The 244,020-nt window shown below is 39.1% G+C and overlaps 4 protein-coding genes and 1 long non-coding RNA gene across 8 annotated transcripts in view; 3 read left to right on the forward strand and 2 right to left on the reverse strand.

Moving 5' to 3' along the window:
- The window catches only part of LOC114025876, a 24,521-nt gene extending 1,754 nt beyond the window's left edge, over window positions 1-22,767 (forward strand). Inside the window, exons 2-6 of the mRNA XM_027839394.1 lie at window positions 3,623-3,894; window positions 8,260-8,718; window positions 13,354-13,497; window positions 18,757-18,847; window positions 20,447-22,767. Of these exons, the coding sequence (XP_027695195.1) occupies window positions 3,623-3,894; window positions 8,260-8,718; window positions 13,354-13,497; window positions 18,757-18,847; window positions 20,447-20,669 (1,189 nt within the window). The 3' untranslated portion in view covers window positions 20,670-22,767. The remainder of the gene's footprint in view (window positions 1-3,622; window positions 3,895-8,259; window positions 8,719-13,353; window positions 13,498-18,756; window positions 18,848-20,446) is intronic.
- A 1,100-nt stretch (window positions 22,768-23,867) lies between these two features.
- On the reverse strand, window positions 23,868-44,827 carry NUDT2 (nudix hydrolase 2). The gene is made up of 3 exons (XM_027839183.1): window positions 44,685-44,827; window positions 31,570-31,703; window positions 23,868-24,454 (listed from the first exon to the last, which is right to left on the reverse strand). Exons 1-3 carry the CDS (start codon window positions 44,810-44,812, stop codon window positions 24,138-24,140), a joined length of 579 nt encoding a protein of 192 aa, XP_027694984.1. The 5' UTR covers window positions 44,813-44,827; the 3' UTR covers window positions 23,868-24,137.
- Window positions 44,828-45,061: 234 nt separating this feature from the next.
- KIF24 (kinesin family member 24) lies at window positions 45,062-106,223 on the forward strand. Its single transcript, XM_027839144.1, has 14 exons — window positions 45,062-45,184; window positions 64,815-64,955; window positions 65,245-65,893; window positions 69,133-69,322; window positions 74,505-74,602; window positions 77,286-77,501; window positions 81,726-81,813; window positions 89,580-89,701; window positions 90,851-90,956; window positions 92,056-92,127; window positions 93,020-93,129; window positions 96,831-99,284; window positions 102,634-102,727; window positions 105,161-106,223. The coding sequence occupies exons 3-14, from the start codon at window positions 65,268-65,270 to the stop codon at window positions 105,299-105,301; spliced, it is 4,317 nt and encodes a 1,438-aa protein (XP_027694945.1). The 5' UTR covers window positions 45,062-45,184; window positions 64,815-64,955; window positions 65,245-65,267; the 3' UTR covers window positions 105,302-106,223.
- An 8,141-nt stretch (window positions 106,224-114,364) lies between these two features.
- On the reverse strand, window positions 114,365-170,520 carry UBAP1 (ubiquitin associated protein 1). Of its 4 annotated transcripts, none has more exons than XM_027839145.1 (7): window positions 170,277-170,354; window positions 136,080-136,120; window positions 127,071-127,195; window positions 121,484-122,410; window positions 117,659-117,856; window positions 116,596-116,697; window positions 114,424-115,701 (listed from the first exon to the last, which is right to left on the reverse strand). In XM_027839145.1, exons 2-7 carry the CDS (start codon window positions 136,111-136,113, stop codon window positions 115,561-115,563), a joined length of 1,527 nt encoding a protein of 508 aa, XP_027694946.1. In that variant the 5' UTR covers window positions 136,114-136,120; window positions 170,277-170,354; the 3' UTR covers window positions 114,424-115,560. The 4 variants fall into 4 exon arrangements, with proteins under 4 accessions (XP_027694949.1, XP_027694946.1, XP_027694947.1 ...); XM_027839146.1 differs by lacking the exon at window positions 170,277-170,354 and adding an exon at window positions 170,032-170,092; XM_027839147.1 differs by lacking the exon at window positions 170,277-170,354 and adding an exon at window positions 138,148-138,170.
- On the forward strand, window positions 170,227-240,196 carry LOC114025678. Its single transcript, XR_003567060.1, has 3 exons — window positions 170,227-170,309; window positions 234,122-234,291; window positions 240,025-240,196. It is a non-coding gene; the product is annotated as an uncharacterized LOC114025678 (long non-coding RNA).
- Window positions 240,197-244,020: the final 3,824 nt, after the last annotated feature.

The following is a 244,020-nucleotide window of genomic DNA, read 5'->3' on the forward strand; positions in this document are numbered from 1 at the left end:
AAACTGCAGCGTTTCCCTGTCACCTACCTCCAGGATCAAATAGAAAATCCTCTGTTTGGCATTCAAAGACTTTCACATCCTGGCCCTCTCTTACCTTTCCAGTCTTCTTACACCTCAGTAGCCTCCTGGCTGCTCCTTGCATGACACTCTCTCCCTCCTGACTATGCATTTCCCCTCACGGTCCCACATGCCTGGACTGCTCTCCCTCCTCACCTCTGCCTCCCAGCTTCCCTGGCCTCCTACAAGTCCTATCTAAAATCCTACCTTCTGTAAGAAGCCTTTCCCTGTCCTCCTTAATTCTAGTACCTTACCTTTGTTGATTGTCTCCAATTTATCCTGTATGTAGCCTCCTCATACATGGTTGTTTGCTGTTGTCTTCCCCCTTAGACTGTGAGTTCCTTGGGAACAGAACCTGTCTTTTGCCTTTCTTTGTATTTGGAACTTAGTACAGTGGCTGGTACATAGTAGGAGTTCCTACAGAGTTCCTACTCATTAAATGCTTATTGATTGGCATAAATCATGATTCCTGCCCTCACAGAGCTTCTAGTCTAGTAATTACAACAAATCACATTTCTAAAGCTCTTTAAAATTTATGTGGCTCTTCCCTCCCAAACAACCAATGAGGTAGGTAGTGTAAGGTATGATCACCTCTATTTTATAAATGAGAAAATGGAAAGTCAGAGAGCTGTGGTGATTTCCCCAAAGTTACATAGTTAGTAAGTAGTAGTAAGGACTCAACCCCAGGTCCTTTGAATCCTGGACTCATAGGATCTATGAGTTTGGAAGGACCTTAAAGACAATCTATTCCAACCCCTTACCTGCAACATGAATCCTAATCCAATCCAATAATCCCAATAAAAATTTATTAAGCCCCTACTATGTACCCAGCACTGTGCTAAGCACTGGAAATACAATTAATAAAGACAGTCCTTGCCCCCAAGGAGTGTACAATCTAATGTGGGGAGACATAAAAGGAGGCAGGAAGAGGGGGAGGAGGAAGGAGAGAAACAGGATGGGGAGACCAGGGGTACCTGGCCTGGGATACTCCTTGTTTGTTGGAGCTGAAACCAGGCAGAGAAGCAGATGTGGGGTAGACTGGGTCAAAGCCCTCTATAAAGGATGGCATTGGGCCCAAAAGGGCTGCATACCCTTTGACCCAGCAATAGCACTTCTAGGGCTATATCCCAAAGAGATTATACAAATAGGAAAAGGACCCACATGTACAAAAATATTTATAGCAGCTCTTTTTGTGGTGGCAAAGAATTGGAAATTGAGAAGATGCCTATCAATTGGGGAATGACTGAGCAAGTTGTGGTATATGAATGTAATGGAATACTATTGTACTATAAGAAATGATGAACAGGATGATTTCAGAAAAACTTGGAAAGACTTGTATGATCTGATGCTGAGTGAAGTGAGCAGAACCAAGAGAACATTGCACACAATAACAGCCACGTTGTGCAATGACTAATATTGATTAACTTAACCCTTCCCAGCAATACAAGGATCTAAGACATCTCCAAAGGCCTCGTGATGGAAAATGCTATCCACGTCCAAAGAGAGAACTATGTAATTTGTTTTGTTTTTTAGGCAATTGGGGTTAAGTGACTTGCCCAGGGTCACACAGCTAGTATGTTGTCAAGTGTTTGGTCTGAGACTGGATTTGAACTCAGGTCCTCCTGACTTCAGGGCTGGTGCTCTATCCACTGTGTCACCTAGCTGCCCCTAGAACTATGGAATTTGAATGCAGATTGAAGCATACTATTTGCTATTTTTTTTTCTCTTCTGTTTAGTTTTGTTTCCTCTTTCTGGTGGTTCCTCCTATTGGTTCTAATTCTTCCTTATAACATCACTAATGTGAAAATATGTTTAATAGGAATGTATATGTATAGCCTATATCAGATTGTGCACCGTCTTGGGGAGGGTGGTGAGGAGCAAGGGGGAGAAAAATTTTAAACTCAAAAGCATATGGAAGTGATTGTTGATCAATCAAAATAAATTAATAATAAAGAAATTTTTAAAATTTTTTAAAAAGGATGGCTTTGGGAGGAGTTTAGCTCTCCACCCTCCAATCCAGGCAGAGAGGGGAGGGGAGGCTCTGAGAGAATTGGTGTCAGTCAAGACTTGAGTTAGCAGCATGGTGACGAGATTGGGGGTGATGAGCTTAGCCTGGACCGGGCATCTTGCTCAGTAGAGTTGAAACCAGGAAGAATGGCAGATGTAGAGTGGACATCCTCCTTCTAAGAGCCTCTGACCATCCAGACAAGTGGCTCATCTAGCTTTCACTGGAAGGTCTCCAATTCAGTGAACTCACTTCCTTCCCACCCCCATGCCAGGCCCATTCCATTGTTGAATAGTTTTTCCTTATGTTGAGCTGAAATCTGCTTCCTTGTAACTTTTTTTCAGTAGATTATAGATTTAGAGCTAGAAGGGACCTCGGGAGCTATCTAGCTCAACCACTCACATTTTACAGATGAGGAAACTGAGGTCCAGAGGGGTTATTTGCCCAAGATCACACACAGCATCAGAGGCAGGATTTGAACCCAGATTCTCTCACTCCACGGATAGTGATCTTCTGAATATACTACACTGCTTCCTTTCTACCTGTCATCTGTAGTCCAAGAGTATTTCTACTACATAATGATGATAAAAGCAAGGCATAGAGGCATGGAAGGGTGACTCTGGAGAAAGAGAAAGGCAGAGATAATGAGGGGCAAGAGATTAGCTGTCTCCAGTCCCAGACACTGGGGGTTGCCACCTACTACCATCTGGTATTGGCAGATCATACCCCTTCCTAAGCCTCAGTTTTCTCAGCATTCTAATAGGACTTTGGATGAGGGAGGGGAGATATGCATCCTTATGACAGGAGCATTGTGAAGGAGGGGTCCATTTGAAACATCTGAAATAAAATCATTAAAGAATTAAGGGATAGAATGCTAGAGGAGGAAGCCACAACCCCCAGAGCACCTTTCCTTCATCCTTTAATCTCTTTCTCCTCCCTCCTTCTTCCTCTATTCCTCCTTTTCTTCCTCCACCTCCTGTTCTCCTTCTCCTCTCTATTCTTTCTGCTTTTTCCTTCCTCTCTTCTTCCTCTCTCTTCCTTCTTCTTTTATCCCTCCTTTTCTTTCTCCACCTCCTTTCCCCCTCTCCTCTCTATCCTTTCTGCTTTTCTCTTCCTCTCTTTTCCTTCTTCCTTTATCCCTCCTTTTCTTCCTCCACCTCCTGTTCTCCTTCTCCTCTCTATCCTTTCTGCTTTTCTCTTCCTCTCTTCTTCCTCTCTCTTCCTTCTTCTTTTATCCCTCCTTTTCTTTCTCCACCTCCTTTCCCCCTCTCCTCTCTATCCTTTCTGCTTCTCTTCCTCTCTTTTCCTTCTTCCTTTATCCCTCCTTTTCTTTCTCCACCTCCTTTCCCCCTCTCCTCTCTTTTCTTTTCTGCTTTTTCCCTCTTTCTCTTCTTCCTCTTCCCCTCCTCTCTACTTTCTTTTCTTTCCCTTCTCACTCATCCTCCTTGGCTTCCTTGTCTTGCTCATCTTCCTTCTTCTTCCTCTTCTTCCCTGTTCCCTCTATTCTTTTCCTCTCTGGCTCTCACTGTTCTCTGACTCCTCCCCTATCCGGTCCCCCAGGCGTCCTCCCTGTTCTAGCCCCCTCCTTAAACGTTTCCCTCTCCTCCCTCTCCTGTCACAGTTTCTGAACTGGCTCAACCAGCTACCGCCCCAGCTCCCTGACTCCCAGGTTCCCTGGCCTCCCCTCCCACCCCAGGCCTTACCCAGAGTGGGAGGGGAGCATCTGGAGAGGGGGGCATTTCCCCCCAATCCGATCTCCCTGCCCCTTATCAGTTCGATGGAGTGGCCTATACCCCAGATGACCTGGGTGGGATTCCTCCTCTGGTTCTTAGGTGAGTTTGGTCTCTCTCCTTGGAATGGAGAGAACATGGGGATGGGGGATAAAAAGGGAATACTAGAGAAAGACCCCTAGGAGTCTCTGAGAACATGACAGACCCTCATTATTAGTTCCCTTTATTGTTGGGGATAGGGGAGGGACTGGCATGGCTTGAGGGGGAGGAAAAAGAGGAGCGTCTGGTGTCTAAACTCTCAAGGTCATTGCAGAGGAGGAACTTTTGTGGTAGTAGGGTGATGCCCACAGAAGTATGAGGGTGGGTATGGGGGAAATCTGAAGGGACAACTTGGGAAGAATAGGGCAGGAAATGGAGGGAGGTCCTGACCTGAAAGGTCTATCATTCTGGGAGAAAACAACCAGGGCTTGTGTGTCCCTGGACCTTTGCCCGGCTTCCTGAGAGATGTGCTCAGACTGCTAGCCCTCACTTTCCTATTCTGCAGAATGGTCTGGGGATTCTATGGGCAGCTCAATGAGTCCTACTTCAGGCCATAGAGCCTTGGCCCAGAATTCTTGGGCCCTGTGGCCTTATGACTTGAGGGCAGCACCCAGCTTAGCTTCCCCTTCCATCAGTGTGATCTGATGCGCTGGGTCCTGGCCTGGGCTCTCTTAGGCCTCTGAAGACTGATCAATTCTATGCCTAGCTCACCACCTTCCCCCACTTCCTTTCCTGATGTGGGTCCAACTATTCCAGAGTCTTACTCCCCAGGACCTAGGAGAAAAAAATCCCTAGTCTGAGGTCCTAGACCCAGATCTTGGCCCAGAGAACTCTTTTGTTTCTCAATCACCAACTGTCAGTGTGGGCCAGGAAGAAGATCTCTAAATCAGGGGTGAGATGACCCAGCTTAAATTCAGGCTTTGCTACTTTTAACCTGTGGAAGGTGGGCAGGTAATTTAATGTCCCTGGGCCTCAGTTTCTTCATCTGGGAAATGAAGCAGTCAGACCAGATGACCTCTAAGGTCCCTTCCTGCTCTAAACTATGATTTAATGACTTACCCCATTCCCTCTTTCTTGTCTTTGCTATTCATTGTCCTGCCCAGCTCCTGAGTTAATCATCTCTTTGATTTACTATTTAACAGGTTCTTTATTCTATCAGGCCATGTGGGTGGGAGGGGCAGAGATTTCTTTTAGAAAAAAATTATTGATGCATATTTTTCAGTCTTTTTCCCATTATATTTCCCTTCTCTCTACTCTTTCCCACTCCCATCAAATCCTCCCTCATAACAAAGAAAACCAAGCAATATCAGGGACTGACAGAAGTCACAGCACAAGCCAGAAATCTCCACTGCCCACCGATTCAACCTTTAGCTGAAGTCTTGAGCCAAGATTGTAGGGACATCATCAAATCCTGTCCATTCTCCCTCTACAAGGTCTCTTGCACCTGTACCCTTTAATGTCCAACCACTCCTTTACCTGTCGCTCTATCCAAAATGGGTCAGTGCCAGCATCAGTCAGAGAATCCAGGTCTCTGCTTCTGGGGGGTAGGGAGCAAACATATGGCCACAGGAATTGGGAGAGAGGGCATTCACAGAGGAAACCCCCAACCCAAGACCTGGGATGGAAGAACGGAATAGAGATTCTGAGTCGTAGCCTCTACCTGCCAATCTCAGCTTAAATAAATAGATAAAACATTTATTAAGTGCTTTTTATATGCCAGGCACTATAATGAGTGTTGGAGATACAAACAAAAAAAGGACAATACTTACCCTCAAGGAGTTTACATTCTAATAATCTAGAAAAAGTAATAATTGCTAGCATTTATATAGTGCTTTAAAATTAGAAAAGTGTTTTACTTATGTTGTTTCATATGATTCTCCCAGACAACCCTTGGAGGTAGATGCTATTATCATGTTCATTTTTCAGATGAGGAAACTGAGGCAGACAGAGGTTAAGTGCCTTGTCTAAGGTCACACAGCTAGTATGTGTGGAAGGACAGGCAGGATTTGAACTCAAGTCTTCTTCACTACAGGTCTACCACTCTACCCATTGTGCCACCCAGCTGCCTAAGCCTCAACTAACCTCACATGGGAGATTCTACAAGTTTTTTTTTTTCAATTAGACACTTCCAGAAACAGACTCTAGGTTAATTATAATACACCCACAGGATACATGCAGATACCCACATCCAAACATGCATATGTGGACACACATAGAGGTAGACAGTCATATGGACTCAGCACAGAGCACATACGCACCCATATACACACAAATACACACAATCCCATATACTATATGGCCACAAATACACTTGCTCATGAACACATCTGCTCTCTCCTCCACTTCACCTACTGGACACGCATGTACAGACACACACACACACACACACAAACACACACACACACAAACACTCACACACACCCTGCTCTTGTCCAAGGAGTCTGAAGGAAATGTTAAAACTGTCCCCCCAAGAGAACAGCTGCGCAAACCATTCTGAACAAGATTTCCGCTTGGGTATCAGCAGGAGAGGGAAAATCCAATGGAAACTCAAGCTGCTCTCTTTCCTGCTATTGTCCAGACACTCGCTCCCCATCCCTGGCCCTCATATCCCATCCCCAGGCTCCTCTCTGTCCTCAGGGAAGTGACCTATTTTTAACTATAGAGCTGGCAGGACCCTACATGTCCCTTCTGATTTCAACCTCCTCCCCCCACTTAAACTGAAGAGCTCTGGGGTTTCCTTTTATGGCCTCTCTCCTGAAAAGTAAAGCTCACAAGCCCTGTGAGCGTGTGCATGAGTGTGTGTAGCTATGTCATGCCTTGCAATTATGTGCTCGTGCCTATAGTATACATGTTGATCGATCGATCAACAAGCATTTAATAAATACTTACCATATGGACCAGACACTATGGTACTAGGGATTTAAAGAAAGGTGAAAACAGTCTCTTCCCTCAAGGAGCTTACATTCAAATGGAGGAGACAACAAGAAAATGAATAAGCACATACATACAGAATAAATGAAAGATAACCTGGCTGGGAGAGGGGGATGGACAGACCAGGAATGGCCCCATGGAGAAGGTGGCATTTGAGATGAATCTGAAAGAAAACCAAGGATTCTAATATGTGAAGGTGACCAACTAGGGATTCTAAGCACGGGGGCAACCAGTGCAAAAGCACGGAGAGGAGATAGAGTATACAAAATGTATGTATATTTGTGTCTGAGTGTGTGTCTGAGCACAGGTGCTAACATAAAATATTTCCAACCTCGTGTTTGTGTGTGTGTGTGTCCATGTGCAAAGAGTCGTGTATGTTTTCATTTGAAAAAGAGACCTCAGGAGAGGGAGACATTCTGGTCTTTGCCATCAGGGAGTAGTACACAATCAAGGGGGGAGGCTAGAAACATTGGACAATGGGTGTTGGAGGAGGACGGAGGAGAAAGAGATCAGTGTGGAATTGAACAGGAAGAAAGGGCTTCTGGGAGGAAATAGAACTGCAGCTGGCTCTTAAAGGACAGATAGGCTTTGGAAAGCTTGAGAAGAGCAGAGAGGCCATTATAGAAAGAGCCAAGGTATTGGAAGTAGGTATCATATCTATGTAGGAGACAGTGACGGGCCCAGAGGGATGTTAGGGAAGAGGGGGAGGTGAATTTGGACAAATGAGTGCCTCTGTGGGCATGTAGTGGATAACATGCCTGCGCCTCTCTATGTTTGAGAAAAAGAAGAAGGAGGAGGAGAAGGAGGAAGGAGAGGAAGAGGAGGAGGAAGAAGAAGTAGTAGTAGTTGGCATTTATATGATGCTTTAAAGTTTGTAAAACACTTTACAAATATTATTTTCTCGTCAAAACAATGCTGACAGGTAGATGCTTTTATTAACTCCCTTTGGCAGATGAGGAAACTCAGGAAGCCAGAGGTTAAGTGACTTGCCCAGGGTCATATGCTAGTAAGTATTTAAGGACAGGATCTGAACTCAGGTTTTCCTAATTCTAGGTCCTCCACTCTATTCATTGCACCACCAAGCTGTCTAGATCATAATGGATATCATTATCAACAACCACTTATGGAATAGAGAGCCCTGGGCTCTGGGGGTTGGGACACACAAAGATGAACAAGATAGGGTCCCTTTCCTGAATACGCATATGATCTAGCCAAGGAGACTGGTATCAATGGTCAGGAGCTGTATGGATTTTCTAGGAGGTCCGAGAAGGAAAAATAAGTCATTATGGGCTGGTCAGGGAGGACGTAGGACTTGAACTGGACCTTGAACTTTACAGGGACACACTGAAATCTCAGGGTCATCAGCCCTCTAACCATCTACCTATCAGTCCATCTATCTGTTTATTCATGCCCCCATCCCCAGTCACATTTTAGGACTCTCATTCTTACCAAACAGTAATAGGCCTCCCACATTTTTTTTCTTCTCTTGCTCTGCAGGTTCCTGGGCTGAGGCCTTTCTGATCCACAATCCTGGGCTGGATGCATGCCTGCAGGTGGACCCTCAGGGTGGGGAGCAGATCTCATTGGTCACTTGCCACCCTGATGCTGGACCCCAGCAATGGGGCTGGGACCCAGTCAACCGAGCCCTTTTCAGCCTGCATATCCCTGGGTGCCTTGCCATAGGTGAGGCCCAGGAATTTGCTGTGGCCCAATTGAGCCACTGTGGGGGCCAACTCCACCAGACCTGGGGTTGCTCCCGTAAGGGTCACTTGAGCCTGCAGGGCCTTGGTCTCCACCTCCACGGAAAGCTGAATGCCCAGGAAATCTTTGTTCTTCGTCGGAAGGACAAGTTCAGTCGTTGGAAGGCAGTGCCTGGAATGGCCAATGTCTGCTCTGGGACCCCTGGGCCAGGGGGAACGCACAAGAGTCCTGAGAAGGAGCCAATCGCACATAGAGGTGAGAGTTATGGTAAGACCCACCTAACGGACATGCTCTTGTGGAAGCGTGGTGAGGTGGAAAGGACATCGTTCTATCTGGGAGTTAAAAGATCTGGGTTGAGTCAAGTCAACAAGAATTTACTATGTGTCAGTCATGTTGCTAAGTGCTGGGAATACAAAGAAAAGCAAAAGATAGTCTCTGCTGTCAAGGACTGTCACAATCTAATGGAGGAGAGGACATGTAAACAACTATGTACAAACAAGATTTCTACAGGATGAATAGAAGAGAAGCAACAGAAGAAAGACACTGAAATTAAGGAAGATTGGGAAAGGTTTCCTGTAAGATATGGGATTTTCTTTGGGATTTGAAGGAAGCCAGGATAACCAAGCTATGAGGACAGAGAGAATTCTAGACATACTAACTAGTTTTGGTCCCTAATCATCCAAGTGACTTTGAGCATATGAATTCATTGCTTGGAGTCTCAGCTACTTCTTCTGTAAAATAAGAATAAAAATACTTACACTGCGTACCTCATAGAGAGCATTCTATAGAAGTAAAAAATTACTAGATTATGGGAAATAGGTCTGGCTCTTTGCACTAGGGGAGCAGGGCAGCTGGTTATACTGTGTGATCTGAAGGCCACTAGGAAACCTTCCCTACTCTCAAATAAACCTTCAACCAGCTGTTACTGTGCTTTGAAATTCTAAAGCTTCATTTCTCTGTGTCTTGGGGCATTTTGCTGTTTCAGAGCTCCTCATTTAAATGTAGTTATCCCTGAAATGAAGACTTTTAAAAAATTGATATGTTTTGCTTTTACGTCCCTTTCAACTCTCAAATTCTGTGATTCCTTTCCAAATGTATTCCCCCTGCCTTCTGTACCTGAAGTTATTCCTTGTAACAAAGGATAAGAAAAAAAAACAGCTCAGCAAAAACTATTTCATCTACAATCTGAGACTGATGGAACACGCAACCTAGCTCCCCCATTCTCTTCAAGGAAGGGAAGGAGGCTCTTTTCCAGGGTCAAACTTCTTGTCATGAAAATTACAATACCTAGCCTTAATCATTGAATGGGCTTTGCCTCAGTCAAACTAAGACCTGCTAAAGACCTTAATTTTAAAAGGCTAAGGTCTTCCACCGCATCTGGGGCCATTTCCGGTCATCCTGATATGTATCTGGCCACTGGACCCAGATGGTTCTGGAGGAGAAAGTGACTCTGGTGACTTTGCACAGCCCCTCCCTTACTTAAATCCATTTCACTCGCATGTCATGGCATCACCTCCCTGTCAAGAATGAAGGACAAATAACAACAAAGCATGAAGTTTTTCTTTTAGTCATTAGGTGGCAGAATGGGTAGAGCACTAGACCTGCAGTCAGGAAGACCTGAATTCAAATCCTGCCTTGGAAACTTACAAGCCATGTGACCCTAAGCAAGTTGCATAACCTCTCTGAGCCTCAGTTTCTTCATCTATAAAATGGGGGTAATATCACCTAGCTCACAGGGTTGTCATGAAGACCAAATGCTATAGGTTAAATACATGGACTGTTCAATATAAGCACATAGATTGCATTTGTGATTTGCATGTAGAATGCATATATAGCTAGATCTGGAATGTCCTACCCCACTTCTACTTTGTGGAGAGTTGGAGGACAGCCATGAATGGGCAATCATTACTTCCCTCCCCTATCTTCAAGAGGGGTGTTGTGCTAGAATTAGATCAAAATAAAAAATAAAAGATCATCAGATATTTGCAGTACAGGGGGCATGCAAATGAATCCCTCTTTTTGAGGGGTTCAGGATAAAAGCTACTTTCCCAGGTCACGCTGGGATGTGGGAGGGAAGTAGTCCTGCCCCACACCTGGAGAATAACAGTTAGCTTAATTTCAGCCAGTTTAGCTTCCCTTCCACAAAACCCTTACTACTCAAAAGGCAGTAAGTCAGGAGGCTCTGTGGTCTGGGAGCAAACTGAAATCTCAGTTCTACCAGCCAGAAAATGACCTCACTGAAGAAGCTCGCTCTTGGCCATGTCTGGAGGGGACGGGGGAGGGTACAGGTGCTAGGAACCAAGGCCATATTGGGGTACCAGCTTCTCTCCACATACCTATGGCTCTGGGGGCCTCCCATTCACCATTAGAAGTCCATGCCTTCTCCTCTCTCCCACACCTCATCTTTCTCTCCCTTTCTCCATTTTTCTTCTTCAAAGCAAGAGTGGACAACTGGAGATTTGCCCCAGGGCACTGACATGGCGGAAGGTGGTAGGCCTCATGAACCTCAGCCCAGTAGTAGGGAGGGAAACTCTAGGTCCCCAGTGGGTCAGTTCTGGGATAAAGAGCAGGTAGGGATAGAGCCTGGTGGAAAGGTGCTACTTCTGTGGAACATGTGGGGTCCTGGCAGCCTGGGTATGAGCAGTACAGAGGGTACAGCACACCCCACTCACCCCACTTCCTGCATGAAAAGAAAAAGTGCTTCAGTTCATTCAATCAAAAAGTATTCGTTTACTATGTGCCAGGCACAATGCTGAGTGCTGGGGATACAATGAAAGGCAAAAACACAGTACCAAGCCTCAAAGTGCTTCCATTATGATTCAGGAGACAACATGCAAATAATTAGGTACATACAACACAGGCAAAATAGATGGAAAGTGATCTCAGAGGGAAGGTGCTAGCATCTCATAGGACTGAGAAAGGTCTCCACTCCTGCAGACAGTTGGATTTGAGCTTCGTCTTGAAGGAAACTAAGAGACAGAGGTCAGAAGGAAGAACATTCCAGGAAGTGCCAGCAGCAAAATTCCCAGACAACCTGGGAACAAGAAAGCAGTGGCACGGGCAAGCCATCTTTGGAACAGGATTTTCCCTTGGAGAGGGGACCCTTCAGAGACACCCTAGCCCTCTGGGACAGGGGTCAGGCTAATTCTGGAAGGGAGAAATTCTTCTCTAGACATTGTAGCTGACCTCTGACAGTGCAAGAGCAGAATGGAATGGTGTTGTTCATCATTGCATTCCCATGGCCTAGCTCTTTTTTGACAGTTCAGATCTATGGCTTAATCAGTGTAGGGGACTTCTGGAGTAGAAACTCTCTTCATTGATGCAGATGAGCAATTCATCCCAATTTGTAGCCTTAGCCAGATCATAGAAGGCCTTAAACAGCAGGTTAGTGACTTTCCATTTTAGCCTGTAGATAAGAGAGAGCCAATGAAGATTTTGGGGCAGGGAATTAGCATGGTCATACCTATGCCTTGGGAAGAGGATTGTTAGCAGCGTTGTGAAGGATGGATTAGAAAGGAGAGACTGGAGACAGAGAGAATAGTCATCAGATGCTATTACAATCATCCAGTCAAAAAGCAGTAAGTGAGGATAAGTGAGGAGACAGAAGGGGACCTGTACAAGATGGAAGTAGGATTGAATGAACCTGGAATCTGACTGGAGGGGAAGAGGGAGTCAGCGATGACTAAGGTTTTGAGTCGAAGTGCATGCAGGGGAGTAGTATCAACAATAGAATTATGGAAGCTGGGAGGAGGGCCAGTTTTCTTTTTTCATTTGGGAGAGTGAAGAGGTTGAGTTCAGTCTTGGACATGCTGAATTTGAGGTCCTGGTGGGACACCCAAGAGGTTCAGCAGGCAGCTGCAGCTGCAGAATCAGGGCTGGAGCTCAGGTAAGAGACCAGGAATGGATATATGGACATTTGCTCACAGGGGTTGTTTGCTGTTTGTCCTTCGTTCCATGGACATCAGGACCATGACATCAGGGAGGCGATGCCATGACATGCAAGTGAATTGGATTTAAATGAAGGAGGGCTGTGCAAAGTTACCAGCCTCACTCTCTCCCCTGGAGCTATCTGGGTCCAGTGGCCAGATATGGATCAGGACAACTGGAGATGGCCCAGGATGCAGTGGGGGACCTCGGCCTTTTCAAGCTAAGGTCTTTAACAGGTCTCAGTTTGACGGAGGCAGTGCCTTTTCAGTGATTAAGTCTTAATAAAAAACCGTAGACATTTGAGGTCTTGATGGGACACTCAAGTTCAGTAGGCAGCTGCAGAATCTGGGCTGGAGGTCAGGTGAGAGACCAGGAATGGATATGTAGATATTTGCAAAGAAGTGATCTTTGAATTCATGGGAGCCGGTGAGATCTCCAAAATAAGAAGGATGGGGAAATGAGCCTGGGTGGGAGAAGAGCAGAGCCCCAAAGGAGACCTAAAACTCCCTGCAGGAGGTGTTTTTTTTATTTTTTGTTTTCTTTTTGCTAAGGCAATCGGGGTTAAGTGACTTGCCCAGGGTCACATAGCTAGTAAGTGTCAAGTATCTGAGATCGGATTTGAACTCAGGTCCTCCTGACTCTAAGGGCGGAGATCTATCCACTGCGCCACCTAGCTGCCCCCGAGGAGATGTTTTTGAGCTATGATTCTACATGCCTGTATAAAGTGTGTATATATATATATATATATGTATATATAAAGTGTGTATGTATATATATGTACTTTATATACAGTAACTATATATATACTTTATATATAGTCACTATATATACTTTATAGTCACTATATATATTCTTTATATATAGTGACTATATATACATTTTGTATATATACACTATATATGTATATATGTATGTATATGTATAGTGACAATCTCCACCACTTATACCTGTCCCCTTCCCCAGCTGAAACCACTGTTTCTCTGGAACGAAATGAGGAGGACCTGTCTTCGTGGGACTCTGTACAAACAGCAAATGTCACTCCCACTAGCAACCTCACCCACACACCTTCCCCAACGTGGGTGGAGGGACCCCTGGTGGCAGAAAAAGGTGAGTAGTTCTGTTTCCATGCCCCATCTACAACCCGGATCATGAGTAGTTTGTGTGACTTTGGGACCTTTATATGATAAACTTACTGCTTTCTGAATCATTGTATCCTGGGTGTGTCTAACTGGAGAGGCATCCTAACCTTCCCTGGGACATGTAGTGCTTCCTCCTTCCTTTCTAGAGCATGAATTCAGGCTGTGACAGCTGGTACACAGTAACTAAAGGAGCATAGTGCCGAGATGCTGAAATGGAAGACTCAGATTAAATTCCCATACAGACCAGTAAATATCACAGAGATAAAAGCAAACAGAACCATTGTTCTGCTAGCCCCAAATGACAACAGGGTAGGCAAGCATCTACATAAGTCTGGGTACATGATTATCTCTATGTGTGCATATGACATTTGTCAAATTTTTAAATGTTTTCTTTGTCAAGAGATTGTTTATTTCCTCCTGGCACTTAGGGCCGATAATTCAGGGACCTGTCACCGGGTGATAGGTGGTGACTTCTTAGGGTAGAGCAAATAAGAGTGTTCTCTTCATGCCCTGCTCTTTGGGGAGCTTCAAGGCTTACAAAGGAGGATGAGGGAGGCACCTTGCAATTAAAAGATACAGCTGGGGCAGCTAAGTGGTGCAGTGGATAGAGCACTGGCCCTGGAGTCAGGAGGACCTAAATTCAAATCCAGCCTCAGACACTTGACACTTAACTAGCTGTGTGACCCTGGGCAAGTCACTTAACTCCATCGTCTAGCCCCCCCCCCCAAAAAAGATGTACCTGCTAGGGCCTCCTTAGACATTATGAGACTTACTCAGTAGTAAGGACCAGATGCTATCAAACATTCATTCTTACCTACTGTGTGTCTGCACAGCACCCAGTGCCAGAGGGTACTTTGTGAGACAACCCCCACACTCTCAGAGAGCTAGTGCCTCTTTCCCCTTGGCTCTTCTTCTGTGGGCCATAACATTTCCCAGTCTAAAGGCTGGGTGTAGATTTATCCTTGGCTCAGAATTCTTGGTTCGGCCATCATCCAATGGTCTCATTTCATCTGATACCTGACTATGATTCATCGATTTACTTACAAAGCTTGTTGTACAAAACATTAATCAGAATCAATGAGGAATGAATAAAGTAGGCAACCTTAATTCAACCAGCCTGAGTGTCTCCCTTCAGGCCATGATCCTGCCTGATAGTCAAGTCAAAAAGTCCAGAACCTCATTTACCCTCACATCTGCTCCCATGCAGCTACCAAGGTCTGTACCCCAGGGCTTTTCCCCTTAGGTAAAAATCTCCAAGAGCATCAGGGTCCAGTCTCTTGGGGTGACTCATGAACTCGGAGCACTTCTGATCTCTCTATTGAAAACAGTGCAGGTTTTACAGACAGACTCTGTATGGCACTGACCTATCATATGAGTGACCACCGCAAGTTCTCTGTCCTTGTACACAGCTGCTCCTTGCTAATCTGAAGTTTTGCTCAGCATCCGCATTGCTGCCCTCAACCCCCACCCCAGGACAAATCCAGGATGTAGGTATACAGCTGCTCGTTGTGCCCACATGGATGTGGCTCAACAGTCATCAATAAATCAACTAGCCCTGTACTACGTGCCAGGCATTGTAGTAGGCACTGAGGATACAAATACAAAGAATGAAATAATCTCTGTTCTCAAGGAGTTTATATTCTAACAGGAAGATAATTTAGCATCTACAGTGACAGGAGCAATTGCTATGGCTTAAGGAGCCATTCTGTCTTTGTCTTTTTCACCTTCAAAACTCTCCACTGTGGTTCCTTTGTAACTCTTCCTCTAATTCTCCCTTTTGTGTCTTCTAGTCACCTTGTCTTCATGTCACCTTAATTTATCACTTGACAAGAGTGCATTGGGAAGCATAGCCATACTCACAATAAAACTATAATTGCCATCACTGTGTGGACTCTCCCCTCCACCCCCAGCTGCCCCAAAACCTTTTTAAACTCCCACAAGCTTCCTAGTGTCTCTTAGAACACACCCTCCCCAGTAACATTTCTACCTCCCTCCTTGGCTGTCAAGGCTGTGTCTGATATACATTATTATTAGATTTCATTTATTTAAATTGTTTGGTCTAGAGAGTATAATACCATGCAGTGTGATGCCCTTTCTTCCTTCCTTCCTTCCTTTCCTTCCTTCTTTTCTTTTTCTTTCTTTCCTTCCTTCCTTCCTTCTTTCTTTCTTTCTATTTCATGAGTTCCACACACCCCTTGGTTAGTCATGACACCCAGCCATGTCTGTGATCCGAATAGTTAGGCTTCCCATAAGTATGGATAAGCCCAGGCCACATGTTAGCTCACAGTTCCATCCTATTCTGTTCAACAAACATTTATTAAGTACCTACACAAGGGTGGGGAACCTGCAGGCTTGAGGTCACATGTGGCCCTCTAGGCCCTCAAATGTGGCCCTTTGATTGAATCCAAACTTCACAGAACAAATCCCATTAATAAAAGGATTTGTTCTGTAAAACTTGGACTCAGTCAAAGGGCCATACGCAAGGACCCAGAAGGCCACATGTGGCCTGGAGGCTGCAGGTTCCCTACCCCTGACCTACTATATACAAGGCACTATGATAGTTACTGAGGCTACAAGGACAAAAATTAAACAGTCCCTGCCCTCAAGGAATTAACATTCTCCTAGGGGGATACAATACATGTAAAACAATAATAATAGCATTTATGTTTGCAAAATACTTTCAAATATTATCTCATTATATCCTCATAAGTACCCTGAAAGGTAGGTGCTATTATTTTTCCTGTTTGACAGACAAGGAAGCTGAAGTGAACAGAGGTTAAGTGACTTGCCCACAGTCACATAGCTAGTAAGTGTCTAAGGCTGGATTTGAACTTAGGTCTTCTGACTCCAGGCCCAACATTTTCCACTGAACCACCTAGCTGCCAAATAAACAAATACAAAATAATATGAAGTAATTTCAAGAGGGAGTAAGAGCTAATAACTGGGAAGATTAGAAAAGGCCTCACACAAAAAGTGACACCTGAGCTGTGTTTTGATGGGCAGGGTTTTGAAGAAGTCAATTTGAGGAGAAAGTTCATCTCAGACATGGGGACCACCTGTTAAAGGCATAGGGCTCATTCACAGTGGTTATATGACTTCCACCCCATTACATTTTTTTCTATGAAAAAAAACCTCCTTTGTTAAAATAATAAAGCATAACAATGAATTCATCTTAATTTGCTACTTATGAACAGAATCATACTCAATTTAAAGGAATATCAACATTTAAGTAAAATTTGACACCTATTTCATTAAACTTCAAATGTTATCATTGATTGCTTAATAGAACTGTACCTAATTGAGTTTGACAGCAACTCATTACGACCTTGCTCCTAATAAGAGGACAAACTTATTAATGATCAGTGTGACAGGGGACTGACTTTCTCTCTCCATGAAACTGGAAGCACATGGCAAAGGAAACGGTGGGCTGGACAATGATCCTGAGCCTTAGGAGAGTGCTTGTAAAGTCGCTCAGTTCCTGAACTCATTTGAGACGCAGCGTGTTAAGCTCCTACTCTTAGACAAAAATGGCACGATGATCAGATCTGCCTCCTCTGCCCACAGAGAAATAGCTTGAGGTGGGGCTGGGAGAGACATCCACTGCACCTCGTAGGGTTTGTAGTACAGAGAGTATTGGCTTTGGGGTCAGATCATCCAAGTTCAAATGATGCCTTTGTCATTTACTACTCTTGTGATCTTGAACAATTCATTCACTTCTCTGGACCTCTGTTTCATCATCTGTAAAATGAGAGGCCTCAGAGGTACCTTCCAAGTCTAAACCTAGGAACCTATGATCCTTTCTGCACCACAGTTTGTTGTACAGTTGTTTTCCCAGTCGTGTCTGAGTCTTCATGCCCCCATTTGGGGTTTTCTTGGTGAAGATACTAGAGTGGTTTGCCATTTCTTTGTCTAGCTTATTTTATTGATGAAGAAACAGATGCAAATAGGGGTAAGCGACTTGCCCAGGGTCACACAGCTAGTAAGCGTCTGAGGCCAGGTCTAAACTCACAAAGATGAGTCTTCCTGACTCCAGGCCCAGCGCTCTATCCACTGAAACACCTCGCTGCCCAGAATGAAAAGTAGTTCCCTGGAAAAAGTGCTAGGAGTGGTGTGATTATGAGAATGTCCCTTTCAGTTTTCTGTACCTGTTTCCTTATCTGTAAAATGAAGGATTTGGACTAGATGACCTCTAAGGTCCCTTCTTGAAATCAGGATGACCTGAATTCAGACACTAGCTGTGTGACCCTGGGGCAAGTCACTTAACTTCTGTTTGCCTTAATCCACTGGAGAAGGAGATGGCAAACCACTCCAGTGTCTTTGCCAAAACCCCATGGACAGCACGGTCCATGGGGTCACAAAGACTTGAACACAAATGAAAGAATAAACAACAAAAACAACCACAAGGTCCCTTCCAGGTCTAAATCTCTGATCCTCTGAGTCTTTATGACTGCAGACTTCAGAGGACAAAACCTCTACTAGCAAACAGGTGACGCTCCCTTTTATCAAGGTTTGTCCTAGGAGAGAGGATGGTGGTCCTGATAGGAGGGGTCTGGCCCATGTGAGTGGATGAGAACTACATGCCGGGTTCAGCAAACGTAGGCAAACAATGATCCTCCATGCTTTTCTGTACTCTGATAGATGAAGACTGCTGTACTCAATAGCTGGGTTTGTTCTTTCTTGGTGTGGGAGGAAGCGTCACTCTGTGTGGTGTGAAGGGCATATGTGAATGGAAGTTATATGCACTGATGTGACGGGCACTAAGAAATCCCTCTTCCCAGTCCCCAAACTTCTTTCCAACTGATGTGTCCAGTTCCCAAGAATTCCACTATTAGAGCTTCATTCTGTTGGATTAAGGCATTATCCTTCCAGCAACTACAAATGCCCTGGAACGACAGACACATTATTCATCATTACTGTGTGAACTTAAAACAAGTTTCTTATATTTCTTCCAATTCCATTGTGAGTGTTGAGAGCAAGGACCGATGAGATGAGGGAATGATCCCATCAGAACTCAGAGGCAGTGAATTTTGGTGATGCTGGGATTGTGAGGCAGGGGAAGGGCAGGAGGGCTCTGGATTACCACAAAGGGGAAGAAGGCATTTCAAGGGAAGATTAAAGAGTCAAAGGAATACTTTGCCATCCTTGAACTCTTGCCATGGGTCAACCCTGGAGCAGGAAGGCTTCATCCACTCTTTCCCAACATTTGTTAATAGACTTCCAATTTCAGGGGCAAACTGGAAGACAGCTATGATGGTCCTAAGCCCATTGGCTGTGGTCCTGGGAGTCACCATCCTCATCATCAATATCTGTTACAATAGGTAAGTGTGTTTTCAATGCAGCTTGCACCTTTCTCCACCCAACGTACACATTCTTTGTGATCCTGGGTAAGTTATTTTATTCTTCTGGGGCTTGGTTTCCTCATTAGTGAAATGATGGGATTCAGCTAGATAATCCATAAAGTCCCTCCCAGCATCTTGTTAGTTAGGCATTCCCCAGCACAGAGCAGTACCATGAAGGCATGGGGCACCGGACACCAGGCATTAAGAAGGGTGAGGCCTGGAAAGGGCACTGTTAGTGAGGAAGGGAGGAATGATCAGTGAGGAGGGCAGCATGGAGGAACTGGAGGGCTCATGGCCACTTGGAGTGAGTGCACAAGGGCTCATGGCCATTTGGAGGGGAGGAAGTGGTTCCAAGCAGAGACAGCAGCTGCCGGGGAAGTGATGAGCTCTTCTGCAATCAGCCTTTGAGGCTTTCCAAAGCAGTGGGGTTTCAGCTGCTGCTGAAAGGACAGGGAGACATGGCTTGGGGGCCTCCCTCCCTCCAAGGCCTTCCTCTCTGGAGGCTGCTCCCAGCTGGCCCATCTCTCAGAAAAATCATGACCAAAAAAACAGCTAATTCTTACATAACACCTTACAGCTGAGACACTTTACACAGATCACCTAATTTTATGCATTCAACAACCCTTCTAGGTAGATGCTACGGGTATTTTTATCTCCATTTTATAGATGAAGAAACTGAGTCTTAGAAAGGTTAGGCAAATTTCTCAGGGAACTAAGTGGTACAAGATAGAGTGCTGTGACTAGAACTAGGAAGATCTGAGTTCAAATACTGACTCATGGGGCAGCTAGGTGGTGCAGTGGATACAGCAACAGCCCTGGAATCAGGAGGACCCCAGTTCAAAGCCAGCCTCAGACACATAATACTCACTAGCTGTGTGACTCTGGGCAAGTCACTTAACCCTAACTGCCTTACCAAAAAAAAAAAAAATACTAACTCATTTACCAATTAGGTGACCTTTGACAAGACACTAAACCTCTCTCAGCCTCAGTTTCCTCATCCTTTAAAATGGGTATAAAATAGCCTCTACCTCCCAGGATTGTTGTGAGGATGAGATATTTGTAAAGTGCTATATAAATATATATAAGGTTCTATATATTAAAGCACTATGTAAGTGCTAGCTATTATTACTACTGCGCAAAGCCACAAAGCCTGTATGGGCACAGAAGTTAGATTTTAACCCTGGACTAAACAACCAATTTCACAACCTACTATATGACACAGCTTTCTCCAAACTAAATTCTTATAAATTTCTGTCACTCTAGGTGAGGATGAATGCATCACCCTAATGAGAAGCAATGGAAAAAGTGCTAGATTTTGAACCAGAGGCCCTGGATTCAAATCCTGGCTCTACCATTTACTAATTATGTAATCTTGGGCAAGCCAGCTGACTGCTCCAGGACTCAGTTTCTTTATCTGTAAAATGAGAAAGAATGGGTAGAATTAGATGATAGCTTCTATGTATTAGCTATAGTCCTATTACACATAGAGAGAAGAGCAGTCCTCAGAGCCCAGAGAGGGTTATAGTCTCCGGCACAGATGAATAACCAATTTCCTTTGTTCTCTTCCCTGACCTGCAGGAAGAAGAAAAAGAAGGCTCTGTCAGCTTTAGAGAACTATTCCCAGAATGGTCCAAGAGCCACATTACTTCCTAGGGGACAGCTATCCCTAGGCCAAGGAGGCCCAGGAGCTCCCAATTTACCCGTCTCCCTTTCCTCATCCCTACAGCATGGGGAGATACTCATTGAGTGGAAAGATGGCAGCATTACCCCACTCTTTGCCAGCCCTGGTAATCTGAATTAGACCAATCTGCATCTTGTAAGGGCCTGCTCTGTGCCCAGTCCTGTCCTGGACTCTGCAATGAGAGAGAGAGAAGGCAGAGGCCCTGCAGCTTATCAGATCTCTGCTTTCACCTTAGACCTATGTCCTCCTCCTGGGAGACAGAGAAATCACAGACTCTAGAATTTATTAGCCCTGGTCTTCATCTTAGACCTGTGTTCACCCTCTGGAAATTTCTTTGTATATATATTTTGTAATTAATTTTTTTATGTACATAGAATTTTTTCCAAAAGAATATAAGCTCTTTGGAGGCAGAGACTCTTTCATTTGTTAAAATATTCTTATTTTTATTGAAAACTTGTTTGTACTTTATTTCCAAATATATTCCTCCCTGTTTTCCTGCCTAGAAAGCCATTCCTCAGAAGTAAGATTATAAGGAGAGAGGAAAAAAAAAAGCAGTTCAGCAAAACTAGCCAACACATCAATTATAACTACGAATAGATACAATATTCTACATTCCAATCCCTCTACCTCAGGGCAAGCCTTGTTTCAATTTTTTTTTTTAATCTTCATGTCCTCAGCTTTTCAATAACTGCCATATCAGATGTTTAGCTTAATAAATTCTTGTTGAAATGGATTATAATTCAGCTGACCTTCCACAAGACTCATTCATGACACTTTTTACAATCAATCAATGCAGGACACATGTAGCACGGCAGTAGAGAGAACACTAAGCTTGGAGTCAGCAAGTCCTGGGTTCAAGTCCCATATCAGACACTTACTAGCTATGACCTTGGCGGAGGTTTTCTCATGGACTCTATAGCTTCTAAAGTCCCTTCTATATCTTAAGTATCTGATTAAAATACTAAACTATCCTTTGTTTATGAAGTTGATGCCAGGGACTGAGGAAGGGAGGAGACATGTCTGAGAATTCTGTGGATACCTAAGCAGTCAATGGAGCTGTGGTTCTAGGACTCTCGCTTCTTAACGAAGACTTCATTTTTCTGAGTCTTGCTGTCCTCACTTATAAAACAAAACAGCTGGGCTAAATGATCTATAAGCTCTCTTATGGCTCTAAGATTCTGGGATAGCTCTCCCTCAGAAAGATGGACAAGTATTGTCCAAAAAATTGTAGAGAGGTAGGAGAGACAGTATCTTGGGTCTGTCCAGAATAGCTCAAATTTCTTCCCTGCCTTAGCAGGAAAATGTGACAATAAGTAGTTTCCTCTTTTTGCTCAAATGATGACTCCGAACATTCATTTAAAACAATGCCACAATTACTGGACCATCTTAGAGCACTATGCCTTCAATCTAGCAGCATTTTCCTTGCCTGGGACATCTGAGTATGGGTTGCTTTCATTCACTACAAGAAAGGAAGGTGCCAAGCTTCTCCTCTGAATGAATGAAAAAACGTATTAAGTATTTCCTATGTGCCTGGCCCTACATTAACCTCCAGGGATACAAATATTTAAAAAAAAAAAAAAACCAAAAAAACAAAACAAAAACTCTTCCCTCAAGGAATTTATATTCTAATAAGGAAAGAATACACATAGGGGAATGGTGGTATTTTGGTTAGGGAAATCACAAGGATGATTGGAGTTATAGAGCAAATGACTGAAATGAACTTTCTTAAAATGGTAGTGTGGATGACTATTCTCAGAGCTGATGCTGGAAAACTGGGTGAGGCAGGAAGGGAAAGACGTCTGTACCGTGGCATGGGATGAAGATAGCTAGGAAGTAATATAGTGGGTGAATCAGCAGCTCAGGGTCTCGGATGAGAGTTGATGTCTAACCAAGTGAAGTTTGAGGGGAATACCTTCTTAGCTTCCTATTCACAGAGCAACCAGCTAATAATGAACTTCTTAGTCTCCTGGGGTCTCTAAAAGGATATTTGTTAAGGAAAGAGTAAGCTGGTCCTGACTGAGCCAAAATTGAGACAAAGGTAAAATTTGTCTTGGCACTCTCTTCCCTCTCTAATCTAGGGCACCACACTTTTGGAGTCATACGACCCCTGACATGAGTTCACTCATCCCTGCCTCCTCCTCTCCACCCCCCACCCCCCTTGACTGTCAACTAATCTCCAAATCAATTATTAATAAATGATAAATGTTTAAGTTGTTCACTTCCACAAGAGTAACTGTACACTAAGAGTAGAGTCTGAATAACCAAAAAATCTTGAAGACTCAAAAGAATGACAAAGCACAGAATTTCAGGTTCTGTGAAAGGCAATGGGGAAGACTTCTAGGGAAAAGAAGGATGTATTTCTGGCCTCAGTTTCCTTTATCTATAAAATGAAGGGATTAAGCTAGGTAATCTCTAACCTCCTATCCAGATCTGACTTTTGTGATTCTTTTATTCTATGATTAAGGCCAGACCTACCTAAAGGGTATTTGTTTATTCAGTCAGACACAAAGGAATTTGTAACTTAATGCACGTTCCCAGTGGCTCAGAAAGTGGCCATTTAGGCCATGACCAATATCATTAGCTTGGACACAACTTGAGGGGTTCGTTTGTCAACTGTATCTTGTGAAAATGCCCCACATTCATGACTCTACTTGCTCATATCAATCTTCAGAGCTGGGTTAATAGAATGACAGATAGTGGCCAAAAATACAATAGGGACCACAGGCTGATCTACAACATCTAAATGTTTACCCTGAATGATACCTGTTCTTCCTTTTTGCTCAATGGCCTATGGGTCTTGAACCTGCCAACCCAGGTGTAGCTGTCTCCATGGCACTGCATTCCACCCCCACATGTAATAAATTTTCCATTACAACCCGGAAGCCAATGGCTCATGCATGTGAATATTTACTGCATTTCTTGGTACTTTTCTTGGGGGTGGAAGGCATGTTCTCATTCTCAGAGACAGGCTACCTTTCACTTGGGCTCCAAGGAATCAAACTTGACCAGAGGATCAAAGAATAAGAGGACATACTAAGATGCCTGATTGGAATTCTACAGACTCAGGTCCAGACCTCTGGGTTGTGGGTCTTCTGGGTCTATCTAAGTTTTGACCCTCTGACCTCAGGGATCCTGAAGTGTGGGTGGAGGACCTGATGGGAGAAAATAAGATCACACAGCCTGGTGCTTTCTAACGAGTACTGTGGCCAATGCCAAGAACACTTTACTTTAACTTTCCCTAACTCTGTACTCACTACCATAGGCTAACAAACCCTAAACATTGAAAAAAAATAAAATACACTTTTAATTACTAAAAAATGAATGACAACTGAGTTTCTAACAGTTTATTCCTCAGATACATGAGCAAAGAGATTTGGCTTTATATATTTCCATACCACCCTTTCATTTCAATACCACAAGGTCTGCTCTGACCTAAAAGGCTTAGCCTGATTTCACTGGTTCCTTCAGCTTCCCTATACTGCAGGACTGGATAATCTAACCAGGGTTGGGGTTGATCTCAGAAGAGATACCTGAGAACCTCAGCAGGCTGAATCTTGGGGATCTCAAAAGACCTTCCCCTTCTTGGGGTCAAGGTGTGTTGGAGCAGAGAAACTGGTACCCTTCTCTGAGGCATGTCACCATATCCTTAAACTGGGCCAGCTTGCAGGCCTCCTCCAGGTTCAGCCAGCGGTAAGCCTGGTGCTCCCCGCTCAGCCGAATTTCCGAGTTGTAGTCCTTCACCTCGGCCAGCCAGTAGATAACTGTTTTGGGCGTGCTGTTGACTACATAGTTCAGCTCACTCTTGAATCCTTCAATGATGTTCAGCTGGCTGGCATCCAGGCCAGCTTCCTCCTGGGTCTCCCTAAAAGCTGTCTCTAAGTCACTCTCTCCTGGGTCCACATGACCTGGTGACAGAAGAGAAGGAAGAAGTTTAAAAAAAAAGTCTCAAATGGATTCCAAGTGAGGCATTTCCTAATTCAGTTGCTTTAATGAGGGATGCTATTGCCATCTTTGCAGTTTACGAGACTAATAGCTCGCATTCATTTAACGCATTAGACATTACAAAATGCTTTCCCCAAAACAACCCTGTGAGGAATAGTCCAAGTATTCAGAATCAGGTTTCCATGCTCTTTCCACTACACATAGAAATGTTCATATACTTAATTTAAATTGAATTGAAAGGGCACTGGCCTAGAAGATAGGTACCTGTCCTGCTTCTAAATCACTTTTTGACCCCAACGGGCAAATTACTTAACTTCTATGGGCCTGAGTTTCCTTATATGTAAAATAAGAGAGTTAAAACAGAGAGTTTTAACAGGCCCTTCTGGGGTGAAATTCTAGGATTTTTCACAATAAAATTTCACAATAAGATTTTCTTGAGGTCAGCACCATAGGTCTTATCTTCATTTTACAGATATAAGTGACTTGCTCAAGCCCCCACCACTAATAAGGAGCAAAACTAGGGTTCAAACTACAGTCTGCTGATCCAAAGTCAATATTCTTTCCACCACTAGTCCCTCCTCTGATGGGAGGGGGTGTGTCTTATGACTGCTGGTTCAGCCCTTTCCCTACTATGCCACATTGCATCTGAATATGATGGGGTATTTCTTGGCTAAACCGTGTCTAAGATTAACTCCCATGTCGAGTTGAAGATGAAGGTCAGGCAAGCCCAGCCAGTGACAGACACATTTCTCCTCCACACCACCACTGCCAACTGTTTCCTGCTGACTCTATCTACAACGTTCTGTCTCTGAGAAGAATATCCATAGGCTAAATAGGTAGCCAAGGGTACAGGCTATGATTTCATCCAAGTGTGATTTGGAATAGAGCACTTTCCATTCTAGTTCTTCAGCTGAGAGAGTGAGAGAGAGAGAGAGAGAGAGAGAGAGAGAGAGAGAGAGAGAGGTCTATCACAGACTTTGTACCTCTCTCACGGCACTGATCACATCCTGCCTTGTGTTACAGTTGTATCCCACTATCTCAAAACTACTCTGCAAACTCTTTGAGGGCAGGCACTGTGATTTCCCCATCTCTGTATCCCCTCCACACAGTTTAGCAGACAGTCTTGGAATGTATTAGCCATCCAAGAAAAGTCTGTTGAATCAAATTGAACCAAAACATTTCTCAGGCACAATGTTCCTAGTACTAACTGCTTTGAGTCCCCAACAAACAAGAATCACTTTTCCTCTGGAGAGCTAGATGTGTTTTTCAAACAATCTTCAGTCTCCACTCGGCACAGAGAGAACTAAGGCCCTGAAGAGTTAAGTAATTTACCTTTGGTCAGTGGGGAAATGCTGTTGGTACTGGCAACAGACGCCAGCAGTCCTGTGGCCAAAGACTCAGGCCCAAACACTGGGCTTTGCCATGATAACAACAACTCCCAAGCAGGTACTAAAAGCATTTTCTAAGTTATTTTTCCTCCTGGGAAAATCTAGATTTAGTTTTCACAGGGGAAGTTCTTGTGGGAACACAGAGTGTAGCCAAGCTCAGCAGGGCCTAAGTAAAATCACTAGCAAGCAGAGAAGCAAGGGGGGCTGTCAGTGACAGTGGATCTTTGGAGACGGAGAGCCCTTTCATAGACCACGCTTCCTCACACCATCCTCCCACAAACTCTACCCGCTCATTTCTCAACTGAGAGAAGGGATGGTTTTAAAAAACGGCGCCAATCAGGGATCCTTGGAAAAGTGAAGTAAAGACGTCTACAGCTGCCATTTCTATACCATGTCACCCAACTCACTCATGCACAGCTGGCAGTCACGGGAAGTCCAAGAGACCAGGGAAGCTTTTCAGAACTTTTGGAGAATGCGCACGGAGATAAGCTATGCTGACTCCACAGTATCGATGGTGAAGATCTGCTACGGCAGATCTAGCTTCCCAGCTCTCTGGACCCATTCCTGACAACCTCGTGGAGAAATTCAACTAAGAACTCATCATCCAAAGAGCACCCCTGGGTCTGCCAGGTCAAGCAAATTCTCTTTGAAGAACCATGTACTCAGAACTAGGAAGACTTGGGTTCAGGTTCTGTCTCTGACACATCCTAGCTGTGTAATCTTAGCAAGGTACTTAACTTCTCAGAGCTCTAGGCCAGAGGTAGAAATCATACAGCCCCTCAGGACTCCCTAGTGCAACCTGAACTAGATTGAAATGTAAGTGTTTTTGTTATTGTTCAGTCACTGCAGTTAACTGACCCCATTTGGGGTTTTCTTGCCAAAGATATTGGAGTGGTTTGCCATTTCCTTTTCCAGTTCATTTTACAGATGAGAAAACTGAGGCAAACAGGGTTAAGGGACTTGCCCAGGGTCATACAGCTAGGAAGTGTCTGAGGTTGGATTCGAACTCAGGTTTTCCTGACTCCAGGATTGATGCTCTAGCTGCCATCTAGCCCTAAAATGTAATTACAAAATATTAAATAAAAATGCAACAAAATATCATTACATTTTAAAACTAAGTCACTTAAAAAAAAGTAAACCGTGTGAAATATAAATTCATGGTTTTATAGTGATTTCTCTTTTTATGTTGTACTGTGTACATGGAAACGTTCTTTTTTTGTTGTTATGTATTTAAGTTTAAAACGAATTAAAAAAATAACTATAGATAGTATGAAATACCTGGGAGTGTACCTGTCAAGTAAACCCAGGAACTATATAATTATAAAACACTTTTTATGCAAATAAAGTCAGGTTTAAATTAAAAAACAAACAAACAAACAACTTAAATCACTATGTGGCCAGCGGGGATCCTCATATATGGATTAGTGGCCCTCATTTCTATGGGAGTATGACATTACTGCTACTCTAGAATTAATGTTGTAGAAAAAGTGCAGACCTGCATTGGTAAGGGGTGTTTCCTCATCTTATCAATAAAATCCCAGGTGCAGGTCCTGTACTCATCCTTCAAACCAACTCATCCAGTTATAAGCCCTCCCAGTAGGGCCCAGGGAAGATGGCTTACATTTACATTGCATTTTATGGTTATAAAAGCACTCTGCATGCACCACCTCATTTGAGCCTCCCAACAGCCGTGTGAGACATGTAATAATTACTACCCTCATTTTACAGATAAAAGAAACCTGCACTCAGTGACTTGCTCGACCACACAGCTAATAGGCACCAAGGCTAGGTGCTCAAGCCTAGGTCTTCTGGCTGCAGACACAGAGTTCTTCCCCCTATACAAGGTTGTTTAACCCATGAGTCATTTCCTTTCTTCTGCAGCCCCCTTTTAGATAATCCAGTGCTAGGGACCCTGATCTCCTGGCTGGTGTGATTACCAGTTAACATGTTCTGAATGGGTTAAGTACTAAGCTTTTCAGTAGTTCGACTGTGAGCAGTTTGGGACATTTGTAGAAATGCCACTACACAGTGTTACTTAAGAGGTCCCAAGGCAGTTATGACCATTCTCCTTTATATTTATGGGCTCAATAAGTTGGTTTCTGTGATATTCTGACTTCAGAAACTTCCTTCCATCTCCTTTTAAATGTTATAGAGGCTGCTACTTAAACTATATTTATTTGTCCACTGATCTTATTCCTCTATCTTCTTCCAACTAGTTTTCTGGTTTTGTTTTTGTTTGATTTGCAAGCGATAGCCCCTTCTCCACCGCCTCTAGCCTCCCTGCACTGCTCTTTCTGCTGTGTAGCCGGGCCCTTTGGGCCTTTCCATCCTGGTCTTTAGGCCCCAGACATCTGCACCACGGTTCATCTTTCACAGAATCAGACTCTTCTAGCAGGAAAGGCCTTGAAGATCACATAGTTCAACACCTCCATTTTAAACAAGAGGAGACAGAGGTTCAGGGAGTTGAAGGGAATTGACCAAGGTTACTGAATTAGTGCCAGAAGCAGGACCACAACCCAGGTTTACTTATTACTGGTTCAGGGCTCTTTCCCTTAAACCTTGTTGTCCAAACCAAAGATTTAAAGCTGGAAGGAACTTTAGGGGTCATCTATTCCAACACCCTCATCTTACTCTATTTTTTCAAATGTGTGATTAATGCCTTTTGTCTTTATATAAGCCATTTTTTCACCCTTCCCCTCCACCCCCCATGAATCTTCTCTTGTGACAAAGAAAAACAAGCAAAACCCCCCACAGAGTAACTTCATCTGACAAATGTGTACTGCGCTCACACCCTAATAGTGCTCCACATCTCTTTCGTGATGGAGCAGTTATGTTTCATTATCTGTACTCCACAACTTTCGCTGGTTTTTCCATTTTTCATTCACACTGGTGGTCCCTGTATATACTGCTCTCCTGTTGCTGCTTCACTTGCTCTGTATCAGTTCACACAGATCTTTCCACATTTCTCTGAATTGCTCACCTTCATCCTCTTGCTGCACAGTACCATTCTGGGCACTTACTTTGTTTCCAATTCTTTGCTACGGTAAGAGTGAGGCTATGAATGCTGTAGTTGTATTGGTCCTCTGTTTCTGTCCCCGACTTCTCTGGCAACTCCCTCGTTTTATAGAAGGAGGAAATGTTATGGAGGAAACTGAAAGATTAAGTGACTTGCCCCAGCTTACACAATTAGTAAGTGGCAGAGCTGGGATCAATCAATTGACAAGCATTTATTAAGAGGCTACCATGTGCTAGGACTTGTACTAGGTGCGGGGGAATATAAAATGAAACTATGCCTAACTTTAAGGCAGGGATATTCTACCTAGGGTAGCAGAAGGGGAAGAAGGAGGAGATTCAAGATATTCACAGATAAGTAAACACAGGAGACAGAGTGAATATATTCAACCTAAGTGCACAGTGATGAGAATGTATACTCACAACTGGAGGACTCAGGAAAGGTGTGGCAAAAAGGGGGCACTTCAGCTGAGGGAGAGGGGAGTGGGGGGCAGACTCTCAGCACTTTTCCACTCTATCCTGGATCTAGAGTCCTGGACCAAGCCTTCTTACCTCACACCTGGACTACTTTTAAAATGTCCTGTTTCTCCTTTTGATTTCTCCATTCATCTACAGGGTGGCACAGTATCATGAAAAGAACATAAGATTTGGCTTCACAGGACCTGGGTTCAAATTCAGGTTTGGATATTACCTAAGCAACTTTGGGTAAGTAATTTCACCTTCACTTGGCCTATTTCCTCATCTGCAAAATGAGGAATTTGGACTACAAAACTTTAAAGTCTCTTTCGCTTCAATATCTCTGGTCCCGGAATAGGCCCATTCTTCTTTCAAATACCTCCTGACCACTCCTCTCTTCTATGAAGTTTTCAGGAGCAATGGTCACTCTTTCTTGGGAGCTATGTTGACCCCACCTATATATTCCAATGGAAAGATTACCAAATTAGAGTCAGAAGATGTGAGTTCTAGTCTCTGCTCCATTACTTCCTATTTGAGTATAATAGGTAATCATTCATCTCTATATGTAGGGGCCTGACTATATATGTCAGGCATCTCTGTAAAGGAGGAGCCTCAGAGGGCTCTCCTGAGGACAAAATGAGATAATATATGCAAGATGCTTTGTACGATGCAAAGGACTATCTAAATGCCAGATATAATTGGAATTTGTACTATTATGGACAGACCACCCAATTTTCAACCCTCTGAATCATTAAGCCCCACTATAGCAGAGCCAACTCTCCAGGTAATATTCAGTCCTAGATCTGGTGTGATTTGGTCAGATTAATGTTCAGGTGTTTCTGCTGAATATTTTTTAAAAAATTTTTATAGATGCTTTCATCTTTATATCACATTTACTTCAATCCCTCCTTCAGATGGAACCCTGCTTGTGAAAAAGAAAAATAATTAAGCAAAAGCATTCACCACATCTGACAAGGCATACAATATCCTGTCCTAATATCCCTGCCTCTCTGCTGTGAAAGAAGGCAGTATGTTCCATTATCTATTCTCCAGGTCCTTCACTGGTTTTTCAATTGTGCATTTTTTTGCTTAATGTTAAATAACATATTCACATGAGAATAAGAAGTTCCCAAACAGTCTCCCCAACATTCCCTCATTAAAAATCTGTGCTTCCAACAAGAGGCTCTAAATAAATACAAGTGAGTCTAATTACCCTCAAGTCCATCATACTTTATCTCTGTACTCCGCTCTTAACACAAATTAGCTCAGAAGCTCCCTGGACAGAAGCCACAATGTCTGGGTTTTTGCACAGTTTTCTAAGAAGTTCGAGTGGCAAAGTTAAGAGAACCTTATCAAAATTTTTACAGAACCCTAGAATATTATTGCTGGAAAGGACCCTGGAGATGATCTACTCCAATCCCTTCATTAATCACATGAGGAAACTGAGGCCCAGAGAAATGAAACATTTCTGCCTAAGTTTACACAGCTGGAAAAGGCAAATCTAGGACAGGAACAAAGCTCTCCTAGTCCTAACCCATTCCCAACCCAAGCCCAGTACTTTCTTCCCCACCATGCCATGCTAATCAACAACCACACAAAGCAGTCTGCTGAGTGTTAGGCAAAACATGTAGAACAGACACAGTTCCCATCCCAGAGGAGATAATAGTTGGATTCTATTTTCATCCCTGCCACTGGCTGGCAGTGAAACTCTAGAAAATTCACTTGGCATCTTCTGACTTCAGTCTGCCCATCTGAAAAATATCGAAGGCAAATCTACCCTCACCTCCATCTTCACCCTCTGCTTCCTTTCAGAGGCTTAGAGAAGATTCACAGGATCTTAGTGTTTCAAGTTTCCCAAGGAACTACAGTTACCCCTTCCACATTGTGGGGATTAGAGGCACTGTCTGGAAAATATGTGTAAAATTTTTTGGCCCTCCCTTCATACCAGAGAAGAAGTCTGAATTATTATGGTATTAAAAGATAAAACCTATTGATATTATTCACAATACTATACATATATTTTTTGCATTTCTGAGTTTCGAAACTTTTTCTGTGTCGTCTACTGGCCTTTGCATATTGTCTATGGCTTCCATAAAACTCCCCCCAAAATTCCCATTTAATTTCTTATGCTCACCCACAAAACACTGAAACTGCAATGGGGAAAGGTGTGATGTGGAAGAGATAACTGTAGTTAACTGTTATTAACCTGCCCCACGCTGCACCTTTAGGAGGAGTCCAGTGATGTGTTCCATATGATGTCTGAAGCAGGAGAAACTCAATAGCTTTGTTGTCCACTTTGGGAATGCAAGGTCTTCGGAAAATGATAAAGCCACATGCTCTTAGAGACATGGTCCACCTAGAAATTTAACGAAAAGAAGTGTATGGGGAAGTTACAGCAAGAGGAACAAAACTTTTGGTGGGCCCTATTTGATAATCACTTGGTTAATATCTAATATACAAACTCCACATATATAATCTATATCAAATTGCTTGCTTTCTCAAGGAGGGAGGAGGAGAAGAAGGGAGAGAGTTGGAACTCAAAATTTTTTAAAATGAATGTTAAAAATTGTTATTACATGTAACTGACAAAAAAAATAACATTTTTTGACTTGGAAAAAAAATACCTAATATGCAGTATAGGATTCAATTAAATAAATATTTATTAAATGCCTACTATATATGTCAGGCAGTGTGCTTACTACGGGAGACACAAAAACAAAAATAAAAATAATCAAAAAAGCTTACATTCTACTAAGGTAACAGCATATACACCTCTAAGTAAATACAAAATATAAAAAAGAGACATACAAAGTAATTCGAAGACAGGGCAAATATTTGGGAATAAAGGCAAATGATGAGAGACTATACACCAGGAAAATTCTGCTCTTGGTTGTTCCCCAGAATTAATTCCTAACTGTTCCTCATCTCAGCTTTTCTTATTGTAACATATAATAGCTGATACTCATTCATCAAGTGACTTCAGAATCTTAGCTGAATAGCCCTTTGAGGGGGCAGAGTAGGGACTGTGAATTGGCAAGACATTTAATAGAGTACTATATGCCTATCTAAAGTTACAGCTTCTCCCTGCCAGCAACCTCAAATCCTTATGAAAAAGGAGACATAGAATATTATTTCTTTTCGTTTACAGGTGTAGCTATATAGAAAAGTGAAATGAGCCTAAATTTGGGAGTCAGGAGAGTAGGTTCTAGTGGTGTAGTAGAAAGAGGTAGAATTAGGAAACTGGAATTTGAACCACGGCTCATCCATTTACTAGTGGCATGACTATGGACAGGTCTCTGAACCTTGATTTTCTTCATTTCTAAAATTCAGATAATACGGTAAGTACTTCACATGCTGTTGTGAGGAAAGGGTAAAGCTCCATAGAAATCAGTTTTTGTTAGTCCTGCGTTTGGGCCTTCGAATCTGTGTGTGAACGTGGGACACTCTCTCCCCACTCTGCGCCTCAGTTCTTCCTCTATAAAATGAGGATGTTATACTTACATGACTTCTCACGTCCCTTCCAGTGCAACCATGATCTATTTCTGATTTCAAAATAATGGACCTTTCTTCCTGGAGATCCTAGCCTCAACATGTTACTCATTTCTTAGATTTTAGGGCTGAAGAGCTCAGGTTGAAACAGGCTAAATATTTAAAATATGGGTGATGAATGCATGAGGGTCAGCAAGAGGACAGTGAAAGCAAACCTCTAATTAGAAAGAATTTAGATCACTATTGATGGCAGTAAACAGGTCTCTGATTTCTCTGGCATGGGAAGGGGGACGCAGCCCAGCAAGTCTAAATTAGAGAGAACAAAAGCTATAGACCAGGGATGTTGCTTTGAGGTCACAGGTTTCCCACTCCTGCTATAGACTATAACTGAGGACACTTTAAAAAAACAAATAAACCTTCCATGAACTTTTCCCATTAGCCCAAGGGGTCAGACCTCTCATAGATCCTAGGATCACAGGATCATAATGAAAGGACTTTGGAGGTCATCTAGTTCAACCACCTTACTTTACAGATAAGAGAATCTTGCCTGAAATCACCCAGATAATAAATAGTAGATAGAGATTGCTGCCCAGAAGTTCCACTGTGCACCATAATGGTAAATGGGGAGAGAGGTATTGTGGAAATCAAAAGGAAAAATCCCAAGAAAACAGCTGCTGAAGTAAACCAGTTTTTTATTTGCTAGAAAGATGCACTCAGAACATCTGTGGATAATCTCAACTAGATTTTACTTTAAGACTTCTTTTATATAGAAAAGCAACAAAATCAAAGGAAATGCTTTCTCTATTCAGATTGTCTGCACTAATGAGGTACAGGAACACAGGGGAGTACAGAAAAACAAACTCAGTTAAGAAACATCTGCTTTAAAAAGATATATGGTAGAGACAATTAACTGGAGCTGACGAGACATCTACATAAACAGGATATATGTGATACAGGGTATAGACAATCAACTGTAGCAAAGAAATATCTATTGGGACAGGATAAAAGGTTCAGGATGTTTCTTCTGATAGTACATTGTTATATATCATGCTTACTCAGCAAACTATAGCAGTCCTGTACAATTACTGAGAACCATGATCTAGTTACTTAGGTTCAAAGTTAGTTTGATTTAACCAACTAATGGGGCATTGGGAATGAACAACTATAGTCATTCTAACATATCACATCATCAAATCTAACATCACCTCAGGCCCTCTCTGCTGATAAACCTACAGGCTCATAAAGCTAGATGTGTCCTGTGAAGACAACTAGTCTAAAAGAACAGTTTAAAGTAAAATTTCCCAAAATTAAGTAGAGCTAGGACTGGAATTTGAGTAATGATTCCCAATCTAGGCCTCATACCACTGTCCTCAAATTAAGTCTTTCACATAAATGGAATTCCCCAAACACTTGAACAGAGAATCAGAAGAAAATTAATATGTGAAAGAGGCATAAAGAGAAATAGGGAGATACTTAGAAGGGAGAAAAGTTTTCAGAGAATGTTAAAAGGAACTTTAGAAGTCATCCAAAGTAGGCCATGAGAAGATCGCTGGGTTTTTTAGATTTTTTGAGTTACAGGCTCTTGAGTGGAAAGTCTGAGGATGGCAATGTGGAGACATGGGAAGATTCTGAGCTCACAATGACCACGACAATGCAGATCAGCTGGATGGCTAACCAGGGGCTCTAGGCAGGGGAGATAGGAGAAGTTCTAGAACCTTGACTAAAACTATTTGCTGCTAGAACAAGCATCATGAAATATGCTTTAAAACCAACTCTTAGGGAGGGAGATCCAGCCCTTGCATCCCAGAAACTTTGAGGCCTATATGAGGAACAAGGGTTCGAGGGAGCAAGGAAGAAGTCTTAGGGAGAGAGTGAGAAATGCTATTTGATAGCTGTTTTAATAATTATTCATTATAAATAAGTGCTAAACTCCATTGTTTCTATACTGCTGAAGGAATGGAAGTACTATTAATGCCCTTTAAATTTCTCAGAAACAATCCCAGTTATGGCTTTGCAAGAGATAGGCAATGGAACACCAACACAGAGTTCATGAAGGGGATTGTTATTAAATAAGGCTGAAAAGGTTGGTGGGAATCAGATTACTGAGGGTCTTAAACACAAAAACTTAAGAAAACCTATGTCTCTCCTCATTCCCAGTCTAATGTTCTTTTCAGTATAGCATGTTGTCTCCTCCAGGAAACTAAGGCTTTTGTTGTTATTGTTGGTTTTTGGCTAAGAAATGAATGTTACCTTCCTGAATTTCCAAGAATGCTTTTATACTTTGCAGCACAAACAATCCTTATTTCCAGGTTTGGAAATTCAGGAAGGTCATGTTCTATAAGAAAAGGCCTTGAGGACTCACTCTCTGCTGAAAAAAATGGAAAGCAGTTTGACATAAATTAGGTATAGACCAACATCTCATGACTCTCATGTCATCTCTTGACATGAGGAAATCAGAGGAGCAGGAAAAAAAATTACCTTTCAGAACTAGGGAAAGAGGAAGAGTTCATGACTCATAAGTAATAGGGAGGATCACAAAAGATAAAATGGGTAAGTTTGATCATAGAAAATTTAAAAGTTTTTGCTCAAACTAAGCAAATGTCATTAAAAGCAGAAGGGAAATAGGTGACTGGGAAAGAAATCTTTGTATCAAGTTTCTCTGATAAAGGTCTCATATCCAAGATATTTAAGGAATGAACTCAAATTTATAAGACTGAGTATCATACCCCAATAAACGCCTAGCCAAAGGATATGAACACGCAGTTTTTAGAGGGATTTGTCTAAGCAATCGATGACCATATGAAAAAATACTCTATCACTAATAATTAAAGAAATGCAAATTAAAGGAACTCTGGGGTCCCACATCACACTCAGATTGGCAAAGATGGCAAGAAGAAATAAAAATGGAGGCTGTATGAGAATAGGCACACTAAAGCCCAGTTGGTTGGTCTAGCCATTCTAGAAAGCAATTTGCAACTATGCCTCAAAAGTTACTAAATTGGCCATATACCATTTGACACTGCAATACTTCCACCAGGCCTACAATCCAAAGGAATCAAAGAAAGAGGAAAAGGACCTTCACGCATCAAAAATTTTACAGCAGCTCTTTTTGAAGTAGCCTCAAACTGGAAACTAAGGGGGTGTCCACCTATTGGGGAATGGCTAAACAAATTACAGTATAAGAATGTACATAATGGAATATTATTATTCCATAAGAAATCATGAAATGGATAGTTTTGGGGGAAACTGAGAAAACTGTTATGAACTGATATGAGCATAACTAGAACAATTATACAATGACAAAATTATAAAGAAAAACAACTTTGAAAGATGTCAGAATTTTGATGAATGAAATGACAGACCATAAGTCCAGAAGACTGAAGGTGAAACATGCCACCTGGTGAGGTAGAAAAGAAGGTCTGAGGCAGAAGAAGCAAGGACATGAGACAAGAGATAGGATGCAGGATGTGACCAGAGAGAAAAGTGACCAAAGAAGACTATGACTTGAAGCCCCCACTGTGGACTTAACTGTGTGCTTTCACAAGGCACTCTCAATTGCAGAACAACTCTTCCCCTCCCCTTCCCTGTTCCCTTTGCTTATCACCTCCTGACTATCTGATATCCCAGGCATTTTGGAGCCCTGCTTGCTCCTTCCATTCTCTTGTCCCCTTCCCCCATTCCATAAAATTGTATTTAAACCATACCTTTGACCTAGCTAACTGCCTTTGCCTCCTGGAGGAAGCAGGGGCCACTCTGCTCTTTTAGAGGAGCAGGGCCTGCAGCCTCTGCCCTGCCTCCTACATGGAATAGAACCCATTGGGGCTCTGCCTCATGGGGAGCAGGCCCGCTTGGGTGCATCACCCCAATAAACGCCTTTCTTTAATTTGGAGACTGTCCGAGTGAATTCTTTCAGGACACTAGGACCCTCACATCTATTCCTCAATCATTTCAGGTAGCACCTCAACCTTCTTGGGGTCACCTGAACTCATCGCCTCTGTAGCCATTAGAGGTCTAAGTGAATTCTTTCACACCTGAACCGCTCTCCAACTCTGATCTCAACACCACCCACCTCCTATTAGAGAAGTAATAGCCTTAAAATGTAGAATGAGATATTTTTGTACATGGGCAATGTGGGAATTTGTTTTGCTGGATTTGTTGTGAGAATTTATTTCTTCTTTTTCATTTTTCACTGTTCGATAATGGCAGTAGGAAAGTGGAATATTAAATAGTTGTAAAAAATAAACATTTTTAAAAGGCTTTGGGGAAATGCAAATCATCAGTAACTACATAAAAGACTCCTAAAAATCTTTAAGAATCATAGAAAATGTAAAACAGGTAAAACTTAAGACACTATATCCACTAAATTGGCAAAAATGATAAAACTGAACTTTGAGGAAAGAGGCAAATTTAAATTTTGAGAGTGTAGACAAGGAAGGTTTCTGGCAGACTGAAAATTACAAAAAGAGCATGGACATTCAAAATGCATACCTCAGTTTCTCTTTGTAACAAAAAATGTTTTTAATTTATTGATTTATTTGTGATTTTAATTTTTTTAATTGGGGAGTTCCTGGTATGGAAATGCCTTCGGACAATGGAGACTAGCAACATGTAATTTATACTCTTATAGGGTTGCCTGGGGCACTGAGAGGTTAAGAATCAGCTATAGTGAGTATGTGATCAAGGGAGAACTTGAACTCAGGTCTCCCTGACTCCAAGGTTGACTTGGTCTCCATTATAACTGTCTGCCTGGCTGATGAAATCTCAGGTCTGGACACATTACAAAAAATCAAAACTGAAACTTTAACACACTAGATACTTCCTAACAAATACCACCTCCCCCCAAATTCTTTCCTGTCCACCCCCTACACACTCAGATTCTGGAAAACAGTTGAGTCATAGATAATAATAGAATAATTGCAATTGATAGACGTGTCACCTTCCAATTTTTTAGTTTACCTAGTTTAGTTATTGCTAACAAAAATGATGTGTACTTTAACTTTAATTGCCTGTTACCAGTATTGTACATTGTATTTGAGGTTTATTTACAATATTGCAGTCATAGTGTATGTATGCTTTCTTTACTTCATGACTTCACACAAGTTCTTCTACGTTTCTCTGAATTACTGCTGTTTAAAATGTCTTACAGAACAATCAACTCCATTTTATTTATATACCATAATTTGTTCAGCCATTTCCTGATTGTAGGGAACATATTTTGTTCCCTGCTTTCCATTATAGCAAATAATGCTCCTATGAATATTTTTGCACATATGGGACTTTTCTCAATGTTATTAACTTCCCTGAGGCGTAAACTGAAAGAGTGGGATCTCTAGATCAAAGGCTATGAACAATTTAACAAGTTTTCTTGCATAATTTCAAATTATTTTCCAGAAGAATTGGACAATTCCCAGCTCCTCCAGCTGTGAACTGTTGGCCTGTCTTCTGACAGTCCCTTCAACCTTGAATTTTCCCATCTTTGACAATTTGATGGTTGTCAGATGATCTCTTGGTTTTAATTTGCTCAAAATGTTTTTTTTAATTACTCATTTTTTTTTCAACTAAAGGGTTGCAGTTTTTTCAAAGAAAGGCAGTATTAATTAGTTCATTAGAGATCTGCACTCCTAAATTTATGTAAATGCACAGAATGTATTTTGGGGCCTCAGGGAGAAACCCAGTGAATTTCTGAACAGTTCCATTTACATAAAAGTCAAAGCTATTTTTATTTGAGAATGTGTTTTTCTGAGGACCCTAGAGTTGAATCTGCTGCAGAGACCCCGAGTACAGTCTGTTTTCACACTTTATCTCAATATAGGCAGACACCTCCTGAGTTTAGAGGCCCCAAATCAAATATGCAAAAATGCCCAGACAGGGATTGAGTAGGAGTGAACTCCAGTAAGATCAGCATTTTTAAAATATGGCTCTGTGCCCCAGAATACATTTTTTCCTCCATAAAATTTAAGTTTCTAGACTAGAGGTTTCAGAGAACTGATTTGGGGGTGATGTTGGAAGGGATAAACTAGAGCTTAAGACCTCAGAAATAAAAGGGTACCTTCATGAATTTCATTCCAATTTGTGCTTTGTTCCAAATTAATCTGACCCTTCAAATGCACAGAAATACAAAATTCAATCAGAAATGGGTTTCCAATAAGCCCATTCCTTAAAAGCAGCAGCAGTATTCTAAGCTAGAAGCTGAACCCAAGGCCGCCCCTCCTCTCATTTCAATTGTTATTTCACTTGCCGGAAGAAAAGTCAGAGGAACAATAAAAGCTAGACAATGATTGAATCAACTAGCAGGGAAGCCAGCACAAAGTCCTCAGAGGCTGTGGAGCCCAAAGGTTTGGTCACATGTGTCCACTTGCTAAGACACAACAAGGAAGTAACATTTTAAAAGCTATGTTATACCCTTACAAGCTCAGGGACTGCACTAATTCCCAGAATGATTATTATTATTATTTAAGAAAAACAAGCTTTGCCTGGGGAATCAGTGGTAAAATTATGATGTGGGAAATTCACATTTCTTGCCCTTTTCTGGGAAAGAAGGACAAGACAAAATAGCAGTGGCCTGCCCCAGTGGAGCAAGTTTAAATTCTGGCATTGCAAGTCAGAATTTCAGAGTACTCCCTCCCCACGGAAACCCCAAGTTCATTCTAGTCAAAATCTTCCTCATGATAAACTCTGAGGCCACCAAGCAATGCAGACAGCTTGGCTGATTGCTACACATGTGCCTCCTGTCCCTGGATACAAACTGCTTTAATGACCTAACATGGGAATTTGCCTTGCTGCCTCCAAGAAGGTCCAATCCTCCGACAATTTACACTGCGGTGCTCGTCAAAGCTGACAGCTGGGTAACCTCTTTCCTCCATCTTCCAAGTCCCAAAAGGGCTGCCAGATGAGGCTAAGTAACTACCCCTCTCCTGGAAAATTAATTCAGAGAGAGCCCCAGGCAAATCTTTATGATTATAAGTTGCAGAGAAGGTGCCATTCTTCATTGGCAGAGTAAACTCTACCTGGAAAGCTTCTTGTACCAATGAAAAAATCACATTAACATTTGTAACCCAATTACTTAGCTCCTATTCCTATTGACATAAGTTGGGGAAAGCTATTTGAGAATGTATATATATATATACATAAATATATAATAAATATAAATATATATATATATCTTCAGCACAAAAACAAAATTGGGGAAGAGAAAAGCTTTACAACTCTCTTCTCTGAGAAACCAAGCATGTAAACCATTTTTGTTACCTGACTGATAAAATAAACATCACCTATAGATGGGTTTGAATAAGCAAATATAGTATAGGCCAATAGGAGAGAAACTACTGTAGCATTGAGGCTGGGCAAGATATGTTCTCAGAAAAGTCCACTAATTATGTAACAAGAGTGCCACCTACTGTGCCATTTTGGAAATCAAAAGTTGAGTATCATTGAATAGAACTTAAAGATAGGCTAAGAAATCTTCTGGTCTAATCCACTTGTTTTACAGATGAGGAGACTGAGGCTTCCAAACTAAGATTAAATGGTTTGTCCAAGGTGTATACAAGTTAGCGATAGAGCTGGGACTAGAATACAAGCCTTCTAATTCCTACTCCAGGCTTCTTTTTTCCTTATTCTCTCCTACTTATTAATAAAGCTTTAAGTATCCTTTGCCTAAGGAAAAATTTGCAACAGGAAGAAATCATTTAACAGGCAGCAAACCCAAAGTTGATGGAACCGTTCAGTGTATAAATAACTCTTAAAGAGAGATCAAAATCCTTCATTGTCTCCCAGGCTTCTCTTCAGAGCTTTCTTTTTTCTCTGTATCTGCTTTTTGTGTTTTATTGTTGTTCCCTTCCTTTCACTCTCCATATATGTATTGAGCTAAATGTTTCCCAACATAAAAATTAATTTAATTACTCTTGTGATATCTTTTATTCTTCCTCTAATACAAATGAGTTCCACAATTAGATTGCTGGAGATGGAAGGGACCTTACAGATTAGCTATTAAAACTCTGTCATTTTACAAAGTGGCCCAGTAAGATGAGTGATTTATCTAGGTCATGTGACTACTTAGTAACAGAAACTGCATTAGAGCTTAGGTTTCTTGAATGTCACAGAGGTCTTCAAATGAGGGTATATACATATATATGTGTGTGTATGAATGTATATTTTTTTGATATTTTGAAAACTGTATTTCAAAATGGTTATCAAATTTTAACACAGGGAATGACAGCTATGTAGCACAGTGGATAGAGTGCTAGGCCTACAGTCAGGAAGACCTGAGGTCAAATTTGGTCACACTTATTAGCTGGGTGACCCTGGGTCAGTCAACCTGTGCCTCAGTTCTCTCCTTTGTACAATGGATTTAATAATAGCATCTACCTCAGAAAGCTCCTGAGAGGATAAAATGAAATCATATTTGTAAAGTGCTTTGTAAACCTTAACACTCTTGATAATATGACAGCTATTATTATTAACTAATATTTTCAATAACTGAAAATAATAATAATCTTTTATAATCCTATGCATTTTATTTTATGCATTTCAAGACATTATTCTGAGAAAGAGTCCATAGGCTTTACCAGGTTAAGAACCCCTGGTTTACAGTGCTCTTTTAAATATACCAGGCTATTCCCTCTACTTTCTCACCATTCATTCTCTTTTCAACCCTTCACAATTCGGCTTCCATCTCTACCATTCTACTGAGATTATTTTCTCCAACATCAATGACCTCCTAATCAATAAATCCAATTTTTTTTCCCCACTTCTCAACCTCCTGGGCCTGTCTGGATTATCTGATCAACCCCTGCTTCTATATATTTCCTCCTCCTTTGACCTCTGGCTTCTCCTTGATATCATATTGTTTTGCTTCTTTTTCCACCTCTCTAACAATCTTTCATCCTCTTCACTAGCATCTCATCCTTTTCCTTGAGTGTTCCCAGGAGGCTTCTCTGTTTATCTCTCTGCTCTTTCCTTCAATAACTTCATATGATCCCAACACTTTGACTATTTCCTCTACTCAGGTGACTCTCAAATGTTTAGCTCTAGCCTCAACTTTTTTTTTTTTCCTGAGCTCTGGATCTGAATTTCTAACTGTCAATTTAGAAGATCTTTACTTGGATGTTCCACTATGACTTCAAACTTCAATATGAATCAAAAGAAGCCTATTGTTCTCTTTGCCTTAAATATGGCACCACAATTCACTCCATCTTTCATATTTGTAATCTTGCTCCTGTGCACAGAATCTGGTCATGTTATTGCTCTGCTCAAAAATCTTCAGAAGTTTCCTATTGCTTAATAAGTAAGTTTCAAACTGTTGCCTGGTATTCAAGGCTCTTAACATTGCGGTATCTCCTAAACTTTCCAGTTTTATCTACTATTCCCTTCGATATTTTCTACATGCACCTCTTCTCATCTGTGCTTGTAGAACTTGGTTCCTACTTTTCCCTATTCCTGGAATCGTCTCCTTCCTGTCTACTGAATTCCTGTCTCTTAAAATCCAATTAAAATACTAGATCTTCTATGTTAATCTCCCCAGTAGGTAATAATCTTTCTTCAGACCTCATAAAGCACTTTCTTTGTACTTTTCTAATGCACCTACATATTACAGACAGTGATTCACTGTTATTCTCTAAGATAGTAAAAGAATGAGAGGAAAGCCTCCAGTGTATTGGGTGGATCCTTTATAAAGACTATATGGATAAAAACTGTAAAATACGTTGTAAAGAGATTTTTTTTTTTTGCTTTTTGGAGAGGCAATCGGGGTTAAGTGACTTGCCCAGGGTCACACAGCCATTAAGTGTCAAGTGTCTGAGATCACATTTGAACTCAGGTCCTCCTGACTCCAATGCCAGAGCTCTATCCACTGCTCCACCTAGATGCCCCTAAATAGATGTTTTAATCTGTACAGATGAAATCATAATATCTATCACAGTGATATATATACATATCACTATACATACATACATGTGTGTGCGTATCTCATATCCTCTACTGTGTGTGTGTATATCTCTTATAATCTTACTGTGCTACAAGCTTCATGAGGGCAGGGATTTTTTTTATGCTTTTTGGTGAGGCAATCAAGGTTGTGACTTGCCCAAGGTCACACAGCTAGTAAGTGTCAAGTGTCTGAGGCTGAATTTGAACTCAGATCTTCCTGACTTCAAGGCCTGAGCTCTATCCATTGTGCCACCTAGCTGCCCCAGGGACTTTTTTTTTTTTAAAGTTTTATTAAAGCCTTTTTTTTTTTAAACATCAAAGTCTTTTCTCAGCAGTCAGGAAAAGTTACTTTCTGGTGGTGGTAGCATTTGAGCTGAGCCTTAAGGATAGGCAAGACTTCAACAGGTTGATAATGTGTTCAACAGGCCTTAAATGTGGATGTCTTCCTCTTCTCTTTCTAAGCTCTCCACTCTGATGATCTAATCTACTTCCATGGTTTCAAAGATCGTTTCTAATACAGATGACTGCCAAATTTTTTACTTCCAACTCCAACATTGTCCCAGAGTTCCATGCCTATATTTCCATTAGCCTGCTGCCTCTACAGGACTTCAAACTCAACCTATTGGAACTCATTACCTTTCCTTGTAAACCTGCACCCTCAATTCTCCAGTAATAGTGCCATCACTATCCCAGTTTCCCAGGCTCCTAACCTTGACTTCCAACACATTCAATCAGCTGTCAAATTCTGTTGTTTCTGATTTAGCAACATCTCTGGTACCCAGCCTCACCTCTCTAATCTCCTCTCCCAATCTAATCTTTGTTTAGACCTTTATCTCTGCTCATCTTGATGATTATAACCATTTCTTACAGGCTCTTCCTTCCTCCATTGTATAGCCTCTCCCTTAGATGCTTCAGTGTTATCTGTGGCATCACTATAATTACAGTATTCCTCTACTCAATAAATTTTAGTAGCTCCCTGTTGCCCTCCAAAGTATAAACTCCTGTTCCTAGCATTTGAAGCTCTTCACAATTTAGTTCCAACGTGTCTCATACTACTCCCCTTCCCAAATTCTATATTCCCCTAACTGGACTTTTCTCCTTTGATGTCCCATACCTTTGCACAAACCATTTCCCTTCACCAACAGCTCCTGAAATTCCTCACTTTCTTCAAGGTCCAACTGGGCACCTCCTTCATTAAGTCTTCCCTAAATTCTTTGAACCCCAATCATCAGCTGAAAAGCAGCTTCTCCTGCTCAAAATTCACAGTCCTTTGTCTGGATCTATCTCCACTACATTTCTCTCACTCTCTGGTATTAGTTATTAGTGCTTTCGTTCCCCCTTTACCCCAATCCCTCATCAAACTATGAAATACTTCAAAGAAAGGACAGTGAACCACCTACCCTCGTATTACCTACCAGCCCCTAGCACCAAGTGAACTGGGGGGGGGGGGCATTCCTTGGAGGACAACAGCCAAAGCCCCCTCACGTGGTCCATCAAACTAGGTCGGGGCTGAGGGGTGGCTGGGGTAACAACATTATGCTGGAGCAAGGGGCAATTTTTTGCAACAACAAGGCGTTCCACATCCGGGCATCAGGGACCTGAAATCCCAGTCAATGTTAATTCATTCAATTAGCCAGGATTAAAATGGGGCAAAGCAGTGGTAGGCGCCAAAAGCAAAAAGAAAGGGGAAATAGCTCCTGCCCTCAAGGAGCTTATACTCTATTAAAGAGAAACAACTTGAACATTCGTTAGTAAATTACAAAATACAACGTAAATGTATTTTCCTCATCCCCGACCCCTTCAGGCTGGATGACTCAATGCCTCAGTTTCCCCTTAGATCTCCTTAAGGCTACTATTTCATAAAGACGTCTAGACCCTTGTCCGGGTATCGATGCTATAAAAACCCCCGACCTCCAAAACAACCTACCTCCAGGACAGCCGGCGTGCGGAGGAACTTAATGGGAAACTGGCATTTCCCCTACCAATCAACAAGTTCCGCTGAGAGATAGAAGTCCCAATAGCCTTCGCCACCGTCCCATCCCATCCCCGGCACATAGCTATCGCGAGATTTTCTCACCCACTGGAAGAGAGGGAGAGAGGTTACTGCTTCGGGAATCGCCGAGAATTGTCCCTTCCCCACCCACTGTTTCCTGGTAGCTTTTGATTGGTCTAAGAGCAAGGAGGGTGGGGCGACTCTGCCCTCTCCCTCCCTCCGTCTCCTCCCAGGTTTCCCATTGGCGGGTTCCCGGGGTAGGCCGGCGCGCGCGGGAGTCGGCGCCGCGTTCGAACCGGTGCTTGGCGGTGTTGCCATGGGGACGCGGCCTTGCCTTCTCGGCGGGTCGGTTTGTTGACGTACCGCAGGGTCACTAGGGGCAGTGCCCCGGGGTGTCAGAGCAGCCACAGTCAAAGGTTCGGATGCCTCAGCAGGTGAGAGAGAGGGGAATAGCGTTCCCGAGGTGGGGAGAGGCGGCGAGAGTCGGTGGTTGGAAGGAGCCCGGGAGACACTCGGAGAGTACGGGGTTGAGGCTAGGGATGGAGGGGGCCGCGTGGGGCTAAGGAGGAGGGAGGGAGAGGAGGAGCGGGGCCCGTGCTGGGTGGGGGGAGGGGGCGGCGCGGAGGTGGCCGCGTGGCCTCAGGTGTAGGGCGGCTGGAAGGGCTCGTGAAGCTCCGGAGAAGGAGGGGCCGGTCCCCGCGTAGGCACCTAGAGCGGGAACAGGAGAATTGGGAGTTAGGCCTCTCTGAGGGCAGTTTTATGAAGTAGACAAAATTCTGTTTCGAAGTCCTTTCCACCTCTTTCTTTACTTCTAGCCACTCCCCTCCAGCAGTCAGTCATTCAGTCAATGAACATTGATTAAGCACCAATGTGCCAAGAGAGGTGCTAAGCTCTAAGGATGCCAGGGAGGTATAAGACTTTCCCTGCTCTTTGCTACCCTTTGACTATCCCCACACATTGAAAGAACCCCCTCCCAAGGCTAACCTTTCTTAAGGGAGTCCAAAAATTATACCCCTCTCTTTCCCTTTAATCAAAACTCACCTTTCAATAGTTAGTTTCCTCTAGGCCTTAGGGAGAACAAAGCATGAAATTCAGTAAAGTGTAAAGGATGTGAAACTTGTTACCTAAACATTTACATTGTTTTGAGAAGAGTTTGGATAAATTAGTGGATCAGCAAATTTGTGACAACTTACTAAAGTAAGTTATGCCATTCTTATCAGTGAATGAATGAATGAATTAAAAAGCATTGATAAAATACTCTGTGCAAAGCTCTGGGCCATGCACTAGGGATACAAATAGTAAATAAGACTCCCTGACCTGAAGGAACTCACATTGTAATGAGACTCTAAAAATAATAGTAGCAAACATTTATATAGCACTTACTATGTGCCAGAGGCAGTATGCCAAGTGCTTTACAAATGTTATCTCATTTGATCCTCCTAACAATCTTTGGAAATAGGGGCTATTATCCCCATTTTACAGATGGAGAAATTGAAGCAAGCAGGTTAAGTGACTTTCCCGGGGTCACACAGCTAGGAAGTGTCTGAGGTTGAATTTGAATTCAGGTTTTCTGTATTTCAAGCCAGGCTATCAATCCACTAAAGCACCTAGCTGCCCCAATGACTGGCTCTAATGGAGAGATAGCATGTTTTCAGCTTCCTTTTAGGGGAAAAGGCTCCATGATCCTTAGGATACAGGAGCAATGCAGATGGCATTGCATCTTCTTTAAGGCCATTTCCACTGATAAAATCATCTGTTTCTGATATTGAACCATTTGACAAGGATTTTGGTGGTAAGAACTTTCTCTCCTGGGCCTTTAGTAGCGGTGGTTGCTGAAGAGGTTGTAGACCTGCAGAAGCAATTGCCCAGGTTGCAAAGCATTTAGTCTTCATGCAAGGAAAAACTTTCTTAACAATTAGAAATATCCAAATATGAATTGGGCTGCCTTAAGAGATCATAGAATCATAGGATCATAGATTTTGAGCTGGAAAGGAGGAGAGGAATTTAGAGGTCACTTAGTCCAGTCCTTTCATTTTCCACATAAGGCAGCTGAAGCCAGACAAGTGAAATGGTAGTGAATTTCCCCTTTAGAATATCTACAGATCTTCATATGACTGGAGTTGTTGCAAAGGGAATTCCTGTGTGGTCATGTATCACACTAGATGGCTTCTGAAGTTCTTCCAGCTCTGATTCAGTGAATATTTGAGGTTATGGGGAGAAACCACCCCTCCCATGGAACATCCCTTTTTTCTACCATCAGAAACAGAGTATTCACAATTAGTCTGAGCTAGGAGGGCAATTATTGCTCTCAAGATATAAATTAGGAGGCTTGTAACAAGCCTGCTGGTACTGAGGCCCTGGCATCAGGAATATAAATAATTGATTCCACTGTGCATAATGCATGATTTACCTTCCTATTAAGATGATGTCATTGTTAGAGTTGTGATCCACTTATACAGATAGACCTGAAGAGTCTCAAACTGACCTTTCCTTGCCATGTCAATGTGAAGATTGCAGTCTAATCAGTATGGCAGATGCCTTAAAGGTGGCTTGATGTCTTCACTTAAAATGAGATTGACCCATTGTGAAATGTTGTAGGCTTAGTGAGTCTAATACTGTTATTTCTTAGCTGTCCATAGCTTACATCACATCAGAGGATATTTAAAGTATTTTTTTGTATATGTGTTGCCTATAGTGTCGCTCCCTCCACTGACATAGTAGATGTTTAGGTATCCCAATGCCTATGTGAAAATCACTTCAGTGATGATGGACTAGCTGTTTTTCAGGACCTCATTGTTAGTGATTTTGCTATACTTTATAATGCATTTCTCACAAGTCATGCTGATAAGGCAGTTTAAAAAACCAGCATGTAATTTTTTCTCAGTCTTAAAACATTTTGGGCACTGCTGCAGACCTTCAGCTTCTTCTGGAATTTATCATTAGGTAGGCACCATATTTTTAGCTTTCCAGAGGACCTGGGATACATAGGCCTTATTTTTTTCTACAGTTTTAGTAAGTGCATCACAGTACTATGTTATTCAGGTTAATTCATTGCTACCTTTTATTTTAATTACTGATGAATATCATTCATCTGTCTATAGTATTGCCTTGGAAAGAGCTAACATGAGATCTCAATCATTTTAAAGCTTATCAGGTCCCTACTGGCTTGACAAACAGTTCATAATTTATACAGAGTAATTATTAAATAAATTATGAGCAAATGATCTCCTACCTCTTAATTTTAAGCGGTCGTTGTAACCTCTGAGGTCTCTTCTAGCTAGATCTTGTGAACTTATGGAATGATTGATTTAACTTCCTTGGGTCTCAGTTTTCATCCATAGAATGATGGGAGGAGTGCTAGACTAACTGGTCTCTGAGCTCTTTCCAGCGATGGTCTGCAATCCTATGACTCTGATTATGTTTCTGGCTTACTGAATTGAAAGAATTTTCCAGAAGAGGAAGCAAACAAGTGGATCCTTGTTGTATTCTTGATCATTGTGGGCCTGTGATTTCAACAATATGGAGGATTGCAAAACAGACTGGCAGTTTGTCTGTAACTTAGACTCATAGAAAGCTGCTTGTAGCATTGAGAAGTATTGACTTGATCATGGTCACATGGTTTTCCTGGCCCTCCTTTACTCTGCCTCATTGCATCTCATATGGTAATTTCACTCTTATTGTATCAGCTCTGTTTATTTTTGGTCTATTGCATATAGGCAACATGTTAGGATACTATAACTCTTGTTAACAATTCTCAAATTATCAGAGTCTCTTAGGATCTCCTAGAATTTCTCTGGGCAGCCAAATTTGCTTACTATAGTTGTAAGAGTCAAATGCTTTTGAGTATTTGATAAATTGAAGGCAGAATAGTGTAATGAAAGACCACTGCACTTGGGTTCAAATTGAAGTTTGGAAAGTTGCTTAGCTGAGGGACTGTGAGCAAGTCAACTAAACTCATCCATAAAATGGGGAGAGTAATGCCTGTGGTATCTACCTTATAGGGTGGTTGTAAAGATTAAATGAGATGGTATGTGTAATAATACTTTGCAAACTGTAAAGCACATCGTATCGCCAACCCTCCTTGGTGGCCTATGTCATTCCTCTTCCCGTTTTTCTCCTACCCATCATATGACCACTTCTTTGCAGTCTCCTTTGCTGGATCATTCTCCATCTCTTGCCCGTTATGTATGAGCATCCCCTGGGCTCTGTAGTGGGCCATCTTTTCTCTCTTTACCCCCACTTTTCTGGTGATCTCATCTACTCCCATGGGTTTAATTATCATCTCTGTGCAGATAATTCTCAAGTCTGTATATAATATACATCTCTAATCTCTCTTCCAAGCTCCAATCCTTCATTACCAACTGCCTCCTAGTGGATCTTATCAACTTCTCCAAACTAATATGCACAAAATGTAATTAATTTTCTTTTCTACTAAACCCACTTCTCCAAACTTCCTTGTTTCTGCAGAGGGCACCATTATACTTCCAATAACCCAAGTTTTCAAATTGAAGTCATCCTTGACTCTTCCATCTGTCTCACATCCTTCACCAGTCATTTGTCAAATCTTGTCAATTTTGTCTCTACAACTTCACTTGCATCTGTCTCCTTTCTTCCATTTATAGCTGCTACCCTACTTCAAGCTCTTATCGCCTTTTACTGGGACTGTTGCAATGGCCTCCTAATTAACTCCTTTATTTCCAGTCTTTTCTTTCTCCAATCCTTTCTGCACACAGCTGCCAAAATAATCTTCCCAAGGCACAGGTCCAGGCCATATCACTGTCCTATTGAAGAAGCTTCAGCAATTCCTTGTTGCCTTTAGCATAAAATGCAAACTTCAGAGCTTAGAATTTGAAGGACTCTTGAATGATGTTGCCAGTAAAGAGGAAGAATGGTTTTTTGGGTTATATTTGTATATTCAGATACTTGCTTAGATTTAGTTCTTATAGGCCAAAACTAGTGGCAGCTAGTTTTGGAACTATTTCCCCAAGATAATGGAAAAATATTTAGCCATGCTTAACATTATATAAACTTCTTTGTGCCTGAGTTTCTTCATCTGTAGAATGGGGATAATTTCTGCCTACTTTATAAAGGTGTGGTAAAGTTTGCTTAGATAATATAGCTACACAAATTATTAGTCTGACTTCATAACTCATCATTCAACTGAAATTCCTATCTCCAGTTACCAATGATTTTTAATCAAGTCTAATGACTTTTTCTCAATCCTCATTCTTCTCAACCTCTCTATAGCTTTTGACACTGAATCACTGAGTTCCCCTTAATTCGGTTTCCATGACACTGTTATGTCTTGGGTCTCCCCAACCTGTCTGACCACTCCTCAGTCTCCTTTGCTGGATTTTTATCCAGGTCATGCCCACTAACCATAGGTGTCCCCTAAGCCACTGTTTTGGGCCCTCTTCTCTTCTACTTCTATACTATTTTGTTTGTCATTCTCATCAACTTCTGTGGATTCAGTTATCTCTATTTGTCTCCGATCTACTGATCCAGTTCTGACCTCTCCCCAGACCTCCAATCTCACATCTCCAAATCCCAACTGGACATCTCAAACTGAATGTACCATAGACATTTTAAACTCAGCATTTCCAAAACTGAACTTCTTATCTTTCCCCACTAAGCCCTCCCCATTTTCTATCTATTGCTGTCTACCTATTACTATGGAGGACACTACTATCCTCTCAGTCATCCCTGCTCCCAACCTAAGTGTCATTAACTCTTTATTCTCACACTCACCTGCCTCTGTATCCAATCTGTTTCAGGCTCTCATATATTCTACCCTTTCTCCTCTGATATGGCCATCATCCTGGTACAAGTCCTCATCACCCCAAGGCTGAAGTATTACAATAGTCTCCTGGTTATTCTCCCTGCCTCAAGTCTCTTCCCACTATAATCTAGCCTACACCCAGCTGTTAAATTGATCTTCTAAAGCACAGGTCTGACCATGTTATCCCCCATTCATTCTTCTCCAGTTCTCCCCTGTTTCCTCCAGGACCAAATATAATATGTCTTTTGTTTGGCATTAAAAACCTTTCATAGACTGGTCCTCTCCTACCTTTACAATCTTCTTACATCCTACTCGCCTCCACATTATTCAGTCCAGTGACACTGGCCTCCTTTCTGTTCTTTGCAAAAGACACTCCATCTTTGACTGCACTGACTGTCCGCCATACCTAGAATCTTCTCACTCCTCATTCCTGCCTCCTGGCTTCTCTGCTGTCATTTAAGTCTCAGCCAAATTACTACCTTCTACAAGAAGCCTTTCCTGATTCCCCTTAATACTAGTGCTGTCGCTTAGTTGATTACCTCCAATTTATCCTGTATAATCATGTTCGTTCATAGTTGTTGCCTTTCTTTGTATTCCCAGATCTTAGGACAATACCTAACACATCATAGGTGCTTAATAAATGCTTGTTCTCTGACGTGATAACAGATAAGAACCTACGTAATACAGAGCTTTAATATTGTTCCTTGCTTTTAACTTTGATAGACTTAGCTCTTCTCAGCAGTGGATCTAAGACAACTCCAAAAGCCTTGTGATGGAAAATATTATCTACATCCAGAGAAAGAACTATGGAGTCTGAATGCAGATCGAAGCATACTATTTGCTCTCTTTTTTTTGTTGTTTTGTTTTGTTTCTTCTTTCTTGTAGTTCCTCCCACTGGTTCTAATTCTTTACAGCATGACTGATGTGAAAATATGTTTGATATGAATGTATATGTAGAGCCTATGTCTGACTGCATGCTATCTTGGGTAGGAAGGGGGAGAAAATTTAAAACTCAAAATCTTATGTGAATGTCGAAAACTAAAAATTAATTATTTTAAAAAACTAAAAAAAGTTCTTTGCTTTTTAGAGGAAAGCTATTCTTTAAAATACTTTTGCTGGTATGAATATGCCCCTTTTTAAGAAATATCATTGAAGCAACATCTATTATGAGTTACAGGTCTCATTTGATGATCAAAAGAATCCATAAGTTAATGAAAAATTATAAAATTGGTTTTAAATTATGATTTTTCTAAATAACAATGCAGAAAATATGTATGTCTTGGAATCATAGCATCTTAGAGAAAGAAGGACCTTTTTGATTCTCTGGACCACTCCTTCATTTTATTGATGAACAGCAGAAGTCCAGAAGCAGGAAGTGAATTGCTTGTGGTCATCCAGGGAGTTACTGAGTCAGGGACTAAAACCTGGGTCTCAGTTTCCCATTCAAATCCTCTTTCTGTTACATCACAGGGAAAAGTACTCTGTAAATACTAAATAATGATGACCTGTAGATTAAAGTTTCTTACAGAGCTAGTTATAATTGTTTTAGGAAAGATGTAGAGTAACACTAGACAGGACAAAAAACAAGGAAACAACAAAGCATCAAATCAAAACTCAATCGTGTTCTGGAGAAAGGTGAAAAATAAATTTCTCCATTTGGAGTTAGTAAGGTCTACTCTTTTGATATGGCTGAGCTCCAAAAATATATATACTTTATTTTACATAATTTCTCTTATAATTTCTACTACCTGAAAAGCATAAATCTAATTTCCTCATGGTTTGACTCTTAGTATAATTAAGGTGAAGAAAAAAAAAACCTCGAGATAAGGGACTGTAAACACTTTTAAAATTACCTTATCAGTTTCAAAATAAAGCAGCCTTTCAAAGATGCTTTGGGGATGTAACTTACAAGCAAAATTCAGACAAGGAAGATGATTTCATTTAATACTCATCAATATCCTAATCCACAGATATTCATGAGAACTCAGTCACATATTGAATATTTCCAGTACCTTCACAGCTGTTGTCTTTGGCAGTTGTCTATTATCAGTTGTCTTTTCTATTGAGTCGATGTCCTATAAATAGAATTATTAGTTATATATGAGATAAAAGAATTAATTCCTTCATGAATAATTGGTTTGTATTATACAGACCTTGCCTTTTCATCTGTCACAGTTTCACTGAAATTTCTTATTATTCCTGTTCAGTGGACATTACTCCTAACAAAATCTGACTTTTTTTTAAAAAATAAGCTTTTAACTGCTATCTTTTGTTTTTATTTCTCTGAATTTCTCCCTGTATCCCAATCTCATATCACTTCCTAGACAGCCATCCCAAATGGCCAATAATTTTTTAAAGGGGAAAAGAACAAGAAAAAAATCAGCAAAACTGATCAACACATCCCCTCCCCTCCAAAAACCCAACAGTATATTCAGTGCACCACATCTTTGGACCTCCTCACCTCTGCAAAGGATTTGGGGGAGTTGTCTTCTCATATCTCTTCTTTGGGGCTAAACTTATTTTTTTGTAATTCTGTAATATTTGTTTTCATTTGTTTTGTGATGGTGGTTCTTTATATTTACATTGTTGTAGTAATTATATATATTATTTTCTTTACCTGTGCTTCACTTTGCATTGGTTCATGGAAGTCTTTCCATTCTTTTTTTGTTTTCATCATATTCAGAACAGTAGTATATATGCCACAATTTATTTAGCAATCCCCAAATGATGAGCATCTACTTTGTTTCCAGTTCTTTGCTACCACAAAAAGTGCTGTTATAAATATTTTAGCAGATATGGAATTTTTTTGTCAGTGACCTCCTTGGGGTATGTGCTTAGTAGTGGAATCTCTTGAACAAAGGGTCTGGATATTGTAACCATTTTGTTTGCACAATTCCAAATTACTTTTCTAAATGGTTGTACCAATTTTCAGCATTATTATGCCTGTCTTTTCCACCAATATTGACTATTGCTGTCTTTTGTCATCTTTACCAGCTTGCTGGATGTGAAGTGAAACCTCAGTTGTTTCTTTTATCAGTGATTTGGAGCATCTTTTCATATGGTTGTTAATTTTTTCAGTTATTCTTTTGAGAACTGTTTTTTTGTAGCCTTTTACCATGTTTCTATTGGAGAATGGCTTTTCTTCTTAGGTATTTCTGTGAGTTATCTATATATCTTGTTTACCAAACCCTTATTTGAGAACTTTAATACAAAGACTTTTTTTCCCATTGGACAGCTTCCTTTCTTATCATAAATGAATTACTTTTGTTTGTATAGGAGCTTTTCAATTGCATGTAATCAATATTATCTACTTTTATCTTTTGTAATTGTAATCCCTGGTTTTGTATCTCTTACCCTAGCTGTGAAAGACATATGATCTACTTCTCTTCTCTTTTTTTTAATGGTATGATCTTTAATATTTGGGTCACATCCATTTCGAATTTATTATATAATATGGTATAAGATGTCAGTTTGAGCCTAATTTCTGCGAGACTACTTTCTAGTTTTCCCAGCAGTTATCGTCATCATATAGGGAATTCTTTCCTTGTGTAATTTATGTTTTTGAAATGGGTTATTGAATTCCATGATTTCTAATTGTCCGATTGGTTCTATTGATCTACCTCACTATTTTTTTTTTAAAACCAATATTAAATAGTTTTTTATGTCTGCTGCTGTATAAGATAGTTCGAGATCTGGAAATGCTATTCTTCTTCATTCTTACCTTTTCATTATTTCTCTTGATATTCTAGAATTCAGGGATTTCTTAACTTTTTGTAGCATGAACTCCTTTGACAATTTGGTGAGGCCCTTCTCAGAATAATGTTTTTAGATGTGTAAAATGAAATGCATATGATTACAAAGGAAATAAATTATATTGAAATAAAAATGTGATTTTTTTTTTCCTTCCAGCTTTACCAGCCTCCTGAAATCTATCCACAGACCCATAAGGGGTCCATGGATTCCTTTTAAGAACCCTTGTTCTGTATCTTTTCTTCCTGCAAATGAATTTTTATTTGATCAGGTTCTGTAAAGGACCCCCTTTGATTGTTTGTGTGGTAAAACTTTTAAGTTAACTTTGGTAGTGTTGTCATTTTTATTATATTGGCACAGTCCAGCCATGAGCACTAAATATAGCACTCCAGCTATTTAAATTGTTCTTTATTTCTTTAAGGAATACTGTAATTAAATCCATGCTAGCTTTTAGTGTGTTTTGGTAGATTGATTCCCAAGTATTTTATACATTTTGTAGTTATTTTGAATGGGTTTTACTTTTATTACCTCTTGGACTTTGTCGTTATATATAGAAATACTGTTGATTTTATAGCCTGTAACTTTGTGGAAATTATTGTTTCAGTTAGTTTCTTTTACTGATTCCCTTGTATAATCTGAGCAAACCATCATGTCAACAGCAAATAGGGATAGTTTTATTTCTTCTTTGCCTCTCTTCCCATTTAATCAAATCTGATATTTTAAATAAAAACTGGCTGTAGCCATATGTATCAGACATATATTTGTGCTTATTTATGGAGGCTAACCTACTCTTTGGAATAAAAATATACTCTTTGTTTTAGTCAGAAAAAGTAAAACAAATTAGTCAGCAAGCATTTGTTAAGCATTTACTGTGTTTGAGACATTATGCTACGTATTGGAGAAAGACAAAAGTGAAGCAGCCCCTGGCTCGAAGCAATACACATTTAAAGGTAGAGGTAACATGTCCACATATAAGTCTATGTAGAAGATATACAGTATGAGGTACGAGGTTATGCAATAATAGTGAGAATAGTAGTAGACTCAAGTCAGCACACCTGAGCTCCTGCCCCAGCATTTCCCACTTACTAACTTTTTTTTTCCCATTGTGGAAAAGAAATACTCTAGTTTATTATTTTTTTTTTCCGGTGAGGCAGTTGAGGTTAAGTGACTTGCCCAGGGTCACACAGCTAGTAAGTGTTATGTGTCTGAGGTTGGATTTGAACTCAGGTCCTCCTGACTTCAGGGCTGGTGCTCTACCACTGCGCCACCTAGCTGCCCCTCTAGTTTATTATTGATGTACAAAAATACCCCATGGTAGATTCAAAAGCATAAAATATATTAAGCACATTACACATTAGCAATATATCAACTTTTACCTAGAACATTAATATGGGAAAATGGTTAAAATATGCTTATGGAACTTTCCATGGGTACATTTGAAAATGTTTTGAGTAAAAATAAAGATGTTGGCAAACTTTAAAAGGGAAACCATTTAATATGTTTTGCCCTGCTAGGTTAATTAGTTTTAAATTAATGAATAATAAGTACAATGGGGTTTTGAATTCTTTATATTGCTGAATCAGTTCTTTACTATAAAGTTGTGACAAAAACCTGCCGATTTCCTTCTGGTATTTTCTTCAAGAATACCCTTGGTAGGTGTTTAATCATTTTTCTTTTTTTTTTTTTCTTTTCAAGTTCAGAATTGTCTAACTCTTTAAGTCAAGGCAAGTGCTAATTCTACATTTTAGCTTACATTTTTATTGTGCTTTGCTATTTCCTTGATTTTCTTCTGATTTCTCATTTGATCCTCAAAACAATATTGTGAGGTAGATCACGCACGTTGTTATCCCCACTTTCACAGATTAAAATTTGGGCTTATGAAGGCCCAGAGTTGTCTAAGGTCACATAGCTACTAAGTGGCAGAGCTAAGGAACTGAGATGAGATCTTCTTAACTGTAAGCCCAGTGTTTTTTCCATGGCACCACTCTGCTGTTGTTTAGTTTGTCATTGGCTTTATAGCTTTTGACAAGTCACTTAATCTTTTTTGGGCCTCAATTTCCTCATTTGTAAAATGAGGGGGTTGAACCATCTCAAACTTCCTTCTGGCTTGGTGATCTGTGATTCTTTTCTGTAACAGTGTCACTTTAAAAAATTACTCTGCTTACTTCTGTCCATTTCTTCCCTTTGCACTGAACAAGTTTCTTCTTTTTGTCTCCATCCATTACTGACCAGCTGTTTTGTGCATTAATAACTTTTTTTTTTTTTAGCTAACTTCATAGGATTTAGAGTTGAACATCACTTATGAAAATTCTGCTGAAGGTCCCCTTCCTTGAGCTTTCTGTCCAGGAATCCTGGTGTATCATGCTTCTAATATTCTAATACTGTATCAGGAGCCTTCTAATAGCAAGAACTTTAGTTCAGAATCAGCTCTATTTACAACAGGAGCATGTTTTGGAAGCACTTTGTAGATGATCATTGGCTTGTGTTGGACCAAAATCTTGGTTCGCAGCAGGGCAGGGCACACAAGACTAGGATGGTTGCAGCTTGGAAATTAGAGTAGGGTAGAAGATCTGAAAAGGCTTCGGAGATAATCTAAACAAGTGGGTGGAATAGCAGGAAAGTGGCAATGAGTAGTAGGAAGAGATCCAGGGAAAGCACATAGTGCTGGCCAGTTAGCACAACATGTAATGTGGGTGTGAGGTCTGGGATTCAAGGACAAGTCTCCCTTCCCCAGAGGGTAAGAGCAATGTAGGACCTTGGTACTTGGGGAATTGGCATACCAGTCAGGAGGACTCGAGTTCAAATCCAGCCTCCAATACATAACACTCACCAGCTATGTGACCCTGGGCAAGTCACTTAACCCCAATTGCCCTCACCAAAAAAAAAGAAAAAAGTATCCTTGCCCGCAGGGAGTTTACAGCCTAATGGAGGAAGACAAAACATGAAAGGGAGAGGGGGGAAAGGCCAGTCAAAGAAGTTCCTAAGTAGTGTGAGAAATGAAGAGATGTCTCTCCTTAAATGGAAGATTGGAGTTTGAGGTCCTCCCCTCCAATCAGAGGCAGAGGGTAGTGATGAGGTGGATTACTAGGACTGAGGAGATCTTACAGGATGAAGAGGTTATATCAATAATGAATCAGAGTGAGACTAGCAGTAAGAATGGCTTGATGCTGATCCGCCCAGTATAGATCCATATGTTCTTCTATTTTCTCTGCCCAGGGGCCAGAATGGTCCCCAAGTCTGGAGAGGATTAAACCTATAGGGGTTCAAAGGGTACCAGCTCTGGCAACTTAAAAGATGCAGGAGAAGGGTGCCCCATTAGTCATTATAGTATGGCAGATCAAGGAAATGCTATGGATATATTTTAACTAAATTTTAGTGAAGGATTTGACAGTCTTTCATGCTATTCTTTTCATGCTGTTCTGGACAAGATAGAAAAATGTGAATTAGATACGAATGCCATTAGTGGATCTAGAACTAGTAGAATGATCAGAACTAAAGAATAGTTATTCATGGTTAGATGTTAGATAGGAAGGCCAGTTCCTAGTGGAATGCTTTAGGAATCTTTGCTTAGCCATGTATTGGTTAACAATTGTTATCAGTTGCCTTTGATAGATAGCATGTTTGTCAAATTGCAGGTGATATAATGGTAGGAGGAAAAGCAAACATGTTGCCTGACAGAGAATCCCCAAAAATATTTTTGGCTAGAATGTTTGGCTGAAACTAGTAAAATGGAGTTTAACAAAGGATATTTTAAATGCTTCCTTTTCAAAAAATCTATTTCACAGTTTTAAGATGTAGGAAGATATGGCTCGATGTCTATTCATCTGAACAGGATCTAAGATTTAATGGACTACAAACTCATTATGTGTCACTTGTGGGATATTGGAGCCCAAAAAGCTAATGCCACGTTAGCCTGCATGGTAAGATTTTATGGTTTTGGATAAACTTTGAGGTTCCCTCCAGCTCTTAAGAGCTGTAACTTCTTTGAAAGTTACTGGTTTCTTGTATCTTCAAGGGCTGGCTCTTAAGTGTTAAAGAATTCCTTCTTTTCACCAGCAGATGTCATTTAAGTCAGTGATAGAACTCTGGAAAACCTATTGTAATAATGATTGTAAGATTTCTTTCTAAGACCTGAGAAAGTTACCCTCCAGAAATTACACAAAATAAACTTTTGTTTTCCCTAAACTAGACTTGTGATCTCATTGATATGGGAAGCTTCTACATGAGAAAACTTCTACCAAGCAGGCTAGTACTTTGTGTGCAACTCATAATCTCACAGAATTGCCCAGAGAACTGAGAAGTTGAGTGAGTTGTCCAAGGTCACACAGCCAGCATTTGTCAAAGGCAGGATTGAAACCCAGGTCTTCCCAACTCAGAGGCCAGCCGTCTTTCTATTATATCACACAGCCTCTCAAAATCTTACTAGAAAATCGTGGATTTGGGCCTTTGCTTAATTCTGATTTTGGCTTAATTCTGCCTTGTGATTGTATACTTGGATCTATGATCTCATCAATATGGATTGGTTCTGATTGTTATCCCTCCAAGTTTTCAAATCTTTTGTAATTCTTTCCGTGTTTATCTCTAACTCTTAGATAGAGAATCCATCCAATGCACTACAGGTCTTTTAAAAAATTATTTATTTTTACTGGAGAACCCCTGGTTCTTTTAATATTTCATGTATACCAATGCAAGTCTCAGGTAGTCATCTGTTTTGCCTTAGTCTTGATGTATGACTCCACCCCCCCCTTTCTGGTCATACATGTCCTTGTTCTTTATAGATCTTTTCATAAACAAGTCATCGTCTGGTATACATATTTCATAAAATGTTTCCATTTATGTGTTGCCATCTGTCATCTTCCCAGGGTCTCCATAGTCTATGTTCTCATCTATCTAGCTTCTAATGTGTTTACATTGTATCTAATACCTACTGGTCTTTAATATTGTAGCACTTACCAATTTACATTTGAGTTATTAAGAAAGAAAATATTTCTTTACCATAAAATTATCATTGATTTGGATCCCATACTAAGCTTCAGTGGTATAAAAAGTTAGGAAAGAGGCAGCCTGCCCTCAGTGGATGAAGAACTGGCCTCCTTGTCAAGAAGACCTGAGTTTGGGTCCCACTGCCAACACATATTGGCCAGGTGACCTGGGTGGATCACAGATTTCAATGAAAAATTTCAAGAGGGAAAAATCATCTTTAGCTGGTGGGGATTGGGATGAAAGAAAGGAGCTTGAGCTTCAGTTTCAGTTAGGGAGGAGAGAGCTGGGCCTTTAAGGGTGAATTTCAATAGGTAGAAGTCATGGGGATGGGCTCAGGAAGGAACATGCTAGTATACGTATACTTATAGACCTCTCATTCTTTTACTTCTGATCCTCAGTTTTCTATCCAACTATTTTTCGATCTAACAACAACTATTAGAACAGTAGTATAAAGCACTTGTCTGAGGACACATAATTTAGTTCTTACTAGCATTACTGGAAGTGGAGGATATGAGATGCATGATAGTAGAAAATGATTTGCTATATCTTCTCATAATTAAAAAATCTGAATAAATCCCTAGTTTTTAGAGTTATACTATACTATATCCTTGAGTCCTTTCTCCCTTTCAGGATTACCAAAGTTGAACTGTAGCCAGCTGGATTTCATTCAAGACCCTATTTCTAACTCATTCCAGCAGCTGAGACCATGGTGTTTCTAGAACTCTCTGGATATTTGTGGCATTGAATATGAGTGAATTCTGCATGTGGAATTACTTTAGTTCAGGCCCTCACTTCTTGTCTCCTAGACTTAAAATAGTCTTCCAACTGGTCTTCCTGTCTCTAGCATACGCCCCCTCCGATCTACCCTTCCCATTGCTGCCTGAAGTATCTAATATGCTGCTTTGATCATTATTCCATTAAAAATTATAGGTGGCTCTTTATTGCTTATGAAATAAAGTATAAATTCCTCATATTGGTGACCAAAGCCTTCCATAATCTGTCTCCAATGGAATTACATTAACAGTGTTAGTTCATACTAGTCTTTCACATGCTTTACATTCTAGGCAAATGAAACCATTCTCCTTCCCTGGTCTTGTCCTGCCCTCGATTACTTATACACCTTGGTTTGTAAAATGCCCTGACCCTGACCCCAGTCCCCACCATCTCTACATGTTGAATGAAGTTCCCCGTTAAAGGCCCAGCTCTGATGCTGCCTCCTCCCTGAAGAAAGCCCATCTTTCTTTGTCTCCTCTCACCCCCCAACCAATTAAAGGTGATTTTTCCCCTTGAAATTTTTATCACACTTTGCCCAGACTCTTCTTTTGCATGTATCAATTCTATTTTGGCTTTGTTATTTTGTATAGTTGGCTATTTGTATGTGTCTCTTTTCTTCCCTATTAGATTATAAGTAAATTTTTGTGGGAATATATTATTTAAAAAATAAATAGTTGAATTGAACTGGAAATCTGCTCATCAGAAACTTTCCTAGTATCACTAATCTACTGGATGTTTTCAAACTGAGTTTTTGCACTGATGGGCTGTAGAGTAAAAGATCTTTCCCAGGGCTGCTGATGGCTGGGCTGAGCAACTCCTGGTCCCTGGTCTAAGCTGCCAACACTCCTGATTGCAGCCCAGCCAGTTGTGAATTTTCCACTGTTGCATGAAGTCGGTTTATAGCCAGCTCAGATAGAACCTGTGCTGTTCCCCAATCTCAGGCTGTAACTGAGAGTTTTAATAATTTTTTTTTCCTTTCAACTCTACTTAGCTGCTTTAGTCTTGTTTGTTTTTATTAAGTTAAATTGAAATGCATCTATATTTCATGGAATTAAAACTTTTGCATTGTGGCAGAACAGTCTTAGTAGAGTTCTCTGTATTGGAAATTATTCATCTCAGAACTTGTCTATGTGTTAACTTTAAGTGCTTAAGTATATAGGTATTAGACATGGAGTAAAAATGACAGTGGTAGTTTTTTAATTCATCATAATGCACCTGGTAATTCTTAGTCTTTATAAATGCAAATGTGACTAAGCTATACAAATTATTTTGGCCACACATTATATTGTAGTGGAAAGCCAACTTCCTTTTGTTGAAAGTTCTGATGGCTTTTTTGCTGCATATGTGTGGGTGTGTTATTTGTACTACAAAGATTGGGTGGCCTTGCTGCTGTTAGTACATGCCAGCATGTTCAGTCATCAACAGTTGTTTCCCAGTTGTCAGCAGCTATATTGGATCACTCTTGGCCAGTTTTTGGCATACCCTAAAAGTATGACTGACCCTTCTATGGCTGTCTGTTCTACTTTAGCTTTCCATTAAAAAAAACTTCCATATTCAGCTGTCCCCTATTTTTCTTGGATGACCTGTCAACATGATGCCTACTCTTCCTTAATGTGGCTTTATTTTTATAGAGTCACTGACTCATTCTTTGATTGGGCACAGGTGATATTAGTGGAATTTGTCCAGTAATTAAATAGTAACTAGAAAATCCCAATCTTTTGCCAGTAAAACAAATCATACACTTACTGGTGCTTTTAAATTTTGTTTTCTGTCTTAGTGTAACATCTTAAAGATTCCAAGAATTGGGCCAAGTATGGTAGTACATGTCTATAATCTTTGCTGCTGGAAAGGCTGCGGCTGGTGGATCACTTGAGCTGGGGAGTACAGTAGGGCTAAAGCTGATAAGGTGTCTACAGTAAGTCTAGTACCAATATGGTGCTTCCTGGGATCAGGGAGCCACCAAGTGGCATTAGAAGGGACAAACCTACCCAGACTGGAAACAAGCAGGTCATGCCTTCTTTGCCAATCAAAATTAGGATTCCAGCCTGGGAAAGATAGAAAGATAGAAAGAAATTTGATACAATGGTGTTTATTTTTTCTTCATTTGATCCTTTCTTATCCGAGATGCATTTATTTTGTCTGTGCTGAAGTTTTTCAGGTAATCAGTTCTCTCTCTCTTTCTCTCAGACAGACAGACAGACAGACACACACACACACACACATATATATGCTTCAATCTCTTGTTTTCTTGTTTAGTTAAGACTGTATATCCTACCCATATATGATCTTTAATATTAAGTTAGCATGTCCATTTAAATGTATTATGAAATATGGCATAAGGTGTTGGTCTAAGTCTAATATCTGCCAGAATGCTTTCCAGTTTTCCTAGTAGTTTTTATTAAATAGTTCTTTCCTAAGTAATTTGTGTTTTCTAATTTTTGGAACCCTAGATTATTGAGTTTCATGGTTTATGCTTCTTCTTTGTCTGGTCTCTGACATATCTTTAATCAATAGTAAAGATATTTTTAGAAAGTTGGTATAAATGTAATGATTGATCATGGTTCCAGAGGACCAATGGTGAAGAATGCTACCTGCTTCCTGACACACATTTTTAGACATGGCTAGTATGGGAATTTGTTTTGCTTGACTATGTACATTTGTTAAAAATAAGTAAATACACAAATACATACATACACACATACATACATAAATGCTTGATACTTGAAAAAAATTAATTATAAAAAGAAAGTTGCTATAATTCCCAAGTGAGCTTTGCCATTATTTTGGGAAGATTTATATGAAAGAAGCAGAAAAAGAATTGGTTGTTAGCAATGGTGACAGTTGTTTTTGTTTGGTTATTGAATATACATGATAGCTTCATGACATTGAGAAAATATCTAGAAGCTCAAGTGTGTGATTAGAGGCATGATGACTCCCACCCAACTACTTCTGACTTTCAAAGATCATCCTTGCCCTACATATGGAAGAGTAAAGTCAGCCTATTCCTCATTACCTAAGCCCCACTTTAAATGACTTATGTGGATGACACCTAGACCTACCAAAATAGTGGTTAATTGATCAGTGAGTGGTTATTTTAGAAACAGAATTGCACAGTTGCTTTTTACCATCTGCAGAATGAGGATATGTTTTAATTGATGTTGTGATGTTTTTATTTACTTTTTCTTTATCTATTACAAGTTTGACAACCAATAACAACCACAAACTTCTTCTGTTTACTGGGGTTTTTAAAGTGCATATCAACTTTAACGAGGTTAAAGGACTAAGGAGATAACTGTCCTTTCGTCCGGGCCAAATGTGTTTAGTTCTGGTTCCTGGCTGAACAGTAGTAGCTAGAGGAGATTGAAGTATCCAAGATCATGAAAGGCCTTGAGGTCATACCATATAGACCTGTTAGAGGAGCTGGTGATAGTATAGTAAGAAGAGAAGAGTAAAGACTGTGGAGAAGATGGAATTGATTGATAGATATGTTTAAGTATTCCCTTTGAAAGAGGAAATAATTTGTTCTACTTGGCCCCTGAGGGCAGACCTACGAGCATTGGATAGAAGTTACAGAGAAGCAGATTTAGTCTTGCTATAAGGAAAAACTTCCTAATACTTGGAGTTATTCAAAAGTGGCTTGAGTTGCCTTTGGAAACAGTGGTTCCCCCAGATTAAAATATTCAAGCAAAGTCTGGGTGACCACTTGCAGGATATGTTGTAGAAGATTTTCCTGTTCAGATATGGTTGCACCAAATGGTCTCTCATATCCCTTCTAACACTGAGATTCTGTGATTCCGTGAAAATAGCCCAGTTGGTTTCCATGTCCTCTTTGGAATGTCTTTATTTTATGTTTATTTTATGTTTATTTGTCTGGATTTGGTTGATAATAAATCTTATTATTTACATAGTTATATGTAACAAGTATTATCTTTTGGTTCCTTATTTACTCTGCATTATTTCGTATAACTCATCCCATATTTATTTCTAGTTTTCATATTTATCTTTTCTTACAGAGTAGTAATATTTACATACCATGCCTCACTTAAGCCACTCGCCATTTGTTAGACACATGAGCTATTTATAGCTTTTTGGTATTAGTGCAGTGCTTTTGTTCAAAATCATCAAATGATTATTGAGTGCCTATCATTGTGTTCTTCCACTAAAGTCTTTCTCTAATACCTCATCCAGCTGCAAAGGCAAGCCTGGGTTCTTGAAGGTCACATCACTGGAGCATAAATTCTGGCCTGCCCCACCAGAATGAAAAGGCTTTGAGTATGTGAGTCTGGACCTGGACCTGGCAGTGGATTCTGTATCTCTTTGAAAATCAGCTTTGGTGGGTTGAAAGAGGTCTATCACCAGATAATGGTGGGAGGTGGTGGGTTACACAGTAACACATTTAGAAGTTCTACTACGGTATGGAAGGATTATGATCTGCATGGTTAGAGGGAGTATGTGCAGTGACTGATGAAATCATATATCCTTTGACATATTAAAGAAGTGCTCGGCACTGATGCTTAGCTGGTTAGTGTTAGCTAAGAGATTCTAGCTCCATGGATGAAAGATATGGTGGCTAATAGAATTATAGATTTTTTTATAGTGGAAGTTAACTTAGAGGTTATCTACTTCAGTGTTTTCTTGGCCCCCTCCACATATATAGAATCCCCTCTACATCATCCATAAAAGTATTTAAGTGAGTTAAAAAAAAATTCGCTTGTTTTCTACTATTTAATTCTGTTCTCCGTTTTAAAAGGGTTCTTATCCCTTTGTTCATTCATCAGGGGAAACAGTTGGACCACACGCCTTGACATTCAGTTGAACATCTAAAATTAGGCATGTTACATTCAGTTGCTGAGGGGACAGTTTCAGTACTTCATGGCATTCATTGGATAGAACTTGCAAGTGCAAGTATTCAGAAACAAGTAAGTGACTTCTGGCTATGTACGTGTCTCTGTGTGTATGTATCCACATGCCTGTCTAACTGAAGGTTGAAAAATAGCAAATTGTATCTTTTTCACAAATTCTATTTGCTATACAAATCATCTCTCTGCAGTATACAAATTAAGTGGTCATTTCACAAAAGAGTCATAGCTATTGAAATCTTGGGAGAGTGTAATACATTTTTTGTAAGTATGTGTGGCTTTTGTTGTTGTTAAACAGTATGTACTATGCTGTGTCTAATGGGAATGGTTTCTTTTTCTCTCTCCACAGTTAAAATCTATCAACCTACAGTAATGGCATCATGCTTGTACGAATGTCTTTGTGAGGCAGAACTTGGAAAATATTACCCTCATTTTTCTGCCTTTGGCCTTCAGAAAATAGATGAATTAGCTAAAGTCACAATGAAAGACTACTCCAAATTGGGAGTCCACAATATGAATGACCGTAAGCGCCTCTTCCAACTCATTAAAATCATTCAAATCATGCAGGAAGAAGATAAAACCACTAACAGCACCCAGCAAGATCTTCCAACAAGTAACCTCCATGTCCGTCCTCAAAGAGCCAGATCAGGACCTCGAAGGCAACTGTGCTTTGATGCTTTTGTTGACAAAAAAGACCAAACACCAGAGGGTTTTGCATTTGACACATGTAGTCTATCAGACTTCTGTTCAGCTGAACACAAACCCAATCTAGTAGATATGCTGGAGCATATTCTGCCAGGTGATACCCAGTACAATAAAAAGCCAAGAACTCCTAATGCTGCAGCTGCTGATACAAGTGTGCAAACAGAAACAAACAGTACAGCATTGTTTTCACCAAATAACCTTTCTCCACTTTTGGGAGATATTGAGGTCCCTACCATACAAAGAGTCCCTCACATTTCTGGATATAATTATGGAGTCCCTCATTCTTATATCAGGTAATCATTCATTTTGATTTATTTTTCTTTGGACTAGCTGACAACAAACACAGTATTTTCCTTTAAGAGTTTAAGAAAGATATCATTCTCTAAGCAAAGTCCAGTATTTTGCAAATTATAAAGTGCTATGGAAATGTGAAGGGTTGTTCTTTATTATTAATTTTCTGTTAATGATGTAATATAGAAATGAAGCAACAAATAAGTGTGTTGATAAAATAAAAATCCCTATGGGAAGAAAGCATTCATAAAATTTTGGTATTTTCCAGATCAGTGAAATTATATTGGGTAGCTGCTAGCTAGGATCTACAAAGTATAAGCTTTGTTCAGTGGTGTGCTGGCAAATGTTTAAAAATTGACTCTCCAAATACAGAGGACATAACATTTTTTGTTCAATTCTTCATTGTTAACATTTTCTCCATACCTTTCTAAAGTCTAAACAGTCCACAAAACAATAAATCAAACCCTGATTGTAGCATTTGCTGTTTTCCAAGGTGTAAGTACCTGCACTGAAAATTTAACAATTAACTCTGAAGCCTGCACAACTGGCAATAGCACACTTTAGGCTGTATTTCTGTAGAGCTTCTCTCATTCTTGACCTGGGGCTCCTTCTTTTGTTCAGTGAAGTACAACCCAGGTATGAGTGTCCACAAAGGGCAAAACTGTGAGGTGAACGTAGAGTTAACTGGTGGCCTTCTGCAGTGGAAGAGTCAAGCCACTCACAGAACAGTTTTTCTTAGGATATCAATTTATCACTTTTTAAAGTGCCATATGGGATTTAGCACTTATAAAAGTAAATAACTAATAGCATTAAATTAAAATAGTCCTTTGTACAGCTTGCCTGTAGCATAATCCTGATTGAAGGCACCCATGCTATTGTAGTCCTGGGTGAACAGCCATTGTTAATGAAAGCAAAGATTGGAGTCATTTTTATCAAATGTATGATTTGAATATGTCCTTTTCACATTTGCTTAAAGTTAGAACTTAAAAATAAGGTCCCTCGAGGTATAACATGAAGCAATAACAACCATTTTTCTCTCCTTAACAGTGTCGTAGAAAATAAATTCTAAAAATTGCTTTTTTTCTTTAAACAATATTTATTTTTTCCCCAGTTACATGTAAAGACGAATTTTAACATTTATTTTTTAAAATTTTAAGTTCTGAATTTTCTCTCTCCCTCCTTCACCTCCCCTGTCCCTGAGACAGTAAGCAAGTTGATATAGGTTATACATGTTCATGTAAAACATACTGCCATATTAGTTCACATTGTAAAAGAAGACCCAAACCTAAAGGAAAAAAAAAAACATGAAAAAAATACAGGAAGTGAGCTTCAATCTGCATTCAGATTCCATCAGTTCTTTCTCTGGAGGCGGATAGCATTTTTCATCATGAGTCCTTTGGAATTTTCTTGAATCATTGTATTGCCGAGAATAGCTAAGTCATTCACAGTTGATCATTGTACAGTTTGCTGCGACTGGGTAAAATGCTCTCCTGGTTCTGCTAACTTCATTTTGCGTCAATTCATCTAAGTCTTTCCAGGTTTTTCTGAAATCATCCTGCTCATAATTTCTTATAGCACAATAATATTCCATTACAATCATATAACACAACTTGTTAAGCCATTCCCCAATTGATGGACATCCCCTCAATGTTCAGTTCTTTGCCCCTACAAAAAAAGAGCTGCTGTAAATATTTTTGTAAAAATAGGTCCTTTCCCCTTTTCTTGATCTCTTTAGGATGCAGACCCAGTAGTGGTATTGCCGGTTCAAAGGGTATGCATCGTTTTAGAGCCTTTTGAACATAGTTCCAAATGGCTCTCCAGAATGATTGGATCAGTTCACAACTCCAATAGTGCATTAGTGTCCCAATTTTCCCACATCCCATCCAACATTTATTATTTTCCTTTTCTGTTATATCATCCAATCTGGTAAGTGTGAGGTGTGGTACCACAAGTTGTTTCAATTTGTATAAAAATCTCTTTTAAAATAAACTTCTGTGCAAACGTAAATTGGTCCATAGTTTCAAACAGGATTTCATATCCACTCCCCTTATTTTGTTTTATTTTTGTTATTTGTTTTATGCATATTGTTAAAGTTAGGGTTATTAAATTGGTGAATCAAACCAAACCTCTGGTACATAGAACCAGAAAGATGTGTTTGATTATAATGTAGAACCAAGTAGTGGAAGAAGATGGAACCAATTATAAAATCTCCTTAGAAACCTAGAGTTGAGGCTGTTGGTTTAGCAAATAAGTATGGCAAATACTGTGTAACAGAAAAAGAAAGAGAGAAGGACAGAAGAAGCAGGATATAGTGGACAAAATGTATCAAAAAAAAAACATTTAAGGTGACACATAGAGGGACAGAAAGTTGATATTCATTACTGTTCTACCTAAATTCAACAAGTTTGGTCACTTTATATGGAAAAAAATTAGAAAAATGGTTGGGAAAAGAGTAAATTCATGGGAATAATTGGATAATAAGGGAGATAAAATATGAATTGGGACTTCTAAAAGTTGGGGATGCTGACACACTTTTCACCATATTCAAAAGATTAGTCAGAATGAATTGTATTAAACCTGGAGAAAGAATCTTCACAATCAAAAGCTTTTCAGAAAGAGTTCTACCTCTAATTCCCTAAATTCAAAGTCTTTTATCTTAAGAAGATCTTAATTGCCTAGAGACTTAGTCAGGAACTAAATAGTAAAATTTTTATTCAATAGTGTCAGTACTTTGTCAGGAATTACATCAAAATCAGCAATTAATACTAAATTAAGAATGGGTGATGGTTGGCATTTAAACACATTTACAGACAAACTTAGTTGTTAAAGTATTTGAAACAAAAACAAAAGCAGTTTTCACTTTTATGATAATTTCTCAATTTTTGCACTTCTACAAAGTAACAATACAGAGTAGTCCAGAAGTCTTAGTGCAGTTTTAAGCTTTTTAAGCTTTAATAAGTATTAAAGCTTATTAATTATTGGTTAATAAGTTTTTAAAACAAAAACTAATTATTACTTAATAAGATTAAAGCTTAAAACTGCACTAAGACCTGTGCTTAGAGGTAGCATTCATCTTCATCAGAACTACCAATCAATCATTCTTAAATATGTGCAAGATGACAAAAACCTAATGGGACCATTTAATAATAGTAATACCAAAATTTACAATTAAACATACTTTTCTGTTAACTTCAGCATTTTCTTTTCTTTTTAATGAAAATCATTTTAAAACTTGTTTCAGAGAGAATATGTCAGAGAAGGGTAATGTTTGGACTGAAACTGAGAAAATCCGAGTATGTGTACGGAAACGCCCTCTGGGCATGAGGGAAGAAAGGCGTGGAGAAATTAACATTATTACAGTAGAAGATAAAGAAACTTTACTTGTCTATGAAAAGAAAGAGGCGGTTGACCTTACCCAGTATATTTTGCAGGTATGATGCTACCTTTTAAATTTTGAACTAATTTGCATTTGTGTTGTAAAGAATGTTAACTTTGATTTTTTTATTAGAATATCTTAGAATCTTATTGAGAGAGACTTGAGAGATGGAACCTCCTGCCCAGTGGAAGAAAGAATATCCTCCACACCCTCTTTGAAATAAAGTTCTCCTTAAATATGTCCCTTAATGAGTATCACAGTATCACAAAATAGCAGTTCCATTTTTAGACTTTAGTTGTTAGAAAGTTCTCTCTGGCTACTCAGAAAGTACTCTCTTGCTACTTTCCCATATATGAAAGGCCCCCTTCGGGGGCAGGTAGGTGGCGCAGTAGATAGAGCTCTGGCCTTGGAGTCAGGAGGACCTGAGTTCAAATATGGCCTCAGACACTTGACGCTAGCTGTGTGACCCTGGACAAGTCACTTAACCCTGATTGCCTCACCAAAAGGCAAAAAAAAATCTCCCTTGTTTCCCACCCCCTACCCCAAAAGACTTCCCTTTTTTTCAGACTAAAAGTAGCAGCCTGTGAGCTCTATTGCAGGTTCAGTATTTATCTGACCTTGGGCAAGTCAGTCTCTCTGTGTCTCAATTCTTTTTTACAAGCAAAGTGAAGATATTAATACAACAAATCACAGGGATTTGGGTCAAGCCAACAAGCATTTATTAAACACTGTTTCAGGCATTGTGCTCAGTTCTGGGGATACAAAGAAAGGCAAGAAACAGTCCCTGCTCTCAGGGACTTCACAGTCTAATGGGGGAGGTGACATGAAAACAACGCTGAACAAATGAGATCCATACAGGATAAAATGGGGATAATCAACAGGGGAAAAGCACTAGCATTAAGGGAGATTGGGCAAGGCTTCCTGTAGAAGGGAGGATTTTAACTGGTACTTGAAACCAGGGAATCCAGGAGGAGGAAATGAGGAGGGAGAGAATGCCAAGCATGTCAGACAGTAAGAATGTAAAGTTGGAGATGGAGTTTCTTTTGCAAGGAACAGTAAGGAGGCCATTGTCACTGTATTGCAGAGAATGTTGGGGTGAGTAAGCTAAAAGAAGATTGGAAACCTCGGAGAAGGCTGGGCTGTGAAAGGTTTTGAATACCAAATGGGATTTTCAGATTTGTTTCTGGAGGTGATGTGGAGCCACTGGAGTTGATTGATGGGGGATTAATGGTGGACGACATGATCAGTAATATGCTTTAGGAAGATCAGTTTGACAGCTTAGTGGAGATAGAATGGGGAGACACTTGAGGCAGGGAGACCAACCAGCAGGCCATTGCAATAGTCCAGCCTTGAGGTGATGACGGCCTACCCCAGGATGGTGGCAGTGTCATAGGAGAGAAGGGGAGTATTGTGAGAGATGTTATGAAGGTAAAATTGACAGGCCTTCACAACATATTGGATGTAGGGAATGGGGGACAGTTGAAAGTGAGGAGTTAATGACACCTAAGTTGGGAGCCTGGGTAATTGGGGAAAATGGTAGTGTCCTCCACAGTAATAGAAAAGATGGAAAATGGGGGGGGGAGTGCGCTTAGGGAGGAAAGATAATAAGTTTAGTTTTGGACACAGTGAGTTTAAAATGCCTGTGAAATAACCAGTTTGAGATGGCCAATGGAGACATGTAGTTGAAGACTAGAGGTCAGGAGAGAGGTTAGAGCTAGATAAGTAGATTTGAGAATCATAGGCAGAGAGATAATAATTAAATCCGTGATTGCTGATGAGATCACATGAAGGATTTTATGTCCAACACAGAAGACTTTAGATAAATAACTTGAGTTATGGGGTGGAGAAGTTCCCATTCTTTGTCAAAATGATAAGAACTCAAAGCTAATCAAAAGGTAAAATCTTCACAGTTTATTGGCACTTGCTTCAGATTAGCTGGAACCCTCTTTGATAACTGTTTTGGGTGGCGTAGAAGTACTTTTACATTATTGATCAATACATAACAAAGACGTAGGATGTTAATATAATTATTTCACAATTTGCCTTTTTCCCTCCCCATTCCTTACACCTTCACATATTCAACCCCTAGTATTTATTCCAACCTCCCCCTTATTGACCTAAAAATCAGGTGAGTGGTAGATGAGAAAAATCTATAAATAATGTATTCTCTATTATGTAAAAATTGACCACATTTTATTTACATAGCTTCCTTCACACTTAGGCCAAATTTTTTTTATCATAGTTTTTCTTTCCCCACTTTGAACTCAGATTTCTATTCTTTTTTTCCTCATCTTAGTTACAAAAATTAGACATTTCTCTTTTGCTCAAAGAAGTTGGCTGGTTCTATGTACACAAAATTATTAGCTGATCTCTTCATGCCCAATTATACTTCAGCAATCAGTACTTATTTTGAAGATGGCTGAAATGATTAAACCAATTTTGCCACTTTCTATAACCAAAGGCATAAATACTGTGTGACCATCATCTACAGAAGACTTCTGTAGTGCTGAGTGACTTCAGATGATGCCATTCTTTATTTGCAGTAATTCTCTCAATAAGGCAACACTTTTCCTTTGTATTTATTGAGTACCTGCAGTTGTCGCAGTTCAGCGTTATTATACTTTTTGCCACGTTAGTTTAGAATTCTCAGCTGTCAAGTAATACTAAGTGAGTTTTCTTTGCTTTTTGTTTGTTATAAAAGAAGGCAAAAAAGGAGAGGGACTAGAAGAATTTTAATTCTGAACAGGTGTTTCTTGAATGAATAAAGTATTTAAAATCCATCTTTTTTCATGTTTTACTTGCATTCTTGCTTAGTTAAAGAGATAAATGCAACTGTTTAGAGTGGATTAATTTCATTTACTTAACAATCACAAATACTGTTCATTTGAGTCTACATTAGATTATATATATACATGTACTATTTTGCTTATTCCTAAATTTTACTGTACTCTGACATCATTATCAGCTGTCAGAGGCTAAACTACAGTTAAAAGTTTGTCTTAACCGATTTCTGAATCTTTACATTTTATCAAAGCAAATAATTATGAAAATTTTGTTAATATTTAATATATTTATTCTTTTAATTAATGGTTCCTTTCCTAATATGTTAGCTTCATAACTCCTAAGTAATTCATATATAATTGTAGAAGGAGAGAGGAAAAATTGCCACACACTCAGGAAAAGTAGAGAGCAGAAGTTATTTTCAAGTTTCTATACCTGTTATTGTTCAATTTTTTCTTTTGATTTTCCTGAGAAGTTTTCATATTTTACTTTTGTTTTTGATCTTATGAATAATTTATTGATATTTTATTATATAGTGTTATTTTATTTAATTTTATTAAATAAGTTTACATAAAACAAGTTCCATAAATAATCAGGTATCCTTGCTTAGATATCAAGTACATTAAAAACAATATTTTTAAAACAATGAAAAATCCACAGCTTTCTTTGTCATTCTGTTTTAGAGTTCTCATCTTCTAGCCTTTTTGCAGATGTGATACATTTCTTTGTAATTGCAAAATGGACTTTTTCACCCCAGACTTCCCCTCTATCTTCATTTAGCAAATTTCAGTGCTGATGTAACACTCTCCTGAAGAACTGCATATAAAAAAGAGAATAAAATCTTAGGAAAAAATATATCATGTGGTATAGCTGACCTTCTGGTGATGAGCCTTTCTGAACTTAATTAGTCTGGTCCTTAGATGACAGAAATATATTCTCTAGCTAGACGCAACCTTGCAACCTTTCCATCTTGACAGAACTGACCAGTACTTGCACTCATCCAGAATAGCCTTTGAAAACATAGGATCTGCATGGTGCAGTGAGGCCCTGGAATAATACTTTGAGGCTTACTCTAGTGTGTAATTGGATCCTGCCACTCTTACCCCCATACACAACAATCACAGATTTTCAGAGTTGGAAGGGACCTCAGAAACCAGGTCATCTAACCTGTACCTGAGCAGGAATTACTATCACTACTAATTGTCATTATCATAATAATAGTTTGCATTTATATAGCACTTTAAGATTTCAAGGCACTTTACAAATATTTAATTTGATCCTTACAATAACCCTGGGAGGCAGGTGCTATTATTATGTCCATTTTACAGATGAGGAAACTGAAGCAAATAAGGTTAAGTGACTTGCCCTGGGTAGTAAGTGTCTGAGAAAGGATTTGAACACAGGACTTACTGCCTCTGAGTTCAGCGCTATATCCACTGTACCACCTAGCTGCCCATCTGTCACATACCTGACAGATGGACTTCAGGTTTTTCTTCAAAACCATATTCAGCTTTTGGATAGCTCTGATCGTCAGGGCATATTTCCTTATGTCAAAGCTTAAATTTGCCTCTTTGCTGTTTCCATCCCAAGCCTGCCCACATTGCAGATCCGTTGACATGTTTGTAATTGTCAACCTTCTGAAGCCTAGAGACCTATAAGTACCTATCCCTGGAAGCATCGGAGAATGTCCCTTTCTTCCAGTGCTCAATGAAAATACAAAAAAAAAAATAGAAAAAAACACTGTTGGCTGAGCAATGTATAACAATTAAAACGAGCCTTTTCTGAGAATTTGGAATGCTCTTCTCTTTCTCATCACTTAAGCTACATATCCATTGTGCCCTTTAAAATTTATCTGAAAATTCATACCCCTCCTGGAAGTCTTCTTTCTCACCCCCCTCTAATCTCTCTGGCCTCCTTTAGAATTTCTTGACCTTATTTCAGGGGGAATGAAAGGGCTGCCAACATTGTTGGGCACACCATTTTGGCGGATAATCGCATAATTTTTGCTGCTGGCTTAGCCTGCTAATTGACAACATTTTCCAGATTGTTAAGGTGTGTAGGGTTTGATTCCTAAGTAGTGTAAACTGAGATCTTTACCAGGAATAGTCATTTGGAATGTTTATCAAAGCTGATCCATGGAGATATAGCCCAAAAGAATTGAGATTCTCTGTCTAGGACCCTCTGTGAAATTTTAGTTACTCTTGTGTTCAAGCAGTTCTATCAGGAACAAAAATCCACGCTTTATTTTGTCCTCGTTAAAAATACACACATTAATTGCTATTGTATATAAGCAATAAAGCTGAGAAAACTAAGATATTGTTATCTGATAGCTTCTGATTGCTTATCCTGTCTGTGGGTTAATTATCATTATTGTGAGCTAAAATGTCATTTTACTGGTTTAGTTGAAGAAAATCCATTATATTTATTTTCCTATAAAAATAAAATTTATTTTTCAGCATGTTTTTTATTTTGATGAAGTCTTTGGTGAGATGTCTACCAATCAAGATGTATATATGAAGACCACTCACCCACTCATTCAGCATATTTTTAAAGGGTAGGATAGTCCTTTGTTTCTCTTTCCTTTTCATATACTGTTTTTCTATATGAATCTTGTTTGTATTTTCATGCAGCATGAAACATGAATTAAGAGTTTTCTATCCACTGTATTTTAATTTAATGATTATTTAAATTAAGCTATGTGGAAAAATGTAATATCAATATTTATAGGACTTAGTACCTAGAAATTTGCATTACTCCTCATGCGTGAGTGATTTTGATTCTCTGTGCAATAAGAAAATAGAGGTTGTTTTAAAAAACATAATTTGTCAGAGTACTGAGAATTTAAAGTTTTAACAACTGGTTGTATTTAATCTGATATTTTGATAGTTAGGATTATGTGTCCTTGCTGTAGTTGAAATTAAGATTTCCATAATCAGGCATTGGGTATTCATGAGAGCACAAATTGAGGCTACTCAATAAGTATAATAATAATGTTTAAAAATTTATTAAAGTCACAAATAGACAAAAGTTTTATATATAGTCTTTCAGTTCTGCATTTCTTATCTAACAGTTCTCTAGAGGAGAGGAGAGTTTAGGAACATGAATTAATAAAATGAGTTGGAATTTATTTAAATTGCATTATACTTGATAGTATCACATTAGGCACTAGTATGTAGTGGTGGGGTGGAGAGAACTACTGTAAGTCAAGCTTATTATGGAGAGCAAAATAGGAACCTCTTTCATGACCATATATAAAAAAGATAAATAAGTTTGTACCCTTAAAACAATTCTGAATTTGTTGTGGGCGTTAAAAAAATTTCTTTGTTCTCTCTTTGACAGTCTTTCCTTCATGACTTGACTTTTGTCTTCCATGCACATACATGTTTTCAGTTCCTCTTATAACTGCACTTCTGTCACCTTAGCAAAGTTTATCGAGTGCCTACTGTTTACAGAACACCATACTAGTTACTATAGAGGGGATAAAAGACGTGATCCCTGTCCTTAAAAAGCTGGCAATCTAATCTTAAGTACAGTGTAGTGAAAAGAGCATTGGACTTGGAGTCAAAGGACCAGGGATCTAATGTTGGTTTTGCCATTTATTAGGTATATAGCTTTGGAAATCTTTCGGCCTCAATTCTCCCATCTGTAAAATGGGGATAATGATACACACCTTTCCCATCTCACAAGGTTGTTGTGAAGAAAATGTTTTGTACAGTGGCTGTTGCCATTTTGCTTTTTCATATCTTCATAATTGCTTTCGTTAGCCTCCTTCCCTAGCTTCAGGTTGATTTTCATCTTCTTTCCTTTGCTGCAAGTAGGTACTGTGTACCTATTTATGCAGAGGCTCATATTACCTATTAACTCTCAATTTCCCTGCTTGACATCTTAAACTTTTTGTAATTTTGTCCCATCCTAATTATCTAATCTTATTTTCCATTACTTCTGACATGAACAGTAAGACCTGTCTCTTTATTGCACACCATGCTTATTCTTATCTCTGAGGCCCTGATTCTTATTCCCATTTTGCCTGGATTGATCTTTCTCTCCATCATTTCAAATCTTACAAATCCTTAAAGGCCTAGACTCCAGTTGCTCCTTCTCCATGAAGTCTTCCCCAAGTGTTCTAGCTCATATTAAACTATGATTATTGAAAGGCAGTATCACAGAATTTAGCATTTTGATTATATTTCATTTTATTTATACTCATTTCCTGTGCATGAATCTTATGTCATTAGACAGGAGTGAGGAACCTGCAGCCTCAAGGCCACATGTGGCCCTCTAGATTCTCAAGTTCGACCCTTTGACTAAATCCAAACTTTATAGAACAAATTGGTCAGGCTCCCCAACCCTGTGTGCCTAGCTAGACTAATTCTTTGGGGCAAAGACCATGTCATCTCTTTTTTCTATATACACAGTGCCTAATTGGGCCCATGATAGAAGCTCAATAAATGTGTGTTGGTTGGTTGAGTCAAATCCTTGTTCCTCTCTCCTCCATTATCTTTTTTTTTTTGACTTGTTTTAAGAGTTTATTTAGTTGATATTCTTTACAAGCCATAGTCACACACATACAGGTTCTGTCATGGAGGGGAGGGAGGCTGGATTGTATTGTGCCAGTGCCATTCGTGGTAATAATATCCATGGATTATTAATAATAATTGGTACTTGTACTATACATTTTTCAAAGTGCTTTATGTACTTTATTTCATTTGAGCCTGACTAACTGTATGAGGTAGGTACTACAGTTATTATTATGTCCATTTTACAGATGGGGAAACTGAGTATCAAAGAAGTTGTGACGACCACAGTAATACAGATAGGAAATGTCAGAGGCAGTATCTTATTATACTTTTTCTGACTCCAAGTTCAATACTCTACTATTCCATATTTTTCTCCAGATGGGTTCCCTCTACAAAATATATTAACTTTCCACTATAGTACCATTCATTATAAAACAGAATTCCATTCATTTCAATTAATCATATGTCTATTGAGTTTCGGCTAAATGCTAGACAATGAACTAGGTGCTGCAGGATCTCCTCCATTATCTTTTAAAAAACGTTGGTTCTGTAAATAAATCTGCTTTGTGAGCTCTTTTCCCTCCTGGAGCATTTACAGTGTATATCAGTAAGACATTTCATGTACCTAGCTCATTTTTTGTTATTTATATGCAGGTTAGTAGTATAATAATATGCATAAATGAGTCAAATTCATACACTAATTAATAATTCTTTTCACAGAGGAAATGCCACTTGCTTTGCATATGGACAAACAGGGGCTGGAAAGACTTATACCATGATAGGTACTCATCAAAACCCAGGGCTCTATGCTCTCGCTGCTGAAGACATCTTTAGGCAAATAGACCTAGCCCAGCCAAGGAGAGACCTCTCTGTGTGGATTAGTTTTTATGAGATCTACTGTGGACAACTTTATGATCTTCTAAATGGAAGGAAAAGGTACCTGATAAAACCATGAAACTATAAAGCACTTTGTTGTTACTACTTTGGATAAGAATTCCACAGTCATAATTTTGGGAAAAAAAGTGGCATTGTGTAGGGGATGCTATTTTTTTTGGTGGAAATACAAATACTCTAAGTTTCCTTTTGCCTTGGAGACAATGGGCACTTAATAAATGTATGTTGAATAGAATGGAGTAATGAAAACATTGAGTTTCAAGACAAAAGACATGAGTTTAAGATCCTGACTGTGCCACTGACCAACTTGTGACCTCAGTCAAGTCACTTACCCTTTTGGAGCCTTTGTTCCTTTTATCTATAAAATGAAGGATCAAAGTATTATAATATCCATAAAACTGGAGGGGATCTTAAAAGGCATCTGCTCCAGAAGTTAAAATAGATCATCTTTTTAAAAAAAAATTTATTCATTTTGAACTTAAATACAAAAAGACAAAAAAAAAAAAAACCCTTTCCATTTACACAGCACAACATACTTAGTGGATTCAGTATGAAACCATGAATCTCCACTTCACAGTTTACTTTTTTTTTAAAAACCGTGTAATAAATATTACACATCATTTCCAAAGCAGCCTGCTTTTCTGTGCTTTTTCTTTTGCTCTCTGCTATGCACTTCTTTTTTTCCCTCCTTCTCCTCTACCCCGCAGTCGAGAAGGCCACCATTAAACACAGATTTGTAAAACCATACTATACATACTAATATTTATCAGTTCTTTCTCTGGGGGGGTAGTATCTTCCTTCATAGGTCCTTTGTAGTTGATTTTAGTATTTATGATACTCAAAATAACTTAGTCATTCACAGTTGTTCTTCAAGCAATATTGCTGTTACTGTACACAACATTCTGTTGGTTCTTCTTATTTCAGTCTTCATTATTTCCTGCCAGTCTCTCCGTGTTTTTCTAAAATCAGTCACTTCATCATTTCTTATGGCACAGTAGTATTCCATCACAATCATATACCCAACTTGTTTAGCTATTCCCCAACTGGTAGGCATCACCTCAATTTCCAGTTCTTTGCCACCACAAAGAGAGCTGCTATAAATATTTTTAAACATATGAGTTCTTGTGAAGCAACCTAATAGTGGTATTGCTGGGTCAAAGGCTATAGGCAGTTTAATAACTCATTGGAAATAATTCTAGATTGCTCTGCAAAATGGTTGGATCAGTTCACAGTTCCAGTGACAGGGTATTAGTGTCCCAATTTTTCCACATTGGAATAGATAATCTTTAAAGTCTTTTTCAATTTGTAAAAAGTCCTTTGTTCCTAATCTATCCTATAAAATTGAATCAGCTACAGTTTCTAGCTTGATCTGATTGTTCTGACAACTACTTGAGTTAATCTTCTATGTTTCATTATTTAAGAGGTGATTGGTAACTTTTATTTATTTATTTATTTTTTGGCTAGGCAATGGGGTTAAATGACTTGCCCAGGGTCACACAGTAACTTTTAAATTAAGGACTTTCTTCATTCTCCTGATCATCAAAGCAGTTTCAAGAAGTTAGAATTTTTATTTCTTCCTTTTTGACTCAAAAGCTTGTTATACTATAGATACTGTAAAGTATATGTTTTTCCCTCTTTCCTTCATTTTCTCTCAAAAGCTTCAAATACACCTAACAAAATGGTTTCCTTAGTTACTTCAAAAAATTCTGTCAAACCTCAAATTTTTCAGCTGGGATGAGATTTATATATATCAGCCATGGAGTTGGCACTACTACCCAATCAGCATTACCACTATGTGTGGTGCAGCGGAAAGAACATTTAGGATTTAAAGTCAAAAGACTCAAAAACCAGGATTTGAGTGCTTGCTTTATACTTAGCTGTATGACTTAGAGTGAAGTATTTCCTTCTGGATTTCAGCTCTCTCTAATGTAAATGACTAAAGGCCCTTTCTCACTTTATCATCTTCTGACCACAAAGACAAAATTATGTTCTCTCTGACCGTTTACATTGTTGGGTAGAAGATTGACTCAGGAACACTGATTGAGTGCTTGTTATGTGTCTAACACTGTGCTGGGTGCTATGGGAGATACAGAGTATAAAATTCTTGCCGTCAAAGAGTTTAAAATTGATCTGGGGGAAGAGTAGAGTTTTTTGTTTTTTTTAGAAAAGAAAATGATTCTTTACCTTTCTACCCCATCTGTGCACTAAGGGCTTCATTTCTTAGTCACCTCACCTGATCTCTACTGTTTGCTTTTTAATTTCGGAATCTAATGCACCTTCACCTGGGCCCATGGTACCTACATAAGTAAGACTGACTTCTTGATTCCTAAACTCTTCATACCTACTAGATCCAGCCATGATCATTCAACTCTAGGTCCTAGAATTCATTCCTTGACTACTTCATCCTGTTATTGTCCTAGCCCCAATCCTGACAGATGACAAAACATATTTGTCTCTTTTTTTTGGTCATTTTTTTAATTGTACTATGCTCTGGAAATGCTTGTTTTATGCCATAAATTTAAAAAAAAAAAAAAAAGAAAATGAGTCTTTCCAGTATCAATTTTTTTAGATTTGGAAAGTGAAATGTTTACTTATTTCCAGGCCCCTGCCTATTCCAGACATCTTTAGGTATACTTACATTGCACTTGTCTTGAGAGTTCTAAATATTTCATCTATTTGAGGTTATTTCATGAAGGGTGTTTTCTGTTTTCCTATCTTGTGGATTTATCTTAAGTTACTCTAGAATTTATATATATATATTTGCTTTTGAGAGAGGATTTTAGGTTGCAGAAGATTGTGGAAAACAAATTGCCATCTGGTTGATCATGTGACCTTAAAGGAATTTTTACAGATCTTTTACGTTTTTCATCTGTTTGTTGTCCTCTTGTTTTCATCCTCAAATACTCTCAAAATAATTTGGCTTAGTTGGCTCTCTCATTAATCTTGTGTAAACCTGTTTTTCCCTCTACTTCTTTCTGTTTTATGAGGCAGCATTTATAGATTATTTTCCACTATCTTCCTACGTAATCTTTTAGAAACAGGTTCCTATTTTAATAAGTCTTGCTTTTGGCTACCATATCCTTCTGCTTTGTGAAGTGATCAAACATTTGCTGACTTTCAGGATTCCTAAACTCTTTTGGACTCTTAATAGTGGCAATTGATTTACTAAACTTCCTTAGGACATGGTGATAATCTGTGCCAGTGTCAATTCTTTTATCTATTTCCAATTTTTCACTATTTTCACAGTTGGTTTAAATAGGTCAGGTCTCCTCAGTTGAGTGCCATATCTTCTCATTTTTATTCTTCGATTTCTTCTTTAAAAGACTGAGTCTCCCTATCTCACCCAGGCTGGAAGTACAAGGGCTATTCATGGGAGCTTTAATCTGTTCCATTTCTGACCTAGGCTGGTTTGTCCCTCTTTAGCTGAACTGGTGGTCCCCTACTTCTGGGGTCTCATTTTATTAATGCCAGACTTAACATGGACATCTCACTGGCATAGTTCACTGCAGCTCAGAATTCCCAAACTTAAGAGGACCTCAGGGTTCAGCCTCTAAAGTATTTGGGATTACAGGCATGTACCACCACATCTGGCTTATTGATTTTAGTCTAGATGTCCACTGAGGACCTTTCAACTTTTAAATTTTGCAATTCCATGAAGATTTAGTACTGTAGTAATAAAACTACCGAGGTGTTATTTTATAGGACCAGGGGGAAAAAAAGGTAGCTTTGAAATGCAAAGTTTTTTGAATTGTTCAGAAATACTAAAGGACTTTGCTAACATAAGTATTCAATTTATTTTTAAATTCTGTGCTTAGAAGTATAAAACTTACTTTCTTTTAAAATTTTGTTAGTACTACTCAGGCTTTCAAATGGTCCCTTAACTGACCCAAGTCTGCTACTCCTGAAGCCTTCCTTTTTATTAAAAGGAATATTGAAACTAGATGCTGGGAGGAGGGTTGGGAATTCGGTATCCCAAGTGGCTTAGATTTTGGAAATGTATTTTTAAGTTTAATTTAAATTGTTTAATTGGTCCTATTACTAGCCTTGATCAATTTCCTTTTAACAGATTTGTTTTTTAAATCTACAACGTAAATAAGAGATGGCATTTTCTCTCCTGGTTTAACAGTACTGGTTTAGCTTTACATTCTAGAGATAACCAATAATTTTCTGATTTTCACTTTTCCGTGACTTTGAAACATAGAACCTGGTAGGTGTTCCTTGATGCCTTTAGTTAGATCTTCATTAACATTGTTCTTGCTCCTGCAGACTTTTTGCAAGAGAAGATAGTAAGCATGTTGTACAGATAGTGGGATTGCAGGAACTTCCAGTCGATAGTGTGGATCTCCTTTTAGAGGTAAGCTTTACTATAAAACTGTGCATACCCTTTGACTCAGCACTACCACTTCTAGCGCTTTATTCCAAAGAGTTCATAAAAATGGGAAAAGGACCCACATGTACAAAATTATGTATAGCAGCTCTTTTTGTGGTGGCCAAGAATGGGAAATTGAGGGGATGCCCATCAATTGGGGGATGGGTGAGCAAGTTGTGGTATGTGAATGTAATGGAATACTATTGTTCCATAAGAAATGATGAACAGGTGGACTTTCGAGGTAAGACTTATTCATTGTCTCAACACTGCTACTTTTGACTGTAAGTGTTTAAAGAAATGGAAATATTCACTTAACTCAAGGGCCTCAGACTTAAGCAAAGTAAAAAAAAAATTTTTAAGTGAAATTTTTTATTTACAAAGGGGAAAAGTTGATCTCTTACAAGATTCCCCATTTCTTTGTATTGCTTATATTTCATAATACTTTGGGAGCTGAGGGATTTTAGAATATACCATCACTGAAATTGAAGAAGGCTATTTCCTAGAGCTTCTAAAGATTAATTTTAAAGGATGTTTCAACATACTTTCCTGTCAGAGTAATTTTATCCAGAACTACACTTATTAAACTTACTTCTTATGGACTTTCCACACCTCAAGAAGATTGATTCCCTACAGAAACTTTTTCTGGCAAGTGCTGCGAGAAGGCTGAAAAGTCATGATCTCAGATCTGCAAAGACTTCTCCTTAATTTAACTCATCAGGAACGTTTTTGAACTTTAGCCATAATTTCCACAAGGATTTTGGAAAGACTGGTTGGAGTAGGAAAGTACGTTTATATGGGTTCACCTTTATAGACCTGCTCTAAGAAGAAAGGTCTTCCACAAGCTGGCCCCTGTCAGCCTTTCCACTCATTTTTCTCACTATTCCTACTTCAGAAAAGCAGTTCTATATCCTTCCCCCCAACATGGCCTGTGCATTCCTGTTCCAACAGTATTAAAATTAACTTTTTTTGTTTTGAAACAGTGTCTGTGTATCTCATCCAGACAGGAAGTGTAGTGGCCATTCATGGACCTGATCCCAATGCTAATTGGCAAAGAAGCTTTATCTACTCCATTTTCAACCCAAGTAATATGCCCCTCCCTACATAGCCCCTTACTCTTTGGGGCTCACCATATTGGTACTGGACTCAATGAAAATACTTAATTAGCTTAGGCCAGTGCAGCTCAGAATTCCCAAGGTCAAGAGACCTACCAGCTTCAGCCTCCCCCAGTAGCTGGTATTACAGGTATACACTACTAGATTCAGCCAAAGTTACTTTTTTTTTTTAAGGATTACACTTAAGCTATTAGGTGTGAGAATTTCTAAGGGCAGGGAACATTACTAATTCTTTATGTTGCTAAAAAAAAAAAAAACTCCCAAATTAGGAATCAGGTCTGAAAGTTGACCATGTAGATTAATTTTGATATGGGTACTTAATTTTCTCCATATTTCTAAATTGAGTGCAAGAGATGCAACTTTTCAAATTCATCATGGGTGCTGGGATTGTCCTGTGGTATAATTGTTTGCATCTTGAGTCTTAGAAGCTGAAACTTGAGGAAGGTATTTAAATTTGGCCAGTTTGCAAAATCTCAGCTATTAGCTGAAAAGCAGTCATCTCCTGGGCAATTGCAAAAGCATATGCAGTATCATAACCACATCTATCCTTCAGCGACCCCTCTGAGGGCTGGGTTGCTACCGAACTGCTCATCTGGAAAATTCATATACCTTTGGAGGATTCATATGGTTCTAGGGGGAAAAACAAAACAAAACATGTCAAGTGGGTGCAAGAGTTTCAGCATAGACAGTCTCTAGAGAAATAACCTTCAGGAAGTTTGAAGTCAATGAGGAGAAACTAGAAGGATCCATTGCCTCATATTATTATTCCTTATACGCCTTTTCCATACCCACATGCTTTCCTTGTTGGCCATGAACTTTCACGGGGTAGTGCCTTCTCTGTAACTTTGGTGGAAGACTTCAGGTGAGAGGAATGAATTTCCAAGGAGAAATCTCTTTTCTTTGACTAAAAGCTATAAACAGTGAGAACAAATCTGAAATTTATTCAAGATTTACTCAAGAGGATTTTCTGTAATCTGCTTTCCCTGGTATGTAGGCATGGCCTTTATTATCCCAGAACACCTTTCCTAAGAGAAGGCATAAGGATATCTTTTATGATATATAGTGAAGTAGTACTTTGGATAGGTTATTTACTATTGACTGATAGCCATATCTCAATAGATGAATGGTCAAAGAATATGAACAAACCGCTCTTAAAAGAACTGCCAAATATTCACAATCACATGAAAAAATGCTTCAAATCACTTATAATAGGAGAAATACAAATCAAAACACTCTACAAATTGGCAAAAATGAAAAAAAAAATGGCAACAGTCCTTGTTGGAGGCATTGTGGAAAGAAAGGTACAATAATGCATTGTTGGTGGAGCAATTTTTTTCAAAGCAATTTAGAAGTATGCAACTAAAGTAACTACAATGTCCATACCCTCTGAACCAGAGATTCTGTTACTGGGCTTATACCCCAAGGAAGCTATCAATAAGTAAAAAATATTTATAGGAGCATTTTTGGGGGGGGCTAGGCAATGGGGTTAAGTGACTTGCCCAGGGTCACACAGCTAGTGAATGTTTTTTGTGTCTGAGGCCAGATTTGAACTCAGGTCCTCCTGAATCCAGGGCTGATGCTCTATCCACTGTGCCACCTAGCTGCCCCTAGGAGCATTTTTTGTGATACCTGAGAATTGCAAACAAAGTAGATGCCCATCAGTTGGAGGATGGCTTAACAAATTGTGATACAGCAATGTAATGGAATATTACTGTGCTGTAAGACATGATGCATGTGATGAATATAGAAAAGCAGGGAAAGATTTATATGAACTGATATAGAATGAAGTTAAGCAGAGCTAAGAAAATAATATGCAAGGCAACTACAACAATGTAAACCAAAAAATCAAGAGTAAATGAGTCAAAATTATGCAGATCAAGTAGGGTTGGAATGAAGAGATATGAGAACACACCTCCAGCCTACCCCTTCATGGAAGTCCACAGGCATTACATGTTGCACATGTTGTTGTACTTTTTCAACATATTGATCAGTTGTACTGCTTTTTTTTCTTTCCTCTCCAAAAAATACTATTTATCATTTGGGATATCTTTCTAGGGGAAGGGAGGATACATGAGATACTATAGTGATGTAAGAAACAGAAAGGATCAATAAAAATTTATTTTAAAAAAAGAATTTATGAAACATAAAGTACACTACTGAGAGAGACATTTTTCTTAAGTATCTATATTCTTTTTTTGGTATATGAGTTAGAGGACAAGGAATGGCATATTTTCTGTTAGAAATTAGCATTGCTTTGTATTTCTTCATTTAGGCTTTTTCCCATTTTATTTCTTTAAATAGATTTTTATTGATGTCTTGTTTTTACATCACCTAGATTTCTCTCTGTATCTCTACCCTCTCCCTAGAAAACCATCCCCTAAAATAAAGTTTTGTTGTTTTTTTTTTTTTTTAAGAAAAAGAGAACAAAATTCAGCAAAACCAATCAATACATTCAAAATATCTAACATTATGTGCAATATTCCTTAAATAAAGACTGGGAGGAAGTGCCTTCTCACATCTTTGGGGCCAAACTGGTTCTTTATAATTTTGTAACATTGGTTTCTTTTTCTTTTAAGTTTTTATTGATATATTTTGTTTTGACATTCTCAAATTTCTCCCAATATTCCTTCCCTTCCTTCCAAGAGCCATCCTATATAACAATATTTTTAAGGAAAAAAATGAAGAAATCAGCAAAACCAGTCAATATATCAGAAAAGTCTGAAATTATATTCAATGTTCCACATCTGTGGACCTCCTGCTTCTGCAATGGAGTGATGTGGTATATTCCATTTCTTTCCTTTTCTTGATCTTTGTAATTTTGTGGCATTCATTTTCTATTGTTATTGCTGTTATTTCCTTTTACATTAGTGTTCCAGTCATTATGCATATTGTTTTCTTAGCTCTGCTTACTTTAATTCATGTAAGTCCTTTCCTGTTTTTCTTTATTCGTTATAGTTATCATTTCATATAGCTCAGTAAGTCTATTATACTCATGTATCACAGATTGTTTAGTCATTCTCCAGTTGATGGGCATCTATTTTCTTTCCAGTTTTTTGTTACTCAAAAAGTACTGCCACAAATAAAGCCTTTCCTTTTGTCAGTGACCTCCTTGGGGGATGTATGCTTAATAGTGGAATCTCTGGGATAAAATGTCCATAGATATTTTAGGTACTTTATTTGCATAATTCTGAATTACCTTTCAGAATGATTATACTAATCCACAACTTCACCTACCATCCAATTTTGGTAAGAGTTCTTCATCTGAAGGCTTTATGGCCCAAGCTAAGTTATTCATCTTGCCTCACCATACTTTAAAAGAAAGGTTCTAGTAATACAAATGTCAAATAACCCATTTTGACCTAAGACAGACTTTTAGAAACAGCAAACCCTTAAATAATCTGTGGGACAGTCTTCTTCCCTCTCCTTTCTATCCTCCTCTACCATACCCAGGTGGGGCCTAAGAACATCTCTTTAGGAAATTGCATAGCCTTTGAACCCAATCTCTTCACAAATCACTGCTCTGCCAGTTTCTTAATACGTTGGAATTTCCTTCATCCTTCCAAAACCCAGGAAGACAAGTAAACCCTCCCTTCTTAGGGATTCCATTCTATAGGCCCACAGGAGATAAGACAGAGTTGCCCAGGCCCAAGGCCAAGGTACCCCCGAGGTCAGAGTGCTTGTCTTAATTGTTGTAACAACTGCCATTTCTAGAGCATTTGGAAGGTGTGTGTGTTTTTTTTTAATTTTTTAATTTTTTAAAATTAATTTATTTTGATTTATCAATAATCACTTCCATATGCTTTTGAATTTAAAATTCTTCTCCCCCTTCCTCCCCACTACCCTCCCCAAGATGGTGCACAATCTGATATAGGCTATATATATACATTCTTATTAAACATTTTCAGATTAATGATGTTGTAAGTAAAAATTAGAACCAATAGAAGGAACCATCAGAAAGAGGAAACAAAACTTAACAGAAGAGGAAAAAAAATAGCAAATAGTAAGCTTTGATCTGCATTCAAATTCCATAGTTCTTTCTTTGGATGTGGATAGCATTTTCCATCACAGGGCCTTTGGAAATGTCTTAGATCCTTGTATTGCTGGGAGGGGTTAAGTTTATCAATATTAGTCATAGCACAACGTGGCTGTTGTGTACAACATTCTCTTGGTTCGGCTCACTTCACTCAGCATCAAATCATACAAGTCTTTCCAGGTTTTTCATAAGTCAGCTTGTTCATCATTTCTTACATTTAGAAGGTTTTTAAAGTGCTTTATATAAGTTATCTAATTAGACTTTCTCCACATCCTTATGTGGGGAGGTCTTATCATCCCCTCTTACAGATGTAGAAACGGGCTCAGATCTACTGATCCTCATGCAGGGAGACAAATTTGATCTCCCAGGTATAACTGGAGCTTTGAGAAGAGTAAACCTATGAGTGGAATATGCCTCTGATGGATGTACTTTTTTCATAATAAACAGGATAGGTAATATCAATGGAAGGAAAAATATAACTGTTTTTTGTCATTAGAGTATACCGTAAATCATTTGGACAGAAGATAGAGAGATGTGGACTAGATTGTAATACAGTTCTGGATTCCAAACTGGTTGAATACCCAGACTCAAAGAACAGCTAACCATTAATGTTTCCTTGTCAACTTAGAAGCAAGTCTCCAATGCAGTAGCTCAGTGAACTTTGCTTGGCTCTCCACTAACAATTTTATCATCACTGACTTGGATAAGGGCATGTATGTCATGCTTATTAAATTTCCAAATGCTACAAAGCTGAAAGGGATAGCTAACTTATAGGACTACAGTCAGAATTCAAAAAGTTCATTACAAACTAGAACACTAAGAGGAATATAGTAAGATGTAATTTAATAGGGATAAATGTAAAGTCTTACACTTGGGTTAACATAAATTGCCTTCACGAGTACAAGATGGAAGAGGCATGGTTATACAACAATTTATTAATTAATCAGCAAGCATTTGTGCCTACTACGTGCTAGGCAACTGCTTGCCAGACATACAAGGATAAAAGCAACAATCTGCCGTCAAGGACTTTATGTTCTAACAAGAGAAACAACATGTATATATGTTGGTCTGTAAAACACACATACAAAGTCCCCTGGAGTCAGGACTGTTCGCAGCTGAGGAGGACCAGAAAGGGTGTCATGCAGAAGGTAGTGTTTGAGCTTAGCCTTGGAGAAAATGAGATATCTCACTCAAAGGGAGGGAGAGCATTTCAGGCATGGGGGACAGCCAGTACAAAAACATGAAGATGAGAGATGGAGTGTCATCTGTGAGGAACAGCAAGGCCAATCTGGCTGAACTGTATGACACATGTGTAGGGGAAGAAGATTTTGGAAGAAGACTAAAGAGGCAGGGTGGGCCGGGTTGTGGAGTTTAAAATGCCAAATAAGGAATTTCTACTGAATCCTAGAAGAAATAGGAGGACACTGAAGGATAGTATGGTATAGTAGCTAAGGCACTGGGTTTGGAGACAGGTAGTTTGTTGTTGTTCAGTTGTTTTTCAGTCGTCTCCAACTCTTCATGACCTCATTTGGGGTTTTCTTGGCAAAGATACTGGAGCGGTTTGCCATTTCCTTCTCCAGCTCATTTTACTGATGAGGAAACTGAGGCAAACAGGGTCATTATCTTTCCTGAACTCTCCCTCTTCCAAACTTCCCTATTTCTGTAAAAGACATCTGCATTCTATTATCCTAGTGTCTCAGGTTAGTAATTTCAGCATTATCTTGGACTCTTACTCTCTCCTTCGCCCCGCATATCCATTCAGTTGCCAGATCTTGCTGTTTCTGACTTCATAACCATTCTTGCATCTAACCCCTTCTCTCTACTTACTTAGATTATTGCAACAACCTCTTAATTGGTCTCCTTTCTTCAAATATCTCATCACTCTAGTCCATCCTCTACATTACTGCCAAAGCAATTTTCCTTAAGTACAAATCTGACCATATTCAACCAAGTCCAGTGACTTCCTTTTGCCCTTCTAGGATAACATATAAACTGCTTGTTTAGTTTTTATAGCCCCAACCCATCTTTCCAAGTTCATATACTTTATGCCCCACCCACCGACACACATCCCTATACTCTGCAGTCCAGCCAAACTAACCTTCTCTCTATTCTTCACTTATAACACTGCACTGCCTGTGTCCAAACCTTTTCACTAGTTGTCCTCCCATTTCTATAATGTACTCCCTCCTTACCTTTGCCTAATAGAGTCTCTTTCTTCCTTTAAAATACCTCTCAGTCACCACCTCCTGCATGAATCCTTTCCTTGTCCTTCAACTGCTGTGCCCTCCCTCCTAAACTATCTCATGTTTAACTACTTTTTGCATGCATTTATTTACTCATAAACATACTGTTTATGTTGTATACATTTTTATATATATTTGTCTCCCTCACTTGAATATAAGTTTATTGTGAGTAGGGATTGCTTCATTCTTTGTACTTGAATGCCCGGTATGTAGCACGGTGCCTACCACATGATAGGTGTTTAATAAATACTTGTTTATTGATTGCTTGATTGATTGTGTGTGTGTCTTTAAGTGAGAGGGACTGAAGTGATATATTACATCGTATGTTTACTCTTCGTTTAAGACACTCTTTTTATTTTTCAGGTTATTTTGAAGGGTGGCAAGGAACGTAGCACTGGTGCTACTGGAGTCAATTCAGATTCCTCCCGTTCCCATGCTATCATCCAAATTCAGATAAAAGATTCAGCCAAGAGAACCTTTGGAAGGTAAGATGGAAAGCAGAACGGTTATATTGAATATGATGGGTTAAATTATGAGTCTTCTAGCAAAATGTTTCAGAAACAACCAAGTAGCCCAATGACATGTCATGCTTTAGTTCAAAGATGGATAGTGGAATTTGGGAGCCTGTATAAATCCCAGGAAGAAATGCCATTGGCAAGCGTAAAATAAAGTGATGACCTTTTCTTGGCAAGCCTTATACTAATAAAGGGACAACAGTTGTTTTTTACTATAAAAATATTAGTACAGGAGAAGGAGAGATGGATTTAAGAGAATTGAAAGTCTTCCTCTCTTCTCCCCAATGTGCAAAAAATACATATTTGAATGAAGAAATAAAACAATGGGAATACATTTTAATTAATTTTCTTTGGGTTTTTTTTTTACTAGTCTGCTCCTTATCATATTTATTAATGAGTTCAGCAAACATTTGAATAACATGTCTGCTTATCTTTATTATAAAATAATAGATAAAATAAAAGTTAGTCTATTAAAAATTTCCTGAACTGTCATTTCTGAAGTGTCAGAAATTACTTTATCTTATCCTTAAGTGGTTCTTCCCCAACTTGGAGAGGAACCATCTGTCTGTCCTCAGTTAGGTGTACCTCCCTGAAATGAAGTCTCTATTTTCATGGAAACCATTGCAATTCAGGGGCTTGTTGAATTTTGTTTTATTACATATGTGTGTGTATGGGTGTGTACCCTGGGGTATCAGCAGTAAGTAATTATCCTCACTATTGATACCTGATCATGGCTAGAACTCAATTTGCCTTGGTTCTGTACCTTATTTGGCAGGAGGGTTCTGGAAGGAAGTCTGACATGTAGTCCCTTTCCTCAGAACTGCCTTCAGAACCAAGTGATTTGCATTGTGATAATCTGGCATGAAGCATCGGTGTGATCAATTGCTTTGGGAATACAGCACTAGAATGCTGTTCCCTGTGCCACTGGTTCTTGGCATAACATGTTATTATGATACCTCAGGGAAGCTATGAAACATTTTTCCTTTCTTGAGAAGGGAAAGTATTAAGGTTTATTGTGCTTTTAATATTACAGCATGTTGTCTGCTATCAAATTTAATAGGAAAACCCCAGGCTAAATAAATCCTTTTTTTTTTTTTTTTTTTTGGTTTTTGCCACTAGGATATCTTTCATTGACTTGGCTGGAAGTGAGAGAGCAGCTGATGCCAGAGATTCAGATAAACAAACAAAAATTGAAGGTGCAGAAATAAACCAGAGCCTTCTAGCTGTAAGTTTTTTTTTGTTTGTTTGTTTTTTAGGCAATTGGGGTTAAGTGACTTGGCCAGGGTCACACAGCTAGTAAGTGTCAAGTGATTGGTCTGAGGCTGCATTTGAACTCAGGTCCTCCTGACTTCAGGGCCGGTGCTCTATCCACTGCACCACCTAGCTATCCCCTGTTTTTTTTTTTTTTAAGTGAAGAAAATTATTTTTCTGTTTGTGTGAATGTGTGCATGCATGTATGCTTGTTTATATTTAGTGCTAATATATTTCATATCATCAGTAAAGATGGACCTGCTCACCTAACTGAGAGTGCCCCTGAGTGGCCAGGAAATGTCCTAACCAGCAGTATTTTTTCAGAAGTGCAGTTGGAGGTAGCAACATCCTGGTTGCCTCTGTTTTCCAGTCTCAATTCCTACCAAAAGCCCTCAAGTTGCAAGAAGACAGTCAGGAAATTATTATTATTAATATACAAAGTAACTAAATGCTCAATGTGGTGATAAAACAATAAACAATAAATGTCATAGAAATTCAGAGCTGGAAGGGCTGGAGAGTTTAGGGAAAGATTCATGAAGAACATGGAATTTCAATTAAGCGATATTGTTGTTATCATTTTATGGATTAGGAAAATGAGGCCTGTGATGGCTAAGTGATTGGCCAAGTGACATAGCTAGTAAGTGATAGAGCAGGTACCCATTTAAGTCTTCTCTTCCAGCCTAGTAGTCTTTTCTCTCTATCACATTGTTATATTTAAATCCATACCTGCATACATTAAAATATCATAGTCTTATACACATACGTGTCCCTTTTTTGGTGGAAGGTGGGGAAGCCAGGACTCTTATTATTTCTTCTAGTGGTCCCCTCCTGAATTGTCACTTTCAACCTCCCCTAGTCCCATGAGGAGGATATAGGCTTAGTTTGCTCTGAACTCCTCCCCTTTGCAATATAAGGTAGGTTGTACAATCTGAAAAAGACCCTCCAATCCCTGTTCTTCAGTGTGGAGAGGTGATGAGTGCAGACAGAAAACTTCATAGGCATATTTTGTAAGTCAGACCTCTCTGCATTTTGATACCTAATAGATGTATTGCTTTTTTCTCTCCTGTTGTTAGCTGAAAGAATGCATCCGTGCATTGGACCAGGAACATGCTCATACTCCCTTCAGACAAAGCAAATTAACTCAGGTAAAATTCAAGTTTTCTTCTGTTTTTAACAAATATTCATTCAGTAACTAGTACATAGAGCATACCATGCTAAGCACTATGGGAACTACAAAGATGAATGAAACACATTCTCTGCCTTCCAGGACCTTACAGTCTAGTAGTGTAGAAAGACATGAAAAAATAATTACAGTAGAAGGAATGCATCAATACCTACTTTTGACAATTGAGGGTCAGCATGGTGCATCGAAAACAGTGCTACAGGCTTCATATCCTGGTTCTGACATTATCTGAACCTGGGCAATTCATTACTTTTCTCTAACCTTCAGTTTCTTTATCTATAAAGTGGATGTACTTGTACTACCTACCCTACAGGGCTGCTTCAGAAATGCGCTTCATAAACATTAAGGTAATAGAGAATTGAGTATTGTTGTTTTTGTCTTATGTGTTCTTGCAGTGTTTATCATGTCATATTCCCTGAAATATGACATAACTCTCGATTTTGAAAGCCAGATATGATAAGCCCGTAATAAACCAGAATCACATGTACTAGAGTTAGAGTTGACCTTTGAGGTCATCCAGTCAGAAGAACTATGATGGAAAGGACTTTAGGCTTCATCTAGTGCTCTCATTTTACAGAGGAGACAAGAGACCCAGAGAGAAGAAGCAACTAGGTCAAAACTACCTGGCTAATTAGTAGTGAACTAGGGGCAAGAACCCAGGGCTTTTGACTCCCAGTCCAAGGCTCTTTCTGCTAGATTATCTTACTGATTTGCTGGTCCTGTTGCTAAACACCAACTTTATGAAGCTGTCTCTACACAATGTCTGTACGTAGTAGAAACCCAATGAATATGTGTTAACTGGCTAAAATTAATTGACATAAAATATTTACAAGCATTCTTTTTTTTCTTGATAGGTACTGAAAGATTCTTTCATTGGTAATTCCAAAACCTGCATGATTGCCAATGTATCGCCTAGCCATATGGCTACAGAGCATACCTTGAACACTTTACGTTATGCTGACAGGTGAGAAAAGAGACTTCTTATCTACAAATGGTTTCATACAAATGTACTTGTATAATTTTGGACAGCTAGTTCTATGATAGCAAATGATTGCTTTTGTAGGAGCTTTCCTGCTAGCAGGAGAAAATTTAGTTGTTCATCTTTGGCATTTTGCGAATTCGGCAGGAATGAATACATGCAATGCAGAGAGGGTCAAGAGGCTTGGGTTCTAGTCCCTGCCCCACTTCTTAGTCGCATAACATTAATCCAGTCATTTTGCCTCTGGGCACCCTTATTTACACGGGTAGGTTGGACCAAATAATTGTGAAGGTCCCTTCCAACTCTGACCCTGCTTGATGTTACAGTGCAGTAGTATACATCAGTAATATGAGAGTCAGCAAGATAATGAAAAGGGTAAGCTTGTTCTTGGCATGTCTAAACAATTGCCTAGGATGGAAGGAACAGTGATTTAATATGCTTGGTAATTTCAGCACTATGTAGGGTTTTACTCAGATATTGCTAAGATATTTACTCAGATATTTTGAGACAGAGAGAAAGTATAGAGAAGATCAGCAAAATAATTGGAGGGTGCAAAGCTAAGTCTGTAAGAAGCCTTGAGAAAAAAAGCTCATATTTTCCCCACACACATAAACTTTTTTGCATAGTGCTGGTCGGATGTCACAGCTAAAAGTACATTGAGAGAAAATAAACACACATGACAATAGAAAGAATATAGTTTAGATTTGAACTTTCTGTCCATGAGATATTATAATATGTGCAGCCCTACAAGGAGTTAAAGGGATGACTTGGGTACTTCCCTGAATCTCTCCTGGCCACAGAGTTAGGAATCTTCACCTGTGTTACTGGGGAAGCATGCTCCATTGAGGGGTTTTTTTTCCCCTTTTTTCTCCATTGGATGCTTCAGATGCTTCATGTCTGTGACTGGGTAGCTGCTTTCACAGCCAACAGGAAGCATTTTTATGAAACATTTTATTTTCTTAAAGTCTGTAGTGTTTTTGAACACACAGGCACAAGAAGCAGGTTTCTCTAAAGGCTTTCCATTTCTTCATTTTGCTTTTTGTATGTTAGGACACCAGCAGCAGCAGCCACACTAACCTTAGGAAGAAAGCCTTAATGTAAAATATTGTTTTCCAAAAAAGTCAATATCACACAGAGGCAACATAGTTAGGACCTTAGCACAAGACAACAAATCTTTCTGCTTCAATAATTAACTAAGAAACCATCAGAAGTAACTTTGAAAATAAATGATGCTCTCTAAATGATTACATTTTATATGATGAAATAGCTGTATGGTTGATTAAATAACAATGATAATAATAGCTAATATTTATATAGGGCTTTAAGGGTTGCAAAGTGCTATACATACATTATTCTCATCTGATCCTCACAACCCCATGAGGTAGGTGGTGTTATTATCCCCATTTTACTGAGGATGAAATGAAACCCAAAGAATAACTAGATTACTTGCTCAGGGTCACATGGCTAATAAGTGTCTGAGATAGGATTCAAACTTAGGGCTCCCTAGTTCAAAGCCCAACCTCCCATCCATTACAGCAAATTATTTCCATGATTATTATAAACTAATATATACTTGGTGATTTTTAGTATCAAAGTCCCTACTCCTTTTCTGTGTTAAATTGGATCTGATGAAAATATTTTAAAACTAGATGAAAAGATTAGAAAAGGTTTGGGAGTGCCTGTTTTTTTTAAAGTTTCCCAAATGAGTAAGTCTTCTATGATTCCCTAATATAACATTATTATTAAATGGACCTAAAGTAATGTACCTTGCTGTGATAAATGTATCAAAACAGAATTCTTTGTGCAGCTAGGAAAATTGGATTAGTCAGGTTAGTCATAACGTTTGCTTGTGACCAGCCTTTAGCTGATATGTGCCCTGATGTTGGTAGAATGTAATGGAATTTAATTAAGTTGTATAGCTATCCTTTAATGTAAATATAGTGTTGTTTCTTAGTTTGGAAGTTCCTATAGATCTCTTCTGAATTTAGGATTCTGTAGTTATGCGTTCTGACCTCCACAAGTAGGATTTTGTTCTTTTTTTTTTATAAACTCCAAAGTTCTGATTATTACAAGAAGAAATTTCAGACTCATATTATAAAAAGAAATCAGACTCATAATAGCACATCCTACTTTACTCCTCTTCAGTCTGAAGCCCACATTGTAGCATCAAAGCATAGCTTAGGATAGAGTTTCCATTTCATCTTTTATACCTATTATCTTACTGCTCTGTTGTCTTGACAAACTTTAATCTCTTGTCTTTTAAGTAGAAAGGGAAGAATCTCAACTAAACATAAAAATAGAATACTATTTCCATTTTCAGTAATGACTAAAGTGGTCATTTGGTCATAGAGGAATCACTTCCAACAAGATAAAAGAATCGGTGGTTATTTTTAGGACCCATTCATTCAACAAACATTTATTAAGCATCTGCTTTGTGCAAGGCACTGTGCTTGGCTTTGGGGATAGAGTCAAAAACAAAACCACCTGTGTTGTTCAGAAGCTTACATTCTAATGGGACCATGTAGCACAACACTGGTCTTTGCAGGTATTTTAAGTTAAAATATCTCTAAAATGAGGATCACAATAGTATTTTCATTGATGGGCCTTTTATGATTCTAATTTCTATACCAAATTTTACAGTATATACTTATGTTCTCTGAACTTTAAAAATAGGACTTCTTTTCTCATGTGAAATCCCAAAATTCATATTATTGTTAGGAGAGGAAATTTAAAATATAGTTCAGACTGATTATTGTTCCCCTTACCTCACTCTTCTTCAGTCTCCCCATTTTGTAACACCAAAAAATGGTCTAGGACCAAATTTTGCTATTTCCTCATTTAAATATATATTATCTTTCCACTCAGGTTAGATTTATATCTCCTGTCTATTAGATGAAAGGGAAGAATCTCAACTAAATATAAAAATAGCATATTACTTCCATTTAGAATTCTAAATAAATATTTGAAATAACATTGAAAATAGGAAGCATTGTCCATTGTAATGTTTACAACAGAAAAGGCTTTTAGTCATTAAATCCTTTTTAAGTTATAAGTTCAGGTTAATCATGCTGTTTAAAATTCCCTTGAAAGCAGAAAAATTATTCTTCCCGTTCTGGAACAAGTACAGCTAGGTCCTGATTAATCTGAACAATGAATCCCCTGAAGTGGTCACATTCAGATATGCACTGCATATTTCCATTGTGCTGGAGCCAATTACAATATTTTATATAATGATAATTTTAAATAGTGCAAATTCCAATACATTCAGGTACTTCAAAGGATTCTTTGTTCACACTAATTCGGACCTATGTATTCCAGTAATAAAAGAGTATGTATTATTTAGAGTTTTTTTCTCTGTCTCTAATATACTGAATAAATCCTAAGACTGGCTGCATCTAATCAGCTGTATACCTCTAGGTATTGTTCTAAACTCTTCCACTCAAGAGAATATTTGTCCTATTCTAAAATATTTTCTGAGAGATTTCAAAACTTTATTTGCTCAAGTAAGGGCATTTTTCCCATGCCCAACTTAATTCTCTTTTTTCTTATTCAGCCCTTATGTAAGTGAGGAATAGGAACTTCCAATATTTGCAATAGTATTGGGTTTTTTTTTAAATTGCACGCTGTTGAAAAAATATATAGATTGTAAAAATAATAAATCTTTAACATAAAATACTCACTTGCAGGGTGAAAGAACTAAAAAAAGGAATTAAATGCTATACCCCAGTTACCAGTCGAAATCGGTCATCTGGACATGTGTCTCCAAAACGGATTCAGTGTTCACCTTCAGTACTGCCAGCAGACAAGTATTCTCCCAAAAAAGTGAAGTTGGGATTTCAGCAACCTCTCACATCGGCCTTTAGCACTACACGAGAGAAGTGCTATCCTTTAGCCTTTCATTCAGCCAATGTCCCTTTTTCTTCTACTCCCAAAGTCACGGGCAAAGGGAATATCTCCAAAGGAAATCTTAGCCATGTATGCACCACCCCCACTACCCCTTTTAAAGAACCTGCAAAGGCAGGGTCTCCTGCAAAGAAGAAGACAGAAGATTCTACATTGGGTTTCAAGAAGCTCTGTCCTAGCAGGGACCTTGCTGGCAAACCAAACACAGCTATAGTGCTAGGAAACAGGGGTGTGGGTCTCAGGAGGACCTATGTGTCGGGCCAGTGCAAAAAAGTACCAGCAGTGCAGCCAGTGCAGAAGCAACTTGTATCCCGCGATGAGTTCTCTTTTGGTGAGCCCCATCACGGAGGGCAGTGTAGTCAGACCTGTGAGAAGGTGCTGACCAAATGCTGTTCTGAAGCTTGGACCACTATACCTCCTCATCAGAAAGACAGGGAAGCACATTTGCGTTTTTACCACAAGCAGTTTCAGCAACCACCTCTTCTCCAACAGAAGTTAAACTACCAGCCACTGGAACGGTTTTTATGTCAATACAACCCCCAAGATATTAGAGTCCAGCAAGATACACCTCCCCTGCATCCTCCTTACTCCCCGAACCAAGATGTCACTCAACTGGAAGACCTAGATGACAGTGATTTCAGTGAAGATTCGTTTACACCTATTTCTAACCAAAGGACAGTCAAGAGAAGAAATACCCAGGAATATAGTAAACATTCATTCTTCCTTCATAAGAGAGAAGAACAAGGAACTGAGGATCAGAAAGCTGAAAGTGAGCAGAGTTTGTTTTTTAACTACAGGATAAATACTCAAGAGAATGATTTGAATGAACATTGGGTCTGTGCCAGGAATCCAGCCTGTTTAAACACAGCAGAGCTGAATAAAGGGCACCACAACAAGACCCTTTCTGATTGGAGCATACGGGATGACTTGACTTCCTTAGACTCCTCTCCCAGTGACAACATAGCAGAACAGCTTTACTGCTCACAGGTGGATTTTGTTCATAACAGGAGGAAGAGTAACCGAGCATTTGACCAGAAACATGTCCCTTTCAAAGATGAACCCTGTCTCCAGGCTGATACCACCTCATCACCACCAGAACAGGACCCATCCACATTCTCAGCGTTAAACCTTGCAGATCATGAGTCTTCAGATCAAATTGATTCAGTCATCTTACCACAGGAAGAAAGCAACAATAGCAGCCAAACTCAGCGGATGCAGCCAATGAAGAAAAGTAATAACTTTCATACCGAAGGAGACTTTGGTGAAGTATCAGGGACATCAGCAGAATCGGCTTCCTGGCCGATGGCCCCTCTCACAGTGTCTCTTCTTGAGAGCACAGACAAAGAAACTTCTAATGAACCCTTTCTTAACCAGATACCAAGATCCCCTCAGAGGAGGAAATGGGTACTTGATATGAGGACACCAACTTCTGGAAAGTGTGACAAGGAGGTCAGAATGTTCAATACAACCAAAGACCTCACGGCAGAAAATACCATTATGCTCCCGGGTCTGGACAAACCAACATTGGCTTCTGACAGCAAGTCAGCTCTGCTGCTGTCTCTACAATCAGAGGACCAGTGGTTTTTGTCAGCCTGTGCTGCTGCTGAACCTGCTAGTGATCTCCCAAACCTATCTTCCTCAGCAGTCCATCAGGGCTCAGTTAATGATCCCTCAGTAAGTGAAGCCAATATGGAAGAGTCCTTGGAGAGCCAAGTGGGAACAGTGGCCTTAAGAAACATAAAATGCCAAGACTATGTAAACAGCAAGCATCATGATGCAGATACAGAAGAGACCGTGCTGAGCTGGGATTTGGGCTCCCCAGAAAAGCCCGACCCTAACAAAGAAAGTCTAGGAGTCAGCGCCGGGCCAGCTTCTCCTGTGGTTCCTGTAGATGTGCCTGAAAAAGAGTTTTTGAGCAGCTCAGAGGCTCTTACAAAAACCAGAAGCATTTGTTCCCCTGTCCAGTCCCTAGACCAAGAGAACAAGCCTCAGAAATCTGAAAGCCCCTTCAAGTTGTCTTTCAGTAGTGAGGAAATTGGGCAACTAAAACATAGACTGATGCAGAGCATCTTTACACAGGCAGGCCTTCTTCGGGAACATGCCACAGGCTCTCTGACTGCTGAGCCCATGAATTCTTTGGCAAATCAGACTTCAGAAAACCAATCTACCCCTGGCAGTCAAAGTAGCCTATTCCAGCTTGTGCAAGAGAGGCATGAGGAAACCCTAAAACAAGCACAGTAAGTTCAGACTTCCTTCTCTTCACCTGCATTGTCTAGACCTCTCTAGTTCCACATCCTGACAGTATGTCATTGGCTAAGTATTGGAGCTGGAAAGTAAATTAGAGAGGAGTGTAGTCTAAAGTGACCCAGGGCTCAGCCATCCCCTCTCTGCAGGTGACTCTCTGATGTGTCTGACCAGCCTTTGTCTCTTTCCCGAGCTCCAGTCCTGCATCATCGACTGCCTCTTGGGCATCTCAAACTGGACACCCCAGGGGCATCTCCAATACCAACATGTCTAAAACGGAATCCATTCTTTATCTTTTCCCCAAAGGTCTCTTCTCCTCCCAACTTTTACTTTTGAGAGTGCTGTGGTACTCCCAGTCACCCAAACTCACAAACTTGGTGTCATCCTCTACTCACTTGCTCCCACTCCTCATATCACACCAGTCATTTTCTTGTCATTTCTACCTTCACGACATCTCTGACATGGGTTCCCTTTTTTCCACACACACAGCCCCCTTTTTCCTGCAGACCCTCATCTCACCTAACTACTGCAATAGCCTTTTAATTAGTATCCCTACCTTAAGTTTCTCCCAGTCCAGTCTGTTCTCCACTCAACTGCCAAAGTGATTTTCCTAAGGTGCAGATCTGACCATGTCACCTCCCTAATTCAGTCAGCTGGAGTGGCTCCCTCTTTAGAAGGTCCTTTGGCATTTAAAGCCCTTCACAGTTTGACTCCGTCCACCTTTGTTCTTACTTTCCTCAGTGCACTCCAAGATCCAGCTTCACCCACCTGTCTCACAATTTCACATTTGCTTGTTTCTGTGCCTTTGCATTTGCTGCTTCTCACACATAGAATGCTCTCCTCACATTCCCCTCCTACTTCACTGGGCTTCCTTTAAGATTCAGCTAAAGTTTCATCCTCAGTAGGAGGCCTTTCTCAATCCCCGTTGCTGTTAGTATCTGTCCTCTAAGGATACCTTCAGTTTCCTCCTTATATTTTTTTATGTAAATAGTTATTTTCATATTGTCTCCTTCATTAGAATATGAGCTCCTTGAGAGCAGGGACCAGTTTTGCCTTTCTTTATATCTCCAGCAGTTTTCACAGTGTCTGACACATAAGTAAGTGCTTAATAAATGCCTATTGACATAAGAATATACTGTATAAGGAGGGCCTACATTGAGGAGTGGAACTGTAGCCTTAGACTGAGATGAGTAGAGAGGGAAAGTGGGTATCTGTTCCTATAACCAAATCCATTCACTTATGTGACTTGAGAAGTATTGGATGTGGGGCAAAAAGAGGCTGATTCAGTCACACAAACCCATATTGCAGAATATGTATTGTGTTACTCAGGAGTACAGGATGCTTTCAGAGACACTTGACAAAACTAGAGATGGTTTGCCTGTCACTCTGGGATCTTTACAGTAGTACATATTGAACCCTTCACTGTAACCAGAGAAACAGGAGCCAAAGCAAAGCCAACCAGTACAGTAACCTCATCTGACAATTCCCATGTGCACAATTCTCAGCTCTCTTGTGAGGAAGATAGGTTTCCTTGTCAGTTCTCTAGGACTGAGTTGTTCATTTTTAAATAATTTTATTTTTTTTAAATAACAAGCATTCATTTTATCTCTTTTTTTTTTATCAACCCCTCCCAGTGGGAGAAAAATGAAACCGGAACCCTTGTAGCAAGGGTTCTCAGTCAAGCAAAACAAATTCCCACATTAGCCATGTCCAAGAATGTAAGTTTCATTCAACGTCTTGGGTAAATCACCTTTCTGTCAGGAGGTAGGCAGCATGTTTCATCAAAGAACTCACAATCTAATGGGAGAGACAACATGCAGCCAATTACGTACATGCAAGATCCATAGAAAGGAACTGAAAGGCAATGTCAGAGGGAAGACACTAGCAGCACATCATGGTGAGGAAAGGCCTCTTGCAGAGGGGAAGAGAGAGAACACCACACTTCCTATACATGCTCCCGTGTTTCTCTGATTTCCTCATAGGATGTTCCTATTGTGTCTAGCTGTACCGTAATGTCCCATCATATCCATGTGCCAGCTTGTCTGGCCATTCCTTAAACAATGAGGTTCACCACAGGAATTTGCAATATAAGGTAATTGCAATCCTGAGGCAATGGCACAAAGGAAGTTGGTCATTCCCACTTGGTGGGGAGGGCAGGGAATGAGATAAGGAAGTTTAGGCACTGGGGTTATTTTTCTGTACAAGGTGCCCTTCCAGGGAAGGAAAGGAATGAGATTAGTCAACAGGGGAAAATGAAAAGCAAAAGATATGACTCGAGAATAGTAAAAAGAAAAGAGAAACATTCACTAAGAGACTGTTTCTATGTCCTGTCATGGCAGTAAGAACTATTTTCCATTAACCAGAAGGCTGAGTATTCAGCCCTTGAAACCTGGAGCAGGAGGGTAGCTTTCTCCTGAACCAGTCAAGTCCAGTGGAACCTGTTGGCTCCATAGGCATGTATGAATCATTAGAGGTTCTGTCAGGCCCCCTCCCTAATGCAAGTGGGAAGACCTAAGAGCTACAGGAAATGTATGATCTGATGGTTTAGGGTATAAGAATGAGATTATAAATATAAAATATTGTACATGCCTTAAAAGTACTGTTTATAAATTCAAGCTGTTAATACTTAATAAAACCAGTTAAATGCCATATGAAATGTTGAGTTTGGAGCAGTAGGCAGCCTAGAGACTTGACAACTGGCCGGTAGACTATTTTTTTCTTGCCCCTGTTTGCTTTCTTTGTAAGAACAGTCTCCAGAATAAGGCCGGCACTTGTAGGTAGCCAAGAATGTGATATATATAGCAGCATTTACCATCAGCTTTAACAGTGGGAGAAAAGCACTAGGTTGCCCTAAACTCGATCTTGTTTGGAGACCAATTTATATTTCTTTCCTCTGGTAAGAGAGCAAAATATTGGTTTCCAGGCTGATGGCAACTCCCGAGATTTGCAGCCTCACCAGATTTGATGATAAGTTGCACCAATATTCATTGGGCTCACTGAGTGAAAAATTATGGTCTGAGGGAAAATTTATTGTGCCTAAGTCTGTAATGCAAAAACTACCATGGCTTATTTTAGGGGCCTTGCCCTCAGGGAGCTTATGGGCTAGCTGGGAAAACAAACATTTAAATTAGCACTGCAGTACAAAGTGCAATGCAGGTATAAAATGAGTGGTCCAGATACTATGTTTCTGCCTTCCCTCACCCAGTCCCTCCAAAACTAGTCTGGCTAAAGAGATACCATCCAAGAAAACTGTCAGAGAAACCTGGAGTGGGGGATTTGGGAGTGCAAACAAAGCTTCCTTCTCCTGAAAGGGTTAAGACAAGAGTCCTTGTGTTTCCCCAGGCAGGTTGTCATTCAAGCCCACCAGGAACAGCTGGACAAAATGGCTGAATTGGATTTCAAGGAGGAGAGTTTGATTGATCAAATGACAGCAGCTGTACGTATACCATGCCTTTGAAGGACCTCTGAAATTTGGACCCATTAGCTTCAAGATGAAATTAGCATGAATTAGTCTCCCAATTATGCCTTCATTCTCTGCAGGAGAATAATCATTGGCTATCAGCCAATGAGGAAGTCTCAGTACTGTACTAGCCTTCAGACTTTTGAAGTTTGTAGGCTTGGCCTGAAGCTGAGGCTTCTGACATTCTCTTTAACCATTTATCAAGGACAAATGCTTTGGTCGTTAGACAGCCTTGGTGTCAGGAGGGACTCAGTGTCTTGCCTGCCCCAGAGCAGCCTCAGGTCTCCTGCATGAGGCCAAGGGATGACTTTTGGCAGCTTGGTGACACCAGGGTTGAAGTCAGGTAGACCTGGATTCAAATCCAATCTCAATATTTAGTAGCTGTGTGACCCTGGGCAAGTCACTAGAACAACCTCTATCTTCCTCAGTCTCCTCAGCTATAAAATGGAGATAATGATAGCACTTCCCTCCCAGGGTGGTTGTGAGGATTAAATGAAATAAATTATAAAGCACTTAGCACAGTCCCTGATATATAGGCTCTATATAAATGCTGCCTATCATTATTATTATTTCTCATTGTTATTATTGTAGATCTGGCTTAGTTCCAGGACTAATACAAGCTTGTTTGTTTTAGGTGGAACAGGGTCAAACCAAACCCCCCAGCTAGCTTGATGGGATGATTTTACTCCATAAGGATTCCCCGATCTCTATTCTTTTCCCTTTAGGACCAAGCTGGGGTTGGAGAGAAAGGAATAAAATGTCCTAAGGATTATGGAGGGGTCAGAAATGACCCCTGCTTAGCCAGCTCAGCTCCTTCCCTGACATCCACTGAAAGTTCTTAATAATGTGTTGTGAGCCTCACATGGCAACTAGCCATCTTACTACTTTGTCCTGCGCTGTCTCCTTTCCCTGTAAGAGTCCTCTAATGGAAGAAGCATTGAATTTAGAATCAAGAGAATTTTAGCTCTGTCCCTTACTTGCTAAGTAACCTAGGCAGGTCACCTCACCTGTGTCAACCTTTTTCCTCATCTGTAAAATGGGATTAATAATACTTAAGTGACTTAACTGGGTTATTGTGAAAAAAAGTGCTTTATAATCCTGAAATGCACACATACATATACATTTACATACACACACACACATACATATATCTGCGTGTATATATTATTGTTATGAACTCTTTGGCACAGAAATGTAAGGTGAACTCATCCTCTGTGTTTGTTAGTTTAAACATGTCCCTGAGACAAATTCTTGTTACTCCTATTAAGAAAAGATCATACCTCTCTAGCAGTTTGCTTACCTCTTGAGGTGATTGAAAAAAGACAAGGTGGATTAGAATGTTCCTGCATAGGAGCACACTCGAGGTGCAGTGCTGATACCATCCTCCACTCCCTAGCTGCTGCACTCACTGTTAGTCTCCTTTCCCACAGTGGGCCCAGCATTTCAGTGAATGCTTGCCTTCCTTACCAGCGATTGCAGGGGCTAAGCAAACATTTGCAAGAGGTTGGCTGCTGGAGAAGAGAGAGGAATGAAAATAGCTAAAAGTAGAAAAGAACCCATGTCTAATACCATGTTTTCCTTGTTGCTAAGATAAAATATCCGTATATTTCAACTCCTATGGAACTAAGTCTCAGCTGAGGCCACCAATCCACATGTAGATCAGTTCACTTCATTCCTGTATTTATGAGCTACTCTGTGGCCAGGGCTAGACTGTGGAATAGTATGGGAGAAAATTTGTTTTCCCAGTCTGGTTGAAGAAACAAGACACATTTCATAGAAGTAGCTAAATAACAATATAAGGCAGTATTTGATTAAACACCAGTAAATGTTACCACTATATACAATTGGGAACAGAGAATAATAGGGTGAGATGACTGAGGGCTTCAGCAGTTGAGAAAAATATCATGATTGTTACAGTTTCAGTCAGGGAACTAGATCCTAAAGGCATGAACAGAATTTGAATATAGAGAAAGAGGGAAAGCTTGAGTTGCCAGGTTGCAAATGAGCTCTCCATGTTTGCATCACAATGAGACTAACCAGAACCAGGCATAAGGTTGGGGGTTAAATGTGGATGATAATTGAGACAGCTCTATAGCACTGTACAGTTTGCTGAGAACTAAATGTGTATATTTGTGTGTGTGTGTGTGTGTGTGTTATATGTAAAACCTCCTTTGATCTTCACAATAGCCCTTTGAGCTGGGTAATTCAAATGTTATCACCATTTTACAGATACAGAAACTGAGGCTCACAGAAGGTATCCCAGGACGAGAAATGGAAGAGTTGTTCTCTAGTTCAGGTCTTCTTCCAAATCCAGAGCTCTTTTCATGACACTACAGAGTCTTTAACAGATGAGTTCAAAACACCTGTTTCTCACATTTTTCAATGGACCATCCTTGTTTCCTCCCCTAGGATTTTGAAGACTTTGTGACCCAGCTAGATGAAATCATGGTCCTGAAATCCAAGTGCATCCAGAGCCTCCGAGGCCAACTACAGCTCTACCTTGCCTGCTGCAGGTCTGAAGCTTCCCTAGAGAGAATGTCAGCCTCTTAGATTGGAGAGTCCTTTGGACAGGTGGAGAGGGCTTTGGGGTGGGGAAGGAATACCCCTGCATGCCCTGACTATGCCAACAACTTATTTTTATTCTGGTTCCTTTATGACTAGTGCACAACTGAGTTAAGGGAAGGCAGGGTAGAAGATACCTGTGCAGCAGAGATGTCAACTATGTAGAGTAGCACCATGCATCTCTGGCATATGAATCCTCACCGCCAGTGCTCCTAGCCTTCATGTGGACTATGCCATGTGACAGTGATCCTTAAGATAATGTGGCAGCTTTTTTGTAGAGCACAAAATGTCTGTTACTGAGTGAACAGTCCCACCAAAGATCAGGAAGATACTCGAGGAGATGCTGGAAGGCTGCTGCATGTGAGTGAGCAGGATGGCCTGAAGAGGGAGAGTAACTTTGTTATGTAAGGCCATTCTGGGGGCGGCGCTGCTAGAAGTGGTTTGGCCAGCTGCACAGTTCTTTTAGGAGAACAGAATTGGTTCCAGTATCTCTGATAATCAGCAAAAGTGTAAGTGTTGGGCAGGAGGAATTGCCTAGAATGTTTTCTAGGAAGTTTGGACTCTGAATGTTAAGGAGTGGAGGAGGGGTTACACCATTAGTTCACAGCCCCTTTACTCCTTGGAGGTTTTGACAAAATTGAAGAGTTACCAGTTCAGGTCCAGACCCCTCCTATATCCCAGGCTTTGGAGACTAAGATTGGGTTGAGTTTTTACATTGCCTATTTTAAAAAAAAAAAATTAGTAAGATTATACTAATTTTGACATGTATTTAATTTAATTAATTAATAAAAGAGGTCTGATTTCTACACCTTGTAAACCAACCCATCCTTTGTTCTTAAATGGAAGGCTATTTGTGATCTTGTGCTTTTTTAGCAAGAGTGTGCTTGAGATGTTTTGTGCTATGACTTGCCTTGACCATCCTCATCTGGAGGGTTATGTCTGATGAACAAAGTATTGGTATGTGGTGTTCATTTGTGTCTGGAGTTTGCTTTCTTTCCAGCTCGAAGTAGTGATCACTCTGTGTGCAAGTGGACTTGGTAACAATGTACCCAGTGTTGCCGAACATCATTATAGCATACCTCTTTTTGGTCCTTCCAAAAGTCCTATGAATCAGGTAGGGCAAAGATGGTTGTCTCCATTTTATAGGTTGATAAACTGGTGGTTAGGTAAAGAGACATGTCCGTGGTCATACAAAGCGTTAGTGAACTGAGACCAGAAACCAGATCTCTTGCCTTCCACATCCCACATTCCCAGGCCGTGTTAGTCCTACGTCTGGGAACAAAATTAGCAGTGACAGTGCTACCCCTCAGGACCATAATACTGTACTGTGCTCATCCTCACCTTGAAACACTTCCTTAACTTATGCAAATCATGGCAAGTTCGAAGTAGTCCTACCCTTGTGTAAGGTGTAATGGAAATTCCTTTGCTAATTATACAAGCCAGGGCTTATGTCTTTAAGCCTAAAGTGGCTCTGCACCTGACGTGAAGGCCAGAATAATTACAAGACAGAAATATTGACTTGCATAAGTACAGCTTCTTACTTTGTCAGATTGTTAGAAGATAGCAGCTATCAAGTGAATAAGCCATTAGAGAATATTGACATGGATAATTTTCTCTGTTGCTATTATGGTGGACACTGTGTAACTAATGCCCGTAATTATGGTCTTGGCTTGTGGCCCAAGCAGCTCACCTCTGCAAGGTACTCCTGGGGTTTGTGGTAAAAATGACTGTTTCTAGCTATTAGCACTATATAATTTTGCTGGGTCCTCAGTTCACTCCAATATCTCGCTTGGTCCAAGTAAGGTGAGCCAGATTTGGGTTCCTCTGTCACTATTAGACCCTATAATGACATTCTATAGCCCATACAGACAGCATCTCACCTGTCCTTCCTGCTTCAGTTCAGTGCTGCCTCCCCATGCCCTCACTAGGTGTATTTTCTGGTCTGTTTAAGGAGATATATCTTAGACTGTTGAAGGTAAAAGGGGTATTAGATACCATCTTGTCCAAATGTCTCATTTTACAGATAAGGAAGCACCTAACAGCTAGTTAGTGTCAGAGTCAGTTCGAACTCCAGTCTCCTAACCTGGTACACTTACCTGTACTTACTTACTGCCTCTGGGTAGCCAGAGTAAGTCACTCATCAAATTGGAAGGGCTTCAGCTACATTCAATTCAGTAAACCTTTATTAAGTGCCTAGTATGTACATAGCATTGGAGATACAAAGACAAAACTGGAACCACCTCTGCCCATGAGGAGCTTACAGTCTGCATAGGGATGAGGGGATAAATATATCCTATACACAAATAAATATGAGGAATGTACAAAGTTATATAAAATAATTTCAGGAAGGAAAGATTGTTACCAACTTTGCGATATCAGGAAAGGCCTGATGCAGGTGATACCTGAGCTGTGCTTTGAAGAAAGCCAGGGGTTCTAGGAGGCAGACAGGGAGGGAGAGGGAGGCTTTCTTGAATATGAGACCATTTCCACAAGAGTGTGGAGGCTGTCCAGGGAAAAGCAAGAGAATGAGCTAGTTTGAAACAGAGGGTATAAAAGGGCATAATGTGATTGTAGAGGACTCTAAATGCCACGCTGGACCAGAGAACCCAGAGGCAGAATGGACTTTGAAGTTCTAGTTCAACCCCTTCATTTTATATATAAGGAACCTGAGACCAGATATATTAATTTGCCCAACATTAAGTGACAGACCCAGCAGTTAACCTCCAGTGCAGTGACTCCGAATCCAGTGTGCTTGACACACAGCCTCCCCAAGTTTGTGTATTTTCTTTTTTTTAAATGCTGGTATTCCCAATCTCACCCAGGCTGGAAGTGCAGGGACCACTTACAGGCCTTGATCTCACTGCTTGTTGGCCCAGGAGCTTTGACATGTTCCTTTTCCTGCCTGGCCTGATTACCCCTACTCAGGCACCCTTTGGTGCACCTTTCCTGGTGGTGTCCTTGCTCCCAAGGTCTCACCGTTTTGATGATGGACTTAGTGTGAACAACTAGTTGGCTTAGCCCACTGCAGCTCAGACCTCCCAAGCTCAAAGCCCCCAGTAAGAGGGGTTACCCCATTAGACCCTTTCCTTTCTCAGAAGTTTTGGGGAATATGAAGAGTTGTCAGCTCAGGCCCAGACCCCTTGTGATCTTGAGGAACTGGAATTACAAGTGTGGCCCACCACAGGAGGGATCTACTCTTGATTTTTGAATAGATAAGTTACACAGTCAGATGTTTTAGGAATGTTAGTTTGGTAGCTGTATGCAGGATAGAATGGAGATGAAGAGAGGCTGAAGGCAGGAAGGGCAATTAGGAGATATTGTAATAGTTCAGGCAAGAGATGAGGATGACCAGTAAAGGCTGGAGATGGTGTGAGAGATACTGTTTTGGGAGAATTGACAAGTATTGGCAACTAGATATGAGGATATCTAGCCCTCATATCTCTCCTGACTTCCTGTACCAAATAATCCACTATCGGTTTGCTAACTATCCCCACCTGGATATCCCACCAGTACCTAAAGCATCATACCCAAAGTGCAGTTCATTTCCCCCCGAAAACTCATACCTCCTCCAAACGTACCTTTTCTACTGAGGACCACCATTCTTCCAGTCTCCCAGTTTCACAACCTTAAAGTCATTCTTGACCCTGCCCTCTCAGTGAACTTCCTCCCCTCCTCCCCCCATCCGCTGTAAAGTCTTGTTGATCCTACCTTCACTGCACCCCTCACGTCTCTTTCTCAACACTCCCACTCTGTGGTAGACCTCCTTTGTCTAAGACAAAATTTCTAGAGAAAGAAGGGCATAGCCATGGGGAGTGCCCACTCAGTAACTGGGGGAAATGATGTAGGCAAGGAGCCTTGAAAGGTCAAAAAGTTAAGGAAAGCAAAGAAAAAAGCAGTGTCAAGGAAGCTTGAAGCAAGAGAGTGTCCTACCAAGTGTCAAAAACTGTAGAGGTCAAGTAGAATGAGAGCTGGGGGGGGGGCCCATGGGACGGGATGGGACCAAAAACCATTGACTTTAACACAGATCATTAGTAACCTTGGCCATACAGCTTCATGGTAAGGTCAAGGAATGACTAAGAGGTGAAGAAACCAAAGCAACTACTGTAAATGGCTTTTCCTAGGAGTTTGGCTTTGAAAGGGAGAATTACAGCATGATAGTTTGAGGGGTTAACAGTGAACGTTTTCTTCAACAATGAGGGAGACCTGAGCATGTTTGCATGAAGCAGAAAAGGAGTCTGTGGATAAGCAAAGTGGAGATGAGGAAAAGAGACAGTGACAGAGGACAAGCTTCTGTAGGAAATAAGGCGATGGATCCAAAAGCTCAAGGAGAGGGGTCAGCCTTGGCAAGGCTACGTCTTCATCAAAGACTGGAGCAAAGGAGAATGAGGGATGAGTCTGGATTTTGAGTTGTGCAATGGGACGAAAAAGGGAGCTTATGAAGACCTCTGTTCTCAGGAAAGCTGGTGATGTCTTCTGACAGTGAAGGAAGTAAGGAGGCAGTGTAGAAGTCTAAGGACAGGTTTTGAATAGCCCCTATGCAAAGTGATAATGAATGAAAAAGTATAAAACTATACACAAAAGTTTAAAAGAATGTATATAGTATAAATGCAAGTGAGTGTGCATTTGAAATTTGTTAAAAATAAGTTGGTAGTGAACCCCAGTCAGCATGGCCACACTATTTGTAGGCCCATTCAGCAGCACAAATAGGAAAAGGCAGAGATGGTGAGAGTAACACAGTTGGGGTTTAACGTGGAATGGTTGGTGATGGGAAAGGAGGACAGCGGATTCAAGGAAGCTGTTAATATATAGCTGAACTGATCAACAATAGAGAAGAGGGAAAGAAGTGAGGCCAAAACAAGAGAGATGGACCAGAACAACTCTACAGCTTTCTTCTAAACACAAAAAGTGAGCTCCTTGACAGTAAGGATTGTCTGTTCTGTTTGGATCCCCAGCACTTGGCACAGCATTTTGTACATAGCAGGCACTTTAAAAATGTTTCATTCATTCATTCATGGTAATTTAGTTAAATGTTCAAGTGCCTGCTATTTGTAAGGCACTGTTTTAGGGTCTAGGGAATATAGTCCTTGCCTTCAAGGAGTTTACTGGGAGCATATAATACATACATAGTTAAATATAGTACAAAGAAAACTGAAAGAAAGCATGAATAACCGGGGAAAAGGAGTAATCAGGGAGAGACAGCTTCACCTATTACCTGAACTGAAATTTGAAGGACAAGATTTCTGAGAGGTAAAGATAAGGGGGAAGAAACTGCACAGAAAACTGGTTTTGTTACTGCATTAAGACAAGAATTGAAATATAGAGTTTACACAGAACAGCTAGTGATCTAATTTGATTGAAACAGAGTTCATGGAGAGTAGTATGAGCATCAATGGTCATAACTGAATGTGAATGGGATAAACTCACCCATAAAATAGGAGGGTAGCACAATGGATTAGACACCTGAATCCAACAATAGGTTGTTTACAGGCAACACATTTGAAACATCACAGAAGTAAAATGAGGGAATGGGACAGAATCTATTATTATATTTCAATCATGATCTCAGAAAAAGGAACCGCAAAAGTAAGACCTAATTAAGAGATAAAAATGGAAATTACATTTTGCTGAAAAGTACCAAGGACAATGAAAGTAGTATGAAATAAAGCTGGGAAAGTAAGTATAAGTCAGATTATGGAGAACATAAAGTGCAATGCTAAGGAGTTTGCATTCTATCCTGCCACCAATAGGTTTTTTGTGTTCGTCTTAGGAAGATAATTTTGTTGTTTGGAGGGCAGATTGGAAAGATGAGCCTAGAGAATGGAAGTAGGGCATCCAATTAAAAGGTTATTATAGTCCAGATCAATATTCTCTTAAATGCCAAGTCGAAATGGTCTTCCATTCTAATCCCTTCTCTTGTTCACTTCATATTTGTATAACTGCTCCTTCTAAGTCTCTGATGGTTCCTCATCTACATCAATCCTCCTAGCAGTGAGTGTTTCCAAAGTTCTGTCTTTGGAACCTCATTCTTCTCCCTCAATACTCTCTCTTGATGACCTCACCAACCCCAACTAACATCTCTGTGCAGATGACTCCTAATTCTACATATCCAGCCCCTATCTCCCACGCTTTGGTCCTAGATCAACAATTGTTGGATATCAAACTCAATGTTCTAGAAAACCCTAAAATTTAAACTTATTACTAAACTCATTACCTATTGAAAGCATCACCATCTTTCCAATACCTCAGGCTTGTAATTTGCATTTATTCTGTCACTTCACATATCCAATCAATTGCCAGCTGTCTCTTCCCCATGCCATAGCTGCGACCTTAGTTTAGGCCCTTATCACCTACCTTTTACTGAAATTGCAACAACCTCCTAATTGATCTCCCTGATTTCGCTCTCCCAACTCTGACCCATTCTGCATACTGCTCCCAAACTAATTTTTCTGAAATGGGTCCAAATATGACCATGTGACTCCCCTAGTCAAACAACTCCAGTGACATCCTATTGCTGTTCTAGGATAAAATAGGTTTGTTTAGCTCTTAAAGCCCTTTATAATCTTTGTTGTTGTTCAGTCATTTCAGTCATGTCTGACTCTTCCTGACCCCATTTGGGGTTTTCTTGGCAAAGATACTAAGAGTGGTTTGCATTTCTTTCTCCACTTCATTTTACAGATGAAGAAACTGAGGCAAACAAAGGTTAAGTGACTTGTTCAGGGTCACACAGCTAGGAAATGCCTAAGGCTGGGTTTGAACTCGGGTCTTCCTGACTATGGGCCCAGCACTCTATCCACTGTACCACCTAGCTGACCTTTACAGCTTCGCCCCAACCCTATCTCTCTATTCTCATTGGACATTACTCCTCCCTCACTCTATCATGCAGCTAACCTGCTTTCTTTCTCTTCCTTACAATACATGTCTTTGCAGTGACTGTCCTTCATTCCTGAAATGCACTGTCTCCTTGACCTCTAAGAATTCCTCCTCCTTTTAGATGAAACTTGGGCATGTTCTTCTCTTGAAACCTTTCCTAGACTCCCCAGCTGCTAGTGATCTACCCTTGAAACTATTTTGTATTCATCTACTTCGTAGATATATTGGCTTTAAAATTATGATGTATTTGATGTGTACTTGTTTCCTGCATTAGGATTTAAGTTCACTGTCAGTACGACTATTTCATTCTTTGCCTGATGCAGTGCCTGAGACAGTAGGCACTTAATACTTATTAAGGTACAGTGGTGGGCTGCAGGAGCGGAGGTAGATTTGTAAAGTTAAAGGTAGAAGCAACAAGATTTTGTAACTGATTGGATGTGGATGGGATAGCCCTTGAGAGGAAGAATAAAAGAGGACAGAGGAGTCTGGGGAAGGATGACTGGTTGTTTTGCATTTGAGATGCTCAAAGGACATTCTCAGGAAAGAACATACAATAGGCAAATAAGGAGTGAGGTTAGAGCTATGTTGTGGAGTCATCTGCATAGATTATGCTGAATCCCTAGAACCTGTAATGAAAGGAAACCCAAAACCCAAGTCAGATTCATAGAATGTTTTAGCTGGAAAGACTCTCAGAGAGTCTTGGACACACAACTTAGAAACAACCAATTGCTAATTTGAGGCTTGTCATTTTCATTGCCCTAATGCCCACCTCCTCCCTCAAAAACAGTTGAAATGGCCTTCTAAAGATCTTCTGTGAACTTATGTAGCTAGATGGAAGGATGATTCAGCAGAGGAAATGGAGTGGACAGAAAGGAACAGGAGGCCTATATCAGAGAAACAAGTATCAAGGCTAAGAGATCAGTCACCTTCATCAAAGCTGCAGGGGAGGTTAAGGACTGAGGAAAATAAATTATGTTTTGCAGTTAAAAGGCATTGGTAATGTTGGAGAGATCATATTTGGTAATAGAAGGCAGACAATTAAGCAGTTGGGCTGTGAGGCATTTAGGTTATAACTCTATATTGGGGTATGTATATGTGTGTGTGAGATAGCCTATCCACCCTTCTTGCCACAGTAGCTGAGGTTTTCCCAATTAAAAAGCTCCTAAAAGCATCTTCTGTTCCCCTTCTCCCTAAAGCAAAGGTTCTTAACCTAGGGTCCATGAACTATTTTTGTAAATAACTATATTCAGTATAATTAGTTGCCTTTTTTAAATTGTGCATTTTATTTTATGCATTTAAAAAGTTTTTCAGAGAAGGGAGCCCCTCAGCAGACTGCTAAAGGGGTCATGACACAAGAAAGGTTAACTCCTTTCCTAAAGACTAGTTTAAGGGGGCAGTTAGGTGGTACAGTGGATAGAGGACCAGCCCTAGAGTCAGGAGGACCTGAGTTCAAATCCAGTCTCAGACCAGAGACTTGACACTTACTAGCTGTGTGACCCTGGGCAAGTCACTTAACCCCAAATGCCTTAAAAAAAAACAAAAAACAACTAGATGAAGGACAAAATCCTTTCATTATCACTTTACTTTCAGGACACCAGCTGAAATTCTGCCTAAGTCCATAGCCATGGAAATTTAGTCAATAGTTGCCATGTGAATAATGCCTACTTCCATTTACCTGCAAAGAAAAAGGAGGAAAAAGCCACCCTCTCCTTCTATGCCAGATTGAGGTAAAGCTTGGAGCTTTTTGGGGGGGGAGGGGGGGTTAGAGGGTGTTTTTCTTTATGCAGAGTTCTAAGGCCACTTGCTGCAAAATAGCTACTCTCCATGTGATACAAACTCCAGAGGGCAGCACCAGCTAGGCAGGTAGTCGTTTGCTTTGTTCTCTTCAAGGCTGCCAAAATTACCCAAGAAAATGTCAGTGAGCTGGGTAGGACTGGGAGTCTCTGGGGGGTAAAGACATAATCACACTTTCACCTCTACAGTCAAGAATGAACAGCTACAGAGATGCTAAACCCTAGCTAGTTAAAATAGAAAAAGCACACATAAATGTTGGGGGTGGGGGGATGGTGCACAGCAGAAGTTGAACAGAATCAAGGAACAACACAGTTCTTCCCATCAGACCTACAGGTAAAAAAGCCCTCCCGCCAGCCTAAGTAAATTCAATTCAATCAAAAAAAAAAAAACCTTTTAAACTTTTATTAGTAGTTGTTTCTGAAGAATCAAAATAGTTAGCAAATTACTTTAGATTCATCAAGACTGTATTTTTTTTGAATTTAGAGCTTTAACAATGTACAACATAATACAAAACAAACCAAAGAGACCGATTTCTATTACTAGATGTTACCAAATGTATCATCCTAAAGTAGTGAGTCTATTCCCCAAGAATGATGTGGAAAGTAAAACTGAAACAAAATTGTGAGTTAGGGAGGGCTAACGAGATTGTGGGCTCATTCCCCCAACCCCATTTGAAAGTGCTTCCAAAGAAATTCCTGTTTCACTCTGAATATTAAAGTGTCAACTGAACAGTTTCCTAGAACTGGGGACTTAAAGTCTGGGGAAGGTTGTCAAGGGCTGGAGTTAGATGCCCTGCTCCAACAAGATCCAGGATTTAGCCAAGACTTGAGTGTGGGTAAGCACAACGGCTGCCTGGCAGAAGAGGCAGAACAGAGTCCAAACTCAATGGCATTCTTCATGCCTTTAAAAGTTTAGGAACCAGTGTTACACTAAGTTAGAATCTAATAATGGAGTTCATTTTGAAGAGGAAGAAAAAGTAAAATCAAATAAACACCCTAAAAACCCTTTCCATTGCACTAGATATGGATTTCAGTTCAGCCCATCTAACAGTAAGGGATGTTTTGGTCGAACATATGACATTTAAAGCAGCACTGACTATCTCTGAGTCTCCCAGAGGGAACTCCAGAACACCCCCGTATCTCTTCTGCTCATGGCAAGGGTGAGAACACACCAACAAAGTTTGGTCTTGAATATATGTACAGTCCCCCAGAAAAAAACCAGGGCCAAGCTGGGAAGGGCACTTCTCAAAATACAAATAAAATTAATTGGATGGGTGGCATAGGGGCAGGCCTTAAAGGTCCCAACATTCCTCATGCTTTACCTTCCTCCTCCCCATTCCCACAGGGATCAGACTCTCACACAGATCAATGTGTGATGGTAAGTCTCCATAAGGTACAGAAGTACTCTTCCTGTCTCTTCCCCTCCCACCCCCAACAAACCCAAAACAACATTCTCTCTTCTTCCTAAGGAGAGTGTGAAGCCACTGGAGGGGGAGGGGGCCTCCAGGACTGATGGGAATACTTGGGGCCTCCCAAAGGAAGAGATGCTCCATGGCAGGGTGGAGGTGGACTGGAGGCCTGTTCTCAGCTGGCACCTGCCCGAGCCATGAGGTCTTCCAATGCATTGTCCTGGTCGTTGTTGTGTAATAATAAAACTTCCTTAATGTCTTTCAGTTCAAAGCCCATTTCCTTAAATTTACTCATTAATTGGAGAAATTCTGTTGTCTGAAAGAGAAACGGGGCAGGGGAGAGAAAGAGTAAATAAAAAGGCCAACACAGATCCCCGAGGGAGCATCAAAATAAAATTTGATATAAATAAAATAAATAAAAGCACATTTGCTTATGGGACTAAGTCAAAAAGGTCACCTAATAGTTCCAACATATTCCCTGGCTCCAGTTAAAAGGAGCTTCAAGTATGAGTAGTTAGACAAAGTCACTTGGGAGTGGCCAACGCTAGAGTTCATCTCCCTCACCCACCAGTCCTTCAACATTCTTCTGAAGCCTTCCTACAACTTCTAGGCCCAAGTCATAAGAATTCATATAGATGAGAAACATGCCCATGAATGCCCATAAATTACTGCTGCTAGGACATTTCTCACAATACCTGGCATGGACCATTATAGGATAAAGGCAGTTTTCCACACTCAAAGGCTCTAAAGCACCACCCCCCAAAATCAACTCCACTCTCTTTCCATCTCAGCTCTGGCTAAAATTCCATTGGCCAACATTATTTTCATTTCAATATTCATTTTTAAACTTTTGGGAATAACCCCCCCCTTTGGGAAGCCATATGATCCTCAGTTCTGTCATGACAGAAACAAATGTACTTCTTGCTAGTAAGAAGCTGCAGGGAGGAACTGAGGTCTCTTTTACTTATACCCTTGGCCCTAATCATTCCTTTGGCAAAACATAGACTCAGTCTCCAAATGCCACAAACTGGCTTAGAAAGGGAAAAAGTGGAGTAGGAAGGTCAAGACTTAAAGAAATTGTAGTGTAGTGGTTGAGACTGTATGAAATGAATTCCAGGAATTTCTAGTCCCTGGGCAGACACATCTAACATGTCTCTATTGGACTCACATATCCCTGCCCCAAATCCCACATACAAACCACTAGTCTCACCTTTTCCTCTGAACACTGGTACATTTCCAAAGCTTCTTCTACCAGAATGGGATCAAAGCCCTTTTCACAGAGCTGTCCATGTGCAAACAAATAGTCAAGAACCTAGGAAAAGCAACAAAGAGTCAATTCTCTGCCTTGAGCAGGTCCTGAGGTTTCAGTATGGTCCTCATAGAAACAACTAAATCCAGTCTTGAGTTCCCCTACTCTCTTATTTCCCAAAAGAAGTATAAGGAAGAAGTAGGGAGCATGAGAACTCACTGAATATATATCTAACCAACATGAATCCAAAGACTAGCCTTACTGGGGAGAAGAAGTTGGAATCAGACAGAGAACTAACAATCTAGCCCTGCTCAACCACAACTGGAAACCTGAACCAGTCTCTCATATGTCATCTTAATAGCTCCCTATAGGAATAATAACATTTCTCCCAATCCAATGCATCTTGCTGGTGAGACTGGAAGAAGATAGGAGTTGCTGGTACCTTTTTTAAAAAAAAACAAAACAAAACAAAACAGGTTCCTCTCTACTAGTCCTATCCTATTTTTTCCCCAAGCACTAGATTCTGGAGTCAGACCTATTATGAACTTCTAGGGATAAAGACCTAGTTTCCACAACCAACGGAAGCCTTCTACCAGGAACTAGCCTGCAGAAGACACTACTACTAAACTAATGTCTTTTCCCAGTACTGCTACTGTCAGTTAAAGGAGTGTGGAACTACAGCAATGACTGCAACAATAGATCTAACTCACAGGGAAAGTTGCTTGGCTTCAGGTGCTCTTCCTGTCCTGCCACAAATATCCTCAGACTCTCACTTGGAAATTATGGTTGGAGTTTTAAAAAAAAGAGAGAGAAAAACCACTTTCAAATAACTAGTGAGTCTGTGGAACTGAGGATGGGGTGAAGAATCTGCCTTTTTCAGGTTGTGGTTCCTGAACTCAAACAGTAGTGACTGAAGGGGAGGATGTTAGTCAGTTAACAAGGACCCTGCACTCCAAATATATGTGGAGCTTTAAATACAATCTATAAGTCTAGTCCTACCCACTTTCCTTCTCTAGGCTCTCACCTGCTCTATATTTTCTCCTTTCTTCTTCATGGCTTTCAAGACACAATCATAGGAGTAGCCCATGTTGACCACTGTCTCCACACACTGCCGCTCGCTGGGGGACAGTGCTTGCAGGTCCGAATAGGTTGGTGTACTTGAACCCTGGGGACAGCTGGGGGTGTTGGGCACTTGCGATGTCCTGACACTGTGAGGCATGACCTGGTGGTGGAGAAACATGCAGGGTTATGCTGGAGTGGGATCCTAGGCCACATAAACAACATTCTGGACAGAGAGAAAGACATAAGAGAGGAGACCATGCCTGAACTGTTTCCATCCTTACCCTTACCCCACAGTCCGTAACCAAGCATATGATTACTGAAGTGCCTGCTCAGAGGAAAGAGCCAACCTACACAGTAAACAAAAGAAGGAAGTTGAGATAAAAACTTGAGGCTGAAGTGGAAAAATTCCGTTTCAGACAGAGCTATCTTGTTCTATCCTCCCAGACTCTAAATGAGACAAAGTAACAGGGAAGAATTCGTAGGGTCATAGTATTTATAGCTAAAAGGGACCCTAGGGTAGACTTTCCCAAAACACAGATTTTTAAAAATTCTGTTAGAGTCAACTGGTTCCTATGTCCAAGCCACTAACACTATTTTCACTTGGCATTGATTTTATGACCAGCACTACTATCAAAATGACTAAATGTTTGCTTCCTGGCATCCAAATGTTTTACAAACTTCAGTCTATTAAGGATCTACAGTTTTAGGGAAAAAGTCTGAGGCCCCAAAGTGACTCAGCATACAGAGTAAGTTAACTGGATCAGGGACTATAATGATTGAAAACTGAAAAGGACCTCAGTGGCTATCTAATCCAACTCATACAAGAAAGGAATCCTCACCATGACATACCCAACAAGGGGCTATCGAGTCTCTGCTTGAAGACCTCTAAGGAGAAGGAACCTAGCACTTGTCTACACAACACATTCCACTTTTATACATCTCCTCTGCTAACAAGTTTTTATCATGTTTTTCCTGACACTGAGCTTAAATTTGCCTCTTTGAAGCTTCCCCACTGCTCGATTCTACTCTCTGAGGCTAATGAAAACAAACCTAGTCCCTTTGCTACACTACAGCCCTTCAAATACTTGAAGACAATATCACGTCTTTCCCCTCCCCAAGTCTTCTTTTCTGTAGGCTAAAACTCTCCAGTTCCTTCTCTAGGGCAAAAGAATTGCCAACATCTTGGCTAAATTCCTACTTGCTCTTAAAACCTCTTGTACAAGTGCAACTCCAGCTGAGGCTGAGAAAAATCTCTCTCAGGATCAAGATTCCTAGTCATACACACACAGAGACACCAAGAACCTGTTAGCTCAGAACCTGTGCTTAATCCTAGAAAGACTGACCTGGCCCACAAGCTGAGCAATGAGACTAGGCATAGGGGTGGGGAACCTGCAGCCTTGAGGCCACATGTGGCCCTCTAGGTCCTCAAGTGTGGTCCTTTGACTGAAGCCAAACTTCACAGAACAAATCCCCTTAATAGAAGTATCTGTTCTGTAAAAGTTGGGACTCAGTCAAAAGGCTGCACCCAAGGACCTAGAAGGCCACACACGGCCTTAAGGCTGCAAGTTCCCCACCCCTGGACTAGGGAAATGAGTAGAGTTCAATCTGACAGGAGCTGTAATATGAACGGCTCTGGTTCTGTCTACTGCTCCCTGGCAGGACCTAAAGGTCCCCCAAAACAGCCAATATTCTCTACCCAACCACCATTTGGTCTGTTCATGATTTTCACATCATTTCCCACCTGCTCTTCCCTCTGCATCTGGGATGGGAGCTAATAATTCCAGCTCACATTTACTCAATGCTTTAAGGTTTGCAAAATGCTTTACATACCTCAACTGAACAGAGAGGAAACCTGGTCACTGAGATAACTTAAGTTTCTAGGACCTAACTTGGCCTTAAGCCAAGACTCATAGCTTAATAACCACTATTTGATAATGATTTAATGCAGTTTATTACTTCATCAAATATTTATTATAAGTGCTTGTGTGCAAAGAATGAAACTACACAGAAGGGAGAGGAAAATGCAGCCAATGCTACCAGTAATGGCATTTTTCACTACTGTACTCCAACAACATCCTGGTCATTGGTTCGTCTCTGGTTCTATTAAAGCTGATGATCGGGGCAGCTAGGTGGAGCAGTGGATAGAGCACTGCCCTGGATTCAAGAGGACCTGAATTCAAATCTGACCTCAGACACATAACACTTACTAGCTGTGTGACCTGGGGCAAGTCACTTAACCCCACTGCCTAAGCAAAAAAAAAAAAAAAAAAAAAAAGCTGATGATCCTTTCCTCTACCCAATCAGCATTACTTTCATCCCACGATGAAAATCAGCATTACTTTGGCATCCCAGGAAAAGAGTGGGTTTGGGGGAAATCTAATGAGTTCTGTTATGAACATAGGGTCTAGGGCATCTAGTTTGGAAGGTCCAACAGGCAACTTGTAGGATACAGGACTAGAGACTGAAATACTGGGGTCTGATATGTTGTGGTGGTGGTGATTCAGTCCTATCAGTCATGTCCAACTCTCCATGATCCCATTTGGGATTTTCTTGGCAGAGACACTACAGTGGTTTGTCATTTCCTTCTCCAGATCATTTTACAGTTGAGGGAAACCGAGGCAAACAGGATTAAGTGACTTGCCCAAGGTCACACAGCTAGTAGATGTCTGAGGCTGGATTTGAAGTCAGGAAGATGAATCTTCTCCAAGTGAGAGAGTATAGAGAAAAGAAATGAGGGCCTGGGAAGGAGCCTTAGAGTACACCCAAAGTTAGGGAGCATGACGTGGATGAAGATCCAACAACAGCGACTGAGAAGGAGCAGTCAGATAAGTAGGAGGAAAACCAAGAGACTGTTTAAGAATAGAGGAAACAACTTGGGCATGTTTACAGGCAACAGCAAAGGATCGAGCAGAAATGGAAAGAATGAGGAACAGAAAGAGATGAAAAATGATAGTGAGGGGAATCTGCTAATAAATAGGATGGGATGAGGGATCAACTTTGGCAATAAGGTCCCAACTCTTCATCAGCAATTGAAGTGAAGGGCACAGTGAGAGGCTGTGGAAGAAGCGGAGAGAGGGATCCTGGCAAATGACCAGCTCCTCTCTACTCAAGAAATTCCACTGGCTCCTTATTATCTCTAGGATCAAATATAAACTCTTCCGTGTGTCCTTTAAAGACCTTTACATATATTTCTAGTTCAAAATTGAGAACATCCACTTCTATTAAATGTCAAGATTTCTGAATGTTAATATTTTCCCTCTTGATAGCCCATGGAAAAGGCAGCAGCACACAAAGATGCTTCTCAGAACATACCCAAACTCAACCTAGTAAAAGATCTACAAGTGAATAAATCATGCCTGGGAACATCAAGACAGGAAATGAGCTGAAGAAATGTTGAAAGGTGATAGAAAAATTGGAAAGGAAATGTATGAAAAAAGGGAAAAAAATAAAAAAAAGTAATACATTGAAAAGCAAATTCTTGTCTTCATACAAAGGAATATACTGGGCATCAGAAAGGCAGGCACTTGCAAATAGCTTCAATCTAGGAAAGAGGCCTAGATTAGGCTAGTGCTCATGGCTAGCACAAAGCTGTAAATGGAAGTAACCCCAAATGCTCTCATCCTCACAATCTCAAAAAAAACTGTGCCCCATCTTGATGTCATCCCCACATGCTCAAAACTAATTCCTACAATCCCTTACTTTCATAGAAAGGTGAAAGTGGGTCAGAAAAGTGTTCATTTGGTAACCTTTTTGGGGCCCCGGCTTAAAAACAATCAAAATATCTTACCGTCAGCACTGTATTTGGAGGTGATGACTCTTCTGTACACGCTGACAAAACAGACAAGGAAGGCAGCTGGGATGGGGGGGATAGTGCTGGTGTTTCCTTGCCACTGTCCAAATTTAAAGCTGAAAGTCCCACCCCAAGGTATCCATTGAGTTCACTAGCATTGTTCTGGGAGCAGGGCTTTAAGGAATTCAAGAAAGTGCCACTACGGAGGCAGGTGGTGCTGTGAAAAGTGCTTGCAAGTTTTGCTGTCTTCTGCTCACTGTCATCTGAGTCAAGTTTGGGGAAGGAAAGAGACTTGATATTGCTCACAGCAGTGATAGGAGGGAGGGACACTTTGGAAGACAGTGACATCTTTTCACAAGTACCTAACTGTGGTAAAGTGATAAAGCCATTGGGTTTGTGAAGGGGCTTGAAATCCAGTGCAGCCCTTTCTAGGGATGCCAAGACTTCCTGGTCCTGCAACACAGACCCAGACCCTCCTTTGGGTAAGTTATTGTCTAAGATCTGGGCCACAATAGGTCCAGTTGTACCAACAAGAATGTTTCTCAGTTCTTCTTTCTCATCAATAGTTTTTAATTCCATGTTATCAAATGGGTCCTCTTCACATTCAAAGTCAGCAGGGTTGAAGTCTGCCTTTGTATGAGGTGGGCTGAGAACCTTCTGTTTTATGGCACTGCTGCTGACACGGGTTGGGGTGAGAATATTGTTGTGCTGTAAGCTGGCAAGGATGGGGTTAATGGGAGGTGGCATTGTGGTCGGGCAGTGTGTCTTTGAGAAACCCATTTTGCTGTCACCCTCTGGGCCACTCTTTGAATTCACTTTGGATTCTGTTTCTTCAGCCTTTCGCTCAGCTTCCCTTTGAGCTTCCTGGATTTTCTTAATGTCTTCTGCCCAATTGATTGTTTTTTTTTCCAAGGAAAAGTCATACTGCAAAACATATAACAAAAAAACAGAAAGACATTAAGCATGTGAGTATCATTCTTTCATACTTCAGACAGTTTGTTTTTTAAAGAGTTAAAAATTTTTTTTGAAAACAGATCACTTAAGTAAGAGCTTTGATACCAACACTCCCCTCATCCAGTCTGAGATACCTAGACTGGTGATGTAAAAGCAAGGTTAGTTTGCTTTTTAGATACAAGCAGATTATGACATCAAATCTTTTTATATCACTTGACCAAACAAATTCTGCTTTTGTATTCCTTCCAGAAAATTTTACTATAAAGAAATCACAAGAACTCACTACCATTATTATTGTATACCACTAAATTGGTCTCACTGTCACCCAAAACACTAAGCCTGCTCACAATGTTTCCCTTGAATGAATGCATTCTATATTTCTTTATCTGTCCTTTGAGGCCTGGATCAGGTATAACACCTCTTTTCATAAATAAGGCCTTCCAAACTACTCAAACTCAGTTATAATCACTTCCTTTGAACTTAATGTCTGATTCACTTATTTGACACTTACTTGGCAATGCGGCTTTATACTATTATTTACTTTTCTGTATACATAAACCAGAGAGGAGCAGTGGAAAGCCTGCTAAAGACCAGTGTTTGAATCCTTACTCTGCTACTTCCTACATGTTTATCGCTGGGCAAGTCACTTAAACTTCCTGTAAAATAAAGGACTTCTTAGGTCTCTTTTAGGTCTCTCTTAGTTCTAAGTTTACAATTTAAAAGTCTTGTCCCTCCTACTATTAGATTTTAAGATCCTCAAGAGCACAGACCATAGTTTGTCTCTCTGTATTCCTAACATCTTACAAATAATATGTGCTCAACAAAATATGGTCTAGTGATGATGCTAATCAGCCCACCATTAAAAAATATGGATCTATCTTCACTTAAAAATTCATGCATACAGATCAGAATTTACAAAACAAACTTGAGGGTAATTATTCACTTCACAAATGGATTCATTTCAGGATTTTTTTCAACATAAAGGTCCACTAGTATATTTTAAATGATTTGGGTCACAAAGATTCAACTTAAAAATGATTTTTCAGGAAAATATCTATTATGTAAGAGGTTTCTCCTGAATAATATATAATAAAAGTCAGTCATGTCCTTGGTAAATCACCAACACTATGCAAATGACTGTGTATGCTACTGATTTGTCCAAGGTTAGAAGTAAAAAAGGAAATAGAAAGAGGATAATATGTCCTAAGGAAAAGAAAAAAGATTAAAGGATGATCCACTGGAAGATTAGAACAAAGGACTAAAGTAATAGATAACTCAACTGGTTCCTATGCCTAGTGTACAAAATATCATCTTGACTTTCCCAGATCTAAAGGGATAATTTTTTTTTAAACTGACCCTTCACACATTTTTAGGAGAAAATAACCTGCCAGCTCACAGAAAGATCTAAAAATGAAAATATCTTCTAGGAAAACTACTGAATTATCCCGAAGTCTAAAATCTCACCACTCCAACATCCAACAAATATATGTCACGTATATTTAAACTAGAGTAGAAATATGGCAGCCTCAAATTTTCCAAAGTCCAAAGGTAACGAATTCTTATTAACAAGTTTGTAGGCGCCTCCCCAAAAATGCAAATACCCAAAGTGTCTTGCTATGCATCAGAAGCACAATAATCTTTTCCTTTTAATGAAGGAAAGTAAAAATAGTCTATCATACTACTACAACTCAGATGAGGAGGAAATCAAAGATGGTGATTTGATTTCTACTTCTCCATCTCCCACAAACCCAAAATAGTTACAAAATTATTTATATACACAAGATAGGAAATGTACTTTTCTCCTGAAAACAAGTGAATACTAACAATAAATCATGGAGAAAATTAGAGTGAAAAACCAGGTAACTTTCCAGTTTCAGGCTACAGCCCTCTGAGGGCAGGCTCTGTGTCCATTTTAATGGTTTGTTTTGTCTTTTCATATAGGAAGATAACATTACTGACCCATAATCATCAAGGGACATGGTTCTGAGGTGATTTCCCTTTAGTGAGGATGGGTTGCACTGCTGCTTCCCTCTTGTTCCAGGCAGAGTAAGCTTACTGTCTGTAGCCAAAAAACAGAGTAAAGCTAACTGGTATATACATGAATTGAATAGTCATGTCCTCATTAGCACCATGGTTTAATCCCAAAAGTAAACCACTTTTTTGGTAAAATGAAGAAAGCACTGCATCATGCACCTAAGTACTTAACTAAGTACCTCAACTACTACATGAAGACTGAAAAACCATTAGATCAGGCTTGTAATTTCCTTAAGTCCAATTAATTAACAAAAATAATTTTATGGTTGTGTTTAGCATAAACATCTGCTGCTACTGCTAATAAAATGACTATACAACTCTAAGGACAATTACCTTGTATATATAAAATATTTATGTATATGTTGACTTCTCCAATAGAATAAGCTCCTTGAGGGCAGGAACTGTTTTTTGACTGTAACCCCAACTCCTAGCACAGTACCTGGTATATAGAGTAGGTAACAAAAGATTGCTAATTGATTGACAAAGGGAATTTTCACTTTCATCTATAACCTATAAAATATTGCACAAAGGAGATGTTAATGGCCCATCACTGAGGAACTTTTACAAAATAAATCTACTTCCCTTCCTGACTTTGAAAACCTGTGCCTCAAAGAAGAGGAACCAAAGGGAAATGAGAACTGCTATCTGAGAGTCATTGCTCAACTCTCCCAATGAGACCATTTACAATTTAGACTTTATTTGGGAATAATGAAATGAATAAAGTGAAATGAAGTAATTTACAGAAAAGTATCATGGTACTTAGACTAACAAATGAATCTCCTTTATAATCAAGTTGTTTCCAAAACAAATCAAGCTTGCACATGCACAATCAAAGACAAACATCTTTTTTCATAAATGAGAGGGGAAAGCATTTAAGATAGGTCAACTTAGGTATTTAACCTTTTTAAGTAGCAGTTTATAAAACAGCCAAAAGTCAGCTAGAACAGTTAACAGCAATATAGATTTAGGACTGGAAGGGGCCTTAGCGGGCACTTATTTAACCTCCACCTCTGCCTCATTTTTCATATAAGGAAATTTGTGATCCAGAGATGAGGAAGTGACTTGTTCAAGATCACATAGATGATTTGTAGCAAAGCCAGGATTTGATCCAGATAAAAGGATTGTAGTCCTAGAACTACAAGAGATCTCAGAGGCTCTCTAGTCCAACTCCTTCATTTTACAGAGAAGGAAACAAGGTCTATGAAGGTCAAGTTCATTTGCCTAAAGTTATCCAGGAAGTAAACATCAAATAGGAGAATCAAATGCAGGAACTTGGATGCTAGTGCCAGTACTCTTTTCTACCATGCTATGCTGTTCAGACTCAACATCCAACACTCTTTTTTGTTATTTGAAATGAACATTTTTACATTTTTACAACATCCTGAGCTTCAATGGTCAGGGGGCTTAGAAATTTGTTTGCCACCTTCAACCACAAGAAGTATAATTAAGTCTATCTTAGGCATCCTGTCTGTATCACAACATCTTGACCATGTAATACAACAAAGCAGGTCTGAAGTAAACACCCCAGAATGTCATTCCTGTTTTATCTTATCCATTGGCAAAGTTTTTTTTTTTTTTTAACTGCCAAATTTTGTGTTAGGATATGGTTAATTTGAACTCTTGTTTAAATACCTAGAATTGAGCCCAACTGCTTTCCACATCAACTTCCCCCAAGTGGTACTGTCTGCTCCACCAAGGTCAGTCTATCTCTTCACCTCTGGCACAGCCACACTTCTTATTCTCTCTGTGCCTTTTTTTAATGCTGTTCTTCCCTCCCCCTATCTAAATACTCACTATCTCTCAAGATTAAGACTTGAACCTTGATCTCTGACTACGGATGCAGTTTTCTATCCATTATATGATGGTGCCCTCTAGAGTACTATATGCACATAAACAATGATAATGACAGAAACAAAGCTTTTTTTTTTTAATTAAATAATAGGAAAAGCACTGGCCTACAAGTTAGAAGATCTGAGTTCTAGTCCTAATTCTGTTACTGATCCCCTATATGACCTTAGGCAAATAACTTAATGTATCAATGAATTTTTTCATAAATATCCTCCCTATGGAATTTGAAGCCTGAGACTAATTATAGGCACATAATTTCTCAATGGAATGACTAGCTCAGAATTTTGAATCTAGGCTTTACAGAATAAAAAATAATTTAATTTATAAAACACATAAAGATTATAAATACATTTTTGTGTGTTAGCTTCTTAACTACCTTAAGAGAGAAGCTGCATTAAGTATTACTATTCAAAACACTTAGAGAAATTAAATTATTTGCCTGAGGTCACATAACTTACTCAGTGGTAAAGTTAGGGATATATTTTATTATTATGTGCACTTGGATGAAGAAAAGGAAAACTCAAACTGAAAGAGGTGAGAGGAGTATAACCTTCCACACCAACCATGGGAACCAGTATATACTTTTTAAAACTTGGAGCAATTACAAAGAGTTTAATTGAAAGCTAGAGAGCACTTAAATAAGATATGAGAAGGGCTGAGGTAGATCAGATTTTCCCATTCTGCCATATAATGTTAAAAATTTCAAATCTTGAAACCCAGCAAAACGTTACCAAGAAGAAATACTCACTTGTATTTCCCTGACAGCTTGTAAACAATCAGGCAAGGAGAATCCAATAGGTAGACCAACTTTAGGTGGTGTTCTGAATTTGTCTCCTATCTTAAATGGGACATCATCAAGGTAACTGAAAGTTCCTATAATGAAGAACAAAAATTAATTCATTTCTTCTGCCATGGTTCCATCTGTTCATTAAAAACAAACTAACTCATGCTATTTGAAGATTATCTGTTAGAAGCAGCCAAGGTTTAAAGGGTCTACCTACCATTAATCTCAATATATCTCCTTGACTAACTGTTCTTTCAGTTCCTAAGAAAAGCAGGAGCCAAAGCTATTCTCAAAATCCCAAAATAAATCTATATCTAATCAGAGGGAGGTGGGGGGTGAGTCTCATCTTAAACTGGTGCTGGACTCCCAAAAGGAAATCTGCTCAAGGGTTATATATCATTCTAGTTAACATCAAGTTTATATAAAGAAAAACAATGAATAAGAAAAGGCACCATATTTTACTTCTGGTAAAAATGTAGATTTTTTTCAAAAGGTAAAGTTACAAGAAGGGAAAGATAGAGCAAAATCATGGGAATAAATGCAAAACATTGGTATCATGGTACAGACCAAGGTGGGGAACCTTCGGCTTCGAAGCCACAGGTGGCCCTCTAGGTCCTCAAGTGCGGCCCTTTGACTGAATCCAAACTTCACAGAACAAATCCCCATAATAAAAGGATTTGTTCTGTAAAACCTGGACTCAGTCAAAAGGCTGCACCCAAGGACCTAGAAGGCCACAAGTTCCCCACCCCTGGTACAGACCCTTGGATGCATTAAAGATTATTTCTCAGGGTTTTGTTTTTGTTCTTGGGATCTGTAAGTTAAATGATAGCATATTTTAAGTCCTTGTGCCTCTTGTACACAGTTCTACCTGACCTGCTTACTTTCAAGGTCTAAACATCATTATTTTTGCTGAAAAATATTTATTATCTTCAGATAATAAGAAGTAAGCTGCTGAACAGAACTGAACAGAAGGAATAATGTAATCCCATCTCTCCTACCTTCAAAGTCTAAACTATACCACAGCCAATTTTTTAATGGTCAGGTCATTTACTAATAAAAAGTTAATACAGTAGCTGAAAAACATTTTCATTATCAGCTACTATTAAGAAATTATTCCAGTCAGTCATAGAGGTGGGAAGACCTACACATTTTAAGTTACTGTGCCTCTTGTGGACCATTTTATCTGACTGGCTATTTTCAAAGTCTAACTAAATCATGGTCTCTTTTTTTTTTTGCTGAAAAATATTAGACTGTTAGTAAGAAGTGAGTTGTTAAAAAAAAAAAGTTGAATTGTTCCCTTTGGCTGTTGGGGGAGAGGGTGTCGAGAGAGAAGGAAGATGATAAAGAAAGTACTGAACAAGGAATAATGTAATCTCTTCTTCTCGAATTATATTTCTTGAGGTATATCTAAGCCCACAATAATCCTGTCCTCTGAATTCCTACTTAAGAATCTGTGCCATATGATCTAACCTTTTCTTACATTACTTGATTTTATTTTTCTACTTACTGTGTGCAAGTTGTTTCCCTGATAAAATTGTAAGCTTCTTTAAGACAGTCATGGGGCAGCTAGGTGGTGCAGTGGATAGAGCACCAGCCCTCAAGTCAAGAGGACCTGAGTTCAAATCCAGCCCCAGACACTTACTAGCTGTGTGACCTTGGGCAAGTCATGTAATCCCATTGCCTACCTCCCCCCCCAAAAAAGTCTATATTCTACTTTGCATCTCCTACAAAGCCTAGCGTAGGACTAATAATATAAATAGTAATTTTTAAAAATTTACTAAGCTAAATTATTTGTCATAATTCAGCTACCAAGCCTATTAAGGTTTTTGTATCATTTAGCACTAGCATTGGTACTGTGGGCGAATGTTTCTCCAAAATGCAATAATTTTGGGTATAATCTAAATCATCAATACATGTCACATACAAAAGGCCACAGAGGAAACAAACTTCTTGGGGGTAACACAAAAAAGAGATAACATCCACAAATTAAGCAATCTACTATCTCCTTCCCTGATCAATTTTTTTTACCCCAAGTACCACATAATTGGCAAAAATATAAAAGTAAATCTTCCTATCATTCATTCTTCAATCACAGCAGAATAGTTTTAACTTGAAGATGAAGTTAAGATTCACCTGAAGTTTTGAATATCTTTTCCCTTGTCCCAGATGTAGAATGAGAATGTTTCAGTGGTCTGATCTTGCCAGATGCAGGGACATTTTAATTGATAAATTTTAGAACAGGAATGAATCAACCAATCAGAAAGCCACAAATATGTGCGTAAATAGTTACCACCACAGGCTGACAATGTCATTAAGTGTATGGTATAACTTCATCTGGCTCACTTTTCCAGATGAATCAATCTTATATACCTTGTTTTCTAACAGCCGGTGGAACACTAAATAATCAGAAACCATGTAGTCCTTTAGAATTTTTTTAAGGAAGCAATGGGAATACATGATGAACGAGCATGAACTATGCTGATAATATTTCTGAAATGTAACACAATCATAGGGATTTACTGAACTAGTTTTGCCATGCCTCAGGGTGCCTATTTGAAAATGTCATAAAATTGCCAATATCCTCTAAATAAAATTTTATTTTTTTAAAATAAAAATTATAAAATTGCCATTAGTCAAAATGTTGGGCAGATACACTTTAGTGTTTCTAAAATGTGAATTTATTTTTCTAACTTAATAAAAAGTACCAAAGATCTTACAGTGCTTCAGGATAATCCATGTGAATATTCACTCTGATAATAAGAGTGTGGTATAAGAAACTGGGTATAAGAAGACTAAGTTAGAAGTTTCCCTTTTTTGCCTAAATTACTTAGGTTTTTTTCTCTTTCCTAATAAAAGCACACTGGCAGAGGAAAACTTCTGGTTGAGATTTATATTTAGGTAGATTATGCTTAAGTGAGGTCTTCTCTGTATCCTATAGTATTTAGACAGGCTGGAGATGAATCAGACTTATTTGAAATGAAACTAAGTGCCATGAGGCAATATGGGATAATGAAAAGACATTAGACTTCTAGAACTAAAGGACCTGGATTAAATACTAACTCTGCTACCTACTTATGACCTAGGTGAATCTTGAGCAAAAGAAGTTATTTCCAATTTTCCCTTCTTAAGGTTCACATTTTAGGAAAAATCCAAAGTTAAAGATTATATGACTGTGGGTACTTAAAATTTTCCTCATATGAAAAATGATGGTATTGAACTACAGAATCTAAACCTGCAAGGCCCTTTCCATCTCTGAATCTAATTTTTAAAAGATTAGGACTCACCAATTAATATAGCTAGCCCTCAAACCTATAAACCAGATGGCACCTGCAAAACTGTGTGTATGTATGTGTTGGTTAGGTCAAATGCTATATAAGCAATTAATGACCAGTTCGGGGAAAGTCTTATGCACCACTTCGACAGACTAGGTGCCTTCTCTTTGTGCTCTTAATACAGACTAAAACCAAGGACAATAGAGATCGATACATCTCAAAAGCAGCCACCAGCAAAAGCATGGTACAGCATGTCAATCGAATCTGAGTTTTTATTACATAGAAGGATTTCTAAAACTGTTTATTTAGAATTCAGAACACATTCCTCTCAAGGCATAAAAATGAATTTTAAGTCAAATGCTGGGCATAAGGTCGTACTACAAAAGGCCTAATAGTTTTTCCAACCAGAAACCAGCATTTCTGACATTTATATCCCATTATAAATCTTCACTCTATTAACCAGAACATGTCACTGAAAGTCAATTTTATGAGGCCCATACAGAAGCCTAATAAAACTATGCAAAGCCAAGGTTACATCTCATGATGTTACATAAAAACACAATTTTCCTCTCAAAATTTCACAAAAGTAGAAGCAAAAAGCTTCAGAAACCTATGACAAAAATGTGGTTCTAAAAAGCAATGGCATTTTGGGTTTTTTTCCAATTTATTTATTTTTAGTTTTCAAAATTCACTTCCACAAGAATTTGAATTCCAGATTCTCTTTCCATCCTTCCCCTCCTCCCACCCCATGATGGCCTGCATTCTGATTCTCCCTTCACCGAATTGGTTCTCCCTTCTATTACCCACCCCCCAGCTTCTCTTATGCTCTTCTTCTTTTATTTTCCTGTAAGGTAAGATAGATTTCGATATCCCTTTGCCTGTGTATTTTATTTCCCGGTTGCATGCAGAAACAATTTCTAACATTCGTTTCTAAAACTTTGAGTTCCAAATTCTCTCTCCTCCTGCCTCCCCACCCACTCTCATTGAGAAGGCAAGCAATGGGACATAGGTTATACATGTGCAATCATGCAAAACACTTCCATAATAATGTTGTGAAACACTAACTATGTTTCCCAACATCCTATCCTGGCCCCCATTTATTCTATTCTCTCCTTTATCCCTGTCCCTCCTCAAAAGTGTCTGCTTCTCCTATATCAGATTGAGTCTTGGGAAATAAGGCTGGGAGGGAGGGGGAGAAAAATTTTAAACTCAAAAGCTTATGGAAGTGATTGTTGAAAACAAAAAATAAATTAAATTAATTTGGAGTAAAGTTCACTCATTCCTTCTCACCTCTCCCCTCTTCTCCTCCACTGTAAAAGCTTTTTCTTGCCTCTTTTAGAGCTAATTTACCCCATTCTACCTCTCCCTTTCTCCTTCTCCCAGTATATTCCCCTCACACCCCCTAATTTTCCTTTTTAGATATCACCCCTTCATATTCAACTCTGTGAATATGTGTGTGTGCCCTCTGTCTATATATATTCCCTTCAACTACCCTAATAATGAGAAAGCTTTCAACTCACCCTGTGCCCTGTGTGTGTGTGTGTGTGTGTGTGTGTGTGTGTGTGTGTATTCCCTCCAACTACCGTAACGCTGAGAAAGGTCTCATGAGTTACAAATATCATCTTTCCATGCAGGAATGTAAACTTAAGTAAAGTCCCTTATGATTTCTCTTTCCTGTTTACCTTTTCATGCTTCTCTTGAGTCTTACATTTGTTTAGCTCTGGCTTCTCAAGAATACATTAAATTCCTCTACATCATTGAATATCAATTTTTTCCCTTCATTGATTACACTCAGTTTTGCTAGGTAGGCAATTCTTGGTTTTAATCCTAGCTCCTTTGACCTCCAGAATACCATATTCCAAGACCTCTGATTCATTAACGCAGAAGTTGCTAAATCTTGTCTTATCCTGATTGTGTTTCCACAATACTTGAATTGTTTCTTTCTGGCTGCTTGCAATATTTTCTCCTTGACCTGGGAATTCGTGGAATTTGGCTATGATATTCCTGGAAGTTTTCCTTTTGAGATCTCTTTCAGGAGATGATCAGTGGTTTCTTTCAATTTCTATTTTACCCTCTGCTTCTAGAATATCAAGGCAGTTTTCCTTGATAATTTCTTGAAAGATGATGTCTAGGATCTTTTTCTGATCACGGCTTTCAGATAGTCCAATATTTTTAAAATTATCCCTCCTGTATCTATTTTCCAGGTCAGTTGTTTTTCCAATGAAATATTTCACGTTGTCTTCTATTTTTTCATTCTTTTGGCTCTGTTCTATAACTTCTTGGTTTCTCATAGAGTCATTAGCTTCCATTTACTCCATTCTAATTTTTAAGGAATTATTTTCTTCAGTGAGCTTTTGAATTTCCTTTTCCATTTGGCCAATTATGCTTTTTAAGGCATTCTTCTCCTCGTTGGCTTTTTGGACCTCTTCTGCCATTTGGGTTAGGCTATTTTTTACGGTATTATTTCTTCAGTGTTTTTTTGGGTCTCCTTTAGCAAGCTGTTAACTCTTTTTCATGATTTTCTTACATCACTCTCATTTTTCTTCCCAATTTTTCCTCTACTTCTCTTACTTGATTTTCAAAATTCTTTTTGAGCTCTTCCATGGTCTGAGACCAAATCATGTTCTTCTTGGAGGCTTTGGATGTAGGAGCTTTGACTCTGTTGTCTTCTTCTGATTGTATGTTTTGATCTTCCTTGTCACCCAAGAAAGATTCTATAGTCTGAGTTTTTTCCTCTGTTTGCTCATCTTCCCAGCCAGTTACTTGACTTTTTAACTCTTTGTTAAGGTAGGCTCTGCTTCCAATGTGGAGGGTTACTGTCCCAAGCTTCAAGGGTTTTATGCAGCTGTTTTCAGAGATAATTTCTAGGGACCTGTAAGTTTTCAGTTCTTCCAAGGTGGTATGATCTAAGGAGAGGTGTTTACTTCTTTCCTGGCCTGTGCTTTTGTCTGTGAGTGACCACAAGTACTCTTTTCTGTCCTGGAAATGAGAGGAGGGTTCCCTCTCCCCTGCTCCCACAAGCTCTGCTACGCCAGTGCTCCTCCTTGCCCCAGGACTGGGACCCAGATCCAAGCACGGGCAAAACATGAGAATCCTGCCTCATTGCCAGCAAAGAGATCCCTCTGATCGGCTGTTTGATCCCCCCACTGGCTGAGAGTTCTGCAATCTGCTGCTACTGCTGTGGCCGCTGTACTTGGCGCTGCGCTAGGGCCAGGGCTGGACCATGTTCCTCTCTCACCAAGGTCCAACAGACCTTTCCCACTGACTTTCTAAGTCTTTGGCTTCTGTTGGTGGAGAAGTCTGGAAACCGCCACAGCTCCCCTTGATTGTCTCCTGAGGCCTGCTCCGGGTTTTCTGGGCCCCTGTCTTTACCAGAGTGGCCCACACTGAACTGTGCTCCTCTCCCAGCATGGCGCAACAGACCTTTCCAGTCTACAATCCAAGTTGTCTTGGGCTGGAAATTTGTTTCACTCTGTCTTTTTGTGGGTTCTGCTGCTCTAGAATTTGTTTAGAGTGATTTTTTTTACAAGTATTTGAAGAGGTTTGGGGAAAAGCTCAAGCAAGTTCCTGCTTTTACTCCACCATCTTGGCTCCGCCCCAAGCAATGAAAGGCATTTTAAAAAAGGACTTGCCATCTCCCATCTCCATACCATTGCTCTGGCTATATCCTTTATGTAGTAAGAAAGGAATCTTACTCCCTTCTTATCCCTACCTCATAAACTCTTTCTTCCTTTAAAATGAAGTATCACTTTCTACATGAAGCTTTTCTTGATTCCCCCCCAATTGTTAAGAGTCCTACTCTCCCTAATTACCTTATTATTTAATTATCTTGCATTTATTCAATATTTTTTATATATGTACAACTTGTCTCCTCTGACAGAAGGCAAGATCCTTGAGAATAGACAGGTTTGTTTTTTTGGTCTGTATCCCCAATGGCTATGGCACATATGACGTGCTTAAGAAATTCTTGCTGATTAACTGATTAACTGATAAGACTTACTGAAAGCTTGGAAAAGTTGCGTAGAAAATCTCAAATTGCCTCTCTGGATTGCTTACATGACAAAATAAAACCAGAATATTAATTGTTTTCTCTTAGATCAATACTACAGTTTCTGTGAGATAAAAGCACCAAGTGGTAAAACTCTGTTTCTGTTATTCTTAAGAGATATGAGTTCAAAGTTTTAACACTTGCTAGGTTATCCTCCCCAGCTTTTTACTCCTTTTCCTTCCATTGTTTTATGATTATCATTACTTCTGTTCTGGGTTGGGCTGAACTAGTCCTAGCTAAGAGACCCAAAGGCAATTTCAGATATATCTATTTATCATTATCTCTCTGGGCTTAACTTAACATTTACTTTCCAACCTCACTACAGTAATTCATGGATGAAAATGTTTTTAGAATAGTAGGGAGTTAGAACTACACCAACCTATTCATTTTACAAATCATACAGAACAAGTTAAATGACTTGTCCCAAATCACACAATATCAAGGTCCTCTTAATTCCAAGTCCAGTGTTCTTTCCTGTATTACACACTGCCTTCCTTTGGTAAGTGTAACTATTCCTAGGCAATTTTATTCTCGCACAATGCAAGATAACAAAAAAAAAGTAAATAGCTGTATTTAAGTAAATACATCTCTCTCAACCCCAGGCCTCATCATAAATGGAGTTAATAATGCTTACATTACCTACCTTACAGGTTTGTTATGTGGATCAAATATATACCTATATGTAAAACTCTCTGTAAATCATACAAGCTTAGAAGCCACTATCTTCATTATTAGCCATATTTATATAAAAAACAGCAAAATAGTATTTGCTTACGTTACAAACTAATGTCCCTATATAATTCTTTTTACATTTATTTAGCATTAATCAGATTTAATCATGACTTAATTATTTGATTATTGATTTAATCATTAATTATTAAATCCAGTTTAATTATTTTATTAATTTATTTTTAATTTATTAATTTTACATATTCAGTAGAGCATTTGGCCTGGATTTAGGAAGACCTGAGATACCTATCATTATTAATCCAGCCTCAGCTACTTATTAACTCTGTGACCCTGAGGAAGTCAATCTGTTTGCCTCCATTTCCTCATATGTAAAATGGGAATAAGAACAGCACCTACCTTGAAGGATTTTTGTGAAGATCAAATAATATAATAATTGTAAAGTACTGAGCACAGTGAATGACACACAGTAAGCATTATATTAATGTTAACTAGTAGGTTATTATTATATTATTTATTTTACTTCCCATTTCAGAGGCAGTATGAGATTAAGTGAAAATCCACAATAAGTACAAAGAATTATAGGTGTACAGTTTTTCTTAGGAAATGGGGAATATTTTACAGAATTTACAGTATTTAAGAAGGAAAGCAGGGGAGCTATTTGTAAATAAAACCAGCTCAATTAAAAACAAAAAAAGATTTAATGCTGAACCTTAACCAAAGGCATTTACTTTCAATGCCTAATTTTCATATACCAAATGTCCAAAGTTAAATAGATGTAATCCGAGGCATAAGAACAAAAATTCTGGAATGGAGGAGAGAATAGGACTATCTGCCCAATGTTTTATGCTACTATATAACTTCCAATTTTCCAAACTGATTGAAAGAAAACAGAAAACTAAACTGGGCTGTACTGAATAATTAACAAAATCTCTAACCAACTCAAGATAGAAATATCCCACTTACCATGAAAATCTGAACCCGACTTCTTAGAAGCCATTTAGAATCTGAAAAACAATAATTAAGCATATTTTACACATACGCTTATACACACATATATATGGAGACATAGTTTGTAAGAGAACTTAAGACATCAAAAAGAAAGCAAATAGGAAAAATAGCTTCCAATCAATAATAATCCCTGTTATCAAGGGAGATAAGATGGCATAACCTATTCAACTAAAAAACAAAAAACCCCCAACACATTTTAGTAAATAACATGGAAAGGAAAGGGGAGGTGGGGAGGGTTTTAGATATGACAAACTGTTGCAAAGATTTGGAAATAGGCCTAAAGATAAAAATCTGCATTTCAAAAATTCCAGATGCTTTGAAATTTAAAAAAAAAAATAGTTTGCATAGACATAGCATTTTTAGGTTTGGAAGATACTTTGCATATTATCTTCTTTGATCCTCTTGACAACCCTATAAGGTAGGTGCTAATATTACTCCCATTTTAATAGATGAGGAAAATGAGGCTGAATGAAGTTAAATTACTTATTCAGTCATTTATGCTAATAAATGTTCAAGTCCAGATTTTAACTCAGGCCATTCTGACTCCAAATTCAGCACCTTATCTTATCAGCCCAACCACCTAGCTAACTGTTAATAAGTGAGAATTTGTACAGCATATGTTATTGACACACAAATATCTATAGCCCGAATATCTAAAAGGAAGATCTCATTTTAAGGGTAAGTTGCAATTATTCATTTGGAATTTAAAAACCTAATTGTTGGGGGGGGGAGTATAGAGGATCCTTAATTCTTATTTACTGAGTTTATTAAGAATGAAATTTCTATAGTAGTAAATTAAGAGGAACATAACACCTTCAAAATACCTAGCTCAATAAGGATCTAAGTGCATTCAAACCCAAGAAGTAAGTAGGTACAAAGTTCTTTCCTACACCAATCAGTCCTGACTCACTAAAGACTCCCTCTCCCCTTACACACAGTAGTATCCAGAGTAAGAAAATTTAACCAGACCACCTGACCATTCAACAAGCCTGCTGAGTTCTCTCAGCTCTCAATCAGTGCTGTATACTTTAGCTTGAAACAATTCCATTTTCTTCAAGAAACATCATTTCTGTTACTATGTTAACAAACTGGAGGCACAGTTTAGTAAGAAATTTCTGGTTGATAATTCATTATCTCTGCTACTCACTCCACCCCCAAACCACTATTACTTCACTCAGCATCTTTCAGTAACATATTAAGGTGCTCTAATTACAAACTCAGATTTAAAAACCGTCTTTGCCATCTTCTTACTGTTAGCCATAGGTATCCCTCAGGTTCAGAACAGGCCTATGCCACTTTTCTTAAGAGCCTTAGCTACATGATTTAGAGTTGGAATAGAGCTTAAACATCATACAGTCCATTTCCACCATTTTACAGAAGAAAAGAACAAAGGAGTTAATCCAAAGTGATACAAGTAAAAGTAGCAGACTTGGGATATGAATCCAGGTTCTCTGACCACAAATCCAAAATTCTTAGCCACAGCTGCTCAACAAATATTGTATTGCAGACTGAACTGAAAGTTAATAAACATAAGAGAGGTTGTATACAATTTCTCCTATGTGCAAATAATGGAAATATGAAGATGAAAATCAAACTTGGGCATATATTCTCCTAAAGAGCTACAACATGTGTACAGCTAAGAAACTGAATTTTGTTTTTTTAGTCTAGACCTGTGATTTCATCAGTGCAGCAGGTTCCTGGTGAAGAAACTCTCTTGACCAATATAGATCTGCAACTCTTTTGTAACTTCAGTCTTACTAAATTGCCTATGTCACTGACAAGTAGTAACTTGCCTAGGGTCACAAAGCTGGTATGAAGAAGGGCCCATATTTGAACCCAGGTTATTGTGACTCCAAGGCGAACCTTCTATCCACTATGCCATGCTGCCTCTCACCTAACAAATGCAGAGGCATTGCAACATTGTGAAGAGTGCTGGGCTTGGAGGCAGGATAGCCTAGCTGCAAATCTTGGCTCTGACTAGTTGTGTGGCTCTATATGCCTCATACAACCCCCTATAACTTACTTGAGTCAGAGGTAGGTTCTGATGTGTTTAGGTGGTAGGAGAACATAAACTCTTTGAGGGCACGTATCATCTTCATCTTTGTATCCCCTGAACCTTGCACAGCTGTTGACACAGAGTAGACTTCATAAATGTATGTTGATACTGTTTGGGTGTTGTCATACTAGGAATCCCTTATTTTGATCAAGAATGTTTCAAATATTTCATATCTTATGTACACTAACAATTTGGGGCTTCAGAAAAGGACACTTGAGGTTAGTCTTGAAAGGAGATAAGACTCAAGAATAATTACAACAGTAATCACAGACTTGAGCCTGAAGGGGACCTTAAAGGTCATCTTGCCCAACCCTCTAACTTTACAGAGGAGGACACTGAGACCCAAAGAGAGACTTGCCCAATGTCACCCAGACAGTAAGTATGCCCATCTCTCCCTTCTTTGCAGAGGTGGTAGGGTAAATTAGTGAGATTGAAGATAATATATACTACTGGACTTGATTGATGCTGGTTGTTTAAGTAACTCACTGTCTTTTCCTCACTCTTTTATATTCTTGGAAAGGAAAAGCATGTATTGGGAAATAAAGGTGACAAAACAAATTATATCAATTTTTAAAAATATTTTTAAGAGCAAGAATGACTGAAGTGGTAAGCTTCTATAGGAGACAAAAAGAGAAGGATGAGGGGCAGCTAGGTGGTGCAGTGGATAGAGCTCCAGCTTTGGAGTCAGGAGGACCTGAGTTCAAATCTGACCTCAGACACTTGACACTTACTAGCTATGTGACCCTGGGCAAGTCACTCAACCCTGATCGCCTTACCAAAAAAGAAAAAAAAAAAGAAAGGAAAAGGAAAAAAAAAGGATGAGATTAAGAACAAAAGTAGTAGGGCTGGGAAAACTTTAACTGTCGATCAGTCAGACCATTTATTAAGCTCTTACTATTTATGCCAAGAACTGTACTAAGTGATGGGGATAAAAAGAAAGGCAAAAGATAGTTCCTGCTCTCAAGAACTATCAATGATTTCTAATATTCAAACAACTTGTGTATGAACAAGCTATATGTAGGATAATTTGAACTAATCAACAGAGGGAAGGTACGAAAATTAAAGAGTATTAGGAAGACTACTAGGATGAGGAAGAGCATTCCAGGTATGGGGAAGGAGGATAAGTCAGTGAAAATGCCTGTAGATGAAAGCTATTTAGAGTGTCTTGTTCAAAGAATAGCTAGGAGCCAGTGTCACTGGATTGAACAGAACTTGAGGGTGGGGGGGACAACGTTAAAATGTAAGAAAACTAAAAAAGTACAGAGGGTAAGTTATAAAGGGCTTTGAACTACAGAAGATTTTACATTTGATCCTGGAGGTTATAGGAAGACATTATAGTTTACTGAGTTAGAGGGTGACATGATCAGGCCCTACTGGGAGAAATAAGTACAAAGTAAGAATTAAGGGAAAGAAGCCTCTGCTTTCTCAAAGATGACTTGGGAAAAGGACCTACATGTACAAAAATATTCATAGCAGCTCTTTTTGTGGTGGCCAAGAATTGGAAACTGAGAGGATTCACATCAATTAGGGAATGGCTGAACAAGTTGTGGTATATGAATGTGATGGAATACTATTGTGCTATAAGAAATGATCAGCAAGCTGACTTCAGAAAAACCTGGAAAGACTTGTATGGTCTGATGCTGAGTGAAGTGAGCAGAACCAAGAGAATGTTGTACACAATAACAGCCCCGGTGTACGATGACTAATATTGGTTAAGTTTATACTTAACCCTTCCCAGCAATACAAGGACCTAAGGCATCTCCAAAGGCCTCGTGATGGAAAATGCTATACACATCCAAAGAAAGAACTATGGAAGTTGAATTGCTATTTTTTTTCTCTTCTGTTGAGCTTTGTTTCTTCTTTCTGGTGGTTCCTCCTATTGGTTCTAATTTTTACTTAAAACATCACTAATGTGAAAATATGTTCAATAGGAATGTAAATGTATAGCCTATATCAGATTGTGGGCTGTCTTGGGGAGGGTGGTAGGGAGGAAGGGAGAGAAAAATTTTAAACTCAAAAGCATATGGAAGTGATTGTTGATAAATCAAAATAAATTAATAAAAAATTAAAAAAAGAAATAGAAATACACAGAAGTGAAGAACTATCTGGAAGAAGAGATGCAAAAATCAATAATGTTAAGAGTATAATTTTCATATAATCAAAACACTGTTCTCAAATATAGGTTGCATACCGTCTTACCATCCATTTTGTACTCTTCTTCTCAATTCTGTTTTTGCTCCCAGAAAGAGTGTGTCAAAATTATAGGGATACTGTTTGAAGTCATCCTTTTAATTTCCAAAAAAAAAAAAAGAAATAAAATTTCCAAGAAGTGGCTGCTACTCCACTATGTGTATTTTCTTCCCCTGTCAGAATGTAGGCATCTAAAGGGTAAGGACTATCTAACTTTTTGTATTTTTATCCCTAATGCTTAGTACCTAATAAACAATAAATGCTTTTTCATTAAAAAAAAAATCAATGGACAACCTAAAAATAATGAATAAAAGAGACTAGAAATCATATTTTCAGAAATCTGTCCAAATCTCTTAGAACCAAAGGGCAAAGAAAAAAAAACAGAATTGCCAGTCACCTCCAAAAAAGAAACCTCAAAACGAAAACTCCTAGGAATGTTATAGACAAAATTCAGAGCTTCCAAATCAAACAAAAGATACTGCAAGCATCCAGAAAGAAATAATTCAAGTACTGAAAAGCAACAGTCAGAATCACACACAAATTTAGCAGCTGCCATTAAAAAAGGAACAGAAAGCTTAGAATATCATATTCCAGAAGACAAAGGATACAGGCTTACAAATAAGAATAACTTGGCTTGGCAAAACTGCACACGATCATACAGAAGGGAAGATGGACCTTTGAAAATGAAACAGGATTTTTCCAAGCATTCCTGATGAAGAAAACAAACGAACAAACAGAACTATGTAGAAAAGTTCAAAAACAGGAGTGCAGAGAAACATAAAAAGATGAACAGTAATAAGGAATTCAACAAGGACAAACTGCATATAATCAAAAAAAGCTGGGGAGTGGTTCTGTTATGTCTTGATCTTAAAAAAGAATGGAAAATGAGAGGAAGAGGAATGGGGGGGAATCTCACATATTTGGGGTACACAAGTAGAAATTTATACAAATAATGAGGAAGGGATAGGGGGAACGGCTGACACTTGACCCTCACTCATCAGAACTGATTAAAGAAGAGAAGAATATTTACATAAAGCTGGGCAGAAAAATACATTTCCTTAACAGGAAAAAAGAAAGGAGAAGGGTTAAGGGTGAATTAGAGGGAGAGCAGATTAAGGGAAAGATTAGTCCTAAGCAAAACAAACTCTAAGAACGTACAAAAATATTTATAGCCCTTTTTGAGGTGGCAAAGAATGGAAATCTGAGGGGTGCTCATTAAACGAGGAATAGCCAAACAAGTTATGATATAAATACGATGGGAACTCTTATTTGAATTGCTGCAAATTAAAGTGAGCAGAACTAAGAGAACAATTTATATAATTACAGCAATATTATAGGACAAACAAGTTTAAAAGACTTAAGAACTCTGGTCAAAGGACTCGTAATCAAACATGCTACTCTGCCTCCTGACAGAAAGGTGAAAGAATCAATGAGCAATGTATGTATTTGTATGTATGTATGTATGTATGTATTTGTGGGTATATTTGTATATATAAACATATGATACAGGATTTGTTTATGATTTTTATTTTATGTGTGTTTATATATTTATATTTTTTTTCTTTTGGATATGGTCAGTATGGAAATTTGTTTTGACTATACACATTTGTATTTTAACAGGGGTTTTGATTTTTTTCATTCTCAACAGGAGGAAGCAGGGAGAGAGGACAGATTTTTGCTGATTGAAAAAAATAAAATTTAAAAAGAATATGAAGTCATCTCTGATGATAGTCCAATATTAATACATATTATGTTTGTATCAGTTTTTGATTTAAGACTATGAGCCATTACCCAACAGATAAGTGATGACAGCATATGAACATACAACTTCTAACTTAAAACTGAGGCTTCCCTTCATGTCCAAACTGGCAAAGGTGATAGAAGTTAGAATAGAAGACAGAAATAGTCAATGTTGGAAAAGGACATGGATAGGTACACAAATAACACTATTAGTAAAACTGAATTGGTCAATCATTCTGAAAAATAACTTAGAACCATGCAAAGTTATTCAATTGTTCACACCCTTTGATCCAGTAATTTAACTACTCCTATATCCCCAAGGAAGTTCCCATCAAACGCAGACATTCCAGACTAACATTCAGAGCAGCACTTTTTAAAATTAATACCTTCTAGGTTTACAAAACAGGGTAGCTATTTAAAGGGAATTTGAAAAGGCTTCTCGTAAGTGTGATTTTAGTTGGGACGTGAAGGACCTAGAAGTGGACATGAGGAGAGCATTTCATGCATGGGGAACAGCCAATGAAAATGTCCAGAGTCTGGAGACAGCGAGTCTTGTTTGAGGAGCAACAAGGAAGCCCCTATCACTAGATTGCAGGGTACTGCGGGAGGTGGAGAGTAAGGTGTGAGAAGACTGGAAAGGTAGAAAAGGGCCAGGTTTTGAAAGTTTTAAAAGTCAAACAGGATTTTGCATGTGATCTTGGAGGTAAATAGGAGCCAGCAGGATTGTTTTAGTAGGAAGATGACACATCAGAACCTGTGCTTTAGGAAGATCAATTTGACAGCTAAGTGGAAGATGAGTTAAAGAAGGGAGAGATTCTAGGCAAGGAGAACAACCTATTGAAATTTATCTAAACAGAAGAACAACCATAAAAAAATCAAAAGGAAAAGTTGTGAAATTATGAATGGGATTATCTCCAACTTGTCACACATATATCTCGTTTGTACATAGTTGTTTGCATGCTGTTTCACCCATTATACTGTAAGCTACTTGACAGAAAGGAATGTTTTTATTGTGCATCATCTTGGGGAGGGTGGTAGAGAGGAAGGGGGAGACAAATTTTAAACTCAAAAGTATATGGAAGTGATTGTTGATAAATCAAAATAAATTAATAAAAAAAAAGGAAAAAAAAGGAATGGGTTTTTTTTTTTTTTTGCTTTACTTAGTATCCTCAGTGCTTAGCAAGGTTCCTGACACATAATACAGTGAGAACTTAATAAATGTCTGTTGAATGACTGGTTTAAAGACGATCCTTTCAGGTTCCCTCACTGTCTGTGGCTGGCCTTGCCAAAATAAACTACCTTATCACTAGATGCTGCAAATCAGCATATTTGGCTTATGATGTTTCCCTTTATAAGGTGGTCAAGATACACTGATTCAGACAAGCAGCATTTCAAATATCACCTGTGCAAGCATTTCTTCTGCTTTCTTTATGTACTGCCGTTTCTTTCAAACTTAGAAGCATGATAGCACTGTCAATGTTTTGTGGAGTGCCTGTTGGTTTAAGAGACCTAAAAAAAGATTAAGTTCCTTTAGAGCAGGGACCAAAGAAGCAACAGAAAAAGAAAGGGAGGAAGAGAAGGAGAGAAAGAGCAAGGAAGGAAGGAAGAAGGAAGGAAGCAAGAATCCTTAACATGAATAAATAGAAAAGATGAACCTATACAACTAAATGGAGATGAACTAAGCTATAACAATAATAAGCCACTAGAAATAAATAAAATAGCAAATTTATAGCTAGAAGGAACCTCAGGTCATCTAATGTAAACCTCTCATTATATAGGTGAGGAAAACGAAGCCCAAGAGGTGAAATAGCTTGTACAAGGTCACAGAGCCAATAAACATTCAGTCAATAAACATTAAGCACCAACTACGTGCCAGGTACTGTGCTAAGCACTGGAACAAACAGTAAGGCCTCAAACCAAGGTCCTCTGACCTCAAATCTAGTGTTCTCTTCACATCATGCTGCATATGACAATTTATTTGTAAATAATTCAAATGTCCAATTCAAATGGTTATTTTCAGTATAGGTACAAGAAGTATACCCCATGTGTACATGTGTTTAAATACACAAATACAAATTCACATTCAGAAAAGGCATTAAAAGAATAGTATAAGCAAGAGCATGAAATTCAAGAGGGAGGAGTTTGTATGAAGATGAAATCACAGTGTTCTAGAAAGGATGCTGAAAAACAAGGAGTAGCCAAAACTTCCTCCTCACTGGGTCAACCTCATGTGGGGTCTCGACCCACAGTTTAAGAAGCACTGAAGGGGTCAAGAGTGGGAAAAGTTTAAGAAGCCCTGCCTAGGGAACCAACACTTTCCCCTCCTCCTAAGCTAAAGGGAACAAGAGGAGAGTCCTCCAGAAAAATTGGAATATGAAAAGAGCTAAGGAGATAAAGGAAGGGCTTTTAGAAAAGTCTGTGAGTGTAGAGGAAGAGTATCTAAATTTTTTCAACACTGAATCCTGGGGCAGCTAGGTGGTGCAATGGACAGAGCACTGACCCTGGAGTCAGGAGGACCTGAGTTCAAATCCAGCCTCGGACACTTACTACCTGTGTGATCCTGGGCAGTCACTTAACCCTCAATTGCCTCAAAAAAAAAAAAAAAAGTGAATCCCACATGATCTGAAATCCTTATGTAAAGGGGCCACAAGAAATTTGACTTCAACAGATTTATTAAGGAAAACGCACTTTCAGAGAGTCAAGTAGTCCTAAATATTGTCTAGAGTTTTTTCATGTGGACAGAAATTTTAGGTGATTGGTACTCAACCAATCTGATATGTCAGGTCCAACTGTTCTGGAGGACTACACCCTAAGGCCAGATGCAGTCACATTTGGTCCAAAGACCACATGAAGAAAACATAAAACACAGGTGCTGAAATCTGTCCACAAAAGATAGACTGATATATAGATATATAGATATATATATATACATGCATACATATATGTAATAGAATATATGTTGCAATGCCAATAACATGTCAACTTAAATATATCATCAAATGAGGAAACGGAGACCCAGAGAAATTAAAACCCAAAGTCAGGTCCCCTAAAGCCCAAGACTATGTATTTTGCTCTGTACTGTGATGCTCTAATAACTCACAAGTACTGGAGGTCAACAGTTTATTAACAATAGGCTACCACAGAAGCCTGTGGAATGTTGTGCAGTTTTTAAGTCCTCTCTGAAATCTGATGTCCAGAGCTAAATCACAATGACTTTAATATGAAATGACTAGGGTAGGATACAATATAACTACCAACTCTCTTTCTGGACTCCACATCTTTCTAAACACAGACTGAGTTTATGTATTCAACCAGCGACAATGTAAAAATATTTAAGTAATAAGGTGAAGTTAACTGAAAGGGGAAAAAAATAGGCTAAAATGTAAAAATTCATGACAGCTTTCTTCATGAATCCTGTAAACAGAATAGAACCCAGAAGTATACTCAAAGTTCCTGACTAAGGGCAAACATTTATTACTAGGAACAAAGAATGATATCATCAGCTGCTACACACAGAAGAACCTGTTTGCTCTAAGTTCTACTTGTCTCCTAAACCAAATAAAAATACAACTCTTAAGTGAATCTGATAATCTTAAAAGGATAGTAAAAATGCTTTTATACTAATATGGTACTATATAAAACCAGTTCTATAAAATGACAAGTATTTTAGGGTGAACAAGGTTAGAGCCTGAAAAACTGGAAGGGAAAGATAGTGGTGCTGCTGCAATCTGCTATGGGGAAACTCTTTTGAGAGGTGATCTTTATTTTAGCCATGTTTTAGCCATGAAAAGTTTTCAGCCAAATGATGTTGTTCAGATGATAAGAATTATGGAACTGGAGGTCAAAGCTGGAGAACTATTCTAAACAGTAATATGGAATTCCTGCACTTAAAATTTTTGGCAAATCTTCCCCTGAAGTCCTTCTTCAGTATTTCATCATGTTGTGGAGGTGATCCTGAGTTCTCAAAGATGGAACACAAACTCTGAGTCTACCAAGCGTGAAAGGCTCAGGAGGACTAACCTAACTTCAGACAGAATCATCACTAGGTTGGTCATAGGGTGGTAAAGTTTCAGCCCAGCAGTTCATGAATACCTTCCATTACGGCAAAGAAGGAATGGGAGAAAAGGGGAGAACATAGTGGTTTGAACCTCTCAAGTACTAAAGGGTACTTCTTAGGCTTGTTAAAATAAGAAAAATATATCCCACTAATTCATTCCACATTCATTCAATATGAATGTCTACTATGTGCCAAATTTTTACCTTGTAAAAAGATTACAAAGTAACGTGTTCTGTTCTGATTTTTTTTGGGGGGTGGGGGTAGGGGGTGTCGAGGTGCCTCACAATAACAACAATAAGGTTTCATGTATAAGGTGGTGCTTAGTTTCCTTTAAGACTCAGTTTAAGCATTCACATATAATCATTCAAGAAAATTTATTAAGTGTCTAATTACTGTGTACCAAAGACACAAATGAGATAGTCCCTGCCTTCAAGGCAAGCACATTCTACAAGGGGAGACAAAGCACCAGGATTTGGGAGGAATCAGAAAACGCCTCATGTACAACATGATAGGTAATGACAGAGCTGGGCTTTGAAGGAAACCAGGCAGTGACAATGAGAGACAATGGACAGACAGTCTCATTTATATCTTTGTATTCTAGCACCTACCTAGCACACAGTGCCTGGCACTAGTAGGCCCTTACCAAATGCTTGGTGAATAACTGATTATATGAAAATACCAATAATGGATTGCAAGTACAATGGAAATTTTGGCCAGTAAAATCTCCACATTCAAAACAAATAATGGTTTCCACTCATTTGAATTTATAAGAACAGCAACAACTATATCCAAGCAAATGCCAATATCTAGACAATCATTTTTGATTTTTGAAAATAATGTCATATTCACTTCCCTTTCCCCTCTTAGCCATTAAGGTCAAAAAGTTAACAGAAAATACGGCAAAATATCTGTTAATTGGCAATGCAGCAACACAAAATAATGTAATTAAGACAAGAAAATAAAATAAGCCTTCATAATACTGGTAGTAAATTTGAATTTGTCAGTAAGACTCAGGGAATTACATATACAAAACAGTTAAGGCATTAGGCTAAGGCAGCATTATTACAGTGGAAAAGGAAATAAATATATATGATTTAGCAAACTGGCAATTTCAAGCCAGTATCTACACCAGGGGTGGGGAACCTATGGTCACATGTGGCCCTCTAGGTCCTCAAGTGCAGCTCTTTGACTGAATCCAAACTTCACAGAACAAATCCCCTTAATAAAAGGATTTGTTCTGTAAAATTTGGACTCAATCAAAGGGCCACACCTAAGGACCTAGAAGGCCATACATGGCCTCCAAGCAGCAGGTTCCCCACCCCTGATCTACCCAGATAAATCCAAACTAACTCAACATAACTGGGATTTGGGTGAAGAGAGTGTTGTGTGCTCAAGATAAGATCACCTGTCTGTGCCATGGTTTTTCTACATGTAAAATGAAGATAATACTGGCACTATCTGCCTTACTAGGCTATAGATTAAAGATCTAATGGGATAAACTGTAAACTATAATTAAATGTTATGTAATAATAGTTAATACTAGCTAACTTTTATATAGCTCTTATTATGTGTCAGGTACTGTGCTAAGCACTTCACAATTATTATCTCATTTGATCCTCACAACCACCATGCAAGGCAGGTGTATAATCACCCCATTTTACAGATGAGAAAATTGAGGCAAGCAGAGGCTAAGTGACTTGCCCAGGGTCACAAAGCTACTAAGTGTCCGAAGGCTGAATCTGAACTCAGATCTTCCTGACTCCAGGCCCAGTGCTCTATCCACTAGGGCCATTTAGCTATCTCTGTGTAAATGTCAGTTATTAATATTCTATACATCTTCATCTTCTGATTAATAAGGGTACTGAGGAAACATGGAGAAACATTTTATAGGAGAAAAACTGACAAGGGGATAGTTGGGATGAGAAAGTATCATCTTTCCCTTGAATCCCCCCCCCCAAAAAAAACCCACCACATATACCAAGTAGCATGATATGGGGAAAACACTACTTAGCATCAGGAGACCTGGGTTCCAGTCCCAGAGCTCTGCCATCAAAGAGGTGTGTCCATGAGCAATATCTCTGAGTCTCCATTTTATCTTCTACAAAATAAAGGAAGTCCCACATGTACAAAAATATTTATAGCAGCTCTTTTTGTGGTGGCCAAGAATTGGAAATGAGGGGATGCCCACAAATTGGGGAATGGCTGAACAAGCTATGGTGTATGAATGTAATGGAATACTATTGTGCTATAAGAAATGATGAGCAAGCAGACTTCAGAAAAACCTACAAAGAATTGTATGGACTGATGCTGAGTGAAGTGAGAAGAAGTTGTACACAGTAACAGCCATGGTGTGTGATGATGACTAATGTTGATAGACTTAGCCCTTCTCAGCAATGCAAAGATCTAAGACATCTCCAAAAGTCTCATGATGGAAAATGATATCCCTATCCAGAGAAAGAACTATGGAGTTGGAATGCAGATCAAAGCATACTATTTGCTCTTTTTCTCGTTTTGTTGTTTCTTCTTTCTTGTGGTTCCTCCTATTGGTTCTAATTCTTTTTTACAACATGACCAATGTAAAAATATGTTTAATAGGAATGTATATGTAGAGCCTATATCAGATTGCACACCTTCTTGGGAAGGGAGGTGGGGAGGGAGGGGGAGGAAATTTAAAACTCAAAGTTTACAGAAGTGAATATTGAAAACTAAAAATAAATTAATTAAAAAAAATAAAGGGAGTCCCAATGCTAAAATCTCTTCCAATTCTATAGTTTTGTTACTACATTAATTTGTTGGCATCAAAGTCCACATTCATTAGTTTTACCTGAAGGAAATGGAAGGGCTGTTTGCCTTGAGCGTTCTTATTACATTTTCTGCAGAGCACACCAACAATATTAAGTAATCTGAAACATAAAAACTAACAGTTTTATTTGAAGAAAGTACTCAAGAACGTATAAGTGATTTGCAGGGTGTGAGCCTTCCAATTCCAGTGTGTTATGTTCCTGATAAAACTGGTATAAACTAAATTCTCCCAAACAATAGTACCATAAGGAGTGATAATCTCAAGCTACGGTCTGATGCCCTACTTTTTATTACATGCATAATATAATTAAAGTATCAGGACAGGACAGCACTAATTATTGCAAAGAAGGAAATGAATATATAAAACACAAATACTACATTTAATAAACTATAAGTTATATGCTTGTATACTATGATGTATTAAACATGTGTAAATCAATTCAAGAAGGCAATATGGTAACCTGTCACATAAAATTATATTCACTATGATACAGTATCAGTTTACCATGCAAAGGCCTTGGCTTACTCTTTCATAATTCTCTCCTTAAAGCCATCTCTGACATAGCTCATTGTGTCACAGAACTGACCCTAAGGTCAATGTCAATAAGGCAAAACTGTGGTAGAGCCTATCATCCTGGAAAGGCTGTTTAAGAACTGGTCCAGCAAAAGTCTAAATATCTGTCATGAGGACCAGCCTTACAGAGGGTTAATACCACATGTACTGAAGGATGATGAAATTTTCAGCCACAACAATTCAAAACAAAAATGAAAGCCCAGAGGAGTTACAATGCATTCTGAGGAAGGAGTTATTTTCACCAACAAAATCAGATTCTTTTAAGTGCTAAAGTAAATGGATTTCATTTTAAAATATCAGAAGATGAAGGAATCATTCAGAAGAATTTTTCTGACTAGATTCTGAAAAGTTCTTGAAGCTTTTCAGCAGACTTTGGGCTATTCAAAATATTTTGACTAGTTTTTAAAAACCTGCTAAGTACATAAAATATACTTTTAAAATACGTATCAAAAAATCATAGGATTACAGATTTAAAGCTGGAAAGGATCTAAATAGCCTCTACTTCAGTGCCTTTATTTTACAGAAGAAGAAATTAAGGGATAGAAAGAGGTTAAGTGACTCACTCAAGTTCATACAGTTACTTAACCACAAATAGTGGGATTATTACACATCAGAGGTGGAATTAGAATTCACATCATATGACTCCCAAGTCCAGTAGGACTCTTTTCCATGGTGTACCTATCATTAGAACCTACAGACTCTAAGCCACAAAACAGAAATGAACAAAGGACCATTTGATGACAATAGTTAGAGGACAAATAAAAATCACACAGGACAGGAAGATCTGCAGTGTTCTAGTCCTAACAAAAGAAAACAGAATTTTAGAGGTGGAAAGGGCCTCACCAGGCATTTAGCCCAACTCATAGCATGAAAACACAAGTAGTCATTCAAACTCTACTAAAGAACTCACATCCTGAGGCACCTTGTTCCACTTCTGGATAGTTTTAAGATAGCTCTAATTTAGAGGCAAGTTTTTCTCAATATTAATCTTTAATCTGCCTTTTGGCAACTTCTACCTAATTCTCCTAGTTCTGCAGAATAGGATAAAGCTCAAGACAGGTGATATGGAAATTGATGTTTCTTTGACCAAGATTTGAGTGACTTAAGTCACAAACCCCAAAGACCTTCATTTTAACATAGCCCACATCTGTCTTTTCATTAACCAATCCGAGTTGACTGCTACCCCTCAGGAACACCTTCTCTTCAAAGGGCATATAAACTGTGATCCCACTGCCATTAGAGGTCTTTGATCTAAGACAGATGGCCAAACTGACCATCCTTTTATTAATAACCTGCTAGCCTTATTACTAAAATGACTAAATTACCCTGAAAAAAAGATAGGATAAAGCTAATACTTCCTCACAAGTTTTCAAATGCTTGAAGACAAACTTTCATGTGCTCCTAAATCTTCTCTTCTCCAAGAAGTTCCTTCAACCAATCCTCAAATGATGGGGACTAAAGGCACCTTACTATCCTGTTTTCCTCCTGTGAATAATCTCCAGTTTATCAATATCATTCCTAAACTGTGGACGCCAGAACTGAATATCATACTCCAGAAATGGTCTAACTAGGGCACAACATGGAAGGACTATCATCTCCTAATTCCTGGAAACTAAAGCTTCTTACTGCAATCCAAGATCAAATTTCAAAAGATCTAATGTAGATGTGTAATAAGCTGATACTCATAGAAAAAATTAAGAGAGAAATTATTCTTATTGTAAAATAAAAGCTTAAAAGACAACACACTTGCAATTTTTCCCTTTTTTTTTTTTAAAAATCCAGACCTACAATGTCACTGTGCAGCTCTTATAATTTTAGAAAGTTCCACGGGGCACTAAGAGATTAAGTGAAGACACACAGCCAATATCCATCAAAGTGCAACCTGAATCCTAGTGGAGGCTGGCTCTCCACACTGCCATTATTTTCATTTAACTGGCTAACATTTCCAGTTAAATTATTCCTTCAACTAAGTCACTGATTAAAATAACAGTCCTATCCACATAGTTATACAGTCTTGTTTATAATACTTTGTTATTAGATTCTTAGAATTGTATTAATGTAAAAAAAAGGTTGACATCAGTCAAACAATTTTACCATTTTCATATGATTATTAGTTCAAATACCCTGATCTACACTGACTCCCCCAAAACATCCTCTAAACTTGCCAGCCTGGAAATAGATTTAAGCCTTTCCTCTTTTCCTAATGATTTTATTTCTAATGTGTCAAGGCTATAGTGGCCATTAGCATTCTAGTGTGGGAACTGATCTAAGAAAAATGGAAAGGTAGTGGTAAAAGAAACAAAAAAGCACTTAATACACAATTGCTATGCTTCTCATTTCTTTCTAAGAGCAGAATTTCTTCTCAATCAATGTTCCTATTTCACAATGCTGAAGACACCCTCAGGTCGAAAATCTTGGTAGTCAGTAACAATAAATTTCAAAACCTGGTGTGACCACAATCTTATAATGCTACAATGTTTGCCTCATCTCTGTGCCTTTAACCCTTCCTCCTCAAACTGGGCCCAACTATCTGTAGGTCCACCTACAGGGTGTCTTTTTTTATACACAGCAGATTCGGACAACTACTTTTACTCCTTCAAACCGCCTGTCTTACCAAAAAAAATAAAATAAAATAAAATCAAGGTGAAATGCAAAAAATTATACAATTATATACGAAAGATAACACGAAATATCACTAAGGATCATGTAATTCAGCCAAATGTTAAGATTACTCTTTCATAAGTACAAAAAGTAGAAATCAATGATAAACGTTGGAGGGGGGATGTAGGAAAATTGGGACACTAATGCACTGTTGATAAGAGTTGTGAACTGATCCAACTATTGTGGAGAAGCATTTGGAATTATGCCATAAGGACTATAAAACTGTGAATACCCTACGATCCAGCAATAGCACTACTAGGTCTACATCCCAAAGAGATAAAAAAGGGGGAAAGACCTATCTGTACGAAAATATTTATATCAGCTCTTTTTTGTAATGGTAAAAAACTGGAAATTGAGAGGACATTCATTAATTGGAGAATGGCTGAATAACTTGTGGTATATGATTGTAATGGAGCAGTACTATGCTATGAGAAATGACAAGCAGGATGATTTCAGGAAAACCTGGAAAGACTTACATGAACTGATGCAAAGTGAAGTGAGCAGAACCAGGAAAACACTGTACACAGTAACAGCAATATTGTACAATGATCAACCATGAATGACTTAACTCTTCTCAGCAATACAATGATCCAAGACAATTCCAAAGGACTCATGATGAAAAATGCTATCCACCTCCAGAGAAAGAACTGATGTAATCTGAATGCAGATCAAAGTATACTTTTTAAACCTTATTGTTCTTGGGTTTTGGTTTTTGGTTTTGTGGAGTTTTTTTTTTCCAGTGTCTTCTTTCACAGCATATATAATATAGAAACATGATTTGCACGATCGCACATATGTAACATATCAAATTACTTACCATCTAAGGGAGAGGGGAGGAAGAGAATTTGTAACTCAAATTTTTAAAAAAGAAAATTAAAAATTGTTTTTATATGTAATTAAGTAAAAAATTAAATATTTTTTTAAAAAGAGTAGAGGGGCAGCTAGGTGGCACAATGGACAGAGCTCTGGCCTTGGGAGTCAGGAGGCCCTAAGTTCAAATCTGGCTTCAGACACCTGACACTTGTGTGACCCTGGGCAAGTCACTTAAACCTGATTGCCTTATCAAAAGAAAAGAGTGGAGATCTAAATCTTATCAAGCATCTTGAAGATAATGGCCTATAAACTGAATTTTGAATTCAACTAAGTTTATTTCCAAATCTTATACATGTCATATTTGTTTCTTCTACCAGAAAAATTCTTATGTCTGCCAAAGATTTTGGGAAATTCCAAATATCAGAAATATCAGAATCTCATTTAGCTGTCTGTGTTAAACAAGGCTCCACAATACCAAACTTTACACAAATTAGCTCATATTTTCTTGACATTTTCCACAAATTAAAACCTGGAATTCAAAAGCAAGTATAACTAACAAATGAAACATTTATTAAGCATTTAATATGTGCAAAGCATTGGGCCAAGTGCTAGGGACACACATAGAAAAGTAATAAAGTCCCTGCTCATAAGGAGCTCTCATTCTAATGGGACAGATAAAACAAATGGAAGGTTCCAGCTCAGGGTCAGTCAGATAAGTCTTTATGGGGCAGCATCAAAGTAAATGTTAATGCCTTTTCTTTAAGGTCATTTCCACTGATAAAAATCATCTCAGTTTCAGATGTTGAACCATCTCGATTGTGCCAAAGACTTTGGAGGCAAGAACTTTCTTTTCTGGATCTTTAAATAGTTGTGGCTTGTAGCACTTGAAGGAGCAGTTGCCAGGCTGCTCTCCATAAGGGTTGTTTCCCAGGATGATGTCTGAGGGCATTGGGCTGGAAGCATTGCTTTTGCCAAGGCTCTTGGGTTCCCGGTCCTGGACTGTTTCCATCAGGGTCTTAGGGGAAATGGTGGTCAAGCTAGTGGTGGTTTGATCATTAATTTAAACCAAATTCTTTCACTGTCATTGTTCTCTCAGTTCTACTTTCTTTACTCTGCATCACTTCACTTAGGTCTTGGTCTTGTGAACTGGTGGTAGTTAGTCTTTTTCAAAGTTTTTAATTTACAGTGCTGTTTAAATATTTCTAATTCTGTTCACTCTGCATCAGTTCATAAAATCTTCCCAGATTTCTCTGAAATTCTCTTTTATTATTGTGCAATAAGATTCTATTGCTTTCATATACCATAATTTGTTCAGCCACCGTCCAATTAATTGTCATTCTCTTAAGAGCTCCCTGAAGAGTTGCTATATTTTTGGTACACTTTGGTCCTTTTCCTCTTTTCTTTGATCTCTTTAGGTATAAGCTTCATTCTTTCTTATTGTATCACAGTTAAGTTCAACAATCAGTATTCCATTACATCCATACACTACATTTTGTATAGCCATCCATTTGTTCCCCAGTTGGTAGGCATCTACTCTGTCTCTAGTTTTGCTAATACAAAAAGTGCTGTTAGGAATATTTTGGAACATATAGAATATTTCTGTCATTTGACTCCCTGAAGATAAATGCACAGTAATAGGATCTCTGAAACAAAGTATATAAACAGGTTAGCAACTTGTATAATTTCAATTTTTTTTGAATCACAGAATCAGTTCACAGCTCCAGCAAAAGTGAATCTGTACATCTTCTTGCAGGTGCTCCAATGACTTTCATCTTTTGGGTTGTTTTTTTTTTTTTTGCCAATTTAGTGTGTGTTGGATGAAACTTCTGGGGTTATTTTCATTTCATTTATTCTTGTGGTGGTTGAGAATCTCCATTTCTTCTTTGGAGAAACTTCATACTCTCTAGGGAGGAATAGCTACTGGTCTTATCTGTTAATGTCAACTTCCTACATATCTTGGATAGGAGACTTAAAAATTTTTTTGATTAGCAGATTTTTATTAGATGTGATGCAAAGATTCTTTTTCCCAAGTGACTTTTGTATAATACATTTTGTATGATATATTTTATTTTTATTTCTTTTAAAAATGTTTATTTTCTTTTTATATAACCTTCATTTCTCAATGTATTCTTCCCTCCTCAACCTGCTGAGCCCATGTAACAAATACATGATTACCTTTCAAAAATACTTTTGTTAAAAATAAAGTTTTAGCCTTTAATCCTAGTTGTAAAATTTTACTTCCCTAACATACACACACACATTTATATATTTTTAAAAATATGGCCAATTTGGTTATTTGTTTTGCCTGCCTATACATATTTGTTAGGAAGGTTTTGTTTTGCCTTTTTTCAATGTGAGAGGGGAGAGAAAAGAAACAAACTAGATTTTTATTAATTAAAGAATTAAAATTTTTTTTAAAAACTAGTATAGCATATTGGGGGGAGAGGGAGAATAAAATTTGCTTCCGGAGTACCTTGTTCTTCCTGATAAGTAATGAAAGAGGTGTTATTGTAACTCATATTCTTTACTTCAAAATGAGTGAGACATTCCATTATATCATCTGAACACAATTACAATGTTAAAGAAGTTGATAAACTTGAATAGAGAATATGAAATGAGGTATAGCAGATGAAAAAAGAGTCAGAGGTACCAAACCAATAATAAGCATTTGCTTTAAAGCTGATAACCGATAGTTTAAATTTAATGTGAGGCAATTGGAATCATCATAAAAGAAACATTATGTGATCAGAGAGATTTGTAAGAATAAATACAGAGGCAAAAGGCAGAATGCCAAATTGGCCATGTGCCCGGACGAGGGCATATCCTATCTTTTGCATCTCTCACCACACAGAACTTTGTGATGAGTTGGGTGAAGGTAAAGGGTGCTATATCAGAACAATCAGGGTAAGATGCAAGTTGTAGGTGAAGATAAATCAGTCAACAACATTTATTTATTAAGCACTTACTGTATTAGGCATTGTGCTAGGAACACAAAGAAAAGGAAAAACAGCCTCCTGGCCTGAAAGGAGCTTATATCCCATTCAAGGAGACAACATGTAAACTAAAAGATATGTACAAGATGGAAGGTAAGTGTTTGACAGAAAAACTTCATATTCAGGGGTTGCATGAACTTGGGTGGGGAAAAAAATTAGACCTTTATTTTCATTAATCTTCTAACTGAAATTAGAAATGCTAGAGCATTTCCTTCAATTACAAATTTTTAAAATTCTGAGAAAAAGCCCATAGACTTTGCCAGACTTTCAAAGGGGTCTATGATACATAGAAGGTTCAGAACTTGAAGGAAAGACTCAACAGCAGAGTGGACTGGTAAAGGTTTCCTTCAGAAGGTTTTCATGTAAGGTATTTCGAAGGAATTTAGGTAGTCTGAATCAGAGATGAGAAATGACAGCATTCTGGGCAAACAGGGATTGATCAGGAGTACAAAGGTACAGAGACAGAGAAGTGTGTGAGAAACAAATTGGTTGGCTCAGTTTGACATTAAATTGTAGGTAACAGGCTGTAAGATAGGTACTATTATCATCATCCCCATTTTGTAGATTATCACCCTCCTTTTGCACAAGTTGAGAAAACTAAGGCTGAGACAGGTTAAATGACTTATGCAGGGTCATGCAGCAAGTAAGTGTCTGGGCAGGATTCAATGTTTTTATAAAATAAAAATAAGATAGTATGTTATTGGCAACCGGTTAGAGAATTTCCTTGTGTTGACAATGATGAATTCATTTTATAATGACTCACTCAGCCTAAGCTGTTAGCAATTCTTAAATATAATAAAAATTATTTTTGATGTCCTTAAAACAAAATTTTCAGTTTGTTTTTTAATCAAGGAACAAGTATGGAATGGGAAATCACTGATGTGATCTTGGAAGAGTTTAATTTTATTCCTTTACTATCTAAATCTCTGGACAGCTGTAGCTTTTGTCAGTATTAAACTATTTTCTAGGGAGTGGAGTTTCAGGCTGTGGTCCTTAAAGCTATATGTGACCTTGGGCAAATTGTTTAACCTCTGTGAGCCTCAGTTTCCTCATTGGGAGGCAAGAACCCCGGATTTAGAGTTGGAGGATTTGGGTTATTTAATCACTGGGCCCTGGTTTCTTTATATATAAAATAAGGGGGTTAGACAAGAGTAGAGGTTTCTTAACTTTTTTTGTGCCTCTGGAAGTCTGGGAAAGCCTATGGATCCCTTCTCAGAATAACATTTTTAAAGACATAAAATACATAGGATTACAAAGGAAACAATGAAACAATTATCAAAATATATGAAAAAACAAACAAAAAAAAGTCAGAGTTCCATTTCGGGGAGCCAAGATGGTGGAGTAAGAAGTAAGTCGCTCTTACCCTCCCTTATTAACCTCTGAAAGCCCAGAAAATATTGCCCCAGGAAAAACCCTGGAACAGCTGAACGAGAAGAAAGATGGGGTGCAGCAGTCCAGTAGCCCTGGTAGCTTGAGGAATTAACGGGAAAGGCCCCTCTTACCCTGGGGGAAGAGGAGCAGTACAGAATGGGAGGCGTCCCAACAAGCTAGCAGAAGGCCCCACCTCAGCATACCAGGAGATCCTAAAGCCCAGGTGGTGGAGCAGGGAAACACCAACACCTGGACCCCCAAGTGCCTCACTGAGGGCAGGGGCACCTGTGGAAACTAGCTTGGAAAGCCATGAGGTGCCTCAGCATTCTACAGCAACCTGGTCTCCCAGTGCCTTGGCAAAACTAGGGAAGCAACGCTCCAAGGCGCCCCAGGTGGATAAACATCCTACAACATCCATCTAAAAGGAGCTGAAGAAAGGAAGGAAAGACCCCAGGTGAGCAGGAAATCTCCAGGACCCATACTACCCAATCCTACCCCTAGAGTTCCAGTGTTGTTGATTCCAGCCCAACACCAGGTGAGCTGCCAGAACCCTACAGCCTACAACTGCCAACACTGGAGGCCCCAGCATACAAAGCCAGCGACCAGGCCCTAGGCTCCCAACACAAGACACTTGGGTCAGTGCCCTCTGCTCCCCAGCAGGAGAGCTCAATCTCTATAAAGGCCAGGAAATAAGCAAACACCATGAGCAAAAAGAAACGTACCATAGATTCATATTATGGGAACAGTGAAAATCAAGGCAGAAATTCTGAAGAGGACAACATTGTCAACAAACCCACATCTGGAACCTCAAAAGGGAATATGAACTGGTCTGAAGCCCAAAAAGCCTTCTTAGAAGAGCTCAAGAAGGATTTTAAAAGTCAAATGAGAGAGGTAGAAGAAAAAATGGGAAAAGAAATGAGAGGTATGCAAGAGAGAGTCAATAGCTTGGAAAAGGAAGGACAAAAATTAACTGTAGAAAACAAGTCCTTAAAAAATATTGGCCAACTGGAGAAAAAGTACACTGAAGAAAACAAGTCCCTAAAAAATACAATTGGCCAAATGGGGAAGGAGGTAAAAAATCTAACAGAAGAAAACAATGTGTTAAAAATTAGAATTGAGCAAATGGAAGCTAATGACTCAGAGAGCAAGAATCAGTCAAACAAAAACAAAAGAATGAAAAAATGGATGAAAATGTAAAATACCTCATTGGCAAAACAACAGACTTGGAAAAAATTGATGGGGGGGGGAATTTAAAAATTATTGATCTACCTGAAAATCATGATGCAAAAAAAGAGCCTGAACAGTATCTTTCAGGAAATCATAAAAGAAAACTGCCCTGAGGTCCTAGAATCAGAGGGTAAAATGGCCATAGAAAGAATCCACCAATCACCTCCTGAAAAAGATCCCATATTGAAGAAATACAGTAGCCAAATTCCAAAATTACCAAGTTAAAGAGAAAATACTGCTAGCAGCCAGAAAGAAACAATTTAAATATCATGGAAGCATTGTTAGGATTACACAGGACCTTGCAGCTTCTACGTTAAAAGACCACAGGGTGTGGAATATGATATTCTGTAAGGCAAAGGAGCTTGGATTACAAGCAAGGATCAACTACCCAAAGAAAATGAGCATGATCTTTCAGGGGAGGAGATGGATATTCAATGAAATAGGGGACTTCCAAACCTTCCTGTTAAAAGGCCAGAGCTGAACAGAAAATCTGATCTTCAAATACAAGACTCAAGAGAAACATAATAAAGTAAACAGGACAAAAAGAAGCATTAATAAGGGCAAACTGTTTACATCCCTACAAAGGAAGATGACACTTCTGACCCTTGAGAACTGTATTGTTATTACACCATGTTAAAGAGGTATACATAAAGGGGGTGGGTTTAAGTTGACTTTGATATAATGATAAAAAAAAATCTAATCAAGTGAGTTAAATGGATCCAAGTAAGTGAATTAATCTGAGAGAAAGGAAAGGAAGAGGCAGACAAGGGTAAATTACATTACAGGAAAAGGCACAAAAACCTATTATAGCAGAGGGAAAGAAAGGAGGGAGATGAGCATTGTTTGAACCTTACTTCCATCAGATTTGGCTCAAGAAGGGAATAACATAATCAGTTAGGTACTAATGTTGATAGACTTAACCCTTCTCAGCAATAGAAGGATCTAAGATATCTCCAAAGGCCTCAAGATGGAAAATGCTATCCACATCCAAAGAAAGAACTATGGCGTTTGAATGCAGAATGAAGTATACTATTTGCTATTTTTTCATTCTGTTGTGTTTTGTTTCCTCTTTCTGGTGGTTCCTCCTATTGGTTCTAATTCTTACATCACTAATGTGAAAATATGTTTAACAGGAATGTATATGTATAGCCTATAAGAGAGGGGAAGAAAAATTTAAAACTCAAAAGCTCATGGAAGTGATTGTTGATAAATCAAAATAAATGAAAAAAAAAAAAAACTTCATAGATCCAGGTTTAAAACTTTTGTGCTGAGGGGACCTATAAGGTCCCACTGAGCTCTAAATCTGTAATCTCCCCATAATCCTTGGCATATGCTTGCTCCTTAAGAGAGATTGTGTTTGCATCATTTTATGATAGCACCTGGAATAATGAGACCCTGGCCTAAGCTTTTTATTTGATATAATATAATGATTTATAATAATATAATATAATAATATAATCGCCTTCAGTGATAATTGAGGTATATGTGGGCTCACCATAAAGTAATCAGATGGATTTCATAATCCATGAATGGAAAATGTAACTGGTAATTTGACTACTTTAATTGTTCCTTATATATCTGCTGGCACTCCTCCCCATCCCCACATTTGTAGAGAATGCCTGGTTTAGAAACTCCTCATATAATGATAATAACAATACATAATAATGTATGAAAAAATGATAGCACTGAATGAATATAAATTGCTATATCATTTCATAGATTCAAAGCTGGATGGAAACTTAAGAGATTATCCCTCGTGAAATACAAATTTTGAAGCAAAGTTTTTAGTGACGTGGAATGTTTTTTCATATGGTAGATAATTTAACTTTCATTTGAAAACTTCATGTTTTTTCACCACTTTTCTCTTGGGGAAACACATGGCATTTTCCTATTTACAACTGAAAGCACTTTTATTCTCTAGAGTAAGTATTCTTTATCCATGTACTCTTTTTTTTTCCCCTACCAAGCAAGTGATCTGTTACATTTGGATGGAAACCAGTAGAGATCCAAACTCATGGATTGGTTAGTTGTCATGGCCTTTCCAAGGTTTGCTGAGGAATTCTCATCATTAAGAAAATGGCCTGCTGTGGAACATTTTGGTTGATAATGACTTGTATCTCTTTCCCTCTATCAGTGACTCCAAGGCGTCAGGGAAATGACAAATACCTCCTCCCCACAAAAAGGGTGGAGTTGATAACACATAGAAGTGAGTTAAAATGGAGTGGAATTAGAAGCAAGACTATTATTAAGTCATTATTCTCCAATTCCTATCCATTAGGGTCTTAATCTTTTTAAAAAATTTAATGCCTGCCATTAAAGTTAATAGAAAAGTAAAAATTTTAATAGTATTCTTCCAACAGACCCGCTGTTACAGAATGATAGAATTTTAGAGTTTGAAGAAAGCCTATTTAATCTAACCCCTCATTTGCTAGATAAGGAAACAGAGGCCAAGGGAAGGTTAGTTGCAGAGCTGGGACTGAAATCAGTTCACTGCTGTTTACACCATTTTGCCCCAGAGTAGGGGAATTCACCAAATCAAAAAGGTCATTTTAAAAAGATTTCATGAGAATTCTAGGTTCATGCTTGTCACTATTTGGAAGAAAACTCAAGTTTTGCTCTTAGAGCTGACAATGTTTCCATTAGCTTTCCAGATTTTAATGCAAAGGTGTAAATACTGAAGATGAAGGGCCTGTATTTTTGCTTAAAAGTTTTTGTCTTACGTAAGGGAGGGTATAGTCCAGAGGAAGGGTAGGTTGAAATTAACAATACAAAGACAGAAGGCATCAATAAATGTTTTTTTTAAGAGATTTTAGATAATAGCTTATAGTGCTTCATTATGAACAGAGTTTAGTTGAAAATTTGCCAACCTTATCAAGGTTTTTTTGTTTTGCTGAAATCATGTACAGCTCTTAGACTTCAGGTAAGATACCAACTGGCTTGTGACTGTGATCTCATAGCCATCATTGAGTGGAATAATCATTCTGGAGATGGGACCCAACTTCTTCCACTACCAGCAACAAATGTTGACCAACTGCCACCAAAGAAATTAGGCACAGGAACCCTGGAAGTGTCAGTACAGATACACCATAACACCATTCCTACTTCCAGCCCAGTCTTCAGAGACGTCATCTGGAGAAGTAACTCAGATGAGGAAGGGGCCAGCCATTCTCACCAACTACCAACCAACTGCCACATAAGGGACAGGCAAATCAGCCTCGCTGAAGCAGTAAGGCATCTTGAGGGAGAGACAGAAAGCAGCATGTGCCAGGCAAGTCAAACCACCACTAGTTTGACCACCATTTCCCCTTAGACCCTGATGGAAACAGACCAGGACCGGGAACCCAAGAGCCTTGGCAATAGCAATGCTTTCAGCCCAATGCCCTCAGACATCATCCTGGGAAGCAATCCTTACGGAGAGCAGCCTGGTAACTGCTCCTTCAAGTGCTACAAGCCACAACTATTTAAAGATCCAGAAAAGAAAAGTTCTTGCCTCCAAAGTCTTTGGCACAGTCCAGAAGGTTCAACATCGAAACTGGGATCATTTTTATCAGTGGATATGATGTTAAAGAAAAGGTATTAACATTTACTTTTATGCTATGCCATAAGGACCTGTCTGACCCAGAGCTGAAACCCTCCATATGTGTTATGCAAGCTCCTTAAGAGCTGAGACTTTGTTACTTTTCTATTTGCGTCTATAGCACTTAGCACATATTAAGTACTTAATAAATATTTGCTTGCTCACTTCATTCATTCATTGATTCACTAAGAGGTTAAGTGATCTGCCCAAGGTCACATAGCCAGTAAGTGTCAGAGACAGAACCTGAACCCAGATCTTCCTATCAATTACTTATGCTTAACTTAACTATGCTAACCTCAGCTTGAAAAAAATGTTCAAGAATAAATGCATTCACAGTGCCTTCCTAAATTAAACAGCAACTCTCTCTCCCTTGATCTCATGCTCTTCTGACTCCTCCAGGAGCTTGCCTCTTCAATTATCCTCCTTTTCACCTTCAATCTTTTTACTGACTTTTCTTCTGCTTATAACATTCCCAGATGTACCTTAGCTATAAAAAAAAAAAAAAAAAGCCTTCCACTTGACCACAACAACCAGTCAAGTCAATGTCCCCTCTCTCCCTCAAGCCTTCATTTCCCACCTGGTTGCACTACTTTGGGACTTCTCTGACTTCTCCACCATGCCCTGGGAAGCTCATCATTGGGAAAAATCTCATAATCCTACACAGCCCTGATACTCACACTTCATCATTTGACAGCTCTCCTTGATAATCTCTTCTTTCTTGACTTTTGAGGAAAACCATTCTCTCCTTGTTGTCTTCCTACCTATCTGACTCTTTCTCTATCTCCTTAGCTGGATCCTCTTCTAGATCTCGCCCACTAACCATGAGTGTCCCTGGGCCCTCTTCTCTTCTCCCTCTATGCTACTTCACTTGGTGATCTCATTGCCTCCCATGGATTTAATTATTATCTCTATGCTGATGATTCTTAAACCTACCTGTCCAACCCCAACCTCTCTGATTACCCTCCAATCTCACATCTCCAACTACCTTTCAGACCTCCCGAAGTAGATGTCCAGCAGACATCTTAAACTCAATACATCCAAAACATTTCTCATTACTTTTCCCCCTAAACTGTCTCCTTCTCCTTCCTCCCTTCCCTATTGGTATAGAGGGCAATAATATCCTCCCAGTTCCTCAGGCTTGCAATTTAGAAGTCATTTTGGAATCCTCACTCTCTCTCTTACTCCATATCCAATCTGTTGCCAAGGACTATAGATTTAGCCTTTGCAACCTCTCTTTTCTGACACTGCCACCATTCTGGTGCAAGCCTTCATAACCTCAAGCCTGGACTATTGTATTAGCCTGGTGGTGGATCTGCCTGCCTCAAGTCTCTCCCTACTTCAACCCATCCTCCATTCAGTCAATACAGTGATTTTCCAAAAAAGCAGATCGTGTCATCCTTTCTACTCAATAAACTCCTGTGGCTCCCTACTGCCTCCAGGAACAAATACAAAATGCTCTGGCATTCAAAACCCTCATAACCTAACTCCCTCCTACCTTTCCAATCTTACACCTTACTCCCTACCATTTACTCTTAGATCCAGTGACACTGACCTCCTGCCTACTCCACAAACAAGACAATCCATCTCTGGGTTGCAGGCATTTTCTGACTGTCCCCCATCCCTAGAAAGCTCTTCCCTCCTCTGCTATGATTACTGACCTCCCTGGCTTCTTTCAAGTCCCAACTAAAATCCCATCTTTTATTAGAAACCTCCCCAAACCCTCTTAAGTGCCTTCCTTCTGTTAATTATTTCCTATTTATCCTATACCTTGCTTTGCATAAGTTTGTTTGCTTGTTGACTTCCTCATTAAGAGTGAAAGCTACGAGACTGTATCCTTAGTGCCTGGCACAGAGTAGGTATGGACTAAATGTTTATTGATTGATCACCACCTTCTGCCCCTCTGATTGGAGGTCAGAGCCATAAACTCTAAAACATCATTTAATGATCACTCAGCAGACATCTCATTTTTTTTACTTTTTTTAGGCATTTGGGGTTAAGTGACTTGCCCAGGGTCACACAGCTAGTAAGTGTCCAGTGTTTGGTCTGAGGCCACATCTGAACTCAGGTCCTCCTGACTTCAGGGCCGGTGCTCTATCTACTGAGCCACCTAGCTGCCCCAGACATCGCATTTTTCACCTGGCTATACTACTTTGGGACTTCTCTGACTTCTCCACCATGCCCCAGGCACCTTCCTCTTCTCCTCACTTTACAGATTCTTTTTGTGCATCTTCTCCCACCAGACTGTAAGCTCCTTGAGGATAAGAACTGTTTGTTTTTCTTCTAATTTGTATCCCCAGCATTTAGCAGAGTACCAGGCACACTGTAGGCTCTTAATTATTGACTTATTTCATAGCCAAGCTCCTAGAAAAAGCTATCTAATAGTCACTTCAACTTTCTTACCTCCTACTCACTTCTCAACTTTACTACCTGAATTGCTTTATTCAAAAGTGGGCACTCCATCCAGTGGATGGAGCCTCAGGGCCTAGAGTCAGAAAGACTCATCTTTCTGAATTCAAATCTGGCCTCAGATACTTACTAGCTAGGCAAGTTACTCAATCCTATTTGCCTCAGTTCCTCATCTGTAAAACGAACTGGAGAAGCAAACCACTCCAGTATCTTTGTCAAGGAAACCCCAAATGGGGTCACAAAGTGACATGACTGAAACAACACAACAATCCAAAAATACTGAAGACCTCTTAAAATTTTATAGATGTCTTTTTAAAAATGAGTTATTTCTGAATATACTCCAACTCATCCAGCAATTCAAAATCTTAAATACTAAATCCAAAGATCCTTTTTCAATAACACTTTTATTTGACCTCACTACACACCCTGACTGTTAACCAATCAGACAGCATTCTCTCCTGCTACAATTTTCTTAACCAAATGTGGGTGTTTCCTCAATCCTCTTCTCCAAATGGTCTTTCCTCAATCCTCTTCTCTTCCCACAGAGAGATCACTAAGTTCAATTATCACATATATGCATATAACCTCAAAATCTAATCCACCCGGCCCTCAATTCTCTGAGCTCCACTACCACAGCACCAAATGCCTGCTGGACATTTCCACAGGCTTGTCAAATTCAACAGGGTACCATTATCTTTCCAAAGGCACAACCCCACAATCATGAGAGACTGTTCCTCCTCTCCATAAACCTTGTCAATTTTACTACCCCAACATCTATATCATCTCCTTCTTTGCATTCATGCAGCCACCAACCCAAGTTCAAGCCTTCATCAACTTTAAAGTATCATACAAATGCTAGCTATTATTATTGCACATTGTTAAGACTAGTTATAGAAACTGCATGGGTAAAAGTTACCTAATCTGGAGTTCCCTATACCAATGAAATCACAGGTCTAATCCTAATCCCTAAAATGGTTTTGTGACAGTCATTTTAGAAGCATGGTATTTCCAGCAAACACTTATTCTCCAGCATATTCAAAGCTGTGTCATGAGCCTTGGTTGGTGTTCCATATACTATTGAGAGTTCTTCGAAAAAAAAATTTCAATATAGCAATATTTTCCCTCTAAAATATTAAATATACAATCATGCATGTATCAAATATAGATTGCACAAAGCACTTTTCAGATACGAAAGTAGGTTTCATTTCTTCCAAAATGCTATCAAGATTAAGTATAACCTTTGATCCATACTTAGGGGTTTCATCAATATATCTCAAGTCCAAAAATTTTCTATGGCAAAATTAAATAGGGAAATGCTGTTTTTAGACCAATTGTCTAAAGTGGGAGCTCAGGTCTCCTATGAGATTGTGACTTCAATTCAAGGAGGTAATGGACCATTTGGAGAATGGAAAGATGGGTAGTACAACTTTTCAACCTTCTTCAAACTGCACTGAATTGCCTCAGTGAAGGAGACAGTCCTACTACTCAGGTGCCATTAGGGAAATTCCCTCCAATCCCACACCCCATTCCTGTCCCTCAGATCTCCTAGTTGTGACAAGCACCCCTCTGAGGGCTAGCTAACTGGCTCTTGATAAGAGTCCCATCTTCTCTCTTTTCATCTGCCCTGGAACAAACAAGTTGCACAGGATGAGCAGGCACATGGATGGGTTGCAATTTGCAACAACAATTCTTTTACATTATCTTTCTCCCTTACCTCACCCCTCTTCTCAACTTCCCTATTTCTGTCAAGACCACTGACAACCTTCCAATCCAGGTTGTTATCATCTTTGGTGTCATATTCAAATTCTTACTCTTCCTCACCCCACATACCCAATCAATGGATAAATCTATCTCACTACTCACACAATCAATGTCCCAGGTTTGGTCCTCACTACTTCTTAACAGAATTAGGATTGCAAATGCCTCCTATATAGTCTCTCTGCCTTAAGTCTCTTCCTTCTCCAATCCATTTTCCACACAGTTGCCAAAGTGATTTTCCTGAAGAAAAGGTCTGATCATGTCACTACTCTACTTAATAAATTTAAGCTGCTCCCTATTGAATCTAGGAAGAAATATCAGTTCATTTTAACTCATCCTTTTTTAATCTCTATTTTTGTGTAAACTTTAGAATGTACATAATTATTATTACAATAACCTAACTTTAGCATGTATGTAATTATTAGTACAATAGTATATACAATTTATTAAAAAAAGGTAAAAGCACACACATTGTGGGTACACGCATAAATACTTTTTGCTATTAGGGATGCGATAAAAATAGTGTGGAGACCACTATTCTAGACTAATTCCAAAACATGTCATAATATATCTGAATTTTTAATAAATTTTGACAAATTTATTCGACTCATTCAAAGCTATTATAGCAGTGGCAAACCACAAGTATCTTAATAAATCTGTATTAATATATTACATTAATATAATTTATTACTATACTATAAATTTTAATCAAATTATATGGCAACGAAAGGCTGATTTCTTACCTGGAATAAGAATTCAAGTAATTGTGCTCATGAAAATTTCTTTATAATTAGTAGCTTCTCTAATATTAAAACATTAGATTCCAAAACTTTAGAGCCTTCAACATAGTCAACAATACCATTTACTAATAGCAACTGCCACTTCTTAGCCTTTATTTTGACCATTTTGTCATTACAAATAAACTGTCACAAACGAGAGACACAAGAAACTGTAACATACAGAGATAAAGCACTCAATATGAAATGTTAATACAAAAGTATACAAAAGAAAGATAACTAAAAATCATTTTTAAGACTGTTTCTTTCTAAGGATCCTGTTTATAGGGGATATCCCACATTTGGAAAAGATACAAGACACTAACCAACTGTAAGACTTTGGTTAAATCACAATCTTGTTGGGCCTTAGTTTCCTCACCTTTAAAATTAGAGGGGACTAATTAGGTGATTTATAAGGTTAATTAAATTACAAATCTGGCCTCAGACACTTGACACTTACTAGTTGTGTGACCCTGGGCAAATCACTTAACCCTGATTGCCTCACCAAAAAAAAAAAAAAAAAGTTAAATGTCTTAACCCTCCCTTAACTTCTAACTTCTATATTCAAAGAGTAGGAAAACTACCTGCAGTGTATAAAGATTTTACAAATATTCCATGTACTTTTGAGTGATTCTATAAGCCAGAAGCACAAACTTCTATAAACTCCAATCTACAAACTGGGTTAATAAAGTATGTCCCAGTTGGTGATGAATACTATTATCACATAAAGATGTGCCAAATATTACGAATATCCCAGACATTTTAAAGTGAAACTAAAAAAAAACAAATAAAAAAAAAAGTATCTTACATGTTTTATGTACAAAAGCTTATTAAGACAAATTTCTACCACTCTCAAAGTGTTAGCTTCTATGATTCGAAATTCCCCATTTTCATAATCTTACATCCAAATTTTCCCCTCATATCAAAGTACTATTTAGAATAGAGTATAAAACACTTTCTGTGACTTACTCTACATTATCGCTTAGAAGACAAAGTTCATATTCAAAGTGATTTCTCAATACTGCTCAAATAACTACTAAAAGCAACCTTGTTAACAGGAAAACAAAAACAAGTAATAATGTAACAGGAAAATAAAAACTTCTAATGCCATCTACAATCAGGTTCAGTGAGTAGAATGTCACTTTCTCTCATTGTAATGAAAATATATTATTAGACTAAGATCTAACCAATGAATGGAAATCTCCAAAGATCTTCATAAACACTTTGCCTCAGAAATTAAAAGGATAAAACAAAAACAAAAACAAAACAAAAACAAAACAAAAAAAAGCACAAGAACAGGGGCCAACTGAAGGACAAGTTGAAAATGATAATTCTGTCCAAAATAACCTTCCCATAAATCTAACACTATGCATGTTGCCATGGTCTCCTTCAAAACAAGGGTTAAAATCAGAGAAAAATACTTCTGGCAAATAAAAAGGTATAATATTGAGGTGTAACAAGTTTTGGACTAAATAGAACTGAAATTCAGGAAGCACTTGAATTATTCTCATCTTTAAATCTCTCTGCCCCAGCTCCCCCATTTGTAAAAATGACACTGTACATTTCCAAATCCCATGGAATAGCATCAGATTATTTGCAAATCTACTACACAGGGTATTCCAAAAATCTTGAAGTTTTAAGCTTTTAAAGGCTAAAACTGCACCAAGACACCCTATAAGACAGAGAAATGCTAAATCAACAAGAAGTAGAAACTTTAAAAACACCCCTATCTTTTTATGAGTAGGGGATCTTATTAATAATATGAAATAGCTTTTAGCTATAAGCTGTCACTTCATGAAATTTCTTTAAAGGAAATGAGCAATAGCTTAATGAGTTAACAGACACCTTTTAAATTCTGTGGGACATTTCATATTCTTTAACTTTAAATAATATATAATAGATTTTTCCAGTCAACTAGGTTGGGATTTAACAATCTCAATTCAGAAAACTTAAAAGGTAGTGGCTACTAAAGACTCTAACCTCAATTTTAACAAATCTGAAGAGATATATTTGACTTTTCCTTTATGACCAAATCTGAAGAGATAATAATGAACAGAAATACCATCGAGAGGACAGATGGGGGAAGGGGGGAAAAGCAAAGCTTATAAATGAGTGACAGACCAATAATAAAATAAATTTAAGAATTTAACCAATGATTTCCAGTCCTGGTTTTATAACACCCAGGAGTACCCCCAATTATCTTGCTGTTTCCAAAAAAGAAATTTCAAAACCCTAAGGCTTTTTAATTTTCTAAATCGATTTGTATGCCTAAGCAAAATTTTAGATGTCCTCCAAACAAGTGTGTGGCAACACCAGAAAGTTTAGGAATCAGTCCTCCAGGAAATGGAATCTGACCCTCAATACCCACAACTGAGATTCTAAATTCCTCTTCTGCCTCATTTGGAGGAAAGCTATTCTAAGTTACAAGAGACAGACAAGCAAGCAGACAGGTCAGACGGAGATCGAGAGATATGGGTATGATATTAGGAAAAAGACAATAGGGAACATTATCCCAAATCTTACCGTGAACTTACTGCCTCCTCCTACCCTCTACCTCCCCTCTACCTCCCTCCTCATTACAAGAGTCCTGGGCCTCCCCCTCGAGGACCTCCCTCGATCCTGGTTCACTCTTCCACACCCCAGTCTCCCCTAATTTCATCCCAGCCCACCTCCCTTCTCCCTACAACCCCTTCTTCCTTCCTTCTCCCTTCCCCGCTGTCCCCCCACTCCAGGCCCCCCCAACCGACACTTGACCCCGAGCAGTGTCTCCTCCCTTTCCTCCCTCCCCAAAACCTTCTCAGTCGTCCCCATCCTTCACCGCGGACCCCCTGCCCACGGCCCCTTTCCCCTTCCTCCTCCCCCCCCCCCCCGCGCCTCTCCGCCCTCCCCAACCCCTCAAACCTCACCGGTCCAGCCCGGAGGCCAGGAAGGGCCTGGAGCCCTCACCCCGCCCCTCCGCTCGAGCCGCAGGGTCTGGCGCCGCTCACCCCGTGCCCCCGAGCCCCGCGCCCCGCCCCTCAGCTCGCGCCCCCCCCGCTCGCGCCCCTCACCCCGCCCTCAGCCCACGTCCCTCCGCCCTCCCCTTCCTCCTCCTCTGCCCAGGTCGATCTCCCCAGGAGAGGGGAGGCCCCGGAGCCTGACGGCCACTCACCCGAGCGCCGCCGCCGCTGTCGAGACTTCAAAGGTATCGCCGCCGGCCGGCCGGCCGAAGGCTCTGGCTCGGTCCCCGCAGCCCTTACAGCAGCCCCTAGGGAGAGAGAGCGGCGCCGCCTCCGGCTCTGCCCTCCCCGGGCCCAGCCGCCACCGCCGCCGCCATATTGTGCGCTTCCTTCCCTCCTCCTCCTCCCTTCGCTCTCCTCCCCTCCGGCGTCCTTCGTCATCGCGCCGCGCTCCAGGCCCTCCCCCAACCAATGGGAGGAGCTGACGATGACATAATCTCTCCCCTCCCTAGCCTGGGGCGTTGTAGGTAAACAGTAGGATTTATTGAAGCGAGTTGGTGTCTTTAATTCCAGTTAAAAACATGAGTTTAGCGCTTATTATGTGCTGGTTCTGTGCTGAATGCCGGAGAAAGCAAAGTTAAAAAAAACCACTCCTTGCCCTCAAGAAGTGTATAGTCTAGTAAGATATACAGATGTCCTACGACACAAGGCAAGGTGATAAATGCTTAAGAGTTAATAAAGAATACCGGGTGTTTGGTGAACTTCGGTGGTGACCTGTGTGTGAGGTTAAGGGGTTTTCCCAGATCTGCACATCCACCTCCAACCCTCCCCAGAGCTCCAGTCCTGTATTTACAGCTGCCTGCAGGGTATCTTCGCCTGCATTTCCACAAACTCTGTGTGTCCAAAACTAAGTATCATCTTAGAGTTCGGAAAACCGCGGTTCAAAGACTGTTTCTGGGGGGCAGCTAGGTGGTGCAGTGGATAAAGCTCCGGCCTTGGAGTCATGAAGACCTGAGTTCAAATCCAGCCTCAGTCACTTGGCACTTAACTAGCTGTGTGACCCTGGGCAAGTCACTTAATCCCAATTGCCTCACCAAAAACAAAGACTATCTCTGACAATAGCCATGTGACAAGGAACTAGTTATTTAACTTCTGCTAATGGATGGATGCTTACTAGAGATTAAATGCTTATTATTAAGTACTTTGAGCCTCAGTTTCCTTATTTGTAAAATGAAGAGGAATAACCTGACTAGAATGATATTGAAGAATCAAAAACATCATCATCATATCAGACATGGATGTATCCATGTTGATGAAAATTAGGCGTAAATATCTTAGACTTGTCCACTTGTCCCAGTACATGAACGTATCAAAAGTGTGGTATAGAGGAAAGAGTGTGTGGCTCCCGAGTGAGAGGACCTGCGTTCAAGTCCTGTCTATGACACCACTTAAATAACCTTGGGCAAGTCACTTCATCTCGCTGTGCCTGAGATTCTTCATCTGGACAATGAATTGGTTGAGCTCAATGCCCTCCACAGTCTCCTCCTTAAATCTAAATCTTTGATCATACTGTGTCGGGGAAATTGTCCTGCTTTTGTTTTTGTTTTTTTAACATCTTTCTTTTTTCTAAAAAAGAAAAAAACGTTTTATTGATGATTTATTTTTATTTCTATGTCACTCCTCCATGACCCCATTCCCATAGAACCCTCCCATATAACAAAGAAGCATATTTAAGCAAAACATTAATCATATCTGATAATATATGCCTCCACATAGCCACACCTACAGTCCAAGTTAGTCTGCTGAGAGAAAGTTAGTAGATCACCTTTGGTCTTCTGGAGTCAAGAGCTCTAATCCATTCTTTTTTTTTTTTTTGCTAGGCAATTGGGGTTAAGTGATTTGCCCAGGGTCACACAGCTCAGTGTCTGAGTGCCTCCAGGGCTGGTGCTCTATCTACTGCACCAGTGAGCTGCCCCCTCCAATCCGTTTTTAACTCTGCTGTCTGAGTAATCTTCCTGATTGTTGCTGTGATCATATCACTACTTGAAAAATCTTCAGTAGAACCGTTTTGCCAACATGACAATGTTTTACTCCCTACCCTGGCATTCCAGGCCTTCCACAATCTGGCTCCAACCTACCTCTCCAGCTTTACTTACCTCATAACCCTTGTTAATATATATTCTAGTCTGCTCCCTCTGGTGTCAGTGTTTTTGCTCATGATATCCCCTATGCTTAGAACAGATTCCTCCTTTTACCTGTTTCTATTTAAATTCTTCCTTTGTCTCAAGGCCCAACTCAGAAACCACCTCCTCCTTGAAATTTTCCTTGATATGCTCTTCCTCTATCCCTCACCACAGATGAAAATAATCTTTCCTTCTGTAAATTGCTCATGACGCTTTACCTGGCTGTCCTCTACCCCTAGTATAACCTACATTATATCACATTTATTTGTGTTCATGTCATTTCTTTCATCCCATTAGACTTCAAGCTTATTCATGGCAAGTTCTCAATCATTTTCCATCTTTGTATCTCAAACCTCTAGCACAATGCCTTGCATATAGGAGCTGCTTACTAAATGGGGTAGGGTTTTTTTTAATTGGATTTCCTTACTCAGAAGGTTCTAAGGTAATGAATTAGGTGAGAGTAGAAACAGGAGTAGCATAAGCAAAGTGGATAGTTGCCTAAGTTGAAATACAGAAAAATGAGAAATAAGGGACATATATTTCAGAAAATTTCACTCTTCATAGCATATTATTAAATTGTGATTGTACCTATACATAAGTAATTATAGTTTTGTTCTGCTTCTATTGCTACATCTAAATAGAAATAAACTACTCTTTTAGGGTATGGAATTTTACCGTATTTTCATGGAGGAGATGGAGGGAAACTGCAGTTTCTAATCCTTAACAATAGAGCTCCTTGTTCCAAACTATTGATAAGAGGTTGTGAACTTTCCAAATTAAAGGCTGAAGGGTAGGTAACCAGCTGCAATTACAAGCATTCCAGTTATGCAAGACCAAAAGTCCCACCCCTGCTGTAATGAGAGTACATTCTTCATGTGTACAACTTCCTGGTCCTATTAACAAATCAAGCAATAATTATAACTCACATGTGATCCACAGGCATCTGACAAAGGTCAAAAGAACTGGAAGAAAGAGCCTAGAATGTTAAGTAGAGCTCTTGTGGAGAATTTTTGTGAGAACATGAATGTTGGAGGGAGTGTCTCTGTACGTTAGATTACAGAGTTATCAGAGTATATGGGGGCTTGATCATTCAAGTTGCCTGGAGAATTTGCCCTGATCAAACTCCCTTACAAAGTCTTAACTCATTTTATGCTTTCAGGTTAACCACTTCCCTCACCTGTAACCTAGTGAGGTAAGCAGTTAAGTTTGTTGATTTTTGATTCAGACCTCTGATTTCTTGGGGTTTTTTTTTTGTTTGGTTGGTTTTGTTTTGTTTTGGCTAGGCAATGGGGTTAAGTGACTTGCCCAGGGTCACACAGCTAGTGTTATGTGTCAGAGGTCAAATTTGATCTCAGGTCCTCCTGAATCCAGGGCCGGTGCTCTGTACACTGCGCCACCTAGCTGCCCCTGATTTCTTGATTTTAAGGAAGGAACCATTCATTGGTGAGGAAATTCCTCTATCTATGGAGAATAGAGACTTTTCTACCTTGGGGGTAACTAAGAGATTGAATAACAAAACCGCTTTTGTACTGCTTCTCATCTCAGATCTAGAGCTACTAAAATGCAAAGCATAAGTAAACAAACATTCAACTCAACCAACTACAGAACCAACTATCATATTAACTGTGTTGAATTGTATGTGCAATGTTCTATATCCGTAGTCCTCCACCTCTGTAAAGAAGGGAGGGAGGGGGCAGCTAGGTGGCACAGTGGATAGCACATTGGCCCTGAAGTCAGGAGGAGCTGAGTTCAAATGCGACCTCGGACTTGACACTTTACACGTACTAGCTGTGTGACCTTGGGCAAGTCACTTAACCCCAAGTGCCTCACTAAAAAAACAAAAAGAAGGGAGGGGAGGTATTTTCACAACTTTTCTTTTGGCCAGGCTTGGTCATCATAATAACATTGTGCCCAGTTTCCCTTTGTTTGTTCTTTCCATTTACTATTTGTTTTGTGCATGAGGCAGTACTTTGATCTCAATCTTCCAGAGTGAGGCAGCACCCCACCCCCAAGAATTCTAGGTACAATTTACAGGTTGGGGATGATTCTTCTCTAATGGTGTCAGCTCAAGCCCCTACCAGTGTGTTATCTCTCCAGATATTAGCTGGCAGTGATTAGCTCCTCAGCTCTATTTAACCAATTAACATAAATTATCTTTTACAAAGATACAGCAAGAACAAACACTCTATTTTCCAACACCTACACAGTACACTATACCACCCCTGTCTCTGTGGAAAATGGACTTAGAAGAGTTTCTACATATTATTGACCCCACCAAGTTCATTTCCAAATGTTGCACAGCATATGTGAATGAGGCCACATCTCTGTTACTGGTTGACTGATCCAAGAAGGTTGCTTAGGTCATCCTATTGAGGTCTAGGGGTTCTGGGAACCCCAAAATTCAAGGGCAAAAGGCACAGGTCCTGCCTCAAAAGAATTCAACTCAAGCCTTCTTTAAAGTCAGAGACAAAGTTTATTGTTTCTCCAGTAGAAGCATGTGGGCCTTTTAAGAACCTGTGCTATTGTGACCATGTGGGCCAGAATCTTAAGGAATCAGAGCAGTTTGGTAGAGACTGACCTTTTTTATAGTGTGGTCAATATAGCTTGGGGTGACTGGGAGATTACAGAGAAGGGGCCTAGATGGAATTAAGGAGTGGTTGTCTGGGATGGAACCAGATACAGACATTGAGGGCCACAATGAAAGGGCAGTTCAAAGGATTATTAACTGGAAACGGTCAGGTGCCCCAGGTGAAAGCCAGCAACCTGGGCCACGTGGGAGAGTTCAGGGCCTTTTAGGGGTTCATCATTAGCATCCCATCAATCCCTTCTTCCCATCTGTCTTCTGGCAAATCCTAGTATGGACTCCAGCTCCCAGATATCTCTTGGCTTTCTCTCCTGACCTTTTGAAGCTCAATGTCATAAACATCTCCAGTCTCGCTCACCTACATGCAGTAAAGACAAGAGACAAGAGAGACAAAAGCACCAACAGGGCAGTATGCTCACGGGTCAGATGGCAAAGACCTGAGGCCTTCCTCCCCAGCTAGGTCACCCAATGTTTAGAGCACTGTCTCTGGAGTCAAGAAGACCCAAGTTCACATCTGGCCTCAGATGCTAGCAGTGTGATCCTGGGAAAATTACCTAACTACTTTCTGCCTCAGTTTCCTCAACCGTAAAATGGGGACTAGAATAGAATCTACCTCCCAGGGTTGTTGTGAGGAGTAAATGAGATAATATTTCCAAAGCGAGGTACAGAATCTGGTGCATGGTAAGAGCTTAATAAATCTTTGTTCCCTTCCCCTTCCCTACTGAAAGCTTACTGCCTGCTTTCTTACAGCCGGGTAGGAATGAGGAATGAGGACCAGCCTCCAAGAGAGTCATTTTTTCTGGTTAGTGCCTTTGAAAGATACCCTAGTTCCAGATTCACTGCCAAACCATAAGATTAGTGGACCCATTCCAGAATGCAACATGCTCTAAATCAGGGAGCAAGGGCCTACCATTACATGTTCCCATGCCTATCCAGAATCAAGTTCCACAGTCTTTTCCACATGGAGACTGCCCCTCCTGAATATGCTGAACCAGTTCACCAGACCCACTGTGACATATAGATCATTTTTCTGGTTTTGCTTACTTCACTCTACATCTATTGACATGTCTTCCAATGCTCATTTTAGTTCTTCCTATCCGTCCTTTCTTAGGGTGCAGTAATCCAACCCAGGGCTTCTGACTCCAAGACTCTATGGAGGCTGCAATATTTACGCAAATAAAAACCTCTCTGGCACTGCCTTCCTGAGTCCCTGTGATAAAACAGGAACCTACTCCTCTACAGATTCACAGATGGTTAGAGTTGGACATGGCCTCAGAAATTTCTATTCAAACTCCACTATGTTTTCATGTGGAGAAAATGAAGCCCAGAGAAATGAAGTGATTTGTCAGGGACTTGAAGGAGATGGAATAAGAATCTGACTCTAAATCCAGCCAATTTGTCTCTTTTCCGCTTCTGAAGGGGATTAGAGATGGCTACAACATTGAACTAGAAGTACAATTCTCCTTTCACCACATCCAAACTTTGAATTCTTGGAAGGAAAGTTTTGTGTAGTGACTGACATGTGGAGAATTACACTTACCTCGGAATTTCCCTTGACCCCTGAGTTTATATCTGAATTCATTTCCTTCAGTTTATCATTTGGGGTCAATATTTTTGTCTATAATCTGAGATTATTTCATGTGAATATGAATATGTGCTTACATATCCTGTCTTCTCCATCAAATAAGTGTCTCCCTTAGTGAAAGGGTTATATCTCCTCCTATCAGATATGGGTCTCCATGGAGCTCCCCATTGTACCTAAGAGAAAGCTCTTTGTGGCTGAAAGTGACTTTCTTTCATCTGATCTCATTATTTTCTATCTTATCCTATTGGAATTTAAATTATATTTATCAATAACACAAGTCCTCCACTTCCTCCATCCCTGAATTCCCAGATTGTAAACTCTTTGAGGACTAGAACTTGTCTCATTCATCTTTATATTTCATGTCTTGCACAGTGCTTTCTACATAGTTGTAAATTAAGAAATGTTTACTGAATGATTGAGTTGAATGCTGACCCTTGTAAGGAAGGCCTGTCTCTTCATCCCAGTTTCCTGCTGCTTGGTCCAAATGATTTCTTGGTCTGAAAGTCATTTCTGCAAGAGAACTGGGGACCAGTCACTTGAAATGCAGCAGCGAAGAGATTTCCTCATCCTCTAAGAAGTGACATACCCTTCTGAAGAATGAATCCCAAGAGAGTGACTCATGATGGGCTGGGCAAGATGAGATCACACACTGCCCCTGACTAACTCCTTTTCCTATCCTCCTAGAATTCATTTCATGCCAGGAAGAGTAGTTTTCAACCTTGAGGTAACTCTTCTGTTAAAGGAGCAATGTAATGGTATCTATCTCCCCTCCTATAGTAGAAGATATGGGCAGTCCTTTGGGTATTCGCTGGAAAAGACCACTGTTGGCAGTGGGAAACCAGATGGCAATCATACTTTCATTAAACACAGAAGGTTTGGGGACAAAAGGCACAGAAAGAAAGGGATAAGTAGCAAAAAGTGGTACAGAGGCAGACAGCAGGCATGGGAACAGGGGATGAGGTGGTAAAGAAAGGTAGGTTGGGGCAGAAGACAGATATGGGGAGAGGCAAAGTGTATCACTCACTTAACCATGGATTAGACCTGAGAGCACTAGGCAGCATGGACCTGGAAGAATGTTGGGTTAGGAAGGGGGTCAGACAGGAGTTTGAGGTCTCATTTTTGTAGGGTAACTCCTATATGTGCTACCTTGGGGTTTCGTTCATTAACATATCCAAATCATCTCAAAGTTATTCGTAAAACTTCAAAGTTACGTCTCGAAGTTACTGGTATATTTTTAATGTTCTACTGCTCTGGAACTGTGGAGGTCTGGATTTTGTCTGGAATTTACATACCATAGGACCAGAAACCTTGATGTAGCACCGAGATGACTTCCCGTGATTCAGCAAATATTACCAGTATGTGAACTTTGGTCAATATATGATACAATTTATAAATTATGCTCTTTGATCTTTGGGACAGTTTGTACATGACTTTCAGGTTCCCCTTTGCAATCGTATTTCCTGCTATTGCTCCTTTATATTGGGTGCTTACTATACTGACTAGACATCAGGGAATAGGGGGAGGGAAGGTGGTCAGGGAGACCAGAACAAGATACAATTTTAACAAGGTTTAACAAGGTGACTGCCTGTTCCAGAGATGTGTAACACATAGTCCCTGCTCTCAAGAAGTTCACAATCTTGGTAGAAAGGTTTGGGGGAGCAGTATGTGAAAAGATATACTCAAATAACAACCTAGAATACAAACATGATTCTGATAACTGACAGGAGGTTTAGGCAAAGTTGTTGTTTGTCCTTCTTTCTCAAAGAGGACCATGACTTCAGAAAGGTGATGCCATGACTTGCAAGTGAATTGGGTTTAAGTGAGGGAGGGCTGTGTAAAGTCACCAGCCTCACTGTCTCCTCCAGAGCCATCTAGGTCCAGTGACAGGTTATAGATCAGGACGACTGGAGATGACCCCAGATGCAGTATTCTTTGGAAAGAAATGAGAGATCCCTGGGGAGAGGAATCTAGTATAATTTTGTTTGTTTCTTTGTTTGTTTTGGTGAGGCAGTTGGGGTTAAGTGACTTGCCCAGAGTCACACAGCTAGTGAGTGTTATGTGTCTGAAGTCACATTTGAACTCAGGTCCTCCTGATTCCAAGGCCAATCATTCTCTAGTCATCCACTGCGCCACCTAGTTGCCCCTCAGGTATGGGTTTTTGAATGAGATGGGATCCAAATTGGCCCTTTAAGGATGAGTAGGATTTAGGTAGAGATGGGGTAATGGCATTCCAAGCAGCGGAAATAATTTGAGCAAAGGAAAGTAAGCCTGTCCAATTGAATGCAACCTTCTTAAGGGCAGAGACTATTTCTTTTTCAGTTTTATAACTTTTGGCACTGTTAACTGGACCAAACCAGCCTCTAGCCTGTGGATGGCTGAAGCCAAACAGAGCAGACTAGAGACAGGAGAGTCAGGAATCAAAGAGAAGTTTAATTTCAAAGTGAGGGAAATGACTTGTAAGCAAGGAGGCAGATTAGACAGATGTGCCAGAGCCCTGCTCCTAGTAGGGGGATCCGCTTTAGTGTGGCTGAACCTTGATTTATATATTTGTGGCTAGAAAAAGAGTCAGACTGTGTAGTGTAGCAACAGTAGTGAGGCACAACAGCAACAGCGCGGCAAGGTTGTGTAGTAACAATGTCTGGGCCTGTTGGTGCTCGCCCAAGCTCAGGGACCATCAGGTCCAGAAGGTGAGCGCAAAGGATTGTTGTTATGCCAAGCTCAGGGCACAGCTTACTTGCTGGTCCTTAGCTCTGGAAAACAGGGTGTCTCCTCTCATGGTGCTTTATACATATAGTTGCTTAATACAGTTTTGTTGAATTGAGTTCATTTTGTTAGATTAGAGAAACGATGAGTCATTTCCTTTTTGGGCTTAGAGCACAATGATTACTGGAAACCTACTTTCCTCATGACATAGTACAGTGCAATCCATAGTACTGAATTTGGAGGTAGAAAACCTGGGTTCTAATTCCAGCTCCTTCGAGTCTCTGAAAAATCACTTCTGACAAATCTCTTGAATTACAGTGTCTTACCTCTAAAATAAAGGAGTTGGACTAAATTATCTCTAAATTTCCTTCTAACCCTACTTCTATTATTTTATTCTCTCCCTACCAGTCTCTCTCCCCTTCTTGACCTGCTACAATAGTATCTTCTCCTCCTGTCTGGACAGAAATTTTAACCAAGAGTAGCTACTTTGGCTTAAGGCATTATCTGCAGAAAAGCCCTCCCACATCAACACGTTAACAAGTCTCACCTTTTCATATTAGCTTATTGTCATTTGGAAGTGCCAAACGTCGTTCCCTGGGGGGAAGGAATATTGGGCAGGTATGTGTAGGTGGACAGTTTTGAAAGCAGGAAAGTTCTGGAAAATGGTATCCTGCTGGGAAAAGGTTGTCCTAAGTGTAGGGTCTCCTTAGGGGAGCTAAACATCTGAGGGTTGCATGAGGTCCATAGGCATCTTAGACTGTGTGGAGAACACTGTCAAAGAAAGAGTTTTCTTGCTTCTTTATTTTGTGGCAGGCTAGCCCTGCTGTAAACATTTACTCTGTGCAAGAATCCTGGGTTAGGCCCTGAGAGAACTGCAAAGAAAAGGAAGATACAGTCTGTGCCCTCAAGGAACTGATAATCAAATAGGGGAGACAGATACTTAAATATTCATAATCAAAAATATAATGTTTGAGCTAAGGCAGCATGGCATTGCTCAAAGGGCACTGGATTTCAGATATAGAACTAATTGAATTCTGCTGCCACTTATTAGATATGTGACCCTACACAAGAAATTTAATCACTCTGTGCCTCAGTTTCTACATCTTTAAAATATAATACCTGTTGTACTTAACTCACATACATGATTGTTGTAAAGGCATAGATAGCATAATGTATATAAAGCTCTTTGCAAAACTTTAAACATTTCTATAAATGTTAGCTATTGTGACACTAAATAGGCCTGGTATTTGCTGATTTTCCCATTTGGTTCTTTTTGCCCCCTGTTGCTCTGGTATCCGTAGTAGCATTTGTGTATATAGCCCTACCCGTTAAAGGACAAGCCTGTGACTGCTTCATCTATGTAGTCTCTCCTGTTTGGATAAGAGATTTTTGAGAGGGAAGGAGAGCAAAGAAAGATATAGGGCAAGAGGAGAAGTCATGAACTTCGAATGGTAACAGAAGAACCTCCATAACCACAGGCATGTGGGGAAAAACTGGCACCCCAATATCTACTTTGATTCCCAGGACCTCCATCCTCAAAGAGTGCTAACATTGGATTCACTGGATGAGAGAATTCTCTCCCCAGTCGAACTAAGATTTCATCCCCCTGTGATGTACCAAAGCCTCCCTAACTCTTGGGTATTCTACATGGCTTCCCCATTACTGTTTTAATAACTTGTTTTGATAAATATGTTAATTAGTATCCATGATGATCATTTATGTGATCGTTGTTTGATAGGAGATGGAAATAAACTTGATGAAAGTAAACTAGCTGTTGTTCTCCAGTTCTAAAATGGAACTACTTCCCTCAACCCACTAGAATGACCAGGGAAAGTGACTTTTATCCTGAAATAACAAAAAAAAAAGAATCATTTCCCTGGACTTCAAAAAATTGTTGTGAAAATCGTGGAATCTCAAGCCCAATATCCCCCCTGAAGACAGAAGAATGAGAGAATAATCACTTAGGCATGGCCATCTTCCTTCTTCCTACAAAAGTAGAACCCCAGTTTCCTTAAAAACATGGAGTGGGACATTTCAGATCTATCTATGTATATCCCTGTTACACAAGGGTCACCCAGGTCTTGGTTACATGATCCATTTGAAACTGGAAATGGTATCCAGGGATATCCAGATCATTTGGATCTGGGTAACTTAACATTTGCAGTAAGGTAAGATAGTGGGAAAAGTGAGCAATAACAGGTTTGGGGATTATGTACAAGCCATATCCTCTGCCATAAATGACTCAGAACCCAGCATCAAGAAGACAAGTTGTATCAAGAATACTCACGGGAAGTTAAAAAAAAGAAAAAAAGCACTATAACCTTAAGAATCACCTTAACCTATCTCTGAACCCAGGAATAAGGGTGGAAAATGAGACAGTTTAACCAGGTGTACTTCTTTACTTGTGGAGACAAGGGTTGGGGATAGTGCCTTACAATTGTCCTCTTAGACAACAGCCTGATATTAACCTAATCCAATGACCAGCATTCAGTTTTAGCCACTACCCTTAACAACCTGAGCAGTTCAAGTAATTTCTTGCCCCTTTTACAAACTTTTTCTGGTCATCTGGAAGGCTTCCCTTCCTCTTATCTCTTGTTCTCCCCACCCAACCTGCTTTTCCAGGAACACAAAGGTACAACACATTTCCTTTGTGCGGTGCCTAAGTCTATGACTAAGAGGAAGGAACACAAACTCAAAGGATCAGATGAAGAAACCCTACCTGTAAAATCAGTCTCCATTTTGAAACCTGCTTTTTGCAGTGTCCTATGAGGAGGAGAGGAGGATTCAGTGGCAACCAGTGTAAATAGCACCAGAGCCTGCCATGACGCTAGTTAAACATAGGTAAACATAATAAACATAGACTGATTCCTGGGGTGAGTAGTACCTAATAGACATCACAGTTCCAGCTGTTCTGTGTCAGCAAGTCAGTAGGCACTCATTAAGTACCTTCTGTGTGCCAGAAACTATGTTAAGCACTGGGGATACAAAGAAAGGCAAAAATTCACAATCTAATTAGGGAGACCACATATTCATGCAGAAGATACAATTTTATCTGAGGTTTGAAGAAAACCAACTTAGGAGGCAGAGACCAAGAGTGAGAGCATTCCAGGCATGGAAGACATTCAGTGAAAATGTATAAAGTCGGGGCAGCTAGGTGGCACAGTGGATAGAGCACTGGGCCTGGCATCAGGAAGACCTGAGTTCAAATCTGGCCTCAGACCAGACACTCGACACTTACTAGCTGTGTGACCCTGGGCAAATTACTTAACCCCAATTGCCTCACCAAAACAAAACAAGCAAAAAAAATGCACAGAGTTAAGACATAGAGTATTTTGTGTGAGCAACAGCAAGGAGGGAAATGTCACTGCATCATGTGGTACTAGTAGAAAGGAGTAAAGTGTAAGAAGATTGGAAAGGTAAGCCAAGCAATGTGGGCATGCCAACATCATCTTTCTTGGGAAAGTGACTTTGGGAGTCTCCCTCAGAGAGGACACTCTGCCATAGGGACTTTCCCAACCAAGACCTTGACGGCTGTGATACAGGACTCCCCCACCCAGATGTTCAGGAGTTGGTGCTTCCTGGGATTGGTGATGTATTTCTTCCTCTTTATCTCTCTATTTTTCTGTTAATAGTCTTTGTTTCTAAGATTGTATAATCATACGTAATCACATTTATGTGCATGTATGTTTATGATTATTATCATTATTAAATCATTTTGTGTTTTGTGATCTTTTTCTCATTCAAGATACCTATCAATGTTACCTAAAACTGTCTTGGAGAGATAATCATGTTGGAGGGCATGAGTCATTATGCCAGTTTGTACATCTCTCTTGGAGAAGGAAATGGCAAACCACTCCAGGATCTCTGCCAAGAAAACCCCAAATGGGGTCACAAAGAGTCAGACGGGACTGAAAAATGACTGAACAAAAAAGGGATTCAGAGAACACTGAGAAGATATGTGTGAACTAATGTGGAATAAAAGGAATAGAAACAGGAGAACAATGTACGCAATGATCACAACATTATAAAGAAAAACAACTCTTTAAAGACCTAAGCACTGTGATCTGTGCCGTGGCCAACCACAACTCCAGAGGATTGAGGATGAAGCTGCTTCCCTTCTCTTGACAGAGAGATGATGAACAGGAGTGGAAAACTGTGTTGAATCTATTACATATTTTTTTAAAAACCACCAAGCTATATATAATAGAAATTCATGGTCTCACATTCTATTCTCTTTGTATCTGGAAATGTTGTTTGTTGATGTTCACCAAGTTTAGAATAGCACAAAATTTAAATCCTGAAAAAATAAATTAATTAGCCAAATATTTAATTTTTAAAATGTGTCTATATGACAATTTAAGTGAGGTAAGGCCCACCTTTTGTAATGTGAAGCATGAAACTGTCGATCAAAACTAGGGCAGATATGGTGGGGTGTCAGAGACCCCAGGGACTGGGGCAAGGTTAAAAACTTGCAATGGTCATGGGTCTGGTCAGAAAGGTAAGTAAAAGCTTCAAGGAAGAAGACAGGGAATAGATTTCTTCAAAAGGTCGAAGAGTATAATCTGAAAAGATCAACAAGATTTCCAAAATGCCAAGTAGACGATGCAAAAGCTGAGTCAAGTTTCCTCATCGTGATTCCAGAAACATGGATTGTAAACCAATCTGAGGTAAGCAGAAATCAAGAAGTGGTTCCCCTGCCTCCAAACAATCAATCAACATTTATTGAGTACCTACAATGTGCCAGGCACTATGCTAAGAAAGAGACAAAAGACAGTCCCTGCCCTCAAGGAGCTCATAATCTAATGAGGTAGACAACAAGCAACCACATATATACAAAGCAAGGCATATACAGGATAAATTTGTTATTCTACAGTCAAGTCCAGCTCTCTGTGACTCCATTTGGGGTTTTCTTGGCAAAGATACAGGATGAAGATGAAGAACTGAGGCAAACAGGGTTCAGTGCCTTGCTCAAGGTCAAATAACTAGTAAGTGTCTGAGGCCAGATTTGAACTCAGGAAGATGATTCTTCTTGACTCCAGGCCCAGGGTTCTACTTTTTTGCCATCTAGCTGCCCTTATACAGGATCAATAGGAAATAATGAAGAGATAAGTCACTAGAATTCAGAGGGACAGGGAAAGGCTTCTAATAAAAAATGGGATTTGAATTGGGACTTAAAGGAAGCCAGGCAAGTCAGTAGGTGAAGTTGAGGAGGGAGAGCATTCCAGTCATTGGGAACCAGCAGAGAAAATGCCCGGAGTTAGAGAACCTTGATGCTTAAAGGCTGGCTGGTTCAATCTGGTCTTCATAATGCACTGATCTTTATAACCCTTTGGTGGGATATAACCCTCTTCGTGGATCCCAGTCCACAATACCTTTGTCCTCACAGTAGAGTCCTTCCATATCCTTCCTTTGCAATCAACAGCCCACATTGTGACATTGTGGTAAGGACTTTGGTTTTAATCCCTCATCTGACATATACTATCTATTATGTAATCCTGGGTAAATTGCTTAACCTCCCTGAGCCGGTTTGCTCATCATTGAGATGGCCTCTAAAGTCCCTTCCAGCTCTAGGTAAGTGATCCAATGTCACTTAGGTACAAATTGAAACATAGATTTTAATATCTGGCCAACATGGAAATTTGTTTTGCTTGGCTTTGTTTATATGATAGAATGGAGGGCTTTCTCAGGGGTGCAGGAGGGAGGGAGGAGAGTGGAGCTACTAATAATGATATTCCCTGCCCCCCTGCCAAAAAAAAAAAAAAAGGTAAGAAAAGAGAATCAAGAAAACTTTGTGTGAAGCAAAGAAGAAAACAGAAGTTCAGAAGGAGAGACCCTAAAGTCAAAATAGCTTTGGAACTAATGTGCTGAATTTATGCCTTAAAAGCTAATCACAATAGAGATTCACCTTTTATCTGCAGTCTTTTTTAAAATCTATTCTCCTTTGTATATGGAAATTATCAGATTTGTTCATGTTTGTCAAGTTCAGAATAACAAAAAACTATAATTAAAATCCTGAAAAAAAAATGGCCTCAGGGAGGTTAAATAAATTGTCCAAGGTCCTATGACAAGTAAAAGGCAAAGCTGGTTCTCAAACCCAAGTCTTCTGCTTCTCAGTCCAATGCTCTTTCCAGTATACCATACAATTTAGTCACTTCCATCCTCCAAGCCTCAGTTTCCTCATCTCTACAATAGCTAGATAGAAGAAATGGATTAGGAGTTAGCAGCAATTCATAACACTACTAGAGAAACAGGACAAAGTTGTGATGGGGGATGTCGATTATTAGAACATCTGCTAGAGTACTCTTTCTGATAAAAGTAGAAAACTTAATACGTTTCTGTCTTTCTGATAATTTCATCTTTCAGAAAGCAGAGAAAACCATATCAAGAACTGCTATTCTGAACCTAATATCACAAGGAAAATCAGACAGGTAAAGTAGAAATTATAAAAATCTTGATAGGCAGTGACCATATAATCTTTGAGTTCATGACATATGAAAGGAAAACTGGGCATAGTCTGATGTGTATCCTAGACTTTAGGAGTGAGGATTTTAACAAGTTTGTTTTTTAAATAGATATAATTCCCTGGAACTGAAAAAAAAATTGAATGGAAAAATAAAATTTAAAAAAAGAAAAAAGGTGAGGATGATTCCATAATTTGATTTTCAGTCAAAAGACCTGGATTCAAATGACAGCTATTATTTAAGTGGCTTCACTTCCCTGCATGTTTTCACATTTGTGAAAATGAGAAAGTTGGATCAAAGAACTCTGAGGAGTTAGCTTTAAGTCTGTGTTCCTATGATCAATGACATAACACTTTAAAAAGAAAATTGGTTGGGGGCAGCTAGGTGGTGCAGTGGATAGAGCACAGCCCTGAAGTCAGGAGGACATGAATTCAAATCCGGCCTCAGACCAAACACTTGACACTTACTAGCTGTGTGACCCTGGGCAAGTCACTTAACCCCAATTGCCTAAAGAAAAACAAAAATACAAAAAAAAAAAAGGAAAATTGGCTTAAAATTTTAAGTGAAGCTACCAATAACAAAATTACAAGGATATAGTTGCTATGATCCTGATGAAGAAGAAAAGATGGGGAATTCCAAAGACTGCTGCAGTTTCTGGGGAAGCAAACAGATGAACTCAGATTCTAAAAGTCTAAGAATGAAAGAGGAAATGAAAGTACTTAACCGAGGACCAATACAAAGGGTGTTGTTAGTCATTTTTTTTTTCCAGTCATGTCTGCCTCTTCATGACCTCATTTCAGGTTTTCTTGGCAAAGATACTGAAGTGGTTTGCCATTTCCTTCTCCAGCTCATTTTACAGATGAGGAAACTGAGGCAAACAGGGTTAAGTGAGTTGCCCAGGGTCACATGGCTAGTAAGTGTCTGAGGGTGGTATGGTCCTATTTGAGCAGTGTCAGAAAGGCTAAAACCTTGAAGAGCAGAAACTTATGTAAAATGCTTTTAAAGAGGGGAGGGGCATTTTTTTTTTAAACTTTGGGGGCAAGAAGAAAAAAGCTAGAGAGATTAGCTTGTGTGTTTGGAGGGGATGAGAGAGGATGTTAATAGAGAGAAAGTAAAATTACTCAATGCCTGTTTTGCTTCTGTTTTCTCAATAAAGAAGAATAATTTGAAGACTTGAAAAGTATAATACAAAAAATTTAATTAAGAAAGAATTAAAAGGCAAGACAGATGAGACTGTGGAAAAGTCCCTAATTCAGTGAGTTATAGTCACATGATCCATAAGAATTAGATACAAGGGTAATAGCTCATATACTTTTTTCTCACTTTTTCAAAATTTGTAAATTAAGAAACATTTCTTTTCTCTACCCCTCAATTACTCCCAATTTAAAAGGAAAACAAAAATCTTGTAACAAATATATATAGTCAAGCAAAGAAAATGCCCACACAATGTATCAATTAAATGTGTGTCAATTAAATGTGTGTCTCATTATGCATCTTGAATCCATCACTTCTCTGAAAGGAAGTGGCTAGCCACAGTTCAACATCAACCCACTGAAATAATGATTGGTCTTTGCATTGATCAGAGTTCTTAAGTCTTTCAAAGCTGCTGTTTGTCTTTACAATGTGGTGACTATGTTTCCTCAGCAAATCCAAATACACCTCCTGTACATCACTATTTTTTACCCAATAACTTTTAAAGACTTCTCATGCCAGTCTAATGCCTTCGAGTGATTGTTTCAGTAGAGATTCTTAGGCCTTGCTCACACTTAGTTCATACCTCTGAATAACTGATTCAATGGAGATGCTCTTATGTGACAAAAGTTAGTTGCTTTGAGTGGGGTAGTATTGATTTATTGATTGATTCAATGGGCTACTACCATATACATTCATTTATGTCACTCTAAAGCAAGTCAGATTCACTTTCTTGGCCAGACTTAGGAGTAGTAGTCATTAACTATATGTGTGACCTTGGGCAAGTAACTTAAACTCTCTGGGCCTCAGTTTCCTGATTTTTATTCTTTAAAATTGTGGTATTTGATGAGAAAAAAATCTATCTTCTCTCCCTCTCCCCAAATTGAAAAAAGATAGAAAAACAAAACTTTTATTATTAATGTATAGAGTGAAGCAAAACAAATCCTTGAATTGGTCATGTCAAAAAGAAAAGTTTCAATCCCTACTCTGAATCTATCACCTTTTTATCAAGAGATGAGTAGAATGAGTCTTCTGGAATCCTGGTTCATCATTACACTGATCAGAGTTCCTAAGTCTTTCATAGTTGTTTGACATTACAGTATTGTTGTCATTGTATAAGTTATTCTCTTCTTTGTGCTCACTTCACTCTGCAACAGTTCATACAAATCTTCCCAGGTTTCTCAGAAACCAACCACTTTATCATTTCTTAAACACAAGAGTATTCCATTACAATTATATACAGTAATTTGTCTAGTCATTTCCCAATTAATGGGCATCTCCTCAGCTTCCAATACTTTGCCACCACAAAAAGAGCTGCAATAAATATTTTTATAAATCCTTAGAATATATTTTAAGAATAATCTCTCCCTTAATCTGCCTTATCCCTTATTTCCTTTTCTCCTTTCTGTCCTTTTCCTCCTATTTCCTTATTGAATGAAATATATTTCTATACCCAGTTTGGTACATGCAGGTATTCTTCCCCACTTTGACCAGTTCAGCTGAGAGTGAGGTTTAAGTGTCAGCCACAGCCCCTACTCATTCCTCCTTGTTTGTGTAGACTTCTACTTGTATACCCTGAATTAGGGAGACAATTTCCCACTCCCTCTTTCCTCTCTTTAACCCCCTTGTGTTTCCTCTTTCCCTCCTTTTTTTTTTTTTTTTTTTTGCATTTTGGTGAGGCAATCAGGTTAAGTGACTTGCCCAGGGTCATACAGCTAGGAAGTATCAAGTGTCTGAGGCCAGATTTGAACTCAGATCCTCCTGACTCCAAGGCCAGAGTTTTACCCACTGCTCCACCCAGCTGCCCCTCCCTCCTGCTCCACCTGGCTGCCCCTCCCTCCTTTTTCTAGTCTTCTTTTAAGATCAAGTCATATTAGAACCACTCCGTGCAGTTAAAATCTCTCTCTAACCTCATGATGAGGATAGGATTCTGAGGGGGATACATATATCAACTCCACATATTAGAATGTAAATAGTTTATCCTTGATTATCTCTTGAGAGAAAAATTAAGAATCATTGGACTACCTGAAAGCCATGACCAAAGGAAAAGAAAAAAAGAACCTACACATTATCGTTCAAGAAATCATAATACAAAACTGCTCAGATCTCTTAGAACCAGAGAGCAAAGTAGAAATAGAAAAATCCACTGGTTACCTACTAAAGGAACACTGAAAATGAAAATTTTGTAGTTCCTTATGATTGTTCATGTTTACCTTTCTTTGTATCTCTTTAACTTCTGTGCTGTGCTTCAGAGTTTCTATGCAGCTACTGTCTTTTCGTAAGAAATGATTGGAATTTCTCTATTTCAATTAGTTCTATTTTCCCCAGCAGGATTATATTCAGTTTTGCTGGGTAAGTTCTTCTTGGTTGTAAAACTAGATATTTTGCCTTTTGTTCTTTCGCCTTCTAAGCTCTCCACTCTTTTATAGTTGTAACTTCTAAATCATATGTGACCCTGACTGTAGCTCATAGTACTTGAATTCTTTCTGGTTGTTTGTGATGTTTTTTCTTTTACCGAAAAAATCTGGATTTTGGCTATAATATTCTTAAGAATTTTCATTTTCAGGATTCTTTCAAGAGATGACCAGTGGGTTCTTTCTTTTTCTACTTTGCCCTCTGGTTCTTTTTTCCTTTCTTTTTTTTTTTCATGAGGCAATTGGGGTTAAGTGACTTACTCAGGATCACACAGCTAGTTAAGTGTCAAGTGTTTGCCCCTCTGGCTCTAAGAGATCTGGGAAGTTTTATTTCGTGATTTCTTGAACTATGATGTCTAGGCTTTTTTTGGTAATTGCTTTCAGGTAGTTCAATGATTCTTTGTTTCTCTTCAACCTGTTTTCAGGTCAGTCATTTTTATAGTGAGATACTTAAGATTTTCATCTCTTTTGACTTAATATATATATGTATATCTATGTAAATATATATGTATACACATATTTTTTTCTTATTGTCTTATGAAGTCATTAGCTCATATTCAGCTCATTCTGATTTTCAAGCAGTTTGTTGCTTGAACAAGGTATTGAACCTCTTGTCCCAAGATATTAATTTCTTTTCCAATTTTTTCTTCAATAGTTCTCATTTCTTTTCCAATTTTCCCCTCTAATCTTCTCATTTCATTACTAAAAACATTTTTGCCTCTTAACCAAAAACTCTTGCTTTATCCCTTCTAAGAATTCTAGTTGAATTTTTGCCCAAGCTGTGTTTTTCATTGAGGCTTTGTCTATAGATGTTTTCTTCTGGGTTTGTGTTATAAGCACCCTTGTCACTCTAATAGCTTCTTATGATGAGATTCTTTTTTTGTTTATTCTTCTAGCCTATTTTTTGACTTTGGACTTTATGTTAAGGCTAGGCTTTTTTCACACTTCTGCAGAGAGTATTTGGGCTGATCTTATTACTTCTTTTGGGGGCTGAGTGTTATATTCTTCCATAATCTCAGAGATAACTCAGGATGGGCACTTGCAACCTTTCTGTGCTTTCAAAGTGGTCTGGTCTAAGGCAAAGTCTTATTTCTGCCCTGGTCTGAGCTCTTCAATTTCCTGACCAACGTTTGGGTCTGAGCGACATGTCTGTGTATGCCTTCATTGTTTAGAGTTTTAGTAGATTGTTACTAGACTTAGCCACTGTCACTCAGTTGGAAAGCTCTTTTGGTTCAGAATGATAGAACTGCAGGCTCCTTTTTAGTCTGAAGTTCCTGCCCTGGTTATTCTACTGAAGGTTTCAAACTGGGAGGGAAGCTGGAGCTGAGATTCTGCCTTGCTTATAAAATCTGAGCCACTCAGCTGCTGCTTGTTTCTGAACTCGCTCCTTGCTAGGGACATGGTAGAGCCTGCAACTTCTCTTTACCCTGGGATGCTTCCTCTGAGCACAGTCCTCTTCCTTTTCAGTCAGCCAGAATCTGGGACCTGAACTGGGTAATGAGCAACACTCTTGTCACTTTGCATCTTTTTTTACGTCATGTCCAAGTTTAGGCCCCTATACCCTATACTTGAGACCTTGCCTTGCCTTGGTAGACAGCCTCTTCCTGTGCTGGATTGTCCTGTACCACTCTTAGACCCAACTCTGGTGTCCTCAGACCTCTCCAATTATCTTTCAATGCTCATGAACTGGGCTGAAAAAAAACAAAACAAACAAAACAGTAACTCACTGTGATTCCTCTCCCCCCCCCCCCCATTTCTTGATCACAATTCCACCTGGTACTTTTTTAGGATCTACGTAAAAGATCTTTGGTGGGGAGCTCTTCCTGCTACCCTGACATCTTGACTCCTCCTCCAATCAATAGCTCACACTTATATAGCACTTTTGCAATTGTTAGTCTATTTTATTTTGCTTTTTTATTTAAATTTTTTGAGGAATTGGAACAGGTCACTACAAACACCAAGGCAGGCATGAGCTTAGAAGAAAATTGAAAAACTGTATTTGTTAAATTTGTACATGTAATTGTTGGGGGGGGTGAGTGTATGCTCTATCCTAGGGGTGGGAAGTTTACTGTGAAGTTTGGATTCAGCCAAAAGGCCTCACTTGAGGACCTAGAGGGCTACATGTGGCCCCAAGTTCCCCACCCAGAAATCAGAGGTCTGAACCCTCACACACAACTGTTAATTTTAGGAATGTCTAAGAACTATGCCTCATGGATATTACTAGAACTTAGCGCAAGATAGTGGGTAAGGCAATTAAAAAGACAACAATCACTAGAGCTATCCCAGGTCCCTATAGAATTGGAGATATGGATTAATATATCAAAAGACATTCTGGTCTGATTTGCTGAAGTAAATGTTTAAAGGGGAAGAGCATAAGGAAGGTTGGTCTGAGGAGATCCCCAAACAATTTGATGATCATACATCTCTGTATATAGAGTATCATCATGCCCATTGACACTTTGTTAAGAAGACAAAGACAACTGCTGATTGGTATCTAATATCTGGGGCTATCCCCAAGATGATTAGTTGTCTATGACTCTTAAAAGAAGGATGGACTCTGATCAGAGGAGCAACTAGTAGCAAAGTATGTGTCTGACTCCAAATCTAACACTCTTTCCAGTGTACCATGCTGCCTCTCATCTCCCTAAGCGGCTGCGTCCAGGAACTCAGTCTGTAGGGGGCATAAATCCCCTTCCTTTCCCCAGGGAGCTGCATCCAGGAGTTCTTCATGCCCCTTTTCTGCTTCTGTCTACTACCATTCTATGGCTCAATGGCTCCTTGGGGCAGCTAGGTGATTCAGCAGATAGAACCTGAACCTGGAGTCAGGAAGACATGACTTCAAAACAGACCTTAGACACTCCCTAGCTGTGTGAGCCTAGACAAGTCATTTAACTTCTGTCTACCTTGACTTCTTCATCTGTAAAGTGGGGATGATACTAACACCTACCTTCTAGGGTTGTCATTAGGATGAAATGAGATAATATGTGTAATGTGCTTTGTAAGCCTTCAAGTACTATATAAATGCTATTATTATTACTTGAGTAAGGAGGCTTTCCTTCCAGTGGAAACCAAGTTCACTTTCTTTTTTTTTTTCCTTTATTTATTACTCTATTTTGATTTATCAACAATCACTTCCATAAGCTTTTGAGTTTTAAATTTTTCTCCCCCTCCCTCCCTACCTCCCTCCCTACGCCCCAAGAGGGCACGCAATCTAATATAGGCTATACATACACATTTTTATTAAACTTATTTTCACATTAGTGATGTTGTAAGTAAGAATTAGAACTAATAGGAGGAACCACCAGAAAGAGGAAACAAAACACAACAGAAGAAAAAAAATAGCAAATAGTATGCTTTGATCTGCGTTCAAACTCCATAGTTCTTTTTTCTTTGTGGATAGCATTTTCCATCATGAGGCTTTTGGAGATGTCTTAGATCCTTGTATGGCTGAGAGGGGTTAAGTCTATTAAAGTCAGTCATCACTCAATGTGGCTGTTACTGTGTACAATGTTCTCCAGGTTCTGCTCACTTCACTCAGCATCAAACCATACAAGAGTTTCCAGGTTTATCTGAAGTCTGCTGTTCATCATTTCTTATAGCACAATAGTATTCCATTACATTCATATATCACATTCGCAATTATGATAACTATCTGTGTCTTTCTCTTCATTCTTTGCCCCCCCTGTTTATGCTTTTCTTTCTCCTTTCTCATTTTCCCTTATCACTAATGTTTTGCTTTTGACCACCACCTCTCTCAATCCCACCTCCCTTCTATTAGCCCCCTCCCTTTTCTTTCCCCTTGTCCCTCCTATTGCCTATAGGGCATGTTAGAATTCTATACCTAACTGATTATATTATTCCCTTCTTAAACCAAATGTGATGAGAGTAAGGTTCAAACAATGCTCATCTCCCTCCCTTCTTTCCCTCTGTGTGTAATAGGTTTTTGTGCCTTTTCCTGTGATGTAATTTACCTTTGTCTGCCTCCTCCTTTCCTTTTCTCTCAGTACATTTTCTTAGTTAGATCAGATTAATTCAGTTGGATCCATTTAACCCACTTGATTAGATTTTTTTCATCATTACATCAAAGTCAATTTGTACTCACCCCCTTTGTGTATACTCCTTTAACATGGTGTAATAACAATACAGTTCTCAAGAGTTACAAGTGTCATCTTCCCTTGTAGGGATGTAAACAGTTTGCCCTAATTAATAACATGTTGTTACTTTCTGTTCTGTTTACCTTTTTATGTCTCTCTTGAGTCTTGTATTTGAAGATCAAATTTTCTGTTGAGCTCTGGTCTTTTTATCAGGAAGGTATGGAAGTCCCCTATTTCGTTTAATATCCATCTCCTCCCCTGAAAGATCATGCTCATTTTCACTAGGTAGTTGATCCTTGGTTATAATCCAAACTCCTTTGCCTTACAGAATATCATATTCCATGCCCTGTGGTCCTTTAATGTAGAAGCTGCAAGGTCCTGTGTAATCCTGACTGTGGTTCCATGATATTTAAATTGTTTCTTTCTGGATGCTTGCAGTATTTTCTCTTTGACCTGGTAATTTTGGAATTTGGCTACTATATTCCTTGGTGTTTTCAATTTGGGATCTCTTTCAGGAGTGATTGGTGGATTGTTTCTATGGCTATTTTACCCTCTGATTCTAGGACCTCAGGGCAGTTTTCCTTTGTGGTTTCCTGAAAGATACTGTCCAAGCTCTTTTTTTCATTGTGATTTTCAGGTAGACCAATAGTTTTTAAATTGTCTGTCCTGGATCAGTTTTCCAGGTCAGTTGTTTTACCAATGAGATATTTTACATTTTCATCTTTTTTTTTGTTCTTTTGTTTTTGTTTGACTGATTCTTGCTGTGTTATAGAGTCATTAGCTTCCATTTGCTCAATTCTAATTTTTAACAAATTGTTTTCTTCTGTTTGATTTTGTACCTCCTTCCCCATTTGGCCAATTGTATTTTTTAGGGACTTGTTTTCTTCAGTGTACTTTTTTTCCAGTTGGTCAATTGTATTTTTAAGGACTTGTTTTCTTTAGTTAATTTTTGTCCTTCCTTTTTCAAGTTATTGACTCTCTCTTGCATACCTCTCATTTCTTTTCCCATTTTTTCTTCTACCTCTCTCATTTGACTTTTAAAATCCTTCTTGAGCTCTTCTAAGAAGGCTTTTTGGGCTTCAGACCAGTTCATATTCCCTTTTGAGGTTCCAGATGTGGGTTTGTTGACAATGTTGTCCTCTTCAGAATTTCTGCCTTGATCTTCACTCAGCCCATAATAAGAATCTATGGTAAGTTTCTTTTTGCTCATGGTGTTTGCTTATTTCCTGGCCTTTAAAGAGATTGGGCTCTCCTACTGGGGAGCAGAGGGCACTGACCCAAGCTTCTTGTGTTGGGGCTTTGTGTGCTGGGGCCTCCAATGTTGGCAGTTGGAGGCTGCAGGATTCTGGCAGCTTACGTGGTGTTGGGCTGGAAACAGCAATACTGGAACTCTATGTGCCTGGGGCTCCTTGGAGAGCTGCTTGCCTTAGTTTTGCTGAGGCACTGGGAGAGCCAGTTGCTGTAGAATGCTGAGGTACCTGGTGGTTTTCTGAGCTGGTTTCCACAGGTGTTGGTGTTTGCCTGCTCCACCACCCAGGCTTCAGGATCTCCTCCGGTATACTGAGGTGGGGCTTTCCACTAGCTTACAGGATGCCTCCTGTTCTGTACTGCTCCCCTTCCCCCAGGGCAAGAGGGGCCTTTCCTGTTAATTCGTCAAGCTACCTGGGCTACTGGACTGCTGCACCCCATCTTTCTTCTGGTTCAGCTGTTCCAGAACAACTGGGCTTTTTCTGGGCTTTCAGGGGTTAATAAGGGAGAGTAAGAGAGACTCACCTCTTACTCCACCATCTTGGCTCCCGGAAGTGGAAGTCCCCAAGTTCACTTTCTAGACATCATAGCTCTTCCTCAGCAGTGTTCTCTCTCCATTCTCATGTTAGCTTTAGGTCTCTGATCTCTCTTCTTTTTATAAGTCAAAGGTGTAGCTCAGATCTGTAACAGTCATGACTCAGTCAAGGACCAAATGAGAAAATATCTGTAAAACTCTTAGCAATAATGCTTGGCAAATAGTAGGTGCTATATCAATGTTAGCTACTATTTTTATCATTATCTCAGTCAATTATGCTCAGTGAAGTGTCTATAGTCTACAATTCTACAGCTGGCTAAGTATCCCTCAGTACATCAAGGAGATGTCAATCAGTCATCCCAAAGTGGCTTCAAGTAAGCATGTCAGTAGTAAATAATAATCAATAGACATTTATTAAGTTCCAGCACATGTCCATACTTTGTATAAGAGATGCTAGAACAAAGATCATATCCTTTAAGTTCTTTAAGCTACTCCAGAGCATGCTCTCTACAGATCGACCTGGAGCTTAGCAAGTATTTGTCAGTCTTGGAATGGACAGTGTAGAGGGGTGTAGGTGGAGTAATGGTTATGTGATTTGGAACTGGTTGAAAGACATTTAAAAAAGTATTAATTGAAGCATCAATGTCAACTTGTGGGAACTTGTATCGGCTCTTTTTGTTCATTATTTTTGCTAATTATTCCTATGTAGACATACATTTGGGATTTCTTTTCAATTTAACAAACATTTTCTAGGCTCTTTGCATTTGTACAAATGCTCAGCAAATTAGGTCATGATTTTTAGGTAGTTCTATGATATTAGATTACCTATCCTTGATCTTTTTTCCAGGCACATTGGTTTTTTATAGAAGATACATTTTCTTCTACTTTTTGAATCTTTTAATTTTGTCCTAATCTTTTTTGTTGTCTCACAGTCATTGATTTCTATTTGATCTGTCCTGATTTTCAGGGAGGTTTTCTTGGGTGAGGTTCACCACCTTTTTTCTAAGCAATTTATTCTTCCCAGCTTTTCCTCAATGAATTTCACTTTATTTGTGATTTCTCTCTTCACTTCTTACAGGTGCTCTCACAGTCCTTGTAGCCAAACCGTTTTCTCCTCAGAGACTCCTCAGACACTCTGTGTTGGGTGTTTTTCTCTTCTTCTGGGTTTTCTTCTCGGACAATTCTTGACCTATAATATTTCTTTATAAAATTGACTATTGTCTGTTTACTCTTATCTCTAGCCTCGGTTTATTGTTTGAGATTTAGTGCCAGGGTCAGCCTCCACCACCTCCCACCCTCTTGAATGGGGTGGTCAGGTCCTATTTGGGCCTAACTTTGATATCCCATGTTCCTGGCTATTACTTCCCTTGGTTGAGTCTATGCTCAGAGCACTGGCAGCTTTCAGTGTTCTTGGTCAGAACTCTATGGTGAGCTATCTCTGAGCAGTGCACCAGGTTGTCTTTTTGTCAATCCTTCTTTTAGTGCTACTCCTTCTGTGTCCCCTGCAATCCCCCTGTCTCAGATGTAGCTGTGGTCTACTCCCCAAAACCCAAGGGCATTCCCAGTCAGGGAGACTACCTCTTCTGTGTCCTCTAGGGCCCTGCCTCAAGGAAATGATGCTTATCATTTTTTCAGATGACATAAAGCTCAGAATGACATTAATGGAATGACAGTTAACATATTGAATAAGTACCTATAACTTCCTCTCTCCATCCCATTCCTCCCCCCACCAGAATGTAATCTCTTGTAGGGCACTTTTATCTTTATATCCCCAGGGCTGTGAACACAGTGGGTTCTTAATAAATATTTGCTCTTCATGTATGATCTATATCAGATTGCTTACCATCACAAGGAGGAAGGGAGGGAGGGAGAGATAGAGGGATAGAATTTGTAACTCAAAACTTTAAAAAAAATGTTTTAAATTGTTTTAACATGTAATTAGGGGAAAATCTTATTAAAAAAATAAATATTTGGTCTTTTCTGTTAAATGGGAAAATTTGATATCCAGAAAATATCATAATGGCCTAGAGAACAATGGGACAGATCTATTATGATAACATGTAATAGGGATAAATGAAAAATCTAAATAGCATAATTTGGCAGCCCAAATAAGTCAATGTGAGACCACATCTTGAGTTTTTTGTTTGATTTTGGGCATGGCATTTTAAAAGGTTCATTGCTAGCTGGAGCACGACCAGAGAAGGACAACAAGAAGGACAACGACTCAAAACTTGGCAATAGGCAGATGAATTGAAGAAAATAGGGATGTTTATCTTAGGGAAGAGATTTGTGGTAGAGGAAGAACACCTCAGAATAATGGTTTTGTTACTTACATTCATAATTGAAGGAAATACGTAATTTCAGTTAGAAGTTAGTGAAAATAAAAATGCAACTCTTTTTCTCATCTAAGTTCACAGACCTATCCATGTCCATCCACATTCATAAATCTATCCATCGATCCCTTAGGGTCTAAGACTATATTGATGGATGGAGTTTCACAACCAAGGAGTTCCATACAATGATAACATCCAATGAAAGAAGGATTAGGCATAAGCTTCTTGACCCCAGAGGGCAGAAATACCACTGATGGCTAGAAGTGGTAGAGCTAACTTCTAGTTCAATAAGCTGTTCCAATAATGAATCGGGCTGCCTTGGTAGATAGTGTCTACCACTTGTATTGCTCAAGCAAAAGTTGGACAATTACTTATTGGGATGGTGTAGGGGGGATTCATACTGTTTGCTAGTTGGGCTAGGTGGCTTATAGGATTGTAACGAAAGGGGGTGTTGTGGATTTTGAAGGGAAAGAGCTTATTCTTATAATAGATATAATATAAGAGTGTCACTCTTAAAAGTGACAGGAACATTTGTCTATATTTAAAGAATAGAGTACCAGGCCTGGAGTCAGGAAGACCTGAGTTCAAATGCGCCTCAGACACTTGCTAGTTGTATGGCTCTGGGCAAGTCACCTACCCTCTGCCTCAGTTTTCTCATCTGTAAAATGGGGATAGAACAACCTTGCAGGGTTGTTGTAAATGAGATATGTATAAAGTGCTTAGCACAGTGCCTGGCACATAGTAGATACTATATAAATGTTAACTATCATTGTTATTACCAGTTGTTTTATATACTTAATTATTAGTAGTAATAATAGCTAGCTTTCATATAGTGCTTTAGAATTTGTGAAGCACTTAACATGTCAAGTAAATTGGTAATAGTCCCTAATTTGCCTATTTCATAGGTTGTCATACTTTGCAAACTTTAAGGCACTCTGCAAACCTGAATGAAAATAATAATTAGGGTTGCTGGTGGGAAGCAGAGCAAAAAGTAGCCGTCTCTTGATTTTGCCTTTCGGTTTTGTTCTGAGGTTGATTTGCATATTTGTAAGTTTTCCAGAGTAAACTCTAGTTAGCAATGTAATGAATTAAAAGAGAAATATTGACCAGTTGGGGTCAACTCAAAAGATCAGAGTCAGTTTGTATGAGCATGGTAGGCAATGGGTCACTGTGTACATCTTAGGTGCTCATCAAGATTGCTTGAATTTTCACTAGAGAGTGAAAGGCTGACTTCCAATTGGTCCCAAGTGCCCAAGTGCCTTTGGAAAAGCCCTACCCATGTTGGAAATTCATCTGGAGCTTTTTTAGTAATGTTTGTTTTATTTCAGTTATATTTATTTTGGAGCAGCTAGGTGGTGAAGTGGATAGAGCACCAGCCCTAGAGTCAGTAGGACCTGAGTTCGAATGTGACCTCAGATACTAGCTATTATGACCTTGGACAAGTCTCTTAACTCTGTTTGCCTCAGTTTCCTCACCTGTAAAATGAGATGTAGAAGGAAAATGCAAAACACTCCAGTATCTTTGCCAAGAAAACCCCAAATGGGGTTGTAGAGAGTCAGATACAACTGAAAAAAATGACAACAACAAATGTTTAAGTGACACAGTTCAGTGGCTTACCCAGTACAGTTAGCAGAAATTGTATATCAGAATGGAGTGGAATCAGTGTTTCTAAAAGGAGAAAAAATCCTGAATATAAGAGTTGAAAGAAACTTTAGGAACATACGGTTCAACCCTCTATTTCTACAGATAAGAAAACTGAGGTTCAGCGAGGAAAGAAGTGATTTGGTAAGCTCACACACCTAATAATTGACAGAATTGTAACTTGAAGTCAGTTTTTAACTGGCTTCAATTCCATTGTTATTTCTAATATATCACACTGCCTCAAAAGGCTAATAATGATAGCTTAACTGAGGACTGAAGATGAGAAGTTGGGTAGATTAGCAAGAAGATTATCCAAAGTTAGCAGCTATCTAAATAAATAATGGTGAAAGGACTTTGGCCTAACGGGGAATGACTTGAGTTCATCAGGAGTAAAGGTCTGTTTAGTATTTAAAAATCTATGTGGGGGCAGCTAGGTGGCGCAGTGGATAGAGCACTGGCCCTGGAGTCAGGAGGACCTGAGTTCAAATGTGACCAAAGACAAGTAGCACTTACTAGCTGTGTGACCCTGGGCAAGTCACTTAACCCCATTGCTAGCCAAAACAAAACAAACAAAAACAAAAAAACAAAAATCTATGTGATGGGGCAGCTAGATGGTGCAGTGGATAGAGCACTGGCCCTGGAGTCAGGAGGATCTGTCTGACTTCAGATCAGGCCTCACACACTTACTAGCTGTGTGACTCTGGGCAAGTCACTTAACCCTGATTGCCTCAAAAACAAAATCCGTGTGATAACAGAGGTGAGAGCAATTAGATGAATGCCTTAAAACTCTGTTAAGATGTCTGAATAGCATTCATATATGAGCCACCCTTTGTCAAAGATTCTTGGGATATGAAGGCTTCCATTGTAATTTGGAAGGTTTCATTTTCTTGGTTCCTAGCCTTTATATCCTGATGCACTGAAAATCACTTCCTCACACCACTTGCTGAATAACTCTAATTTCTCTTGTGAGAATGCAATGCATAACTGTAGGCAACAGAGTCCCCAGAAACAAAACAGAATCCTTGTAAGTCCAACAGAACCCTCCCCAAATGAACAATTCTATGTCAAAGTTCTGTGTAAATTCCAGTCATTTCCAACCCCCGCAGAGGTAGGTGTCACAGTTTCCCTGTAGAGGATTTTGAGAAGGCTGCTCTCCGTGGATTGCTCACTGCCCTTTGCCCCTGGTGTTGTGACTAGGGTGGTATAAGCTCCCTCTGCAGTTCCCAAGTGCTTCTAAAAGCTGTTAGTGAACTTCGTACTCCCTTGTGGCTCTTCTGCAGTTGCCCCCAACAAGGGAACCCAGGTAGGTCTCTCCCCTGCTTTAACTCCACAGTTGTCTTTTGGCCAATGAAGGTCAAAAGCTACCCTCTCTGTCAGAACAAAAATTTTATTTGTCATTGGACACAGTCTATGACATTTAAAGCATAGGCTACTGAAATTAATCTTTCAAAAAGGACCTCTCAATCACTAATTCCAATTGCTTTTTTTTTTGTCTAGATATGTGCCATTAATTTAGTACTTTAGTGTTTAGGAAACAACTTTATATATGGTTTCGTACCAGAATCTCAAAACCACCAGGTGAAGACATGCTATTTGCTAATATAAAAACAGTGTTTTGAGTGTAAGTGCAGGAATGTAGGACAAAAGTCTCCAGCTACCCCCTGTCCCTCCAGTATGATCCTGGTACTAGCTCCCAGGGACATGATTGGAGTTGAAAGGAGTTTACTCATCCCAAACCAAATGTAAAGATGGCCTGGAAAGTTCCTGTTAAGGAGGAATCAAGGTAACAACAACATCAACAACAGCAACAAAGATAGACTTGATTTGAAGGACTCTTGGCATGCTGATGGAATACAGGTGTTAATCTGACTCACAGAAGAGCCAAAATAACTGTGGGGCTATGGGATGGCTCAGTAGAGCCCCAGATAAATATTCCCTGTGGTAAAGAAGCTGCCTATCACTTTATCCCAGAGAGATCATACAAATGGGAAAAGGACCCACATGTAAAAAAATACTTAAAACAGCTCTTTTTGTAGTGGCAAAGAATTGGAAATTGAGAGGATGCCCATCAATTGGGGAATGGCTGAACAAGTTGTGGTGTATGAATGTAATGGAATACTATCGTGCTATAAGAAATGATAAACAGGTTGACTTCAGAAAAACGTGGAAAGACTTGTATGGTCTGATGCTGAGTAAAGTGAACAGAACCAGGAGAACATTATACATGATAACAGTCACGTTGTGCAATGCTAATATTGAGAAACTTAACCCTTCTCAGCAATACAAGGATCTAAGACATCTCCAAAGTCCTCGTAATAAAAAATGCTATCCATAAAGAAGAAACAACTATGGAGTTTGAATGCAGATCAAAGCATACTATTTGCTATTTTTTTCTTCTGTTGTGTTTTGTTTCCTCTTTCTGGTGGTTCCTCCTATTGGTTCTAATTCTTCCTTACAACATCACTAATGTGAAAATATTTTTAATAGGGACGGATATGTATAGCCTATATCAGATTATGTGCCGTCTTGGGGAGGGAGGTGGAAGGGAGGGGGAGAAAAATTTAAAACTCAAAAGCTTATGGAAGTGATTGTTGATAATTCAAAATAAATTAATTTTTTTTTAAAAAAGAAGCTACCTATCAGTTATAATTCAGCGGAAAAGGAATAGATAGTGATAGCAACCCAGCAGAGTCAAACAGCAGTTCATTAGAGAAGGAGCAGATTGAAATAGCAGTGTAGTGAGATGCATCCTAATAGCAATTCATTGCAGAAGCAGTAAAGGGAGTAGCAGTTGAGTGGAAAGGCAGCAAGTAACAGCATTGGAGGCAGAGAGGTGTTCCAGCTGCATTACAACATTAGTAGCATGAGTTGTACAGGCTTGCAGGTGTTCCCTCTACCATTAGCATTGTGAGAATCTGAAGGAGGGTGTGTCACTGTGTGTAGGGGAGAGATGAGGCTGGGTGGGGATGGATGCAGCTTTGCTTGTTATTTCCCTTGCCATTCTTTTTTATTAAATGCCTTTATATGTGTCGAATCTAGTTTGGTATGCAAGAAAATACACTGGAGGGAGGGCTCAATATAGGGGGTTTTAAATAGATATTGATCCAGATACTACCTTGAAATTTAGTGTAACTTTCAGGGCCTTGTTGAAGCAAACGTACCCCCAGCCCCACAACAAGAAAACTGAAGCCAAGTGTTTGAGACAGGATTCATGCCCAAGTCTATCCCGACTATACATCCCATGTACTTTTTTTTTTTACCTATAAGGTCAGGTTTATTTATTATTCTACTTCATTATTTGACAAAAGGCCTTTTAGATTTGGCTACTTTAGATCTATGATTTTATTTGGAAAGGTACTCTCTTTCCACTGAAAAGGCTGAACATAGCTCTTTCACACCCTCTCATTCTTTTTTCTTCTTTTTTTTTTTGTTTAGCTATTTTATTATTTTATTTATTTATTTTTAAAAGTTTTTATTTAAAATTTTGAATTCCAAATTCTTTCCTTTCCTCCTTGTTTGCCTCCCTTCCCCTCTCCCTGAGATGGTAAGCAATCAGATACAGGTTATACATGTGCAATTGTGTATAATATTTCCATATTAGTGGTTTTGTACAAAAAGACTCAAAAAAAAAATGAAAGTGAAAAATAACATGTTTCAGTCTCTATTCAAACAATATCAGTTCTTTCCCTGGAGGCAGATAGTATACTTCATCATTAGTCCTTTGGGATTGTCTTGGATCATTGTATTGCTGAGAATAGTTAAGTCATTCATAGTTCTTCATCTTACAATATTGCTGTTGCTGTGTACAATGTTCACTTCACTGTGCATCATGTAAGTCTCTCAGGTTTTTCTGAAATCCTCCTTCTCATCATTTCCTGCTTGTCATTTCTTATAGCATAATAATGTTCCATTATAATCATATACCACAGCTTGTTTAGCTATTCCCCAATTGATGAGCATCTTTTCAATTTCCAATTCTTAGCCACCACAAAAAGAGTTGCTATGAATATTTTTGTACAAATAGGTGCTTTTCCCTTTTTTTGGATGTCTTTGGGATATAGACCTAGCAGTGGTATTGCTGGGTCAAAGGCTATGCAAACAAAACCAATGCAACCAAAATTATAAAGAAAGCAGAAAACTGGGAAGATAATTTTGCAACATGTATCTTTGATAAAGGCCTCATTTCTCAAATATGTAGAGAACTGAGTCAAATTTTTAAGAATACATGTCATTCCTCAATTGACAAATGGTCAAAGGATATGAACAGGCAGTTTTCAGAAAAAGAAATCAAAGCTATCTGTAGTCATATGAAAAAAATGCTCTAAGTCACTATTAATTAGAGAAATGCAAATTAAAACGACTCTGAGGTTCCACTTCACACCTATCAGATTGGCTAATATGACAGGAAAGGAAAATGACAAATGTTGGAGGGGATGTGGGAAAATTTGGGCACTAGTGTACTGTTGGTGGAGTTGTGAACTGATCTAACCATTCTGGAGAGCTCTTTGGAACTATACCCAAAGGACTATAAAACTCCGCATATGTTTTGATCCAGCAGTAGGTCTGTATCCCAAAGAGATTTTTTTAAAGGGAAAAGGACCTATTCGTACAAAAATGTTTGTAACAGCTCTTTTTATGGTGGCCAAGAATTGGAAATTGAAGGCATGTCCATCAATTGAGGAATGGCTGAACAAGTTGTGGTATATGATTGTGGTAGAATATTATTGTGTTATAAGAAATGACAAACAGGATAGTTTCTGAAAAACCTGGAGAGACCTACATGAGCTGATGCGTAGTGAAGTGAACAGAACCAAGAGAACATTGTACACAGTAACAGCAATATTGTAAGATGAAGAACTGTGAATGACTTAGCTATTCTCGGTAATACAGTGATCCAAGACAATCCCAAAGGACTCATGATGAAAAATTCTATCTATCTCCAGAGAAAGAACTGATGGTGTCTGAATACATACCAAAGCATACTATTTTTTACTTTCTTTCCTTCTTACATTTTTTTTGGTTCAAGTTTTCTTCCACAGAATGACAAATATGGAAATATGTATTACATGATTGTACATGTATAACCTATATCAGATTGCTTACCATCTCAGGGATAGGGTAAGGGAGGGAAGGAAGGATAGAATTTGGAACTCAAAATTTATTTATTTTTTCCCCAAGTTTAAAAAGATAAGCCTTATTTTTTTATTTTTAATTTATTTTATTTGTCCCCAATTACATGTCAAAATAATTTTAAACATTTTTTAAAGTTTTGAGGAACTCAAAAACAAAACAACAAATGTTAAAAATTGTTTTGACATGTAATTGGAGAAAATATTTTTTTTTTAAAAAGAAAGAATGGGGAATGCAAAACAGGAACCTTAGAAAACAAATAGAAACCCTTCAATAAATATCTCCCAAAGATCCAGATTTAAAAAATAATAATTCCCAGCCATAGTTGTCAAAGGTACTTTGTTAAAAGGAATGGGGACTTTTTCTTGAGGTGGGTACTTATCATCTGATTCACTTCCTTGAGGAACTGACGATGATTTGCTTGGCCCAAACTATGGGGAACTAGAGCCAATCCTTTATTTTGGGCCGATAAAAGGGAGCTGGGAATTTTGAATCAGAGATTTGGCCAATCAGAGAAAGAACCACAGAAGAATTGAGTCAGTCTGAATCCCAGGGGAGGGAAAAGCCTATTCATTCATCCAACCTCTCTTCTACCCAACTTTGGAGAGGCAGAGAAACATTACAATTGCAACAAGCTCCCACTCATTTGGCCCTAGAGGTGGCAAAGAGGCAGTTTCAGAGTTCTCAACCATAAATCTCTAGGAAAGGATGAAGTCACTTGTCCCAGACTCCTGTACAGAGAAGAGGAGGTTTCTTGGACAATGCTGAGCTCTTGGATCTAGCCTCCTCTATAAAAGATGGGGATATTCCGGATGACACCAAACTCATGGACTAGCTTCCTTGGTACATGAGAGGGGATTTCCTGGACAATGCTAAATGCTCAGACCTAGCCTTTTGAATAAGGAGAGGGGAATTCCTAAGTTGCTGCAGAGTTTAAAGATTAGTCTTCTAAAGGGGGGTGGGGGATTCCTGGACAATTCTAGCCTCTTAGAGAAAAGATGATTAAGCAACTGCAAGATTATTTTCTTTTGAAGGGGAATTCAGAATCCTTAGGGTAGTCCTGTAAGGTTGGAGACTGGTATAAGACCCTGGGGTAGAGGAGGAACTCACTAGGAGGAGGAGCAGGAGTGTGTTGATTGTTTATCATTGGTTCATAGAGCAAGAGCTGGAAGAGACCTCAGAGGATATCTTGTCCAATCCCCTCATTTTACACATGAGGAAACTGAGGCCCAGAGAGGTGAAGTAACTTGGCCAAGGTCTCATAGGTAATTAGGTATCAGAGATGGAGTCAAATCCAGGCCCTCTGACTCTTCTAGCAGTGCCACACTAATCTTCTGTGAGTCCTTTCCATTTTTTTTCATTTTCTGTGAGATGAAATAAAGGCTGTTCTATACCCAGTATTCATTATTACCATTAGTTCTTACACGGGAACTAGGGATCATTTTGGTGGAAAACAATGCATGTGCTGTATAGTACAGTAGAAAGAACCCTGGACTTGGAGTCAGAGGACTCATGCAGATCCTACTGCTGTCTCTTTTTACTTATGAAATGTTAGTCAAGTCACTTGACATCTCCAGGCTTCATTTTTTTCCCATTTATAAAATGGGGGTGCAAGACAAGATAGATGATTTCTAAAGTTCCTTCTAGTTCTAAATTTACCTGGAGTTTTGAGATTTCTAGAGAAAACTCTGGATGAGGACAAAAATGAGCCAAAGAGATGGTTTTTAGGGATATCGAAAGGATTGTACTTAGTCCATGTAAACTCAATGCAAGTATGAACATGTCACTCCTCTGTTCAATAATCTTCAATAGCTCCCCATCACCTCCACAATCAAATATAAAATCCTCTATTTAGCCTTCAAAGCCCTTTGTAACTTGGCCCTTTCCTACCTTTCCAGTCTTCTTATACTTCAGAAAGAATTCTATGATACAGTGTCACTGGCCTCCTTGCTGTTCCTTGCATAAGACACTCCATCTCCAGACTCCAGACTTTTTTCACTGTTTGTTCATAATGCCTGGAATTTTCTCCCTCTTGAATTTCCTTTGATTTCTTCAAGTCTTAGCTAAGATCTCACCTTTTGCAAGAAACCTTTCCTGATCCCCCCTAAATACTGATGACTTCTTTCTCTGCTAATTATCTTCATCTTATCCTGTATATATTTTGTTTGCATATAGTTGTTTTCATGTTGTCTTCCCCATTAGAGTGTGAGTTCCTTCTTGTTGTTCAGTTGTTCAGTCATGTCCAACTGTTTGTAACCCTGTGGACCATACAGTTCAAGAAGTTTAATTGGTAAAGATGCTGGATTGGTTTACCATTTCCTTCTCCAATGGATTAAGACAAATAGAGGTTAAGTGATTTGCCCAGGGTCACACAGCTAGTAAGTATCATGCTGGATTTCAGCTCAGTTCTTCTTGACTCCAGGCCCAGTGCTCTGTCCACTGAGCCACCTAGCTGCCTCAATGAGCTCCTTAAGAGCAGTGAATTTTTTGGGGGGAGGGGGCAGCTTACTTTATATCCCCAGCACTTAGCATAGTTCCTGATACATAGTAGGCACTTAAAAATACTTTTTGACTAAGTGACTGATTGAAGTTTTAGGTCATTGATTACAGGTAGAATCAACAAGTCTTGTCAACTGATTGGATTTGGCACATGAGGGAAGGAAAAGGAAGAGTCCAGAATTACTCTAAGATTGTAAATCTGTGTGGAAGGATGACGCCTACAACAGAAATGGGAAAGTTTGGAGGAAAAATAAACATGGAGAGTAAGATAATCAGTTCTGTTTTGGATATATTGAATTTGATATGCTTACAGGTCATACAATTAGAGATGACGGTTTATTGGACAATGACATAAATTTGCATCTATTCCTTATTGATTCTGGGTGTCAGAATTTTGACAAAAATGTTTGTTGTGAAGACTTTTTAAAAATTATCTAGTTTATAACCTTAAATATCCTCATATAGCAGTAGTTTAGAGGACACCAAAATTTTCTGTGCTAGACAGGAAAAGACCAAGTAGGAAAAAGGGCATATCACAATAGATATCAGAAATAATAGGTGAAAGGCTGGGTTCCAGAAGGTGTAACTTTTACTGGGAGAAATATCACTTCCTTTTTATACTTAGGTAGTGTCAGAGAAGAAAAAAACACTAAGATTTTCTATTGGCCCCAAAGGGTGTTGGATGGCCTCCATCTGGCATAGCAGGATGGAATTTCCAACCTTGATAGAAATGTTACCTGTAGCTTGGAGGAGGAAGGGCTCCCACAAAGGGGGCCCTGGCTGTAGTCCCGAATATATAAAAAGGTTGGGTAGAGGCTTTTTCTCACACCCTCTTGCTCATTGATCCCATTCCAGAATAGAACTTGTAGAGAAAATCTCTTATACAAAGATCAGATATGGTTCATGTCTAAAGTCTCCCCAAAAATGATGAATTGGGTTTCTTCTTAAAAAGTATTTAATGTACAAGGTAGTAGATATTAAGTATATGACAGCAATTTATTTCCTTTACCACAAAAGAAATACTTAAAACACAAACATTATAAGCATACATTAACAAATACTAAAAACATGAGATGATAACCCAACACCTCTAACCCATGCTCCTGGAAGGTAAAGATTCCCAGAGGATAAGTTGGACTGTTGAAGAGATATTTCAGGTTTACCTTGACTCTATACTGTCCAAGCAACTGTCACAAAGTCTCAGTATTCTCACCAGCAAGAAAATGGCTTTGAATTTCTTGACCCTTTCAATTGTAGCATTCTGGTGGTGATCATTTTCTTCTCTGAGAAGGTTGTAGTTGTAGGCTGCCAGCCCCAAACCAGGAACTGTGGACCTCTCGATGTGGCTACCATGAGGTAGCCACTGAGTCTGGAAAAGCCCATCTCTTATCATTGGGATCACTCTTCAGTGATCTGTGCTTGAGGAAAGAAACATAAATCAAGAGAGGTAGTCATGGACTTGAGGTCCTATCTCAGATAAGATAGTACGTGTTGATTGCCAAATCTATGTGTGCCTTTTGCAGACCACTATGATCGCTTGGTAGAAAAAAGGAAAGAAATCCTCCCCCTGCCTCTCAACTCCTTGCTGGAAGGCTATGGGAGAGTTCACCTATATCTGTTTCCAAAGCAATGACCCCACCAAAAGAGAGAGATGGAACTTTTCCACAGCCCTTGTATTAGATTGTGAGCTCCTTATAGAGAAGGGCTGCCTTTTGCCTCTTTTTATATCCTAGGCACTTAGCACAGTGTCTGGCACATAATAGACACTTAATAAATATTTATTGACTGGACTCACACCCTACTGAGGGGACAACTCCTCCTAGTTCTACAGTCAATCAACTTTGACACAACCCCAAGATGTCATGTGGACACACAAGAATCAATTAGGAGCTGATAGATGACATGTGCCATTTAACAAGGGGCCAGAGTGAAGACCTATCCCCATGCATAGGGCCTTGGGATGACCCCCTCAGTAGAAGCATTGGAGTATGAGGGGAGAAATTTGGAATACCTTTGGGAGAAAGGTCAGGAGAGAATTGATGTGGACAAGTGTGAAAAGCCCTAGGTTAGAGAAAAAATCTTCTGAGGAAGCAGAGTAGCGTTGTAGAAGGAAATTGGTTCTGGAGTCAGACAACCTGGGTTCCAATCCCTCCTCTGACCCTAATGACTTGTGTGAACTTAGGGAGTTCACTCAGCCCACTTGGGCTCCAGTTATCTCATTTGTAAAAATGAGGTATTTTGACTGGATAGCCTTCGATGATTTATTATGATACTATGTACTTATGGAAGAGTTATAATCTCGTTAAACAGATTTATCTGTGTACATACATGCACATTGGTTTTCCACGGTAAAAAAGAGATCTCAATCTGCCCGTTTCATATTCCTTTTGGACTAACACATTTAACACGAAGTACAGCCTGGTGCTTTCCAGAAAAATCACAACTAGTTTTAGTAGCACAAATGATTTCTATTAAAATGACAAAGAAAAAATGTAGCTTGTGGCACTGACAATAGAGGTAACCATTCTCATGGCTCCAACTACATGGTTGAGGGAAATGGAAACACAGACTAACTTCTATGCTTCTGCTCTGCTAGCTGATCATAAAAGTTTCTGGTTTATACTATCTTACCCAGAATTTCAGAGATCATCTAATCCAACTCCCTCATACCTGAACAGGAATCTTTTCTACAACTTTAGTCAATGATATCCAGTGAGAGGGAACTCATTACCTCTTTCCATCTGGAGATAGCTCAAATTTTAGGAAGTTTTTCCTGACATCAAGATTAAATTTGCTTCTTTGCAATCATATCATGGGTAATCCTCTGATCTGCTGGACCAGGGTACTTACCATGGAGCTGAGCCTATACTCTGGCCTCTTCAAGTGGGTTACATGCTCTGAGTCTCCTTTTCTTTTCTTTTTGTTTAGTTTTGTGTTTTTTTAATAATATTTTTTCCCCAATTACATGTAAAAACAATTTCTAACATTCATTTTGTAAAATTTTGAGTTCTAAATTCTCTCGCCTTCCTCTCCCCTTCCCCTCCCCTCCCTGAGACAGTAAACAGTTAGGTTATTCATGTGCAATCATGCAAAACTTATTTCCATATTAGACAGGTTGTGAAAGAAGACACAGATCAAAAGAAAAAGTCCATGAAAAAATAAAGAAAGTGAAAAATGGTATGCTTTGATCAGTATTCAGACTCCATCAGTTCTTTCTCTGGAAGTGGATAGCATTTTTCATCATGAATCCTTTGGAATTATCTTGGATCATTGTATTGCTGAGAATTGCTAAGTCATTCACAGTTGATCATAATACAATATTGCTATTACTGGGTACAATGTTCTCCTGGTTCTGCTCACTTCACTTTGCATAAGTTCATATTACTCTTTTTAGGTTTTCCTGAAATCATCCTGCTCATCATTTCTTGTATTACAATAGCATTCCATCACAATCATATACCACAACTTGTTCAGCCATTCCCCAATTGATGGACATAGCCTTAATTTCCAATTCTTTGCCACAACAACAACAACAAAAAACTGCTACAAGCATTTTTGTACAAATATGTCCTCCCCCCCCTTTTTTTCTTTTTTAGGCAATTGGAGTTAAGTAACTTGCCCAGAGTCACACAGCTAGTAAGTATCAAGTGTTTGGTCTGAGGCCGGATTTGAACTCAGGTCCTCCTGACCTCAGGGCCGATGCCCCCCTTTTTTTTAAATCTCTTTGAGAGGGGCAGCTAAGTGGAGTAGTGAATAGAGCACTGGCCTTGGAACCAGGACCTGAGTTCAAATGTGGCCTCAGACATTTGACCCTTACCAGCTGTGTGACCCTGGGCAAGTCACTTAACTCCATTGCCTAACCCCACCCCCCCCAAAAAAAAACAAACGAAAAACAAGCAAATAAAATCTTTTTGAGATATACACATAGTAGTGGTATTGCCGGATGAAAGGGTATGCACAATTTTATAGCACTTTGGGTGTAATGCTCTGAGCCTTTTCTAAAGGCTGTAGGTGAACCATGCACTGTTCCTGATTGGTCCCTGTGACCATTGTACATTAAAGAGGATTGTTAAGGAAGAGCCAAGAAGCATCTCCTGCTGAAATAGACTATAAAAGGAAAAAGGATGAATTCCACCTATTTCTTCCTCACTTCCAAGTGCATCATGTGAGACTTTGCTAGCTCTCCCTTGGATTTCCAGCAAGAATTGAGGAGACTTCTTTGCCTTCTCCCTTATCCCCTGAGGCCATGTGGGCTGTAAGTATGTATCACTGAGAACAGGCACATGTAGAGATGAGCCCAAGACTGGGCCTCAAGGCCTTGGCTACCTTTTCTGCTTTGTAATTTCCTTCCTGAGTCCAGGTCACAAGCTGGGATTCTGAGAAATGGACATTTCCAGGTGTCTTTGGCCAAAAGCTAATTGGCCTGAAATGTAGTCCAGGATCTGAAGAAGTTGAATCAATGAGGCAGATTTTTTTTTAAATCGTTATTTTACGAAATACAAATGCTCAGAATATTCAAGTGCAGCATTCCGGGTCCGCTCTCATGAAGATGTACTCAGATTACTAACAATAGTCGTATGAATAAACAGTTTCTCAATCTGAAGTACTATCTACCTTTTTTTTTGTGTGTGTCAGTTTATATAAACTTTCCCTCAAAATAGATTTCCTCTAACTACCCATTTCTTAGAGGAGAAGCTATACATCACCAGCTGGAATTGCCAGGAGCATGCTTCAGCTGAAGGGACTAGGAGAGGAAAAGCCACATCTTGGTTTGCCAGAAGATACTCCAGCTGTGGAGACAGTGAAAAGAGGTCGGACTAGTAGGGATGAGGATGCTAGCAAGCAACTCAAGTTATCCACAAGTGCCAGATTCTGTTAATCAGGGGCCAGACACATAGGATCATCTAGGGAAAATGAAAGGGGTGCCAACCTGTGAAGTGAGAGGGTGCCAATCATCAAAGGGCACATGATGTGTATATTTGCAATATGTGTTATTATGTGTTGCATTTGACTTATGTTTGCTATGTATTGTGAGGAATGCTAACAGTTTGGTTCCCACAGAATTGATAAGAAAACAGGACAGGGGGAGATTAGGTTATTGATTAATTGATTTCTAGGTTTATACAAATATGTAAACAAGATAAGGGAGTGAATGGGATAATATAGGGTGAAGCCCCCTCAAGGGAATGAACTAACCCCAATCTCAGTTACTTTTCATACTTATGACTGTTGCGAGACTGCCCCCAGATGCCTTGCAGCACATTCTGGCTAAACCGGATGTTCTGGTTGTGCAAAGAGACCACTCCCCTCTGACTTGTTTCAAACTTCCTTCCGTAGAAATTAGAATTCCGCGAATACATTGTGCCCCTAATATACCCAGCCAGTGGGTTGAGGGGAAGGGAGTTCGGGTGGGGACATTGTGGATAGGGTCTATATATTCTGCTTTACAAGACACTCAGGCGCACACCCTGGCTGGAGCCATCTTGAGCAAATGCTGGGTGTCCTTTCTCATGAGAAAGCAATAAAACTCCTTTTCGCCTTTCTTAAGAAAAAGTCTCTGATTTGATTATTTTGGGGGTCACAAACACCCCACACAGTATTGCTGTTAAGCATCATTGCTACATATGCAATGTTATACAATGTCATACATGTCTCTTTTTGCATATGATCTATGTACTTGGTTACCAAATGTAACTGTCATGTGATGCACTACATTGAGATTTGCATCTTTGTTATTGATTACATGCTGTGTATTATATTCATCACATGCCCTAATGCCAGAGACATGGAGTTCTAATATAAATAACATGCCTGTTTGGGATTTAACCTTTCCCACCATCCCAACCTTTCTAGTCTTCTTACATTTTACATCTCCACCTCCTACTCTTTGATCCAGTGACACTGGCCTGTTGCCGTTTATTCAAACAAATCACTCCACCTTCCAACTTTGAGCATTTTCACTGGCTGTCCTCCATGCATGGAATGCTTTTCCTCCTCATCTCTACCTCCTGGCTTTCCTGGCTTCCTTTCAGCTAAAATCCCACCTTCCATAAGAAGCCTTTCCCAATCCCTCTTAATTTTAGTGTCTTCTGTTTGTTGATTATTTCTAATTTATCCTGTATATAGCTTGTTTGTACAGTTGTTTGCATGTTTTGTCCCCCACTAGATTGTGAACACCTTGAAAGCAGAAACTGACTTTTATCTTTCTTTGAATCCTCAGCATTTAAAACAGTACATGTAGTAGGTGCTTATTAAATGTATATTGATTGTGTAACTAATTGTGCATTATATGTGCTTTGTATGATATAGTTGAATGTTAACAATTTATGTTAAGAAGGATATTTATTTACAGTTCACATGTACCCAAGTAATTGGCAAGTTTTGGAAGAAGAATGTAGGAAGAATGAGGCACTGGGCAGGGGGAGAGAAAGAGAAAGGAGGAGAGAAATAGGGAGGGAGGAAAGGGGAGGGAGGGAGACAGAGAGAGAGAGAAAGAGAGAGAGAGAGAGGGAGAGAGAACTTTGCATCTTATATATCTTATATAGCTACTGAACAGTTATCTCTTTTGGCTCCTTGGCTTCCTTGCCCAGTCACCAATCCTCTCTGATGTACTTTATTAACCAAGGGGAGACAATAGAGCCTACATGCTAAGTATGGAGCTTTATTTATTTTATATTAATTCATTTATTAATTCACTTATTTACTTGTTTAAGTTGGAAAGTTTTATTGCCTTAGAATTATTTTACATATGTATGTATGAAAGATAATTGCAAATGCACACATACCCCTGGATGCTATAATTTTTGTGAGGTGCCTGATAATCCTACCCACTTAGACTTCATAGCTGGAAAGAATCTTAGAGATCATCTAGTGTAACTCTTGTTTGACCAATGATAAAATTTGAGGTCCAGAGGTAAAGTGTCTTTCCTGAAGTCACACAGCTAGTTAGTGGCAGAGATCAACCTAGTATCCCAGTATGTAATATTCCAGAATCCCCAAATCCTGGAATTCCAGGTGCAAGTATGTTCCTCCAATGTACCATACTAACCACTGCAGAGGAAAGGAAAGTTTTGTTGAGAGAGTAGCTCCTCTCTGGATAATGGCTAGCTATGTTTAGCCATTGGAGATAAAAATAGGGAAACTCAAGGATTGCCTACCCTATATTCTGACAGAGAGAACAAAAAGTTTAGTTTAAATAATAAATTTAAGCCTAAAGGCACAGGCTGTTTAGTTCTGTTCTGAGCATTAAAGAGTTTGATGCCTGGGGCAAAAAATCTCCATGTTCTAGCTGAGACTCTGAAAGGAATAGGCAAGCCATTCTTCCTTTTAAAAAATGTTTCTTTTTTATTCTGAACTTAATGAACTCCAAACAAGATAAGCATTTTCATATACAAAACAAAATAGAAAAAAAGGATTGTACATGAAGCTGTGAATTTGCAGCTGGCAAAACTTACTTCTGCTTTCCAGTATGTAACAAATCCAAGATGTTCTGTTTATCTGTGTTTCCTACTGGTGATCCTTCTGTTCTCCTTTGTGTATTTTCTTTTCTTTTCTTTTTTTTTTTTTTTGGAGAACTAAAAGGAGTGTTGTTTTTTTTTATAAGTATGTCAAAGTAGCAATACATTCATGCGCTAATGGCACTTTTTTTTTAATGCTTCAACAGCCATCTTTTCTCAATTTTTTTTCCTTTTCATTGTGGCAACCTTATTGCTAGCTCTTTTCTTCTCCCCCATTGAAAGAAAAACAAAATCCTTGTTAAAAACAAAACAAAACATGTGCTTATATGCATAGTCAAGCAAAATAAATCTCAATATCATCTTTGTCTGAAAACATGTGTCTCATTCTGCATCTTGAGTCCATCACCTCTTTGCCAGGAAGTAGGTAGTATTGCTCATCATTGGTCTTCTGAAATCCTGAGTTGATTTCAGAATTGTTTTTCTTTACACTGTTTTTTGTTACTGTGTAATTTATTTTCCAGGTTCTGCTCTTTTCACTCTCTATCAGTTCATTCAAGTCTTCCCAGGTTACTTTGACACCTTTCCTTTTGTCATTTTTTATGCCAAAATAATATTCCATTATATTTTATATGATAATTTGTTAAATTGTCCCCCAATTAATGGGCATCTCATTGTTTTCAGTTCTTTGCTTCTGCAAAAATATACTATAAATATTTTTGTACCAGGCTACTCCTTAAAGGAAAAAAGGCAGGGAGATTTTTTTTTAACCAAGGAATAACTTTTGTTTCTCCACAATTAAGAACTGATACTATTTCTATAAGAGCTTTAAAAAAAAACCCTTGGGTTTTAAATTGAAAGAATTCACTTTTTTTCACATGGAAGAGATAGTTTTGCATTATAGCTAAAGACTTTAGCTAAAGCCAGAAGCTAGAAGCAAGAAGCTCTCCCACCAGTATCCAGTGATTCCTTTCCTGACAGTGGCCTGAAAACTGTGTTTCCCTTGGAGTTGTGACTGACAGAGATTAAGTGTTGGGCAAATACAATAGGGAGTAGGTCTGGCAGGGGTGATGTGATGACACGAGTGGTCCAACAGTATCGAGGTGTGAATTGTGTCTTCACATGTATGTTTCTCCATGTATGCACCCTAGACACTTGTGTTCCCTATATGTATAACTTCAACTGTGTGCCCTATGGGACTGTGCTCCTTCATGAATATATCCTGGCTACTTATGTTTCATAAATATATACCATATTTCACCACATAATTGTGTGGTACAGCAACTCTAACACAATTAAATTCAGAGACTTCTCAAGAAAGCAAAAATTACTCTTTATTACAATCTCGCAAGAAGGGGCGTCTACTCCTCCAGTACACTACCAGCAGAAGAGAGGAGAGGCACAAAGGACAAAGCAAGGTTATATATCTTAACGCAAATAAGAAACTCCCACCCTGCCACTATCCCTTACTCCCATTGGCTGAGAGGTGGGCTTACATTCCAGACGCAAAAATCTTTCCCATTCCCATTTGCTGGGAGGCAGGCTTACATTCTAGGAGCGAAAATCTTTCCCATTCCCAAAGAACAGAGAAACAGGGTATAGCCAATCCAAACATACATGTCCTTATTTAGTATACCTAATGCTGATATGGCAGTGGCAATCAGGAGAAGGTTTAGGGCCGAATTAAATTTATGGCCTGTTCATTCTCTCAGAGCCTATCTCTAGTTTCGAGACAGTCTTTTCATCACTACCCTGAGAAGTCTTCACAGAGGTTATATCTCATTCATAATCATTGCAAATTTTATGCCAATTTTTTTGCAAAAAAGTGGGGTGCAACCATTATATAAAGCCTTAAAAATGTGCTGATATTACTTAAAAATCATTTATTACTAAATTGTCTTTGGTGCAAGATTAGGATGCACAGAATACTTATGAATATATGTTAAAATTGAATACTGACAATGTGCATGCACTGAGAATTCTCAGCTTAAGGCTTGCAATGTGCCAGGGATAAATGCATTTCCATATGCTACTGGTGAGTACATTGCTGCTCTGTTTACCTTTTAAGTGGTGAGATGAACAGAATTATACTATGCAATGATTATGAGATGAAAGGTTAGAAACCAAGTTTTAGACTGAAGGAAAAAAAAAAGTATGACGATTATGCAGTGGCGACAATTATGTGGTGAAATATGGTACTTTTCCATGGCGTTCTGTCCCACTTAAATTTCTGTAGTCAGTACTCTGTATTATGGTTCACATTTACAGAATATTTAAGATTTCAGAAGTGCTTTCTTCATAATAACCTTGTGAGATAAGTAATGTAACAATTTTATCTGAATTTTACAGATATAGGAACTGTATTTTAGAGAAGTGAAGTTGATTAATCATGTCCCTGCAGTGAGGATTCAAATAGCAACCATGTTGAAAAGGCATACATGTAGGGAATACATGTGACCAAAGTACATGCATAGAGGGGCATATATGTCTACTTTTCCTACTGATGGTATACATATTTAGGAGAGAGTACAACCCAGATTTATAGAGAAAATTTTTATTGCTACTTTTATTACTATGGCATTTTATTAAATATCTTTCCTTTTTTAACTAAATATGTTCTTTGTCTGACTAATAAAGGAACACACTTTGGTGGGGGCTTATAAGTTATAGGTTTGAGAGGCTCCAGATGCACACAGTACTTTGAACCCAGAGTAGCCTCATCTGGGGAACCCAATCTACTAACTTAAGGGTACCAACAGGTGCTATATGAATTTTATTAGTGCCTTTGTTTTTTATTGTTGTTCAGTCATTTTCAGCCATTTCTGACCCTTCATGACCCCATTTGAGGTTTTCTTGGTAAAGATACTAGAATTTGCCATTTCCCTCTCCAGCTCATTTTACAGGTGAGGAAACTGAGGTAAATAGGGTTAAATGACAGGGTCTAAGTTTTACAGAACAAATCCTTTTATTAAGGGGATTTCTTCTTTGAAGTTTGGATTCAATCAAAGGGCCACAGTTAAGGACCTAGAGGGAGGGCCACATGTAGCCTCCAGGCTGCAAGTTCCAGTGTCAGAAACAGATTTGAACTTGGGAAAATGAGTCTTGTTGACTTCAGATCCAGCATTCTATCCACTAAGCCACCTAGCTACCCTACTGCACCATGTAGCTGCCTTTATTTATTTTTTTTTTTTTACAAAAGATCAAATATTTAAAACTGAGAAGGATTTTTGAGGTCACCTAGTCCAGATGAAGAAACTGAGTCCCAAATAGATTAAATAAGGTGCCCAAGGCTGTTTAGGTAAAAACATCATACAAAGTCATTTCTAGATATATGCCTTCTCTTTCCTACCTCTCTTTTCTTTGAGTCTTTCCTTGGGACAAAGGAAAAGTTAAGCAAAATCAACTGGCAAAGTAACATGTCTAACAGTATATGCTACATTCCATATCTGTAGTCTCCAATTCTTGAATAAAATATGGATAGTTCATTGCTTACTCTTTCTTTTCTTTGGGGGGGTGCAGCAATCAGGGTTCAGTGACTTGCCTAGAGTCACACAGCTAGTAAGTGTCAAGTGTCTGAGGACAGATTTGAACTCGGGTCCCCTGACTCCAGGGTGGGTGCTCTATCCACCTCACCACCCAGCTGCCCCTTTTCTTTTACTTTTTTTCAAGGTTGAAGAAGTTGTTGACATCTAGTCAAAATATGGATAATCAACCAGACACTACTCACCATTCACAGTTTTTCAGTACCATACTTTTGCTTTCCTGTTTCCTATCTATAAATCCTTCTTCCTCTTTCCCCCCGCCATTCTATGTCCTCCTCTCCACCCTTATTCCTGTCTACTGAAATACTGTTCATTGTTCAAAACCCAGGTCTAGTGACATCTCCTTCATGAAGCCTTCCTTGATCCCACAGAATGTTCTTTTCTTCCTCCCCTCCATCACTTATCACATGTGGCCTTGTATTCTAATTATATGTATACATATTTTATCAACTCTGCTAGACTATGAGCTTCATCTTCATCATCTTTGGGTGCTCCTAGAAGACCTAGCACAGTGCCTTGAATATAATAATAATAATCATTAATTCTCTTCTCTAGTGTCTTTATGATTTGCAAAAGTTTGCAAAGCAGTTTACTTACAAAAGCCCTATGAAGTAGGTATGGCAAGTATTATTTTCCCCTTCCTTACAGATGAGGAAATTGAGGTTTGCCCATGGCCATGCAGCTACTAAATGTTTGAATTGGCTTTAAATCCTTGTCCTTCTGACACAAAGTCTGGTGTTATTGTGTGTTTCAATGGAAAAATTGATGACTGTGGAGTCAGGAACACCTGGTTTCAAATCCTGTCTATGACAATTAATAATTGTGTGACCATCAGCAAGTCATTTTACCTTTCTGACACTCAATGCCCTTATCTGTTTATGGAGATAACAATACCTGTTATATCCAACCCACAGAGTTGCCGTAAGGGTCAAATGAGATGATGCATGTGAAAAGCACTTTGCAAACCTTAACACAATGTATAGAGTCCATCCATTATTAATTCCTATTGAATGTAAAAATGAGTACCTGAAATCCTATTCAAAGTATACGTATTTTTTTTCCTAAGGGGAAGCAATATTAATACATACACACCCAATTTATCTAATATTGTTCTTAGCTTATTTTTGCACAAGAGAAAGTTAATTCCCAAGGTGACTATCTTTGCACATAGGCAATGTGGTATAATAGAAAGGCTACTGGGGTATGGTGGTAAATATTTAATAAGTAGCTTTCAGGGGGGAAACCTACTGTACACATGATTCACTCTTAAGTTTAATCTATGCTATTAACATTTTCTCTGTCACTTAAGTCTAGCCCATTAACAAAACAATCAGTCAAGCCCTGCCTTGTAGCATCTGTTGATTTCTAAGGTGTGTCCACCTGAAAGTTGGTCAAAGAGACAACAAGCTAGGTGATAAGTAAATTCATATTATTTATTCCCTTAACTTAGCAACATGCACATGGAGCCAGAGCTTTAACTGATTGAATCAAGAAATTTTAAGAGGACATTTAAACCCTAACTCAGGATGTCTGTGTTACTCAGATTTATGGTCTCCATATGTTTAACCAGAGCATGAGAAAGGAATTTTCTTAATTGATAGGCAAATGTCAGATCCAGGATATCTGTATTTCCTTTACCATTAACATGAAAATACCAAGATAAGAAAAGTCCCATTATTCAAGGTAGTGTCCTGGTTAAGGCGCCCTAGTGGTCATAAACAGAAGAATGCTCTTGGTCAGCTTTAGCTGTTGACACAGGAAGGGGCATTCTTAGTTCACTTAGGGAGAAAAGATTAATTCAGGTTTTGGACCATTATTGGGGCTCAGTTGATCTTAAATGATTATCAGGTGTAAATGCTCACACTGAAAATTTAACAATCATCTCTCTACAGTCAGTTCAAGTTGGCTCCAGCACACCCCTGACTTGAGTAAAGAGGCCTGAATTAGAATTCTCACTGTGTGGACATGACCAAGTTATTTTTCACATTTCTGATCTACAGTCTTGGCGTCTATAAAATCTTGGATAAAATTGCTACTTCTGTAGCAGGGCTATTATGAAGAAAAGCACTTTGGAAATCTTAAAATGTTTTGTAGATGTGCTCTATTATTACACAAAGCACTGAGGTTCAGAGCTGTAAGTGGCTGGAATTCTTGCATCTAATAAAAATTCAGTTGGGAGGGAGGGCAATAGAGGGAACAAGACAGATATAGCTATACTGGAGAAATGATGGCCTGTTCCCCAGAGTTTGGCTCATGTTTCCACAAGGGATGAAGAAGGAAGACAGGCTCCATGAGAGGAGGACCACTGCAGTGGCACCCTGAGCAGTGACCCAGGGGTGATTGTGTTACACAGTGGTACTGATGCGGTTTAGGGGTTCAGGAGTGCTGGGACCCCAAAATCACAACACGCGAGTCCTGCCCGAAAGAATTCGACCCAAGCCTTCTTTCAGCCAAAGACAAGGTTTATTAGAACATCTATCATTTTGGGCAGACTCTTAAGGAGTCTGAACATGGGTAAGCAGTGGCTAGATTATGAGAATCTAAGCCTTGGCTAGATTTTAAGAATCTGAGCATCTTAATGGAGACAAGATAGACCTTATATACAGAAAGACTGTGGGAGAGTGGCCAAGTAGTCCATGAGGTAATAGAATTTTCAAGGGTGGGAAATGGAGCAAGGCAATAGAGGGGAGATTGGGTGTAGTCACAATGAAAGACCAGTTGATGGGACCATAGCCGCCAGAGATTTGGCCATGTGGGAAAGTACAGAGTCCATGAGGTAATAGAATTACCAAGGGTGGGAAATGTTCTGGGGCCAGAGTTTTTCCTTTCTGGGGCTCAGATTCCAACCCCATCAGGGCCAGAGTTTTTCCTTTCTGGGGTTCAGATTCCAACCCCATCAGTACAGGCTAGAGAAAGACCCTGATCTGATGTGTGGTGGTCACTGTGGTAAAGAAGTATTTCCCAGTCCAAATAACTTACTATTTGTAAAGCATTTAGCATGGTGCATGGTACTTAGTAGGTGCTATATAAATGCTTACTCCTTTCCCCTTTCCCATGTCAGTGCCCTGTGATAAGATCTTGGTCATGCCATAGAATAATGATAATAATAATAATACATTGTATATAATCATATGTAATATTATAAAGCATTATCTTTCTGTGCCTTAGTTTCTTTAAAATAAGAAGGTGGGACTCAATGACCTCTAAGTTTTCTTCTAGCTCTAAAACTCCTTATTTTACAAACTGAAGTTGCAGTGAAACATAGTGGGAGGGGCCTGGATCTGAAGTCAGAAGACCAGGGTTCAAATCCCAGCTGGACTGTTTCCTAGCTGTGACCTTGGGAAAACCTTTGTTAGAACTCAGTTTCTTTCTCTGTAAAATGAAGGGGTTGATCTAGATCAGAAATTATTAGCCTGGGGTCTATAAACTTGGTTTCTTAATATTTTGGTTGCTGTATTTCAATATAGTTTGCTTCCTTTATGAACCTAGGTATTTTATTTTATGCATTTGAAAACATTCTGAGACAAGTCCGGTGGCTTCACTAAACTGCCAAAGGGAAATAAAGAAGGTTAAGAATCCCGTACTCTAAATGGTCTCTTAAGGCTCCTCTCATCTCTGCTATTCTCTGATCTTATATATGAGCTATAAGTTTGAGAGAGGGGAAATGACTTGCATAGAATCATAAAAGCAGTTAATGATGGGACCCAGATTGGAACCTAGGTCTCCTGTCTTCCAATTGTAACTAAGAGAAGGCGTCCTGACCTTGGTTGTCAAAAAGGTTAAGCCCATGAGTTGCTAGGCAGCTAGGTGGTACAGTGGGTAAGAGTGCCAGGTCTGGAGTCAGGAAGATCTGAGTTCAGATCCAACCTCATACTTCCTAGCAATATGCCCCTGGGCAAATCGCTTAATCTCTGTTTGCCTCAGTTTCCTCAACTGTAAATTAGGGATAATAATAGCACCTACCTCCCAGAGTTGTGAGGATCAAATGAAATAAGATTTGTAAAACCCTTAGCACAGTGCCTAGCATGAGTAAGCACTATGTAAACATTAACTATTAGTATTATTAGCTGAAAGAGAATGATGTCACCGAAGAGTCAGTGAAACAGAAACTTATGACACAACAAAGGTGAAATTTCTGGAATTACTGTATATTCCATGAGGAGGTTCACTGATATCTAGCCTTATGAGGGTTATAGGGAGTAAGTAAGGCATGGGTTGGGCACCACTTCTGTGGTATAAAAATACCCCAAGTTTATTCTCCAGCAATTTGGGGCCCCTTAAGACTGCACAAAATTTGATCCAGAGATTTGTTTAAATCTAGTGTTTTAGTGGGACCACAGACTGTCAGCAAAAGTAACTTCCTGAGACCTTGTAGGTCTGAATCAGTTTAGAAAAGTACCTACTTGTTCTAGGAATAGATTCTTCTGCCTTCTACCACCAATTCCCCTTTCATGTGGGAGCTGCTGGCTGCCAGCCTAGCCCCTAGATGGTTGTTCCTCAAACTCACACACAGCACCCTGAGGTTTGTGGTGGTAATACAGCCAGATCATGAAACTGGAGAATTTATAGAGCTGACGTGTGTTGTGTGTGTGTGTGTGTGTGTGTGTGTGTGTGTGTGTGTGTGGTATGTATATATGTATATATGTATGTATATATGTGTATATATATATATGGTTTATAGAGCACTTTTCATATATAATCTCCTTAGATTATCGTAAAAATACTTTTTTTAAGTAACAATATGTCTATCAGTCTGTTATTCCTATTCTCCACTCCTCATTAAGCAAAATTTAAAAAAAAAAAACTCTCAATACATATCTACATAGTTTTAGCAAAGTAAATTCCTACATTAGCCATGTCCAAAACCACATGTCTCTTTCTGTCTTTTAAGTTTATCACCCCTCTGTCAGGAAGTGAGGGGTGTGTTTCATCATTATTCTTTTAGACTTGTGATTTATCATTGTGGTACAGTGAATAGAGTGCCCAGGCTAGAGTCAGGAAGACCTGAGTTCAAATCTGACCTCCGATACTTACTAGTTATCTGACCATGGTCCTCAAGTTGCCTCAGTTTCCTCATCTGTAAAATGACATAGAGAGGGAAATGGTAAACCACTCCAGTATCTTTGCCAAGAAAACCCCAAAGTGGGTCACAAAAAGTCATATATGACTGAAAATGATTAAACAATAATCAGAATTCTAAAATATTTCAAAATTGTTTTTCTCTATAATATTATCATTATATAAATTGTTCTGATTCTGCTCATTTCCCTCTGCATCAGTTCATTCAGTCTCCTCTGAATTTTTGCATTTTGTAATTTTTTACTTCAAAACAATGGTGCAAAATAGTTTTGTTGTTGTTCAGTCATTTTGGTTGTGTCTGATTCCCAGTGATCTCATTTGGGGTTTTCTTAGCAAAGATACTGGAGTGGTTTGCTATTTCCTTCTACAGCTCATTCTACAGATGAGGAAACTGAGGCAAATAAGGTTAAGTGACTTGCCCAGGATCACACAGCTGGTAAGTGTCTAAGGCTGGATTTGAACTCAGAAAGGACTTCAGGCCCAGCACTCTATCCACTGCTACCACTTACCTGCCCCACAAAATAGGTTCTCTAGGTATTTTTGTCCCCATTTTACAGATGAGGAAACAAAAACTCAGTAATGTGAAGTAAATGCTTGTTGACTGATTAAAATGACTTAAAAAGAGGCAGTGTGGTACAGTAGAAAGAACACTAGCTCTGAAATCAAAGAACCTGGGTTCAAATCCTACCTCTGACCCATACTACATGTGGGACCTTAGGCATGTCCCTTACCCTTCCTGGGCCTCAATTTCCTCATCTGTAAAATGAGAGAGTTGGATTAGATGGTCTTTGAGGTCCCTCCCAATTTTAGAATATGATCTTATGACTTTAAGATGATTATACAACTAGTAAGTATCAGAGTAAAGATTTGAACCAGACTCTTAAAGAATCTCCAGTTCTGTCAACTGGTTTTAAAGAAGCGAAAACCAGGGCCCAGAGAAAGGAAGTCATTTCCCAAGGTCACATAGCAGATAACTTGGTTGGAAGCAGGATTTAAAACCAAGTCTTTCCTGACATTCAGCGTTATATCATGATATCCTATGATCTGTGAAGATCAGAGAGCATAGTGACTTGGATCAAATCACAAAATCTGGTTAGTAATGGAGCCCAAAACATAAAATCATAGAGTTCAGAGCTGGAAGGCGCTTTGTCTTCAAACATACCCAAGTGTCTCATTCTTAAAAATCCTTCCCTACACCTTACTATCCCTTAAGCTTTTGTGCTGTATCTCTCCTCCCTCTCCCAACCAAATTCCTTGAAAAAGCTGTCTATACTCCCTACCTCCACTCTATCACCTCCCATTCCTCAACCCTTTGCAATTTGGTTTCCAACCTCATCACTCAACTGAAACAGTGTTTCCAAATTAATTGATGATTTCTTAGCTGCCAGATTTCTTGGTGTATTTTTCTCTGTGCTCATCCTTCTTGAACTTTCTGCTTCATTTGACATTATCGACCACCCCTCTCCTCCTGGATATCCTCTTTCCGAATTTTTGTGACACTACTCATTCCTGGTTTGCCTCCCACCTACCTTACTGGTTTTAGGCTCCTGTGCTGCCTCAACATTCCTACTACATTTCCTAACTATGAGTGTTCCTGCAATTCTGTCCTAGGCTTTCCTCTCTTCTGGGCATTCTTATTCAGTCCACATATCCAGTCAGTTGCCAGATCTTGCCACTTCTGCCTTTAAAGCTTCTCTTACACCTGACCCCTTCTTTACAATCACAGAGCTACTACCTTATTGGTCTCCGTGCCTCATGTCTCTCCCCATTCTAGTTAATCCTACACACTGTTGTCAAAGTGATTTTCTGTAAGCTCCGATCTGACTGTGTGATTCCTACTCAGTTAACTCCAGTGGAGTCTATTGGTTCTAGGATTAAATATAAACTTTTCTATTTAGCTTTTATCATCTTTCACAACCTGGTCCTAACGTACTTAAAGCCTCATTGGAAATGTCTAAAACTCCCCCCTTCTACAAACTGTAATCCAGCCAAACAGACCTCTCTGTCCTTCAAACATGTCATCTCTTCTTCTGTCTCCCTGCCTTTGCAATGGACCTGCCACATGCTTGGAATGCCTTCCCTTTTTACCTCTGCCTCCTTGAAGATAGAGTTCATGCACCATCTTCTGCATGAAGTCTTTCCTAATCTCACCCACCTACTCATGCCCTTTTTCATAAATTACCTTGTGTTTAGCCGTTTTGCATATATTTGTTTTTATTCATTTGATATTTAAGCTGTGTGTATGTATGTACACATGTATATCCATGCACACACACATATTATATATATATATATATATATATTTTCTCCATTATAATGTAACCTCCTTGTGAGTAGGGATTATTTCATTCTTTGCAATTGTATCCCTTTTATGTCTGGCATATAATAAATGGCTTATTAAATGCTTGTTGATTAATCACCTGGTCATAGGATTGTAGATTTTGTATCGTTAAAGAATATAGAGATGATCTGATCTGTTTCTCCCTTCATCCCGCTTTACAGATAAAAGTACTGAGACAAAGAGACATTAAGTGACTTGTCCAAGATCACACAAGTATTAAGTAGCAGATGGGGGATTCAGACTCACATAGTCTGACTTCCAATCCAACATTCTGTACATTCCATCACACTTCCTTCTAATCTAATTTTATAAAGGAAGAAAGAGAAGGAATTTGCCCAAGGTCACACAAGCGTTAAGTGTAAATTTAGAACTTGAACCCAGGTCTTCTGACTCTAAATTAAATGCTTTTTTCACTATGATTCTGTGAATACCATAGCAATTCTCAAATACTCAAGTGGGGCTATGATCTCTTCTTAATTCAGATGTTCCTTCCAACAAAATCAATCTATATTAAGCCACAGAAATTAATCTGTAATGTTCAAAGATAATTGTTTTGAAAAATTAATTCAACAACTTTACATATTCCAAAGAAATATAAGGTACAGAAATACTTTAGGAACAATACATTTTCATTTTAGTGAGTAGCTGATAGGAGGTTGTAGACTAATGGGAATTTTCCCACAATGGAAAGGAAATAAATGAGATGGAAATCCTATTGATTGGGCATAACAGTGCAGGAGACCAAAGAAAGCTTGCTTAGTGAGAGGGAGGAGGGGAAGGTGGCATAATTATTGTAACTGAAAAACATTCCCTTCTAAAAAGGAAACAGCAAATTTCAGGCTACCAAATAGTACCATCTTGTGGCCAAAAATGAACTCTGTCAATCTGCGTTTGTAGGTGCCAAATAGAATAGGTCTAATATTTTTTCTCATGGAAGTATGATGAATAGATATTTCACAGTTTAAAACCATAATTGAAGAGAGGTGGCCTAGTCTAAAAATAGTCCTCCTGAGTGAAAAGTGGCAGTGTGGTGTTAGTAGAGTATTCTCATTAATCTCTTAGGTGTATAAATCCTATGGTGGTATTGCTCCCTTGATGTTATACACTGCTATGTACAGTACTTTTTTTTTTTTAGCAGGAGAAGCACTATTATCACAGTTATAATGGCAACATGTATTGTCCACCTATTAAAATACTTAGAGGCCTCTCCACGATCAATTCTGAATGTCTCTGCTTTCTATAGGAAAATATGCTGTTAGTAGAATAAGGCATTGGCTCAAGATTCCATGAACAGCCTTTTAAAGAAACCTGGACCATCTAAATCTTCCTCTCTATATTCCAAGGCAATAAAAGTATTGCTAATAACATACTTACTTAACATTTATTATAGCTAGCATGTTTGTTTTAGGTCAAACTTATTACATAGTAGAATAGTACACCTTTTGTACTTATATACAATTTATAATACATTGTAGTCCCTTGTGTAATTAACATGTATAGAACATCTACAGCTATTTTGTAGAGTTTTAACATAATTTTATTACTCTAAATTATTATACAGGTTTATAGTTATATATTTGTTTTCATGGTAGATTGTTGGTACTAGTTAAAGTTAATTTAATGTCATATGCCTGTGAGCAACATAAATTCCTCACACTCTCTCAGACTTGAACTTCTACCCATCGCATTCCTCTTTCCCTCCACCCCCTGCACCCTTCCCTCCATAGAAATATTTCTGGGGAGAAATATAATTTTTTTTAAGTCAGCACCCTGGCCAGGGACAATGGGGAGGCTGAGAATTGTGAGCTGAGTCAGCACTACAACAAAAGACAGAGCTGAGTAGCTCACAGCTGAGTTTAATTATGAGACCATAATGGGCAAAGGGGGTGTAGGGAGAAGGAAGAGTGTACTTAACAGCTGGTAACTATTGGCTGCTATGGTGGAGGCTTGGAACAACTGCACTACCTTAGTCCTAGGTGAGTCTCCAGGGTTAAGGAAGAGCATGGCTGCAGAGCTGGGATACTTGGGATACTTGGGATACTTGGGATGGCTAGGCACCATGCTTCTTCAAGGATGTAGACTTTGGGGGATGCAGCCAGGAGAACTAAGTATGTATCTGTCTTTTCCTTTCCCTTGTGATTTCTTCTACAGCTGTTGTATAGCTCTCAGACTAGAGACAGACTAAAGATGGTTGGTTGCCATGGATCTCATGACAAACAGGAGAAAGTGCGCAGTGGCGGCCTACTGGCCAAGTTACATGACAGGCACAATAGTGGCTAGTGGAAGTTGGGCTAAGTGGGGCACGAACAAGGCCCTTGTTACATCTTTACTTTCTTTTACATCCTCTGCATTTTTCACAGGCTGCCCAAAATCCTTTGGCAGGACACAAGTGGCCGGCAGGCTGCATGTTGTACAGGCCTGTCTTAGATCATGGTATTGCTGAGAAGAGCAGAGTCATTCATAGTTGATCATCACACAATGTTGCTGTTACTGTGTACATTATTCTCCTGGTTCTGCTCATTTCATTTTGACTCAGTTCACATAAGTCTTTCCAGGTTTCTCTGACATCCACCTGCTCATCATTTCTTTGTGAACAATAGTATTCCATTATATTCATATACCACAGCTTGTTCAGCTATTCCCCAACTGATGGGCATTCCCTGGATTTCCAATTCTTTGCCACTATGTTATATTTTAAGTAAGATTTTTGTGACTGTACTATGAACTGAATTATCATTTATAGCATAGTTTCTAAGAGAACATACTACATTCTGAGTCCAAATGGGTGGTGGCAAGAAGAATGGAAACGAAAGGACAAATATGAGACCTTATGAAGGAAGAATCAGTGGAATTTGGTGGCTTATTAGATAATAGGAAGCAAAGGAGATGAGGAAGAAAGTGCTGTTGACATGGTTCCTAGTGACAGTGACTGTGAAAATGATGCTATCATTGACAGAAACAATGAAGTCAGGATATTGTCAACAACCACTGTTTGCTGGCCCCATTGCTCAGCTGCCTTGACTTTCTTAGTCTATCAAAAGCAGGAAAAATGTAGGGTTTGGAACATTGCCCAGAAGAAAACTGACTTGTCCCACAGTCTTACCCATTGTGTTATTTTTTTATGCCAGGGGACAAGACCACCATCCACCCTGACTCCCTACTTCACACAATAAGGCTCTTTGCTCCTTTACAGCTATGGAGTCTTGGAATATATCTATAGAGAAAGAAGGAATAGATTACTCACACATACACACACATACACATACACACAGACAGAGAACTACGCACATACTATATACATATAGAGAGTGTATAAATATATTGTCTATGGTATTCATTCTCTCTATAGGTATACACACATGTGTATATACATATACACACACATATGTGTATATATATATATAAATATGTATATATGTATATATATATATATATCCCATTCTCTCTCTCTCTCTCTCTCTCTCTCCCTCTCTGTATGTATGTATGTGTGTGCATATGTATGTGTATAGGCAGCTAGGTGGCACAGTGGACAGGAGCTCCAGCCTTGGAGTCAGAATGACCTGAATTCAAATCCGTCCTCAGACACTTGACATTTACTAGCTGTGTGACCATGGGCAAGTGACTTAACCCTGATTGCCTCACCAAAAAGCAAAAAAAAAAAAAAAAAAAAAGCCGAGAAAACTGAAAAGCAGTTTAACCTAACATCTTTTACCATATACCACAATAAACTCAAAATAGGTATATGATTAAATTAATTAAAGATCATGTCATTAAAAAAATTGGAATAGAATTAGATCAGGTAACTCTCAGATTATTTTCACAACTATGGATGGGGGTGAATTCTTAACCAAACAAAGGTTAGAGGTGATTACAAATTGTAAAAAGATCATCTAGACTACATAAAATTGAATGAATGCATCTATGTTGATGAGAAGTATCAATAGAGGACAAATCCAGAACTGAAAAAATTTAGAAAAAAAAACTTATTAAGTTGTCCTGCAAGGGGAAGAACTGAAAAAAGGGATCACTCACTCCCCTGAAGTCTCTGTAAGTTTTATATTATATAGAATCAAACAAAGGAACAAGGAAACAGTAATTGATTGGCTAGCATAGAGGCAGTTTCCATATAAGACACATAGGTTGCTTGAAATGTATAACAGGAAGAAACACCTTACATTCCTTGCATCAATCTTCAAATTCCCTGAAAGATTTTTGGTCAGTATAACCTGGAGTCCTGAGTTAAGCATTAAATAAATCTAGTTTCTAAGCAACAGGTCTGTTCTCTCAGTCATGCAAGTCTAGGTTCAAACAATGCAATGACATTTTCCCACAGAAGGAAAGAAGTTAACTGGGGGGAAAAAACCTTTGTATCAAATATTCATGTTAAGGGTCCTATATCCAAGATACATAGTCAACTAATAAATATACATAAAAGACTTAAAAATAATATGAACAAATAATTCTCCACAAATAACTATAAATTCTTAACAACCACTTGAAAAAATGCCTAATAAGTCACTAATAATGGAAATATAAATCAAAATAACTCTGAAGTTTTGTCTCATACCCAGCAAATTGGCAAAGATAATAAAAGATAGAATAAAAGATAATAAAAGGTAGAGGAGCTTTGGAAAGATGAACACATAAATGTATTATTGGTGTGGTTATGAATTGGACTAGGTTGTTAAAGGGTTTTGAAAGTCAAACAGGAGTTTATATTTTACCCTAAAGGCAATGGGAAGCAATGGGAATTTGTTGAGTAGGGGAGCCAGAGCTCATAATCACAAGATACTGTGATACACAGATTTTTTTTTCTCAGTTATTCTGTCCCAACACAGGTTACACTGAGGAAAAGACAGATAAAACAATATCTTATTCTCTTTTCTTTTTTAAAAAATTTATTTAGGATTTTATTTTCCCTCAATTACATGTAAAAATAATTTTTAACATTTGTTTTTAAAACTTTGAGTTCCAAATTCTTTCCCTTCCTCCCTCCCAACTCCCCTCATTGAGAAGGCAAGTAATTTGATGTAGGTTATATATGTGTAGTCATGCAAAACATATTTCCATATTAGTCATGTTGTGAAAGAAACCATAGATTAAAAAAAAACCATCAAGAAAAATAAAATAATGCTTCCATCTGTATTCAGATATCATCAGTTCTTTGTCTGGGGATGGATGGCATTTTTCATCATGAGTGCTTCAGAGCTGTCTTGGATCATTGTATTGCTGAGCATAGTTAGGTCATTCACAGTTGATCATCTTACAATATTGCTGTTACTTTGTACACTGTACATTTCACTTTGCATCAGCTCATGTAAGTCTCTTCAGGTTTTTCTGAGAGCATCCTGCTCATCGTTTCTTATAGCACAATAGTATTCCATCATAATCACAAAGCACAATTTGTTCAGCCATTCCCCAATTGATGGGTGTCCCCTCAATTTCCAACTCCCTGCCATCAGAAAAGAGCTGCTATAAATATTTCTGTACGTATAGGTCCTTTTCCCTTTTGTTTTTTATCTTTTTTTTTTACACAGACCTAGTAATGGCACTGCTAGGTCAAAGGATATGTGTGGTTTTATAGCCCTTTGGGCATAGTTCTGAATTGCTCTAAAGAATGCTTCAATCAGTTCACAACACCACCAACGGTGCATTGATATCTCATTTTTCCCACAATCCCTCCAACATTTGTCATTCTCCTTTTCTGTCCTTATTAGCCAATCTAACAGGTATGAGGTAGTACTTCGGAATTGTTTCAATTTGCATTCCTCCAATCAATAGCAATTTAGAGCACCTTTTTGATTACTTCATCTGAAAACTGTTCATATTTCTTGATCATTTATCAATTGGGGAATGGCTCCTATTTTTATAAATTTGATTCAGTTCTCTCTCTATATGTATATATAATTTTAAAAATGAGGCCTTTATCAGAGAAACTTGCTTTAAAATTTTTTTTCACAGTTATGATTGCTAAATATGCTTCCCTCCGTCCTACTCCACACCCATTTATTCTATTTTCTCTCTCCTTTCACCCTGTCCCTCCTGAAAAGTGTTTTGCTTCTGACTACTGCCTCTCCCAGTCTGCCCCCCTTCTATCATAGCCCCCTTTCTCTTATCCTCTTCCGCTCATACTTTCATTTAAGGTAAGATAGAGTTCTGTACCCAACTGAGCATGTATGTTATTTCCCTCTTTGAGCCAATTCTGATGAGAGTAAGGTTCACTCACTACCCCACCCCACTTGCCCCATTTTTCCCTCCATTATAAAAACTTTTTCTTACCTTTTTTATGTGAGATAATTTATCCTGTTCTACCCCTCCCTTTCCCTTTTCCCCAGTGCATTCCTCTTTCTCACCCCTTAATTTTATTTTTTAAATATCATCCCTTCATATTTAATTCACACATGTGCCCTCTGTTTATATATACGCCTAACTGCCCTAATAATGAGAAAGTTCTTATTGGTTACAAGTATCATCTTCCCATGCAGAAATGTAAATAGTTTAACCTTATTAAGTCCCTTGTGATTTCCCTTTCCCATTTACCTTTCTATACTTCTCTTGAGTCTTATATTTAAAAGTCAAATTTTCTATTCAGAATTCTATTCTATTTCTGTTTTCATCAAGAGTGCTTGAAATTCTTCTATTTCATTGAATTTCCATTTTTTCCCTCTGAAGGATTATACTCAGTTTTGCTGGGGAGGTGATTCTTGGATGTAATCCTAGCATCAGGAGTGGGGAACCTGCGGCCTTGAGGCCTCAAGTGTGGCAAGGTACTGGAGGATCTAGAGGGCCACCTATGACCTTGAGACCATAGGTTCCCCACCCCTGTGACTTTGCCCTCTGGAATATCATATTCCAAGCCCTCAGATCTTTTAATGTAGAAGCTGCTTCTCAATACTTGAATTGATTCTTTCTGGCTATTTGCAATATTCTCTCCTTGACCTGGGAGCTCTGGAATTTGGCTACAATATTCCTAGGAGTTTTCCTTGGGGGTCTCTTTCAGGAGGTGATTGGTGGATTCTTTCAATTTCTATTTTACCCTATGGTTCTAGAATATCAGAGCAGTTTTCCTTGATAATTTCTTGAAAGATGATGTCTAGGGTCTTTTTTCCATCATGGCTTTCAGGTAGTCCAATAATTTTTAAATTATCTTTCCTAGGTCTATTTTCCAGGTCAGTTGTTTTTCCAATGAGATATTTCCCATTGTCTTGTATTCTTTCATTCTTTTGGTTTTGTTTTATTGTTTCTTGATTTCTCATAAAGTCATTAGCTTCCATTTGTTCCATTTTAATTTTTAAGGAATTATTTTCTTCAGTGAGCCTTTGTACCTCCTTTTCCATTTGGCTAATTCTACTTTTCAAGACGTTCTTCTCCTCATTGGCCTTCTGTGCCTCTTTTACCATTTGGCCTAGTTTGTTTTTTACGGTATTATTTTCTTCATTGTTTTTTTGTGTGTCTCCTTTACCAAGCTTTGACTCTTTTTTCATGACTTTCTTGCATCACCCTTATTTCTTGTCCCAATTTTTCTTCTACCTCTCTTACTTCATTATGGAAATCCTTTTTGAGCTCTTCCATAGCCTGAGAACAATTCATATTTTTCTTGGAGGCTTTGGATGTTGGATCTTTGACTTTGTTATCTTCTTCTTAGTGTGTGTTTTGATCTTCCTTGTCACCATAGTAACGTTCTATGGTCAGAATTTTTTTTGTTGTTTGCTCATTTTTTCAGTCCATTTCTTGACTTTTAACTCTTTGTAGGGGCTCTGCTTCCAGGGTTAAGGGCACACTGTACCAAGGTTCAGGGGTTTTGTGCATCTGTTTTCAGAGATATTTGTAGGGACCTGTAAGTTTTCAGTTCATCCAAGGTGGTATGATCTAAGGAGGGGTGCACTTACTACTCCTCTGGCCTGTGCTCTGGTCTGTGAGAGGCCACAAGCACTCTCTTCTGCCCTGGAACTATGAGGAGGGTCACTGCTCCACCAGTGTGCTAGTGCTCCTACTCTCCCTGGGACTACCCCACAGGACTATGACGTGGATCTGAGTATGGGCAAAGCAACAGAGTCCTGCCTCCAGTGCCATCAAAGAGATCCCTGTAATCTTCTTCTAATCAGTTTGTTCAGCCCCCTTACTATCTGTGGGCTGAGAGCTCTTTAAACATCCATTGCCACAAGAATTAGAAATTGAAAGGATACCAATCAATTGGGTAGTGGCTGAACAAGTTATGGTATATGAATGTAATGGAATACTGTTGTGCTATAAGAAATGATGAGCAGGCAGACTTCAGAAAAACCTAGAAAGACTTGTATGGTCTGATGTGGAGTGAAGTGAGCAGAACCAGGAGAACGTTGTACATAATAACAGCCACGTTGTGTGATGAAAAAAATAGTATCCATTGCCACTACCGATTCAGTGGCTGCCAAGGCCTGCACCTGGTTTGCTGGGGCTGGGGCTGTGCTGGCACAGCTTGTGCTGGACTGTGCTGCAGCATGCTCATCCCATCATTTTATGGGTTCTGCCACTTTAGAAATTGCATTATGGCATTATTTAAAGGTGTTTGGAGGGGTTTATGGGAGAGCTCAGGAGAGTCACTTCTTTTTCTCCACCATCTTGGCTCCACCTCAGTCAACAGCTTATTCTCTTGTGGGAAATCAACATTTTCCCTCCAGCAAAGAGACACATAATCATCTCTAAGGCTGTGACTGAAGACTGATTACTTAGGTAGGATAAAAGAACAAGATATGGTTCTAGAAAGCTCTTTGAAGCTGTGATCAGTGTCTACAAAATAACCATCTACAAGAATGTGGAGTGTTAGAAAACTTATCAGTTGAAATATGACAAAGTGGGTTGGACTTGACCAGGAATCATGAGATCAAAATGAAAGGAAAATCCAGTACAAAATCCAAAAGAATGTCCCAATCCCAAAGTTCAGAAGACTGAATTAATCCCCAGAATCCTCTTGAATCTTAGATCTTTTCTCATTTCACTTTTCCTTATTTCCTGTGAATGAGTCCATAAGAGTAACTTTGATTTATTTTTCTTCCCCTAGGAAGTAGAAAGTCATCTCCCAGCACAATGAACTCCACTGATAAAGAAAACTCATCCGATCTTATAGAAATAGAAGATACATCAGAGATAATAGAATCAGCAAAGATAAAGGATATTGCTGATGCCACACAAAACGTGGTGAATGACAAGAAAAATTCATTTTTTTGCCCGGTATGCACTCAAAACTCTATCATGTGGTGTCAAAGGGTCATCCTACTCTTGAGTGCTCTAAACTTCTATGATAGTGTCTATTAAAAAAATTGATGGACTAGGTCTCTGTGGCATTCAGAAAGCCACTAGAGAATACCAATGGTATAGGTCAATGATCCCTACTATACTTCAATAATCAACAAGCATTAATTAAGTAACACCTATGTGCCAGGCATTGTGCTGCATAGTAAAGATATAAAGGCAAAATGGAACAGTGCCTACCTTGTAGGAACTTACAGTCTGGTCTGGGGAAACAACATATACATATATAAGTATATGAAAAATATATAAAATCAATACAAAATAATTGATGGGAAGGATGGGGGAGGGAAGATATCAAGAGCTGGGGGGATCAACAAAAGCTTCATGTAGAGGGTGGCTCTAATGATGAGTCGTGAACAAAACTAGGTAGAACTGAAGGAGAGTGCATACCAGGCATGAGAGATGATCAATGCAAAGGCACAAATACAGGAAATAGAGGAGGTATGAGGAGCAAAAACAAGGGTAAGGATGGTTTGTCCATAGTGTATGTGACATGGAGCAGGAGAGATAGTGTCACAATATGCGTTTGCAAGGCAACTACCTGGAATTAAACATGTAGCTTCTGTGAACTATTACGAGGATATGAAACAAAGGGGCCTGAAGTAGTAATCAAATCTGGGACTTTGACCTGAGTTGCCAGTATTGTTCAATCATTTTCTCTTCCTCCTACATCCTTGTCAAATTCTAATTTGCATTATATAATATTTTTATTCATATATGTTGCATACACTACTCAGTTGTAAACCCCTTGGAGGCAGGGACAGGGTATTACTCATCTTTCTGTCTTTCTCATCCTCTCCCCTACCCCTAGCACCATGTCTATCACATATTAGATGTTTCATAAATGTTTATTGCTGAATGAATAGATTAATGAATGAGCTGAACTAGCTGACTCATAATTCCTTTTAAAGATAATGGCATTTGCTGCAAAAATGTGTTTACTTTTTCAAGGTTAATTTTCTCATCAATATAATATTTTGGAAAGGCAGGGATGTTGAGAGGTCACTTAAGCCCTCTCCTTGATTCCCACTAGGCCTGCATTCAAGCTGCCCTATAAAGACAGCTTTGCAGGAAGACATGAGTTCATGCCCTACCTTTGACACTAACCAAACTGCCCTTTGGCACATTCTGATTGTTGAGTGCCTGGTAAGTCACTTAATTTCTAAGAATCTGAGGAAACTCTCTAAGACTCTTAGTTGCAGAGAAGGAACCAACCTGCACTGGTAGAGGAAACTTCCTTACCCTCGATTGCCCCATAGCAATAAAATAAAAGATCCAATCCCTATGTAGTCTCTGCCATTTTTTTCTCTTACTCATACTTGAAGCCTTGGGGTAAAACTCAAACAAAAGGTGATAATTTCCTCCACATATGTCAGTGACAAACTATTGACATGGATATGCCTCTTGATGTAAATGCAGAGTCAGTCAACTAGTATTTATTACATACTAACTGTATGCAAGGTATTGTGCTAAGTGCTGGGGATCCAAAAAAGGGGGGCCCCAGTTGAGGCAAGGCAGGTTATGATTGTGTGAAGCCCTGTTGGGTTTTGCAGTTGGCATATTGCTAGGGCATGTGGCCAAGGAAATCCCTTGTCTACAGCATTGGGATGCCATTCCCTATTATTTATCTCTCTGAATTAATAAGTCTTTCTTAGAGCTCATATATTTGGATCTGGATTTGGATTTTTCTTATCTGGTATTCCTGATACTATAAAAGAATCATAGGATGTTTAGAGTTGAAAGGGACTTTAGGGTTGTCTATCTAGTTCAATTGAAACACTGTGTAGCATCCTGTGTTTCGTCTAATTCAATCTTTTAATTTTACATAGGAGGAAAATTATGCCCAGAACAATGAAATGATTTGTCCAAGTGGATTAGTACTATTTGGGTTCGAAGGGATAAATTGAGAGATGATCAGTCTTTTCTACTCATTTTATTCTTACTAATTAGCATGAAATGCTTATCTTAATGAGTAATTTTTACATTAAATCGGCATCCACCATAGGAAAGGAACAACCTAAGCATGAAATTTAAGTATCCTAATGAGATTTATTAAGGGATATATTTTACACATTATGTAGCTGACTAAGACCTCAGAAGGGTTGATGGCCTGAGAGGATTAAATTTTTGCCTTGAAATGTCTCTCTTGCATCTATTTTGAAAACCACTGGTAGTGTCAGATCAGCTAATGGGGATACAGCAATGAAGGTGATTTCTTTGTTTTCCTTTTTATGTAGGAAAGGTCACATCTCCAATGTGAGCAAGCTATGTTTGGACAGTTTTCCCAGGGTTCTAGGGCAGCAATGGATGAGGAATCAAGGTGTTATCTGCTACCTTCTTTCTGGGATCCTGCACTTAAAGTTCTTTGAGCGCTGTGATTGATTGAAGGGGCAAAGAAGGGAGAAAGATAGGAAGGAGAGGGTCTAACTCTCCTCCCATTTGATGTTGCAGATTCATTGGACCTCTTCACAAAGAAATATGAGAGGGGTGCTGCTTTTGTAGTTTTAGCTGGACTCTGAGAAACATTAATCAATCAATTTCCCAGAGCCTTAAAGGCTTATTATCCCTCTATAAATATGACCATTAGCCTCTAAGGGGCATCATGGCAAAACACAGAACAAAGGTGTCATTAGATTATTGATGGCCTGAATTTCTGACTCTGAAGTCAACCTTCAAATTCATAAAATTAAGCGTAGGTACATTAAATAGCTTAACATTTGCTTAGGATTTATTGTTCAATTTTTCACTTGATGAGAGGTCTTACATCTATGACGCAAACAATGAGCAATTACTGCAGTCTAGAATAGGTCCTATGAGTCCCAAGGTGACACAGCTGGGTTGATAGTAAAGTAAATATTAGAACCTAGTTTTACTAATTCTTTATTCAGGATTTCTTTCACTTCACCATTCTACTTTGCTTTGGTTTGCTTTAGTTTTGTAAATATACCACCCTTCTCTGCCACCCAAAGAATAACACTTCTATTTTCATGGTCATTTGATATTTCATTTGCCTTGAGTACTATGTGCTTACCCCTCTATTTCATTTCCAGTACAGTTTCTCTGAAAGTCTCATGTCTTCTCGTTAAATCATTTCATTTTACCTGCTGGATTTCTTCTTTGTGTGCTACTCTAATGATATAGATGTTCCTTCTTTTTTTTTTTTTTTTTTATTTACAGCTCTCAAAATTGCTTTTATCAGCTGACACTTTGATAAAGGAAAATGAAAAAATACATAACTTAAGAAAACATGATATTTCCATTATGGAAGCAAAGAACTATCTTCTTCAAGTCTTAAATATCATATCACTAGAAACACTGAGTCACAGAGTGCCAATAGAGTTTGCTCAGCCTATTGTTTTCAAAGGCAAGTGTCATATTTCTGACCCAAAAGAAATGATTAAAATCCTACACTGCACCTTATTAGCAGTTAGTGGACCAGGAACATTAACTGAAAACAACTCAATGCCTTCCAGAGCAATTGCCTCGATGAACAAAATTCCCCTGCCAATGCACATCTTCCCTTATGTGATGCTTGCCTACCATTGTCTTCCTTTCTTGTTACCTTTCCTAAGAAGAGATGACATTCTGAATGAGAAGATTTTCTGTAGGATGGTCCTTTTCAACATCGCTCCTCCCAAAGCGAAAGTCTTCAGGCCACAAGCAAGGAGACAAAAACATTATGAAAAATTGCTCCATCCAGGTGGGTAAATCATTATTATCGTTATCATAAGCACAGCATAATGGATAGTGCTAGACTGGTAGTCAAGAAGTCTTGGGTTTGAATCCTGCCTCATTCACTAACTAGCTGTGTGACTGTGGTCAAGTCACTTGACCTTTCTATGCCTCAATTTCCTCATATATAAATTGCAGGATTTTAAAATAACGGTGTTTGAAAAATGTTAACCAAGGCAGAAGGACATGCTTGGTTAACTAGTTTTTGTTTCTGGCCATTCTGAATAAGAAAGACTTTATTATCCAGCATCAAGTAGACCTTAATAAGCCAGGGTGTCTTAATAGTCTTAGTGCAACTATTTGCTGCCCTGAGACTTTTGGGACACCCTGTAGTAAAGATATCAAATCTCACACCCTAACCATGCTAGTTATGAAGGCATTTTCTAGTCTCTCTAACTGTTTCTGCCTGCTCAGAAAGGTGCAATATTCAAAGTCCTGTATATCAACTTTATTAAGGTCACAAGTTCTACATTGGTACTGCCTCTATACCTCCAAGTATTTTTAAATATTTCCTATTTAATCTTCTCATTCTCTCCCCGATTAGGCTAAATCCAAGTTCTTCTGCAAATATATATCTCTAAAGTAGCAAAAAGGGAATACAAAAAGAGCCAAAATGTGTTAAGCTTCACTGAGGCTTTCACTGGATTTCCTTTTGTTTGGCTATCTAATTCCTTTTAGACCTTCTTTAGCACAAGGTCACCCTTTCACCCATTAGCTAGTACTATAATATGATGGATGAAAAAAAATTATTCTTTGAATGCATTTGCTACCCCTAAAATACGCTTGAATTGTATAAACATGCCTTCTAGAGTTGATGGAATTCTTCCCTAGAACCATCCCTGGAACTCAGGTAGTTTTTTTTTCCCCAAGCAAAATAATGACCATGCTGTAACAAGTTAAGGAGACCAGAATTCAGTGTTGGTAATTGAAAAAATCATCTAAATAAAAAATATATAAGTAAAAACTAATCTTTATTAGAAAAAAAAAGAAAGAAATACTATAGGAGCAAGGATTAAAGGATCATGACTTCCCAGTCATACCAGAATACCTATCTCTCACTAATCTAATTATCCATTGTTATTTTGACTAAATATAGGAATTCAAATTTATTTTTCCCCATTTACAAAATTTTGAGGCTATTTATTATATTCTCTTCTCAACACTATTTTCTAAATCCATCTCCTTTTGCCTTTCATTTGCATTGTGCTTTAGGTCTTGCCAATAGCATCGACTTAAAACTTGCTATTACTCTACGAACTAATTCTTTAATTGTTGCTTTCCTAATCAGCTTCGTATGGAATACTATTTCCCTTTGTCTGGATCTACCTTTGATCTTTGGTGAAGGGGAGGGATTTAGGTTATGCCTTCTCAGGTAATGCATATCAATATACTCTCTATCCTCTTTTTTTTTTTTACTAGTGATTCAGAACTGAGAGGAAATCCTAAAACACAATAGCATAGTGGTCATATACCAAGGGTCAGCCTCTGTTGATTTGTTTTAACCTCTGTAAAATTTAATAGTTTATCTTAGTGACCATAGTGACCAGGGTGTCAATCATTCATTCCTTTAACTTTGTAGTCAGGGAAATCCACAATAAGGTTCCTACTTGCTGCCAGATCTGGCCCAATTTAAAATGTCCTAATCAGCTGAATTCAAGTAGAAAAACAGGATCCCTCTTCTGCAAAAACTGGAAAGATGTTTTTAAGAGGACTGAAAGATTCCCTGATAAAATTGGATATAAACACAAATTACCTGAACATAGAAAGAAGAGGAAGGGAGGGATAAGTATAACTTTTTATCCTAAGAGTGAGAATCAAGTACTGCAGGGATTTATTTGTGAAATGTACATCTTGAAGTTACTACTAGCTGCCAATTTGGGATCAACAAATATAATTCCCCCAAACTCCGATTATTTTCAGAAAAACAATTCATGGATCTGAAAGACCTCCAGCGGAAATATTATAAGGGCATTTTGAAGTGGAAACGAAAATCCCGGCTTCTGTTCAAAGACGTATCTTTTGTTATTGAAAAGGCATTCGTACCAGAAATGATCTCACTTGATTATAAGCCCATCATCGTTTTTAAGCTGGTCAGAAGTACTGATTTTAATTGACCATAAAGAGTTGGTTGTTTGTGTTAAGTAGAACCTTCCATTAAATAAAACAATGCACATCTATGATGATGATGATTTTTTTAAATAATTGAAGTTAAATAGATAATGAAGCACATCTTTCTCAGTGCCTTGGGACACACATAATCTTGGAAGTGAGAACAGTAACTCTTTCATATTCCTTCCCAGATTCTTCCCTGAATCTGAATTCAGGATATTAATCGGTTAATCAAGTATTTATTGAGTTTATCATTCCCAACAATTCTAAGCTCTGAGGGAAACACACAAAGAAGTATTAGCCACTCATATTCTTCAAACAGAGGCAAGTGGTATGAAAGAATTATTTTCTCCAATGTATACTTCCTAGAGTAGAGAGAAAGGACCTGGAGTGAGTATTGCCCCAGTAATCTTCCTAATGCTCTAATTATTTCACTTTCTTTTTTTCTCTTCTTTTATTTCACTTTCTATTATAAAACCTTTAGTGGTTCCCCATTGCCTACTGAATCATAAATGATGCCCTGATACATGAACAAGTAGGCAGAGGAAGGAGACTGGGTTTCCTTGACGTTTTATGCTTTGGTCAGACCCTAAACTTTATCTTCTTCAGCCACATCTAGAGGTGGCTAGGTGACACAGTAGAGAGAGCTCTGGGCTTGGAGTCAGGAAGACCTGAGTTAAAATCTGACCTCAGACACTTACTAAGTGTGTGACCCTGGGCAAGTCACTTAACACTATTTGCCCAAGTTTCCTCAACTGTAAAATACAGATCATAATAGCACCTATCTCCCAGGGTTGTTGTGAGGATCAAATGAGATAATATTTATAAAATATTTAGCAGTGTCTGGCACATAGTAGGTGTAATAAATAGCTGTAGATATACATACATTAGCTATCATTATTAGCTTCATTTACACACATATACACACATACATTCTCATTCATTTCAGTAACTTGCCTTGGCACAGGGCCTCGAACTTAAGATGTCCAGTGGAGAATTTTTTTCTACTTTTCCACTAGGTTTTATGCTCTGGCTGATAACTGATTACATAAGAGATTGTAAGTGACACCATTTACAGGCGGTGTTTATGAGGACCTAAAGCACCATCAGATTCGACCTCTATCTTCTCCCTAGTGCCAATCAGTTAATAAACATTAAGTGCCTACTGTGTGCCAGGCACTGTGCTTAGTGCTGGGAATGTACATAGAAGCAAAAGACAGTTCCTGCCCTCAAGAAGCTCACATACTAATGGATAATAATAGTGCTAAGAACTCTGCTTAAAATTTCTGATCATATGATAAGTGTGGTTTCTGTTAGCTCCATGAGGCTAACATCTTTTTCCTGTCTCCTAAGTGCTTATTTCTATGGCACTACTAGGTGGCACTGTGGATGACCCAAGAGTCAGGAGGACCTGAGTTCAAATTTGGACTCATACGCTTACTAGCTGTGTGACCTTGGTCAAGTCACTTAACCCTGTTTGCCTCAGTGTCCTCATCTGTAAAACGAGCTGGAGAAGGAAATGGCAAACTACTCCAATACCTCTGCCAAGAAAATCCCAAATAGGGACATGAAGAGTCAGACACAATTGAAAATGACTCAACAACAAAACAAAAACTATCTTGCATAGTGGCAGGTTGAGAGCAATTTATTCTTGTAACATCATCAGCTTTCACCCGTGTAGAAAAGCATTGTACTATATTTGCCAACATCAGGGAAGGTTCTGCAACTGGTAATCTGATTAGTTTCCCCCCCCCCATCATATACGTGGCATTCAATCCACCATAATTCAGTCCCTCCTCTTTTCTTGCCTAAATTATTGTAAAATCCAAGTTAACTGGTCTTTCTACCTTTCTTCATTCTATTACCTTCCTTCACATCCATCCTTCACACTACAGTCATCCCTTCCACATGACAAGGTTAGGGGTGTGACAGCTCACCCCCGACCCCTGCAATCTGGAAAATCTGCATACAGCTTTTTGTACCTCCCTTCCTACCAGAGAAGTCTGAATTTTTTCCTTTTTCTTTTATCTGGTGTTTACAGTACCTTATTGTAAAATTTGGGGTAAGTATTCAGTCATAGTCTCTGTGTCTTCTGCTGGCCTTCATGTGTCATCTGCAGCTTCTGCAAAGCTGCCCCAAAAATTCTCGTTTAATTTATTATGCCAATTCATGATATAACAAAACAGCGATGGGGAAAGTCGAGATGTGGAAGGGATAGCAGTATTACCTCAGTAATCTTCCCAATGCTCTGCTCTAATTACTTCACTTTCCTTTTTCTTTTATTTCACTTTCTATTATAAAACCTTTAGTGGTTCCCCATTGCTTACTGAAGCAAATATAAACTCCTAATTCTGGCATCTAAGACCTTCCACAATGGACTCCAACCCATCTACTTATTCCATAGAACTCCTCTTTCATATACAACACATCCTGGCCACAGTGGCTTGATCTGCTTTTCCTATTCTTAGCCTGTTCTCTTAGCCCGTACCTTCCTCATGCTGTTGTCTGCACAACATACAGCCCGCAGGCTGCTTGTGGCCCACCAGAGGATTTTGGGCGGCCCGCAAAAAATGTAGAGGATGGGGCAGCTAGGTGGCGCAGGGTATAGAGCACCGGCCCTGAAGTCAGGAGGACCTGAGTTCAAATCCAGCCTCAGACCAAGCACTTGACACTTACTAGCTGTGTGACCCTGGGCAAGTCACTTAACCTCAATTGCCTAAAAAAAAAAAAAATGTAGAGGATGTAAAAGAAAGTAAAGATGTAATGAGTGCTTTGTCCGTGCCCTGCTTAACTTGCCTTCCACTAGTCACTATTGTGCCTGTCTGGAAACTTGGCAGGTGGTTTGCCACTGTGCATTCTCTCCTGTTTGCCATGTGAGCCATGGCAACCAACCATTTCCAGTCTTTCTCTAGTCTGAGAGCAGTGAGAGTCGTATCTTTTTTTTTTTTTTTTTTTTTGGTGAGGCAATTGGAGTTAAGTAAATTGCCCAGAGTCACACAGTTAGTGAGTGTTATGTGTCTGAGGCAGGATTTGAACTCAGGTCTTCCTGACTCCAGGGCCGGTGCTCTATCCACTGTGTCACCTAGCTGCCCCTGAGAGTCGTATCTTTTTGTTATGTTTTTGGTCATTACTGGCGTTGAACAGGGACAAAGTGAGTGTAACAAAGTAATTTTTTAAACATTAATGTGATTTCATGATCAATAAAAACCCTAAGTAATAAGTGTAATTAATTAATGTTAATTGGAATTTCCCCTTTTTAAAATATGGTTTACTGGAAACAGACCTTATAGTAACAATGCTTGAACAGAATAGAAAATGGATATTCTCTCAGTGCCTCTATGCACATCTATGTATGCTAAACTGAAATAGGAATTAATATATCATAGAAATTGTTGATTTTGGGGGGGCTCCCAAAGGGAAGGCAGGGGGAAAGGACCCTGATGTGATGCTTTTTCCATTCTCATTATACAAGATTAAAGAATAATTTCTCATTTATCCTCACTAATGGCTGCAAACACTACCACTCAGTGCCACAGTGAGCTTGCTAAACAAACAAAAAACCAAGAACACAGCCTGGCTTCAGAGCAGAAGGTGCTCTTGGTGAGGAATGATGTGGACTTGGATTTGGCATTGGTTCCTTAAATTTGGATAGCTATATAGAAAAATCTGCAATATACACATGTGTATACACACGTGTACATATATGTGCATGTGTACATACATGTATATGTATATCTGTTATGTATGTGCATGTATATATGTATTATTTGTATGTATATGTATATAATATGCATACACACACACACA

This window comes from Vombatus ursinus, unplaced genomic scaffold (assembly GCF_900497805.2).
Source record: "Vombatus ursinus unplaced genomic scaffold, bare-nosed wombat genome assembly UNPS02014832.1, whole genome shotgun sequence".
NCBI classification, from domain to species: Eukaryota; Metazoa; Chordata; class Mammalia; order Diprotodontia; family Vombatidae; genus Vombatus; species Vombatus ursinus.

Coding starts and splice junctions, on each gene's coding strand:
- NUDT2 (XM_027839183.1), bottom strand. CDS start 44,812: ATGTGCCGGGGATGGGATGGGACGGTGGCGAAGGCTATTGGGACTTCT. Junction 31,704..44,684: donor GCACGCCGGCTGTCCTGGAG/GTAGGTTGTTTT, acceptor TTAAATTTCTAG/GTGGACCATGTCTCTAAGAG. Junction 24,455..31,569: donor TCACTGGACTCCTCCTAAAG/GTGCAGCGTGGG, acceptor TTCTGTCACCAG/GTCATGTGGACCCAGGAGAG.
- KIF24 (XM_027839144.1), top strand. CDS start 65,268: ATGGCATCATGCTTGTACGAATGTCTTTGTGAGGCAGAACTTGGAAAA. Junction 65,894..69,132: donor GTCCCTCATTCTTATATCAG/GTAATCATTCAT, acceptor AACTTGTTTCAG/AGAGAATATGTCAGAGAAGG. Junction 74,603..77,285: donor ATTCAGCATATTTTTAAAGG/GTAGGATAGTCC, acceptor TTCTTTTCACAG/AGGAAATGCCACTTGCTTTG.
- UBAP1 (XM_027839148.1), bottom strand. CDS start 170,505: ATGACGAAGGACGCCGGAGGGGAGGAGAGCGAAGGGAGGAGGAGGAGG. Junction 122,411..127,070: donor AAGCTGTCAGGGAAATACAA/GTGAGTATTTCT, acceptor TATGTTTTGCAG/TATGACTTTTCCTTGGAAAA. Junction 115,702..116,595: donor ACCAGTGTTCAGAGGAAAAG/GTGAGACTAGTG, acceptor TTTCTCTTTCAG/ACAACAGAATTTCTCCAATT.